Here is a 207,500-nt window from a genome sequence, read left to right on the forward strand (position 1 = left end):
CATTAAGAACCATAGGGGGCATGGTATGGAAAATAAATACTATGACATGCACTTCAGGCTAAGTCTAAAGCCGGCTGGTTACCACATCTGAAAACATATCATCGTTTGTGAAGAGCATTTGTAAATGATGACAGATTTTCATTTTGGGGAATTATCCCTAGTAAAAACATGGTCAATTTTGTCATGTAACATAAAATTCTTTTATCAGACTTACAAACGGAGCCGTCTGCGGCAACGTTTGGTATTATAGAATGTGCGAGGCTTATTCTTTGTGAAAGATTGTGGCTGTCTCAACTGAACTTACCAGCTGATGATTACTAGCTTGGTCTCAGTCTAGCCAGGACTAGGTGTTCTTAATGGCCATACATACCACGGCGTGGAGGTCTAAAAAGAAGAAATGTTCCTGATATGGTCCTGTCGCATAGGCTGACCCCCGTAGGCTGGAGGGTCAGCCCTGTTTGGTACACTGGGTTCTCCAATTCATGCATTGGAGTGCTGCGGCCTTAATGATTGGTATGATGACTGTAGTTACATGTGTTTGTACCACATATGTACACAAAACATTAGTGTCAAAATCTCGGATTGTACCATTGTATCAGCTCACAGAATCAACAGTAGAACACAGCTATGGAATTGATGACCCAAAATTAAAGCATTGCGGAACCCTGACCTCATCATATAGAATGATATGAGTATAGATATATATCATATATCCTATATATAAGTGATTTTATATATATCATATCTATAGTCCAAATAGCTGATAAAACAACCCTCATATACAATGTATCATTTTTTGGACAGCCATTCAGTCCATCAATTAATGCTGTGAAGCCCAAAGCCACATGTTTCCAAGAAACACAATCTATAAGAAGTATTTTTTGGTTTAAACCATAGCTTTCCTGGAAAAAATAATCCAGTAAACAGAACTTTCTCATGTGCCCAAAGTCTTACATCAACAATCCACCAACATATTTGTTTTAGAAATTTTTTGACTATTTTCACTTATGAAACAGTGAGTGATTTCTGTGAATATTTCTCTCCTGATTAGACAGACCTTTTTTTTTTTTTAATGGAGTAGCAAATATTATGGAAAGAGGACTTGCATTTTGACCAAAAGTGACAATTTAATGTTATCACGCTCTTAATGATTGATGTGTTCTTTATAAACACAGTTTTAGCCTCACAAGAACATTAATGATGGATGGACGGAGTCCGTTAGACGGACTTAGTGGATGATTGTGATGTTTTTACAGCTGTTTGGATCTCTTTCTGACGGCACCCATTCACTGCAGAGGCATTCATAGTGAGCAAGTGATAAAAATTATTACATTTCTCCGAATCTTTTCTGATGAAAGAAACAAACTTATCTACATCTTGAATAGGCTTGAGGGCGAGTACATTTTCAGTTTTTGGTGAAGTATTTCTTTAACACTAAAACACTTACGATCTTGCGGTTTTCTGAAAACATTTGATAGATACAGCAGCAGGGGCAGCGAAGCAGGTGTATGAACAAGATGATGAGGACAACACAACCCCGCAACTGATAAGCCAATGGCAATTCTAACTAATTTCTGCTGGCTGTGGAAGATAAAACACGCATGAAGCAAAGCAAAGCATTTTAGAAAAAGCATCTTCTTTTGAAGCTATCGTCTATTAATCTATAATCGAATCTATAAATCTTATTTATAATAAAAATGTTATTAATTAACATTGTATTTTATTATTTTTGTTTATTATTAATTTAATGAAACCACTCTGATTTAATTAAATCACACTGGTTTAGTTTGCTTTGTGCTTGGATTATAAACAATTAAAAACATTCAATATCAAATCAGGATTCAAACCAGGGGCCATAACTGCAAAAATTGGCACCTAAAAAATTGCAAATCATTTGTTTGTATATAATATTTTTTACAACATTTTTTAACTCCTTTGATCATGCACACCGTCTTGCCTGGAGTTACAAAACATTTAACACCCTCAAAAAATGTAGCAGTGCATCATACTCTTTCTATCTGACTGTCTTAAAGTGACGAAACAAAAAACAGCTTTTTAAAGTGGTCTGTTCTTAAGAAACAAAGGGGCTGTTAAACAGCATAACCATGCACCTCAGTGATAAGGTGTTTTTGAAAACTACATTTCAGTGAAAAAGGCATTTGAAACTTGGGATATTTTTCTTACAAAAAACAACATGGATTCAATACGGGGGGCCTTTATTCATCCCCACGGAGCCGTCTGCGGCACGTTTTATTATGAATGTGCACGATTCTTTGAAGGACTTGGGGATGTTCAAACGGCAACACCAGTGACGCAAGGATAGAGTTGAATAGCCAGGATAATTTTTAAAATAACTCTGACGGATTGTCTGAATGAACGAAAGTCATAGACATAGCATGCCTTGAGGGTGATAAACACACGAGGGTTATTTTCATTTTTGGGTGTGAAACTAACCCTTTAACACACTATTACACAACACAGTTAAATGTAAATCTGAATGTTCGTTAGAAGTATGAATATATATTATTATAAGATATTATATATATCTATATATATACTACCATTCTTTATATATATATACTTTACTATAGCTTCCTACACTCAATAATGGTTTATGATTTACACCCCCTTTTTTATAGTTCATCTCAATGGAACTTTAGTATGCAATTGTACTCCGTTCTATCATATCAGGTAATACTATTTTACATCTATTGAATTATTGTGAGGCATTTCTTATCTGAGTACTAATTATATGCATCGATACCAATGTGTTACAGGTTTTCCATACTATATGTCGTATATTTTCTGTGTAATTAAAAAGCAATAATCTGCCTATGATATGCTTAATAGACAATATTATTTACGCGAGGAAATGTAGACTATTATATTCAGATTTGCATCTAATATACTATAAGATTCATAAAAATCAACTGTCGACTTTATTAAATTTTCACCATTCACATGATGGATTCAAACGTTACAACAATAATTTTCAGATTTACCTTGGGGCGCAGACACTCTGTTATCTATAGGTTCCCAGATTTTCTGTCCCAAACAGGCATGTCACGAAGATGCTTTACTCGTTATTAAATGGTGTAGTAGCTCTTACAATCATCTCCAAAAAGACACGTAGATAATGCCGGGAATAAGGAATTAGGCCTCATAGGGAATAATATTTAGCGATTTTACAGTTGTTTTGATACCTTATCTCAAAAGTGATCAGAGTTTAATTAAAGTATATACACACTGAAAAATATGGATTCTGCCCTTACATTCCCCTGTTATTCTAAAAAACAATAAGGCCTAATATGAAAAACCAAGCCTTGTAAATTATAGGGGATAATATTCTGAATATTTTACAGTTGGTTTAATACCTTTAGGATCAAATGACGTGTTATTGTTTAATGGATTTATATTAATGCATACATTAAAAGTTGTAAAATTATTATAAAACACATAAAAGGTCATTCCAAAAACGGAGTTTGTGCCAATAACAGGGATTTTTTTCTGAACATTTTAATATTGGTTTTTAAATTATAATGTCACGTAGGTAAATTGTTTAATTCATTTAAAATATAAAAATTTTTTTTTTACTTTTTTTCCCCTAGAAATGATCCTAGCCTTGTGCAATGTATAAGGGCACATATTTATGACTTAGTTTGGGCTCAAAACATAAACGCCGCAAAGAGTATAACTGGCAACATAAAAAATGACTGTCTAAAAAAATGTCAAACGTCAAACTAACTTTACAAAACGGGGACACAAAAACTGTTTAAATGTGTTTTTTTTTTTTGTTTGTTTCTTGTTAAAAAACTTACTTACCAACTGTTACCGTGAAATGAAAACCTGCAGACAGGAGCAGAAGAACCACTGAGGTGGACACCATCGTGCTGCTCTTCCTCTTCTCTTGAAGCACACAGTGTTACCAGATCGGCTCGTGGTCGTCTAATGAACCAGTTGTAGCCTTTCCCCTCTCTTTTCTGCAATCAACGTCACGCAAACACTGGGAGAAAACGAAAGCGAAAGAAGAAGAAGAGAGAAAAAACAACAGCTGTTGAAATTTGTTAAATATGTAAATTTAAAAACACATTTTTAGCCATTACAGTCAGGGTTGTTCGTGATTTGCGCAAAAAAATATATAACAGATATTTTTAAAAACATGTTTTATATTATATACTTAGTTTTTATGAAATGGGATTGAAAGGTAGTCTGAATTTGGAGCGCTGTAAATTGATACAGTCTTAAAAATAAAGGTTACAAAAGTTTTTGTTTTTTTTTTTTTAGCAATGCCACGGAAGAACCATTTTGGGCTCCCCAAAGAACCTTTTAGTGAATATTTAGAGAACACCCTTCCTCCGCTATGAAAGAAGCTTTTATGTGATGTAAAGGTTCTATGTACAGGTGCATCTCAATAAATTAGAATGTTGTGGAAAAGTTAATTTTTTTCAGTAATTCAAACTCAAATTTGTAAAAACTTGTGTATTAAATAAATTCAGTGCACCCACAGACTGAAGTAGTTTAAGGCTTGGGTTCTTTTTAATTGTGATGATTTTGGCTCACATTTTAACAAAAACCCACCCAATTCACTATCTCAACATAATATGATGACATGCCAATCAGATAATCAACACTCAAAACACCTGCAAAGGTTTCCTGAGCCTTCAAAATGGTCTCTCAAGTTTGGTTCACTAGGCTACACAACTCATGAGGAAGACTGTTGATCTGAGTTTTGTCCAGGAAAACAATTTACAACTATTTATACAATAAAATAGTCTTTAAGATGGTGCAAGATTGTTTGCCCCCTCCACATGGAGAGCAGAGGTTGAATTAAGAAAGCCAGGATAACAGAAAAGGCACGGCTTGACCTGGTTCAATCAGCACATCCTGGCTAGTCTTTTGCACATTTTGCTAAGCCAGGATGAGAGCGTCGGCAGCTATGTCAAGCCAAGTGTAGATAGTTGGGATAAGTGCACGTTTCACGGCATTCTTAAACAGACCACGTGGATCGATCCACAGAATCATGATGCAAAAAATGCATAACACCCGTTTCTGTGGCATACTGAGCAACAGCTTCTAATGGAAACATATGAAGAGGTGAAACATATAATATGCAAAAAGGGAAATACAGCAATAAAACAATGACAAAGTTTTATTTCAGATTATAGATTAGATAAAATCCAAATAAAAATAGATCAAGAGATAGATGTGATAGATTAAATAGACAGATAAAATGAGCAAAATAGATAAAATACTGTAGATGTGCATAGTGTATAGTGTAAGTGTTTGCAATTATCATACATGTGCTTGCATGAGTAAAGCACATGTATGGGTTGGGTGGGTGTGAGTTGTGTGGTGTGTCGTTTGGGGTAGTGGGGTGTGGGTTTTAACTGGACTCTGGTGAATCCACATAATCAGGGTTGTACGGCGGTTGAGGTGAGGTGTGGTCTGTGAGAAGCGTTTTTTTTTGGTTGTAGAGCGTACATGATCTGATCTTCATCATATGCAGACCTGACGACTGAAGGGATAGCAGGGAAACTGACCTGCTGGGAAACAAAAACCAGTTGTTCAGTAACTTAAAAATAGGTTTTGATTTCCCCCTTTTATTTCTCATGTAATGCAAAGTTTCTTTTTTGTTGTGTGCATCAGTCACGCACCGTGAGCCATCCATCGCGAAATCTTTCACCTCGCCCATGGTAACCACACATCCTGTTCTCAAAAACAGGAACACATAGTTAATTGAGAAAAATTTATTCTTGGCGTGTGAACAAATAGTTTCTGTGACAATAAAAAGAAGTTTAGGCAGTTTTTGAGCTTCCAAAGACTTTGTCTCTGTACTTTGTCGACGAAGACGGAGCAGATTTAGCAATAGTTTCAACCAAAATGCTAATTCTGTCATCATTTACTCACCCCTCGTGTTCCAAACCTGTATGAGTGTCTTTCTTCTGTTGAACACAAAAGAGGGATATTCTGAAGAATGCTGCTAACAGTTCCACAGTAGCCATTGACTTCCATGGTTATGGAAAATAAAATAAAATGGAAAGATCAGTGCATGGCTACCGTCAACCGTCTGGTACAACATTCTTCAACATATCTAAGCTTTTGTGCTTGAGGGTGAATAAATGAATGATTTTTTTGGGGTCTCTTTATGTATAATAAGTACAGTATGGGCAATTTTGTTGTGACATGAACTTCTTGTCACAGACTTAAAACAATAAAAGTTCAGTAACATTTGGTCTTGTAGAAATATGCTAGGCTTTATTCTTTGTGAAAACAGGTAGATGTTTTGCAGATCTTACGCAGCCTCCAGATATGTGGATGGTGGTCCCGGGGCCATATTGTTGTCCCAGAGTTGGTCCAATCGGAATGGGTTGCAAATCCATAAAACGGGGGTGAAGGTTATTAGCGGGGGGTAAGGTGAGTACTGACCTGCCCTGTGAATGGTATTGTGCAGTCATGACTGTAATTCTTCGCACCATATGTACTACAAAAGATTAATCAAAAGACAGCATTTAGTTTGAACAAAACCCACATGTAGCTCTTTGTACACAAATACTGACACTTACGATGAAGTTTTCTCATGCTTTTACTCAGGCAGCAGGAGATGAACACAACAAAGGCAGAAAACCACTATGGTCACAATAATAATGTCTTCCATTCGATGGGCAGAATGTCTTGAATATTTTAAGGTTTTGCTTCTGGACAGATAAGGGAAAATAAAACCTTAGAAACATTAGAAATTGAGGTGTTTCAGCTTTCAAACAACCAGTTCAGTCTTTGACTAACAAGCATTGGACCAATTTGCACTCAGTTGGTTCATCAGAATAAAATTTATTATTATGATAATTAAAAAATGATCAGAATTACTACACACGAGTGAGGTTCGTCCTCAATTTTCCTTACAAAAGAAAATTTTTCTCTCCATCCTTCTGTCCATCGGTTCTAACAATAATCTACTCTTAATTAAAATTCATAATTCTGACATCAAGACAGCTCTCTGTTCAATAAACTGGATCATTATGAGTCGGCTCTTGAGTCGAAATGATCAACAAATCATTCAGAACATGCAAAACCCTCCACAATCCAGTGTTGTAACTGGCCCTTATGTGTGTGTGAGTGTGTGTGCAGGGCTGGCCCTAGCATTTTGGGGGCACTAAAGCAGATTTTCAAAAGGGGCCCCCATACTTACAGTTTCATCTAACCACCCGCATCCCATCCCAATGTACACATCCTACACTGACACCTAATTGTAAAGTTTTACCACTTTGTTTTACTCAATGTATTTATCTTTCAAGATATAGATAGGAAAATATATTTGGGTAGTTGACAAATATGCACTAAAAAAATGCTTGTCAAACACTATTCCTGGTCCTTCAACTAATTAAAGTTGTCCGTGGAGTTTAAAATCAAGATATGCTGTCACACCGGAGGACATAGTTTTTCAGTGACATATTGTATCAAGTTCATATGGGGGAAGTCGTGGCCTAATGGTTAGAGAGTCGGACTCCGAAGGGTTGTGAGTTCGAGTCTTGGGCGGCAGGAATTGTGGGTGGGGGAGTGCATGTACAGTTCTCTCTCCACCTTCAATACCATGACTTAGGTGCCCTTGAGCAAGGCATCGAACCCCCAACTGCTCCCCGGGCGCCGCAGTATAAAAAATGGCTGCCCCACTGCTGCGGGTGTGTGTTCACAGTGTGTGTGTGTTCACTGCTCTGTGTGTGTGGCACTTCGGATGGGTTAAATGCAGAGCACGAATTCTGAGTATGGGTCACCATACTTGGCTGAATGTCACGTCACTATATGCTTTTAGAAATATTGGATAAAAAAAAATAATATTGGCAATTACTAAAATAGATGCTTGTAAAATTTATACCTGGGGTATTTATTAACAATTGTATGCTTTGCTTTTTTAATTAAAAAAAGTTTTATTAATTTAGTAGTAATTTGGTAGTATTTTTATTATTTGTTAGTAATTTATTGAACATCCTTGAGATAGTCACACCATAGGACAATTCTGAGATTTAGCTCAAAAATGTAAAAAAAAAAAAAAAAAAAAAAAAATCATAAATCTTCTAATAACAAAGCAGTTTTATAAACAATAGGACCGTGTAAGACCAAAAGACATTTTAAATAATGACACAATATAATAATAATAATAATAATAATAATAATAATAGAATATTAATTAATTTTCTGGGCTGGCATGACAGTCCAGATTAAAATGTAAAAATAATCAAAGTGAAAACATGTTGAAACAGATTTAAGCAACATCAAAGTGAAGGCAAAAATCTGAGACGAATGGAGACACGAGATAGGGTTCACAAAGAATGAGACTAGATCAGATTTTTACACTATTTTAAGAAATCTTCAATGGTGAAAAACATGCCTGGAAAAATAGTCTACAGGTGCATTTGAAATGTTTTAACTAATCTTGCAATAAATGCCTTCTCAGTTCTGCTTTATGACTATGAATTATTATATGCAATAACAGACAATACCCAAGCACTGTAAAAAGATTTAGCCACAAACTCAACTGACTGACTTCTCTTTTGTATGTTTTCTTCAGACCTACAGAATTGTACTAGCAGGCTATGAGTTCTATTTGAACTTTTTTCCACAAATTGATCATAGAAATAAAAAACAAATAAACAAACAAACAAACAAAATGAACAGTTATTTCTTAGTCGTATTAAGTGCAACCATAATCAAAGTAGGCTACTCTCTCAATATTCAAATCAAAGCGCAAACCAAAACCAAAATTTTTTTTCAAACATGATAGAGAGATAAGAGATGGTAATTACAGCCTAGATATGGATGCAGCCTAATTTGCATGCGTCAGGGAGGCCTCAAACTGCTGGTATTGAAATTGCATTTGAATGCGTGCATACATCTTTTTTAGTTTCACTTTCGATTTCGCGATCGGGACCGGAGGTTCTGAGCACGCATTGCATTCTACAAGATTTGTCAGAGACTTACAGTGCGTGTCCACGAACGTTTTTTGATTAAGTCCTATGAAAGTTCTGCTTCAGAGGACGCGCCAGCTCAGCTCTGCTGTTGCCATCCCCTGCTGTCTGAACTCCTGACATGGGGCCCCCCTGGTGGCCACGGGGGCCCTATGCAGCCACTTATATCGCTTATTGGGTAGAGCCAGCACTTTGTGGGTGTGTGTGTGTGTGTGTGTGTGTGTGGTGTGTGTTTGTGTATGGGTGGTGGGGTGGGGTTTTAACTGGACTCTGGTGAATCCACGTAATCAGGGTTGTATGGCAGTAGAGGTGAGGTGTGGTCTGTGAGAAGCGCTGGTTGTAGAGCGTACATGATCTGATCTTCATCATATGCAGCCTGGCTGAAGGGAGCAGGAAATTGACCTGCTGGAAAACAAAAACCAGTTGTTCAGTAATTAAAAATAGGATTGATTTCCCCCTTTATTTCTCACGTAATGTAAAGTTTCTTTTTTTGTTGTGTGCGTCAATCACGGCATCTCACCCACTGTCACCACAATCCTGTTCTCAAAACCTCACATATTTACGCAAGAATTTATTCTTGGCATGTGAACAAATAGTTCTGTGACAATAAAAAAGAAATTTATGCAGTTTTGAGCTTCCACAGACTTTGGCTCTTTACTTCCACTCACATTTTAAAGGGGTCATAAAATGCAATTTCAGTTTTACTTTTCTCTTTGGAGTGTTACAAGCTCTTGGTGCCTGAAGAAGATCTGTAAAGTTGCAAAGACTAAAGTCTCAGATCCAAAGAGATATTCTTTATCAAAGGTAAGACTCTGCCACGGCCCCCTAAAACGGCTTGTTTAAACGCACCCCTGTTGTGTTTTCTTTATGATGATGTATATATGAAGGGTCTTGATGCACGCATAAGCAGCTTTAGCATGTAGCTTTTCTTTATTAAACAACTCTCAGCCATGCAACATGAGTGTTAACTCCTCAGCAGCGAAACTCACAACCAAAACCTCTGACTAATTTTGCACTACCTATACTGACAGATGATACAGCCAATAGGACATGCTTTTGACATATGATTGGTTGAGCAAAACATAAGAATACTACATCCCCCACATCTCTACGTCACTATGTGGAAATATTTGTGTAAATCTGCCCTAATGTTCACGCAAAGAAAGAAGGCATGGTTTCAGTATCCACAGTTAGTGTTGAAGCAGCATGTCAGCGAGATGCTGTGTGTATCTAGGCGAAAGCAAAAGCGCTTTATTTGGCCTTCCGAAAGTAGATGGCATTTAGGAATCTTTAAATTACTTACAACAGAAACAGCAACGCATTTTTATGGACGACCGTTTCATGAACTAGAGGAGGCAATTCTGACTTTGCTACTACAATCTGGCGCTTCTGAATTAGCTACTGTTAGTATGTTTTGGTATTATTGCAACTGACTGTTCAAATGCTGAGTTTTGTGCGCCATGTATGTGTGTGACCGTGTGTGTGTGTGTGTGTGTGAGAGAGAGAGAGAGAGAGAGAGAGAGAGAGACGGTCAAACAGTGGAGTCAGCTGTCTTAACCATCCGTGGCTTGTGTACTGGAAACACATACAAGCTTCATCACTGTCTGTCACACCACTCTGTTCCCCTTCTGGGCTTGAACTGATGGTAAAACTAGGGACATTATTGACTGTCTTTACATTTATTTTGAAAGATGAAGCTCACGATTATGGAAAGTGTTTGGTGTTTTCGGTGTTTGGCAATTCACTGTGTACTGGGTCAGTTGGCCAATCAGAGCGCTTGTCAGAAGGAGGGACTTTGTTGAAAATGATGTGTTTGAGAGAGGCGGGGCTTAGAGGACCTACAATAATGTACAGTATTTGAAAAATAATGTGTTATTTGAACATTAAAGCATGTCAACATATTCTGTTACACCAAATACACAAAATAATGATCTTTAAAAAGCATCATGTGACCCCTTTAAGTGGCTCCTTGTTGCTGTCTTGCTTGTCGAAGACGGAGCGCACACACTTAAAGATGGGTCGGCTAGATTTAGCAATAGTTCAACCAAAATATTTGTACCAATCTAGGATCCAAAATAACTAGATCTTTGGTTAAAATAAGGAGAAAGAAACAGCGTCTCTTTGAGGAGAATATTTGCTTTTGGACAGATAATGGAGAAGAAATGCAATAATAGGTTATAAATGGAGATAAAATCTGTTTTATCCATTGACTTGAGCCTAAGATTCATCTGTGATTGTATTGGACATGTTAACTACACAAAAACCTTTGTCGTCTTGGGACTGTAGAGAGAAATGATTGCAAGAAAGTATTTCCTCTAGGTTTCATGTTCTCTCAATTTTACAAAATAATGGCAGCTCTGTCCAAAACTCAGTTGAGTTTTTAATGCAACTGATTCATTAAAAAGATTTGACTGAAATGAACACTAACATGTTTACTTGTTTGAAGTATTACTGGTCCTGTTACTGTTTAAGCACCATAAACATTTTGATAATTTTTAACAAGTGTACTTGCACAAACAACTTTCTCCACGTGGAAAAAGACACGTGCTTTCGCTGGTTTTTACGCAGAAACAAAATTTGGAAACACAAAACAAATGAGGGGAATGTCGAGCAAAATATATGAGCAAATTACTACACATTTTCAAACAAATTATCCGTAGTTCAAAAACGTCGACTTCGAAAATCACGTTTAAAACATTCAGAAACGTTTACTTGGACTCTTACTGATTATAGTCGTGAATAATCCCGCGGACAGGAGAAGAATTTCTTGGATAAGAGGAACATGTTTTTTTGCTGTTCACTTCACGTGTGAAGAGACTGAAGACTCGTCCTTTCCAAACAAGACGCATCTCACAACAAACTCAAGATCACCAGAGTAATTCAAAACATTTATTTCAATGTCTAGACCTGACAGTCACGTGTGGACATCAGATAATACACAAATACATATGTACAAACAAACAGAACATGTTTGAGACAAAACCCACTGGCCTATTCCTTACCAACAAAAACAATCTTCCAGAAAATTCTGAAGAACAAGTAAACTTTAAACAAAAACATTTCTTATTTAACTCTTGCAGCAATGATTTGTTTGAAATGAACCAATACACATTCACAAACCAACCAAGTTTACAGTCTTAAAACATGACAGTGACCGTAACAATTTTGGATCCAAAACGGCGGTGAACTTCGAAAGCGTATCTCTAGAATCCCTTCCAGATTGGCGATTGGTTAAAGACAGATATACCCAGCACTGTTTGAGTGAATCTGGAGCACCGTAATCTTTGGTAGCACCTTGACTAGATATTTAGGATTTCTCAAATCTTTGTAACTAAAGAGTCTGAATCAGTCCAGTCCTGATACTCAGTCAAGATACTCAGTCATTTTCCCAAATTGGTGCTCCAGTGATTGTTTGTTTAATGATTAAGCTTGATACAGTACATGAAGTAATGATACCATATGGCAACATGAAAAATGGTTCAGTATCTCTAAACATCTGAGCATCACCAATTTGCTTTGGAGGTGGTGATGTACTTTTATATGGGTTTAATATGTGAAACAAAGCTAGAAAGCAATATTTTAATCAATATCTAACACTGTCAATGAGGTGTTTGGTATCTTTGTGCATCTTCAGAAATGTCTCTGGACAATGCTTCAGAAAGATTGTGTTGTCGATTTGCTGCAGGTCTTTTACAGCATTATTGGCGCTTGGCTTTGTATGGTCGTGAGCGTTTCCGCCGGTCGGTTTTGCGTTGTTTGTGGAGCCGGCCGATGCTTACGCCCTGTCTGCGACGCACAGAGATGTTCTGCTCCACCAGACTCGCTAACATACCTACAAACACACAAGGACATTAGATTTAAGCAGAGGTTCCCAACCATGTTCCTAAAGCCCACACCAACACTGCACAATGTCTCCTTTGTCTGACACCCGAGTTTCTACTAAGCTGATGACCTGAATCAAGTGTGTTTGATTAAAGGGATACTCCACCCCAAAATGAAAATTTAGTCATTAATCACTTACCCCCATGTCGTCCCAACCCATAAAAGCTTTGTTTGTCTGTCTTCGGAACACAATTTAAGATATTTTGGATGAAAACCGTGGGTGATCACCGTATGCTCTTCTGTATCATCCACGTCACAAATTTTGTTGTGCTATAGATGTATTTAGCTTTGTTTTGAAAGAAAACAGTGCATCCTTGTGACGTGGATGATACAGAAGAGTATACACAGCATACAGTGATATGGAGAGACACAGAGGAGACCGTTGACAAAGTAATTATTGAATAAAGTCATTATTTTTGATTGTTCTTCGCTTAAAAAAGTGTTCCCGTCACTTCAAATAACCCAGATTGCACATCTGATGGCAGATGGAGTATTATGATGACGACATTCATATCTTTAATGGACCTTGACACTGTTATTTATTTGGCAGTCTATGGGACAGTCACAGGCCTCCAGGGTTTACATCCAAAATATCTTAAATTGTGTTCCGAAGACGAACGGAGCATTTTACGGGTTTGGAATGACATGGGGGTAAGTGATTAACAACAAAAATTTCATTTTGGGGTGGAGTAAACCTTTAAGAAGATCATGTGTAGTGTTGGAAGGGTCCAGGAAAATGGTTGGGAACCACTGGACTAAAGGAAAAGCTTCCTTATTTACTTTCATGCTGTTGCAGTCCCATAAGACATTTAGCAGTCCTTTCACGCTGCCATTTTTGCGACATATGATAAAGATTCTCGAAAACATCTGATTTCGCACTCCAGGGAAGAAAGAATTTTTTTTTTTACCTTCTTGTGCTAGCATTGATATGAAGGTGCAGATGAATTCATCGTAGTTATGAGTCCTCCTTTGGTCATCGATCTGAAAAAGGAGAAAAATCATCAGAAAATCATTCTGGAAAGTCCTGTGAAATATTTTTCTTGCTCACAGGAAACCTTACCTTATACTTTTTCCTTTTCTCCACTTCTTCTTTCAAACACAATTCATAGGTGGCAATGTCTGCTTCCACGCACTTAAGCAAGGCCAGCAACTCCTGTGTGACAGAAACCCTCAAGTTCATGGAAAGTTGCATCACTAACTTGTAGCAAACATTGCTGATGAGATACACAGTGATGCACAAAGAAAACAAATAGCTGGTGTCTTACTTTTGGAGTATATTTTTCTCCAGGAGGTTTGGTGCTGGTTTCAGCGTTGGTGGACGGCAGGTTCTCCTTTTCGGGTTTGACGTCCACTGATTCTTTGACGTCCTCCTGTTTCATCTCCACTGACGGTCCTTCCTTCACCTCCTCTTCTCCTCCTTGACCAGTCGTCTCTTCTTTTTCTTTCTTTTCCACACCGCCCGCTTTCTTTAACCCTTCCAACATTTCTGTCAAATGAGATTGAGGTTACCCAAACCAGTGTGCAAAAAAGTCTTCTGCGAAAGACATTTCAGTTGATAAAATCTCATTGTTTTGTGAACATGTACCTGTAGGTGGCAAGGCGTACATGACGCCGTCCTCTTGCAGTCGCAGTTTTGTGGAGCTCACTAGCGCCCCCAAGTCCCGGACGGCTCGATTGTGTCGGGCGTCTAACCTGAGCAGCTCCTCTTCTCCAAACAAAACACGACTCAAGTGGGGCACCACAGGGCTGGAGGGACGTGTAGCTGCTTGCGATCGAGCGGGCGAGCGCAGTGGTGAGTTGAACGCGCTGCCGATTTCTGAGGCCGTATCCGTGCTTTCGTTACTGGGCGTGGGTGATGGCTGGCAGGCCGAGGTGATGCTAATCCCACCGGTGCGGCCCTCGGTGCGTACATTCAGAGGTGTGGAACCCGTTGTTGCCATGGAGTCCTTCCTTTGGACTTCCTTCTTGAGTTTCTCAGCTAAAACGCTGAGTGCTAGCTGACCCTCCATTGCCGCAACCGCACCCACTCCACTGCGACCCATGGTACGTGTGCGTAGATCAACCTTTCTTCGCACCCTGCCGACCACACAGACAACCAATGAGTGCTCTATGTAAGTACATGAATGCAAATATGTCATTGCCTCTATAGCGGGCTTTTGCGCAATTTTTCTTCTACTGTAATTTTCTACTACTTACTACTGTCATGGTAAAAATGTTGCCAAGCAAGTACGGTAAAGGTTTTTAAGTTGTTACTATGTTTATATTTAGCTGAATAATAACACTTTCAATTCATCAATACAGACATTTGAAGGAACTCTATAGCCCTCTTGAGTACTGGAGGTTTGTTACCACTGCAAGAACACATTAGATATGTTAGAATTTAATGTGGAAATTCAACACTTTCTTAGTTTTATACCTGCTTGTGGCACCTGAAGTGCTACACTCCTCCTCTTCGTCATCATAGTCATCCTCGTCATCAGAATAAGGGGGCTGAGGGGGGCCAGGTAGGCGTGAGCGACCCACACCCGCAGCAAGATCCTCCTCTTCCTGCCAATCAACAAGCTTACGGATAAATGAAAGCACATATCATACTAACTATTCCAGATATCCTGAAATGTAACCGATCTTACCTGCATGGGGGACTTGGCGTAGTTGTGGTTGTCCAGGAAGGCTGGCAGACGCTGGACGATGGGGTTGGGGCTGGGAACAGGTAGAGGGGCTGGTGGCGGAGCGCCTCCTGTTGGTAAGGTGGCAGGTTTAGCCATGGGTCTGACTTTTCCAGCGGGACTTGGTAAAGCAGCGGCTCCTTCCTGAGTTTCTAAAGTATCATGGGGACATGTTTGAGGTACTTTTTTGAATCCCAACATTATTGAATAACCCTTAAACCATATTTACACATGACTAAAAAGACCTATTCACACAGACTGTTGTGTGTTTTGAGGCAAAAATGTTCCTATTGATTTATTTCTCCACACGTCATTCTTGGCAATAACAGGCCTTAAAGGAACACTCCACTATTTTTGAAAAAAAATGTTCCTATCCACCTCCCCTAGAGTTTAAAACAGTTGAGTTTTGAGTTTTACCGGTTTTTCAAATCTATTACCGTTTTTACCGTTTTCGAATGCATTCAGCCGATCTCATTCAAATTAGGTTTATTTCAAATAGGGTACCTGTTATCGGTGTATCTTGCCCCTCCTCCTTTTTCACAGCAGGGGGCGTGTCTTCTGAAGAGGAGGAGTCTTGTTGCTTTCGATCCTGGCCTGAATCTTGTTGGGTCATCCGAATTACCTGTAGCATGCACATTGGCGTACAGAAATTGTTTTCATGTTTGATGTTTTTGATTTTGGATTTTTTGGATTTTATTCAAAAAAAACTAAACAAACTTTTCCTCACTTTTTTTTCCCTAACCTGCTGGAGTCCTTCCAGAACGATCTGCCTGTTCTGTTTCAGGATGTCTAGCTTGTACTCGTATTTCATCCTGCGATCTGGAACCACTGCCATGAGATTGAACCGGATGTCATGGTAGGGCTCTCTGAGGGGAGAGAAGGCAAATCAGGTATGCTAATTATGTATATTATGTGCATTATATAATACGGCAATATTATTGATGTTGTTTACATGTTTATCACAAATAAATTGCAATTTCATCTATATATCATTTTCCTCATATCCTCTTGGCCAGAGATAAGAATATTGATCAGTCTCGCTCTTACCCAGCAGTGGCCAGTCCTATTCGCTCCATTATGACCCGTCTGGCTTTATCCGTCCACTCTTCATCCTCACCCCATGGCCCTGAGGGAGACAGGCAGATTCTTGTGATCTAATCTTGTCAGTAAAACTGTCCTTTGTGAGTTTAAGTTCTCACCGTGGTCGATGGGATACGCCTTCAGCCCGTCCAGCTCAAAGAGCCGGTCTTTGATTGGCACGTAACTAACAAAGTGAAACGCCTCCATTGTCCGCACGGCGCTGATGCCGTTCTGTTTCTCCGGCAGGTGCCGCGGCTCCGGTCTACATGTAAATAAGACAAAAACAGTAACTATAAAACAGCAGATTTAGACCACAACGAAGACTGTTTGTTAGTGGGAAAGAGAGTAATATTAAAGCTTGACTCTACCTGGCATGGCTATTGTGAGCTTTTGCTAGCTCAGGAGCATTTCCAATGGCGTAACCTTTACTCTGACAAGTCAAAAAATACAGACGTGCTTCAAAACTGGCATTGAGAAGATATAAGTGTGCTATGCTACTTTATTGACATTCAGACATTCTTAAACATGACTTAAAGTGATAAAAGTAACCAAATGTTGGTAACCTAACAGTTGACGGCAGCCATTGATTTCCATAGTATTTATTTCATACTAAGGAATTCAATGGCTTGGTTACCCACATTCTTCAAAATATCTTCTTGTGTGTTCAACAGAGAGTAAGTTATACAACTTGAGGGTGAGTAATGATAAACAGAACTTTCATTTTTGGGTAAACTGTCTCTTTAAGTGTCCAAAAATGATCTTTTTGTCTTTATGTGTATAACTGACCTCAGGACTGAAGCCCTTGGTGAAAGTCTTCATACGGCTCAGAGTCATTCCCAGCTCCACGCCGCTGCAGTTCAGAAGCACACTCAGAAGAGCGTGAGTGGCACAGGAGTTCGGTATCAGCTGCACACAACAATCGACACACAGACTATAGACAAGGCGCATAATAACTGCAGATTTATGTTGCAATGCAAATATCATCAGTTTGTCTCCAAATAAATGAACTAAATCAATAGGGACTCACTTGGTGAGCAAAAAACATGTCATTAACGATCTCGTCATCGATAACAGAGGTTTCATCCACCAGCGTGGAGACTTTACGTCGAGATCTCCGCTCCTCGATCCACTTGAAGAGGAAGATGAAGCCATATACAGGACTGAGAAGAAGAAAAAGACAGGACAGCTTCAGAATAATCAAATAAACAATAAAATATTATAGACAGATAGATAGATAGATAGATAGATAGATAGATAGATAGATAGATAGAATTATAAAATCAAATAAAAAGTTAAATATGTTACCAAAAATTTTTTATAATTAATATTTAAATTATTTGGAAATTAATATTACTTAAAATATAGACTTAAAATTTACAATGATACATATATATATATAGAGAGAGAGAGAGAGAGAGAGAGAGAGAGAGAGATTTCAGTTGTTACACAATTTTACTTTATTAAATATTTTTAATAAATAAAAACACATACAGCTTAAAATGGCAAAATGTAAATGTAAATTGTAATAAAATATACATTTATATATAGGTAGACAGAATTATGAAAAGAAATGAAAAATGAAATAATATTTAAATTATTAATCTTATTATGATAAAAATAAATAATGCTTTATTAAATATTTTTAATAAATAAAAACACATACAGCTTAAAATGCCAAAATGTAAATTGTGTAATAAAATATACATTTATAGATTCATATATATATATATATATATATATATATATATATATATATATATATATATATATATATATATATACACATACACATATAGGTAGGTAGGTAGATAGACAGAATTATGAAAATAAATGAAAAAATAAATAATATTTAAATTATTAATCTTATTATGATAAAAATAAATAAATACGGGCTTAAAACAACAAAATTTAATTGTGATATAATTTATACAAATGTATACAAACACCAAAATAATACTGAAGAAAATTATAAATAATATTTATAAATTAAGCTCAAAGGCTAAAAAATGGCGAGAAGTACAAGTGTGTGATTAATCCACCTTTGACATTTGCTCTGAAGATCATAGATCTCCTCCACCTGAACGCCCTTCACACCTGAGTCCAAACAGAAGCAATATACATCATTCTTCATATATTCATTCATTTGGCAGATGCCTTTATTCAAAGTGTCAAAATCCACCTTATAAAAATAAAACTCTATATTGTTATCAGAATAATTCTTCATCACATTCAAACTCCATCTCTCGTATTTAGACCTTAAAAGCACGACTGTCCCAAACAGATCAACTCACCAAAGTCCTCCACCAAGAGTGTGAACAGCCCTGAAGACATCAGAGAACAGACAGTATAATAACTCACGTGTTTATATCAGATAAAGTGTCACATTATGAGATAAACATGAGGTTAAAATGAGTGCCTTGACTTCAAAACCCAGCACTACATGCAACTACTATATTGCGAGATGACATGTTAATTTACAGCATATTTTATGAATAATAAAGTAATTATTGATGAATATTTAAAGGTTTTTATATGCATAAATGTTTATTTGGAGACTCACCCGGGTCACTTTCTAACTCCAGCCAACCTTTGTTCATTTTTGCTGAAATCAGAGTCGCCAAAACTCTCCGCTAAATCATCGACCAGTCCATAATATTGTAAAGAACTGCATCAGTCATTTCCCAGTACATATTTGATCCATGTTTGGACGGTATGGGCGGCTGGTAAAAACAATAAAGAGCAGCGCCGTCGACTGTAATCGACGTCATTCCGCTGCGCCGTGCGTCATGACGTCTGACGGTGAAGAAGCGCTATGCGCTGCAGTGAAGTTAAAGGCAGATGATTGACATTATAAACGGGTTTCGTAACAGTTTATTTATTCGCTTATTGACATTTATTGCTTTTTGTTTTGTGTGTGTGTACCTGTATGTGGTTGTCCTATATCTCTATCTAAACCGTTTATGTGGGATATTATTTATGCCTAAACATCACTATACATAATGTTTTGTTCAAAAATATCTCAACAAGTGATTTGTAGTTATTGAATACTTATAGTGCATAAGAAAAATTCAATTTGAGACATTTACTATAATATGTAATATGTGATGACATCTATATAGTTTAGTATAATAATAAACAAGTTAATAATTATAAAGGCTAGATACAGGTACTGTTTTACAGGTCTAGGTACTACTTTTTTTCTTTCTTTCTTTGTTTTTTATTTTATTTTTTATTTTGTCATTTACGAATCAGTTACAAGTTTTACATTTTAAAAGTCTTAGTTGGATTATTCCTGGGTCTTACACGATAAGAAACCGTTTTAAAAGCACTGCTATTTTGTAACATGCCATAAAATGCTTCCTGATTATATAATAAGTTACATAACCTGAATAGCATGCACTTTAAATACAGTATTACCATAAAATGCTTCTTGATTTTATATTAAGTTTTATATTTTGATTATTTTTAATTTTTTATAATTTTTTATTTTAATTTTGATAATATATTTTTAAAATTTGATAATGTTATTTGATGCAAAATGTTAAAGTCAAAAGGCTTTGTAAACAAAGTATGATAATTAATGAAAGTACATATTATTACATAATACATTACAAAATAATATATTGCAATAATACAGTCTAAAAATGCAACAACAAAAAAGAAACAAAAAATAGTACAGGATTGTATAAAAAAACATGATACATTATTCAAAGCATATATCATTACCTTCTAGATTATATAATTATATACATTAATAATGATAATCAAGTAAAAAGTCCAAGTCATCTAGATGCAACTGGGGTATTTACACAACCTTTTCTTGAACTTTGCTGTTTTATAATATGCTATAAACTGCTTCTAATTATATAAATTATATAACATACAAGAAATCATGATCAATAATTTATTTTAATGCAACTAAATATTTTACATATAGCCTATTATATATCATAAACAATTATTTTAAATTATAATAAATTATATAATGATATTATTATCAATATAAATAATATTTTAAATTTATATATATATATATATAATATATAATTATATATTTATATATATATATAAATATATATATATATATATATATATTGACAAAATAGTATATTATCTATACCAATACAGGCTTAAGTAACATGTAAAATCTAGCTGAATATTTTTGCCATTAATACAACCTTTCCATAAACATTGCTGTTTTATAACATGTAGCCTATCATGAAATGTATGCTTATTATATAATAAGTTATATAATACTGTATGTGTATCCTATCATGCTTATAAAACATGTCACATTATATATACTATTTTATATTTATGCAGTGATTTAATATAGTACTTAACACACCAAAATGTATGGATACTATAAAGATACATTTCAAGAAAGACTAGAAAAAAAAGATGAAAGTAAGGAAGCAAGGCTGTTCAAGATTGTTCAAGGCAGTCTTGTCTCGAACTTCCTTTTGTAAGTCATCTGTCTGGATTATTCAAGGCATTTACACAACACGCCACCTCAGTGTATTTACTTTTATGCAACCCCGAGTTATTATGAAAGACTGTGAGATTCAGCGCCCCGGCCCGAGTGAAGAGCGGAACCTTCAGACTGAGTGCGTGCGCCTCGGGGGGCGTTTAGTCGGTGCTCCTGCACAATTGATAGATAAAATACAAGAATCAGTGAGGTCTAGCTTAAATATTTAATAGTAATAATTTTAACGAATCGCAACACAGCCGGGAGATCCTAACAAGGGTGTAAAAAGGTAAGACGCTGGTTTACCGCCACACACGCCTGTTTAAGCGGCGATAATGTGTTTTGTATTATGGAGTATATGAGCACAGTTAGCGCGGAAGCTAACGTCAACAAAAGAGAGCATCGCCGCCCATGCTAACGCTCTAACAGCTAGCGCGCCCGATAGGCTTCAAATAATGATGTGGTTTATACACCACGCATTTAAAATCGTACTAAACACCTGGATATGCGTATCTAAAGAGATCTGGCGGTCGTGTCGTGAAAGTTAGGTGAGTTTTCCGTCTGGTTTTTCATCTGTTAGCAGCGCCGCTGGTCACCAAGTACAGTTATGTAAAGGTGCCTCATTCAGTTCAGTCCACAGAAGCGCTTTACAACACTTTTATATGATGTGTGACGCCGAAATAGTACAATATACTTATACTTACAATATACGTATATGGTGTGGTGACGTGGGTTTGTGGTTTTGTAGGACGAGCGCAGGTGCGCGAATAATCTACCTGAGCTTCACACACATCTGTCTTATAATAGAAAAGATGCTCTTTAATGGCTGTTTTTGTTCTTGTTATCTATGTAAATCTCGATGTCAGCCAGTTTATAATGCTTTAATGTTTAATATGTGGTACTGTGTGTGTGTGTATGTGCTGTGTGTATATATATATATATATATATATATATATATATATATTATATATATATATATATATAACATCTAACATACCTTGACTGAAAGTCATTGATTTCTACTGTTTTTGTTGGAGTAGCTGCAAAAACCTTAAAGTAATGGCTCACCCAAAAATGACAGATCTGTCATCATTTACTGTCCCTTTATGTCATTTCCAAACCGTATTACTGTCTTCTGTCAAATATTTATATTTTTGTCATACATAATATTTTTTCTTGTACATATTTTGTATTTGTATGTGTATGCATGTGTGTGTGTGTGTATATATATATGTATGTATGTATGTATGTATATATATTTATTTATATATATATATATATATCTATATATATTATTACAGAATATATATACACACACACATATATATATATATATATATATATATATATATATATATATATATATATATATTATATATATATATATATATATAGAGAGAGAGAGGAGCGAGAGAGAGAGAGAGAGAGAGATAGATAGATATAAAATTATATGTAACTATATGTACAATTTTATATATATATATATATATATATATTAAAGTGTGTATATATATATATATATATATATTTTTATATATATTTTTAGTATATATATATATATATATATATATATAAAACTAAATTGTGTTGTTTATATATATATATATATATATATATATATATATATATATAAACATAATTAAGTTCAAACACAACAAATAAATTAAGTTTTATTATGAATATGTATATATTATAACACTATACAGAAAATACATCATAAAAATAGTCTGCTATGACTTAAGTGTGTATGTATAAAATGTGTAAAAATTGTAATTTTTACACACACACACACACACACACATATATATATAATTGCTTAATAGTGTTATATATGTCATGAATCAAACGTGTATATAGAAATCACATTATAACTATAGTCTGAATGACTTGGAGGTTGAGTCCCTTGTAGTGTGTGTGTGTATATATATATATATATATATATATATATATACACACACATACATACACACACCCACTTTTTTTTTTACGACTTATGTTTTTTTTTTGTTTTTTTTTTTTTTTTTTTTTTTTTTTGGTGCCTGACTACATCCGGCCTCATTCACTTTCATCGTACAGACAAAACCATCCGGGACAACGACATAATTCCGTTCTTTTGTGTTTCACGGAGACTGAAAAATGATCCGGTTTATTTAGACAGCCTGAGATCTTGCTTAAAGTTTCCGTCTGTCCAAAATCACTAAGCGTCCGCGGGCGCTGGATGAGGCAGGTGCGGGGTGGAGCGCACGAGTGTGTGTTTTGGAACAGGCTGTGCTGTACTGTGTGAATGTGTCAGTGTGTCACGGCAGCGTGGCCTACATTAACACCGCTCACTGCTTTCTCTTATATAACCCGCGCTTATGTAAGAAGCCTGAATCTCTCGTTCCCTCTCCTCCCTCTTCGGTTTTCTTCTTCTTCTAGTTCTTTCTGTTTCTTCTCTTTACACTTTTTTTGATTGGAGTTCTTTAGTGGCTCTTTGTTCTCCTTCTCTCTTCTTCTAAAACTGCGGTGTTTGTTGTATTGTTGCTCTGATGTTTGTTTACAGCTGAGAATCCTGACTTGATTTGAGTTGAGAATCGCTTGATTCTGTGTTAATTTTATGGTGTTTAATTTTGTATTTAATTTTTTGTGTTTTTTTTTTTGTTTATTATTTTGAATTTTTTTTTTTGTCTCTTTTTTTTTTTTAAATGACCAGTATGTTTTTTTGGCTAATATAGTTATAAATTCACAGGTTTAGGGCCGGTTCGGTGTTGCCACTGGAGTATTTGCATACATTGATTTTGTATATGTATATTATCAATATCTTTTGTGATCTATTATACATTATTGTTGCAATTAATTTTTTCGATTTGGTAATATATTTTGTAGCTTTCTAACACCAGGTTTTCAGATTGTCAAATTCAAATGTTCATAAATTAACTCAGTCTTGAAAGCAACATGTCGTCATTTTCTAGCAAAAGAATGTTTATGAATTTTTGGAATCACTTTATAGCTGTAAAGCTTGTTGCATGTTCTCTTTTTCTGTAAAGAGAATAGTAGGCCTAATAAATAATAATTGTTGTGAACAAAATAATGGTAAAGAAAACAGAGTAGTTAATGAAACATAAATATATAAAGCAAATATTAGACTTTGCAAAAAAAAAATTAATTTAACATTTTAACTTAATGCAACATTTTACTGTAGTACATTTAAATATACAATATTTTCTACAAATTAATTCAGAAAATAATTAAAATTGTAAGTTACTGTTTTTTATTAATTGGCATTTAATATTTTTTGAAAAATATACACAACAGAAAGGTAACAGTTCTGTTATCAGATGGTGACGATATCAAAATGTTTAAAAAATATTTTTTGAAAGAAGTCTCCTATGTTTGCAGAGGCTCTGTTTATTTAATCAAAAATACAGTAAACACATTAAATGAAATAGAAAAATTGTTTTTAATTTTAATGTATTTAAAAATATATTTATTGATGTGCTGCGAAGCTGAATTTTCAGCATCATTACTCCAGTCTTCAGTGTCACACAATCCTTCATAAATCATTCTAATATGATGATTTGCTGCTCAAGAAACGTTTCTTACTATTATCAATGTTGTTTTTTGCTTCATATTTCTGTGGAAATTGTGCTGTACTTTTTTTCAGCATTCTTAGATGTATAGAAAGTTCAAAATAGCTGCATTTATTTGAAATAGAAATCTGTTGTAATGTTATAAATGCCTTTACTGTCACCTTTGATCGACTTAATCCATCCTTGCTGAATAAAAATATAATTTTTTGTCCACATGAAGATGTGTAAGTAATGCTCTTGGAGACCCAGGGGACACCATGTCAGAAGAGGCGATCTCAGGGAGTGACCTGGAGCCCAGCCTTAACAGCGAGGAGGAAGAGGAGATGGAGGAGGAAGAGGATGGTGGGAGAGATGGGTGTGGTTGGTGAGGAATGGGATGTGGGGGTATTTTTTTTTTTTTTTTTGTTAGTTTTTTTTTTCCATTATTTTTCTCATCTAAACACCTGTCTGAGTTTGAAGTTGTATGTGGAAAACGTGGATGGAAGTGTGGAATCCAGTCATAAAAACGGAACTTACTGTAAAAAACGGAATGTCACGGAATTTGTCACGGAATGTACGTACTACTACTTTGATTAAAATTATTAAAACATAATTTTTTAAGGAATAATAACACTATTTTTGCCATGTTTTAATTTTATTAGTAAATCCCCTTTGTTTGCCAAAAAAAGAAAGTTTGTCGAATTTTCATTAAAACGCCAGTCCGTAACTTTTTTTGTTTATAAATGATCGAAAATCAATTTTTGAGCAAGCACATAACCAATCAGTGTTTAAAACTATCTGCTTACCTTCGCCCGGTTCACACCGGTAAGCTTGTAATAACGTGTTCTAATTTGAGAGGTACTGGTAGGTTTCCGCAGGAAATACAAGCTTGCCGTTCGTCTTTGCATCATTACGTCACGTCTGTATACATAAAAAAGGAGTCCTGGCTAGTATATATTACATGTGTGGATGCTGCAGGTGGCAGATCACTTATTATTGTATTCCAGAAAGGTCCAAAGGATTTATTTATATGAAATTCGAATGGTGTGACAATTAGAGATTAGACTGTACAGAAATTGAAATCTACAGATAAAGCTAATACATAAAGTCATGCAATGCTGGTGTTCTTAACATTAACAATTTGAGAACAAAATAAAACAAATAATTTGCACGGTTTGACATGATCATAACTAATATTGGTTGCGCGATTTATTGTAATGTTTTTTTTTTTTGTTATTCTCTCAGTTCGGAACAAAAGTGGCAGACATTTTACTTGTTCAGATGAAAAATTATTCCGGTGAAAATTATTATTTGGTTCATACTTCCAAGATGTAGTATCTGTAATTGAGAAGTACAGTGAAAATCCACACTGGTGCCACACCTTCATCTCAAAACATTCGATTCATCAGTGCTGAGGAGCCGCTCTGATGCACAACACAGAATTTCTGAGAAAAAAAAAACAATTCATAAGGCTATTGTTAGAATAAATAGTTTTTATGCATTCAAATAATTGGACATGCTATAAAACAGACTTTGGTAACAATAAAGCATAATGTGAGAAAAAAATAAAACATTTCATAGGGCCCTAAACATGTAATTTTGTTAAACTTTTAATAAATTGATGTTAAATTGTATAAGTTTCATGACTCATTAAAAAGGAGTCCAGAAAAATTAAAATGGAAAAAAACGGAATTTGGAAAAAAATAAAACTGATTTTATAGGGCCCTAATTAAGGCATGTTTATATGCTTCTGTCTGGCATCGCCACTAATGTGTGCACTCAGTTTTCAATCTGTGAATCAGTTGTTGAGTGCTTGGTATTTCCTCTCAACAGACCAGCTTGAGAGCCTGGAGGCCGAGGATCAAAGAGATCTGACCAGCCCGGCACCTACCTCACCGATGTCTAGAGACTCCAGCCCTGAGCCCTCCTCCCGACCCGCCTCCCAGCCCTCGTCCACCTCACGGACGTCATCACGGCCCGGCTCTCAACCCCCATCCAGCCCGGACAGCCGCAGCAACACGTCTGCCAACAGCAACTCCAAGAAGAAGAAGTCCAAAACCTCTAAACCTGCTCACTTGAGGAGGAACATCCGGTATTCAGCTTGATTTAATGATTATGCATTAGTTCCTGCCCACTTTTTTTTTTATCTTTTTTTGATGAGGAAATTTTTTTTTTTTTTTTTTTTTTTGTCTGAATTTTTCAAAAAGTTTTCGTTAAAGCATTAATGAGCCATGCTGCAAAGTGTGGCTTATAATCACAATCTTCCAGTCTTTGTTTTGAAGCATCAAAGCAATAAAAAATAAAAGTACAAGACAGTGTAAAGTGTACGGCTTTAATGAGGGAAAGAACTACAATCCCATGAAGCATCGTGAATCATGTAATTGAATTAAAAACTTGTGAAATATACAACTATATGTAGAAACAATATTTTTTAGTTCGGACACTACAAACAAAAGCATTGTTTTGTTTTCAGTTTTTGTGTTATTTGGCTTTTCATAACATGTTGTTTGCAGTTTATCTATTTGAGTCTGTTGATTTAAGTTACAATACATAATTTAAAGGCCGTTTTATCTAAAAAAATGTTTTTAATTTTCCTCCACTTCAGTAGCACTTACATACACCAAAACTTAAACCTTTATCCCCATCTATATTCTGAAGGAATTTACTGAGGGGTTTGCTCGTATATCATTCACTTGGGTTTTATACAACATTTTACTCCTAAAAACATGGTTAAAATGTGTATTTTCTAGCTGTTGACAGTGTTTTGTCATTTATGTGATAAATAGAGATATCCAAAATCCCTTCAGTAAAAACCTTTGACTCTAATATGTCAGTAAAATCTATTTTGAACCTAGCTTTGTCCAACGTTCTGGAAGAATTATGCAAATGAGTGCATATTTAATTAGATATAGCTTAATTTGTGTATTTAAACAACATTTCAGAAAAGCTGTAATACAAAAAACGCTTGCGATTCTCACAAGGTTGTCACAGTATAACATCACAAGTCTCTGGTGGAACTTTCTGTATTTCATAATGGGTAATGTAGTTTTTCACCACATATTCAGCTGTTAAACACAGCTGTTATTAGTCGAAATAATGCAAATAGATGGCTTTAAAAGCATTAATAACCTCATAGCTCACAACAGGTCTGTCTATAAAGGCTTATAAGTTATTGTTAAAAATGAAGTTCCCTATGGAGAAGTAAGAAGTTTTACTTCCGACTCTATTTAATCCTGTCTTTTTAATGCTAACCAGACACCATAAGCATCTCACAAATGGAAGTATTGTCTCTCGGTTTCTATTTTGGTCATAATCTGGGTAGATTCAATCACTGAAATCTCATTGGGCCAAAAAAACGCTCTGTGTGAATTATGGCTGTCAAAATGGCTGAAAAACTAAATTAGAATTTTCTGTTTAAATATGATCAAATTTCAAATTCTATTCGAATTCAAAATGCATAATTTCAGATAGGATAAAGAAAAGCTTTTGGCTTTTCTCCTGTGGCCACAAGAAGACGCATTGAGCATAAGATAACATGACTAGCCATGAAAAAAAGTGCATAATGTTTATAAACCAATTATAATTAATTAAGTTGCTTAAACAACTGTTTAAATCAAAACAGCATCATGTATGTATGTATGTATGTATAGTTTAATACAAAGGGCCGAAAAGCCAGATGAACAGAGTACAATCACAAAGATATCACAAAGATATTTTTCATTTAAAAACACGAGTTGCAGGATATGCTTTATCAAAATTGAACTTGCATTAATTTTACATGGCTTTCCAAACATGCGGTTCTCTTGTGCGAGACGTGAGTGCAACGGTGATAGATGTCCCTCTAGAAAATGCACGAAATATGCTTTCTGTGTGAACGGCTTGGTTTCAGTTTTGAAGTTTTGATCTTCTCCGGATTGATGTTCTCTTTTCCCGCAATATTTGTGATTAACAAAGCAGCGCCACATCTAGTGGCTTTAACTGGATAGGCTAGCAAAAACATTAACTGCAATGACACTTACATCGTCATCACATCTTGTGCGCCACTGATAAGGCAGCCTCCTTAACGCACACCTAAAATCATTTTTGCATTCAAATGTGGATTTTATTTTAAATTCGACGAATATTCGAAATTCGAATATTTCTTTTGACAGCCCTAGTGTGAATGTTGAGCATGTATGTTACATCATATGTTACAATCATTTGTCTTCTTGCTAATTGCATCTCTCCCTTCCGGCTCGCAGGAAGCTTCTTAAGGAGCACCAGCTGGAAGCGGGAACCAAAGCTGCCCAGCAGGAGGAGCTCGAGCGACGGCGGCGTCTCGAACAGCAGAGGAAAGACTTCCCCCTTCACGCAGGTGAGGCTGGCTTTTGCCGCCCGCTCTTCCTCTGCAGAATTGTTGGTATTGTAGTTAGTTAATTTGTTGCGTTGTGTCACCGTTGTCAGATCTATCTACTGCAGCGCCAGGTCCCAAACAGGAAGTGATCTGTCTGGACAGCAGCGGAGACGAGGGTGAGGCTAAAGAAGCTCCGCCCCCCTCAGCTCCCTGCCCGCAGAGATGGTAAAGTCAAGTATTATTAGTAGTACAGTATAATTTATAATTTACATTATTGCATTATTACATTTTTCTTATTTACATGTTTTAATTATTATTTTTATACTATTTAACTTGTATATCTTATAAACTCAAAACATGTTTTGAATCAAGTCTTAAAAACAAGTCTTATCTTTTTCATTTTTATTATCATTAAACAATTATTTACATGTTATTATTTTTAGTAAACATTTATTTACGTTTATAGTAATTATTATGTAAAATATACTATGATAAATGTTTAATAATACCAATAACATTAAACATGTAATTAATATGATATTTATATACAATTATTTACATATTTTTAGTAAACATTTATTGTTTGCGGATATGTTATGTAATTATTATTTAATATGTATTATAATAAATGTTTAATATAATAACAATAATATATATTTTATATATATATATATATATAATATGATGCATATTTATCTATACTATATATATATATATTTATATATATATACTATTTATATATAATGATTTTCTTTATATGTCTGTATGTGTGTAAAATATAATGTGTATGCATAATGTGATGCAGTTGGTTGTTTAAAAATATAATTATTTTGTTAGAAGAGTTTATAAACAACATTTTTTATACAAATTATTTAAAAATTAATTACATTTATTTTGTGTGTTAAATGATAATTAATTTATATATTTATATATATATATATATAAATATGTTTCAATATTAGCAATAATATATATGTAAATTATCATGAATGTATTGTTATAATAAATTTAATTTTTTATATATATATTACATATATCATTATTATTAAAATTTCATCATTTCTTTGAGATTACTGATGTGTGTGTGTGTGTGTGTGTGTGCGCATGTATAGCTATATAGATTTTGTTTATAAAATATATTAAAATGTGTCTATAAATGTTATATATATATATATATATATGTATGTAATGTAGGCAAAATATATTTTCTTAAGAAGCAAATTGTGGTTGAGGTATCTTGATGTTCATTTGTGCTCCTCCAGATGTGATCGAATTGAGTTCAGGTGATGAAGAGAGCCCTGCGGATAAGCAGCGAGGAAGACAACAAACGAGGATCGCTCTGTCACTCCCGGTTACGGAGGAGGAGAGCAGCGGGTCTCATGTGAACGACAGCATCAATCAACCGGACGCCCAGGGAAGGGTGCTGGTCAATATCAACCATCCTGGAGACGAGGAGGACCTGTTCCTCGCGCCGCAGCTCGCCCGCGCTGTTAAACCACACCAGGTACCCAGTGTTCTGCTAGGAAATGAACAGCATTTTCACATTTCACTTGGACATGGAACCTATCTGTCGATGTCTCGTCCTTTCTCTGTCAGATTGGTGGTATTCGTTTCCTGTATGATAACCTGGTGGAGTCTCTAGAGCGCTATAAGAGCAGCAGTGGCTTCGGCTGTATTCTGGCTCACAGCATGGGCCTGGGCAAAACCCTACAGGTCATCTCCTTTATCGATGTCCTGCTGCGGCACACTGGAGCCAAAACTGTCCTCGCCATTGTACCTGTGAGTGTCTGAGAACCAAAGACCGCCTGATTGTGTATCTCTCTCTGTCAGAGAGGTCTGTGTCTCATGTGTCCTCTCTCCTCCAGGTGAATACACTACAGAACTGGTTGGCTGAGTTTAATCTCTGGCTGCCTGCTGCTGAGTCCCTTCCCCCCGACACGGATCCAGTTCAGGCTTTACCTCGAACCTTTAAGGTTCACATCCTCAATGATGAGCACAAGTATGAACGCTGCACTTCCTCTTATTTGCACTCCAAAGAGGGGGAATCTCACAAAAACAGACAAGAACATGTCATTTGCAAAAGCACATTTCTGCCCTCAGTTTTCATTGCAGTAATTCCAGTGCCATTAATTAAAGAATATAATATGAAAGTAATAATATAATATTTTTAAATATATATTACTGTAATAGGATGATTATTATAATTATTTTATTTACATATATAATTATAATAGATCATTATTATTTATTATTAAATTAATCAGTGCTAGTTAATAAAAAACCAACATATATTTTAATAAACTATTGTATAATTGTAATAATAAGGGGTATATATAAAAGTATTTCAAGTAATAATATATAATTTACAATATTATGACAAATTCAATATTTTTATTATTAAATGTTTGTTATTTATATGTTATGTAATTAAATGATTATAATAAATCTCTTATTAATGATAATAACAAAAAAATGTAAATAAAATCATTTTTGCTTATAGTTGTTGTATGTATTGTATGAAACATTTAATATATTTATTATAATAAGACTTATTTGTTAATTACAAAAAAAATGGATATGAAACACATTACAGTAATAAATTTGGAGAGAAAATGTGCTTAATTTTCATGAATTACAATTAAAACTTGGTCTCAAATAAAACTGTAGCCTAGATATTATTTTATGGCAAATATAATCCTTGTTTTTAAATTTTGAAGTTACTTTTTTATTTAGTTTTTGTGAGATTTACCAACAAAAGATGACAATAGAATCTCTCACTAGTATGTTTGGGATCCTTGATTAGAGTGGTAGTGTTCAGTGGTGCGAGCGGATCGTCGCAAGGGTCACATATACTGATAAAATGCATACCTTAAATGCACTGCAGGTGGCTTTTTTTGCATCTGCTGAAACGTAAATGTATTTCTTGCATCTGGACCAGAACCACGGTGGCCCGGGCCAAGGTGGTGGAGGACTGGACTCGTGGAGGTGGGGTGCTGCTAATGGGATACGAGATGTACCGCCTACTGTCTCTCAAAAAGAGCTTTGTGACCGGCCGCAAGAGGAAGTCCAAGAAACCCGCAGGAACTGTAAATATTTGACCTGGATGAGGAGGACCGTCAAGCAGGAGCTCATGAAAGGTCGTGGGTGGGGATTTGCGAGTGAAATGATGTTATGGCAATTTACTCTGGTTATGATCTATAATGAGTTTTCGTGGTGTCCTGTGGTCTTCAGGGATGTGAAAGAGCGCTGTCGCGACCGGTCCGGATGTCGTCATATGTGATGAGGGCCACCGTCATCAAAAACTGCCACGCCAAGCACAGTCGCAGGCCCTGAAGAAGAACATCGGTCGCTCGGCGGAGGGTGTTCTGACCGGATACCTCTGGCAAAATAACCTGATCGAGTACTGGTGCATGGTGGATTTCGTCCGGCCCGATTTCCTCGGTACGCGGCAGGAGTTCAGTAACATGTTCGAGCGGCCCATTCTGAACGGCCAGTGTATAGACAGCACTCCGCGGGGGGGCAGGACGTCCAAGCTCAGAGACTTACAGGAGTCACTTCCTGCACAGTCTGTGGTGGGCTCGTGCAAAGGTGAGTAATTATTATGAAATATTATTTATTAATTATTTTATTTTTGTTTGGTTAATTGTATTTTTGAAAATGGGATGTTTTAATTTCATGCCTTGTACTTATTATTTTTGTCATTTTTATTATTGAGTATTAATATTACATTTCTTATTAAATATTTATTATATTAACTTGTTTGTGTATTGTTAATTAAAACTAGTTAATTGTCTATTAATATACATACTTCTTGTAATTGTTCAGAGTCATAGTAATTAAATTAAAATAAAAAACATTATTCAGATTTCATGAGTCCTAACAGTTATGAATAAATATGTTTATTATTGTTTAACATTATAATTGAACATTCTTTTTCATGATTATTATTAAATAGTTCTGTAATTTTATCATCATTAAGTAGTAGTATTAGTATTGACGTCATTATGAAATATTTCTTATTAATTACATTAATTTTAAATGTATTATTTACTATTTTTATGATTACTTGTAATAATAGTAATGAATACTTATTTAATTAAACATTATATTAGGTGTTTAACATAGTCATTATTAAAATTTGTTCATATTGATCTATTATTATTATTATTATTAATATTATTATTATTAAATATTTATTATTGCTTACAAATGATGTATTTTACTATTATTTTTTTGTTGCTGTTTATATATGTATATAATGTTTATTATTATAATTATTGAATGTGTATGATTGTTTACATTATTGTGGATGTATTTTAGTTGTTGTTGTTGTTATAATTTGTAATATGGAATATTGAATTTTAATGAATATTTGTTAGAATTTATATATTTATTATTGTTTACATACCTTTATACTATAGAATTGATTTTATTGATTAATATTACATTTATTATTGTTGTGATTAGAATTTATTTTTGTTTACAAATTATTGTTTATTCAATATTTAAGTTTAGGTTTTGCTTGTTTTTTATTATTATTGAATATTATGGTTTATATTTATTATTTAATTATTACATGCTTATTATTATTTTTTCTATAAGCAAAGTACATTTTCTGAGAGAAGTAAATGTCTTGAAAATGAGTCTTACTTAGTGCACAATTTTTGCTTTTTCAAGTAAATGTATCTTTTAAGGACTGGTTTTGGTGCAGAATGAAAATGGCGTCCTCGTTTTTGTGCGTTTGGGATTGGACCGTTCATTTTGACACCAAAAAAATGAAGCTGAACTGTTTTTGTATCTGCCCCAGACGAGGTCATGATGTTCTTCGCCAATCAGCTGCCTGCGAAAGAGGAGCACGTGATCCTGGTACGACTGTCTCGTCTGCAGAGGGCGCTCTATTACGGAGTTATGAACCGCTTCAGGGAGGCGGGAAACTCCGGATGGCTTGGGACTCAAACCCTCTTAAAGCTTTCTTTTTTTGCTGCAAGGTACTTGCACCTCACAGACAGATGTGTTGCTATATAGTAGCTATGTAGTGCTTATAACTCATTTTTTGTGCGTCCCCCGTAGATCTGGATCATCCGGAGTGTTTTGTACGAAGCTCTGCAGAAGGGAAAATCTGGCCAAATGAGCAGGATCTTGACCTGGATGACCTCAGCTCCACCAGCGGGACGCGCGCTCTGCACCAGGGAATAAAGGGCAAGGTCGTCCGACCCCGGCCAACAGCAAGAGGACTGCTATGGGAACCCCTGAACCCCTTACTCAGGAGGGGCCAACCAAGTCATCACATATGAATGGTTGTAAAAACGTTTGTGGGGAACACAGTAAATGAATAGTTGTGACTATCAAAACACAAAGGCTGTGATTTAATTTAAATGAATGTATGTTGGATGCATGTTTCAGGAGAGAAAAGTGGGCACTGTGTTGTTTTACATGTGTGTGACTGACTTCAGTGGCTCGCAATACATTTTCTTCCCAAATTTGGTATGAACTTTGAATATTTTTTTTTTGGATGTTTGTGGTTGTTGTGTTTTTTTTGTTGTGTTTTTTGTGCATTTTTTGAACATTTTTGTGTTTTTTTTGTATTTTTTTTTAGGCAAAACGGACATCATGACCAACTACCCAGACGGGTGTTTCTGGAGACTCTGCCAAGATGGTTCTGCTTTTCCACTTAATTGTATTAGAGTGTAAAAAACGAGGAGATTAAAATACTTGTTTTTCAGGTGGGAAGGGTTTCGCTTTTCCGTGTGACAGTCTACAGATGTTTGCCTTTTTCTGTAATCTCTCCTTAAGCATCCTGAACTGTCAGCCATGCTGTTGCATTTACATCAATGCTTACACTGGTTATTTATCTGTGTGTTGATTCTTGCAGTCAGAGTTTATCAACGTCACGGGTTATGGAAGATTTCCTGAGTCGGAGGCCCATGCCGATCCAAACAGAAACTGGGATGCACAACTGGGTCCGGAACGTCAATTACTACAGTGAGTTTTTAAACGTTTTCTGATTGCCGAGGACCAGGGTTGGTAATACTAAAACTAAAACCATAAAAAAGATAAATAAATGTAAATAAACGTTTACTGAAATAATATGAAATATTAAAACTGCAGCTTATGTTATTTCAGCTAGTTGCTAAGGCAAAACATTTCTCAGTTTCATTTAGTTTAATTTAAAGCACACAAAAAAGAAAAACTCAAACTATACAAAAAAAAAAAAAGATTAAAAAAAATTTATTTATTTATTAACAAAATTTTCAGCTATATATTTTAAGACTTATTTACACTGTCGCGAAAGAAACGGTAAGTTGTGTTATTCTATTGTGTAATGATATATTATAGTGTGTTGAAATGTAATGTTTTTAAAAAATTTAGAAATAAAATATAATAATAATAATTCAAAAATATATTTATAAATATATTTAAAAATGATTAAATAAAGGCAGCTTTATTTTAAAAGCTTGTTTAATACTGTGTTAAGGGGAAAAAAGTGTTATAAACTGTCCTTATAATTTCTATTAAGAATATGAATAATAATAATAATAGTAATAAATTTGTAATATCATGTAATTTTAAGTATAATTTAAGCATTTTTAAAATTTATTGTGTGGTTTAAATTTTTATTATATCTAAATATCTGAAAAATCTTAATATAATAGTGATTCAAATATTTTAGCAATTTTCACTTTTCTCTCACTAACTTTTTCTACAGACCATTATTAAACGCATTTTAATTAATTTTCATTTCTGCGTTCTATAGATCATCTCTGCCTGAGGTTTCTGGTGGTTTAGGGTATATTTTTTTTGTTAAATTCACTGCATTTTTGTCTCTTGTGCAGGGTTGGATGGGGAGCACAATCGGCTTCAGAGAGAGAAAGACTCAGCAACCAGTTTAATGACCCGGCAAACAACCAACCTGGGTCTTCCTGCCTGTCACACCAGGTGAACTTGATTGCAAATATATGCCACAAATAGTGAGGAAATGATGAGGTTGGGCTGACAGGTGCTGTATTTGCAGGGCTGGTTGTTTGGGGGTGAATCTGAGCGGTGCGAATCGCAGTGGTGGTTTTCGACCGTCGTGGAATCCATGTCACGACGCTCAACTGTCTGTCGCGGTCTATCGCTATGGCCAGCGCAAGCCTTGCCACATCTATAGGCTGGTGTGTGACTTCACACTGGAGAAGAAGATCTACGACCGGCAGGTGTCCAAGCAGGGCATGTCTGGTAAGAGAGGAAGGTCTGGGATTGTTTTATGTCTTCATGCAAAAACAGATCTGACATTATGATTGCCTTGTTGAATAGATCGAGTCGTGGATGATTTGAACCCTGTCCTCACCTTCACCACCGGACAGGAAGTGGAGTCACTGGTTGCACTTTGTAGAGGAGGAGCCCCTTTGGTCCCAGCCAATCAGAGCTGGTCCCTAGGCCATTTACATAGAAAATTGTGATTAAACAAGCCTGCCTGTTATATCCACACCTCTTAACCAAGGTAATTACTCTGTTTTAAAATGTTACTATTCCAAATACAATTCTGGAATAGTGAATTCTATGCCACAAAAATTCTGAATCATACGGTTTGAAAGCTTAGCTCATGCATATTAATCAGGCTGTGTTGCTGTTGATTCGTAAACTTTTGCAGCCATTTATCTAAATCACAAAATTCAGCCCTAATCTGAATCCTACTATGGTTTAGGCTTAGTTTATGAATGGTAATTAGTTTGTTTACAAAGCTGTGCAACTTCATGTACGCTAATTTCTATCTGTAATCAATACCAGCTTCTGTTGTACAGATTCAGCCATTCAGGCAACATTTTGAATGCTACAGTGGTGCAGGCTTTGTGTATGAGTATCAAGTCACTTTTGACATTGCTTTGTAAACTTCATGGAGCTCTCTGATTTGCAACCATTTTTACAAATTCAAAAAATTCTGAATCCTTCTACAGTGTAGACTTGGCTTATGAATATTAATTAGGTTGTACCAACATAGCTCTGTAGCCTTCCTGGAGCGTTAAAGTCATGTAAGCTCATTTTGATCTTTTATTCCACACAAGGTACTGTTGGCGTAATCAACTATTCTGGTAAAAATTCTGTATCCTAATATTGCATGAGCTTAGATCCATGAATCTGAATTAGTTTTTTTTTCTTTTTCATGGAAGCGTCCAGTCATGTACTAACACCTGTCTATTTCTGGCAAAATTATGGAATCAAACTAGTGTGTGAGCTCATCTAATATTAACTGGCTCTTGAGCTTACGTTTCTTCGTTTACCTACTGGAACATCCAATCATGTAACATAATATATCTATCTGTATTAACATCAGCTATTTAGTGTCCAAATTAAGGTATTCTGGCAAAATGTTGATCCCCTACTATGGTGTGAGCTTATGAAATATTTTAATAGGTAATGATCACATTTCTTCATAACCTTACTGGAGCATCCCGTCACATAAGTGAATTTTTATCAGAATTTCATAAGCAAACATTTATGTAAATGGAATGTTTCAGACACAATCTAAATCAACGGGTGAAGTAGAATATGAATTATAAGGTGTAACCTTATTAGAGTGCTAATATTACCTTCTAGGTCATCAGTCGCCTATGCTAATATCTGTCTGTTTTCCATACCAGCAACCAGTTCCAGTCACGATGTCTCTTCTGGATGGACCGCAAGGATTTGAAAATGACCAAAGCGGGAAAAGAGAGCAGCCAAGATAAAGATAGCTATGAAGATTGAGAAGCGGGCATTCTGTTGCCATATCAGCGGCCCTCTTACGCACATTTACTACCCAGCTGTAGTGACCAGAGACTCACCAATATTCCCGCCTTCAGCCCAGAGGGAACTGGTGGGTCCAACCACAGAAAACCTCAAAGTAGTGCCTTTCAGTTTTTAAGAGTGTTTTTAAATGTGTTCGCATCATCTAAACCTTCCTCGTCAGGCGGCCCACTCCACATTTAGCAAAGAGAAACCAGTTGCAAGTGTGAGGCCAGTTCAGTTCCACACCCATTCCCATGGAGGCCCCGACAGGGTACCCATGAGTGTCCCCAGTTCAAGCGCGGGATTCCCAGTCAACTACATGCAAAACAGGACGGAGTTTACGTGCAGCGCATCCGTCACCCCCACTGGTACAGACGCTTCACTGTAATCCCTGCTATTTCTCTGCTATGTTTAAGGTCTCCCAGTTTGGTTTCTTCATGGTTTTTATATCCCTGCATTGCAAATATTGTGCCCCAGGTTCCAACAGACAGCACGGATGTCCAAGCACGGAATCGGTGCAGGAGAGAGAGTATTCACGTTATCAGAGGATCAAAAAGGTACTCAGTTCCAGAAGACAAGTGCAAGGGGGTTCCTTTTCACTGGGAGTTGGTAAGGTTTATTCACTTATATATCTTCCTGGCATGGTGTTGGTGTTTGCAGGCACATACATACAAGACCAATGATTGGAGGGATCCACTTCGCCCATCCGTTCCTGTGAAAGCCAAGACGCACACGAAAGGAGGAGCCACAGCTTCAAGAGGTGTCTAATTTACTTATTGTTAATTAGCAGTTCTTCGCAGTCTGGCATAAATCTTCAGGCAAATTTTGACTCAATTTTACTAGATTGTTCATTTTTCAGACGTCATTTCCTTTTGGCTGACATAAAGGAAAATGGTTTGAAAAAAACCAATGTCAGTGTACCATTATCTTGCAGTTGAGGATATGCTATGCAATAATATTTCTATTTTCCAAGAATGAAGTCTGGAAATTCTTACTTGAACGCGGCAGTATAATTTTTTGCACAGTTCATCAGTGCACGTTTTTTCCCAAAGAAAAAAGCTCTTGCTTTGAAGACTGTCTTTTTGGGCATCTGTTTCACATGATTCTAGAGGTCTGTCGTGGGCCGGAGTGTTTTAGTCCTGTTCTCTATAACAAGGATCCTGCCACACTCTGTGGCATAGCCTTCAGTAGTCACCAGGGGGTGTCCTCGACCTCTACTTTGATCAGACTACAGTTTTGATTGTTGATGGATTAACCTTTACCTGGGGTGTTGACTGTACAATCGTTTTTCGGTGACCATACCAGAGCTTTACCAAGTAGTCTACACCGACATAAAAAAATAACAAAAACCTTTTTCTTTCTCACAGAGGAAGTTGGGCCCTCCACTTGCATTCTGTCAGTTAATGGTCGGCATCTCCTCAGGAGACCGAAACGTTTATCCCTCCCGAGGCTCCGCCTCGCCCTTCCTTCGCCCCAAGACAGCCCCAGCTGCTACGAGAATTCCAGAGCAACAAGGACCCCGTTTCCTGTGGCGAGCGAATTACCATCGTCAGCAAACACTTCCGAACACTGGAGCAGCTAGAATCCATCCAGAAACCCTGACCCAACACGAGCAGCTCAGCAACGGACTCTTGCATCGTCTGTGGATGTTCAAAGTTTGAAACGGAAATTTATGGAAGTAGTCCGGATCATCCCAAACAGCCTAGCGCCCAACCCGGACCTCCACCTCAACCGGTACAACCGGGAGTTACCCCGGGGTCTTCCTTAAGCCCCGGTTTTGGGTTCCCACCCCATGGGGCTGAACCCTGCCTTGTGTGGGTGCCCGGGGTCACATGACTCCTCCCCCCTCTCTTGGAAGCAGGTCGCAGCACCTCCTACACAGCAAGCTGGTCAGAATCTGGGTGACCTTCATGCCATGTTTCCCACTGACCCACTCCGACTTGGCGTGTCCACACAGCACTCTTCCTCCGACCTGCTCGACCCAAACCCACATCCTACAGCCATGTTGGAATGCTGGCCTCTTCTTCATCCTCTGTGTCCTCTTCATACATCGTCCTCAAACACTTTCCTCTTCACTCCCGCCCTTCTTCATGAACACCAGCATGGCATGCTTCTGCTCTCCGGCTTCCAGTACCATTTCCCAGCCGCTGTTGCCGGGATTCCCTACTAACCATAGAGGGTGTCCTCTATGCCAACCCCTGTCCTCCCACCACTGCCTACCAGTCCTCTTTTCCCTCTTCCTCCGTCTTTTTTTCGGGGCAAAGCGAGGTTCAACCGCCGCCTGACACTCACCTCTTCACTACACAGAATATGGCGGGAGCAGCTCGGATGTACGATGTCATAGAGTTGATGGGCCATGATATGCGGTCTGCCTTGGATTCCGTTTGTTCCAAATGGAAGAATGCCGACTTGAATTGAGCTGAATTATTTAAATCCCAAATGCGAATCTGAATGATGGTAAGAAAGGCGATATATATTTTCATTTACCCCCTTAAGGGACCAGCACCACCAGGGATAACTTGACGAGCCCTCGTCGTATCTCTCCTCACAGAGGGTCAGGACACAGACCTGACGAATTCCCCCTCGAGAGATAATACTCATCCGAACTTAAATGTTGATTGTCTTTACAGACTGTTTGCATTCATAAATAATGACTTTAGAGATTACTTTCGGGCCATTTGCGAGAACTTGTAGGCATCACCTGTGGAATGATAACCAAGGGAAAACGGACATGACCTTTTTTTATTATCAAACGTGTAGTACTACTGAAAAATTACTGTTGTAGGACCGGTTGTCCTACATGAATATTCATATTTGTTTCAAATCTGAGACTGTGCCACGGTGTGGGAGTCGTAGTAACAGTCGGATCGAAAAGTAACAGATCCGTCTGCCTAGCGTAAACCCCGACGAGGACCTTTTTTGCTTTCCCTTTGGAGAAAAAAAAAAACTGGTCATGGAAAACCAATTAACCTCGAATGGGGATTTCATGTTAGGCCTTTAAAATGTGGTGGAGGGACTGTACTTTAAGTGTTTGCGTCGTGGCATTTAGCGTTCGACATTAAGCCTTCACACGCAGCAAAATGGATCTGTGGTTTCACTCGTTCATTAGGTAGCAAACAAAATCAACCTGTTGTTCCTCCAGAGAGATTCATCCTTAAGATGCTTAAGACTGTTATGCGACCCTAAGATTAGCCGTTGTTTTTGTTGTTTTTTTGTTTGTTTAATAATTTCGGATCTCTTTCGGTCATCTTCGCACGTTGTCCCCTCTCTTTGGTTTCCTATCCGTGTTGGGGCCACAGTCAGAACAAAGTGGGTTCGTTTGGCCTTTCCGAAGAATCTCTGATGTGTTACACAACGTTTGTGTAATGTTAACCCTTTCGCGCCGCGCTGAGTTGACCTTTGACTGACAAAAGTCCCGTACGCCAATAACACTGGTCATTCGCTGTGCCTATTCGAGCTCTTTATTTTGGACTCCTCTCCTCCCGAAGTGACTAGCTTCCTGATTGGAAGCTACCCACTTCATGATCTTTGGCATCAGTCTTGCAGACGCATGTTAGATCAAATATAGGGTGTGGCTTTTGACATGGGATTATAATCTTTTTGTTTGTTGTTGTTGTGTGTTATCTTGAATCTTTGTTTTGTAACATCTTATTGCATACTATCAGTGTGTTTAGTTTTGTTTTTTTAATAACATCTTTTTAACTATGCTACAAATTTACCACGAAATTTTATTTATACTGCTGACGATTAATTCATTTTCGTCTCTTTTTTTTATTTTTTATATAATCGGTGTTCAAACCCAACCTTATTTAAAAGAAGGACAACAAATCCCTATATCAGAGACGCAGGGTTTCTTTGTCCCCCCGCATAGGTGAGTTCACACGCCATGATCTGTGAGCGATTCAGCAGTAGCGACCAGCGCAAAACACCTGTGATAACAGACCGGTGCCGGCCGGGAGTTGTCCACGGACCCCCACCAGGCAATCTCATGTTCCCAGCATGGGTAGGAGTAAAAATGACAAGGCTATTTATTAAATATTGGTTAAAACTACATACAACTGAATGACTCCTCATGTCTTCCGAATAATGGTTCATACCGTGTCATGGATATAACGTATATATTAAAGATGTTGCACAATTTTAATGGGCAGATAAAAAGGCTGACTACGTCCGTTGTAAATAGTGTTTAAGTGGTACAGACCGTGGGTAATTAAAACAAACAAACTACAGCATATATATAATAATTTAGTCCTATAAACTAGGGCAGTAAAAAACATTGATCTACAAGTTAATGAATTCAAAATATAATAGAAACAACTATTTATATACATTTTACCAAAAAAAACCCATTTAAGAAAAACGTGTTGCCTTATCAGCTTTAATATATTACTAGTATTTAATTTATAGTATAATATTAGTAATTAATATTCGAGAGTTTTCCAAGTATTGACTAATCATAGCTTGCATATATGCGGCTGTAATAGAAAAAATATAGTTGTGTCAAAAATTTTCGGCTGTTAACGAATAATTGGTCAGTTAAACTTTAATATATTCTAATTCTATCTCACTTGTATGTAAAAGTAATAAATAATTATACATGTAATTTTTTCCAGATAACAAACAACAAAAGTGTTTCAATACACAATCTCGATTTTTTTTTTTTTCAATTGAACAGATATTTTTTTTTTATTTTTTTTTTGTGATTTTGTGGACACATTAAGAACAACCATTTGGTGGCCCTAAGATAATTACTCATAATATCAAGCACCTTTTTTTTTTTCAATTAAAGTAACAATATAAGTCATAAATGTTGTCTTGCATGATTGCACTATGTGTAATTAAACAGAAAAGGGCATACTGGCACTGATAAGTTGCAAGAAAAAGAAAAAGACGCAAAAACTTCAAAACAATAACAATTTAATCAACAACACTGAACCCCTTGGCTTGCCAGAAAAGAGTTCGCCTTAGGGTCCATTTCCCAAAGATATTTGCACCAAGCCAAATACATGCTAATCAACACGCATTCATTAGAATATACACCTGTTATAAAAATACTTTTTTGTTTAATAACAATAAAATCCGTCCACTTAGAGATCACCCCCCCCAAAGTCTGTATCCATATTCAGGAGTACCCTGTTGCAAAACCCTGAATGTCTGTTTCAGTACGCATTGGTTTGCGGGGCCATGTAGCATTCGTTACCTGACTCATAATGACCAGAGCGCACAGAACGTGACAGAGGACAGCCAGGTACCTAGACGTTAACCAGCTAACGCTGGCTGCTGGCTAGAACCACTAGCGAACCACAGTCCCGAGAAACAAGCCAAACTGCCCAGCAGGTATGTGAGTCACGGAGGCGGCGTGGTAGCGATTCAGTTTAGCCATCGACCAGCCTTTGGCGAGTTTTGGGATAGAGGATCGGAGTCCTCCCGAGCGAACTGCAAGCCCGACTACAGCTGCGCGTTAAAACGCTATCAACACCTGCCATGTGGTGAAGTGAAGGCTTGTCGTTGGAGGTTTTGTTGTTGTGAAAGGAAAGTGGCGCTAGAGGACCTGCATCCCGCGCAGCAAACCATACAGCCCCTGCAGGATCCAGTGCAGGCGGCCTTCTTTAGAGTCTTGTGCTGCTGCCGCTTCTGTGATGGGAGATGAAGAAGGGTTGAAACAGCGAACGGCTTTCGGGGTCATGAAGGACGGAGAACTGTAGGATTTGCGGGGGGCGGGGCCCCCGAAACTCAACCTTAGGAAGATCTTGTGATTACAATTCTTTATGTGCACACGCTATGGTATGTGTGAAACTCAACGCGAGCAGTCACCGAAACCGGATGCCCATGAGCACCGACCCTGTAACAAACACAGCAGGCACACTGTCTCTGCGTATTATTTCGACACTATTATTCATATATTTGACTTCGCTTTTTATTCTATTCCTCATTTGACCTTTATTTTTTAAACCACTTTAGTAATATAATTTTTTACGTTCTTTACCACTTCCCCTCATTTTTATGATTAATGTCTATTACTCTATTTGTATTTCGTTGTTGATCTTATTTTCAATTGTGCCTGATTAATGTTTCCAATGTAACAACCTTTTAAGTGTCCTTCAAGTTTTTTTATTAAAATGTTTTGATTTTTATTTCTTTTTTGTTCCCTTTTTTTTTTTTTCCACTCCCCGCTTGGGTTCACAGTTATTACTGTACTGAAATTATGTGTACATAGTTTTAGTGTATATTTCCAAATACACTGCTATAGATGCCCGCACATCAGGAAATAAGGCATTTATTTCTACCTTCATTCATTTGGCATCCATACAACTTTTTTTGTATTGTTCCCTTCTTTTATTATTTATATTTTATAATGAATTATTATAAGAACACTAATTTGTTGTATTATCACCAAAATATATGACAACATCGGATATTATTAATATTGTAAAATTGCCTGTTATTCATTTGGTTATATTCCCGTGTCGTGTATTAACTAGAGATATATAGCTATGTTATATAAAAAATATATACTATTTAGACCTATTGATTATATTTCATAATATAGGTTGACATAGTTCAACACATTTTTTTATTTAAATAAATACATTATTATTTTTTTTGATTTATTATTGCACAAAAATAGGAAACAGAGGAGAGACAATCGATTGCATCACTATGTTCAATTACCTAATACAGTTATCTCTTTTTGTACATTATTATTCTACGCTAGGGTTTGATCCCTTTGAGATTTATATATATGATGTCCAGTAGTTCGTTTTGTGCATTTACAACGTTACATTTTTTACTGTCTTGTATAAATCCATTTATAGGATATTAATAAAAACATTTATCAACTTAATAATATTTTTGTATCATTATATAAGCAGCCAAGTCAGACCTACTTAATTAGGAATATGTACAAATCTTTTGGGCCAATCTACTAACATTATCAGATACACACCATCCCATTGAGGTAACCCTCTGAATACTGAATGTTTTTCCTCGCGTGACTCACTTGAACTGTCGATCGTTACCTACTCACTTGGAACAGGTCTGCTTAACAGCACAGTGATGATAGGACGACTGAACCAGCGCGAACAATACGTGATGAAGACTGGGAGTAGAAGCACACCAGCCTTCCTGCTTGTACGGCGGTACAGTGTAGGGCTTCCGACTCGTGATGGATGCTCCATGCTATATTTCTACTGACCTCTTTTCCCTAGATATAGCAATAAATAATCATTTAACACTCATACTAAAACTCCAAAGCGCTTTGAACCGCTCTGATTCTCGGACTAGGAACACTTGATTCTTTATGACGGTTTCCGGCTACAAACCCGATCCGCCTGTCAAGATAAAAGATCCGGCTTGCTCGAATTCGAGCAAGGGAGTTTATCTGATATGTCGCTCGTATTTTCACTTCCTCTAAATGTGCAAACATCAATACACTAAAAATTGAACTGAGTTAATGATTTAATCTTGTTTGCACCAATTCTGTTTTCTCTCTTCCTGATAGAAGTGATGGACTGTTTTTTTGGCGATGTTTGTAAACAAATTTCCCAGCATTGCCATCTGTTTTAGAATTCCTCTGCTCATCAGCTGACGTGGGATTTGATGGTTACACATGCGGCGAGTTTTCCATCGTTTGACCTGCCTGAATCCAGTCTTTTCTCTTTTTTTTCTTCAGATTCTGCTTATATTAAATCCTTTTCACATTCAGTTATTCTGGTGTCAGTTGCAGATTTTACCAGAATTGAGACCCATTTTTTTGGCCCTCATTATTAATAAATAAACATTATCTTTTATTTATTTAAGGGCCTATTGTTGATTGATTGTATATTGTAGATATATATATATATATATATATATTATATATATCTATATATTATTATATAATAAAACAGGAGTAAACAGAACAAAAAACAGATTTTTTATGTTTACTCTCCTGTAACGTTTTATTTTTTATTTTTTGTATTTAATTAAAGATTTAGATTTTATTTTTAGAGCTTTTTTTTTTCTTTTTTACAATCCTCTACGGTCAGTAATGTTATACCTTTAAAGTATGCTCTAATACTTTTAGACGAGAAAATGTGAAAAAAATGTTTACCCTTGATGGTTACACCACCCCAACAAAACCCAAAAACACAAGTTTCACCACGGTTTCTGTGACACAATTCACTTTTGAAGAAAAAATAATAATATAATATATAAATATATAACACTCTTGGCATTGACCCAGCATATACACTATCGATTAAATACACTTTTTAATCTTGCTTAAAGACTAATAACCTGCATACTGGCTATTGTCCTGCTGAATCAAAAGATTGCAATTTGGGCCCTTAATAGAGTTACCGCCATATATATCAGGGAAAACAGCAAGTTTTGTTCCAGTGAAAATGAACATCCAGTGACCGTAACAAAATCGGAGACATGCCCGACCAATTAGTGCTGTGGCGTGAAAGTCCTGTAATCCTGTGACCTGCTGGCCCTCGTCCAGATCCCCAGATGGAGGACAGAGAACCTCCATATCTCCGTCCCGTAGGTCTCAGCGCACCCTTCAAACCAACACCCTTCCTGAATAAGCGACGATCTGCTATGCGGGGAGAGGGTTACATCAGGCCTATGGACGGTCTGTCATCAACTATTGTACAGCAAGGTAAGTGCATAGATTGCTATGTATTGACGCCACATAACGTTTCACATGCTTGAAAATTGGAAGTGATCTAAATTGAATTCTTTCTCTGTTTCTGAAGGGTATTTCCAGCACATATGCAATATTCTGAAGAATTGTCAAAAAAAATGCGACAACATTTAGTCTGTTTCTTCAAATTTAACACAAAACTATCATGCATCTTAAAATGTCAATACCATAGCCTACAAGTTATATAGGAGCACTGAGCAAAGAGCTGCGTTAAGAAATCTTGTTCTTGTTCTTCAGCAGAGGAAAGAATGATGTGAGAGTGAATCATTTTGGGCTGCTCTGTCCCTTTAAGAACTGAGTTTCATTTTTAAACAAGATTATTGTAAAATAGACCCACACTGGCAGGGGGTTCGACCGGGGTCCACAAATGGCCTTCAGGAAATGAATGTCTGCTCTGGTTTAGCTCTGTCTAGGACCCGGATAAGCGTTAATCTCGAGAGTACGGCGCATGCGCACAAACGCGCCTTTCTGGATAAAGGCGCGTTCGGAAGAGAAACTGATCGCCTTGGAACAGGGAGCTGCGACCGCGAAGGCACGATGAAGCATCTGAGGTGAGCGTCGTGCTGCCGGTGGAGGATCGTTTTGTCTTTAGTTTCTTGAGCGGAATGTTTAACGTTTTTCACGGTTTGCGCAATCACTTGCGTTATCTTCGCTCAAGCACGCGACGTCGTGCGCGCAAATTACGCCAAGAGCGGATTTGGACGACGCGTTTACTGTAAACCTGACCGCTTCTGGCCATTACAAAGCTGGGGGCTGCGCTTTAGCCAAGGGGGGTAAACGATGACTTGATTCTCGGGGGCCCATGACCAAGAGGGAATTCCAGAGTATCCCCCAATAAAATTGTGGTGCTAAAAAAAAAATATTTGATAGTAAAATTTTAACTTTAAGTTATTCTATTTACTGTTTTCCTGGTGTCAAAAAAATGTATTTGTTTAGGAAACACAAACGTCCGTAGGCCCTCACCCCTCTCAATACCATAAAATGGTTCAGTCCACTTAAATTGTATCCAGTAACCAAGGCAACACAAACAGCCGGCTTCATATAGCGCCGAACAGATTCAACTTGACAGAAGGGATGTGAAAGAAATGCCTCAAAATCCTGGAAATCAAAAATGGAAAAAAGAAAAAATCGAGAGATGAAGTGAAAGAGGCAAGGGGTCAAACAGTATGTTACAAAATATTTCTAAGAAAGGTGGGTTTAATAAGTGAGCCTAAATTGTTAGTGGACCGCCGTGACAATGATCGTAGCCTACATGGCACTTTTGCTGTGCGTACGCACGCTTTGTACATGAGGCCCTAGGTCTCTACGGTAGCATTTTTCGATAAGTTAGCACGTTTCGATAGAGCAGGGTGCAGCGGGTGCACGGCTTTGCCTCACATGCAGCCGGTGTCGGCATCTTGTACGAGGCGGCGCCCACTTCAGCACCCTGCTGCGGGTCCACGCTATTTGCACCTGTCTTGCAAGCAGTCTAACTTCATGAACTCTGATAAAATCCTCTGCCAGCTACTGTACAAACTACTCTTTCAGCTGTTTGTGAGGGTTTCCAGTGCATCTCTGAGAAGATGATGTGGAGTTGTATTACTGCAATGTCCCCTATATTGTCAAAATGCAGCATGATTCATCTCTCCTGCCAACTATCTTCACATAATACTTTCACATTATCTGATCAGACCGTCAGCAGAAAACTCAATTTAAACAGTGCAAAATGACTGCCTGTGGACGTTATAGGTAGAAATGATTATATTTCTGTTTTATTCACACAATAAATATTTAAACTAGGTTTTAATGAAAATTCATGTAGTTTTAGGAAAAGTCAGGGAGCAGCAAGGCTTTGTGATTTATTTAGACAAAGTTATTGACTATGCAAATTTCAAAACGGTCAAAATGATGCCTTGTTCATTCTAGTGTTAAAGATAATTACCATAAGTTTAAATGTTGCGGTATAAATATAAATACATTTCATTGTATTAAAGAGTGCTCCAGTGTTTCGTTACATTTCAACTGTCATGTTAAAAATATTAGGTTAGATTAGATTAACTTTATTGTCATTGCCAGTGTACAGTACAAATATGTACAGTACATTCATACAAATATAAATATATGTGGAATACACCATATGACACATGTACAGCTATGTACAGTATATACATTATACAGTACTGAAGTAGTTCAGTATTACAGAGGACAAATTCACGGGTGTGGACATGGGATGGAGTTCAATTGTCTGATTGACTTAAATATATGAGAATGATAGTCAAAAATACCATAAAAGCATGATTTTATGTAAATTAATATGAAAAAAACTCTCAGCTGTGTTGGGGGCCCTGTCAAGATTCTTTTCATGGGGCCCAAAATCCTTAGCAGCGCCCCTGATTACAAGTGACTTGTTTTGATTTAAGGTATGTTCGCTTTCTTAAAGAGTTACTACAAGGGGTCCAAATACGAGTAATCTTACTCTAAGCGACAAATTACAGATGCACTTTCTGAAGTTTGTAATTTAGTTTTTTTTTTCAATGACGTCAAATTGCTAATCTAATCTGCAAGATATTATTTCATTATATTTGTTTATTCGTCTGTTTATTTCTGTTATTTTGTCTGCAATTAATGCTACACATTTTCAAATTCTTTTTTTAATCAGGTTTTTGTATTGTTATATTTTCTAGTATTTATTTGTTTATTTATTTATGCGTTTATTTATTGTCTTATCCTGTTTATTCATTTTCTATATTGTATTCTATTCTCTTGATTTATTTATGCATTTATTATTTATTTATTAACTTATCTATGCATTAAATGCATTTGAAGTCACATTTTAACATCTAATCTGTATTCTATTAATTCATTTTAATTTAATTAATTAAATAAAAATATTTATTAATTTATTTATAATTTTTTAAGCATGTATTTATAGATTAACATTTATGTAATTTACATAAATGTGCATAAATTACACATTTATTGAATTGCATTTATTTATTATGCATTATTTCCCAAAGTAATTTGCCAGTTGCACGTGCTTTCAAATCTAATCTTTATCTTCTATTCTATTCTATTCTATTCTATTCTATTCTATTCTATTCTATTCTATTTTATTCTGCACTTAACTATGTCTGTTTTTATGTGTTATTTATTTGCTATTCTTTTTGTGACCCGTTTTATGCCTCTTTCTGTTCTGGTTGGTTGTTCGGGATGTTCTCTGGGATTAGGACATCAGCCAAAGAGAGTGCCCTACAACAAAAATGGTCTAAAAAACACCCTTGGCCTTAATTTCCCTCCTCACGCATACTGATCAGCCTCAGATAGATGTTGTCAAGCGGTTCTGTAAAGGACAGATTTGTTATTTTGCACAACTTAGCTGGAATGTTAAATCCCCATATATTCCCGTTTGTAGACTTTCTGTCTGATGTTTTAAAGAAGCTCTTACCCTATACATACTAAACGTTCAATTCTGTTCAGCAAATATCAGGGTCCTCAACCTTGATAAATACATTTAACCATTTTAAGTATTGTTAATATCTAATATATATTATTTAATTTATATATATATATATATATATATATATACTGATAGTAAAACACATTAATGGAGTTCTTTGTAGATCAGAGATTATAGAACTATCCACATTTGCTGTAAGTACAACACCACAATCTAATCTAATCTAATCTCTGTTGTTTTCCTCAGACTGAGCCCCTTCAGATGAGCCAGATGGTGCTGAAAACTGAACTTAGAGGACATCTTTCTGAAAACTCATCAAAAAACATCATCTCTTTTGTGTTAAGACTGTACAGGATCGACACAGTGATCCATGTTTGTTCTTAGCCTGGATATGCACAACACATCAGAACTTGAAGTCTTTGGGCCTGGTTTGGGTAAACATGGTCGCTCTTTTGATTGGTCTGAATTGATAAATCATCTCCCATAACCTACTGAGCCATGCTTTACAGCCTCTCGCATTCCCAAGATGGCAAAAAGTAGATTTATTGAATTGCAGGACTTGACTCCAGGTGACCGCAGAGTCGAGTTAAGCGCCCCTCTGTCCCGTGCAGGACCCACTCTGGAAAGATGGAGCAAAGGGAAGGTGGTGCGGATGGTGGGGGAGCGGCGCGTGCGTCTGGAGGAGCCCGACTGGCTGACATGTAAACCAGGACAGGGACACGACTTCCAGCCCTGCAGCCAGACGCAGCTCAGCTGGTGTGACGACCTCTGCCCGGAGGGTTCATCTCTGGGGCCCTGTACCGCCAGAGCCTCCGCTGCACACGTGAGTCATTTATGTGTGCGGTGCGAGATAATCAAGACCATTCTCCGCAGGGGTATCCTGTCTTCTGCTGTGTGTAAATGCTACTGTCAAGACAATCTGACCCTCAGAGAGACCCGTAAGACAATAGAAAAAGGATGTTTAGACAGTTTTAACTGCCGTCTCTTTTGTTGGACAGAGATTGTGTGTTGGGTGTGTGTTGTAAATACAACGTCAGAAGACATTTAAGAGGAAGATTGAATAGCAAATCAATCGAGCGTCATTATTTAATGCATAAATACAAAATAATAAACTTAAAATAAGTTGTAGTAAATAAAATAAAATAATTTGATGTTAAAATGCATGCAGCTGATTTTAATTTTGGCAAATAATGCAAACAGAAACTAATACATGCATTAAAATTATAAATAAATGTAAATCTGTAAATAAATGAGTAATAAATTACAAAAAATATAATTAATTGATGGATTATGTGTTTAACCTGAATTTTTTTACAAAAGAAAAACCAAAAAAATAACAACTATGTACAACTATGTGTAAAAAAAATATGTGCCAACACTGTTAAACATACTCAAAAAATCCATCAAACAGCGACACCATTACAATATAGGAAAAGAACGGTGGAGTAGGCAAACAGGAAAATAAATAAATGCATAAATCAATGCTTAACTGTTATTAATAAATAAATACAATGCATTAGCAACCATCAAGAACGTTTTAGCAACAGCTTAGTAGCAATTCCCTGGCAACCTCCCGATATCTTGACGACCTGTAACAGTGAGATTTGCGAAATTACTACCAAACATAATCTTCAGAAAAAGCTAACAATATAGTTTTCTCTGTTTTTCTCTTTCATCTATTTGCCCGCAAACATATTTAATAGATCAAAAGTTCAATGTAAAAACGATCATAAACAGCATTGTTTTTAACACTTCTGTAAGGCCCTTGAGAAAAATGGGTCAGTCAAAACCAGACCCACAGCATGAATGACGTATTCATCAAATGACCCAAGACACACCATCAGCATGACCAGCAGTGGGCGCTGTGCATTCATTGAATGATGAGTGCACACATGCTCTTGGACCATCCAAGGCGATTCCTTGAGCTCTCTAAAAAAGACATATGCCAGACTCTGTTGTACTGGAGGAAACTGTTATTTTTAAGTAGGACACAGTCACCCAAGATAATTTTAATTCTGTCATCATCTACCTCAACCATCAAATTTCAAGCCGGTATGCGTTGTCTTTCTTCTGTTGAACACATAAAAAAGATATTTTGTAAGAATGTTGGCATCACAAAACAGGTTGACGGTAGCCATTGACTTCCACAGTATTTTTTTCGTCTCCAGTACACATAGAAGTCACATGGCTACACGGGCAACAGTTACACACATCTTCAAAATAGCTGGATTTATATGTTGTTTGTGTTTTAGTAACGTTTTGTCTCTTCAGACTGTAATTACACTTGTCAATTTCCGCTGTCAACGCCTTCATTCAACTGTGACTGCAGCTTGAACTGTGACTGCCGTCAGGCGAACAGCTCTGAGTGCTGCGAGAAACAACGATCGAGAGTGACTGGACACTAATGTGGTGAGAGCGAACTACTAGAGAGGATGGACGTTTGCTAGTAGATGGAATCAAGAGAAATGCGCATGTGTTACATTAAAACGTAATTAAATTATTCCACCCCTGGCATCTGTCGCTAGACGTCGAGCCAGTGTCTCAGGCGCACCCTCTGGCAATCAAGTTGCGGGTTTTATTTACCGTCCTGAAAAAACACAGTGACGTGTGCAATTTAACAACAGAAGCCCCGGAGGAGAGGTTGCTTAGCAACACACATAAAGCAGCTGCACCACTTTTAAACACTTTTTAAAAATGGAAATAATATACGGTCACTGGCCTGATTTACCTAGAGATCAATCAAATTTTGTTTTAGCGTTTTCTGAGAAATGTGTGAATTTATTAAACCAATTCTAGTATTGATCGAGTTGCATTGGACTATTTGGTTTTATTTCCATAATAATGAAATTTCTAATCACAGTGTGGATTCTGTGAAGGAGAGGATCTGCCAGGATTTTCAGTGTAAGTGATGTGTTTGTTGCCAGTAACTGATGTGAAAGGTGATATTGGGGAGGGTGGAGAGGATGACAGATGGGTGTGAGTGGAACTAATTCAGGCATACTGGTCAAACCCATGGAGAGCTTCTTACCGTAATTACAAATGTGCAAATCATTTTAAAGTTCTCATTTGGCCATGCAACATTTGCGTGATGGTCATTCTTATAGTTTTAATCCTTTTACAATACACACAAGACTTTTATCCAGCAAGAAATCTTATGCAGACGGCAACAGGATATCATGCAACATTATTTATACGTATATAATCATCCTCCCCGAAATCCAGGCAGTTCTTTTTGCCGCGCACTGTAGTGAAGTGTGTTATTTGCAGCCCATTTTTCAAATGGTAATATTGTATATATAATAATTATAATATTACTATTTGGATTTATTATTATTATTATGATACATTTTAACTATGCATAAGTTTAAAATACATTTATACTGTCGTATTTACAAGTATAAGTATATTAGTTTGTTGTATATATGTTGTTTTTATATATATACACATTAAATGTAATTGTTTTATGCGCAATATTATATAATTATATTATGTAGATAATATTTTTTAGTTTTTCAGCTGTAGTGATTCATAGGTGTTTGTTTGTTGCACAGATTTTCTGTTTGTTAATTGGAAATATGGTGGATGGATGATAATAATAATAATATTTAATATTTAAAATACATTTATACTATTATTTGCCTATTTATAAATTTTCATTTAAAATAAATGTTATATATTTGTATACCAAATATTACTAATAGCTATGTAATTATTTTTTATAATTAATGTATTTTTATATGTAGATTACTTATATTTTTATTTGCGTTCTGTAGTGAGGTACAATTGTTTGTTGCACTTTGTCATACTAAATGTTTGGATTGCGAACTGGTAATATTGTAGATAATAATTCTAATAATAATATTATTATTACTAATATACGTGTTAGTATATGCTTGATAGTGTATGTGTGTTTAAAACACATGGTAATACTACTATTTACTTTGTTATAAATGTACTATTTAAATAAAATGTTATAAAATATTTATATAATAAAATATCTTTTATATGTACGAACAATTGTTCTATATATTATTCAGATGAGCAAATACTAAAATGGGATATAATAATTATTATTATTATTTTTATTTAAATATATTATGTCTGATTATTGACTATTATCAACATAATATTATATGTTACATATTTAACATTACATTAATGGTTACATATTACTTTATGCCATTTTGTAAAAATTATATAATTATATGTAGATGTAATTATACTTTTTATTGGTTGAAAAATTAGAAAGGAAATATTATCTATTAAAATATGTTACAAACAGCAATCTGTATGCCATTGGTCTGTCTGCGGGTGCGCGTCAGGTCTGAATGGGGGGGGAGGAGCCTGTGTGCGAGGGGGCGGAGCACCAGCAAAGGGTGGGGGTCAGTGTTGCCAACTTAGCGACTTTGTCGCTAATTTAGCGACTTTTTCAGACCCCGTTAGCGACATTTGTCGAAAAAGCGACTAGCGGACAATCTAGCGATTTTCTTTGACAAACGTTAGTTAGTCTCTGAGACCGTCTGGTTACTGCCGCACGGAGCGCGAGCGGGGTCTCTCTTTCCCAGCGCGCCCTCTCTCTCTGCATCTGCTCTGTCTACAGCGAGGCGCCCGGAGGAGGACAGCAGCACTTTCAGTTAAAAAAAGACTATTCAGTTTCTTCTAACTCTTTTGTACATGCGAAGTAGGAGCCCGAAATCAACAAGCACAACCATTGTCTTAATCATATGTGGTATTTGATCTTCATTAACAATGAACGTCGATAGGATTTTAGTGCAGAATTAATATATTTCGAGAGCTGGTTATATTGTGAGTCTTAATGGAGGCCCGCGTATGTCAGTCAATTTTATAATTAGTAGATTCCGTGTTTGTAAACAGAACACTGATTAAAAGTATAATAAATAAAACCAGTTTGTTGATTTGTACGAATGTTTGGGCTGTTGATTCTATATCAAAATGTCTAGTTGGTAAGCCACCGGCGATGCCGATCGGACAAATACGACCGAAACGAATTTTACGTCCTTGATAGAGGCTATGCAACGGGGACGTCATCGTAGTGACATTTGCGCTTTTTCACTGGGTGTGGCTGCGGTCCATTGAAGCGATTGTTGCACACGGCTGTGGGTGGGCGCGTTTTCTTGTAACATGAAAGAGAGTGGCGGGTGACTATGTCTTCTTGGGCAAATATTAGCACTAACCGGTGGACACCTGAGTTTACACGAGGTCATCAGACCGAAAGAGCGCCTGCACATCAGTCCAAAAGATGTCCCTCAGAGGCTAAGCGGGGAACGTCTTGCACGGTCCCGGTCCGGCTGCTTTCGGTATGTGATAATGAGGGAGCTGCGAGGCGTTCGGTTAGATGACGTGGGCGAGCGCTTCGCGCAGTGAGTACGGATACTACGCAGCCAGCGCGACTGACGAGCTTAGCGGAGCTCGCGCAATCTTACACGCGTGTGTGTCGCGCACGTCAGTCATGAAAGACCAAAAAAACGTCACGGGAAAAAGTAAGACAGTGGACATGGTGGCATTAATGTCCACTATTTTGCGTTTTTTTTTTTAGGGGCGACGTGTAAAAGTCCCAGTTTAAACAGGATAATCGAAGAGAAACTGAGAGAGAAGCGGATATCTATGCGGGGCGCGGTGTTGACCACCATGCGCATGTGCTCTGTTGTGTTAATGATGAGTGCCTTATCAGTGTGAACTCACACTAGACTTTCATTAATGTATTATAATTGTTTAAAAGTATAGTCAGGTCAGTTTTTAATCAAAATGATTACACTATTTAAATATTTATAGTATTTTTGATAATTGTTTTAAGGGACTTTTTGGACATTTTTTCGACATTGCGTGTTGTTGTATGTTTGTTGGGGGTGGTCTTCTTCTAGATGATGTCATGTCTGAGTCGTTGTCTTAAACGCCACCCCCCACCCTTGATTAATCAAAGCATCACTGCACTCTGGTTACATGTCTTCTTATAGCACGTTAAATGCAGTTTAAAGACTTCGAATCGTAATAGAAAACCTTAATTGTTAGCTCTCCTGAAGCCAGTGTATTCAAAGATAAAAGTTGGACCAGGTTAGGTTTTTCTTCCTGTGACATCTAACTAGAAACACACGTGTATATTAAAGGGATACTCATTCCCAATAATGAAACAATTTTGTTGCATTAATCACACTTCCCACCATGTCGTTGCAACACTCGTAAAGAAGCGTATTGTCGTTACTTGGAACACAATTAAGATATTTTGGATGAAAAACAGGGGATGGCTTGAGATCAGTGTCCCATAGACTGTGCCATAAATAACAGTGTCAAGGTCCAGGAAAGGATGGAAAGACATTGGTCAGGAGTTTAGTCAATCCTGCCTCAGTTGATCACCATACCCTAACGTAAGCGCGACGATCAATACTTTTTTGTGTACGAGCAAGAAAACAATATCATAACTAACTTATTATTCAACAATTCACTGAGCCAGTCGCGCCATTTTGCCAATTCTTGAGCCGTACCAAATGGTGTACGCTCTTCTGTTGTCAGTTTAATTTATTAGTTAAGTCGGTAATCACAGTTTAATTAATAATAATCACTTGAACAAATAATAAAGTAGCGACAAAAAAACTGAACTAGGTTTACATGAATAGTAATGCAATAATATGCAAATCTTAGGGATCTCAAATAATAGGAAACATTTTTTTTCCCCAGAAATTTAGGAGTGTTCTTACTTGTGAAGTTAATGGACTATACTGAAAATCTCTGTGAATTATTCACGTTCAGCAACGCATTAGAGTCGATGGTGAATGTGTGGTGTGTGTGTGTGGTAGTGTGTGTGTTGTTGTGTGTTGTGTTGTGTGTGTGTTGTGTGTGTGTGTGGTGTGTATGTATATAATGTATATGAGTGGAGTGTGGAACAGTGTGGTGTGTGTGTGTGTGTTGTGTGGTGTGTGTGTGTGTGTGGTGTGTGTTCGTTCCCATTTCCTCCGTCTGCTATTGCATCTGGATGATGGCATGGTTGTTTTCTCTCTGTCCTGGATCTGAAAGACGGTTTCAAACCCCATTTTAGTGCCTCAAGCACTGCAATGGTTCTTCTGTACAAACACAACCAGCTATTTGTTGTCAATAGAGTTGCATAAAAGTCAGATATTTTTGTCAAAGTTCTTTCAAAATCTGATCCTATTGGTTTGTATCTCAGGAAAACTGAGTTAAGGACAAATGATGCAAGTTATCCCAAACACTCATCTGTTTGTGTACACTGTATATCTCGAGGAATACATCAGTGCCAATCTGAGTCGTCTCTTGACGGTGTTCTTTTTCTTTTGCCTCCCCTCCATTGTGGTAATGTGATGTATCACAACAGCGGTACCTGTCCTCTTGTCCTACAGGAGGAACTGAGTGTGGACTGGCGAAAACCGGAGCTGTCTGTCAGTGAAACACAACAGGAAAGTGAAAGAATACAACGCGTCAGGTCAACATGTTAACCTCTTCAGGTCTGGTAAGGAACCTGTCAGTGTTTAAATATGTAATCTAATCATACTGGTTTTTTTGCCGTTTGTTAAGGCCTGGCAAATGCTGAGTATGGGTACTACCATAGATTGGCCACAGTCACTTCACTGCACTTTAATTCAGAACACTTGTAGTTAGGTATTATCAAAATGGGATACTTTGTGAACACTAGGAGCACAAAGAGCAGTCTTAAAGGGGTTCCCCCCCCCCGCCCCCCCCCCCCCCCCCCCCTTTTCTAGGGGTGTCTCTTGTAGCTGTGTAGGCAAAAATAACAATCTGCATGGGTCCAATAATATCCGATTTTTTTTTTTCTTATAATGCCCAAAATCATTAAGGCTGTTAAGACTATTTTGTATTAATTTCAGTACTACATAATATAGTATCCAAACTTCAATTGGTTGAATTAGTAATACTGCATTGCAGTAAGAATACTTAATTTGGGACAACTTATGCACTAAGGATTCTGATTGTTTTAACCCCCTCTGATTCCAATGATTTTCAAATAATTGTATCCTCAGCCAAATATTGTTTGATGACATAATGACCGTTACATCATGGAACGATTATGTAATTCGGCTTTTCAGATGATGTATCAAGTCTCAATTTCTAAACATTTACACCTAAGGACTTGGTTTTTGTGTGCTGTGGTCACAGTATATATTCTAAAAAATAAAATTAGGAATGACATACTGGTTGTTTAAACTTATAAAGGTAATGGAGATGCGGAGTATATGTAAATCTAGAAATTGTGACTATATCATAATAGTAATATGATTATTATTATATTATTATATATATATATATAATTTATATATATCTATATATATCTAATATAATATATATTTTATTATCTAATCCATTAGTTTTAAATAATAAACATTTTGAAAAAATAGAATTACATTAAAAATGTGACGAATATCAATTATATCCTTATAGTCTATAGCATTTTCACTTTTTAATTCCAAAAAAAAACTTTTTTAATATATTAAATATACAGTTATTATGGTGATATACGAAATCTTTTTGGTATTATAACATATCTAATTTTATTTTAAAAATAGGAATACTAATATTTACAATAATAATATTGTTAATATATTCTAACAGAATATTTATTCGGTCGTGTTATAGTGGCATCTCAATAAAAACCAAATAATAATCATATTTATTGTACATTATAATTTGTGTGTTGTGTGTGTGGTATGGATGTGTGTGTTTTATTTGGATCGTATCTGTGTTTATATTATAATGACATGGTAATACCACATAAATAATAATAATACACAAGTTGCAATAATATTATATTATGTGTATAAGTTAATATTGTATGTATTTTTATTTGTGGTGTTTGTACTGTAAGTATCCAATTGCAGAGGGTAAACCCTAGAATGTTTCTGTGTCCTCTCATATCAGAAACCGTGATGGATCTTACACATGGTTTCATACAGGTGTCCGCAGTTCATCCGTGGCACACGGCCCTGTGTCTCAAGCCCCTCCACAAGATAATGTTCCTCCTCCTCAGGACGGAAGATGGATCTAGGTTGGTGGGCGAAAAAACAAAGCATTTGAATGCGTGCCACCCGCATTCTACCTGACCCGGGGGGAGACACGGTCAACACACGAGCAAGATTCGCTTCCATCCCCCCGGGCTCAAACAGATTGGAGCATACCAGTGCGCAGCTGATGAATCGAACGTCACATGTGGTGTGACTAATTGCGGCCAAGTTCTCACTCGTTTTGTGAACGCAAGCTGAGCGACAGAACCAAGGTGTTCTGACCGTTCCTATTTTTTGACATCTCTACCAAAATTCGATACTGTAGAAAGAAACAATCAAATACCATTGTAAACCAATAATAAATGGTGACCCGAAGCACAAACGAAGGTGTTAAGTCCTCTGGGGTGTATGTGTAGGCACTAGCCAAAATACTTGTATGGGTCAAATTATCAATTTTTCTTGTATGCCAAAAAATCCTTCGGATATTTAAGGAAAGATCATGTTCCATGAAGATATTTTGTCCAATTCCGACGGTAAAATATAGTCAAAAACTAATTTTTCGACTTAGTAATAATATTGCATTGCTAAGAAACGTAATGTTGGACAACTTTAAGGAGTGATTTTTGTCAAGTATTTTGATTTCGTTTGCAACCCTCAGCTTCGTCAGATTTTAAATAACTTTTAATTGGATTCGGCCAAATATTGTCCCATATCCACGACACAAACAATACAATCAACGGAAAAGCTTTATTTATTGCTCATGACGTATAACTCTCAATTTAGAAAATTTTACCCTAATGACTGGTTTGTGCGCTCGCAGGTCACTTACATAGTCAGGTGTGGTTCTCTTTTCAGACGCAGTGTACTTACAAGGCAAGTTAGCAGATGATGCGCGTCCGCTGTTGGCCTGCTTCTGTGTGCTGGATCCCAACTTGAAGGTCCTACGTTTTATCTTTAAAGAGGAATGGAAACATGGGACGTCAAATGGCGTGAGTATACAATCTCTTCTGACAAGGAACTCACCAGACTTTACTGTGAGTCATCAGAAACAATAACAATCATAAATGGATTCATGAGGTTTATGAAACAGTATGTTTGTTTATTCTGGCAGTGGGATGCTGTTCAGCTTTTCTGAGCTGTCCAGTAACTTCCTGCGCACCCTGCAGCGTCGAGGCGAGGAGGATCACGTGCGGCAGTATCGTTGCGGAGCTTTCGATTCTGGCCAGAGACAAGAGGAAAGCGGCTTCGGGAGAACTTCATCAGCACGACGGGGCTGAAACAATCTGCTTCTTCAGTACCTCAGAAGCAACAAAAAGGAAACAAGACGGGAAAAAATCTTGAGAACGCTAGTACCCAGCTTATTACTGATTTTCATCCTGAGAGTGTGTGGAAGAACCCTTTGTCCTGCAGGTGGACATGAGAAGGGTGTTGTAAGCGCCGTGACGAGAAGAGGATTTAGCGAGTGTTTACGGGTTGACTGGTTACGCCTTGTCCTGATGAGGAGTGTGACGTACACTGGAAGAACTGCTAGTACAGTCCGTAGCTGTAGAATCCAGTGGTTGGCAGTGTGAGCCGTTGTACAGCTGTGAGCCGCATGATGACTGGTCTGTGGTGAAAGCCTAGTTCAGATATTAAACAGTCATTTTTCACGCACCCATTTACCCTGTAAGTGGAAACAAAGGTATAGTTTAATGTCTGTATTAAAATCTGTTCACTATTTAGTTGATGCAATACGTGGCAAATATTGAATCCGCCAGTGATATATCTTGAATATTTGTTATCAATTAATGATGAAATTAAATAAAATATGTTCCTTTAAAGAGGGACTGTTTTGTTGTGTGCTAAGAAGCCCTGGAATTATTAGTAATTTAATACTAATTACCAAACTTTAATCTTGGAAAGTAGGCACTTTTTGTTACATACTTAAATCATTTAGTTTTTCACTTCCTTTTTCTTTCTTTGAAAAAAAAAATATCCGCCTGTGTTGATCCTTTCACAGTGTCGACCTGTTGTAGAATAAGAAAGCAATCATTCTGCTTCGCGACGATGAAAGATATATATATATATATTTGTGTGTTAAATTGTTTGATAACTGAGAGGTGCCCAAGCCATCATACAGAAAAATAGATTGCCTCAAATCTTTAATTTTGATTAACATAATTTCCTTTAAAAAAAAAATAAAGATCAAGCGACACCAAAATTAAAAACATGACAATAACAAATAAAATTTGACCCGAAAAAAAAATACTTTTATTATATCATATCCCGAACTTTTATTCTATCCATTGTCCTCGCACGAAGCGCTACCATGTAATTTCCGGTTTCAGCACGAGCGGCTGAGCGTGTCTTGATTCTCTCTGATCTGCAGCGGTTCGCTTGTGAGTGACTTTACACACTCGATAAATCAGTTCAAACCGGCGTTAATTCGCATTATTTCCGCTGCTCTGCTTCATTTAACATCAGGAGACTTCATTCAAGTAAGTGTCATCATTATAAACACGAATAACTGTATGTTACAGACACAAACGTTGTAGGACGTTATGATGATGTTAGCCGCATTAGCATGAAAGCTACATCAATGGAGTGTTAATTTATTTGTAACAGTACTTTTATAAATTTTTTATTGATGTAATATAAGAAAATTCAGTTTTTGGTAAATTATTGGCTGTCAAACACAATCTGTCATGTTTTAAGATGCTACATGTGCTATATATGTTAATGCTGAGGTGAAAATTTTATATTATTTAGGGTGTAATTAATAAAGCCTAAATCAACTTATAAATGGATTTCCCTTTAATAATATGTTTTGAGTGGGAAAGCAGAGATCCCAGGTTTCCCATGTCATAAAGAGCTGCCATATTTCATCATTATCAGATCAAATGTGTCAATATTTAACACTATGAGTTCAGTAACAGATTATTGTTTCTTCTTCCAGAGCTGTACGCTGTCTGAGTGTGACCCGAGCGGGAGGAGAATGCTCTGCAGCCCATGATGGGTGGCAGCGGGTCTAAAGGTAAAGGCTACTGGCCGTTCTCAGGTTCAGGTGGCGGAGATGAACCTGCTAAAGACGGCCAAGAGCAGAGCCTGGCCCGGGTGCGGAGCATCCGAAACGCAACGCCTTTCGTGTTTTTACCAGGAGGAGGTAAATATAACCACAGCTCCTGGCATGTGACTTCATTTCAGACAGCATAACTGGACCACTGTGCCTTTTACACTGGCAACAAGAAACAGATGATCTGAACAACAGACTTACTTGAGATTTTGAAAGTAACATTTTCAAACTGTGTTGAGAGTCATTGAGGAAACTGACCTTTGGTATAAAGTAACAAATAAAGTACAGTACATTATTGCAAAATAAACATTGACAGGGTGATCTGTTTTACATAACTACTCTTATTTGTAAATTTTTTAAAACGTAAATAAGAAAATAAAGATTTTTCATTAGAGGTCACCAATTTATGTTTTTAACCCTTTAACTATCATCATAATGACAAATATTATTGTGTGCTTCACTGAAACCATTACATCCATCTAACTAATGAAAATGGTTAACCTATCAATGGTAATGAGGATGCATGTGTCAAAAATTAGCAGATTTTTTCAAAAAAAAGTATTTATAGAAGTTTAAATGTACTGTAAATAAAATTTGCTATATTATTTAATTTTATTTTATTTATTATAAATATTTTACATAACAGGTTTTACTCTAAAATTGGTATTAAAATTAAAGCCTTGTGTCTAAATAAGTTATGTTCCAAATTTGAAGTTGATATGAAAAAAATTGACATTCCTGTGAGATTTTATTTAGGGTGTCATACCACAAACAGCCACCATCAAAACTACTTTGAATTTTGTTTAATGAATTTTTCTCTAGATTTCTCTGTCAATTTTACTTCTATCTCTTAATTAACCACCAAATATGGAATCCTGAGACTCAGACCTTTCCAATGATATGTTTGTTGCCAAGATTATAAAAAGTTTTGATTCTAAAAGACCGTAATGCATTTTGTAATATGACACTTGACACTGCCCACTAAGGGGGAGGAGACTGCCATAAGATTTTAAAGTGCCATTTCCATGGTAACGCAATGTCACAGGATGAATCTTGGCTTCTAAGCTTTCAAGGATGATTCTTATTGCTTACATAAAGAATTCATATGAATATGAATAATTTATGATTACTAAAAGATTTTATTGAGAAAAAGGACAACGACAAAAAAAAGAGCGCCAAGCGTCCCACAATGTGGGACGGTGACAGTTAAGGGGGTTAAGTGTCTGACAACTGATATGCACAACCAATTTGAAATATTTAATCTGCTTTTTGAAGAAAGGAAAAAAAGTAATGTCAAACATTTATGCAAAACAATAAAAAAAATATAAGTAATTTTTTCAGAATCTTTAATTATTACATATTTTCTGTAAAAATAAAAACGAAGCGGCCTAGTAATGAAACATGCATTTATATGCAAAATATTAACTATGCTAGAAATTATGTGCATTTCTTTATATAAAAAAATTATATGTAAACATCTTTAGCATGTTTATATAGAAAAATTATAGAAAAAATCTGCACAGTGGAATGCACAAAATGACTAAGAACAATAACGAAAATTACAAATCTATTGTTCTACTTCTATACAACACCATAATTATAACAATAATGGCACAGAGGAACGACATTCGAGGAATCACTGTCAGAACAAGTTTTTTTTCAGCTAATGAACAATTAAAAATATTGACAGCCAATCAGAGTTGATCCTGCTATTAAGAAGGCAACCATTTAAAGCGGCAGATGACAAAACCGCAGCATGCGATTATAATAAAGTCAATTGTGAGAACGTGTTGTTGTGGATGCTAATGTAGTTATGGTTGTTAGTGTGAACAGGCCTTAAGACTCAAGAAAAGGTATTAAACGTTGCTTATTTATGTTTTCTAACTTGTATCCATGTTTTGAAGCTCTTTGTACTTCGACGAGGATGGCGACCTTGCCCACGAGTTTTACGAAGAAACCGTAGTAACAAAAAATGGCCGCAAGAAAGCCAAACTAAAACGAATCCACAAGAATCTCATACCTCAGGTTCGTCAGCATCGTAGTGTTTTGTGAACATTTGCTGCAGGATTTAATAGTTTAATTATTATGCTAAACATTTTATTTCAAATTTTTTCCGTAGGGAATCATCAAGTTGGATCACCCTTGTATCCACGTCGATTTTCCGGTAGTCATCTGTGAAGTTTGATGCCGTCGGTGACCTCATGCGAAGAATCCGTCCCCCTTCATTTAACTCCCACCCGCTGGATCCCGTACACGCTTGCTGTGTAGTGCCCCCTTGTGTTTGGGAGGGCTTGATGCGTGTACGTGGAACCCCGGCAAACGAGCTGCAAGATGCTCCGGCTGTGTGACTGAGAAGAGGCTGCGGTCTGACAATGATGTCCTGACTCTTTATGTTTCCTCGTAATCATCCACATGAAGACTATTATGGGCTGTACGGCCAAGACACTAAATGTGGTTTGTGTACGAGTGTGTATGTTTGTTTGTATGTGACCATAGAAATAGAGAATATTTAGCGATGTTTGACTTTTATCGGGAGCACGTTAAGAAGGAGTCTTGAGAACCTTCTAGAACGTTCTGTTTAGAATTTTGAAGAAGCCCTTGGAAAGAACGTGTTGCATTTGAATGCTTTAATTGACAGGCTTTGCGTAAAAAGCAGAGCTTCGCAGATCATCAGGATGAGATGTTCGTAGAGGTAATGCAATTAGGGTTAGTACAAAAGTGAGTAAAACTACAGCCTGAATTTTGCATGTAGTTCCTATAGAACTGATTCTGCTTTCTTGTCAGCCAGTAAGAGAGAATGAATGGCTGTTTACTATGCTGTGACTGGAATTGCTGCCGCTCCTTGATTGAACGGTTAAGGCACTGACTGACACAGTGCTGCCAGTCACTGTGAGAAGCCCCGCCCCCTCTCACTGTCGTGGCCGTCTTTATTTATTACAGTTGAAATGACCAGATGGCATTAAAGGAAATACCATGAATAAATGCACATCAAACTGTTTGTCTATTCATTCGGTATTAAAAAAGAACATTAAGTGAGAATTAATGTAGGTGAGCCTAATTCTACCCAAGTGGATTTAATTGAGGTGATATTACTATATTCATTGTCTAAAAATGTTTATGAACTATTCCTACTATTAAATATTCCATAAAATGTGATGCATAGGAAGTGACATCATTTGGACCCGTCTGCAGACTTAAATTGAGATTAACTTAATTCCATTTTTCTTATTTCTTCTCAAACAAATCGCATCTTTGACTGTACTCATGTGGATTACTTTGTGTATTATTGTGATGTTTTTATCAGCTTTTTGGACTTATTATAATGGCACCTATTTACTGCAGAGGAACTATTGGCAAACAGTGATGTAGTCCTAAATTTCTCCATTTTTTTTTTCTTTTCAGATGATGAAACAAGCTAAATCGGTATTTTTTGATGGGCTAAGAATGAGTACATTTCAAATAGTTTTTCATTTTTGGGTGAACTGTTACTTTAAGTTGTAACTCTAGAAAGTAAATGAGGCCTAAGGTGAGTAATGTTGTTTAAAGGTCCTGAAACCAATATTTATAGTGTTTTTTATTGATGATTTTTTTTGTTTTGTTTAATTATTATGCTGCAGTAGTTTTTTATACTTTTAGATATTTTTTATCTCTACAAGTGTCACGTCTTTTCCTTCTGCAGTCTGTTTTTCCTCACTGTCCTCTTGTCGAACTGTTTTTTTTTTTTTTTCCCACAGGACTGAACTCATCCTTTGCTTCCTTTCCTTCATGTTCCATCCACAAACAAAAGAGCATGTTATCTTCTGCTTGTGGGAACTTTTATCATTACAAAGACCGTTTTCCAGCAATGCAAATCACTGAACAAAGGCACTGGCAGAAACTCAGGAAAATCATTTGGACCTAAGAATAGACTAATTTACAGTATTGCTAAATCAAGCCTCACTATTATTGCTTAAAGAGATTTTAACAAACCACTAACACTAAAGACCCGTTCAAACCAAGGAGATAACAACTTAAGTTTTAATAATCATCCTTTTTGAATGAGAATGAGGACAATTACTGCTTTAACGATAACAACAGAGGAACTTTTTTTTTTTCACCACCATTTGTGCTACAAACATTAATGATTTATCAAATCATTTGGCTTGTTCTAATTAAGAGACTTTCAGAGGATAAAATGAGCAAATAATTCCCATCATAGAGACTTGGGTGGGATTTACTGACTCTGGCCAGAACAGCCACCTAGCAACCCTTTAGAACAGGCTAGTTACCACATAGCGTTGCACTAATAACAGCTAAGAATGCTTTAGCAAGCAAATAACATGTTTAACACTTTCTTCAACAAAAGTTTTCACTGCTGTATTGGATCTACATTCCATATCCATGATTCCATCTTTAAGGAACCTCGGTCTCACACCCACCCACCCATATTCCCAGTTGGGACACTTATTCCTGCTGGATTTCCTGAAGATTAGCTGTTATTTCCATGGAGAGGCGAAAAATGAGCAGTGATGGCTTTTAGTTTGCTGTGCTGTTTGACTCGTAATCTCTCTCATATGAGTTACTCAAACTGCTTCAGTGCATATGAAACAATTTTATATCCTAAATCTGCAATCAAAACTCCCACGTTATATTTAACTCAGAATTACATGGAAGCTTCCATCCATCTCGGCTGTGCAGCTGCATTTAGCATTAGCAGAAAGTATCTAGCAGTGGCTTCCAGGTTAGATTTGCATTAAATTCCAGAGCAATGTTATAGTGCACAGTAAGCATGAAGCTGCACTGCATTAACCTTCAATGGAGCATGAGTGAGTCATGCAGAAACATACAAATGAGCTCGTAAACGTAGCATAAAACAGTTACGAATTGTCATGAGACTGTGTTGAGATGTGCAGTATCTCTTGCTGAATTACACTTGCAAAGTGTTGTTGCATAGGCTACTACCATTTGAAGCTTTTATCAATGCATACTATATATTATTTAAAAAAACAGTAGGCAGTATGTATTATATAGTATGCAAATATTATATGTATATAAAGTGTTTACCATTGCATATTGCGCACCAGTGTTACTTTAGGATCACTGAAATGCTATTATAGTTTTATTAATAGTTTCAACTAGTTTTTATTTTCATATTGTACATTTTAATTTCTTTTTTGAAGTTTTAGTAATTCTGTTTTTGTCATTTTTTAAAAACATTTTTTTATTTTAGTACATCAAGTACGACCTGTTAACTAGCTGAAATAAAATATATATTTCCAAATATTTTGTTTAATTAACGTTTATTTAATTTAAATGAACATAAATGTTTTTTTAATGGTATTTGTTAACTATAATAACCCTGCTGTAAACTGATTCAGATATTATACTTATGTATTTCATTCTGAACATAGCCGTTGAGAGTGTTTGTAGGGCTGATCCATCGATGTGAGCTGGTCCTCCTTAATTACTTTCATATGATTCTCAGTAATTAAAACCTCAGGCTCATTAGGCAACAGCGTTCATATATTTCAAATATTTAGCCATGCGAACAGGAATGTTCCAAACTCTCGGTTGTGCTGTAAATGTTCCTTAAGCCTATAAATTTTGCTTTATGGTAAGTTTGTAACATAGAAAATAAACATCCCCCAAATGCCTTTTTTTCCGTAATTGGATTGTTTAGAAACATTCACGCAGCCCTTTTCAATGACGTGTCCTTGGGCACCGTGAACATTCTCCCGGAATTGACGCACAGCAGCCTGATTCTTGCAGTGCCAGGCGTCCATGTCCTGCTGGTGGCAGTGACCTTCCTTCCCTTCTGAACACTGACTGTACTGACCAACAGAGTCATGAGCCCTGGGAGAGGAACAGGCTGATCAAGGGGAAAGATTCGTACTCATTCCATTCACTGACACAGGAAACAGGTCAGTGAAAGTGTGTGTGACTTTAAAGGAAACAGATTTGGAGAAATGTAGCATTGCATCACTTGCTCACCAATGAATCCTCTGCAGTGGATGGGTGCCGTCAGAATGAGAGTCCAAACATGAATCCTCTGCAGTGAATGGGTGCCGCCATCAGTTAAGAGTCCTTGTAATGAGAGTTAATGAATAAAGAGAAAAGCTTCTTGTTTGTAAGAAACAAATCTATCTTCAATCTGTTGCTCCCGGCTAAAATACGAGTCCTCTATCCATAATATTGCTCACTCAAAATTCATATTTTAGGCCAGAAATATCTGGTCAGTGCTTTACAGGCATGTGTAACTAGAAGTGTTTGTATTCACATACTTGCCTTGGGTTTATTTTAGGCCGAACTCAGCCTCAAGTTGACTGAAACACATCCTTTTCTTTCATGAAGCAGAAAAGGAGTTACTTAGAAGAGTGTTCAGGCTACTCTTCTCCATACTAAAATGGGACAATAAATATTTGGAATGAATAAATATAAATTCTAAAATACAAAAATAACATTAAAATAATATTATAACATATACTTATTAATAATAATAATTTAGTTAAAAATCATAAATTGTGCACTATTCCTTTAAGGAACTTAAAATGCCTGATGCATTTTATTATGTGTCAGTTTCGGTCAGTACAGCATGTGTGTGTATAATCAGATTTCAGTGTTTTCCTATCCATTTTTCAATAAAGTGCCATGTTATTGCTGAGGTCAAGAGTTTTAAGGATTCAGTCTCTCTCTTGTTTTTACTTACAGGTCTCTGTTCTTTGCTTTCTCTGCAAAACCCCCGAAAGCCGCTCCTGAGTCAGCAAAGAAGAGGAAACAAGAGAAAGGCATCGAGGGCAGTTCAGCTGTGTTTACTGGCTTCGTCAAACTTGATGATCGCTTCGCTCAGACACAGGAGGTCAGTTATCGATCTTCTGATTAGTGAAGGACAGAGCTGATTGATTTTTACTCTATTCATCACTCTAAAACAAGCCTTTCAGACTCCACTGATGTCATTGTTTAAACCATGAGCCAAAATTTTTTTTGGGGGGGCCATTTTTTTGTGCCATGGACAAGAATTATAATTCAAAAGTGTTTTTTTTTTTCTTTGTATGGCTTTCAATTTTCTCAACAGCAAATAATAAAATGAGTTGGTTTTTTTTTAGACAGCAACCATGGCAACATGAGTGCTAGCGAGAATTTACATAGTCTCAAATGTAGCTTGTACAGATGTAACAATCTGTATTTTATGGTATTAGGCAAAATAAAATAAAATGATTGTCAAAGTGTAGCAATGTTTGCACAAATCAAGTCAAATTTCTGCTGGCCAAACCAGGGACCAACTTGAACCTGTTGCGAAATCTGCGTGGGAAAATCTTTTGCCCTCATGTCTGGATTGCGTAGATTAATAAAATATGGATTTAATGTGAAAAATTCTTTGAAATGGTATGACTTTTATTCTTTTTTTTTTTTTTTGTTTTTTTATTGATTAGTTATTGGATTGATAATATACTAACACCTGCTGGTGTGGATGTGAAGTTTTGCTTTAATATTCATATGATTGTAAGAATTATAACATCATATGATCTCTATTTTGACCCATTTTTTTACATTTTCAGTTTTCATTATTTTAGTATCATTACTATACTAAGTTTTCCTATTTTGAATGTTTTTATTGTTTTCCAGTTTACTTTTAGATAAAAAATTTTTTTAAAATGTCTATGTCTTTAGTCATTTTTATTTCATTTTTAGTAACTATTAAAAGATTCAAAATAAGATTAAATAAGTTGTAAATCCTATTTATTTATTTATTTATTATTATTTAATTTTAACTCACATAATTACACAATATCAGTGAAAAATCCTTCACAGTTGTATCTATCCTTTCTTTATAAGAGGCTGTAGTGGTTTTGGACTCATAACATACTGACACCTACTGGTGTGGATGCATGGAGTTTTTGCTTTATTAATTCAGTCATATGATCTCCACGAGGTACTCTCCACAAAAAAAATAAATCAGCTTTTTTTTTTTTTTAAAAACATTTATCAGATGCTTTTATCCACCTAAATTGATTGAAGGCACATATTTTATCAGTATTTATATCCCCAGGGAATGAAATTCATGACCTTAAGTGTTAATAGTGCCATATTCTACTATATATTTTTTTTAAGTACTATTAATTTCTTTTGCTATAAAACTTTTTAATTAGCATTCTTGCCTCTATCTCAGCCACCATCTACAGTTTCATCACTTTCACAGTGATTTATTAGTTTATTATACCTTAAGTTCTGCTCAGAGGTGGGAGTCTTCTATATCACCTTGGCAACCAGAACTGGGAGCCACATGGGGTCTCCCGCAGGGGCTGATCTGAGATCAAACTAAACCACTCAAATCCAATTCTCAATCACGGTAAGATCATAAGTCTGGCCAGGCTCCCGGGGCTGGTGGCGGGTGGGTGAGACGGGCAGGAATGTGTAGGAGGTACAGGGGTGTGGTCTCTCCCAGATCAAAACTGTGAGTCTCTCTTAAAGAAGCTGTGCATTCAGTGACAGGCGAGCTGAAGCAGGTGTACATCTACACACAGAAACTACTGACGACGTCTGTCTGCTGGGAGAGAGACAACCTTTCAGCACAGTGAGTAGGAGCTTTTATTTGACATGGCATAAAAATGATGTGTTCATTTGAAAAGTTTTCTGAAGAAAAATATCTTAATGTACGTTGTGTGTTAAGCTACATTTAAAAATCTAACAAATGTAGTGTATCATAGTAATATAGATAATATAGAAAAAACATGGTATGTGTACAAATATATTACAAATTTAAATTCTGTCATCAGACATAAGATTGTCTTTTTTCATAGAAGACATTCAGTAGATTTTCTAGGCTGCTCTTTTCCTTACTATGAAAGTGAAGTCTTTTGATGTCATATCATAGTTTTGCATGAGAGAGAAAAAGACTCAATCTAAGTCAGTTTCATCTACAATATTTCCCTTTTCCATATGTGAAATCCCAAATGCACTTGGGTATTTTTCTAACATTTTGCACAAAGTTTAACATCAGTGACATTAAAGCTATCACTTTTAATTCAGTTTTAGTCATTTTAGTACTTAAACGAAACAAAATGTGAACAAACATAAATAAAATACGTTTATTTTATATTCTGTTTATTTGTTTTAACATTTCATTTATTTAAATTCACAGAATTTTTTTTGCATTTTTTTTTTTTTAGTTTTATTTAACAATAAAAACAGTGGCCATTACATTTCCGAAGAGAATTAAGGAACATACACCTGTCAAAGTCAGATGGAGAGTATTCTCATGTTTTCACCTCACATAATTAGACATTAGTGGTGAAAAACACTCACAGCTGTACGGTCTGTCCTCTGTTTATAAGAGGCTGTAAGGGTCTGTGTTGGCTCTCACAGTCCTTTATTAGTACAAGATGTGTTTTAGGATTGAGGTATTCTGCCCGGAGCGGGGACTCGTCCGGAATGTCTGCCTCCTGCTGCGGACAGAAGCAAACATACACGACGTATTCCTCATTTGAGGGACCAATGCATATTTTCAGTTCTAGATGAAGCATCGAAACTGGATTGATTTCAGTTGTGACGTTTTCGTGACATCTGCCGTTCAAAGACGACATCAAAGGTGACCCCTTTGGCCTGCAGCTGTGGGTGGTTTTCCTTCTGTCCGCCCCCCTTCCACTTCTCCACTAATGTAGACCTCAGAACTCCTATAGCACTGACCGCAACTTGTCATTACACCCATCTTCACTGTAACACATGGAAACAAGGTCTTTCCGGGAGGCCTTTATGTTCTGTAGGCGTCCTATAGGGATTCGTAGTTTGAGGCTGAATGAGCTTTTGTTCTTGGAATGTTAGTGAACATTAGCAAACATTTGCATCTGTAAAGAGCAAGCGGGTCAATAGGTTTCTCATGGTGAAATGTGCTTGCGGGCAGAGGATGTTGAGAAATTATGAGGTGCTAAGATTGTTTCGTGGGTTCATTCACAAATACTTCATCAGTTTCAGGTGAGTCAGCACACAGGATGGTCCCCAAAGCCACAGGAAAGCGCACTTCCCTGCAGTCAGCTGACTTCCTGTCTCTCAAAGGTTAATGCCAATTCCGCCAACACTACCGGCTATGTTGCGTAACACCATTGTTGGCTTATTTTACCGTTTTAATGTACTGTTTTAAAAATTAATGTTTTAAATCTAAGCTCTAAAAAGAATAGAGTTATTTTCAGTGCTGACTCATTTAGCTTTTCCAGAGTAGTCTAATACAATAAATCAAGAGTTTATGGTAGCCTAATGTAATTTACAAAAGTATATTGTATTACTGTGATTTGTGTTCAGAAACATGGTATTAACATGATACATGTCTAAAAACAACAACAACAAAACATAGTAGATTATTATAATGATACCGCGTTCAAAACCAACAGTAGCCTAGTACTTTTTAATAGTCAGAGTCCGGAAAATAATAAATATAGCAAAGGAAGGAAAAGAGTAAATTTCATTCTCAGAATGATTTCGGAGTGAAATGTGATATGTGGTTAACACATCAATCAGTGATAAATGTATAGATCCTAAAACAGAGAGGTTTTTTTTTGGTCATATAAAAAGTATGCATCCTTTGGTTGCATGAATTATTACTTAAATAACAAACACAACAAATACTGTTTTGTATCACTTCATAAAAAATTATATTTTTTTTTCAGCCCAGAATGCTTTATTATATAGTAGATATTCCAGAGGTGCATGAATTCTGAATGTTTTAAATGTCATAAATAATGAAAAATAAAAAAATGTCATAAACATTTAAATGTCATCAATATATATATATATATATATATATATATATATATATATATATATATATATATATATATATATATATATAACCAACATATAAAGAAGAAATAACCATTAATTTGGTACAATGCACTTGTTGTGTACGTTTTTACATTGTTCTTATATTTAAAAATATCTGCATGTCATTACATTTATAATTAGAGCTATTCCTTACACCTTAACCCACACTTAAACTTACCCATACCACCAAACCTGTCCATAACCTTACTTGTATCCCACATCCATAGTAGCAAAAGTGTTTTGCAGTACAATATATAATAATAATTAAAAAAAAACTTGTCACTTTTAGACTTGCGCACTATTCATTTACTATGTATCATTGCTCTTTGTTGATTTTGATTGCTTCCATTGTCCTCATTTGTAAGTCGCTTTGGATAAAAGCGTCTGCTAAATGACTAAATATAATGTAATGTAAATGTTTATAAGGCTCTAAACTCCTGCAGGTCTCTCGGCTCGGTTCAGTGGAATTGCTTCTTCATCCCCAGCGGAGAAATCCGGACTCAACCAACTCGCTATGTAGGGGGGACAGTAGGCACATTTAAGAGAACTCCTCTGCGTTTGCACCGAAAGTAACGACTTTGGCACTTTATATAGACTTAATCTGTAATTTTTCATCGTATTACATCGAGTGGTCTCAAATTTTGACGTCACAGAATATCAAACTGCGTCATTTATACGAACCCGCACCCCTCTATCCACAACCACATTCATCAATCTTAGGGCCGAGATCCTCACACATTCAATCGCTGATCCAGATGAGACAGCTGAGCACGAGCGCTACTCGCAAACCGCGAACGGGGCGTTTCAAAGACGTCGAAACAATGAAAATAGACAGTTTCGTTTTAAAATAGCGATTGGGATTTTGTAGGTATGCGGTGTTGGCGTCCGCTGGATGGATGGGTGGACGCTACGTGGTAGTTTATGAGTGATCGGACCGGTGTGCTGAGCGGGTTCAGTCCGATCTAAACAGGTCAGCGTTTCCTCAAACAGTTTACAGTTAGTTTGTATAACTGTTACTAGAATATAATGCGGAAGCGGTTTTGTAACACTCCACTGAACATGATCCGACTCGCATGTTTGAAACAAAGTTTAAACGTTCTGTGGAATGCACAAAATATGAGTGCTTATCGTTTGTTTCCTTTTGTTCCATTTCGAATGTCAGAACGGCGTTCTAATAATACCAAGGTCATGGGTTCCATTCCCAGCGATCACTTGTACTGTAAAAATATATTTTAGAAGCATTTGACAAAAGTTTAGTAGGTGGCAGAATGTAAATGTTTAATTTATTTGTGTAAGTATATTGATAATGTAACAGTGAAGTAATCATGTTAATTTTAATGCTTGCAGAGAATGTGATTATGCAATTGGTTGTTTGTATTAATAGCAAGTTATATTTTGTTCCTTCCTTCCTTTCGCTTATGAAAGTTCCTTCCACACTTTTTTACTTTTAAAGCTCAGCTGGTAGAGCATTGTTCTAACAAAGCCAAACTCATGGGTTCGATTCCCATGCATTATCTGTTTTTTTCTTATGATTTTTTGATAAAGTTGTGCAAAATTCATAATTGTAAGTGCTCTCATTTATGTATAATGTAACAGTGAACCAAACTGCACGTGAAAATGTTTTAACATGCTTTAGAACATTCAAAGTGAGTTTGAAATTGTATTAATTGTAGTGGTTTTCTGTATTCTTAGGTCTGAAATGAGAAACATCACACATCTATTCGGGGAGACCCGACCTCAATGGGTCTCCTGGCTGCGGCTCTTGTTTTCGATGCTCTTTTGGACCTGTTTAAAAGCACAGCAGTTAAAAAACACTAGATGGCCGCTGTATTCCGGCAAGCCTTTGCTTTTGGCCTGGAACGCCCCTACAGAGGACTGTAGACCTCGACATGAAGTCACCTTCCAGTTAGATCAATTCCAAATAGTGGCGTCACCGAACGAGGGCTTCACCAAGCAAAATCTCACCATTTTTTATCATGACCGTTTAGGTTTGTACCCATATTTTGAGTCGGACAGCACTGCAGTCAACGGCGGCCTACCGCAAATCGCCAGTCTTACACAACACCTAGAACGGATGCCTGAAGGGCTCAAGAAGTACATCAAGGACTCGACAGTGAAAGGCCTCGCTGTGATCGACTGGGAGGAATGGCGGCCCCTCTGGATACGTAATTGGGGCCCTAAAGACATTTACCGTAATCGTTCGCGACAGTTAGTCGCTGAGAAAAACCCAACTTGGCCTCAAGATCAGGTGGCCAAAGTGGCCCAGCAAGAGTTTGAGCTTTCTGCACGTAAGTTCATGTTGGAGACACTTCGATCGGCCAAGAACTTACGGCCCCAGCAACTTTGGGGTTTCTACCTCTTTCCTGATTGTTACAATCACAATTACCAAACTAAGAACTACACAGGACGCTGTCCAGATGTGGAGGTGACCAGGAACGACCAACTAAAGTGGCTGTGGATGGAGAGTTCAGCTCTGTATCCTTCCATATACATGGCAAAAGTGCTGAAGGACCAACCGGCCGGACGCCAGTTCGTACGCAACCGGGTCAAGGAGGGCATGAGGTTGGCTTCTGTTGGGAATGGGTCAGCCAGGCCTGTGTTTGTCTACACACGGCCCACTTACCAAAACAATCCTCCAGCTTCTAACAGCAACCCTCTTGATCTCCTGCTGCTGACAGAGGTGAGATTTTCGTAAGGTGATGCTTGTGTTGCTCTTGGTGTGGCAGTGTTTGATTTTCCTCAGAAAGAGTGTTAATACTGGACCAGTGTGGGTGCTTGTTTGTTGAAGTTGACCTGGACCATAAGTAGTCGTGCACAACATATTGGTATCATATTAATAATCGGTCAATACTAGGGATTTTTTTTATTAGTTTCGGGTGATATTGGATATTTAATTGTTGCTTATGGTTATTTGCTCTATTTTTACATTTAGATTACCTTTTCCTTCATCTAACACTCACTGAAAGATAATCTTAAACAAACAAAAAAAATTATTACACTGGTGAATGTAATATTTGGCAGATCTCAAAATGAATATCCATTTTTAACAATTATACTGTATATTATAATTTTGAGGCTTAAACTTGGGACATTTAAATAATGGAATTTGATTTTCAGTTCTTTTATTTTATTTTAGATAAAATATACATTTTTCTTTTTTGTAATTATTGCCTATTTATCGGTTATCGGCCATTACTTGAAAATAATTATCGGCTTATTAGTATCTGCCAGAAATCTTTTATTTGTTATATATATGCAGGTCATGATATGTGCATATCACATATTAAATCTGTCATACATTTTTTATTGTTTTTAAAATTTAGGATTAGTTGTAAATAAATGAAATAAAAACATTTAAAATGAGCACTTTTCCTCTTTTTAGTAATTTTTTTCTATTCTTAAATTATATTATTAAACAATAAGCATAAAACACAAAACTAATTTCAATAATTTTACATTCTACAAGTAAGTTAAACATTAAAACATTATAATGTTTGGTATGAAAAAATTATATTCATTTTGAGATTTGCATTTACATTTTATAGTGTAAAATTATAAAATTAGAATATACATTATAAGATTACATTGTACAGTGTTAAATTATACATTTTTTAAAATATAAAGTGTTTTAAAATGAGCATTAACAATTAAATACCTAATTAAAACGTTTCTAATATTGGCCAATAACCGATATGGTTAACTGATATACCGATATGTTGTGCAGTCTAAGTCTAGTCAATAGTAATTTTGTTGACGTTTTAATCTAAAGGGACACTTATTGTAGGTTCCTGAGGTAAGTAACCTGAGATCAGTTTTTGCAGAATTTAAATGTTCCACCTTTTGGACACCAGCCCAGATTTTTATCCACAAAAATTTTTAGAGGCAGGTCCTGCAGAGGCAAAACCCAAAACCTGAGCTACATTTGTCCAGCTGAACCGATCTTTGTGTTGGTTTGTTGGCTTTTGTGGCTGTTTGAGGGAAGTTCAGCTGTTTCTGAGGTGTTCGTATTTCAGGAGTGCAGTGTCATAGTGTGTTTATCCTGCTTGTCCTAAATATAGCAAGCACACATGCAGAATCTTCTCAGCTTTCTGGAGACAGACTCATCTGTGTTCCTCATCGAGTCTCGTCTTCTCTGTAGTACAAATACCACAATGCCATCAGCAGCTCGGATGACACGTGAAGCCCTGAGGTTTACTGGAGCAGGCATCTGATGATGTTTACCAACACACATTTAAAACGAACCTAGCAGTTAAAGTTCGGTATTCAGGTCAACTCGCCTGACACGACTAAATGACCAATATGATTCTTAATCAATGTTTTCTTTAAAAATCGATCCAGAAGTAATTATGAAAAGCAATTATACAGTGCATTACAAAATGTTTTACAAAATAATTAATTCAATTAAATTCAGTTCACATTTATTTGAATAGTGCTTTTCACGATACAAATCGATACAAATCGTTGCAAAGCAGCTTCACAGAATATTTAGGCTTTATCAGTGGTGACTGTCAAGGTGATGTGTATATGGCAGAAATGAACAGGAAACAAATCCAATTAGTTGATGACAATTATCTGACAAATATTTCCTAATTGAGTAAAAAAAAAATGTGTAGAAAACAGATTTTTAGTCCACTTAAAAGAAAAAAACTACTTTGTTTGGTCCAAATTGGTTCCTCTGATTGAAAAAACACCCATTTAATATGTTTAATGGTGTATTGAATAGGGTCAAATGACTGCAAAAAAAATGTGCGACTTTTCAAATATTTTATTTATTGTTTGATTTAATATTAATGTGTATTATTAATATAAAAGTTGTATAAAACATACATTTTAAATGTAACGTTATACATTTTTTATTTTAATATTTGTAAATGTAATATTAATATAAATTGTAATTTAATATTTATATTTTTAATTTTAGATATATTTGTAATGTATTTTAAATATTTGTGTGATTTCTGTTTTCAAATATTTTTAAATAATAATATATATTAATATAATATTTATATACATTATATAAATAATAAAAACAAATTATTACTATAAATATTAATATGATTTGTAATTTTATATATATATAATGATATTACTATAATTTATAATACATAATGTATAATGATATATATATATATATATTTTAAAAATAAATTATAGCTATCAATTTGTAAAAAATTACAACAAAATAAATAAAAATCGTTGTAATAATTTTGTGTCTTAATGTAAACTCCCAATAACATCTAATCATACTATGTCTAGTTAGCAGACCTTAAGTAACCGTCCATACTGAGGTCACCGCTGGTCACATGACCCGTCTGTAAAACTGTAGTCTGTAGAGTAATTCTGGTCTGTTCTGAGGCTGAAGATCACATAACAGCTACTGGCTGGATCTGTGTTTCGGTGTGGATGTAATTTGTGTTTGGTCTCCAGATTGCCAGTGTGTGTGAGTGAGTGCTTGTGTTTGTAAGGGAATGATGAGGTTTAGTGTTTGGGGTTCGTCAGACGTGTGTGGAGAGCCTGAGTGCTGCCAGGTATAAAAATACAAGCCAAGCCACTTTCCAGCATGTCTCTGAGAAAAACACTACACTTGAGCTAGAACAAACTCCTTGTGGGAAACGTTTCTTGATTTGTCACATGACCTGGTCAGTTAACAGCCTTAGGAAGGGATTTTTCGTCTGAATAAACTCTGCTGTACAATCTTCACATTAATTACACTTTTCATACGTTTTACGGCACAGTTCATCAACTCGCCACAACACTGTGATATATTTAGTTTAATTACATGAAAATGAGAACTCTAAACACAAATCAGCAAACCGAAAAATTTTCATTATATAATTTGAAAAAAAAGTTTTTTTTTATTCTCTTTCAGTTTATATTTTTGTATATTATGATTATTATCATAGTTGTTTTATTTTATATCTTATAATTATAAATTAGCATAATAATAATAATAATCATTAATATTTTTTATAATTTGATATTAATGCTATTAATATAATACTTTATTATAATTAAGTGTTATTTTTATAATAAAAATTATTATTATTAGTAGTAGTAATATTGTTATTATTGTGGTTGTTATTAAATATTAATACTTTTCATGTGTATTATCATCATGTATTTATTTTATAATAAATTTTATATACATTTATTATATAATAAATCAAATTTTAATTATTCTATTCTATTATTAAACAGTCATACTAATAATTTTAGTTATTGCTGTTATAATTTGATATTTTATAATAAATTAATAATTCATAAGTAGCATTTATTAATGCTCATATTATAGTTGTTATTAAATACTAATACAATTAATGCAAACTAAAACTACTTTTCGTGATTTGATACACATCATGTCTGTCGTAGAGAAGTCAGTGATTCATTCATCAAGCAGAAAAGTTTGGGTTGACGTCAGTGTCTGCGGAGCGAGAGGTGAAGCGTTTCAACAAAAGCCAAAGAATGAGCGAGTGATTGTCACTACTGTAATGAAAAGGCTGAAGATGAAGTGTGTGGTCAAGAAAGAGAAAAATAAAGCCTTTGTTGTGCATTACCGATGTCACTTGTCACAGTTCTACAAATGACAGAACGATTAACAAACACGCGCACAGATGGACTGTTCATAAACACAAGCTCAGTTTGGTGATGCAATTATTTGTAAGACTGAGAAGCCTTTTTTCATTTGTGAAGCGTTATCTAAACACCTGTTCTGCTTGCTGATCAGATCCTAACATTTGTGTTGAGATGAACTGATGATTCTGTCTGTCTGCGCAGATGGACCTGGTGTCGACCATCGGCGAGAGCGTGGCGTTGGGTGTAGCGGGCGTCATCCTCTGGGGCGACTCCAACTACGCTAGCAGTCATGTAAGTTTGTGGCCTAATCAGAGCGCTTACTGGCCTCCTTCACATTAATGGACATCAGCGGTTGAGTCATGTTGGGTTTTTAATAGCAGATGTAGAACACTTCGGAAGCTCTGAACCACAACGTGAAAAAATACAGAAATAGTGTCTTACTGAGCCTAAATCAGAAGACTTTTTCTCTCTTCAAAACCTTTTTCTTAATTCAGTTTTTGGTTTCTTTTTTCAAAACATTTTTCTCTCTAAAAAGCAACACAAGTGAGTGAAAAAAGAGATGGGTAGCTAATATTAGCATGCTGTACCAACATCGGCCGCCAGGTGTCACAATCAGTATGCATGAAATTAATGCACTTTAAACCTGGTGGCCGATGTTGGTACTGCATGCTAATGTTAGCTAGCCATTCTCTCTCTCTCTCTCTAATGCTGTTTGAAGATGTTGGTAGTTGTTGGTACTTCGACCTGTCTTCTCTCTCTCTCGTGTTGTTCTTGGAGAGAAAACAAGTTTTGAAAAGAGAAAAAAATAGATTTAAAGAGAGAAAAAGTCTTCGAGCGTAGGTTCAGGAAGGAACGAAGACACTATTTTTTTTCCCCCACATTGATTTTTTTTTTTTTTACATTGCAGTTCAGGGCTTCTGTAGAATGCAGAGTGATATATAAACATTAATGATCTTGTACAATGAGTCTGTTATTATCAGAAAATAAACACTGACCTCGACATGAAGTGGTGGTGTCTTTTAAAACCATAATGAGGTCTATTTAGTGACTGACAATATATTGATACCATACATTGATTATTTATTTATTTTTTTGTTAATGTATTGCATACTAGTTTCCCCCGTTTTTACTTTCAGATTAATTTTATCATCATCTAACATTCACTTAAATTGAATCTTTAAAAACAAAAATTATTTAAAAAAAATTAGTAATTTAATTAGTAAATTAATTGTATTTTTTATTGTTTATTTTTAGTTTATTCAACAGTATTTATTACAACATTTCTTTCATTATTTGTCAGGCATTTATTGCTCTTATTGTTTATACATAATGTAAATGAAAGTAAACAAAACAGCTGAATTAAATATTTTACACAATATTTAGATATACAGTTATATGCACACACACAATTTTATTTGTTTATAATTATATAAAAAGTATAGTTTAGTGTGTTTGTATATTATTAAATGACAGTTTTTATTAATCATTATAATCATTATTAATAATTATATAAAAATGAAAATGTGTTAAAATAAAATTATATTAAAATGAATTACATATGTATGTTTTGTGTGTGTGTTGGTATATATATATATATATATATAGTTTGTATAGTAAGTCAAAAATAAAAAAACTTACAACACAAAATATATATTTGTACAGAAATTGTTTATATTTATACATATATGTATAATCATATAAAAAATATTAAATTACAATTTATTATTAATCTTATGCGAAATTAAAGTTAAAATAATTATTTATATATATATATATAATATATATATATATATAATATATATATATATATATATATATAATTTATTTATTTATATATATTTGGGTTTGTATACATATATTTTAAATCAAAAATTGTAAAAAAAAAAAAAAAATCAAACATTATTCTATTGATTTTAAAGACACAAGGAGAAAGTATTTCTTTTATTATGCCAATGCAGAAATTAGCCAAAGCAGATAATCATGAAATGATCAAATATTGGCCAATGAATCTTCTTAGCAGTTAATGATTGCAAAAGATATTGGTCTAATTTGCAACCTAGAGTACGAAAAAAGTCATATTTGATGAATTCTTTCCTCTGGTTTCTTCCAGGCGGCTTGCTCCAAGCTTAATGATTACCTGCGAGGGCCGTTGGGTCATTACCTGCTCAACGTGACGTCAGCCGCCGAGCAGTGCAGCCGAAACCTCTGCGGATTTCGTGGCCGCTGCCTTCGCAAACGTCCCGACACGGACACGTACCTGCACCTCAGCCCGAGCACCCACAGCATAGAGCGTCAGGGAAACACGCTGAAGGTCTCGGGACAGATGGGTGAAGAAGAGCTGAGCCGCGTACGTGACGAGTTCCAGTGTCAGTGCTATAACGGGTACGTCGGCGACGACTGCAGCCAGAGGGATGCTGGGAATAGAGCTGTGCTCGTCTGGACCACGTTTTTGCAAGTTCTGCTGTTGCCGCTGCTCTTGATGGGGTTCCTGCACTGATGAGTTCAGTAGAAGTGGTCAAGAAATGCATGACGTCAGCAGGAGGAAGGCCTTTTGTTTGCTAGAGTTTGGACAGAAATGGAGAATTTGAATGCGCACGCTAACTCTGTGGACTGTATGTACAGCACAGTGGTGGCTCAGTGTGGTTTTTTGTTCGAGTGCATCGCCCCCTGCTGCATGGGAGGCTGAACTGCGACAGGCTGAACTGTGGTTTTGGGCTATGTTTGATGTTAGTGTGAAAGAAATGTTATCTTGTCTGTGTGCATTTTTTATATATATGTATAGAAAAAAATTTGATGTGGTGGTTTCCGCTGTCATCAGAGGCCTTTTTAATTTTTTTGTCTTTATACCTGCGTAAAACCAGTAGTGACCTTACTTCTGCTGTGTGTCACATGACCAGCTCCTTAAAAGGGACAGGTTTTGTTACTTGCAACGCTGCTGCCTCATTAAAACCTCACTTAGATTCAAACCTGTTTTCTGTATCACATTTCACTCCAAAATTAAAAGAGATTAGAGAAATTACATTTTGCGTGAGGAAAATGAACCTGTTTTAGGAACATTTTCTTTATTTTTTCCATTGGTTTTCCTTTGATTTCATGACATTTGTGCATTTTCACCCCAGAAATTCTCATAAGACTTTTTTTTGTTGTTGCTGTCGTCATCATTATTGCAATGTTATTATTAAAATTATTACATTTTCAGTGTGATTCTCTTTATAGTAAAGCATTTGTTGTAAAAAAAAGTTTAAAATTAAATCTTAATGAATTAAAGACAATATAAGAAATTCTACCATGAGATATAAAATGGCAATTTAAATTGTTATAAATTTTTATACTTAAAATTGTTAAAATAATAATATTAACATGAAATTTAAATTCATGAAATGTATATTTCTCTCCAAAATTAAAAGCCTGTTTTAGCATCATTTAATTTTTTTTTTGTTTTCATTTTTTCCAGTTGATTTTCCTCCTAGAAATTATAATGTATTCAAACGATTACATTTTTATTCTCAGGATCCTCGATGTGATTCTCATTATAGTCATTTTAAAATAATACGAATAAGATGAAAAATCAGTTTGTGAATGTGCTTAATTATGATAAAAATGTCACAACGGATCTTAATGGTCCTATAATTAGGTTTCTTTATGCAAAAAGTTTTGCCATTGTTTTATTTTTTTCTGGTTGTTTTATTTTAATTTGGGGGTGTTATTTGAATTCTTTTATGTTCTTGACAGGTTTTCTCAGACCACTGCCGGATAGTGAGGAATTTTTGAAAATCTTGTGACTTCTGCCAAAAACATGAATGTAAATGCCAAATCAGCGAACTGCGGTTCACACAAGCAAAGATGCCTTCTTCTTTTTCTGCCTGGGTTCACAAATCTGTTTTGAGGCAGGGTTTCCCTCTTTTATTGCTGAACTTTGCATTTCTGCTCTTTATTCGTGTGGGATAAACTGGAAAGGCTTTGTGTATTTTCAGAGTTTGTGTCATCGCAGGAAAACAACTACACCATCATAGATCTACATTTTGTTTTTTTTCCCTTTAGGTTTTTTTTTTTTGTAATAGTGACTTTAAAAGGAATTGTTCACCCAAAAATGAAAATTCTGTCATTTACAAACTGCTTTCTTGTCTGTCAGCAAACTAGGTAATGATAGAAATTGCATATTTGGGTGACCATGTGTTGAAGAACCTCACAAGTGCAAAATGAAACCTAAAAAGCTTCATTTTTATTTTCATACAATAGAACTTTGATACCAAATTCTGCTGGTTCTGTCCGGATTGACTCGTATAAAGTGAGTTATACAGGATCAATCTCTTCCAGGCTGAATTGTATCCGGTGTTTGGTGACTCAGTCAAGTGAATTGTTCTGAAAGTCTTCGTTTTATATTTTTACAATAAATCTCATACATAAAAGCAACGTCTTGCTTGTCATTTTTTTTTATTTTTTTTTAGTAAGTAAAGTAGAGTATGGTATGATGCTGAAATCTGGGGTTTGTTTCATTTAAAAACTGGACATTTTTTGTTCAACATTGAACACTGAAGACATATTTTTCCCCTCATCCTCACTAGCTAGCACACTCAGTTTTTCCCGCCCTTGGTTTCTTGTTTTCTAGGCCCTGCTCTGCTTCTGAGGGGGTAGTCGGACCGTGCCAAAGGGAACATTAGGGGCTGGCAGCACAGAGAACGTCTTGTGTTATTATAACTCAAACCAGACATCCAGTCTGCTTTTATTCTCTCCCCTCTGCTTTGCTCTGGGATCTTCCGTGTGTTTATAAAACTGGAATCTGTGGCTCAGTCTGCTGGGAATCGCAAAAGCCAATACGTCATCCTGTACAGTATTACATGGGGCTCTGATGAACAATGCACATAGTTTTCTCTTTATTCAATTAGAATAGAAATTAAAACTATTTACTCATTTATTCCTTAGGAAAATTAACCATTATTTTATCATAGTAAAAGTTTAGCATTTGTATAACCAGAGTTTTACTGAAAGAACCATCCACATATCATTTTTTTCTCCTGCCTCATATTATTTCCATCACAAAAAGGTTTGCAATTGTATTTCAATATAATTGTTCCCCCCTTCACCTTTTATTCTCTCATCACAATGTCTCTTTAGAGGCGCAGTAGGTTTCCAAATGTGTAGTAACATGCCCTTTTTTTTATGAGATATTATTTCGCAACATCTCTAAGGAAAGGTTAACTTACAGCCACAGGAATGAGTCAATGAGCGCGACTAAAAAGATCCGGAACCATCGCACGCGTTTCCTGCTTCCACACGGAACTATTATTGTGGGTGACGCATTAACGCTGCGCTATTGTCACTGCATGCGAATAATGATCAATCGCAAACTTTCCGACAGTCATCGATTATTGGATATTTACAGGGTTTCGTATATTTTTTAGGTAAGTGCTAAATGTACAACACAGCTGTCATGTTATTGCATTTATCGTCGTGTTGGTTGCATCGCTTTATTTCCGCGATGTTATTTAGATTTGTTTTTTAAAATGGTAATTACGCATACTCTGTTTTAAAAAGTGTTTTATAAACTCGATCATGGATTTCAGATGTTTTCGTGTTTTTTTTTTTCCGTGTCACCCAGTTAAAATGGAGTCTGGAGGTTTAATCTGCTGCGATTAATGGTTGCTCCTCGTGTCAGCTCGTGTGATTGTTTCATCTGCTGTAATTAAATGGGTTTACATGCAGATGATGAACTTCCTCCGCAACCGTCTGGTGGTGTTGGGGCTGGTGTTGCTGGCCACAGTGCTGCTGTATCTGCTGCTGCCCTCCATGCGGCAGGGGAGCATGGAGCCGTCTCTGGAGGTGCAGCAGCGGAGGGGTCTGATCGCCGCCTCTCCTCCTCCGCCGCCGCCGCCAAACAGCATCAACATCACGGTCAGGACCGGACAGCTGCCCGGGGACCCGCCGCTCTTCTTCAGAGAGGCTCTGCCTGTGGACAGCGCTGGGCGACAGATTGTGCCCAGGTCAGTTTACCTTATAATTTCAGTTTTATTCCATAGTTATATCATGGCTGTATTGCGCTGATAGACATCAGTTTTGGCGCATCATTCGAACGTTCCAAATTTACGTCATAATTGGAAAGCTCTCTATAGAATAGAATAGTAAATCTGATTCGTTCTTCAGTTGATAACCATTAAGAATCTAATATACGTCTATGGGACAAAGCATTGTACCAGCATTATACCATGGTTAAACTATGTGCTTACCATGGTTTAAAGGGATACTCCACCCCAAAATGAAAATTTTGTCATTAATCACTTACCCCCATGTTGTTCCAAACCCGTAAAAGCTTCATTCGTCTTCGGAACACAATTTAAGATATTTTGGATGAAAACCAGGAGGCTTGTGACTGTCCCATTAACTGCCAAATAAATAACAGTGTCAAGGTCCAGGAAAGTATGAAAAGCATCGTCAGAATACTCCATCTGCCATCAGTGATTCAACCGTAACGTTATGAAGCGTCGACAATACTTTTTGTAAGCAAAAACAAAAATAACGACTTTATTCAACAATTTGTCTCCTCTGTGTCTCTCCGCATCAGCGTAGCGCCATTTTGGAGAACAACCGCTGAATGCAAGTAGTTTACGCAGCGCGGCTGACACAGAAGGGCGTAAGCTGACACTACTGATCACTGACAAGCTACCCAATATCGCGTTCATTTTCGCAGATGAATCGCCTTCGATAATGAACGTGATATTGCATAGCTTGTCAGTGAACTACGGCTCTGTCTATTAAATGCCGCTCCATTTGAAAGCAGGTGATGGCGATTTAGCGCTAATCAGGCAACCGGCTTTACTGACAAGATGCGCGTGACAATCACATGCGATACATTGCCCAGCCCTATGACCTATTCTTATGTAACTGTAAAGATTCAGCATCTGTATCTCCTCTCCATCAGGCTGCAGATGGTGCTTCTTCATGGTCAGGCCTTCACCTCTAAGACTTGGGAGGAGTTGGGCACCCTCAGCCTGCTGGCGTCCAATGGGTACCAGGCCCTCGCTCTCGACCTGCCCGGTATGAGCTCTGTAAACTTATATTTCACTTTATTAATGTTCTTGATATGCTGATTTATTAAAAATTTATAAAGCAGATCACTAAACTGTCTTGTTTCTTGTCAGGTTTTGGGAATTCTCCGGACTCAGAGTCTGTAAAGTCAGATCAGAGCCGCGTGGACCTGCTAAAGCGTTTTCTGGAATCTCTGGGCGTGCGAGCACCGGTGTTACTGAGCCCGTCTATGAGTGGCCATTACGCCCTGCCGTTCCTCCAGAAACACAGCGCCCAGCTGCATGGCTTTGTGCCCATTGCCCCCGTGGGCACCCGCGGCATCACCCCACAGCAGTACCGCGACATCCAGGTGCCGTATTTCTTTCAAATCATCTCACACTTGATTTTAATGTTGGGTTTTAATTCTCACTTCTCATCTGTATGACAGACTCCTACACTGATCATATATGGAGAGTTAGACACCAACCTGGGCGCCCAATCTCATAAGAACCTGATTCAGCTGCCCAATCACACCGTGGTGAAGCTGGCAGGAGCGCGACACGCCTGTTACATGGACAAACCCCGCGAGTTCCACCGCACTCTGCTCGACTTCCTCAGCAAACTCGAATGAGGGACGGAGAGAGTGAGAACGGTTCAACAAAACATGTGAAAATGACTTTGGAAGAGACTGGGTGAAGAAAAAGACCGACGCGAGACAAGAAAATGATGAACAGGACTGCGGTGTAGCTGTAAAACCAGTCCTGAAACGTAACACAACACCTGAACGTTCTATCAGCCATCCACATCAGCTCACTCCTTATGATTTCCCTGCGTGCACCATCAAGAGATTAGATATTATAATATATCAAACAAACAAAACTTCTGCAGAATTACTATAGTAAAGCTCCTTTTGTAGATTGTAAGCATTTCCTTTTATCAGTTTTGACATTGTTGCCTGTAATGGCCTGACTGGAGGTTGTTACATTTTCCAGCCTGAGGGTTGTTCTGTAATGCTGTTCTCATGGTTTCCATGGTTTCCAGTCTGCTGAATGTTCCTGTAACAACACAATAGCCATGGTTTTCAGTCTGAGAACTATTCTGTAATGTTGTTGCCATGGTTTCTGTTCTGACAGATGTTTCTGTAACATAGTTGCCATGGTTTCCTTTCTGAGAGATGTTCTTTAATGCTGTTGCCAAGGATGTTCCTGTAACACAGTTGCCATGGTTTCCAGTCTTGAGAGTTATTCCGTAACGCTGTTTCCATAGTTTCTGGTCTGACGGATTTTCCTGTAGCATAGTTGCCATGGTTTTCTTTCTGAGGGTTGTTCTGTATCACTGTTGCCATGGTTTCCAGGGTGCAAAATGTTCCTGTAACTCAGTTGCCATGGTTTCCAGTCTGAAGAATATGGCTGTAACTTAGTTGCCGTGGTTTCCTTTCTGAGGGTTATTCTGCATCGCTGTTTCCATAGTTTCTTGTCTGAGGAATGTTCCTGTAACGCAGTTGTCGTGGTTTCTTATCTTAGGGTTGTTCCCATAAAAATGGCTGCCATGGTTTCCAGTCTGAGAAATGTTCCTGTAACTAAGTTGCCATGGTTTTCTAAGGGAAGTTCCTGTAACACAATTGCAGTGGTTTCCAGTCTGAGAGTGATTCTGTAATGCTGTTGCCATGGTTTCTGCTCTGACAAATGTTCCTGTCACATAGTTGCCATGGTTTCCTTTCTGAGAGTTGTTCTATAACGCTGCTGCCATGGTTTCCAGTCTGAACCATGTTCCTGTAACTCAGTTGCCATGGCCTTCTTTCTGAGGGATGTACCTGTAACACAACTGGCATGGTTTTCAGGCTAAGACATGTTCCTGTGAATCAGTTGCCACGGTTTCCAGACTGACAGTTGTTCCTATAACACAGTTGTCATAGTTTCTAGTCTGACAGTTGCTTCCAATAACATGGTTTCCATTCTGAGGATAGTTCCGGTAACTCATGTGCCATGTTTTCTGGTCTTTGGCTGTTCCTATAATAGAAATTCCATGGTTTCATGTATGAGGGTTGTTTTTTTTTAATACGATTGTCATGGTTTTCTCTAACAACGTGAATCACGTAATACCAAAAATCAGTGTCATGACTGCCATAACCCTCCATCTCAAATATGCTTGACAGAAGTCATCAATCCTACAAGAACATCTCAGAGAAGAAAACAGTGTTTCTCATTTTTGGTTTGAATGGGTTTGTCTTATCATCTCGTGAAATCATCCAGAGTGTTCACACCAGCAGCTGGCACATACATACTACTGAATGAAGCGTGTAAGTGTGTGAATGACTCACCATATGGTTTTAGAAGTGCAAAAATAGAGACAAAAGTTGCAGTATTGGAAGCCTGTAAATTGAGTTTTTCATTATCAGTAGTTGTCAGACTTGTACTGGCAGTAGATTATTCCTTGCATTAAATAGAACATTTCCTGAGACTGCAGAGGAGAAAAAGTGTTCACTTAATGGTGCTGGTATTTCATTACCACACCTAAAAATGTAGGTGTTCATTACATATTTATTATTTATTGCTTAAAGCTTCTACATGACAGAAAACGTAACGTGTGTGGTATTTCTGTGCTGTGGTCTGTTGTTTTGTTTGTTTATAGCCTGTAAATCTGAATATATTTTAGAGGACAGTGAGGCACCTCTGACATCCCAAATCTTCAACCTGAAGGGATGCATGGTACTGCAGAGCCATGAAACATACTTTTGTTCAATGCAAAATAAAGTTCATTAACATTAATGTTTCGGCGTTTGTGATTGAATGGACATACACCACGAGAGACATCAGGTACAACCAAACAATTGTAAGGGAGGGGTCTATAAGTGCACTAAATGAAGTTAAAGTTCAAACTCTTCAGCCCTCACGCACATCATGTCTGTCAAAAACGTGGTTGTTGGTTGGAATATTAGAACTAAGAACATTAACATAACGCTAAAAGGCACTTCACTTCAGTGAATACTTGCCGGGTAATGAATAAATAAATATTACCTTACAACTCATCTCCTTTCAAATCCACATCATATGAATATCGTGCACAATAAATAACAAAAATCATGCACAAAAAATAACGTGCACAATACACTGTGGTATTTACGAGAAGCACTGGGGTCCAGGGAGTACATGGAAATCCTACACTAATGGATGTTTTGACTAAAGGAGAACATGGTGGGCTTCAATATGATGTCTGTCAGAGATCGTAACGTACCTATAATACGTGTGAGTATAAATTTGTTCTTGACTAGCTGAAATCGACAGGTAGCCTACTTTTCATATAAAGTAGTTTGATCTTCTCAGTTGTTTAAAAGATTAAGGCAATTATGAAATTTTGATAAAATGTAAAATTTTCCAATAAAAGATTATACATTTTGAGACATACATATAACAGTAGTATAATTATTAGAATACTATTATAATTTTATTTTTATAGTGTTATTATAGTGACTATTTTAGAGGTATATTATTATCACAGAGTGAAACGTGAAAGTATCTTGAGCTTGTGTGAACCACTCTGGGACGATGGAACCGGAAGTGCTAAAATACTAACTCGCGTCCGGGTTTTTACGGTTTTTACCTACAAAGTGACATCATACTCTATTTCCGTGAACTTCTAAGAAAATAAAAAAGATCTATAAATGGTGCTTTGCATGTAATGTCACCTTTTTGCACATAATGTTGATATTATATGTATTTGTATCTTTGGTACCTCGGCATTAAAAAAAAAAAAAATAATATAAAAAAGAGAAATTAAAAAAATAAGCTAAAAACATCTACAGAAAAAGTGAGGTTAACGAGGAAAATAGCCTATATAAAAAAATGTTTAATATAATAAAATATATTTTTAAAATACCGGAATAAGCAAAAAAGCATTTTAATTATTCGTTACTCGTGTTTTGACCACGTGTCCGCAGTGTGTGTGGGCGTGGCCAGGCGGAATCGAATGATGCCGACGTCATGACGCACACACCATGAGTCTCTCTTCGTGAAGATGGCTGCTGTATACATCATGCGAAACTGAATGGACCGAAAACAGCCCAAAACTGCTAAAATTCCCCCCTCTTTCCTCCTCTGTCTCCCACTCCACGTCCTTACACATGCGTCTGCGCTCAAACGAAGCCGATTTTAACCTAGCGTGACGAACTAGGATGATAATATGACCCAGAAAAAGAAGAAGCGAGTGAATCGCAGTTTGTTACTGGCGAAGAAAATCATCATCAAGGATGGAGGGACGGTGAGTGTCTTCTGTATTCAACCGCGACAAACACATCCGAGACGGAGGTTTAACTCTTAAATCGCCATATACATAAGTATTATCTTAATATCTGAAAGAGCAAATGCTTTGAGCACGCGTTGGAGGAGTAACTGACATCCAAGGCTGTAAACATTAGCGTTCACTTCCTGTAAAGAGCAATAAATCACATCAGCGCACATAAAAATGAAGATCAAACGTGGATTTATTAATGCACAGGTGCTTTGATGACACACTAGATGCCTTTAAAAATATTACAGACTTAACTATTACGACGACGTTCAAAGAAAACAGAAGATTGTGTAACTTTGTTGTCCACCTGAGTGAAAAATTGTCTTTGGCTCACCAGCACAACCAAATTAATAATAACAAACATAGTCAAATAAGGCACTAGTCACCTTACACACGTTATGTAAAAGAGAATAAAAAGATACAGTTCTTGCCTTACACGCTACTAGATTAAACACTTGCTGCATTAATGATTTTAATTGCATTGTATTTTTCTAGAGGAACTAGTGTTTTATTAGAACTTAGTATTGCTAAACCTAGTTTTAGCCCTTTTTAAAAAAAAACATGGATATGATAGTCAATCAGTACCATGATAAATATCACAGTACAATGTTGTTATCATCTGATGTTATTATGGTTCTGCCACAGTGTTGATTTGTACGGGAAGATATACAAAACTTCTGTCGGACGACTCATAATCATGTTTACGTTTACAAGGTTTGGATATCTACATGTAGTGTGCCACTGAATGCCCTTAAAACAGTGTTTTTTTATATACTTTATATTTATACAGTATTAACATGTTGAATTAGCTTTTTAATTTAAAATTCAGTTCTTAATTGTAATTGAAATAGCCATTTATTTTAATTGTAGTAAGTTTTAGTCATTTTATTATGAGCTTTTATAATTTTTATTTTTTGTGTAAATATTTCTATTTGATTTTTAGTTCAGCTGTATTAATGTTAATACTTAAACTTAATATATTTTATTATTATCTTATTATTATATATTTCTAATTTTTTAGTTTTAGTAACAGTAATAATAGTAAATATAGTTGTGAGCTTTTGCCATTTTTATATTTCTATTTAGCTGTATTTATTTCACTTTAAGTTTTAGTAATTTTTGTACTTCAACTTACTTTCCAAGTAAATATTTCTCATTTTTGTTAGTAAAGTTTTAGTAATTTTGATATGTGCTTTTGTCATTTTTATTGTTTTTTTCTATCTATCTATCTATCTATCTATCTCTCTCTCTCTCTCTCTCTCTCTCTCTCTCTATATATATATATATTATATATTTATAATTTTCATCAGTTTTACAAATTTTTGTACTTCAACTTATTTTTATTTAAGTTAAATTTCCATTTGATTTTCCATCTAATATTCATATTTGATTTATTTTTATCTCTTTTCCAATTACTGAAAGCAATCTTTAGCACTGGGCAACAATTAATCGCATCCAAAATAAAAGTTTTTGTTTACATACTGTATGTATGTTTACTATGTTTATTTATTATGTATAAATGCACACACATACAGTATATATTTTGAAAATATTTACATATACATATGTTTATATTGTTATGTTATATGTAATTATATTTAATATATAAACATAGCATATTTTAAATTCTTAAATATATACATGCATGTGTTTGTATTTATTATATTTATATATATATATATATATATATATATATATATATATATACATTATAAAAATACACACAGTACACGCTCATATATTATCTAAACGAAAACTTTTATTTTGGATGCGATTAATTGTTTGAGCAATTTTTAAATAGTTTTAGTTAACAATAACGACGCTTCCTGAAAACAGCCATTTCTTTACAAATAGGCCAGTGATAATAAATATCATAATAGTCAATGATTTAAAATGCTTTAAACTCAAGCGAGCCCCTCACATGTGTGAATGTGGTCAGTCCCAGTTGAGTTGCAGATCATTTGCTTTAAATTTTCATAAACTCACCCACATGTTGCCAGAAACGATTGGCTTCTTCCCTTACAGAAGCAGACGTTTTATCAAATGTCCTGCTCGCTTGTTTTATTAAAATTGTAGGTTGTGTAAGGTCTAAATTTAAACCTAGTTTCCAGAGTTCCTGTGTTTTGTAATTTTGTATCCTCTTTGAATATGTTTTATCTTGGCTACAGCACAAAATAAGCCAGAATCTTCACTGGTTGGTGCTCGATTCCTCTCACGAAAACGTCTGATACTCTAGTTTGATAGATCAGGCCTCAAACAGTCCTAATCATGTCATCAACCCATCCGAAGCTCTAAAGGATGTGTCATAATACTGGTTTGTTTCCTCACCATGGTTGACATCTCTGGTTCTTCTCTCTCCAGCCTCAAGGCTATGGTTCTCCCAGCGTTTATCATGCTGTCATCGTCATATTTCTGGAGTTCTTCGCTTGGGGTTTGCTGACAGCACCTACTTTGGGAGTAAGTTGAGGTTGTTTTGAACCAGAATAAGCTTGTTTTTGTGTTAAATCGAGATGTTATTTTCATATCAGGTGACGTTTATTTCATGTTACAGGTGTTAGAAATGTGTTATCGGGTAATATGATCGTGTAGGAAAGCTTCAAACTTGCATTGGCGTCATAACTGATGTTGTTTTGTGTCTCGTGTGTCTGCAGGCTCTTCATGAAACCTTCCCGAAACACACGTTTCTCATGAATGGCTTGATTCAGGGGGTCAAGGTATCGTCTTTAACATCCTTCAGTTTACATCCTGATAATCTGTCTAGTTCATGTTTCAGAAGCGGCGTGCTTTTGTCCGCAGGGTCTGCTGTCGTTCTTAAGCGCTCCTCTGATTGGTGCTCTGTCAGACGTGTGGGGAAGGAAGTCGTTTCTGTTACTCACCGTGTTCTTCACGTGTGCTCCAATTCCTTTATTGAAGATCAGCCCATGGTACGTTGTGTTTCTTGTGCTTGGACACAAAAAAATTTGTATATTCATTTTAATGAAATGTAGAAAAAGAAATTTTGATGTAGTTAATTTTTTTTTTTTTTTATTCTCAAATTAAATTTTTTATTTAATATTTAAGTTTACTAGATTTGGATATCTGAATATATTCATCATGATGTATCTTTTTAACAGTGTTAATTTAGTATTATTTATATACCGATATAATATTTATTAATGTTTTGAATTCGTTTAATTATTTATTTTTTTTTTAACTTTCAAAATTTTTGTAGATTAGTTATGTGCTTTTGTCATTTTTTTATTAGTTTATATTTAAATAAAAAATTTTTTGGGGGTTATTTTATTTAATTGTTACATTATATATTTGTCTTTTTTTTAAATATAATGTTTAGTCTTTTTAGTATTTTATTTTTAAGGTTATTTTTTCTATTATATGCTAATTTAAAAAGAGGAGATAATAAACAAATTTCAAGTTACAGCTTCAAAATTTTAATAGTTTAGTTGCATGCTTTTGTCATTTAAAAAAATCCCTTTATCTTTAATTTATTTTTTATTTCATTGTTTAGTATATTTTGTTCTATTTTCAGTCATTTTAGTATTTAATTAAATATTAATTTAATCATAATTTATTTTAATTATCTTAATTATTTTATCTTAATTGAAAAAGCAAATATGATGTACACAAATATTTTCTGTGTCCAATGTCAAAATTCAAGAAAAAGTTTTTTGTTTTTTTAATTAAACAACAACAACAACAACAATACATTATTTTTATTGTAATATTAGTTAACAGCCAATACAGATCATCTTAAAAAGCCCAAATATCAATCTCACCGATATATCGGTTTGTTTCTGTTTCGTAATACACATGCACATCTTAAATCACATGCTTGCACAGATTTAAAAGTGTTCCTGTTGTTTTTCAGGTGGTACTTTGCCATTATCTCTGTATCTGGAGTGTTTGCCGTTACCTTCTCGGTTATATTTGCCTATGTGGCCGACATCACCCAAGAACATGAGCGCAGTATGGCTTACGGCATGGTACGGATAACCCCTCAACACAACACCATCTCTCTTTTTGCCCCTTTGTTTTGTATTAACCTCTCTGTTCCTTCTCTGAAAGGTCTCGGCCACGTTTGCGGCGAGTCTGGTGATAAGCCCAGCCATCGGCGCGTATCTGAGTCAGGTCTATGGAGACAGTCTGGTAGTGGTTCTGGCTTCTGCCATTGCTATGCTGGACATCTGCTTTATCCTGGTGGCCGTGCCCGAATCGCTTCCGGAAAAGATGAGACCGGCCTCCTGGGGCGCCCCAATCTCATGGGAACAAGCAGACCCCTTTGCTGTGAGTAGATTTGACCTTTTCGAGCTTGTTTAAAATGATCGGTACAGTAATATCACAATCACAGTCCAATCAATTCCCAATAGATAAAAGCATTTCCCTACCGAATAACCAGTTTTATTTGGAAATATATCATTATGGACATTAACTGCATTGCAGATATAGTAACTGGTAAAGTGATTGTTGGCTGGAAATAACACTTTGCTCATATCCTGTGTGGTTTTCTGTAGGGAAACGTTTGTTACGCCCATTTCCCCTCAACAGCATGATGTGTCACCATAATGGAGTTTTGTGTATATATAGACATATAAGGCTGTTTTGACACGTGGGTTCTAAAGAGTTCCTCTGAGGTCTGCTGTAGTTTCCCACAACAGTATTCTTGGTTTTGATTGGTTAGTACCATCATGCCAAACTTAAAGACACATTTAAAGGTTGACTTTTACACATGTGGGCTCAAAGCACATAAACGAATGCGAAGCGTCTCAAACTGCATTAATATAGCATGTGTTTGTGCCATAACTTTTAGGTTTTTTATAAAGATTTTTGGGTTGCACTTTATTTAACAGTACGTGTACTTACATGTGCTTATAGTGTACTTACAGTGTATTTATCGAAGAAAGTTCTGGTAATACAAGGTAACTACATGGGGTAGGGTTAGGTTTAGGGGTAGGTTCAGGGTTAGTACCTAGTTATTACATAGTTATTGTAATTACTATAATAAGTACATAGTATGTACATGAGGAACAGGACTGTAAAATAAAGTGCTACCGATTTTTGTTTTCCAATAAACCAGTAAGTTCTATGTATGTATGTGTGTATATATATATATATATATATATATATATATATATATATATATGAGCAATATCACACTCATAGCCATGCGATATGTCTGTATATCGGCACGGCTGTGATTCAGCCGCAGATAATTACATTGTGCCGATATAAAGCCATATTGTACAGCTCTTTTGTGCAGAACTACTTCCTTCCGCCACAGATTCAAATCTCAGTTTGACAGTTTAACTGCCGAGATCAAGCCTCCGTTACTAATTAGAAAACATCACTTTAGAACTAATATTACTTACAAAGGAATGCTGAGTTGCTTCACTAAAAGCAATTATTGTATTATATATTATTATAAATTATTATTGTTAATTATTGTATCACTATATTAAAAGCTTACTGTATTATGTAAAGTATTATAAATATCGCACTCCTGGAAAAAGCTCTCAGCCAATCAGATTTGAGGACCAGAAAGAACTGTTTTTTATATATATATATATATATATATATATATTAGGGCTGCACGATTATGACAAAAATCGTAATTGTGGATTATTCCCTTGAAATTGTAATTGCGATTATTAATAACAATTATCACAATTTACGTTGAATGATGTTTAAACCATTGTTGGGTGCCGTATTTTTATATGAAAATAAACAAGCTGAAAACACTGAAAGTGCTTTTCTATAGTATTAAGCCTCAAATGTCAACTATACATCGGATTGGTTTCTTCTTTAAATTATAAAAAAGTAAAAATATGAATGGTATTATAATTTTATTCTAAAACTAAAATTAAAATAATGGGAAAAACCCTTAAGATAACATGTAGAAAGAAAAAAACGCATCTTAAACACGCAGAATAGCATTAGTGGACTTGGAATGATTAACTGCCGCTTTGAACGATTACGTAATTGTTGCATTTATAATTGTAATCGCGATTAGAAATTCAATTAATTGTGCAGCCGTAATATATATATATGTGTGTGTGTGTGTGTGCGCATTTTTTTCCATTGTCTAATTTAGTTTTTAATTTTAATGTTCAAGTTTGCAAAGTTTGGATATCTGAATGTATTTGTCATGATATGTATCTTTTGAATACTCTGAAAACAGTTCTATTTGAATATTATTTATATATTGTTGTAGTATTTATTAATATTTAGAATTAGCTTTTATATTCCCATTTTTCAATTTAATTTTAATCTTAGTACTTTTTTAATGTTAGTAATTTTTTATAAGTTTTTGTGTAAATATTTTTGTAGTTTTAGCTGTTTAATTTTATATTGTTTTATTTACTTACAATATTTATTTATAGTTTAGTTTAGTTGTTTAATTGTTTTTATATTAACTTTATTACGTAATAATGAATCGATTTTTTTAATCTCAAACTGCATTAGTACAACACGTGTCGTGTGCAATATTTTTACAAATAGAGATGTGTCTGTAGTGAAATAGCCAATGTAATTTTTTTGCTATTTTTTATATTTTATTGACAAATAAACTAACAAATGACTGGTATTAAAATTCTAGCAATTTTTAAATACATTTAAAACACCAAAAACTAAAACCAGTCATTTTAAATACAATGTATTTTAATAGATTAGCTTTACCGTGATTTTAAATTCTTAAAAATGTTAAAGATTAATTAAAAATCTTAAATGTGTTGGATCTAAAAATATGATCTAATAATATAATTAAATGTCCAATATCCACATTACCTTAAAAAAATTGATAAAATTTAAATATAGAACAATAGAACTATTCTTAAATCTAGAAGAGTGTTTAATAAAAAAAGACGTTCCCACACAGTTTGGTTATGAGCATCAATCTCTTTTTCTGTACAGTCTTTGAGGAAGGTGGGCCAGGACTCGACGGTTCTGCTCATCTGTATAACAGTGTTCCTGTCATATCTGCCTGAAGCTGGGCAATACTCCAGCTTCTTCCTCTATCTGCAACAGGTACGGCAAGGGAGGGATTTCGTCTATCTCTGTGGTTAATATCTAACTTTCTGTTTAATTAACTGTGTTTACTGAGGCAAGTCTGTTTTATCAAAATTCCGTTTTATTGTTTTATCCTCTCATCCAGATAATGGGATTTTCACCTGAAAGTGTTGCAGCTTTCATTGCTGTTCTAGGATTGATGTCTATTGTTGCACAGGTCAGTATGTTTCTGTTAGGTACATACTAGTAAATCATTATTTTATCTTGTGGATGATGTTAAATGTGACTTTTTTTCTGTCTACAGACTGTTGTATTAAGTTTACTAATGCGTTCCATCGGGAACAAGAACACAATTTTGCTGGGATTGGGATTTCAGATTCTGCAGCTCGCCTGGTACGGGTTCGGATCGGAGCCGTGGTAAGTCCAAGAGCCTATAAAACTGATAAAGAAAAAAATAAATAATGAAAAACAGGAATATAAAAAAATACATAAATTACGTCTTTGTTCATTTTTGGTTGAACTGTTGCTTTAAGAATGATGTAACAATTAATTACAGTCTACTAATGAAATGTCCAATGCATTGCTCCCAACCTCCAGGATGATGTGGGCAGCTGGAGCCGTTGCCGCTATGTCTAGTATCACTTTTCCTGCTGTTAGCGCCCTGATTTCCCGCACAGCTGATCCGGATCAACAAGGTAGGTTTTCTTGAGTTTTATGAAGTTATAGATGCAGGGTTATTCTTTAAGGTCGACTGCTAACGCTCTTGTGTCTGCAGGCGTGGGTCAGGGTATGGTTACGGGAATCCGTGGGCTGTGTAACGGTTTGGGTCCGGCCCTCTATGGCTTCATCTTCTACATCTTTCATGTCGAGTTGGACCAAGTTCCAGAGAAAGAACCGGATATACAGCATCACCGTGATTACCACCAACAGGTAAGTCACCGCACACCATTAAATATAACTGAACTACATTGATTGCCGTTTACTGTCAATTCAGGTTTGTTTTAATGGTTAAATTAGTTTTTTATAATAAGACACTAATGTTTTGTTAAAATTCTAGTCTAATGCTATTAAACAACACTGAAGTATAAAATATACTTTTCGTGCCATTGCATCGTTTTCATAATTCTCTGAAAGAAGTTTGGATACCTGAATGAAATGCAATGAAAACAAAAAAACTCCTAGCCTCAACAAGTCGAGCAGAAATTGTGTAAATTGTTCATAAAATTGCTAAATTTTTGTTGTGAAGTTTACAGTTTGAATAGCTAAAGGAATTGTTTGGTACCAATTTGTAAATTGCTTGTAAAACACTTCTCAAGACGTCAAAGCAATATTAATTTAAATAGTTAAAACTATTTGCAAGATTTTGATCAGAAGTTGTTCATAGGACTATTCTTAAGTAAAGAGAAAATTAAATTTTTAAATTTAGTCATAAAACTATTTGCAAGAACTCTGCATGAATGTTTGTTAATTGTTGTTTGTTGTTAATTGTTTGTAGAACCATTCGTAAAAATTTGAGCTGAACGAGTTTGTGTAAATTGTAAAATTGCAGAACTTTTGTTATTCTCGGAAAAATGTTTGAATACCTGAAAGAGTTGTTTGGTAACAATCTGTAAATTGCTCGTAAAATAATTCAAGGCAGAATAAATGTAAATATATATTTTTTAATATTTGCAAAAATTCTAACAGATCTAATTTGTGTAAATTTTTGGCGAAATTCCAGAATCACTGGTATCCAACAATCCAAAACTCATAATCCAAGCAATTCATCCATATGTAAAAATGAGTGAATTATCACAATAGTGTTTTATCAGTAGGGTGAAGGAGTTTATAGAGATGCATCACGCATAGTTTTGTTGCGAACATTTGTCTAAATAGGCCTTCACCGCAGACAGTTTTGAGAAAAGTTCTTGACTTTGCGTTAACTGTGTTCCCGCATCATGTGTTCCTCTAACAGAGTGCAATAATCCCGGGACCGCCGTTCCTCTTCGGCGCGTGTTCTGTGCTGCTGGCGCTCCTGGTGGCGCTTTTCATTCCCGAACACCCCCATATGGGCACTCGTGCGGGCAGCTGGAAGAAGCACACATCCCCCCACGGACACCCGCACAGTCCCCACCCACCCGGAGAGGCCAAAGAGCCCCTTCTACAGGACACTAACGTGTGATTGGGAGTTTCGATGTGGCCATTTTGGCCACGCCCCCTATTACGCATTGGGGAAGAAACTGCGCATGGAGGCTATTGTCATTTATTGAAATGTAAAGCTATATCGGAGGCACGGTCAGTCTTCACCCTGGAGCTCTACCTTCCTGCAGAATTTTGTTTAAATACACCTAAACTTGTTCGTTAAGGTTTATGGGAATTACAGACAGGAAGGAAAGTCTCTAAGGTTAAGACTGAGCGTCCCTGCTGAATCACCAATAGAGCACCACTTTTTAAAAGAAATGTATATAGAAGAGCATATATTTAACAATGGTTCTGTCCAAAGGCACTATTGCAATGGCTTGTATTTATTCTTTTTATTACTTGTTTTTGGCCTTTTTGTCTTTCTTTTTACATTGCTCCATTTGGCTGTCTAGTTCTTCATTACCATAGTTCACTCAGGGACATTAACCTGGTCAGGAATGTTTCCGAACACAGTGTGTTCCTCTTATCAGAAGGTCTAGTGACAATGTACAAATAACAGGCTTCTTTCATGAAACGCAAGCAGAACAAATTATGTGAATCGCAACTATTCGCAAGAATTTGCATTGAACAAACTTATGCAACTCATTCGTAAAAATATTTGAGTTGAAAAATGGTAGAAATTGTTCCCTAAAACTACTTGCAGGAATTCACGAAGAATAAATTCATCATTCGAATTTAAAAAAGTCATTCGTAAAGCCGTTCGTAAGATTTCAGTTAAACGCATTTGTGTGAATTGTTCGTAAAATTACTTGCAAGGTTTTGAGTTGAACGAATTTGAGTAACTCATTCGTAAAACCATAAGAATTTTAGATGGAAAAAATTGTGTAATTTGTTTCCTACAACTATTTGCATAAATTCGTTCAACACAAATTGTTGCAAATCATTCATAAAACCATTCTTAAACATTTTGGACGAATTGCATTTGTGTGAATTGTTCGGAAAATTACTTCGGAAAACCATAGGTAAGAATTTGCGCTAAAAGTTTTGCGAATTGTTTGTAAAACCATTGAGTTTAACAAATTTATATAAGTTGTTGTTCATATAATTATAAGAATTAAGCAGAGCGATTTTCTTAAGTCGTTTATAAAACGTTTGGTGAGAATCCATAAAATGTGTTGTTTTTGAGGCCCAGAGACCTTACTGAATGGTTTTGCTATAAATGTGCTGCGTTCATGAGATCACGAGTTTGTTAGTTAGGGAACATGACGGATAATTTTTACGGATTTCTAATGCTTTGACGTGAATGGCCTTAACTGACAGTTCGGTTTCAGACTTCGACAAACGATAGTCGCAGTGGAATGATTGTGGTACAGCTTCAAAGTTCCTTCTCGTTTTCTGCTCCTGTTTAAGCTGAAGCCTGTTTTCTTTTTATCACTTAGAATCGATGGTGCCTTTTCCCAGCTTAAATTGTGTTGTTGACGGAAACTGGTGAATTTAAGTGAGACTCTTGAGACTTGAGATCTACACAACTGAACAGTCTTGCGTAAAATAACAGTAGAGCTGACTCTAGATCAGTAGTGAAAGTGAAACATGTGACGAGTCTTCCGTCTGGATTCGCTTTCAGCCTTGTGTAGAAACATTCTTTTATGAAAAATATGTAAGTTTACGCAAAGCACTTCGCAAATGCCATCTGACATTTGTGAAACAGGTGAAATTTGCCAGTGGCCTTTCTATGTATTTTTTTTGTTTTCATAAAGACAGATGAACGGCTAATTTTAAGGTTCGACATTTGACCAAATGTATGGATATATTATTGACACAAGACAGGCGAGTTAATCTGAAATATTAGTTGTGTGCTTTGGATATTTATGAGATGATTTCCTGTAAAATATTTCCTTCATCTCAGAATACAGTGTGTGGTTTTTTTTTTACGTTCTGTGGTTCTGTTGTGCTGACTTCATTATAAATTTTAAACATGGTGTAGTTTTTGACCGAACAATGTAAATAAGTCTAAACATATTAAAGGATCTAAACATGCATTTCAATAAAAGTTGAATATTTTGATGTATGTGTGATAGTGTCGGTTGTTTTTATACTTTAAGCCACACAGTAAAAAGCTGAACAATTTTTTCAAACTACATTATTTTATTTACGTTTGTCCTAAAATTGAGCTACTGATGAACAAGTAGCCAAACTGCAATCCATGATAAACAGATTACAAAATTCACTGTATTAAACCATAAATAGAAAAATATAAATGTGCACACAATGAATTATAGACAGCTTTACACAGCAAAACCAGTCTCACATTTTGTCTTCCATAGCAAGAACTTAAATCCTTATATTAACCTTAAAATTGCCAATCATAAGAATAGCACTATTTGAGGATATACAGTGGCAGCTCTCTGAGTGTTTGGCAAAGGTTCATGTTCAGAGACAGTTCATGCATGGCACAATCAAGTTTAAGACACTGAAAATACATTTTATAGGCACCACAGACCTAAAGGACCAAACTTTAGCACCATTATCATTGATACATTAGTCCCACACTAATGCTAAAGTCTCAAGCAATCAAGGAATCTCTTTGTAAACTATGGAAACCACAGAGTAAAGGTAAAAAAAAAAAAAAGATTCAAAATTTTGAGTTTATATTTCACAATTCTGTTTTGCTTCCACCACAGAATGAAAAATAAAAAGTAATTGACTTTTTTTCCTCACAAATGTAAGCTATATCTCACAGTTTCTCAGAATTGCAAGTCAAAAGTCTGAATTGTCAGATGAAATAAGAATTGCGGGGAAAAAAGCCTGTTCCTGCCAAAAAAAAAATAAATAAATAAATAAAAAAATTCAAATTATTTATTCAAATAAAACCATTTTTTTTTCATTCTGTGGTGAAAATGGGCTTCCATAGTAAGCACATTGAGAAATGGATTTAAAATAAAAAATTTTATAAATTATTGAATACATTTAAAACAAGAATATCATCTGCACAGACACTTTGCAATGAATTCCCATCTTAGTAGTGGCATTCACACATTTAACTTAGTGATGAATAGAAGTGTATCTAAACTGCTGTTCGTCATCCCGGGAAATACGCAGAAGCTGCGGACGCTGTTGGTTTTGCTCCAGCTGTGTTCAAAGGCTTGGGAACTTCTGTAGATAAAAATATTTAATATTTAATAAGATGGTCTAAAAACCTTCTAGAAATTAAGAATAAATAGGGAAAAGTAGTTTTTGTGGTTTGCCTCTATTTAGATGCATGCTGGGTAGAAGGCCGCGGAGGGGGATGCTGTCATCTCGTCTCTCAAAGTACTTGGAGTCCAGACCAACAGGCCCTCCGCTGTTATGAGCAGAGATACCGGTCACACCAGAGGCTTTATTTCAGAGAACAGGAAGTAAACGATTGAAAGATGAACTCACTTCTCTTTATTAGAGGGCTGGGAGAGTGCAGTGGGACTCATGTCTGCTGCTGAATGTTTAGCACTCATAGGGTTAAACTGGACCTAAAAAGAATTCAACAGTGTTCTGTCAGACATTCATAAGCAGTGATTGTCACTAAACAAACACAAAAGCATTGCTTATGCTGACAGCTACAGTCTGATTTTAGGCACATCAGTCAAATGAGTTCAGTTTTCATTTTTCCAACAAATTATGGACAATTTTTTTAATTATTTTTTTTTAAATATTTTACAATTATAGTAAAAAAATTCATAAAAAATATAAAAATATATTTTTTTGGAAAATTAGAAAAAAAAAAGTTATAAGTTAAAACAAGATAATATTTGCACAAAATAAAGTGAAAATGTTATAAAAACTATTTTTGGAAAATGTGTGTGTGTGTGGGTTGATATTTTCACAAAATAATAAAAAAAGAGAACATTTTGGGACAATTTTGTTGATATTTTGATTTTATTATTTTAAACTTATGTGTTTTTGATGAAATTTATGGGAATTGGTGATAAATTTGATTAAAAAAAATTGTATTTTTTTGAAACTTGACAAAAAATGTTTATTATTTTCACAAAATTCATGGGGACTTATGCTTTGAAAATTGAAAATATAAAATTTATATAAAAATTGTGAACAAATGTCCATAAATATTTTTTGAAAATGTTTGACAAAAACTCATTTTGAATATCATTTAGAAAAATATTTTCATGGTAAAGTTATAAAAATGTAAAAAAAAACAATGTTTAGAAAGGGGAAAACTATAAAGTTATATTTTTTTATTTCTAGTTTTACCATTTCTCTTTGGAATAGAGCCGAAATATTTTCCATTAGATTTTTGGAGGCACTACATATATTAAAAGGGTCATAGATGGCGACAAGCTGACGTGTGCATAGATAAGATCCCTGAAGTTGCAAAGACTAAAGTCTCAAATCCAAAGAGATATTCTTTATCAAAGTTAAGAGACTGGCCACGCCCCCATGAAAAACGTCTCGTTTAAACACGCCCCCACATCTCTACGTCACTATGTGGAAATATTTGTGTAATGCTGCCCAAATGTTCACGCAAAGAAAGAAGGCGTGGTTTCAGTAACTGCAGTTAGTGTTGAAGCAGCATGTCAGGGAGATGCTGTGTGTATCTAGACGAAAGCAAAAAACACTTTTTTTGGTCTTCCATATTTCAAAAGTAGATGAATTTTTGGGATTTTTTAGATTAGTTAAGAAAGGAAATTTTGTGTTTTGTGGTTTTTTGTTTAGTGGAGATGAAATAATGTACAGTATTTGAAAAATAATTTGTTTTTTGAACGTTAAAGCATGTAAACATATTCTTTGGTTGATTCATACACCAAATACACAAAATAATGATCTTTAAAAAAGCATCATATGACCCCTTTAAATATTATTCTTTAATAAAATAGAGCGCGACTGAAACAAGCAGCCAAAACACCAGTTTTCCATTTGCTCCAGCCACAATCTGTCTATAATACAAATATTAATTGCCAAAAATTTTGTTATAGCAACTGCAGAAGAAACACTACAGATCTGATCGAAGCATTAGCAAATAAAAAAAATAAAAAAAGTGGACACTTGGTGATTAAGTTTTGAAAAAGAAATCAGAATTGTGTTTAGTGTGAGCAGAGACTACAATAGAGACATGCAAACTATAAAAATAAACTAATAAATGCAGAAAATAAAAGATGACATGAAAGAGAAAAGGAGGAGATGAGGCCTGCCTTGGGTCCAGACGTCTGATTGTGCGCTGACAGGACAGAGCGAGGTCCTGAGCTCACACAGGAAAGAGGAAGAGGATATTTGGAGTTTATCGTAGAGGTGATGGGGAAACCCTGTCCCAAAGACGAGGGGAAACCTTTGCTATCCAGCTAGAGAAGACAAGAACAGCTACATCACTTCAAAAGACAAGTCCAATCTGACATGCAAACAATCAAACTGATCCTTACGCCTTGATTTCCTGCTACATCTACAGAAAAAACCTGTTTCAGTCATAGTGATTAATTACCATATTGTGAGGAACACTTCCTGTTCTCAGACCTGCGGCAGGAGTCTCAAACATTCCGAAAGTTTCCTGCTTCCGAGAGAACTGGTTCTCATTCAGCTGCTTGTTTAGCCAAGTTATTACTGAAGAATATGAATGCAGAAAAATGCCTTGAAAATGTTTCAATTAAAGAATACAGAAATTTAAATAAACAGAAATAACCTAATAAAGAGCTAAAAAAAAAAAAATTATGTAAATTATGTGAAAAGTATATAAATTAAAACAAATAAATAAAATCAATACAATAAACATCATATAAATAAAAAAGAGAAAAAACACCATCAAAAATCTTGATAAAGAAAAAAAATGATAATAAAAATAAATATATATATAAAAACCTAAATAAATTAGGGATGCAGCGATATGAAAATTTTGGCCGATACCGATAATTCTTTATATATGAAAGCTGATAACCGATATGTTGGCCGATAAATCTAAATCCAAATTTTTATATAATTTTTGAGAGCCTGTATACAAAAAAGTCTCACCACTGAAACCCATTAAACAAATCAAACAAAGCAGCCTTACAAATAAATAAAATAATGCAAAAAAGTCTTTAGACAACATTACTTGCATGTAAAAAAAAAAAATCTAAAATCATGATCTATAGATAAATTAAACAAAATAGACTCCGCACCAACAATAATGAAATAATTTTAATTAAACCATATTGTTGATGAAAAGAATAAGATAAAAATACAAGTGGTTGTTATTATTAATAATATATCAATGATGTTGAAAAAGGAGTATCTTAAATAACACCATTGTTTCAAACAGCAGCATTTCTGTTAAAGCTGCGTGCGCTATTGAAGAGCAGAATGAACACTGGTAAACTGAAGCGCTTTGTTAAGTATGCTATATGAGAATCATATATTTATACAACATAAACATAATATTATAACTTATACATGCATAAAAAGACGCAAATGCACAAGTGATCTTGAACTAAGTTACAATTGGAGTGCATTCATAGGGCTCTATTATTTCTGGAAAGGCAGACAGAATCGTGGAATCCAGTCATAAAAACGGAATTCACAGTTTAACGCGGAATGTCACGGAATTTGTCAAATTTTAAATTAATTAATAAAAAGTAGGTCATTACACTTAAATCAAATCACAATATAGACTAGTATCTGTTAATATTAAGCAGCAAAAGTCAATTTAAATATGAATCCTGCATGTTCTGCGTGTCTCTGTTAATGAATGGCGCAGACGCGCAGTATTTCTGTGATGCAAAGCTGAATTTTTAGGATCATTATCACATGATCCTTTAGAAATCATTCTTATATGATGATTCATTATCAAAGTTGGAAACAGTTCTGCTGCTTAATATTTTTTCAGAACATGTGATACTTTTTCAGGATACTTTGATTAATAAAAATTAAAAAAAAAAAAAAAAGAAGCTATGTTTTTAAAATATAAATATTTTGTAATAACAATATACACTACTGGTCAGTAATTTGGGGTCAGTAATTTTTTTCTTTCTTTTTTTTTTAAATAAATCAATACTTTTATTCAGCAAGGATGTGTTAAATTGATAAAAAGTGATAGTAAAGAAAATATATTATTAGAATATATATTATTAGAATTTTTTTTTTATTTTGAATAAATGCAGTTTCTTTTTAACCTTTTATTCATCAAATATATTAGACAGCAGAACTGTTTCCAACACTCATAATAAATCAGAATATTAGAATGATTTCTAAATGATCATGTGATAGACTGGATGTTACATGTGACACTGAAGGCTGGAGTAATGATGCTGAAAATTCAGCTTTGCATCACAGGAATAAATTATTTTTTTAAAGTATATTCAAATAGAAAACTATTTATTTTAAGTTGTAATAATATTTCACAATATTACTGTTTTTTCTGTATTTTTGATCAAATAAATGCAGGCTTGATGAGCAGAAGAGACTTCTTTCAAAAACATTAAAAATAGTAATGTTTTCAAACTTTTGACCTGTACTGTATATAACCTACTACTACTACTACTACTACTACTAAAATGAAACAAACATTATTTTTTAATGATTAATCACAAATCCCCTTTGTTTTCCAAAAAATAAAGATTGCTTAATGTTCAATAATTAAAAGATAAATTAATGTTTTATGCCTTCAACTGATAACCAGACAAATTTAAATACACAACACAGAATTTCTGAGAGGAAAAAAATACTTTATGATAAAAATGAATAAATTAAGTTGTTTTATGCATTCAAATAATTAGACATGCTAACACAGAAATGTATAACAATAAAAAAATATGGTAAGAAAAAATAAAACATTTCATAGGGCACTAAACGTAATTTTTGTTAAACTTTTTTAATAAATTGATGTGAAAATGTAGAAGTTTCATGATTTTAATTAATTACACATGCTTTTTGATTAACACAATTTAATTTAACTATTAAAAAGGAGCTGAGAAAAAATGTAAATGGAAAAGAACAGAATCCAGAAAAATTTAAATGGAAAAAACAGAATTTGGAAAAAAATTTAACGGATTTCATAGGGCCCTACATTCACAATGGAGCTTAAACACGGGCGCACAAATATTCCATAACATTATTTAACAGTAATGTTCTCATTATATTATGACAGACTTCCCTGCACATTGCACTTCACTGTATTTAACTTTTCGAAGTGATTCCAATAATATTTTAAGCAATTAAAAAGTGTTTCCAATGTTCAGTGCGCATCTGAAGTGTCTCTGCAGGAAATAATGCATTATTTATCGGCTTTAATATATCGGCAAAATGTTCTTATCAATTTGATAACGATAATATTAAAATGAACATTTATAAGCCAATACCGATATATCGTGCATCCCTAAAATAAATGTATATAAATAACAAAGGAAAAAAAGACAACTAAAAAAAAAAAAAAAAAAAAAAAAAAAAATCGAGCGAATAAATAAAAGCACTCACCGTTCTCATTGGTTTTTAACACTTCCCTGCTCTCGTCCAGTTTCTGAACTGTAGCTTCTAATTGTTCCTTTAATTTCATTACCTAAAGGTGTGGGGTCATACATATAAAACTAATATAAATTCAAAATAAATGTTACAAAAAAGTTATTAGGATAGTCAAAAGGGTTGATTATTACGAATCAACAAACAAATTGTTTATTAATTTACATACTTTAAAATTTGTTGATTTATATACATCACAGATAATGTACAAAGTTTTCAATAATTTACTTCCAAATTGTATTCAGAGGCTGTTCAAAATAAGAGAAAGTCAGTATAATCTAAGAGGATTGTATGTTTAAAAAAGTAAGGGCAAGAACTAATGCAAAAAGTAGGTGTTTATCTCCCAAAGGGGTAAATCTATGGAATAAATGTGATAAGGAATTTAAATTATGTAATTCACTTGGCAAATTTAAGAAAATGTATCAAAATAACGCAATAAATTATTGATTGATTGATTGTTGGCAGCAGGCGGTACCTCTTCCTCTTTCTGTCGGAGCTGTTGTTGGGTGTCCTGCAGCTCTCGCTGCTCCCGCTGCAGTTTCTCTGTAGTTTCCTGCAGGATCTTTTCTTGAGACACCGTCACTGTGTTCTTCACCTTGATCTTCCCTATCAGTGTCTTCAGATCCCCCTGGAGCTTCTTGATGATGCCGTTCGCCTGCATTGAGAAATGATGTCTGTGAGACGTGTTCAACTGGACTGTAGAAATCATTGACTTTTAACATGGAGGCAAACCTTGATGAGCTCCTCCGACAGGGATCTCACTGTGGCCTCCAACTTGCTGATCTGAAGTTGCTTACTTTCAACATTTCCTTCGACAGAATTCTAGCAAAGATACAAATTTAAAAAATAAATACATAAAGTGACATCCATGTCATATTTCATCCCAATATTATATATTTTTTTATATATATAAATGACTTTAAAAATAATTATATTTAACATAAGAAAGAACAATACGATTTTTCCAATTGTGACATTTAATTTTTCCTGCAAATTCTCATTACTGTAATGCAAAACAAATTGATAAACCATCTTGAGTTTTATATATATATATATATATATATATATTGTGACATTTATATATATATTACATATATATATATATATATACATATTATATATATATATATATATATATATACACACACATATATTTTTCTTCATAATATATGGGTGTATACACACACACACATATATATACACACTCACTAATGAGAATATTTTTGACATTAGTATTAAGTAGTATCAAATATATTAATTAATTTAAAATGTTAAATCAAATACATTTAATCAAATTTTTAAAGTATATAAACACACAAATACATACATTTTATATATAAAATTATTCATTAATTAGTTTTTACTTAAAATCCTTACATTTACATATCCTTACATAAGTAAATACTTTTTAAAATAATCACAAACTGAAAAAAAAATCATTTAAACAGTTATATGTTAAGAATTTTATACTAATATAACTTCTAAACTTACAAACCAATAGCAAATAATAAAGAGGAGCATAGAAACATATTACAAACAACAAACAAAGAGTGCTTTCAGTATTTAAGATTATCTTAATGTTTTCTATTCAAGAACTGTAAGTGATTTTTCTTCATCTTTACTGTTGTTTTTTACTATGACATCATAGACAGCAGGAGATCTATTAAGCTGCATTCACGAATGGATCTCTTTTGGAATATAAGAAGTAATGTGGTTTGTCCTGTCCGTTTAATCCATTAAGACATAACTGGCTGTGTTTACATTAATCTTGCATCATAAAACTATTTTGAGACACAAGTGCATTAAACCACTTACATGGAGTCGCGCACAGCCGCATATGCGAGCAGTCTTCACAAACAAAGTGCGCGTCAGTATTTGAAATTAAAAGCAGCCTTCTGTTAGTGAGGTTCATATTTTAAATATATAAGTCCACTGCATTCCAAACCACATAAATGATGACTTTTGTAAGGAAAATACAGACGGGCGAGACTGCACACTTCAAGTGTATCATCAAACGAAGCGCACATCTCTCATAGCACATCTGGTGCAATGAAGCCCGCGGATGTCCTTGTAATTCACTTCAACCTTTCTGAACTTTATGAAAGATTTTTACACGGAAGGTTCGAGTTGTGTATGTGTGTGAGGAATTAGAAGCAAGCAGGGTACGGGTGTTTCTAAAGCAAACTCAGCGTCATCGCGCAGCTGGTTAAAAACTAAGCTCAGAATCGATTCTGAAATTCTCAAAATCGATCCAGAATCATTGGAGAGAGAATCACGATGCATCAATTTTTCCCAGCACTTACCATGATACATATTATTATCGTGATATACACTTACATATATATATATATATTTTTTTGCATAATGCTATTGAGAATTGGGGGAAATGCGCTCACCTTCTGCTGCTGTGTGGCCTCCAGCACCTCTTTGGTCCGCAGCACGAGCTGCTCTTTATCTTTGATCTCCTGCTCAAAGACGGCCACTCGCGTCTGCAGCTGGTTGACTAGACGTTCTTTCTCGTGGCATTCGGTGTCGAGGGTGCTGTTCTCTCTCCTCAACGACAGAACCTGCTGCTTCGACCTCTGACACTCCTGGACAAAGACACAAAGTTAAAACATTAGACATTTCTTTTGATTTCCAGACCACATCCTTCTGAATAAATCTCACACCTCTTCCAGGCTGGCCAGTTTGGCTTTAAGGTCTCGAATGGTGGAGTCGCTCTTGTATTTCTTGTCGATGAGCTCCCTGTTGGCCGTTTCCAGCTCAGAGACTTTGCTTTGGAGCTGCTGGGTGCTTCTGTGATGAGATGACTCAAGTTCCTGTCGCAGCTGTTCATTCTGCTGCTGGAGACGGGCTTGTATCTATTAAATACAGTAAATGAAATAAGCTTTTAGAACTTTAGCATTCTGGGCCTGATATTTTTTATTTGGTTCACAAATTTTTTTAATTCATTTAATAACTATATATATATATATATATATATATATGTGGGTGTATATGTATATCATGTGGTGTAATACCAATAAAAAAAACTAAAAAAAAAAGAAAACAAATACAAGGAAATAAAGTAAATAAAAAAAATAAAATACATAAAAATAAATAATGAAAAATTAGATAAAATAAAATTAGTAAAATAAACAGAACTATGAAAAAATAAATGTAAATAACGAAAAAAAACCTAAAAAATATAAACAAATAAAAAAGAAAATAAAAAAACTACATAAAGATATAAATATAAGTAAAAAAGAAAAAGAAAGAGAAAGATTTCTAATGAATTCAACACTGAAATGCCTGTGTCAGCCTATGGATGTTTGGTTACCTCCAGAGCTTTCTCACGCTCAGCTGTGAGATCTTGCATGTGTCTGCTGGACAGAGAGGTTGTTTGGGACGTCCATTCAGATCGGAGCTTGTCCAATTCTCGACTTTTCTCAGACAGTGTCTAGAGGATGAAGCGATTATTTTCATACAATATTGTGCACAAGGCAAATTAGTATTGTCACCAAAAATAAAGGTTAAGTCAGTTATTTCTGTCTTTTGCTGTAGTGTGCCAGTAGGAAATATCAGTTTACATTTCCAAACATTCCTTTTGCCATTAATTGTAATAATCCAGAGAGATTTTTGTTTGTTATTCACAGAGATCTGATCTCATCATCATCCATTCCGTCTGGATTGATGAAGAAACAGAACAAACTGAGACAGATTAAATCCAGAAGAACTGTGGCAAGATCTCCAAGACGCTTCAAGAAACCTTCTACCTGAAAAACTATGTGCAAGTGTACAGAGGACAAAGGCTTTTGTAAATGCACACATACTGGTAACACGCATACTGGTAAAATAATGTGTAGCCCGAATGCATTGTGCATAAAAGCGTCTACTAAATGCATAAATGTAAATGCAAATGTTGGTTTGATTTAGTTAACATAAGTTAATTGATAAAGAAAATCTATTTATGACATTATTTTTAAAAGCATCCTCAATTTACATTTACAGCATGTTCACACAAGTGCCTAACACTTTTCACAGTACTGTAGCTTTGCAGGTTGGTTTCTTGAAGCCTCAGTTTTCTCAATCTGTACACGGAGTTCATTTTCGTGCAGCGCTCCAGTTCACAGAGACGGCAGAAAGCGTATACTGTTTGTTTTCTTGACTTTACAAAAGCACAAAATCTAGTTGATATTGTGAGTGCACACAAATAAAAGCAGACAGTTTGTCAGGTTTGAATGCTGTATTACTCTTCTCTGTATGAGCACATTTAATGTCAGAGTGAGTTGCCACAACTTACATGCATTCATTTTCAAATGATAAGCCATATTTGAGGTCGATGAATAATTTACCTTCTTCTACAATATTTCTAAGACTAAGGGTGCACTCACACTTGCACTAAACTTTCCGGGCCGTAGCATGCTTACGTCATTTGTGCGATAACGGAGAAAACCACTTTCGCTAATATTCTGCCAAATAATTATTAATTTATCATTTACGCCGTGCATTGATTTTCACTTTTATGCATCAAAAAATTATTACGGAGACAGCTGAGGTTAATGAAATAAGGTAAGAACCAGAGCCATTATAAACCTAAGTATACTTGATTGAATTAAATTTATTGAAAATTAGTTTGTTTGTTTTGAATCTTGAATGTGACTTACTTGCTGTGCATAATTTAGCTGTCTTGTCAGATCTTCCTCAGTCTTTCTCAGCTTCTGTTCCAACTGCTGCTTTTCCTCCTGTAAAAATACAAAGATGTTTTAAAGATTCATTCATTAAAAACAAGCAGAATTGAAACATATTATATGTATCCCTTTGTAGTCCCAAGTCTGTGATGATGAGCTTCACCTTTACAGTAGACAGACAGGTGGCCAGGTACTTCTTAATATCCGTATCAGATCCCGGCAGCAGTTTCAGAGAGAGATGCGTGAGGTGTTTAAAAGCGTTCGTCTCCACAATGTTAAGGTTTGAAGGACTGTGATCGAACGCTGATGAGAGCTGCAACAGAAACCTGAACACAAACAGACAGAAACTGTTCTCAAGACCAATACCCATTAACAGGAGATATAAAAGCCAGACAATCTCTCACCGTGGGTTTTCTTTGTCCTGCTCAGAAATGCACTGCTCAAGCAAGTCTATAAATTTCTGTGGGAATGATGTGAAGTCTATTAAAAGCCCTTGTTGTACTTTTAAACTGTGAAGGAAAGCGAAAAATGATTATTACACTGAAAAGTGCACATTTAAGTAAAGTATAAATAAATATTATACGAAAAAAAAGGCATGATCAGATCACAATACCTTTGAAAATCTTCCTCTGATATGACAAGGTTGTATAAAAAGTAAAAATCAGAATCATCTGTCAGCCGTACAACCAAATCCTGCGGATAAAAACAAAAAGAGAGTCAAATCAACAAAAAACATTCGCTAAATACATAACTAATGATGTATAAATGATAATTTCTCACCTTTCTATGGACAGGATTTGATGATGGCTGTAGTTCAATACTGATACGAATGACTGAACGTCTGTAATTAAAGAAAAACATAATAAATAATCACATTTAGACCATTAATAGCCTCTTAAAACAAAACACTGTGACATATAAAACAATTAATAAACCCAAAACACACATTTAGGTCATATTTATGTTTAAAATACATCGGTTTTACCTCTCATCGGTATCTTTATTCTTCACAAGCACCTGTAACCTCTTGTTAAAAAGCAATTCCGTCATCTCGAGTTCATATAATAACCACTAAAGCGATATTAATCATAAAAATCGCGCTTTATTCGTGTTTTTGACGCTGCTGAATGAATCATTTGCTGGTTTGTTTTCTCGCGCGTCGCTCCCGCGTTTGTCCGTTTCTCACCGGATGTACCGAGCGCCTCAACCTAATCACGCGTATGATCTTATTTCAGCATGTTTATGTTTTTAACAATATTAAAAAACTGACGCAAAGCTTTAAAATCGTGTTTAAACTCAATCCGTGGGTGTTTAACGGATGATAAAATTAAATATTTTCTGTCAGGGCTCACCGGCGCGTGTTGTGATTGGTCGAGAGGCAGGCGTCAAACGTCAACGCAGAGTGGGCGGGGCGTACAGGAGTTTTGAACATGGCGGTGAGTAGCGCGAACGTTTCCTCGCCGTTCATTTTATAAACGCTTCTGTGGACGCATGGCGTTTACAAACACATGAACACACAAATGTCTTATGTGCTCTTAAATCTCTAATTTTACACACTAGAGCCTGCTGGTTATTGTTAATGTGATGTATTGTGTTGTGTATTATTATGCTAAGCTACATTGCCGCATTTATATATTAGACAGGCCTGTAATATATTGTATAATATTTTTACACAATATTTTCTGCTTGTTGTATGATATGTTTAAGAAGGAGAGTATTTTTGATTTGTCGAAATACATCGACAAACATATAAGAGTAAAGTTCCAAGGAGGTCGTGAAGGTGAGACAGTTGCTTTATAAGATAAATTGGGTGTTTAAATAATGTAATAACATTGTATTGTGCTTAATTAAATTACATTGGATTTAGCATTCATTGTTTCCTATTTTCAGCAAGTGGAGTTTTAAAAGGCTTCGACCCGCTGTTGAATCTTGTGTTGGATGGCACCACTGAATACATGCGAGGTAAAATCTGATTGTGAATTTAATAATAATAATAATAATAATAATTCATTTCATAATGTATTTTAATGCATTTTTAGTTATTTTAAAATGTTTGTTTTATTCTAATCAAACAGTTAATATGATTAAAGTTTATATATTTGTATTTATTTTAATACTTTTTTTTTTTGCATTTTTATTTAGAATCGTTGTGCATGATTCCTCATCACATCCTTTTTCCGCAGATCCTGACGATCAGTATAAGCTGACCGAAGACACCAGGCAGCTCGGTCTGGTTGTGTGTCGAGGGACGTCAGTCGTGCTGATCTGTCCACAGGACGGGATGGAAGCCATTCCCAACCCTTTCATTCAACAGCAGGATGGATAATATTCAGCTGTGTTTTTTTCTTGCATTGTGTAGATGCCTGGTGAAGAAAACACATGATTTTTGTTAGGTCTGAAATCATGAAAGATACATTTTGTATTTAGACTCAGGATAAATGTTTTTGGTTGGTTTCGTTTCTGTTGTTTATAAAACTCGCATATTTTTGTGTGTTGATTATGGTTTGAATTATAAGGCATGTTTTCTGTTCATGAAAATGAGTGCGTAATGGTTCTTTCAGTGTCGTTTTTTTATAAATTTGGACGTTAATAAACATCTGGGATGTAACCATTTCTAAATTAAGCAAAAACAAAGATGCCTGTACCTTAAAGGGTCCTTTTCAGAAGGCTTTTGTACACACACAAACAGTCGGACATTCAGCAAGCTTTCAGAGAACGTCTTTGTATAATCTAAATGGAAACTGTATTTTGAAGGTCTTCAGTTCTGAGAAGCCTCGAGAAAACATTTTGTTTACTTTTGTGGTGTTGTCTCCAATGTTTTACACTCACAAAACTAATTACTAAGATTAAAGACCGTTATGGACCCTTTCCTGTTTGTTTTTCTGCTATTGTTGAGAACATGCATACATTTTTTTAAAAGGTATTTTAAACCCAAAAATGAACATTTACACACCCTCAGGCCATCCAAGATGTAGATAAGATTGTTTCTTTACAAGAACAGATTTTGCAGAAATGTAGCATTGCATCACTTGGTCACCAGTGGATCCTCTGGAGTGAATGGGTGCCGTCAGAATGAGAGTCCAAACAGCTGATAAAAAACACAATAAGTCCATTGATTAACATTTTGTGTAGTGAAAAAACAGTTTTTTAAGAAACAAATCGTTTTAACATATTAACTTTGAACCATCACTTCTTCCTCCAGTCAAAAAGTCCTTCTCCTGTTTTCCTCTCACATCAATTTCCACCAACATAATTGTTTAGAAACATTTCGGATTGTTTTTCGCTTGTAAACGGTGCTTTTGCATATTTCTCTCCTGATTCAGATGAGATTTTCTGAAGAAAATTTATATAATACCTGGAAGCAACGGATTGAAGTTAAAAACATCTTGATGGATTCGTTTCTTACAAACTCATTTTTTTCTATTCACAAGACATTAACGGATGGACTGGAGTGGTGTGGATTACATGTGGAATATTGTAATATTTTTATCAGCTGTTTGGACTCTCATTCTGACAGCACCCATTCACTGCAGAGGATCCATTGATGAGCAAGTGATGTAATGCTACATTTCTACAAATCTGTTTTGATGAAAAAAAACAAACTCATCTACATCTTGGATGTCCTGAGAGAGAGTAAATGTGCTTTTATGGGTGAACAGTTTCAAGTATAACAGCAGAAATACCCTCACGTACACACAATCATGTTTTACTCTAACCTTCACTAAAAGCTTGGAAACAAGGGTTTTTCCACAGTAAAAACCTTTCTCTTAGCACAGCTACAAAACCCTGCTTGTAACCTTTCAGGATTGACTTCAGTTGGGAAATAACATGTACATCAATATACTAGTGAGATCCAGTATAGTTTCCACTCTGATATTTAATGCAATACGTGTGCGGTAATTGAGATTTGTTGGTTCCTCCATTTGTGATGGCAGTTTTTTCTGGCAGTTATGAATGAAAGACACAGTGTGTTTTGCCTTGCTGGTGCTCTTTTGAACAGCAGGACTTTCCAGATTTTATCAGTGTGCACTGGCACCCAAGTTTGTGCTTTATTGGGAAACACAGTTACAGTGGTTCAGGTCTGTTAACTGATGGCTAACTTTAGAGGGGTCTGTAAGAGGAGCTCGGTCTGAAGCCACGCCAATTCTTAATACTATTCCAGGTCAGGAGAAGTCTGAGGAGCGGTGGACTAGAATGGCAAGTCGCAATTCATTTTGCACAGCAGATTAAACTTATGAGTTAAAAATTTAAAAATAAAATAGAGAACTATATATAAGAAATTATAAAAATATAATAAACTGTAAAAAAAAATCTAAATAAAGACGAACAGAAATAAAATAAAAAAAATAAAATAAAATTGTATATATATATATATATATATATATATATATAGATATATATATATATATATATATATATATATATATAATGGATTATAAATAGACAGGTGTGCAAGAAGATAATAAAGAAAATATATATACAAAATATCAAAAATATAAGAAACTATAAAAATTATACTATAAAATAAATCTTAATAAAAAATAACAGATAAAATCAAAAAAAAAAAATTGGAGAAACAGATTTATCAGCTAAAATACTTTCTCCAATCTAAAAAATATATAGGAAAATATGAATATATAATAAAATAGAATATAAGTAATATAAAAAGAAAAAGAAATAGCCTAAACAGGTACACAAGATGTAAATGAAAAAATACATTTTAAAAAAGCATTTTAGCCGCATAGATAGAGACAGATAGATAGACAGATAGATAGATAGATAGACAGATAATAGATAGATAATAGACAGATAGATAGATAGATGAGAGATAGATAGATAGACAGATAATAGATAGATAGATAGATGATAGATAGATATATAGATAGAGAGATAGATAGATAGACAGATAGATAGACAGACAGATGATTGATTGATAGATAGATAGATAGATAGATAGATAGAGAGATAGAGAGATAGATAGAAAGATAGATGATAGATAGATAGATAGATAGATAGATAGCATAGATAGATAGAGAGATAGATTGTGTTTGATAGATAGATAGATAGAGATAGATAGATAGATAGATAGATAGATAGATAGATAGATAGATGATAGATAGATAGATAGATAGATAGATAGATAGATAGATAGATAGATTGTGTTATGATAGATAGATAGATAGATAGATAGATAGATAGATAGATAGATAGATAGATAGATAGATAGATAGATAGATAGATAGATAGATAGATAGATAGATAGATAGATAGATAGATAGATAGATAGATAGATAGATAGATAACAATATTTGCAGTATAAACTTTTTTTTTGTTTTTATTTTATTATTATTATTATTATTATTTTTTTGACCATTTAACCCCTCCCAAGTACAACAGTCTATTGTTTCTTTAAATCCCTTAAAAGTCTCACAAATTCCAAATAACCTTGTGAGAAATAATTGAGGATTTTATTTATAAAAACAACAATCTGATGTGGACGACGCGGTACCGGCCAATCAAACACGAGATCCCGCCCTTACCTGTGTGAAGCCCCGCCCATTGGTAAGCCTACCGCACAACAGTGCTGCATTCTATATAGTCTCCAAACGTATCGTGTGGTTTATTCGGACGGCAACGTAAAGATCAGATGCCTCAGTGACCAGATGCTGTCTGAAACGGTGAGTAACGATCTATTCAACACTAGTTAACTAGTTATTAGTCACAGAATTGTGCAAGAAGTTATTAAACACCCAGTCTGTTTGTATCGAGTTCCTCAGAATAGTATTTGAACTGTATAGTCACATAAAATATGTATTTTTATTATGTTAAAAAACGAAAATAATATTTTATTGCATAATGTAATTGTTTTGTTTGTTGCATTTTATTTTGTTGTAACTATTTTATATTTGGTACCATTGCATTAGTATTATTATTAATATTATTATTTAGTCTTTAATTTCTTCTTTAATTTCAAATATTTTATTTCCATTGTATTTTATTATATTTTACATTTAATTGGAATATATTTTCTTCCCAAGTTGTATGCCAAAAACTGCCATTTTTTTTTCTGACACTGTTGCTTTGTGGTTGGCAAGCATGAAAATAATAGTTTTAATTGGCATTTGTTGTCCATACACCCTTTTTTTGAGGGGGGGGGGGGGTGCATGTGTATATGTACTGCGAGAGTTGGTGTGGCATTTACAAACCTGAAGTAAAAAGTAATTATATCATTATATTCGGGAACAGCAGGCTTCATATTTCTGTGCTATAACATTTCCAACCTAACAGAGGTTTGTTTTGGCTTCTCGGAACCACTCCTAGTATTGTCTCATTCTATGGCCGGTGAAATTATACTTTTGCATCCCACGAGATGATTTTCAATGTTGTCACCCAAGGGGAAAAGTTAATGGTTTTGATCTGTTAAAAACACAATCCTGTTTTTACCTGGTGATCTGTCTGTATTTCTTACCTCCATGTGTTCTTGTGTTTTACAGTTTGGATGTCCAGGTTGTGTTGCAGGTCTTTGTATAGACTGAAATGGAGAAGAAAGACTTGAATAAGTGGCCCGAGGGTGATTCACAGCCAGGTTACTTCTCCACTTGCAAATGTATGACTTTAGCTGCCATATTGATTCTTTTCATCATCGGGGCTGCTGTGGGTTTTATGACAGGTAAACTCAATATATTCTTTTTATAGTCATTTGTTTCAAAGAATCATAATATTATGATACTGACGGAAACTTAAACCAGCCTTGTTTTCCCTGTTTAGCTTACTTAATACAAGAGGAACATTATTTCATGGAGACAGTGGAATTGCAAGGGCTCAGTTATGATCCAGATCTGAGTGATAAAACATCAGGATTCTATGTAGTTCTGACTGCGACTCTGAAAGAAAAGGTACGACCAGAAGACATGAATATAAGTGTGTACAATTTATTAGTTATTTCAACTTCATATTTCAAACTGAGGTCTGCAACTGTCTTCACTATTTTACAGATCAGGAATATCTTTAGCGCCTCTGCAGTAGCAAGTCACTTTATTGACTGCCAGATAGTTGCATATGGGTAGGTACATTACTTACATGCTATGTTTTATCATAAAATTTGCTGAAACTGTACTCACTGTCAGACCATCCAACATGTAGATGAGTTTGTTTCTTCATCAGAACAGATTTGGAGAAATTTAGCATTACATTATTACACCAGTCGATCCTCTGCAGTGAATGGGTGCCGTCAGATAAAAACATCATAATAATCTGCAATCACAATTTAACTAAAGGAAGTGTAATTATGGATTATGGGCTCTTATTTTGTCCACAGGGATGATTCAAAATTAAAATGCTTTAATGATGGATTTGTTTCCCACAAATGCACAGCTTTTCAGGTCACAAGATGTTAACTGATGGACTGGAGTGGTGTGGATTACTTGTGGATTATTGTAATGTTTTTATCAGCTGTTTGGATTCATTTTGACGGCACCCATTCACTGCAGAGGATGCACTGGTCATTACATTTCTCCAAATCTGTTTTGAGTCAATTATCAGAAAATGTTCATTTTTGGGTGAAATATTCCTTTCATTGAATTATGGTATTTGATTAAGAGTCTGTGAAATCCTTTCAGGAATGCCAACATAAATGTTTTGACAACTCTACGTTTGGTCTTCCGGATCTCTCAAGTCCAGGGGTATACAGAGAGTTTTGTTCAAGACCTCCTCCGCACTGGACTGAAGGCCATGTTGAACGGGAAACCCATCGTTGTCCCAGATTACGGAGAGATCAGTAGCATCATCCTTCTTGGTATGCCAGTTTCCTATTTAAAAAAAAAAAAAAGAAAGAAAGGCAATAATAGTGTAATTTTGACAATTTTTTTATTCCAGGGGCAAATGGAAAATCATTCTGTGAGATTGGGAATGACACAAGTAAGATATAATTATATTGTTGATCAAATTTGATCATATTTATTGAAAACTCAGAGTGCTCAGATGCCTTTGTTCTTTACGGCAGGTAAATGTCCTGAAGAAACATTCACTTGTGGTAACGGCGACTGCATCACAAAGCTAAATCCAGAATGTGACTTTATAACAGACTGTGTTGATGGTTCAGATGAAGCCTTTTGCTGTAAGTCTCACCATCTTGCTGTTATGAGCTATTAAGCTGTTAGTTTTCTTTTTCTAAGTTTAAGAACTAATTTTTGCCTTAAGTAAAGAACATTTGACATTTTAGTATCAAAATCATTTGATTTTGAATCAAGGAGTGGTACGTGTATTTATAGTGGTGCTTGTTAAGGCAAACATCACAATTACCAGAGTTTAGTTATTTGAACAAACCACATATCCTAAACTTACATAATATTGCTACAGATGTGAATGTTACCTCAAATTGTGAAGCATAATGAGACAATGTGTGCTAACAGCCATCTATGGATTTCAGCCTGATGGACAGCAATATTGGCAACAACAACAAAAAAAAAAATCGATAGACTTAAAGATGCACACAAGCTATATCTAAGAACAAGAATATCTCAGAGATCAGAAAACATCTATAAACCTACCAAAACAACCTAGAAATCATGTAGAATATCCTTGGAAATGCATAGAAACATGCTAATAGCACTAAAAACATATTAACAGCCAAAGAACACTAGAACTGCGAGTTGCATACTTGCATTGTCTTCAGAAAAATATAGCTTATTTTATGTTCTTTGATTGTTAACCATTTACAGCCTGTGGAACACGTCCAGCCATGGCTAACCGTGTTGTGGGTGGTGAAAACTCCCGTCATGGGGAGCTACCCTGGCAAGTCAGTCTCAGACTACGTGGCTATCATACCTGTGGTGCATCCATCGTCAACAATCACTGGCTTGTCAGCGCTGCCCATTGTTTTGAAACGTGAGGAAATCGTTCTTGTAAAATCTTCATCAGGTCCTCACTAGGCACAAATGTATATGTAAATATGTCTTCCTTGTATACCAAAGAGAAAACAATCCAAAAGATTGGACAGCTCTTGTGGGAGCCAATCTAGTCAGTGGAGAGGAGCAAGAAGCCACCATAGTAAACATCAAGTCCCTGGTTATCTCTCCAAGCTACGATCCCATGACCACTGACAGCGATGTGACCGTGTTGAAGTTGGAAACGCCGTTGACGTTCAGCTCTTATGTTCAGCCAGTCTGTATCCCATCATCCTCTCATATTTTCAGTGCTGGGCAGAACTGCATCGTCTCTGGCTGGGGAACTCTTAATCAGTACAACAGTGAGTATGGTTGATGTTGCGGAAAACATCTGAATATTCTTTGGCTTGAGTTTTTTTAGTTTAACTCCGGTAACCCCACCCCTAAACTGCACCAAACTCAAAACAAACTGTACTTGGTCACTTTATATGTCAATCAGGTGCTCTTTTCTTGCCTGAGCCCTTGGTCATAATAAGATTCCGTGAAGACCAGCCATTTTGCCACAAGTCAAATGTCTGGCTACTCAAGACTACACGTTTTAAGACTACACTTCTTTGTGCCCGAGCAGGTGAGGTGCCTTCTACATTACAGAAGGCAATTGTGAAGATCATTGATTCGAACGTTTGCAACAGGTCTTCTGTATACAGTGGTACACTTACCCAAAATATGATGTGTGCTGGTTTTCTTCAAGGGAAGGTGGACTCTTGTCAGGTAAAGGTGCTAGCAAAAAAGCTTGATTAAAAAGTATTTCAAAATTAATTATTCAACTGCTTTAAATGTGGTTTTGTCCTTCAGGGAGATTCCGGAGGCCCTCTGGTATGTGAGGTGTCCCCTGGACGCTTTTTCTTGGCTGGCGTGGTGAGCTGGGGAGCGGGATGTGCACAGATCAACAAGCCTGGGGTCTACTCCCGGATCACCAAGCTCCGCAACTGGATTCTGAGCTACACCAATACTGCACCAACAATCCAAGTCACCCCCACTGTCCCTAGCGTTAAAACCACTGCAGTTCACAACACTAAATCTATGAACCCATCCTCTGAGCATGTCAGTAATGATTATAACCCTGCTCCTGGGAACTGCAGTGGTAATTATAACTGTGGCAGAGACATGTGCATCAGCAAGACAAACCCAGAGTGTGATGGAGTCAGTGACTGCCCCAATGATGCAGATGAGAAAAACTGTGGTAAGTAATCTGTACAACAGGGGTGCCCAATCCTGTTCCTGGGGATATACCTTCCTGCAAAGTTTTGCACCAACCCTAATGTGATCCAGATCTTTAAAAACACTTAATAATTACAAACTGTTGTGTTGGAACAGGGTTGGAACTGAACTTTGCAGCAAGCCACCAGGATTGATCCTAGGAGTGGGCACCTCTGCTCTACAATAATCCCTTTGGTTTGCACCCACATTAATAAAGTATGGGTAACTAGCTAGAGTAGACCTTTGTCAGGGTAAGAGCCATATTTAACAGTGCATGAAAGAAATAAGGGTGTAGATACAGTCCGTTCAAAAGGTTGTACTGCCACCAGTTTTCACAACCCAGAGTTCTTTGGCACACTGCAAGAATTGCATATTTTCAATGTTGTGTCGGCTGACTGACACCAAGTTGTACAACTGTACAACCCACTGAACAAATCGTATGTTTCCTAACAGCCTCGTTTTCATTGGTGTAAAGGTAAATATGGCATCTACCCCGACTAAGGTTCATTGAACTAGCTTGAAGAACAAGAATAAAAGGGTCACTTGATTACTTTGTAGACTGTGGGAATCGTCCAGTCATTGGCCAGGAGAGGATTATTGATGGCGTCACCGCCTACAGAGGTGAATGGCCGTGGGTGGGCAGTCTGCAGTACCAAGGCACTCACCGCTGTGGAGCTACACTTGTCGACTGCAAATGGCTCCTGACTGCAGCTTATTGCTTCAGAGGGTATTGTACCTTTGATTGATGACTACCCAACATGCTCCACTTTCAGATCTGGAAAGAGTTGAACAGGGAAGGTTTACTATTTATTTTGTGTTTTCATTAATAGTGACCTGAACCCCGCCAGCTGGACGGTAAGTCTCGGCTCGGTCATTTGGTCTGGAGTGGGTGCTCTGGTGATTCCAGTGCAAAGGATCATCCCTCATCCTGCTTTCAATAGCAGCAACATGGACTTCGATGTGGCCCTGGTTGAAATGTCCATCCTCGTCCCAAAGTCTTACACCATCCAGACTGTGTGTTTGCCTTCTCCCTGGCATATCTTCAACAAAAATATGGAATGCTACATCACTGGATGGGGTGCTGTGAGGGAGGATGGTAAGTTTGGGGTTGGTCAAGTTACACTTAAAACTAGTCATTTTTACACTAGACATTTTGGTGTGGACCCAGGTTTGAATTACCTTAAAGTGTGGTCAATGCAAAAGCTATCTTCCGAATTAAAGAGTGTGCACCAAGGAACCTTACTCATGTTTTCCATCTGTTTGAAAAGGGGTCTGGAATTTGACTTAAATTAATCTTCATACATTTCATAATGAATGTAAACTCAATCCAAACATGAAATGCCCTAATGCTATAAGTAGACCATTTCCATCATAGCTATGAGTCAAAGTACCAAGTATGAAAACAACACAAAAAAAGCTCTATACAGTGGGTGTAGAAAATAATCACCCCTCTTTGAAATAATTCTGATTTTTTTATTATTATTTTTTTCTGACATGTTGGTGTTATATCTTTTACTTTGATGTTATAAGTTGCACTGAGTAAACACAGCTGGATAAAACAAAAACTGTGAGGCTGCAAAGCAATAAAATGTGATTATTTTAAAGGGGTAATTCTTTTCTATACCCAACCCACTGCAGGTCCTCTACTTGAAGTATTATTCCAAAAAGATTTGAACATAATTATGACAAGATATGGACATGATTTGTTTGACATGGTCTGTTGTGACACATAGTCTGTTTATCTCACATAGGCATGATAACTAATTTGCTGCAAAAAGCACAGGTTAGTATCATTGATCAGCTGGACTGCCTGGAAGCTAACGGGGCTGAACTTACCAACAACATGATGTGTGTTGGCTCTACGGAAGGAGACAGGGACACATGTTTGGTGAGTTTCTGGTCAACAACTTCTATCCAGTATTGAAGATTTCTGAATCCCACTATCTGAAAAAGTCAGCAGTTGCACATTCTTCTTCTTGTAGGAGAAATCTGAATCACTTTTTCTGAAGCACTGCTGCACTTACCCAGCGATATTTAATGCTCTAAGTCTTTTTTTATATTTAATGATCTAAGTTTTTTCTTTTGATGATTACATAACCCAGCCCAATGTAATACATATCGTTTTGTTTTTTTGAAGAATTCTGTTGTTGTTATACCTTATATTTTTGTTTTATTGAACGCAGTGGTCTTGTCTTTGTCTACAGGGAGACTCAGGGGGCCCTCTGGTGTGCCATGAACCCCAGGGCCGGTGGTTTCTGGCTGGGGTGACCAGCTGTGGTGGACTTGGCTTCCCGGGAGTTTACATGCAAGTCACTGCTGTCAGAGAATGGATATCTACATACCTCCTTTTTTAAGAATACAATCTAGAAATATCCTCCACCATCATTCTCACAAGTGACGTGCAGTCGTGTCTCTCAGCTGAAAAGAATGCATGAAACTCAAAAGGACAATTTTACCAACAGGTTCCTACTGTACTGTCAAAATATTTATTTTTGGTATTTATTAACAATGCATTCTGGTGTATGAAGCAGTAGCCCTACTAAAGCTGTTGAGGTGATTAAACCATGCGGCCCCCACTGAATCTGAAGACATTTTTAACAAAGATTTTGAAGGAAGAACCAGTGGAGATGTTACTCTTTGGAACCCTGCAGATTTCTTGTGGCCCTTAGCTTAAAAATCTGTACAAATAATGATCATTTTGAAGTGGTTTTCACTTCAAATGTAAGTTAATAAATCATGGCGACATTTGCTTGCCTGAAGTTTGATCAATTCTGATTTAAAGAGATATCACCAGCAGGATTTTTATTACTACAAATCAAAAATGACTTTACTACAAAATGAAGGCAGTTTACATTGACTTGTTTGATGCATTAAAGCCAGAAACATACACTAGTACACAAGCAACAAATCAAAAGCTAAACCTCAATACAAAAGTCTGTGCCATTAAACAAGATGCTTTTCAAAGTGTTGCTCTGCCATGACAGAACTTGATCAGGCTTTAGAAGAAAATGCATGCTATAGCGCCCCAGGTGGCAACACTGAGAATGCAACATGTACAATCATGTACTTGTTTAGTGTTTCAGTCCTAATTTGTACAAATGGTGCTACATCTGTTAACCAGTGAAATAATAAACATCAATAAAAATGGACTCTGTGGTATTTATTTGCATTACATAAAAACAGCTTGGTGACAATGTCCTGGTGGAGTTTGCATCTCAATATTTAATAAAGCAAAGGAAATGGGGTATTTTGACGTGTGTACACAAAGGGATCTGCTTTTACAGGGTTTACGGTTCTAAACAACCCTACTACTGAACTTAACAGACAATGAGACAAATGACACTCCAGGGTTGACAACTGCGGTTTGATCTTCAGGGGCAAGCAAGAAGGACTGTTCAGCTGCTCCTGGTGAAGAAGTGACAATTTTTGCAACAAAGACGCCTCTGAATTCTCCCCCTCTGGGAATAGAACTAGTTTTTTGGAACGGAGTTGGTAAAGTGAGCCCTTCACTCAGGAAATGGAGCAACATCCACCCAATGACAAAAGGCAGACCGTACACTGAATTTTGATTCTGCTTAATGTATAGATAACAAAATAAGGGGAGGAGTCCAAATGTAGCATTGTTTTTAAACCTGCGAACAGGTGCTGGATCCAGAAACACTGGATCTAAAGATCCAGACCAATTCTTTTGTTATCCCAATCCTGGCCATCTTTTTAAGCAAATTAAGATTGAAATCTTTTCAACACACAAAATTTAATGAAAAATGTCCTTGTAGAGTCTAAATCCAACCACCTTGTTCCTTCTGAAGCCATCAGCTGATGTTGTGTGGTAAGAGAGCCAAGTCTACAAACCCCGTGTGCATTTAGAGACTAGACATCTCTACCTGAGGACTGAGGTAGTACCGGCCACCATCTGCACATCAAATACGTGCCCTTTCCCTCTGTAATCTTGAATTATATGCACGGGACACCGTGTTCCATGCGTCCATGTAGCGGTCCATACACATGGCAATGCATTTCTGGGAAAAACAAAAGGGGTACAAATTTACAGGGTTAAGATGTTGTGGTTTTTTCTTAAATAAATACAGTTAACGGCATAGGAAGTATTTTTCCCACCTGTTCAGAGTTGTCTAGTGTGCTTCCTGGTTTGCCAATGCACTTCTTGAAGCATTTATCAGTCATTCTCTGCAATGCAGGACAAATTACGCCATTACGAATGCACTGAATAATTGTTTTTATAAGTGATACCTTGAAGAACCTTGCCAAGATAAAATAAAAAAAAAAGTACTACGGCAGTATCATACAGTGAAAATATTTGGTGTAGGATTTACTTCGAAACAATTCAGTCAGAAATTGCTAATACATTTTACAAATACTTGAAGCATTTTTAAGCAAAAACACTGAAATGATATTTTCTTGTAAAATGCACTTATTATTGACAACAAAATCAGTATTTATAGTATAGTATAGTATAGTATAGTGGTGGTATCCCATTGTGATTTTATAGTACTTTAAACTAATTCTTTAAATAGATATGGCATTTCAAATGTTTTGCAAGAATATCATACTATGGTACTACTATGGTACTTTCTGTACCTATTTCGGACGTTTTGTATGTATATTAGACATACTTTGGAATACCATAGTACCTAAATCAATGTATTCCACCACTGTACTTATTGAAAGAGTACCATATTCATATACCATATCATTTCACAATATTTAAAAGATTACTGTGGTAATAGTACATGTTCAAAAACACAGTTTTACCATAGTATACAGATAAAGGTTAAAGTCATTTACCTGCAGCAGCTCTTGCGCGTTTGCAACAGCAATCTGAACTTTAACCTGCTCCATTATAGTGCCAGGGTCTATTTTACCAGACGAGGAGCCCGAAGACAAATCTGAACCGAAACTGTCCATTTTACACACTTATGGATCTAATAACAGTGACAGCGATTAAAGTCAGTGTGTGTAGCTTCGGTACATGTGATAATTTTGCCCTTGAGATGAACCGGAAGCGCTCTGGAAAACATCCTGACTGTTGACTTATGGGAAATGAAGTTTTTCAGTTTTACAGTAAAACTAAAATTAACAACAATTATAAAAAGAATAACTATAATAAAATAATAAATCATAACGTGATACATTTTAAACAACAACAATATTCTGATTTTAAAACGATTGATCATTTATGATTTTTTTTTTTGATTTAACAAATTTTGCAATTTTAAAAAGCAAAAAAAAAAGATATTAATGTAGCATATAAATATTTATTAGTCTGCAATCTTTGCATTTTTATACAAATATCTGTTTATAATAAATTGTGTTTTCTAATGGTTTCGCATGTTGCAATATGAGTGCGTCCAGAAGGTGGCGCTACATTCCAACAGGTTGGATATTGCTATGGAGAAATTATTTTATTTTATTTTAATTGTATTTTGTTGGGTGTTTGTATGTTGTTTATTATTTTATTTTGTTTTAATAGTATTTTAATTTGGTTTTGTAAGTTATTTATAATAAACAAATGTATAAATAATACAGTAAAATGATTCCATGCCAGAAGGATTTCGTCAGGAAAGTCAGATAGAGTTAGGAAAGACAGATATAATTGGTGTTGAAGACTACCTAAACAGAGCATTGAGACAGTAACGGCTGTGTTTAAGCTCTGATGACTCTATTAGTCATTAACACTGAGTGTTGGCAGGGGGTCTGACAGTTATTTACAACCATAATACAGTACAGTGAGTGTTCACTCATTCACAGTACAAGTACACTGGAGTTGTTTGTACAACAACCTCTCTGAGGGTAAAGGAAAGATGCTAAGAATAACACATGCCCTTCTTGTTGGCATAATTGTGATGGAAAGCAAACAGTGGGTTGACACTAAATACCATAATGAAAGAGACTCGATGTACTGTGGTGGTAGTATAATGGCATAAAATGGTACTTGTTTGATTTTTAAAATTATTATTATTATTATACTGTATTTAAATCTATTTTTGGTCTTACGTTCGACAAATTTTTTTAAAAATGTCCATGCATCCACCATGCATTGTCTTTCAGTATCAGTCGCACTGACGTGTGCACGAGCGCTCATTCTCCGAAACACTTCTGAATGCTTTTAAAACGCGTCCTAAGATCACCTCCTCCGCCAGCAAGAGGAGGAGCGACTGGGATCTACGCTACAAGCTCACTCACAGCTCTGATCACAATAGTGATGTTCCCCGGCAGCGTGTAACAGTGAGAGCGCGCAGACTACAGACTGGGCTCATCTCGAGAAATGTTACTACTGAAACCTTTCAGCGAGGCGTCTTAAAGTAACACGCGTCCTTAAAAGTCGAATGCGTTCTGTACAAGTCCGTGCGTGAAAAGGGAATAAGGTAAAGTCATGCTACTTTTGGTTTTACAACACAATGTTACAATATACGAACATGTATAGATTTACTGTAACGTTACTGCTCAGAAAACCTAAAAACTCGCCTCAACCTTCGCTTTAACGTTGAATCTTTGACTGCTTTGCGAAATGATCTCATAACATATAATATTCAATTTTTTCTGTATTTTTTAAGTAAAGAAATATACAGAAAATGTAGACTCTGTTGTATAAAAGTTACTTAAACGCGAAAAAAAATCACGTGTTGTCATGGTAACCAAAGTTACTGTAAAATTCATTCTGAATTCGAATGCGTTATTTTTCTCTAGGCAGTAATTGTAGAAACAACAAATATAGAAACTAGGCATTTTATTGATACCATGGTAAATTCAGGGGTCATTGTATCTTGGTTGATCCAACTTTAAGATGTTTTGGTGGCTGTTTAAAGGCTTTCTATAGAAAATTAACCTTAGTTTTATTATAGTAAAAGTGTAGTAACCATGTTTTTTTTTTTTTTTTTTTTTTTTTTTTGGCATATTGATTACAATTTTTATAACCACAGTTTTAAAACTATGGGTAGTGTAAGCAACACCATACACCAAAAGTTAATTTTCGAAAGGGTAGGTTGTTGTTTTCAGTGAGAATGTATTCATTGTTATGTACAATATTTTAAATGTGGTACAAAAAACATATAAATGTTCTAATTATTCCATCTTTCATTTTCATTTTTTTTTTATGTTTCACTATTGTACTGCCAGTAGACAATCAAGTTTCATATTGCTGTGCAGTGTTGGATTGTTGAATGCATAACTGAAATGATGAAATGATGAAATGATAGCTAAGAGCAGTAACTTTATCAGAGATCAAAGAGAATTATGAATCCTTAACCCTTGTACTGAAAGGGAGAACAATCTCAAGGTAAACGAAAAGCTGTAATGTTTTATTGCTGTTTAACAAATGATTATGGGTTTACTGCCGTCCAAGGAGATGGTTGGTTCCAAGTGTAATTGCCCTAATTATTATGTATCCACTGTCTAATTATATGTTAAGGATTCTTAAACACTGCTGAACAATAGGCCTTCTGAGTAATATCAAATGAACGTTCATGGATTATATAAGATGTTAATACTTTATCAAAAGGGGTCTGAAAGGAAATCGTTTCTCTTTTTGTCTTTTATCCAGTTTAAAGATGTCTGTCAGTAATCACGAGAACCGAAAGTCGAGGTCAAGCTCTGGGTCCATGAACATCCAGCTGTTCCACAAGACATCACATGCAGACAGCCTGCTTATCCAACTCAACCTCCTCCGCAAGCGTCATGTCTTCACGGATGTAGTCCTGCGTGCTGGACATCGAGCATTTCCATGCCACCGGGCGGTTCTGGCTTCGTGTAGCCGGTATTTTGAGGCCATGTTCGGCGGTGGTCTGAAGGAGAGTCGAGATGCTGAGGTCAACTTCCATGACTCTTTGCATCCGGAGGTTTTGGAGCTCCTTCTAGACTACGCCTACTCTGCCCGGGTGATCATTAACGAGGAAAATGCGGAGTCTTTGCTGGAGGCTGGCGACATGCTCCAGTTCCACGACATCCGTGATGCCGCTGCAGAATTTCTGGAGAAGAATCTGCATCAGTCTAACTGCCTTGGAATGATGCTTCTGTCCGATGCTCATCAGTGCCAGAGGCTGTATGAACTTTCTTGGCGAATGTGTCTGGCTAATTTTGCTAATCTTTACCACACTGAAGATTTCCTAAGCTTGCCCAAAGATAAAGTTCAAGAGCTTGTTTTTAGTGAGGAGCTGGAGGTTGAGGATGAAAGTATTGTGTACGAGGCTGTTATTGACTGGGTTAGAGCAGACGTCGGAAGGAGACACCTTGATCTTCCCGACCTTCTACGGTGTGTTCGACTCGCCCTGCTCCCGGAAACCTACCTGCTAAAGAACGTTGCATCTGAGGAGCTTGTCATGGGACACAAGGTGGGCCGTGAGATTGTGGAAGATGCTGTCCGTTGCAAAATGAAGATCCTGCAGAATGACGGCGTTGTCACAGGATTCTGCGCCCGACCCCGGAAAGTCAGCCAAGCTCTTCTGCTTCTAGGAGGCCAAACGTTCATGTGCGACAAAATATACATGATTGATCACAAGACAAAGGAGATTACTCCCAAAACGGACATTCCTAGCCCTCGCAAAGAGTGTAGTGCTTGTGCCATTGGCTGTAAAGTATATGTCACAGGTGGTCGAGGGTCTGAAAATGGGGCTTCAAAAGACGTTTGGGTCTACGACACCTTGCATGACGAATGGTCCAAAGCTGCACCGATGCTCGTCGCTAGATTCGGACATGGTTCAGCAGAACTTGATCACAGCCTGTATGTAGTAGGTGGACACACATCCCTTGCAGGGTCGTTCCCTGTGTCCCCGTCTGTGTCTCTCAAACAAGTGGAGCAGTACAACCCCCAATCCAACAAGTGGACACTAGTTGCCCCTCTTCGAGAGGGTGTGAGCAATGCTGCTGTTGTAGGGGCCAAAAACAAACTCTTTGCTTTCGGAGGGACTAGTGTCAACAGGGACAGGTATCCTAAGGTTCAGTGCTTCGACCCCTGTGAGAACAGGTGGACTGTCCCGGCCACTTGTCCTCAGCTCTGGCGTTACACAGCGGCAGCAGTTGTTGGGAACCATGTTGTGGTCATTGGTGGAGATACAGAGTTCTCTGCAAGCTCCGCGTACCGCTTCAATAGTGAGACGTTCCAGTGGACCAAGTTTGGTGACGTGACTTCCAAGAGAATCAGCTGTCATGCAGTGGCGTCAGGGAATCGCCTCTATGTGGTCGGGGGCTACTTTGGGGCACAGAGATGTAAAACCTTGGACTGCTATGACCCGTCAACGGACTCATGGGATAGTATAACAAGCGTACCATATTCGCTTATCCCAACAGCATTTGTCAGCACCTGGAAGTACCTCCCATCTTGAAGAAAATATGTATTTTATTTGGTGAGTACTGTCTGGTGATACTGTCCAATTGACAACATTTGCCTTGACTACAAGCCCCCTCAGATGTATAAAGCAGTAATTTTGTTTGTTGTTGAAAAATATCTAATTGTAATTAGTGCTGTTGGGTGTCGAATAAAGACAAAGTCTTCATTAATAGTTCAAAAAGGAATGTGGCAGCACAAATTACAGAGTAAAATGCATCTCTCTGGGACATACAGGCTTTTCCAAATGCTTCCAGCAAGAATAGTATTAGGTTCATGCTTGTAGTTCTGCCTATGGCAAGGCCTGTACCATTTTTTGCACATTGCTCCACTGAAACAGCATATGGGTTTGCTTCCCTGGGTTGTTTACAAATCCTCCGTCTTTTCTTTTAAATAAATGTCAGGGCTTATTGTTCTCTCTAGCACACACAGTAGCCAGACAGATAACAAACTCAAATAATGGCTGATGATGTTTAGAGAAGGTGTGTTTTATTTGAGATAGAGGCCTAATGTTTGGCAGGAAGATTCAAGAATGGAGACTGGAACCTTTCAACTTGTCAGGTGGCATCTTAACCTCTTTATTTGTTTTAAAAGGCTTTTGCTTGAAGAATTCTTGAGTAACCCTCGCTAGTTCAACTTCTAAAACAGCTCGTCAAGTTTAGCACACTCGCAGCTTGTAACCGAGAGCTCAGCGCTCACTTAATGGAAGGATGCCTAGGGGAACTGCTGTTTGCCCTTCCTCAATAATAAACAGATGGTTTGGGTGGAGACAGGCAGAAGAGAGGCCCAGATCTGCAAAGCTGCGGCTGACGAGTATGTTTTATCCTTCTTTGAGAGTGCAAACGGTGCAGTTCCAGCTCGTTTGAATGTCACTTATTTGCTGTTGATTTTTGCACAGAATAGCTTTGTGAGAAACGGCGAGCAAGGCATGTGGAATAGGGTGCAGCTATATTTTGCCACATTTGGCAGCCAGCAGCTTAAAACTAAAAATACACATTGCTTCAGAAGCTGTCATCTCATAACGGGGCGAGGAATACAAACAGAGAAAATCTCCTTCTCTTTGATGTTCACTTTTGCCACGAACCAACTTCCAGTACGCTTTACGAACATGCGTCACAACAAAGATGCAGATATCTCAGAAAATTTCTTACCAGTCAGTCATGCCCATTTAAATACAGATACATTTCCTTCCTATTGTCACTGCATCTCAGTGCTGTGAGTCACTGTTTGACTTTGACTTGGTGTAGATATATTCGGTGGAACGCAGTTCTCTCAACATACATAGTATACTTCTTCCATCCCAACCTGGGATAGCAAGACATGGGTTGTCTGTATTTACTCAAACAATGATTTGACAAATACAGATTGGTTTCCTCACAGCTAACATAGCATCAGTACCTCAAGGCTAACAGGAATCACAGCCACAAAACTCTTCTTAGACAACTTGGGTTATGTTTGAAACTTTTTGAAACATACTTTTCTTGCAGTATTTGGTATGTGTACATCACTTGTCAACACGTGAATTATAAAACTGTGTATCCCACAATGCACTGTGCTTGATTTGATCTTCCATGGTTACAGTTGAATTATATTTCCTGTCTTCAGGCAACTTTAATGTTTTCTAGCTGGCAAAACTAGTAATCCAAACTGTAACATGAGCTCCAGGGAGGAAGTTTTCAAGATCTTCTCATTCTTTGGTTATGCAGAGCAGGCTGTCATAACTGGCACTCATCCAATATACACCATATGAGTCTCTGTTTGTTGTATGACACACCTGATCTAGGTCAAGGGTCGGTTCCTGGTTCTCAGGATAGCTTTATTATCCACCGAGCGGACCAGAGTGACCCTCATAGTCAATACTAATGTTTACTAATTTACACCTTTTAAAAAGCCATCTGAAACGCTAACAAAAAGGGGCCAGGGATGCATAGATCGAAAAGACCTGACATTTTTGTTAATTTTGTTAAAAAAAATTATGCAAAAGAAAATGCCAGTGTGGTTTAAACTGTCATCCTTTGATTTATATGTTAACCCGCACACACTTGCTCATTAGTAAACATTGCCAGAATATTGAGAGGCGGAGCATAATGCAAAGCAAAGGGTGTCTCCTAATAAATAAGGTGCTGATTGGGATTGATCTGTTAGTAGAGGAGCAGATCACAGATCAGTCTGTGCAGAAGTTTACACAGCTGTCATTAATTCATCCCACGACCCTCATTACATCTGCTGGAACCATCAGGAAAGAGCTAGAGCCAAACCACTGCTTAACAATTTAGCTGTGCTGCAGAAATATTTAATAGTATTATTTAAGTTTTATTAAGGGTTATAAAGAAGCAGACAATTAAATCTGAATGATACATATTTATTATTTACATTGATTTATTTACTTCAGATTTTATTAAAAAGCAACTGTGATACAAAACAATGGGTGGAAATAATGTATTTGGATAATTTTTATAAAATGTATAAAAAATTTAATAAATGTTTTTCTTAATTTTTCTTAGATGTTTACTATTAATCATGAAAATTGTTTTCACCATTTTTAAAATAAATACATTTATATGAGTGATAAATTATTTAGCACTCAAACAAATAAATAATTTTTAAAATAAATACATATGTAAAAAATAAAAAATTCCAGACAAGTAACAAATAAATAAATAACATTTTATTTATTATTTATTTTGTAAAAAATTAGTTAGGTAAACCACCACTTAACCATTTTTTGAATTCTATTTTACTTTTGTTTTTTTATTAATTATTTTTTTTTGTTTATGTCTTTATTTTACTAATGTTTTTTTATTACTTAAATTTGATAGTATCTATCTATACTATTTATTTTCAAGTAGTACAAAACTAGTAAAAATTTATTTTCAATATAGTACATTCCTGCTTTTCACCATTTATTGATTAATAAATTTATACATTACCCAAATAACATTACATTAAATAACATTTTATTTATTATTTATTCTGTAAAAATAACTTGGAAACCAATAAGTGCTTAAAAACAACTAAAATGTGAGATTAGCACAATAAAAAAAAATATTTAAAAAATAATTTGAATACAAAGCCCTTAAGTCCTTTGAAAAAGTATGTTTTTTATATTTTAAAGTACACATTTGACTGCCTAATAAAACATGGTAGTAAATGCCAGAGTTTGGAAGAATGAAGTAGATGTAATAAAGACAAATAAGAAGGTTTTCAGTTTATGGCTGTGCTAGGTGATGAAAACAACCATAAAATTTATTAAACACAAGCTGACTGAATCCCAGGCATGTGTTTCGGGTCTTCAGACTCACTTTAATGGAATTTCCAAGGGCTGCAAACTGGGTCAAAGGTCACCTCTCCTGCTGCTTTGGGATGGGTGAGACCACTGATGCTGATGGATGAGCACTTATGCAACACTGAGAAGTTCACTTCTCCGAAGCATTTGTGTGGTTTGTGTAGCATCACTTCTCACATCTTAAATTAAAGTGTCTCTGCCACGTCCCAGAAATAACACAAAGGTATGAAATACGGTATGCTTATGTTTAAATATAACCGGCTCTGAAGCTGCTGTACTTGTGAAACGCTGATCTCTCTCAGGTAGTATTTTTAATGCTGCTGGAGTGTTGATCATCTCAACAACGGAAAAACAGACACAGTGTCCGGAAAGGATGCAGTATTGGGAGAAATGAATAGCATTTGAATTTAGAGATCTGAACTTTGACCCTCATGCATCATGTTTAAAACAGTATTGTATAGAGAAAGATCATTATATCCATCAGTAAAGAGGGGTTCAAGCCTTTAATAACAGCAGCAGACACATGGAAGCGTGTTGTGGTGTAAAGAGACACTGCTGGGTGCGAACGGATCAGCTGGCTGGTTTTAGCAGTTAGGTCACAGTATTATCTGGACTTTACAGCGTTGTTAACCCTGTTAAACTCTAAATCAGCTTAAATGGTGTCAGTCCTCAGCGTTATTCCTTGGGTGAGCTCTAACTGGAGAGTACACACAAATGCATTTACAACACTTATGGCGTTATTTACAATAAAATATTAATAATATTTAATAATAAAAAATATATTTTTAAATTGTAATTAAATTTTAGATAAATAATAATAAAATGAAATAATAATAAAAGTTTAATATATAAAACAGAATAATATTTAAACGAGCACTTTTAAAACGTTAATAATACAAAATAATAATAATGTTTTTTTAATGTTTTTATGTATATATATAATATATATATATATATATATATATATATATATATATATATACTATCTATATATATATATCAATTCAATTTAATACAGTAAAAATAAAATATTTAATTTGAACTTAATAAATTGTATGATATTAATGAATAATAATAGTGTTAGTAATGTTATTAAATTTAATTATTGTATGATGTATCTGCATTTTATATGCAATGTTGCTAAATATTTTAAAAAGTTAATAAAAAAACAATAATAAATAAAATTGTATTTTAAATTGAATTATTCTTATTAAATAATAATAATTTATATAATATTAATTCATAATAATGGTGTTATTCATTTTATTACATTAAATGATTATATTATATATCTGGATTTTATTTGCCTTGTTTATGTTTAGTTTTTGGTTATTGTTTAGTCCTTTTGGTTTAATGGTTTACTCATTGCTAATGCAACCGCACCAATAAAATACACTCTTAATAGGTAAAATGTTCAAAAACTCATCTAAAGGAAGAGCCTGTTTTATAGGTTTTGGAAAAACATGTTGGGAAAGTGGAAATTAGGCACAAGTGAACATGTTTTAGGGGTGAATCATTTAACAGGGCAAGAACAATTTTATAGTATGTGTTTCAAAGCTCTTCTGAAATTAAAAATGTTACCAATAGTTTTGCGATGCACTCAAGTTTCTCAACTAATGTGAAGTAGTGTAGGTGAACATGTGTAACTCATTCCCTGTTTTTCCGTCCTCAGATCTTCCGACGTTCTCTGGAATGTGGCTGAGTTCCCCCCCATGAGGTCTGGGAATGCCGGGGGAGGGGAGACGCTTTTCCTCCTTCACATTCACATGGACCTCGTGCTGGAAACCAAGCCTTAGGTCAGTCGGGTGGGTAACTATGGCAACCGGAGCCCATCCCAGCACACCGCAGTCCTGACGGAGAGATGCAGAAAGCATTGTGAACGCATGTGTACATAAACTTACTAGACATAACTCTTTAAAACAGGTTATTTTTAGCCTGAGGTTCCACGCTTCAGTGTCTGGCTCACTCACATGGATCCAGCGCAGTCATAAATTAAGCAATAATTAACCCTTGCCTCTGGTAACTCACTTAAGCAAATGAAACTGGGCTCACTGTGTTTTTAGTAGACTTGGGTGACCTTTGAAAGAGGAAATGAACCCAAAATTGTAGAATAACTAGTTAGGTTTTTATATAGAATGTTGTTTTTATTGTTTTTTTAAATTAAATATATTTTATTTCACAAGAATATTCAGAACACTTATCTGATTAGCACTGTATTCTTGTTTTAAAAGTACTAGACAAATAGCCAGGCTGGGCTAATAGACAAGTTTGGGTGGTATTTCACCCCCAAATGATAAGAAATTAAGTCTGTTTTTAAATGGGTTGCATTGTGGTATTATTTTCAAGCCAGTTAAAGCAGATTCTCATTACCGTAATGCAAAAATATCATTACCTTCTTGGACAAAGAGCAAGAATGTAATTTTTAAAATTAAGTTTTAAGTATTTAAGCATATGCAGATTTTAACTGAAACTACCTAAAATAAATACTTAAAAATCCTAGACAAATTACGGTAATGAGGAAAACACCCTTAATTGTTATGAAAATAATGTCAAAATGTGAAAAAAGAAGAAACAAATAAGAAGTTATATTTTGCATAAAGAAAATGAAACCTAGTTTTAAATAGTTTGCATCGTGACATTATTTTCAGGGCCATTAAAGCACATTTCCTCCCTAAATTCTCATTACCGTAATGCCAAAAATCATTACATAATGCCAAAGAACAGGAATGTATTTCTTATTATGTAAAGTCATACACATATGCAGATTTTAATAGAAAAAAAAAAATACTTAATCCTGGACAAATTATGGCAATGAGGAAAATATCCTTAATTATCAGCAAAATAATGTCACAATGTGGAGGAAAAAAAAGAAATAAAGAAACTACATTTTGCATCATGAAGCCTGGTTTTAGATTGTTTGCATTGTGGATTTATTTTCAGGGCAATTAAAGCATATTTTGCCCCCAAATTATTATTACTGTAATACAAAAAAGTCATTACCATAATGAAAAATTATTAAAGAATAAACATGGTAATGAAGTAAAATGTTCTTAGTTGTAAAGAAAAATTCACAATGCAAAAAAAGAAAAACAAATAAGAAATTATATTTTGCATGAAGACAATGAAGAATATTTTTAGATTGTTTAGGTTTTTTTCAAGGTAATTAAAGCAGATTGTCCTCCAAAATTCTCATTACTGTAGTGCAAAAAAGTGGTTAAAAACAAGAATATATATTATAACTGTATTTATCCTAAAATAGGCTTCATTTTCTTTCTACAATATAAATAATAAAATATTACTTGTCACTCAACTGTAGTGTAGTTTACAATGTGAATGACATTCGCTTAGTTTTTAAGGTGGTTAAACTACTAAAGCTGTGGATTCCTTCTTAATGGTTTTGTGCCAAACCTTCAAAAAACTCTTTTCAAAGTGTACGAAAACCTTACAAACTTCTTAAATGATGTTGCCGTACATGTAGCCTTGATTATGCTCTATTATTGTATGTACATTTGTGAAGTATATTGTATTTTTTTTAAGTAGATTTTGCACATTGTGTCCTCCTCACTGTTGAACGGTCATCTACACTCATAAGGGTGTTTTTCTTAAACGTCATTAGAATGTGTTGCCTGAAGCCAAAGAAAGCAGCACAGATAGAAACATGTTACCAGCTAAACATTGCTTTATTGTGAAAGGCTCGCTTCTTTGTGTTGTGAAATGTCTTAATTTGTATCTAGATTTTTGATATCACTGATTCTTGTTCTGTTTTTTGGAAATTTAACGCCAAATATTATTGTTTCTAGTTTCTGTCAGTCATACAGTAGGGTGTATTAAAGACTTTTTAAATAAACTGTCTGTGAAAATCCTGAGCATGTGTTCTTTTGTCTTGTAGAGCAAGGATTGGATAAGTGGATCCACTAAGTGACAAGGAATGTCTCACACCTTTCTTAACTTGCTAGATATGCTAGAATTTTGTAATTGTTGGTCACACCCAGTCGATTTTAACCACAGCGATTTCCAGCCGCTCCAGAAACTGGAGTGTAAAGTTTAATTCCTCTGCTCAAACTTTATGACTTCATGTTGCTATTTTAGCTCAGAGATGGTCTTCTTCAGACACGACTCTAGAAAGGGTGTGTGTACATGTCATGGCACCTGCCTCATTCCACTCATTCCCGAGCAGGTGTTATTAGTGGAAATGCCAACGAATGGCACTGAAACCACACTGCGATCCTTTGCCCAGATTATAGGGAAGAGATCTGTCTGTTGAAACAAAGATACATAAATTAAGTCAAACTACAAAAATACTAAATTTGTTTCAATTTAACTTTGGAGAAACTGACCAGATGTTGGTAAGTTTCTTTCACAGGCAAAACCCACTTCTGAGGGTTGTAGGACCATCCAAGGTATACATGAGTTTGTTTCTTGATCAGAACAGATTTGGAGATATTTAGCATTACATCACTTGCTCACCAATGGATCCTTTGCAGTGAATGGGTGCCATCAAAATGAGACTCCAAACAGCTGATAAAAACAATATAGTAATCCACACAACATATTTTTTTAAAACTGTTTTGGGTTTTAAATGGTGCTTGATCTGTGCTTCTCTTCTGATTCAGACGAGACAACTTTTTGGATTACTTGTAGATTATTATGATTTTTTTATCAGCTGTTTGGACTCTCATTCTGATGGCACCCATTCACTGCAGAGTGATGAAATTCTAAACATCTCCAAATCTTTTTTGTTGATTAAACAAACTCATCTACATCTCGGATGGCCTGAGGGTTTAGTATATTTTAAACAAATTTTCATATTTGGGTGAACTAAGCCTGTAAGATATCAACGTTGAGTGATGAAATTAAATATTACATCTCAACCAATTCAGTCATTTCCAAACCAAATCCATGGCCGAGCTCCAAGAGAATGGTTGAAAAAGACATTGATAGAGAAAGTAAGAGCTGGGCTGATGCCTGCCAGACACTTTTGAATAAGTTATGCATGTGGAGGTCAAAAGCCACGGGTCTGTGCACTAATAGAACCGATCAGAGATGCCAGATGGGAGAAATCCCTAAAAGCAGCTGGGCACAATCCCATTGGGAAGAAAACTGGGTTTTCCAGAGAGATGTTTTTGTAACAATGATTTTGCAACTACTGAAACATTTGCAATAAATAGCATGACGGTTTAAACTAGAACAGAAAAGTTTGAATTTCGAAGTTGGCTTGAAAATCCTTTTGAAGTTTAAAGGTTATTGAGGTAACTAATAATTTTAAATCTACTAAATATGAGCAAAAAGACTGAAAAATGTTTTAACTGACAAAAATAGGTTGTACAAAGTATATATATTTATATATTGCATTGCTGGCTTTTGTGTACTGGAACACTGAAAAAAGGCGGCAAAAAACAAACTTCATTCATCACAAGCACTGTATTCCAGCTGAGCACGTCGACCCACTCAGTGCTTCAGCTGTGAGCGCAGATGGGAAGCAGCATCTGAATGAATGCGACGAAACACAAAAAAGGCACGGGGATATGAGACATCTTCCTTTCAGAGGGATCCTGGCAGGATGTGTGCGGGCGCTAGAGTGTTTTTGTGAGACTCCTCAAAAGCTCCATTGTCATGCAAAATGAAAAACCGCCGAATTCAAAAAGATTCCGCCGGCGACGCAATTAATGCGCCACGCATAAATAGATGTTTGAAACTTTGCAGAAGACAAAAGGACTAGCCAGCACGGTCTGGAAAGGAAGGACCGCCACAGCATGGACAGGAGGAGGAGGCGGTTGGTGTATTCGGCCTTAGTGTGTGTAGTTGGTCAACGCTTGTCGTAACCCTGAGAAGAAAGGGCACATTTGGGTGGAACAGACACTAAGGGGACCGAAGCCCCCCTTCACCTAAATACTGGCGTGTGTCTGCCAGGCGGATGTGTGCAGCTGGGGGGTCTCCAGGAACACAGAGATCCTGCATAGTTAACAATCAGCTTCCAATGGTTGCCTCCCATGGCCAGAAGCGTCCTTTCCAACCATCCACCTCCTTAGAATCTGTAATCACAACTAAATCAATGCATAAACACAAATATTATTACACTCTCCAGGAACATCTGGCATAGCACATCTTGTTTCTTATGCTCAGAAAAAAATAGGCCCCCCAGGGTCTATTCAAGAGGTTTATTGCCCAACCAACACAGCAACTCCCATTCCTTAAGAAATGCAAGAAATTTGTTGTTGTCGACTGTGGCAGACAAGTCAAATGCCGCTTTTCCACTGCATGGTATGGCACGGTACGGATTGGCTGGAGAGAATCGTCACTATCTGCGCTAGATTTAAATCAGCACAGCCTAAGAAGGATCGAACACAACTGTTTTGAACGAGCACACATTTTTTTTAACAACCAAAAAGTTTTGTTGTATGTTTTTGGTGTTCTTTTTTTCTTGTTGTAGATGTTAGTGTCGTTCATCCAGCGAGAGTTTGATGGGGCGACGCGGAATGGAAAAGTTTTTTTTTAGGAGTCGTCGGGCAGTAGAGGAGGCACAACTATAACGACATGTAAATAATCCTGCCCACTCTAAAGTGATACTAAACTGCAGTGGAAATGCAAGCTGAGCCGTGCCATACTGTACTGAGTCATGCCGAGCTGAGGCATACCACAAAGTGGAAAAGCGCCAAAAGCAACATGTAGGTGAAAAGTTGCCACAAACAGACCCAATTCAGGCCATCTTTGACCACAGGCAAGTACTTTCCTTCAGTCGAGTCGAGATGTGATCTGTCAGGAACGTTAATAGATTTAATGATTCCTCAAGTCCTGTGGTGTAACTGGAGGGAGTCACCACACTATGGTATGAACAGCATTTAGACAGACCTCAAGGTGTGTCAAGCAACACTAATGATTTAAATGATCACCTTCATTAAAATGTGTTTGCATAACTTTAGAAGCGATGTGGTAACCTATACTCAGAATGTGTGCTCTGCATTTATGGAGCAGTAGCCAGCCATTTTTTGCTGCAGCGCCCAGGGAGCAACTGGGGGTTCAGTGCCTTGCTCAAGGGTCCCTCAGTGGGTATTGTAGTTGCTCACTCCCTCACCTACAATCCCTGCCGGTACGAGACTTGAACTCGCAACCTTTGGATTATAAGTCCAACTCTCTAACCATTAGGCCACAATTACTACCAACTGTATTGTTCTTCAATACAAACCTTGATAGTGGCTTTGCAAAGCCTTGCCTGAAAGGCAAAAAGCCTTTAAGTTAGACAGACAGACTGTATCTCTATAGCCATAAACACTGACCCAAGTAACCCAGAATGTTCAAAAATGCTTAAATGTGTTCTAGCCAATGTTGATGGATGATGAGAACTCAGGACAGGAAGCATAACTGACACGCTTTAACACACGTCGCAGGTTCTCCTGGAGCGCACACATAAATCTTCCCTCAGTAAAATGCACATCACACTGCATTAAACACAAAGAGATGGGAGTCTCCATCCACCTTGCCAAATCTCTTTGTCTAGACATCGTAAAAGAAGCCGGTTATATGTGAAAACAATAGTGCACAGAAATCTGAGTCTGTAAAATTGAGGCAAGAGACTTTTGAGAGTGTTCTGCCAGAAACGGCCAGAGGAGAGGAACAGCGTTTTGGGGAAGGGGGGAACAGTAATCACTGTTTACACAATGGAGTAATTATGCCCAACAGCAGGGGGGTGGCTGGGAGGGGCGGCGTGGACAGAAGCTTCGCTGACAGATCTAGCGGTGCTCTGATTAACAGTGAATGTTGTTATGCGATGACAAGCTTTGATGCTCAGCCTTGCGCTGTCGATGGCCTCAGGTTGAGGCGTAGCATTGAATTAAAAAAATTTCTCAACTCATAGTAGTCGACAGACAGAAAGGTTCCGAAAGGTTGCCAAATTCAAAATTGAAAACGTTTCTCGACTCGTAGTAGGTGAACAATGGAAAAAAAAAAAAAGGTGATGAGAATTGTTCAACAGAAGAATGTTGATATTTGCCATAGTTTGCGAAGATTTCCCAATGTGGGAAGTGGATTTTTCACCCCTCAACTCAAATGGTGACAAAGATAGCAGCTTGACATGCCACAGATCTTATTCACAAGCATTCCAAGGACACTTCACATGTTTGGATGCTTGAAATGGTTTCTCATCACCATAATGCCCCTTGTTTGATTGGGATGAGTGGGATTCAGTGCTATTTCCTGGAGGAAAGAAAAAACAAGAAGGAATGAGAGTGAATCGTATCTCTAGGACAGGACAGAGGGAATGAGAGTGAATCGTATCTTTCAGGCAGGGTGGGGCAGATGCTCTCTTCTGGAGTATGCCCATCCAGATATGGGCCTGGTTGATAATTACGGACCGCTCAACTGAAAAGGCACTCGAAAAGTGACATTGGGATGAATAATACAACAAAAGGAAGTGAGGCGTCTGTCTGCGGCCGTCTCTAGGGTGTTGGGGTGTCAGCCTCTTCAACTCGCAAGGTTAATGAAGCAGCTGCAGGCAAGGACGCTCCTTGGCTTTTTGTGTGTAGCACCATATGATGTACATCTTCTTTCTGTTAGAAGCTCAATCATATCCTGTACCATATCAATTGTTTTTTTTTTTTTTGATGAGCCAAAGATTTTATAACAAACTTAAACCCAATTTGTGAAATAGAATTCACTGAAATTTAAACTATTTAAAAGAAAAAATGAGAAAAAATTGTCAGAATTAAAAAGTTTTTTTTTTTACAGAAAACAGAAAATATGGTTGGAGCTGTGGCCTAGGAAATGTCCTTTTAAAGGGACACGGTTCTTTCGCAAACTTTTCGCATTCCCCAAAGAAACCTTGTGTGCACTTACAAAATGTGTGTGATGGAAATAATATTAGCGAGGAATGAGAGTGAATCGTATCTCTAGGACAGGACAGAGCCGGACAGTTTTAGGGGAACGCGATAGTTTTCTGAAAGAATGCAAATGTTTTTAATGTTGGAGAAACGCAATACTTTTGAGTGAGAATGCTAAAAAAAAAATTCAGGGGAACACAACAATTTTATGAATGAATGCAAATGTTTTGCAAGTGAATGCAAAGTTTCTCAGGGCAACGTTGTGTGTGAAAACGCAAATGTTTTGTGGGCGAACGCAGCGTTTCTTCAGGGAACGCAACAGTTTTGCAAAAAAATGCAAAAGCATTGAAATATTTTTTCCCTCACATCTAATATGTTAATGATTTTTTTTTGTAAGCACAAGCTGTTTTCAGTTTTGATTTAAAAAAAACTAATGAAAATGAATTATGATATTGTTATCATTCATTCAGGTCTGTGCTCCTATTGTAATATTTTATGCACATATTAGACACATTTCTGTGCAAACTGTGAAAACCTTCTTATGTAAGTTGTTGGTAATGATTGGTTTTTATGAACAATTTATAAAGAAATTAATTGCTTGTCTATGTCATGATCCTATTTCCCAAATTTTTCCTAATGCTGACAATTTATGTAAAAGTGTTTTTATGAAATTGCAAATTATATACAATAGTGCTAATTTACTCAACAATTGTTTTACCAACAGTTTACCAACACAAATGTTATACTTAATGAACAAAGCCCAATAAATAGAGCACATCTACACTTTTAATTGTCTTTAATTTCCAAAGGAGAATATTAGACAAACTGTGGAATAACATACTTTTAAATAAAATGCTGGAAATAACATTATGCACCTTTACACAACTAATCAAAACTAATAACTGACCAGATTTACCAATTATCAAACTAAGCAGCAGTAAAAATTCTCCCATGAAAACAAACAGGTCGGACGACAAAAAAACAGCCAACAGCATTCATTCACACAGGCCACTGACATTTATAGATCATTCAGCTTTACAAGAATCTTAGACTCGTTTTTTTCAACAGCTATTTGGCACAAGAACTACAGCATATGAGCGTTTTTTTTTTTCTTTTTTTTTCACAGATTGCCATCAACACACAAATATTTTACTATGACAGCAGATTCTTCCCAGGCCACTTTATTGGATTACACCTCTACAAACTTATGAATAAGCACAGTGTGTGTTGTGGCGTACAATCAGCCAGCAGTAACCTTATCTTCCCAGCCATATTTCGTTTTTCATGATGATAAACAAAGAACAATAACTCCATTCATCACCATTCTACACTCATATTAGTCACCTTACAACAGGTGTTCTTTAAGCACTACAAAGTATTACCGAAAAGCTATAAAAATAAAGTCATTAAAGTTGTTTCCATGGACACAGAAAAAAAAAGCAATATGCATTTATTTTTATGGGGTCAGGACAGGAAGTTATATGGCCAGCACAGAACATGATTGCTGGTGCAGACTTTGCAGAGCTGTTATGTAACTGAGAGAGAGGGATATTTTAGACACTATCATGCTTGTAAAAGTGTTAGCCTAGAACTGTCCACCAAATTAGAACATCAACACTGAGAATAATGCAGGCAGATTGCAGGAAGTTCTTACATTATTAAAGGGAAAATAGATTTGAGTGTTGTTCTTGAATTGTTAAAGGGATTATAGATGCAACTTTTTTTATTGTATAAAGCAGGGCTCCATATTGGCTGTGATTTGAACTTTAGTACGGAAGCCTGTTTCAGCCATGGAATAAAAATAAATAAAAAGTTATTTGAAATTTTTTAATCTCACAATTTAGATCCCCCCCACAGAATTACAAGATATAAACTCAGAATTAAAGCAAAAAAGCAAAAAAAAAAACAAAAAAAAAAGTTAAAATTGTTAATGCTAAATCGCAATTTTGAGATATTTATACAGTGGGGAAAATATTTTTATATATAAGTTTGCCCACTTACAAAGATATAAAGGGTCTTTAATTTTTATGGTAGGTTTATTTTAACGGATAGAGAAAGAATATCAACCAAAAAATCCAGAAAAAACACATTATATAAAAGTTAGAAATTGATTTGTTCTCTGTTATAGATCAGTTGGCGTTACAACAAATAAACTAGACCAGCGGTTCTCAGTTCCAGTCCTCGTGAACTACAAAGTAGTTTCGCTTTCTCAAGGAAACACACAGCATCTCCACAACATGGCAAGAATAAAAGTTACGCCTTCTTTCTTTGCGAACATTTGGGCGGCGTTATGCAAATCTTCCCACATCGTGACGTAGAGATGTGGGGGCGTGTTAGTTTTAGGGGGGTTTGGTTGACTTTTAACTTTGATAAAGAATATCTCTTTGGGTTTGAGACTTCAGTCTTTGCAACATTAGCGAGCTGGCAACCCTGCGTAATTTAGTGTGACTAATTCTTCAAATTGCCAGTGAAATTCTGGCTACTTTTACAGCTAAGGCGTCTAGCCAGCAGCATGAGGTTTGATTTCGTCTGCGGACAGTATAACTACAATTAACAACGTGACATGACAACAGACACTTGTGAACCAGACAGAGGTCGTCTCGTAGCACAGCATCTAAAATTAGCCAAGCACAAGACACAGACGGAAGACAGAAAACCGTTACCAAAGACAAAAGCAAGAGACATCATCTGGTAAAGAATTACTGGACACACGACTGTCAGATCTGGATTGGATAAAAGGAAAACCACAACACCTGAAAATAGCTGTGTTCCGCTGCAGCACTACAATTAGCATGGCCTGAGAGACGGACACCAGGTCCTGTTAAGTTGGGCTCCGTCTCTTTTTTCTGTGAGAAACAGGCCAGAATCAACAGACGCGTGGCCATGCGATCACACAAGCGGAGAAAGACAGAAATAAAATCATATTGTGCGAATAGACTGTCCCGGAGAGGACTTGGAATAACATAAGCACTTATCACTACAGTGTTTTACATGCTTGTGGTCAACTTCAATTGTAAGGTACAGGCTGTGTTCGGAATGGAATAGTTGCGTACTACGCAGTATATACTACTGTTATCACTACAGTGTTTTACATGCTTGTGGTCAACTTCAATTGTAAGGAAATAAAATCACATGCTTGAATGACTGGAGGCCCTGTTGCTCTCACAACCATCTTCAGTAAGTGTTTGAGAGAGACTCGTCAGAGACTACATCTGCTCTGTGCTGCCTGCCTCACTGGATCCGCTACAGTTTGCATATCGTAGCAACCGTTCTACAGACGATGCTATTGCTTTCACTCTACACACTGCTCTCTCCCACCTGGAAAATAAGAACACCTATGTGAGAATGCTGGTTTGTGGACTACAGCTCAGCATTTAACACCATAGTGCCTGCCACACTTGTTGCGAAGCTCCAGACTCTGGGACTAAACAGATATCTGTGCAGCTGGATACTGGACTTCCTAACAGGCAGAAGCCAGGTGGTCAGAATGGGCAACAACACTTCATCCCCGCTGACCCTCAACACTGGTGCTCCTCAGGGCTGTGTCCTCAGCCCGCTCCTGTACTCCCTGTACACACATGACTGTACAGCCACACACAGCTCCAACGTCATCATCAAATTCGCTGATGACACAATTGGTGATAGGCCTGATCACCGACAACGATGAGACGGCCTACAGAGAGGAGGTGAGCACCCTGACTAAATGGTGTCAGGGAGAACCACCTCTCACTCAACATCGACAAGACCAAGTAGCTGGTGGTGGATTTCAGGAGACAGAGCAGAGAACCACACACCCATCACCATCGACAAGACACCTGTGGAGCGGCTGGGGTAAGCAGCTTCAAGTTCCTCGGTGTTTAACATCAGTGAGGATCTCACCTGGTCTACACACACTGATGGAGTGCTGAAGAAGTCACATCAACGCCTCTTCTTCCTGAGACGGCTGAGGATGTTTGGAATGAGCCCCAGCATCCTCAGATCATTCTACACCTGCACTATAGAGAGCATCCTGACGGGCTGCATCACTGCCTGGTTTGGAAACAGCACCGCAGGCAAAACCGCAAAGCTCTGAAAAGGGTCGTGCGAACTGCCAGCCACATTGTTGGAGGTGAGCTTCCCTCCCTCCAGGACATCTACACCAGGCGGTGTATAAGGAAATCCCGGAGGATCATCAGTGACTCCAGCATCCTTCCCACAGACTGCTCTCTCTGCTGCCCTCAGGAAGACGTCTCCGCAGCATCCGATCCTGCACTAGCCGACTGAGGGATAGCTTTTTCCCTCAGGCTATCAGACTTATGAACAGTCTGAACTAATACACCCTACAGCATACTCCACAATATGGTATGCCACACACTGCACTTTAACTTTAACAGTTCAACACCGAACTATTTTAATACAATAATCTACCTGCTACCACTGGATTCCATCCAGTGCACATCAATAACATTTCTGTATCCAGCCCACGTACACTCTGTTGCACCTTAGCATATTTTCATGTGTACATATGTCTACATAATGTAGAATGTGTACATTCTGTGTATAGTGTATAATGTGTAGTGCTAACTGTATGTATGTACATATTGCGTAAAATGGGTAGTGCTAACTGTAAGTATGTCCAATAGTACACTGTGTTGTACTGACTATATGTATGTGCATATTGCATATTTTCACCTGTTGAAGTCTGTATGGTTATACTGTTAACTGTTTCTGCAATTTCTGGTGCACGCTCCCAAGAATTTCACTCACCAAGGCACATGTGCTGTGCTGATGTGACAATAAAGTGACTTGACTTGACTTATATACTACTGTATCCACCTTATTTTTAACGTAAGAGCGGGCGCAACCATTTATACCTTGTATGTGTGAGACTTCCGGTGTCATTCGCTTCCAGCCATTAATAATGGTACAAAATTGCTCCTTAGACTGCTTGATATTGCAAAATTGTATATTAATAAATTGTCTTAATTATAAACACACTGGTTTGTTGTGCAAATAGTTTCAGTTTACCACATTGTATTATATTTGTAATGGATTTTAATTCAAATTACTTCAGTTTATTTTATTAAAATTATCTTATAACTACATTGTATTATATTGTGTAATATTTAAAAAAAAGATATACTCATAACAAATCCTTTAAATCTGACTGTATTCAAAGAGATAGGAAAAAAAAAGTAAATTATTGTAAAAGTCATTATTAATATATATATATATATATATATATATATATATATATATATATATATATATTGCAACCGTCAATCATAAATGAATTTAAAGCGAAACTGAAACTACAAATAAACTTGGGCCAAATGCATGTTTCGTGTATGTTAATTGTATTATATTAGTTGCAGCTCATTTCAGATGATAAAAAAAATTAATTGTATTCTGGAAAATATGGTAAGACTGTACATTTTGCATTCGTAAACATATCCAACAGCAGTATTACACATATTTTCACATGACCTTTACATGTCCTCCAAACTATTTCGTACATTTTTAAATTAAATTTTGCTTAAAAATATTGTAAGTTTTTGCAAATGATGAGTCAAAAGACGTTAGACATTGCACTTGATTACTTGCTGTTCATTCGTCGCACAGCTAATGGAAGGTCAGGTTGGGCGCATTGCATCATGGGAAACAGTATTCTATGAAGTGTGCTCTTCAAAAGGTTTTTTTTAAATACACAGACAGATTTTTTCACCACATGGTAGAAACTCAGAATTGAAAGAAAAACAAAACAAAAATGTCTGATTTTAGATGCTAAATCACAATTGCGCGATAAATTCTGAGAAGATCACAATTTAGAAATTTATGATTTTAGGTGATAAATAACAATTGTGTGTTATATTCTGAGAATATATTATATGATATATATCTATATATCTATATATTATATATATATACATACACACACACACACACACACACACACACACACATATATATACACACATACATAAAAATTCGCAATTACCTTTTTTTTATTCAATAGCGGAAACAGACTCAGAATCAGATTTTTTTTCACTCATTTTATTACTAAAATGTCTCTAAAGGCAGCAGTTTTAAGTGTTCACAAGTATTTCTATTTTTCTTCGGTAGAGTGAGTACAATGCTGTGGTAGAAGAAAAAAAAAAAAATCACACTGGCCTTGCGTGCTAAAAATTAAAGACAGAACATCAGAAATATTAACACTTTTTACAATTATTAACAAGTTTGCTGGTATTGAAAAGTGGCTAGTGTAACTTGAAACAGAAAAATCTTTTTTTTTTTTTAGATATAATTTGACAACAATATCTGACAAGACATCCTCTACTCAAAGGAATAACAAAATGTGTCATACAATCACGGACACCAAGAAGCTACAGTCACAATGAATGCCGGCCGGATCAAGTGACAATTTAAAGCGACATGATGTCACAGTTGAACAAATACAAGAAAACAATTATTTCTGAGGTAAAGTGCGCTGCAGCTAAAGGAGTGAGACAAACAGCATTTAGTCACTAACTTCATTATTACATCATCAACATCACATGACATTTATTTACGTGTCATTGACAGTCAAAACCGATCTGCTACAATGTGAAAATATCCCTTCACTGGGAAAGCATTGGACCTAGAAACTCAAAATATAGGATGAATATCAAATCACGTTGTTTTTATAAATGCAATGTCAAAAATACTTCTTCTGTCAAGTGGAACAGGTAAAAAGTTATCCAAAAGCAATGCATTTTTTTGTTAATTAAAATAAAAACACTCAATGACAGATTTGTTTTTTCAAGAACAAAAAAGTGCCTACAAAACTAAACGAAGAAAACTACATCTGTAATTTCAGTGGTCACATGACATCCTGACATAATATCTACATCTCGTCTATGTTAGAAGGAAACTATGTACAACATATACATACAAGTCACATGATCGCAGGAAACGAACGACAGAGATCATTCAGTGGCTTCATACTCAAAGAACATGGATTCAATATAAAAACGGAATGGTTTAAATCAAAGTCTGGTGACATTACTCTGACATCCAAAGTATTACATCACACATGCTGTTTGTGTGGTCAGCTTGAGAACAGAGGAAATGCTTGACAACTTTAGAGACTTCAATTAGATGTGGAATGAAATGAATGTGGGTCATAAGAAAGGAGGAAACACAAAAATTTAAATCTGTTTAAAGGAAACAAGATTAAAACAAAGCTTTCCTTCTTAAAAGTAGAAATAACTAGGATCGGTAATGAAACTAAGTTAAGAAAAATTTATACATATCTCACAATATTTAACTATATTTGGCACTAATTTTAAATGGAACTGTCTCCATTAATGTCATTTTACCCCAAATTAAAGATTTTTTCTTAAAAACAAAGAAACAAAAAAACTATTTTAGTATGATTTAATTCAATTAAACATTTTCCCTAAAATTCCTCAAAACCGTAATGCAAAAAAATTCTTATTACTGTAACTACAAGTTACTGTAACTGTACTGTACAGTAACCGTAATGCAAAAAAATTCACACTTTTTTTTTGTTATTAAAAATTATTACTGTAACTACAAGTTACTGTAACTGTACTGTACAGTTAACTTATAATTTAATTTTAAATTAATTTAAATAATTTCAAAACAACTGAAACAATTTTTCTTTGCATTATTGTAATGACATTGGTTCTGCATTACAGTATTGATAATTTTAGGAAAAAAAAAAAAATTTAACTGACATCACAATGGAAAAATTTTAACTGTACTCATTTCCAATTTTTTTTCTTTTGATCTTTTAGGGTAATTAATGACCTGGCCTTTGAGAGTTTCAAGTGTTTGTATTTCAGCCAAATCAAGTCTTAAATGGACTTTTTGATCATTTGGAAAGGTGAAAACATTTACCGTCTAAAACATTTGTATCCTTCATCTGATTTTTATTTGAGTAATCTCAAAATACAGAGACAACTGCTCTCTCCATTAGAAAGATCTATTAACATATAAATTAAAAACAGAATATTGGTTAATAAAATCTTGAATTCTCTTCAAATCTGCTGCTTTCTTTTTTTGAACACATGGAGGAAATCTCTAAAAAGATGCACCACATGAATAAAATGTCCACTTAAATGGAGTTGGCTTTTCTGAAATCAAAAAGAAATCAAAAGAAAGTTGAAATCCAGCCAAGTTTATACAGTGTGCAGTCAAAAATGACTGAATAAACCAGTGTGAACAAACTGACTAAAATTTCAAAACGTCAACATATGTCATGTCAAATGAAACTGAAGAACTCTAACAGAAAACCCAAATACTGTGTTTGAAATGAAATGGGATGTTGACGCAGTGCAAAATTGCTCACCACAACAATAAGCAACCTAAAAACAACCATTTGCCCTTCATATCGTCCGCTCGGAGCGCATGCTACAGAACTGTCCTTCACGTGAAGCTGTCCGTCAAAGTCTTTGGGTTTTCTGGACAAACAGTGAGCCTTTTTTTATTTTTTTCATACAAACTAAAACACATTTTTCTTTGTTGTAATTTACAGGCTTCAATAAGACGTGTTAGTTAAGACTAGGAGGATTGAAACGTGTTCCTTAAGGAAAATATCGTTTGAAATGTCAACGCGTTTTCTCATCCCATCAGATGCCTTAGAAATAGATAACATCCTCCTTGGCAGCTTCGTCGCTAGTATTGTACAGGAGGGTGGGCTGGGAGGTCTGGTTGTGTGTTTTGAGAACGGCGGGCGTGAGGCTAGACTGGGCGTCCGTATGAGCATCTGGATGGCTGAGGGAATCTGCAGGGCGAGCAAACCAAACAAAACAACAGGTCTGTCAGCTGGGCCTAATGACTGTTTACACAGCGGGATACGGCTCGTTCAGGCTCGGCCGGGAATGTGGAGTGCGGTTGTTCGTCTTACCTGAGTGCGAATGTTGAGGTTGGTGGGGGCTGATGGGCCGGCGTGCTTTGTGACCTCCATCCGAATCCCTTGGTGACAGCTTGATGGGCAGCAGCTGCTTCGTGTCACCAGAAGCTAGGAAAAAGCAAAGATGGATTTAAGAATCAGCAAATTCGCTCCCAAAGAACATCATTTGGTGGTCGCAAACGGAGCAGTGCTAACCAGAACTGTCGGTGCGGTGCGAACTCTTGCCCTTCCCGCTCTTCTCCTTGCCCTTGCTGAGGGCGGCGAGTTTAGTCGGTATCTGCTGCTGGACACTGCCCTGCTTGTGAAGCTGGTTGGTGGTGCTGATGAGATGGATGGGAACCTCAGTCTTGGCCAGCAGGATGTTGCAGGAGCTCTCGCGGCGCGGATGGACTTCGGGACGCTCCAGGTAGTCTGCAGGGGACACGGAGAGAGAGGCCCGCAGGTGTGACTTTTGAGGAAGCGTCTGATCCCCTGCTCCACCGAGCAGCAGCTCACCGTTGAAACTGGAGGAACTGGAAAGCTAAAAAACAAAGCGAAATGCTAATGTTAGCACCACACATGGATAAGCAATTTCACGCACAGAGGTTGATTAACATCTTAATTCATCGAGAGGATGAAAGAAGGCATCACCACAGCAGATCACGACATTCAGGAAACATCATGAGGTCTCCATCCAATCATTAATGAAACACTTCCAGGACTAACTTGTGTAAATTGTTAAGCAACACAACAGTGGATTTATGAACAATTGAGTTGACCGCAACAATATACACAATTTATGCAAAAATGGATTTACGAAAAAACGAATGCAATAATTTACAAGAACATATTTACGAAGAATTGAATTGAACTGATTTGCGAATGACTGAGTTGAATGTGACAATATACACAATAGCAGATTGACGAAAAACTTAAATAAATGCAACAATTCACGCAATGCTTTTACATACAAAGGAATTGAATTAGAACGCAAGAATTTACAAAATAACGATCTACGACATCTAATCTAAGAAAAACTAAATTTAACACAATTTAAGGAAAAATGTATTTGCAAACACTTGAATTGAATGCAACAATATACACAACGGATTTACAAAACACTGAATTGCTACAATATAAGCAAAAATGGATTTAACAAAAACGAAATGTAGTAATTTACACAAGAATGGATTTATGAACAGATGATACAATATAAGCAAAAATGGATTTAACAAAAACGAAATGTAGTAATTTACACAAGAATGGATTTATGACCTTTTTCGTTTTTACATTTTTTTGCAAAAAAAGGAAAAACAAGGAATTCGGCTTATTTTGTAGTTTTTTCTTTAAGGGGTAGAAAAATGAATAAACAGCTTGATATTCGATCTCTACACGTGGGTGGGAATTAAACGCCCCTTTCTGCTGATTGGTCAGACAAAAAAAAAAAAAAAAAAGATCAACTGTCATCAGTTCTTCTGCAGTTCCTCGCAGCAGAATACTAGTCCTCTGCTGCTGCTGGGGGGGATTTCATAGCCTACCATATTTTCCAAACTGTAAAGTCACTTTTTATCATGATATATACTGTGATTTAGGTCTAAAATGACTTATATAATGCATTTAACGTCAAATAACCTTAATGTAGACTTTAAAAAATAGGCGCATCAAGCAGCTTACTAGCTGTGTATTGGTTCATGTTTTGCGCTAAAGCTGTGCATTCTGTTGTTTTCTTTATTTTTCAACGGGACGACATTTTGTAGTCATTTTGAATGTACACAAATAAAAATATGCATTTTACCATATGACTATAAATGACAACTTATTAAATTATTTCCCCTCTTGAGGAACAAATCCAGGTGAACATCAACTAATTCTCAATATTAATTAAATAAACTGCTTAGATTGCTGCATATTTCCTGTGCACTTCAATACTGGTCTGTGCTTGACAGAAGTCGCGTTTTTCTGTTTTATTTAACTAGGGTAACTAGTCAGATGGTGTTTCTAAAGGCTTATTAGGTCTACCTTCTTTTTTCCGAAACAGACACACAAAAATGTCCCTGCTCGCACTTACCCATTTAATGGCAGAGAACGGTGACTTTCACTTTTCATTCTTTAAGCGGATGCAAATCTGTCATAAAATAATATGCATCTCGTGGCGTATGCTATATTCCAAGCGTTCTGAAGGTATACAGTAAGGTTTGGTGAGAAACAAACCAAATGGCAATTAATTAAATTTATGTAAATCTTGTGTGACATTCCTGTGTGCGAGTGCACAAGTGTCAGACTAAATCAGACTACAGTTACTTTTTTTATAGATTACATATTATTCACACAATAGGAATAAATGATTCATCGTTTATTGATTCTCTCTAATTCCTCTTTTTTTTTTTTTAAATGTTCCTTTCTAAAATAGTCTACCGCTTATATTACACTCAGAAAGTTTTCCAGTTTGTGGACATTCACACAGTTATCAGTCATTAATCCGGTGGCTATACAGCATTTAACCAATGGGTTTTACAATTACAATTTGTAAGTAATCTACCCAGCTCTGAATATACCCAAGTCAAAGCATTAGCCTGCTGCGCGGAACTGCAGAAGGACTGATGACAGCATGGTTTGATCTTTTTTTTTGTCTGACCAATCAGCAGAAAGGGGAGTTTAATTCCCGCCCACGTGTAGAAATCGAATATTCAAGCTGTTTATTCATTTTTCTAACCCTGAACGAAAAAAACTAAAAATTAAGCCGAATTCTTGTTTTTCGTTTTTTTCAAAAAATTAAAAAACACAAAAAAAAGGAGCTGTTTTTCATTATTTTTCTACTTACAAAATTAAACAAAAAAAATCGAATGACCAAAAGATACACGGAACGAAATGTAGTAATTTACACAAGAATGGATTTATGAACAGATGAGCTGAATGTATAAACATACACAACGGATTTACGAAAAACTGAATTGAATGCAACAACAATTTGAATGTTAATGTTTTTGTAAGAATGGATTTGCAAACAACTGAATCAAATACGAAAAATTAAGTAGTATAAGAATGGATTTATGAACCATTTATATTGAAATTTGAATTTACACAAAAACATTTGTTGCACTGACTTCATTGTGACTGGGCCATCTGACCAATCAGAACAGAGTAGGAAAGGAGGGGTTTGGAGACTGAATTAAATGCATATTTTAAGAAAACGAAAGCATTGTTTGACCTTTCATGCATGTAAACCTATTGTAAGAGACTCCCAAAACAATATTAGAAATCTTAAAAATTGCATAATAGGGGCACTTTAATAACTACAGATAGTACCAACTGCAGAACCTCAAACAACAAACAATATTGTTGCGATAAATCACTCGTCTTCAACTTATTCATTACTTGTAAATTACTTTGGATGAATGCATCTACTAAATAAAGCATAAATGACATTCTGGGCCAAAAAGTTGTATCGTCTGCATTTAAATTAAATGTGTTTCAACTTAAACCAGCTTTGATCATATTTGAGCATGACACGCAGGAAATACTAAGCTAATGCGCTGTGTAGGAAATACAGTGTGTTGAAGAGTTTGGGATTTACAGGACGAAGCTAAATTTAAAACACATGGTGCTTTGCATGCAGAACAAAGCCGTTTGATGTGCTCTTGAGCACACTTTGTCAACACAGGCATAAAAATGTAACACACTGAAGACAGCACCACATGTAAGGACTACATTAAGCATATGAGATTATTAATGCACATCAGCAGCTAACAGTTCGTGAGCAGCCTCCCTCCCAATACTTTTTCTCTAAAGGACATAGTGTACACTCTTTGGCGAGACAGTCCACCTGGTGCAAAGCAAAGTCTTGCTCAAGGGCCCAACGGTGATTATGCAATTTTTGGGATGCACCTAGAAGCAAACCTAGAAAATGTACCATAATTAACCGTGAACTTACCAACACCCTTAGTTCAAGGAAAAGATTGAATAATCATAACTATCCATCACATCTACAGTACTTAAGTGTGAAAATGCCCCATCTTTTTCACGCCTCAAAGATGTAAATGAAACTAGAGCCACCCTCCTGAGTCTGTACATTATGCTTCTGCACGTCACAATTACACCCTCATATTTCCATAATGTCACAAAAAATGTTAAGGAGAACATCCAAACATTGGGATCCTCAATCATCTAGAGCAGTGGTTCTCAACCACATTTCTGAAACCCACCCAACGCTGCATTTTGCATGTCAACTTGCATGTCAACACATTTTCAACTTTAGTTAGTGTGTAATGTTGCTGTTTGAGCATAAAAAAAAAAAAAATCTGCAAAGTTACAAAGCTCAAAGCCCACTCGGAAAGGAGATATTCTCTTTAATAGAAAACACTTTTTAAGAATTGCAACAAACAGACCGATCGGATTACAGCACGCTTCTACCAGGAAAATTTGAAGTCACAATGTCACTCATTTAAATAATCCCCGCCAACAGAATAAGCAAAAAAGGAGGCGAGGCATGGTTCAGGTGCACTAGAGAAGACAAAGAAGAGCTGCGTTTAGAAGCGTGCTGTTGCCATGAAAAAAAAAAGAGATGCCGTTTCTTCCACCCAGATCCAAATCCCCTTTATTTGTGCTTGCAAAGGTTCTGCACGATCCTCGTGTTTGTAAACAATTTTAAAGCAGATGAAACTTGCAGTTGTGGTAAGGGGTGTCTCATTTCCACAACAAACGCTAGGAGGTTCGCCAATCACAACACACCAGGCCAGCTAACCAATCAGAGCACATTACATATTTCGGAAGAAGGGGTTTAATCGAAACAGGAAGTAAACCGGTTGTTCAAGACAGACTGCTGCAATAATGTAAAATATGTGAAAAAGAATGGGTTTTGGAAACGATCAAGCATGAAAATCTATTAAAAAAACAATTAAAGACTTTGTAAAAGGGAATAATATAATAGAAAATGGGCTTCAGGAACATGGCTGGAAAACACTGATAAAGAGCTTACATATACACTGATATAAAGCAGTGTTTCCCAACCCTGATCCTGGAGGCATCTCGACACTACACATTTTCAAACTCTTCCAAACCTCAAAGCATGTTTAATGGAAACTAGTGCCACACTTCTGAATCTGTTCATTATGCTTCTTCAAGTCTTAATTGCACCACCTTGTTTCAAACTCTTTCTAAATCAACTCATCAGCTCATTAGTAGAGACTCAAAGACTTGAGAATGGATGTGTAGTGCTGGTGTGTCTCTCCAGGAACAGGGTTGGGAAACACTGATATAGAGGTTGGAAAAGGCTAAACTTCTCCAACTGGCCCGGGGCAACATCATCTAGAACCATCACACAGCATGGCCTTGGTGGAGCATGAGTAGTTTTCCCAAACGCTGGGATCCCAGCACAGATGCTCCATTGTTTCCAGTCCTAAAGGTGCCTTTAGTAAACATAAGCTTTCCAGAGCGTTAAAAATGCAAGGGGTGTGCAAGGTTTTCAGCACAAAGACTTGACTGACATCACATAAACAATCAAGATTGGCCGAATTCCAGCGCTGGTATTAATGAAAGGGTGCTGGTAGGTAATTATACGTTGAGGTTTTCCCAACTCAAGACTTCCCTGGATACTTCAAGAAAATATTTATTTGGAGAACCTCTGCTGTGCATGGGCTAGTTGGAAGGGTTCACTGCTGGAAACGTGGCTCTTAAATCATGGTGCTAAATACCTATTTCTGAAAGGATGTTTTGGGTCTTTTACCTCACAACGAAGCATCACAAATACACACTCCCTGGAAACAGGAATGTGGAATATATAAATCTGTCAAAACCAAAGTATACTCTGCCATAAAAAGTTCTTTGTAACCAGAGGTCAAAGTTGAGCGTATTTGAATGAGAGAGAGAGAGAGAGAGAGGGGGGGGGGGGGGGGGGGGGAAACACATGAAAGACCAAAATTCGACGTTATCTTAAGAGCTGAGCCATGGGCTGTGTTCCAGTTCACTTTTAGACATGCACTCGCGAACTTCCCTAAGCACTTACCCTCGGGGGAATCCCTGCCACCATTATGAAGTGCGTTCGACTTCGTCAAGTGGACGAGGAAAGTTTACATGGAGATACCCTCAACTCTGACCGAGGGAGCGAGTCTGCTTCATATGCACACTTCAGGCCACAATGCAACACAACTATGATGTTATCGCAGATCGCGTTTAATTTATCCCCACCTCAAACAACTCTACAACATTTAAATGTATTTTTTTTTTTTTTTTTTTTTTTTTATTAACCGCATATCTATATACATATAGAATGCTACAGCAAACAAATTCGTAAGGGGAAACATGTAAACAATAAACCAACTCCATAGCGGATTCTAAGTGATCAAGGGCTCAGGACGTTCCAATTCAGCCCATTCCAAGGTTTCCTGCCAGAAGTGGGCACTCATGCAACGTAATCAATGACGTACATCCGAGTAAACAAGACAGAGGGAAGTTGAAGTGAAGGGCATAAAAAAAAAAGTGAACTGGAACGCAGCCATGGTTTAACAAAAGGAAGTGACTAAAGAACAGGTCTCGCCCGGGTCAAACAACCCCCAATATATCTGTCATTAAACCTGACAGTGAGACAGATAATAAAACAATACAGTGCATAAAAAACTAGTCAAGTGAATGGTGGAAATGCAAAACAAAAAGACAATTGAGCAAATTAGGAAACCGTAAAATTGTAGTAAATTGTAAAAAACTAAATTGGCACATCACGTACGTCCATGATGTTAGGCTCATCCTTTCAACTAACATTTAGTAAAAATTATGTTTTCAGGTCATAACAAATTTGCTCATTTGAAGCCAGGACTTTCTAAATAAACTGAAAAGTATATGCTCTCGGTTTCTGAAGCATCAATTCTGGAAACCATAGTCTTTGCTGATGTAATAAATCTCCACTATATGGCGTATATTTGATCAAGGTCTGTAGCCTGGCACCATGGGCAGACGGTTACTATGTACTGACAACCATTCTAACCTGAGATAAGCCAAGATCACATGAATTCAGACAAGGGCGGGCATGACCGGACATGCCTCCATGACCTCAAATACATACAAGCTGTGGCAACTTACTGTCAGGGTGCTGTCTGTGTCGTTAGTACTTTTCAGAATGCTATGTACAAACGTTAAAAATCACACTTTACAGGGGAGGATCAGGACGGTTGACTAGTTGGTTGTTAGGCTGAACTTAAATAGTGAGCTTAACTAGATTTATATTTTTTAGTGGTGGTGACAAAGGGAATAAATTAGAGACGTTACTTCTCTTAGAGGATGTTTAACATGCTAAAAAAAATTTACATTTAGATTTTTCAGTAACAGTAACTATGAGTCAATTTTTTTTTACATTTTTATTTTTTTTTAAAGTGGTATTTTAAACAGCAATCATTTGCAATCATCAAAAAAACATTTTAATAGAAAAATCAATTATATTTTAAATGTTAGATATATATTTGTATTTTAATTTTACGGTTGTACTATAAAAAAATTATTACTTTTTACCTTCTTTGCTTTAAAGTGAAATATTACAGTATAATTCTTTTTATATTTTTACTTACAGGTTTTTCAAAAATATTAAAATTTAACATTTAATTCAATGCATTACTTGTCAATTCTTTGTAAATATTTCTGAAATTTACAAGCAATTTTCAGAAAAAATTCAAGAAAATTTCAGAGTGAAATTTTTTTTAAAAGCAAGTCCTACGACCAATTTTTTTTCAGTGCATGACCTTAAATAAACACAGTAACATGCATGGGGTTTCCTTAAGACTGTCCGATTTTTGGCTACTCAATGATTTTTTTTTTTGTTTGTTCGTTTGTATATATATATATATATATATATAAATATATATATATATATATATATAATATATATAATATATATATATATATATATATATATATATAGATATATATATATACAAACACACACACATACATATATATATATATATATATATATGGTAGAAAAAAAAAAATCAAAAGCTTTGCCACTAAAGAGCTGATTCATGTTCATATGAAACCCAGCAGTGCAAACGTCCTTTTCTGAGTAATCTGTCAAAATAAAGGGTTTAGTCATCAAGTTTGTGCATGCGAACAAACAGACAGACAGGCAATGGCACTCAAATCAGTGTAACGTGATTGAAGCAAAGCACGAAAACATCTGAGTTTGATGAAAAACAGATGATGGAATCTGTGTGCAAACGAACAAAAAATGCTAAATACAAAAAGTACATATTTATATTTTCTAAAGAAAACGTTGTTGTTCGCCATGATTTCAGTGTGTTGTGATCTCTGGGATGGTTTCAGTACTGCTGAGAGCTAGAAATCACACGATATGTGGCGTCTGTTAAATGCTGTTGACACAGAGACTTGCTTTTTTTGTGAGCCAGTCAAGACTGCTCAAACAACGCTTGTCTGTGTTTTTTTTTTCCCAGAGAGCTATCTGGGTAATCTAGCAGGCTCATCGGCAAACAGGTAGGGCAGGGTGGAAGGTAGATTAGCAAAGCCACTGCTATGTAACCTCACAGTGCCACATTGTTCCCTTCGATTGTACTGGCACAGCTGAGCTGAAAAGAGAGCGTGGGAAAGACAGATGCTCTCAGCTGGCACACCTACACCTAGAAATTTTAATAACATATGCACACTAAAAAGGAGCACAGTGGTGACATCATGCTAATTTCCTTGAATAGCTGGGCGATGTATGAAATATTCATGACAGAGTTGAGTTCGACTCCTAACTTCATTGTTGCAAAGTTCAATTCATTTCTTAGATTCAGTTCAAACTGTCCATTTCAATGAACTGATTCAGAAGATATTATTAAAAACAATGAAAATAAATATTAATGCTTATTACCACATACTCTAATATCGATACATTTTTTATATTTCTATATATTTTAGAATTTATATTATATTACACATTCATTACATATAATTTCTGACGGGTTAAAAAAAAAACATTAAGACATTACAGAGTAAAAGCATAAATCAAGATATATATTGATTATTGTTAAAAGGTTGTCCTTCAGCAAGGACTCATTAAATTGATCAAAAGGGAAAGTAAAGACAATTATAATGTCAAATAAATCCTGTTTTTTAAACTTTCTATTAATCAAAGAGCCGTGAAAATAAATATTATGGTTTCCACACAAATATTAAGCATATTAAGTAATGTTTTTAACACTGGTAGCAACATTTCTTGAGCAGTAAATCATCATATTAGAATGATTGGATTTTTTATTCTGAAGACTGGAGTAATGATGCTGAAAATACAACTTTGCATCACAGGAATAAAATTATATTTAAAATATATTTCCCAAAAAACTCTGGATTTCATTTCATAATATTACTGTATATATATATATTCAGCCTGTAAATTATAAACCCCAGACTAAGATTTCAAAACAAATCAAAAAGGTCCAATTTTTTTACTATGATGATAAAAAAAAAGAAAAAAAAAAAAGCTTAATGATTTAAGTGACCTTTTTTGGAGAGCAATGAAAATTGGTGCAAACAATTTTAGCCTGAATTTATTGTCTAATATTTTATATTTTAGTGTCAACCGGTCAGATTGCTATTATTATTTGGACCTATTATTAACCTGCCTGAATGAACTTTAGATAGTTTAGTAGTTTCAGCATGTGCGGCCATCCAAGAGAACCAAGATTCATGTGGAGACAGATAGGAAGTGTTACATTTTATTGACGAGATTAAAAAAGGAAACCAGTGTAGAATCATGTGGCATCTCACCTGTCCAACTTCCTGTGCTGCCGGATTTGGCACCGTGCTGTGCTTCTTCAGCTTCTTCTGTTGCTCTAATCGCTCTTTCTCTTTCTCAATGGCACGTGTGGACTCTCTCAGCCGCTCCAGGTCTTGCTGGTACATCTGCCTTTGCCTCTCGAGTTCCTGCCTCTCCTCGGCCAAACGCAGCTCCAGTCGCCGACACTCCTCCTCCCGCTCCTTCAGCCGCTGCTCAGCCGCCTCCGCCTGCCGCCGGTGCTTCTCCCGATCCCTTTCCCAGCGCGCATGCTCCTGCCGATGCTGGTTCTGCAGCCTCTGGAAGTTGGCGAGCTCCTCACGGTGCTTCTCCAAGTTGCGCTGCTTCTCCTGCTCCAGGAGCACGTCTGTGCCACGGTTCCGGTTACCGGGACGGTCCCGCTCGGCGGTGAGGAGTGAGGCCCGCTGGAGCTCGATGTGGCTGTCCTGCTGAGAGATTATGGCCTGAGGGGGAAAGAGACAGAAATGACTTGATGTTTGGATAGTTGTTAAGAGCTTCCTGGTAACTAAGGCTTAGTTTAGCAAGATGCTTTGGTAAAGTGTCTGGTAAGAATGTAAATTTCAAGAAATGTAAACAAAATGAAAGAACAAAGCAGCAAGCCAGAGTGCAAATTAAAGGACAACAGAAAAAATGAACAAAGGCAGCAAAAAAAAAAAAAAAAAGAAGAAAAAAAAAAAAAAAAAAAAAAAGACAGACAGACAGACAACAGCTCTAAATAACAAACAAAAGCATACAGAAAAAAACCCTAAATACAGAAAGAAATGAAACCAAAAGAGGAAAGCAAATTAAAGGACAACTGAAAGGACAAAAGATAGGAAAAAAAACAAACAAACAATGAACAAAAGATGAAAAGAAAGAATGGACTGTCATAAAAACAAACAAACAAACAAACAAACAAACGGAAATAACTGATGAAAAAAAAACATGAACAAACAAACTAAATAAAGCCAGAAAAGCAAACAAACAAAACAGCAACTTAAAAACAGAACAAATGGAAGAAAATAAAACAATGAAAGAAAAATTTGAAAGGAAGAACAATCGAAAGGACAGAACAACAAACAAAAGAATGAAAGAACGGATTGTCATAAAAAGAAACAAAAGACAGGATCGACAAAACAAAAAAATTACAAAAATGAAAAAAAAAATACAGAATGCAAACAAAATGGCAAATAAATAAAAAGAACAAATGAATGAAAACAAACAGACAAAACAAACAGAAAAATAAAAACAAGAATGACAAAGAAGAATAAACAGTAGAATGAAAGAAAAAATAACAAAAGACAAGGAATAAATAACAAAACGGCCAAAAGAAAACAGTATAAATGAAAGAGAATTAAACAAATAAAAAACAAAGAAAAAAAAATACAAGACTGAAAAGACAAAATAATAAACGGACAAAGAATAAGACAGTAAGAACTAACAAAACAAATGAAAGAAAACAGCATAAATGAAAGAGAATGGAATGAAACAGAAAGAGAAAGAAAGAGAAAAATATAGAAAGAGTGTGAAAGAGAAAATATTATGTGACAAAGAGAAGAAACAAAAACTAAAGAAAACAGCATAAACAAAAGAGAATGAATAACAGAACAAGCAAGAATGAAAAGAACAAATAAAAGAGCAAATAGACACAAAAGAAAGCAAAACTGACAAAGAACAACCAAAAAATAAATAAATAAACGAAAGAACAAAATAAAGAAATGAAAAACAAGAACAAATGAACGACAGAAGGAGCAACAGATCAAATTAAAAGAATGAACAAAAGAACAAATGAAAACTGAAAGAATGGACTAATGAACACAAGACATGTAGTAGTTGTTTACACACAATATGACAGATGCTGTGAACATCTGAACAAGCAAATGAGCACAGCACGAGAAAACCCTGATTCCTCTAAAGCAGATCATTACAGATGATTACAGGATGCAGCATGTGGCTGAGGTTATGAGTGAGACGTGAGTGCGGTCATTCTGTTGTACCTGTAAACTGTACAGCCTCTGGGACAGCAGCAGCACTCGCTCATAGAACTGGAAAAACAGGAAGACAAGGGAAACATTACTGGCAGGATGATTCGATATTCAGAGACATTATTCTCACGAGACACAATGCCACGTTCCTGCCAAGTGAAGTATCGCTGCATTAACTGACGATTAGGTGCGGTGAACGCAAAGGTTACCATCTCAAATATGTATTGAGAGGGGTGTGAGAAATAATATGTGCCTTTTATCTCACGGGAAACAAAGTGAGCAGTAATTGCCAATCCAATCCAATGTGCGCGCTTACCTCTGATTCTGGAAATTTACAGGTGGACCACATTTTGTGCAAGCTGGATGAGGAGGCCTTATCCTGAGAGAGACGACAGATTAAAATAAATTAAAAACATTTCAATCGGATAACATCATGTATATCAATGTTTGTGAAGACCATCCAAAGACATTATCATGTTAGTTGAGTAATGCATTGCTTTATTGTAGCAAGTAAATTTTACTAAAAAGCATTATAGAAAAAAAAAAGTGTAACAGTTCATTTTCATTTATTACTCAACTTTAATTTCCTTGATTAATAACTCTTTACTCTATTTAAATTATATCTTTAAAATTAATCCCACTTGTAGGTATTATATACATTGCTATATGTGACCTTGGACAACAAAACCAGTCTAAAGTGTAAATTTTTCAAAATTGAGATGTATACATCTTCCGAAAGCTGAATAAATAAGCGTTCCATTGATGTATGGTTTATTAGGAGGACAATTTTTGCCTGAGATACAACTATTTGAAAATCTGTAATCTGAGGGTGCAAAACAATCAAAATACTGAGAAAATCAACTTTAAAGTTGTCTAAATGAAGTTCTTAGCAATGCATATTACTAATCAAAAATTAAGATTTAATATATTTAGAGTAGGAAATGTACAAAATATCTTCATGGAACACGATTCTTTCTTAATATCCTAATGTTTTTTGGCATAAAATAAAAATTAATAGATTTGATCCATACAGTGTTTTTTTTGGCTATTGCTACAAATATACCCCAGCTCCAGGGTCACATTTTCTTTATAAATTAGATTATGTATTAAATTATAATTTTTATAAACATACCATACATAGTACACATTTTTATTCATTTAAAATGTACATATTACTATCGTTTTAATATGCAAATTATACAGTATTAAATTCTATATTTTACATAACATAATACACACTACTATAAATGAAACCATTATATACGTTTATTATTATATATTTACTATAATAATAATATAATAAATAATAATGTAATTGTATAATATAATCCTCATATTATTATCATATCTATATCTTGACAGTGATTGGTATGACCATTTCAAACTGACAAAAGTGAATTTCCTGCCCAGATCATCTGATGCCACTCCTCTCATTTAGTAAACACAGGCATGTTCCTATCATCTGTGGGACAAATGCCTGCATGAGTGTGTTCTCTCACCAGCACATCCCGGTCCTGACATGTGTACACCTCTTTGATCTGCGGATCAGAGCTGGCCCGTTGACTCCTGTCCCTGGACCTGCCGGCTGCTCCGGGAACCTTCTTCTTAATACTGCCGTCTGATTTAACACACAAACACACCTGGTTTACAAACTTACACTGGAGAGGTACATAGTAGACCTGCACAAACCAACCATATTCTATAACACAGGGGGTTGTGTGTAATTAAGCTAAACAAAAAAAATACATGTATGCATGCATACTTTAAAAACCATTTGGGAACATCTGACGCATTATTTTTGGCATGTGATGAGAAACATACTATCTTGCCTTCTGCATAGTACAAATAGTATGTGAATTGGGATGAACAGCTTTGCTTTTAAAGTCTAAAATTAAAAATTGAATTTTTGATGAGTGGTGTGTTGTTGTTTTTTTTGATAAATGATTTTTTTTGTGTTTTATTGTAGGGTGCTTTGGTAAGAAAGTGTCTGGTAAGAATGTAAATTTAATGCAATGTAAACAGAAAGCAAGCCAGAAAGAACAAAAGACAGAGAACAAAGAAATAAAAGAAAGCATCAATGTTAGAAACAAAATACAGAAAAAAGAAAGAAAAATCAAACAAACAAAAGAATGACAGGAAAAAAATAAATGTTAGAAACAAAATACAGAAAAAAGAAAGAAAAATCAAACAAACAAAAGAATGATAGGATTAAAAAGAGAAAAGAAAGAATGGAATGTATTAAATTAAAAGGGCAAAAGAAGAAATGAATGTATTAGAAAGAATAAAAAAAGAAAGAAGCAAAAAAAAAAAAAAAAAAAAATGACAAAAAGAGCAACAAAGAAAAAAATTATACAATAAAAGAACGAAAAACATTTTCAACATACTATGATTTGAGACAAACTAATCCTAATCTTGCCTACTGCATAGTACAGATAGTACACAAATTGGTAAGCACAGCCTATAGAGCATGCAATGAATATGGATTAAAAGATCTGAAATTAAGTAACGATAATGAGTCTTAAGTTACAATCCTGCCAACTAATCCCCATTAGTGCAACATGTATAATCAGTGTCTAATCACATGTATTGACTTACTCTTAGGCAGTATGCTAGGAACACTATCGTAGCCGCCAAAGGTGTCTGCTCTGCGTGGCAGCAAACTCAAGGATGGACTCTGGTTCCCCTCAGTCTGCGGAGATGATTCCCGAGCTCCAGGTGCAAGGAGGTTCTGCAGGTTCTCCGCTACAGAAACCGAGATTGGCTTCAATAACAACATTTAGTTCTCCAATGATCTAGTTTACTAGCAGGTGCAAGATTATATCATGACACCAGTGCTTCGTACAGAAACTAACTCATTCATCAGGCCCTCAACCTGATGGGTTACCTTCAGTAATGGCTCCTTTGAGCAGCTGCTCTCCCTGCTGGAGGTCCGAGGTGTCGCCCCGCAGCAGCAGACGGGAGTGAGAGCTGGCGTCCTCTAGACCGGCCACAGATTCAGCCAGCTCTGCAAACAACTGCAGCTTCTCCGTGAGACTCTGGACGATCTGAGCATCCTTCAACGTCAGGCGATCTACAGAAAATGAGTCGCAGACGGAGGAAAATGTGTTAAAGAGACAAAATCATTGCTTTAAACAGAAGAACACTATAAATGTCATAGAACAACATAATGCAAGAAAACTTTTTTTTTTTTTCAGGATTCACTGATTAAAAGTTCAAAATAACAGTATTTACTAAAAATTAATTTTTTTGTATATTTGAACAAATTATGTCACTTTTAATCAATTCAATGCGTCCCTGTGGAATAAAACTATTTCTTTCTTTAATAAAAATCTTGCTGACACCAAACTTTTAGATGTATCGAACTAAATTTTCGAATGTACATTTTATAATTATAATTAACAAACATAACTATACATTTATGCAGACTCACACATATATATATTTACACACATTTTAGTTAATATTTATTTTTTATTTTTTTTTTTTTTTTTTATTTTTTATTATTTTTTAATATTTTTTAATTTTTAGTTTTTATAGTTTTGTATTTATAATTTATAAATTATTTGTATTTATAATTTTAATTTACATTTTATAATTATAATTAACAAACATAACTATACATTTATTCACAAACACATATATACACACATTTTAGTTAATATTACTATATATTATTTTAATACAGTTATATTATTATTAATATATAATAATATTAAATTTATAGTTTTGTATTCTACAATATTTTTTTAATAAATATATTTATTATTATTAATTTATTATATTTTTATAATTATTATTATATATTCAAGTTTATTTTTTATGTTTTTTTTTGTTCTATATTTATTATTTTTTTATGAGATATAAAATACTTTTTTTTGATTAAAGTTTTACCCACAAAAAAAAACCCATCACACATCAAACAAAACATGATTGTCCTTTCGAAAAAAACAAGTTTATTTTGGTGTTTTAGGTTGAGGGTGTCTCTGGCTTCCTCTTCTTCACTAAACAATCTCTCTTCTATATGTGGACAGCTGATGGACAGGAACCGAGGAGGAACATTTAAAAAAAATGCAGACAGAAGTAAATACAGACATGTATGTGATTATAGACAGACACAGACCTCTCCCCGGCCTGACGAATGTGGGTGATCCACGTGTTGCGGTCTTCTTTTGAGCTCGTGTGGATTTCGTACATCTCAGGTTCGTTAGATGAGGCGCAGATGAGGAACATGGCCCGCTCCTCGTGTGCCACCTCACGCACAATCAACTTATGCAGTGAAATAACGGAAGGCTTGTTGTCCTAGTGGAAAACAAACACGGATGAGTGCATTCAGATGCACAATTTCTCATCTTGTATAAACTGAAAACAAAGTGCTTGTACTCACCACAGTCGAGAACACGTATCTCTGGTCCTTTTCTTGCAACAAGACGAGAACATCAGTAAGAAGTAGAGCTAGAATATCTGCAACGGAAGAATCCCAAATTTCAACTCTGAGCCAAACAGATTTGTCAGACTTATATATATTTATTGTGAGAAGAAGAGATTTTTAGTAAGAAGTTATGAGATGGCAAGAAAAAAATATAGATTTGTCAGACTTATATATATGCAAGAAATACAAAACATTTGCGCTCTTTTGCAGAAGTATTGCTTTCTCTTAAAACTGTTGTGCTCTCACACATAACATTTGGGTTCTTTTGCAAAGCTATTACATTCTCTCCCAAGAAATGTTGTGTTTGCTTGCAAAACATTTGCGCTCCCAAGAAATGTTGCATTCACTCACAAAAGCACTGAAGTATCATTTTTCCTCTCACTTCATATTATTTACATCACAAAAGTTCTGCAAGCGAATGCTTAAAGTATGTGGGGGAACACAAACTGTTGTTCTCATAATACCTTTGAGTCGACCAGATGCGGCTTTCCAGTTGACCATGCCCTCGTACAAGAGCTTGCGGCGGCCCTGAGAAAGGTCCTCCTTCCGGAAAACACGTCCGTCTTTGATCTTCCCCAGCGACTTGGGCTCCATCTTGGAGACGATCTCCCTGAGCCGCACTTCCTTCTCATAGAGACTGACCTGGGCGTCCACCTGAACGATGGTGTCTTTGATTAGACTGAGAGCCTGTGCTAATCCTTCATGTTCCTCTGTCCCGGCTGGAAGGAGAAGAAAGTGTTTAGAACCTTGAAAATCCAGAATATCTGGAGAGTTTCACTGGATTGCAACGACCAACCTTCTGTGTTCAGCAGGATGCGTTCCAGAAGAACGGGATACTTGGTGATTCGCTGTGTCACCAGCAAGATACACTCTGGAATGCCTAACCGCCGCACTATTGACAGATTACTGATTTTCTGAAACACAACAAGGGGAGAAAATGATTCAGAGCAATGCTGAGGAAATGTTAGCAGCTTTGAGACGGTTAAGATCTCAACATACTCTCATGAGGTTCTGGAACTTCTTGTTGCTCTGCAGCTGCTCTTTGTAGTAGTTGACTGCTTCAGTGTGCCGACTGCAGAAATCCCCATAACTTTCCTTCATTCGCTCTCCAAGCTCTCCGGAAAACTAAAACAAAACAAGCGAAATAACTTCCTGATTCATACATGCTGTCGTCACACTTCCTGCTTCTTACTTCCTTCTCAATATTTTATTCTTCACACCTCCCGTTGTCACATTTCCTGGCCCACACTTCCAGCCTTCACACTTGTAACAAAAGCATGTGCGAAACAGTAAGTGTAGGCCAGGAAATGTGACAACAGCATGTTTGAAGACAGGAAATGTGAAGCAGGAAGTGTAGAACAAGAAATGTGACAAGAGCATGTTTGAAGCAGGAAGTGTAGAAAAAGAAATGTGACAACAGCATGTTCGAAGCATGAAGTAAAAGACAGGAAATGTGAAGCAGGAAGTGTAGGACAAGAAATGTGCAACAGCATGTTTGAAGCAGGATGTGAAGGAGGGGGTGTGTGAAGAGGGATGTGTAGATGTGTTTGAGCATGAAGTAACAACAGGATGTGTGAAGCAGGAAGTGTAGGACAAGAAATGTGACAAGAGCATGCTTGAAACAGGAAGGGAAAAGCAGGAAATGTGAAGCAGGAAGTGTGAAAACAGCATGTGCAAAGGAGGAAGCAATATAGGAAATGCAGGGCAGGAGGAATGAACCAGGAAGTATGACAACTGCAGGAAGGGGGTAGCGAAAGTGCAATAACAGGATGTGTGAAGCATAAAGCGTAGGGCAGGGAATGACCCTAAATTTAGGGCACGCACCTGGGATATAAGGATATCTGAGAGTTTATGGATGGCATAGTTGCATTCACTGCCAGGCTGCAGGGACTCTGCGCGACGCTCCCGGAGGCGAGACAGGAAGTGGCTATGCAGCTCCAGCAGGCTGTCCAGCCGGGGAAACAGACAGTCCAGCCTCCTGTCGTCCAGCTGTAGGGCCTCCCGCAGGTCTCGAGCGTAAACGCAGAGCATGATCTTGAGCGTCCGCACATGGTGTATCTCTGTCTGGATGAGCTCTGGAGGAGACAGGAACAGCTTTAGAGAAAATCTGGAAACACTTTCATGAAGTTCCCAGTGCAGTGTGTAGGTAAACAACACTGACCATATATAACATCCTGTCTCTTGATCATTTCCTTCGAATGTTTCTTTAAGAAGTGCTGATCCACAGCCAGACTCCAAGACTGCACATCGAAATCTTGCGTGATGGCTTCCAGTTCCCCTCGTACTGTGGTGTAATACGTATCTGTGCACAATAACGATAAAGCTCAACATTCACACAGATCCTCAGCACAAAGTGTTGCTCAATGCTTTACAAAAGCCTCCTCATAAATGAACCATGACACTTTATCACACATTCTGGGTGTTCTCAATGTTTCAGCTTTGAAAATCAAGCCCTCACCTTCAACGATGAGAGACTCGGGTATCGTGGAGGCGAGAGACACAGTGTCGTCAGCGGGACGCTTCATTCTGAATGCGTCAACTTCATCCATCTCTCCTGCGATAGAGCTGCCAGAGAACATGAGCATGCAAACGCTGCAGCAATTATCAGGGAGAATTAAGAGAACATTCTCCATTTGCGTTTATTCATAAGTTCTACACAACTTCTACACAACCTAACTGCAACATCAACATGATGATAACGTGTGTTATAGATGTTACATTCTATTTATGATATATGTAATTAGTGTAGTTAAGAGTTTTGAGAATTAAAGTCAATAAATATAAATAATTAAAACAACAAATTAATGTCTATAAGTACATTTATTAATAAATAAATACATTATATAAATTTATAAAATATTATGTATCATAATTGTTAATTAAATCTAAAACCTTATTTTTTTTTTTTTACAAATGTTTTAAAAAAATTAGCTTAATATTCAAAAATATTACAAAACTTACTTACTTTATTTCATCTAGTTGCCAAGACAACATTTCTCATTTTTGTTTAGTTTATATTGAAATATAAAATAACTAAAACTTAAAAACTATAAATGCGTAAAAAAAGATGGCAAAAACAAACAACAAAAGTATTAAAACATCAACTAAAATTAAACTGAAAACAGAAAACATAAAAATATAATTAATAAAAAAACTATAATAGTATATTAATGAAACTAAAACAGAAATGTAATTATATAATTTAATAAAAAATTATATAACAAATACATAAATTGTGTATTTATATTATAATAAATATATTATACTATAAATATAAATATTATTAAATTAATATGCTAACAAATAAATATTAAAGTGCCATGTTAAAGTCATGGATGAACAATATATTGACAAGTATATTCGTAATGGTTGTACTGGTCATTAGGGTTGGGAATCGTTAGAAATTTTCTGGTTCTGGTTCCATTTAAATGAACTATTATGTTTTTTTACTATTTTACCTTCAATGAATGTAGTGTTGCTGGAAGGTAGTAAGTAATGTTGAGTAATGCTAGTCCATCAATCAGCATACGCTTCAAAGTTGATGTTTTTTACACTCGCAATAACATTTAACTCTTCAAGCAGGAATAAGCTGGTTGGCCAATTAGTCCCTTGAGGGCTAAGACACTTGTTCAAAACAGGAAAAAAAAAAAAAACAGAAAAGGTTGTAATTGGTTATAAGTTTTCAGTTCCCAACCCTACTGCTCATATGGTATATTCGTAATGAATGTTTTTTTTTTTTTTTTTTTTTTTACATTGTTAGGAAAAAATTAGGTTATTGGGTTTTATTTTTTAAATTTTTTTATTAGATTTTTTATGTTGTTGGTAGTATTATAAAATATTTTTTTTGTTGTTAGTCAAATCACATCTATTTTATATTTGGATGACGTTTTATGTCGGAAAACTTTAAAAATCTAAGTTATAAAACTAGGTGAAATGTATATATTTATAGTATTAATACTTTTTGGTCTTGGTCATAATAAAAAAAAGTTTTTCACACTGCTTCATCCCAAATTTTTGTCATATTTATCGTACAGCTTGTGTAAAGCACAGCATGTGTGACTGAAGGCACACAGGACTCACCTGCTGTTGTTGTTGTGGCTGACTGTAGGGTTGCTGGAGGCGGCTGGTTGGGTGTTGTGTCCTCTGGGTGGAATGGTCATACCTGAAGCACAGCGAGACGTCCGGGACGAGCCATCGACGGGAGTCAGGGCAGAGCAGGGGTCCCTCAGAGCTGCAGAGAAACGAGACGGGTCAGTGCGGTAGCAGTGCCTCAAAAACGAGCGAGGCATCGAGTCGAGGAAGCGGCAGGTGAGTAAGTCACGATGGAGCAGGACTCGAACCCCGAGCCTGCGGGACAGACCCCAGGAGACAGGGACAGGAGCGCTCTTCCTCTGAGAACCACGGACTCTGGGTAAAGCCAGAGCCATGATGCCTGACTCTACACTGAAAACACTGATGGAGAGGAAGACTGTGGTCTTTATAAAGTGGAGAGTGGCTTCTAGAAATCACACATGCGCCTTCCCTTCTCACCTCCCTCCCTCCCGTCACTGTCCTGTTGAGCCAGAGGATGTTTTGATGAACAGGTGAGGGTCTGTGTCTCACTGTCAGATTAGTGTGAGCATGTAAACCATTATCATCTCCAGAGAGAACCTGACAGCTAATGAGTAATAATAATAATAATATGTTCTTACTAATTATATATATATATATATATATATATATATATATATATATATATATATAAAATTATATTAAGAAATATTAATAAATTCAGCGTTATTAGGATAACCAGCAAATTAAACAATCTTTTACAATTTTAAATGCTGCATTTGTATTTAATAAAATTATAAACAAATGTAGTAGTAATAACAATAGTAAAAAGGCAATAATATAATAATAGCATATTCTTAAATAATGTTTTTATTTTTAGAAATATCTATAAATATTATATTTTTATATTATTAAAAATCTGAATGAATTGAACTATGAGCAAATGCAGCAAATTAATCAAACACACAAACAAACGAAGCAAATTCTGCATCCATATGAATTAAAATTACAATAAACAATAATAATAACAATAATAATAATAATATATATTTTGATCTGACGTTTAATTTTTACAAAAATATATTTATACATTTTTATATTAATAAAACTTAATAAATAACTTTTTTAGCCTATAAAACCATATAATAAACAACATTAATAAGTATTTCAAAATGTAAAAAATATATAATAAAAATAAAAATTTAATTTTTAAATACTTTTAATATACATTAAAATTTTTATTAACTCGCCTAGTTTCAAATTTATTAAATTATATATAAATAATAAAATTTTTAAATGAAAAATTAATTAAATTTAATCAATCAATCAATTAATTAATGTATATTTTAATGAACATGACATAAAAACTACAGGTTTCAAAATTCAAGCTATCCTATCTCTGCAGCAATAAAAACAATGCAGACATAAATGCGGTAAAATGACCAATATTCAACTGTAGCCCCTTTATGCAATTACAAGAAGATGTGCTTCCAGATGGCTCTGGGTGAAGCAGGACATTTCCAGATGTTTTCCGCTGGGAAGTGAAGCATTACAGGCTTCATCCGCGCTTCTTAAAGCAATTAGCACCTCGGCCGCGGTCACAGCGGGAGCTCAGGAGTAACTCACCGCACCACACTACACTAGCAAACGACACATCGTCTGTATACAGAGGGTCATCCGCTTTATTTCATGACACAACCTTACGAAACGGCAAGATCAGAATGGCTGGGAAGGACAAGCTACCATCAACTTACTTGAAATTCTACTCTTCTACTACTACTAAGTACAATGGTGAATTGTGTCCATTGTGTCCAAGCCACAGCACGAGCAGTAAATCTTGATCAGATTTGTGGGGTAATTAATTGGAGAAGTGTGATTAACCTCCTAAGTGCTTCTCTGAGTGAAGGTGAAAACGAGAACAACAGCCAGATGACCTTAATTTGCTCTCAAGGGACTCCCATCAGCATCTGCTGCCCAGCGTCCATTACACAAAACAAGCTCCTCATGCAGCTGCGAGACCGGACTAAACTAAAGATTAGCAGAGGACAAACTGAGGGAAAATTGTTTTTGAGATCATTTACTGGTGCTTATTAACCAGTCACATCCCGCTTGTACATTATGTTTTGTAAAACTGTATTGCATGCCAGTGTTGTTATCGTTAATTAGAACTATGACTATTAAAAATGATTTTTTTAGTTGAAGTAAGGCAGAAATAAAACAAAATCTAAATGTTAGATGAAAAACTTAACTGAAAATTAATAATGTAATGCTATGGCAACTAACTGCACTAAAATTACTAAAAATAAAAACTAAACAGAAATATAAAAACAACATAAGAAAATGACAAGCACAATTACAAAAACTAAAATGAAAAAGTAAAATATGAAAATGAAAATATTTTTAAAAAGCTCATTCAAAACTTTCATAAATATTAGAATAGTATATAAATAAAACTAAAATTGGGGAAATCCAAGTCAATTTAATGAATTGATTCGTTCGAGTTAATAATTTAAATGACCCGATTCAAAAATTATTTACTCGCTTGAAAATGATTCAAAAAGGATCTACAGATAATAAAATGATTTATCAATTCAAAAAATGATTTATCAATTCAACAATGATTCACATATTCATTTGACTCCCCAATCCTGACGCCTGTGTGACAATTTACAGTTAAATTATGATTTTATAGCCATAAATAAAAATAATAATAATAATAATTTTACAAAATATCTGTAATATTTGATCAAATGCTATCATTCATTACTAGGTTTTCTGTATTTATTGACAATATTTAGAGTAAATTACTAGGTTCATATACTGTTTAGTACTGTTACAGTACTTTAACAAAGATTCTCGTCATTTTTGGTGAAAAAAGAAATAATTTGATTGAAAAGAAAAAAAACACATAACATGATTTAAAAACACAATATTAACCCCACAACCTTCTATTGTTTTTCAAAAGGGTCTTGACTCTAGTTTAACTACTTTCAGTATCATAACTTTTACAAACATTTACTACTAAAAGTCTTTAGCATCAACATGCCATCGTTTCAACAATATATGATATGATCCAAACCCTGAGTAGATCATCTAATCATTGATCATCAAATATAATACAAAGCTAAAAACTGCTTACCTTGACTGTGCGGCTGAGCTGCTGCGTTTGACGTCCTGCGCCGAGTGAAAAAACAAACACAGTGAGCGGCTCAGTTTATCATTTACAGCAAAGCACACCCTGCCACTCCTCAGACCAAAGATAAACTCTTCTATTGTCTGCAGGAACTTTATTCATTTGATTCAAACACACTCAGTGTGAAGTTTGTTTGGCTAAAAGTCTAAATGTGAAGGAGTCTCACCTTGTTTTTGCTGCTGCACTCGGGCAGCAGGTTCTTGCAGCTCTTGTGGACGTTGACGGCGCAGTCTGAGGTCCAAACACAGGTCACAGCGGTGGAGAGAGGGACAGGTTAGTGCTTTCTTATCAAAACCCAGTTTTTCTTATCTGTAGTATTTTTTTACATGTGAAGGGGAGGACTTGAAGAACAGGAGCGAATGTCGTAATGCTGCGGGACAGATGTGTTTCACAATACTTCTTTTTAAAAGTAATATTCTAAACGCGTTAATAAATCTGGTAGGTGTTTGTATTTAAAAGCATAGTCAGCTATACAACAAAGTGTTTTTTTTTCTCCATAATGTTGATTTCTGCTATGAGACCACCTGATAACAACAGCAAACAAACTATCTGTGCAAGTTTATTGGGGGTAGAGAGCTTTCAGAAGTGCTCATTATCCATTCAAAAGACTTCTGCCTCATCCCTGCAGGCCATTTTCCACTTTTCACCCCACAAAAGGACTGATTCCATCCATTTAGCCACAAACATAAATAGAAACACAGCAAACTGAGGGTCTGATCAATGAGATCCTCCAGAGCAGAAAACACTGACATCTGACGAACTTCATGTTATACAACGGGACTTCAAGACACTTCATTCCACAGAAACATGAAAACTTACAAATATGTAACATAAAATCTAAATTAGTAGCTTTTAGTCCATGTCTACTGGTTTTGAGGACATTTATATAAACGCTAGTGTGAATGTTGAATTTCCAGCAGACATTTGAATTTTTTCTCTATTAGTTCGCAAAGCCATCTACTTTGTCCAACAAGATGCTCTCAAAAATGAAAATGTCTCTCTATTTAATTCTAACTGCTAGCATATAGCCATAATACGTTGCTTGGATAATTACTCAACCATTCATACTAAGAAATGTGTTAAGAAATGTGTAGCTTAACAATTAAGCAGCTTAAAATCTGTTCACTGTATTATTTAGATAACGAAACCACACTGTATAAACAATGGCATGAATAATAATATTATTACTACTACTAAATTAAAGTTATATTCAAATATTCATAATTAATGAAATACTTCATAAGACATTCTTAATAATTATTTGCACAGTTGCTATTTGTTTTATATAACTATTTTCAGAAGAAAATTTAATAAATAACTGTTAACAAAAAAATGAAAATAATAAATAATTAACTTCTGTTATCCATATCAGTTTTTGGACATAAACATGGCATTAATAAAAATATATATTAATAACGGTTCATTTTTATATTATATTATTTATATATTACATTAATATTTCACACAAATTAATACACATAAAATAGATGTAAAAAAACTTGACACCTGTTTTCCATATCACATATTAAACAAACATTTAGTTTAAATTAATATTTTCATATTATAATTATTATATTAGAATATTCATGCATTATATTATATATTATGTATGAATAATAATGCATATTATTCAAAATAAAACAGAAGTACAAAATAAATTTAATCTGTCTTCAGACAAATATTATCTATTAATAATCATAAAAATTAACCTCAGTTCATCTTTAGTCTTTAATAATGATTGTTATCAAATGATTAAAAAAATATATTTGAATTTATTTTTTAAATGTAGAATAATTAACACTTTTTTTAATTGTTGAGAAACATAAACAATATATTCTATAATATAGCTAGATTACATTTAAATAAGTTCAAATAAACCAGTATCCAGTCAAGTCCAGACCAGCATTTTAGCAATTCAACAAATCACGTTGATTCTTAATAATAAATGGCAATAAAACACTTGTGTCTGTGACAAATGTTAAGGAAGTCCAGAGAAAGGCTTTATTCAAAGATCAAGATCAAGTGAACGTCTAATGACTCTCTGAAAACGGAACAGGAACTCCAACTCGATTAGCTCCCTGAGGATCATTCATAATCCTGTTATCACATCACATGATCCGCTCGCTGGAATGTGAACGTGGGTGTTTTAAGCAGCATGACATGTGCTTATTTATCTCACGCTCTGACAAACACCTAAAAACCAGCTTGGGTCAGCAAACGTGGGACATGAAAGCGCAGCTTCAGAGGAGCCGACGGGACGGGTGCACCTGACAGCGCTCAGGCACGAGGAGGGGGACAATCTGGACACAGACTCACTGAAGTGAGCCACTGCTGCCAAACGCAATTATCAGCATGTGACCGTCCAGCTTAAGAACAGCTCTATCTCTATCTCAAACAGCATTATTCCTCCAAAAACAGACTAAAAGTGCTTACAACAAAACCACAAGAATTACACTGAAACAAACTCTCTGAGCATTAAGTGACTCACACTACATGAATCTTTTACTTCTGAATCACAAAATAACAAATTTCAAAACAACACAAGGCCGAATAAACTATTAATAAGATATCTATTAATATAATATAATCATAATTTAGTAAGTGTCAATAAGAAATAAATTACAACAATCTGTAACTGCACAAAAAAAATCTGCATTGTAAATAGAAACTTAAATAATAATGCAAATAATAATAATAATAATAAATGTGATGATAAATAATAAGTACTAATAAATATAATGTAATATTATATATTAATAAAATATAAATTATTGTTTTACATTTAAAAATATACATAAAAGTATATTTACATTTATTTTTGTGCAATAAATAGAACTTTAGAACTGATTATTTAATCATTTTTGCCTTTTGACAATAAATAAATGATTATGCTGCACAACAACAGACAGATGTATTATTGTGAATTTTTTTAAGCTATTAATATGCATTGTTAAAAGAAACTTAGCAATATAAATGTTATATGTGTTATATGAATTATGTACACATTACTACTATTAACAAATAATTTTTTTAATTAAAAATATATGCATTTATTAATGTTTATTTCTGTTTTTGGACAATAACAATGCTGACTGTACTGTAACAACTGATAGATGTATTGTGGTTATTTTAATTTTTTATTATGCATGGTAAACAGAAACTTAATAATAATAATAATAATAATAATAATAAACATTTCTAATGGACTGTAATGTATTATGATTTATTTTAGTACAGTATATATATATATAATATATATATATATATATATTTCTAATGTATACTATAATGTATATATATATTATATTTATATATATATATATATATATATATAAATAAATAAAATTAATTACAACTTTTGCCTGGTGGACAATAACTAGCAAACAACAACAAGAGTCTTTGCGGTAGACAACACACGCCCCTAGCAACCACATAACAACCAGCCAGAACACCCTAGTAACTCATTTTGGTGGCAACGTGATGCCATTATTATTATTATTCGCTTATGTTGCACTGTTATTTTTTTTTCTAGCTGCACACAATGATCTCAATGTAATGCAATTAGCCCAACAAATGACTACGATGAATAAATTAACGACAAAAATAAATAAAGCCTTCAAACTAAAATGTCTGCGAGTGTTTGTCTGAAGTCCAGCATAAACACTGACCTGCTTGACTAGCCAATGAAACTAAACACAATGGCCAGCTGACCTCTTAACCAGCAACGGAGCACACTTTCAGCTATTTTAACGCAACTGTCATTTAGAAAGTTAAAAAGAGCCACCTGTAGCTGAACATTTACCTGTATGAAGCTAAAAAGCAGCCGTTTGTACAGAGCTTGAACGTGTTTTAGCGCCTCTGTGTTTATTAGCTCTGTTAGCAAACACCTGTTACTCTGAACAAACTCACCGTTAATGACGCGGTGGACGCGCGTTACGAGCTCGTCACCTCAAACATCACTCAGGTTACTATGACAGCCGCACAAAAACACACAACGCTTCACCTGGCAACCTAAAAAAAAAAAGCAGCGCCAATCGCGACTGCTGTATGTAGATTGTCTGTCCCAGCACTGCGCCGCGCGGCATTATGGGACAAGAGGCGCATTCCACACAGACGGAGTCCCAAATTTAAAGAGACAGGCGCGATTTTGGAACGTTTGGAGTGGTTTGAATTTTCAGTGTGGTTAGGTCAATAAATAATACAAGAAATGCGCATTTATATATGACGGAGTCCCAAATTTAAAGAGATATATATATATATATAGATATATATATATTATAAAATATATATATAAGAATACATTTTAAAAATATATTTTATAATTTGAATCTTCCCTTTATTTTTATAATTTTATTTTAATGAATCATAAATGGATGAGAAAATCTGTCCATCCATCCATCATTTTATCCATTCACTAAAATATAACTGGAAAAAAAGGGAATAAAATTTAAACTAAAGGAATTGTTTATTTGTATAACAAACAAACAAATAAACCAATAAATAAATGTGATCCTTATAGGGTTTTTGGGATTTACTTTCTAGAATATATACACTCTAAATACATCAGGAAGCATCTCTCTCTCTCTCTCAGGGGTTGCCACAGCAGAGTGATCCGCACAACCGATTCGGCACGTTTTACACCAGATGCCCTTCCTGCCACAACCCAGCCCTGAGAGTGCAACTCACGCAACCCCAGTGCTGGGACACATTTTCACATATTTCCATGCATGGTTGTATGGTTTTAGTTTAGTTTCTAAAAATATATATATTTTTTTAAAAATACACATCTATTCAGCCAACCATCCATCCATCTATCATTTTATCAATTCACCAGTACAGAATTTTTATTAAAAAGGGAAAGATTTGGGGAAAAAAATATTTAAAAACACACATAGAAATTGTTTATTTGTCAGCCTAGTTTTGGATACTATCTATGTATAGCTTGATCAACATACTGTAGAACTGTATTTACTGTATGTAGTGTTGCACTAGTGTTTATTTTTCTTTTTGGGAAAAAAAACTTCAGTGTATTTGTTCACTACATTTTTTAAATATCTTTTTATAACATTTTAAAATTTATAAATAAGACATTTAAAAAAATGTTTATTGGTGTGCAGAAGATATATGTGATCATTCTATGGTTTTTGGGATTTGCTTTTTTTGTGTGTGTTGTAATTTAAATATAAAATACAATACACACATATAAAATATAAAAATAATATTATATCCATCCATCAATTTAGATCACTGAAAATATACAAAAAAATGAAAATAAATACATTTATTTTGGGGGGGATTTATGTAAAAATATTTTTTTTTTCTGTCATAGTGCAAATATTAAATGCAAAATATAGCCTTAGTTGCTATATATGTTATAACAATGGAAATGTTACTAGCCCTGATCTACCCTTTAACCAAAACAAAGTCACCCATAATCTGCAAATCCATCAGAAGTTTGCTGATGGCATATGATGGCACATTACAGATCTAGTTTAATATTTTAATGTCAAACTAGTGTTAGGGTTGTGCTGATAGATGATAGTATCTATCGCCTGTGGCTGATACCTTTAATTTGACGATATCGCGACAACGATTATTATTAGTATCATTATTATTATTATTATTATTATTATTATTATTATTATTATTATCATCATCATCAGGCTGGTAATACAATCTTAATTCATATTAGGGCATATTTGTTCCATCATATTTATTTTTCCACGTTTTTACAGTGTTGTGCATTATAAACACCGGAGTTTTGTTTTCAGCGCGCGATCGCTGACTGAATTCTGATCTCTCTGGAACTCTCTCATCATAAACAAAGTGCAGATGTGAGTACGATGTAAGTATTGGAGATTTATTCATGATACTGAAGTCAGTCTGGATGTTCTTTGATAATGTAAATATTCTTTGCTCGTATTCTGTAGCTGCTGTTTGAATAACTTAGGAAATGTAAGTTTTATAATAAGTAACTTGCAATGTTTCTATTAAACTGTTGCCATATTAAATATCATATTTTATGTATAAAAGTAATATTTTTTATATTTTATCAAATATTTTATGACATGACATCCGTATGCTACTTGCCTAAAAATATATAATGTGTAGTCGATAGATTACATTACCCTTAGGCTGCTTTTAGTAAATAATTAAAGTAAATAATTAAATAAATTAGCATGATAATATCGTGTATTGGAGATCTCAATGGCTGGTGATAGCAGGATGACTACGGAGCATATCCCAAACACAAGTTGTGGATTACTTTATATTCCTATAATAAACCTGAACGTGAATGATCATGACTGGTTAAAGAGAGAATCCCTCCTCTGAAGCCTCGGGTCTAAGGAAATACATCAGCATGACTTGTTTAATAAGCAGTGCCACGCAAAGAGTCATACATAATATTTCCCAGTCACCACCAAATGGCTTTAAATTTACAGCTTGGACCTGATGACTGTGCTTTTCACTCTGAATAAACACATGAGTCACTCTTAAGACAAGCACACTGTCCAGGAGACACCACAAATACCAACAAATATATATATATTCATGAAAATAAATTTTATATATATATATATATATATATATATATATATATATATATATATATATATATATATATATTATATAATAATTATTTGATAGAGCCGAATATGAGGGGATTTCCCAAAGCATTAAAGGACTAAAGTTAAAGCAACACTTTTGTTTCTCCTTTTCTGTAAAGTCTGGCATTGCCAAACATTGGATACAAAAAAAGCTTCCTAAAATAGGGAAATAAACAGTCAACAAATTAACTCATAGTTTCTAAATGAGCATCTTCAGGAACTTACTGAAACAACATGTGACTTACATGAAGTGACACTAATGGTAAACACCAGTGTAGTGCTGAATTAATGACCCTGGTACCTTATAACGCAGTGATTCTTAAAGGGACAGATCACCTAAAAATGAAAAATAAAATTACATGAAAAAAAAAAAAAAAAGGGCTAGACACCTTTTATATTGCTTCTTTTTGTTAAACAAACAAACATAAATAAATGTAAAATGCAAAACATATAATAATAAAGGCCATTTCAATTCTGGGTGAACTGTCCCTTTAAGTTCTCTTGTAAACTCCCTCAGTGAGTAGAAACTGATAAAATCAAACTAGCTCATCATTACGCAGACCCGCAGTTCTCCGCAGCACAAAGAGGGTTGCAAAACAGCGGAAGCTCAAGCAACGTTGCGTCACGTGACGGAGCGAGTCAGTGGGTCAAGCGGCTGATTGTTTATCACAGCTCATAATCTAAGGAAACCCCGTGAAAGATGCAATAGCCCCGTTGAAACTGTGAGAAAGTCTGGGGTTGACTGTGACATGCACTAAGGCGTGGAGCAGCTCCGCGTATGCACAGGTGTGTGTTTGTGGTCGTGGGTTACTCACTCAAGCACTGCAGGCCATGCTTCCTCTGCAGGGTCTTGCTGCACAGTGAACATGTGGCCCAGGTGGAGAATGAGCCAGGCACGAGCTGGTGGCCGCTCACGCTGCGGCGCCGCACTTTCACACGCTCACGCAACTCTTTCTCTTTATCCTTGTCTCTCTCTCTGCTTTTCTCTTTCTGCTGCTCTTTTTCTCGAGTCTTACCCTAAAAACAGAGGAAACGTTAACGTTAACTTATGACAGTTACCAAAAGACATAAAAAAAACAGCTATTATTTCACAAAATAATGTCCAGGTTGTATTTCACCCAAAAGCAAAATAAATAAATAATTAGAATACAATTATATATGATTTTATCGATATTTATAATTCAATATGTTATTTTATTTTATATACAAAAAAACACAAATAAAATATATTTTTATTAAATATAAATGGCAAAGTACATACATCATGTAAGTATTTGTTTCTGTCAGTGTGATGTAATTCATGCTAAATTTTATTCAATAATTCTTAATTTAATTTTAATTTTAGGAAAGACTTTAGGCATATACTGTATTTAGGGGTTGACTTTATTATTATTTCATGACAATTAAGTCCATTTTCCAACAAATTATCAATACTATGATGCAAAATAAATTTATCTAAAAATATATAGAATATAAAGCATAAAGTACATTTGTCAGTATACATCATGGTGGTATTTGTTTCAGTGAATATAATTTTTGCTGAATTTAAATGTAATTTAAATTGTATAATTGTAATTTATTTTAAAATCTAATTTAATTGTATATATTTATTTATTTATTTTTTTTCCAATTTAATTTAATTGAGGAAAGACCATAGAGAAAAACTTTAGATGTTTTTTTTTTTTTTTTTTTTTTTTTTTTTTGCATTTCCTAATTATTTTACTCTTTACCCTAATTTTGCTGAAAATCATAGAAATATAACCTGGACAATTCTTAGTGAGAGACCTCATTTTTATGTCCTAAATATATAAACATTTTACAATCCATTAGCTATTTAACCAAAATAGTTAGATATATCTATATCAGCTGATCAAGGTTTTAAAAATGATTTGATTGATGAATTTACTGTGTTTTTTTTTTTAAAGACAGTAAACAACTGGCACAGTGTCTAGTTGAAAGAGCAGGTCTAAACTTCCGCAGTACAGGAGTCTGCATGGGCGAGTTTAGTGTCTTTTTACATTCAAGAAAAGGAGGAAGTTGTAGAGACACAGAAGTAGCTGCAAAGTTCAGCAGAAATGGACATTATTTCCAGCCCGAGTGTGAGTGATGTCAGCATGTGTGTGTCGCATGTGTGTGTGTGTGTGTGTGATTACTTTGTCTTTGTTGAAGGATCCGGTCACACGGTTCCTCAGTGAGCTCAGAGTCCGCTTGACTTTGGTACCTTTTTCCAGACGCTCAGGTCTTTCCTCCTCTTCTCCGTCATTTCTAAAAAAAAAACCAACATCAAACCAATTAAAAATTCAAATGATTTATTGAGAACGAGAGTATATCCAAGTGATTATTATATAAAGAACAGCATAAAAAGGTCAATGACTTACTCAGTGGTAAGAAACTCATACCACGTGAAATTCCCCGTCCCCTCTTTTCTTTCTGTGCTTGAAGTTCTGTGTTTAGCTCTGAGGAAAATCCAAGATAATAACGATCAGGATTGAATGAATTCCTATGCATGCTTACTACAAAATGACTCTGGATATGTTCGGCATGGCAAACTACCATACTAGACTATTTGATTGGACTAGTAAAAGTGTTTTTTGGGGGGTTAGGGGGATTTAAAATAATAATACAAAAACTTTCAGCAACAAATATGAACATGCAACATGTCGAGTGACAATGTGCACACTACGGGTTTAACAGAATTATTCTATAGTAGTGCACAGTATGCAGGAAGCATCATGCTATATTCCATTCTTATTTTTGGAATAGAATATTACCGTAATAATTGGACTATTTCAGCAAAATATGAAAATTTTCTGCAACCCATGTATGTTTGAGGAATATTTGTATATTTCATTCTTATGTTTGGATTTCAGCAAAATATGAAAATTTTCTGCAACTTTTTATGGAGATTGTTTGATCAACTGCAATTTTGAGTTTTTTTTTTTGTGTATTTTTTAAGAGGTATGCTGTTTTTACATTATGGTAAGATGCTTTTTATAGTTGGATGTTTGGATAGTCAGTTGCTGTGCAAACGTTTCATGACCTTGTTAAAAGCACGCTATGGTTTCTCATGCAGGTTTTGAGATAAAACAAGGACGCTCTAACCAGGAAAAGCCTCGCCAGGTTGAAAATACAACAAGAGTGGTAAACAAAAAAAGATAAATTGTGCCATAATTATGCAAACATACACAACATGTTCAAGACAGCCAAGTGAGAAACAATGCTTTCTATTTCGGGCCTGCAAACCAAACGTGGGCCACTCTGTTAGTCTGTAGGAGGGCACGACAGGTTCTTTCACATTGTTTACTTACCCATGATACTGCTTAAGCTCCTGCAGAACGTTCTGTACCATCAGCCTGAGACAAACAAGACACTGAGGCTGAGTATGTGTGGCAGCGACAGGGCACACGGCGGGCCGCTGTCCAAATAAAACCATCAGAACAAAATCTACTGCATAGCTCAAGTACAGGAGCAGACTACATCCACGGTGGGCTACTGTCACCCATGACTTCCTTCAGGTTAATGGAAAAAACACTTGTTTAGATTTTAGTTCCTGTCTATTAGCTTTTAGGCTAAACTATATTTTAGCATGCTCTAAAAGTTGATCAATTAAAATTTAAGTCTTTCATAAAAACAGACCCAAAATATTGCCATCATCCTGCATTACATTCTTGTCCAACTAGCCAAAGGCTATTGGCTTTTATTGAACAAGTCCTTCAATATGTCCCACCCTGCAACAGGAAATACATCAGGAATGAAAACTATGCTTGTCGATGTTTGTTATTAGCATATTTGCCTAAAGGGATGTTTCTGAGGACTACTGGTTTTATGCAAATAGAAAAGGACCCCAAACCAGCTAATTACACAGGACTTTAAAGTCCTCACGAAAACAAAATTTAATTATTTTTGGCTTTTAGTATGAATATGTTAGCCTTATAGTTGTCTATAAGCTAGTGTGTTCCAAAGCGATGACAACATTCGTATTTAGAAGATATAAGCATTCGAAACTTACAGTCTCTCACTTCAGGCAATATTAATAAACGGTTTCTCAACAAACTTTGTTCAATCAAAAGCACTCTAGAATCTGAAATGTCCTGCCCACTACACTATAGACACTGAAACCGTGGCTGAAAATAGGTCACTGGTCCACAGAACTAGTATGATGTATGATGAACAGCACGTAGTGCACTATATGGGGAATAAGGAACGATTCAGACAGTGTAAATATGCTTAGCATAGGTTCAAAAGAAGTCTGGTTTTGCGTTGTGTCACACACACAGTCTGCTCGGGTCCAGAGACACGATATCATGGAGCAGATCATATGCGTGAGTCGCGCAGACCACAAAATGTATCGTACCCATTTGAATTCTACACAGAATGCTATATTTTATAGCGGTTTGGATCAGATAAGGAGGAGAAACGGTTAGACAAACGGCACTAACAAGTAAAAGAGAAAACACCGGGGCCCTGCACCAACATAAGTTACACAATTTTCAAACTACACATCCTCAGCATCATTACAATCACTGTTTTGCTTCAGTAAAAGTTTCAAATAGAATCTAAAGGGCTAATCTAATTAGACTGTGGCTGTTTTAAGCTTTACCAAGCTGTGATATAAACAAAACGCTATTGACTATTTAAAAAGACTTCCTGTTTCAGTTTAAATTACTTCACCACATAGCATAAAGCTGCATGCTTCAAGGCAGACTGGTCTCACTAATCCAACTGTATGCTAAATGCATTCCAGGAAGCCATCATGGAAGCTATTTGATCATCTTGACAGATTCCAAGGTCCTTCAGTAATCCTTCAGAATTATGTCTTCACTGGCTCAAAACAACCTTGCCATAGCTAATATTGTGCTCCCAAAAAAAAACAAAGTTGTTAAAACTTACACATGAGTCCGTCCTTCCACTGACTGCAGCCCCTCTTCCGACTCCTGCTCTTCTGGAATTCCAAAGCAACACAGGTCAGGATTACAAGTATTCAGTTGTTCTTTTCAGTGCTTTAGGTTCAGTTGTCTAAGCAAAAAAAGATTTATGGCTGTGTAGGGTTCTTTAGTGTCTGTATCATAGGTCTTCATCTCTGCTCCTGGGGACCCACTGTCCTGCAGAGTTTCTTTCCAGCCAGTACCAGCACACCTGGCCTGTGACTTTTCAAGTGATCCTGGAGACCTCGATTAGTTGTTTTCAGGTGTGTTTGATTAGGGAACTCTGCAGGAAAGTGGGTCTCCACGAGCAGGGTTGAAGACCTATGGTCTATACGGTTCCCTGGAGTTTCAAAAAGTTACAGGTTATTCAGATCAGTGGTTTCTGGGTTTTTGAAAGTACCAGAACATAGTTTATCTCTAGAACTACAGAATGAAAAAAGGTCATTGTGGAAGACTTTAAATGGTAAAATGTGTGTTTTGCTTCTTTTAATCCAAGAATTCCTCCTGACATAATTAGCACTGGATTTATCTGATTGCTTCAAAGGTACCGCCCATTAAACCCTGACTGGAGTTTTCTGCTTAATTGGAGAATCCTTTCACTAACCTCCAGCTTCTCTGGCAGCCTGCTTAGAAGTCTCCAGTATGCGGGAGACTCTGTCAGCTTGGGATTTTTCATCAGTGGCGAGAATCTCAGATCTGGAGTATACGGTCTTCGCTGGTGTAGGTGGCTGCTGTTGTTAAAACCAAATCACGGGAAAACATCATCAATAAGAGTTACGGCGGCATAGGAATCCAACCCTGCTCCTGGAGGGCTACCTTCTGGCTAGAATTCAGTTCCATCCCTCTCCAGCACACCTGTCTTTTATTTTTAAGTAATCCTGAACAACTTGATTAGCTGGTTCAGGTATGTTTGGTAAATGTTGGAGTTAAACTCAACAGGATGGTAGTCCTCCAGGAGCAGGAGTATGGTTTATAGAGCTATGTGAAAGTCTTGCTCTGTTCATACTAAGACACAGATTTCAGTAAAGACATTTACTGGTGTTTTGGGGCTTTCACTTTCAACAGCTCCCGTCGTTTCTTCCACTGAGCTTTCGGAGAAGGAGGAAGAAGGTAGATCGGGACATTTGGCCAAACAGTGGACCTCTCTTTCCCCATCACTGTCAATGCCATTAGTGTCTAGACTGAACCTACACAACATAACCATGCAATGTTAACATACACACATACAAGAGTGTGACACGAGATGACAAGCACTTGATTTTCTAACATCACAGTTAGATATGGCAATGACATTTAGACATTTCTGAATGTGTCTAAACTATTTGGGACCACTGAAAAAGTGAGTCTTACCTTCTTCCCAGATCAATCGGCGACACTGGCACTTCCCAGCTGTGTCTACGCGATGTGGACATGGATCTAACCAATGTAGGAAAGTTATCTGTGTCCGAGTCCTCATCTTGCTCGGATTCCGGATAATCCTGGAACTCTGAGTTTCTGATAGCAACCAAGCGATCCATGGCTTCCCCTCCAGTGGAAATCACGGTGTTGTCTGTCTGGAAATGTTGACGGGTGTCGAACTCTGTGGAACTCTGCCTAGATCTACTTTCTGGTGTGGATGCAGGAGGTACAAAAGGGGCTGTACCTTTGTCAGAGACAGGGGAAGTTAAGACCAGAAGTTGTTTGTCTGGTGGTTCAGTGGATCCAAGTTGCAGGTCTCTGAAATATTCTGAATCTCTCAGAGAAGAGCAGAGGTCTAAAAGGTCCTCCTCACTGCTGCACTCGTTGCTCTCATTCAAGAAATTTATCTGAAAGCAAGAAACCCATGGACTGCTGATTTATCACAACAAAAACATCACATGACACATGACTAATAATCTGAAGTCTAAGTAAGCCTCACGCTAGTGTCATTCATGGACTGAAAGAGGATGTAATAAGCTGAACTTCTTCTGTGATGCAAGAGCCACTGGCTATTAGGAAGCACAGTCATCGAGCAGACACATCTATCCAATCGAGTACACTGACGAGAACAATCCCAATGGAGGAACCAGTGGTAAAGTCCCTTGATCAATGTCTTCAGATATTACACCACTCTTTTAAAATCGATTCCAGTTTGTTCCTCACACAAAGCTATGATACAACTTCAAAATGACATAATGAACAAGTCACATGGACTCATTTTTCACATGTTCCTGGGTCAACATTAGGGGCTTGAGCATCATTCTTCTCAATCATTAGCCTTAGTTTAAGAGTTAGGTTATGGTTAGGGTCTTACCTTGTCCTCAGGTGAACTGCTAAAGAAGACGTCTTCTGGAATAGAGGTCGGGGACAAGGACGAGGAGGAGCTGGGTGCTGAGACTGGGGCACGAAATTGAGAGCATGGTTTGCCATCTGAGGCTGAAACACAAAACGTTCCACCATGACTTTAGCTAGGATTATTATCCATCATTGTGATCTCTTGATCTCAGACTTGCAGTGTTGCTTTTGCTCAGGTGCTTTATCAAACATGTTGTCGCTGTGCACCAGACAAAACAATTAATTCTGTATATATAATTGCATCATATCTATTGTGTTTATTCCTGAGGATTGTGACATAGCAATAATAAAGATATGGTTCTGGAGCACCAGTATGATGGCATACCCTAAATAAAATACTCTAAATAGCTACTGCCAGAAAGGTATCAGTGGCTTCCATTAACTCCAGCATATTACATCAACACACAGCTGGAGTCAGTTGAAGCTGGAAGCGTTTCCCTGTAAACAAAAGATCTTAATCTGATGAAAAATGGAAGCATTGGTTTACAGAGGCAAAACTTTGGGTTGCGCTTGATAGCGGGTATATAATGGCCTCCAGCCTCGTGCTACAGGACAGGGGTGTCAAACTCAATTCCTGGAGGGTGGGAGCCCTGCAGAGTTTAGATCCCTAATTAAACACACCTGATCTATCTAATCAGGTCTTATTTGAAAACTACATTGTATGTGTGTTGGAGCAGGGTTGGAACAAAACTCTGCAGGGCTCCGGCTCTCCAGGAATTGAGTTTGACACCCCTGCTATAGGAGAACCCAAGGTTCTTCAGAAAGCCATCTAAGTATTTATGCTTCAAAAGAACAAAGAAATACTTGACTTTTCCTCTACCTGGAATCAATTCGCTGGCCTTAAGAACATTTGAACCTGAAAATGAACTTGTTTTTTCTCCAAAAGAACCATATTACCAACTGCAGAACCCCAAAAGAACCATTGCAGAACCTGTATTTTTATGAATGCAGACTCAATGTTCTGCATCTTTTGAGAGTTGCAAAATGTTCCTTCCACTCTCAAGAACCATCCTTTGGAGTTAAATTAAGGCCCACCAATACTTAAGTGAGATTTCCACACCTCAGAGTACCTGATTGACAAGGTGATTATGACAATAATGATATAAACTATGACAAAATCCAGACACCAAAGTCCAATCCAGAAGCGTTCTCCTTCACCGACTCCCTGTCCTTAAACGATGGATGAATGAACTGTACAGTACTTTCTGGTGTAAATCATCTCGGCCCTAGACGAATGACAGAGTCTGAGAGCACTGAGGTTGTTTGTATCTGAATCAGACAAGTGATATGTAAACTATTAGAGCACCATGATGCTTGTCATGTTCAGATATCCTTTTATGGCTGCCCCTTCTTACCATATGCTCCAACATAAATACTTTAAAAAAAAGAAAAAAGGGGGCCTCTCTGCTTTTACAAGAGTTACTGTAGGTCTTCAGTTTTTTCACACACTTCAAGGTCAGTGCATACACTATTAAGATACAAAGTTTAATGTTGGTCTAAATAAAATCGCAATTTGCAGATTTATGTTATGTGAACCTTGAGCTTTTCCAAGAGGATTACAGGGGAACCCCAAAGCAGTAAAGCAATGCAGAGCTCCATAAAGTTATATAATATTGTCTTTGCAATATTGTCACTGTCACAGATGCTTTTACAACAACTCAAGTACGCTAACTGAACTGGTGTGATAGTGATCTATCTATCTGTCTGTCTATCCATCTACGGTATCTGTCATTAATAGTAGACATACAACAAAATGAATGGGAGAAAGATGAGGATTAGGATCAGGAAATGTCAGAAGCTCAATGTTTTAGATCAAATATGCTAATGGCTAAACACTAAAACCACATATGTTATTTTTAATCTTGTTTTTGCCGTTTTCTTTTTAAAGAATAGTAGAGCAAAGAGAGGAAATTACATGAGATCAGGAAATTGCACTTACATCACTTGTTTAAGCACCAAGCCTCTAAATACAACCCGTTAACCACCTGTGTTCAGTATTTAGATACACATCCAACATTCCCATTTTGGAGTCTGGTGGATTCCAATTATACCATCTTTTATCACAAAATGCAGTAATGACGTTATCCCACAGAAGTGTCGCAAGTGTGAAAGTGTGGTTTTGTATGTGCTAACACATACAGTCAGGTCATGAGAGCTGCATGCAAAAGCTCATTCTGTTTGCAATGTGACCGGTCTTCTTGAGCACCAGTGGTCTGACAGACCACAAATGCATGCACCATAACATCAGTATCATACTCAACACTGCAGCAGTCTAGAAACACACGACTGATTTAGAAAAAGCCAAAATAAAGCAACACTCAGTATACTTTCATAACGGAAATATTCCAATGAAGTAGGCAGATACATACACACACACACATATTTATATATTCTGGACATTCCCTTACAAAAATACCATTGTAACCATAGTTTTCACCTAATAACTTAGTTACTACAGTTTATGTTACCTATATTTATATTTTCTACAAAAACCATTGGTAGTATGGAATTTAGTAATAATTCAGAGATCCAGAAAGAGACAGTCATCCTCTCTACCTCTTTTGAAGGACCATCGTTTCATCCATGAGAACGAGGGCCACGAGTTGTGAAGAGGAGGGTCTGCCATGTGGACGTTACGAGTCTCTCCAAGAGGAGCTGGTGAGTGAGATATGAGAAAAACTAGAGTCCGAGATCAGTGGAGGGAACCGCCGGGGATTAACTAACATATGATTCAAAGCGGTGGGGGCTCATAGCGGTGGAAGAGAGAGAGAGAGAGAGAGAGAGAGAGAGAGAGGGAGGGAGGGATAAAAGAGAGAAAGAAGTACTGCTGGATCTGAATGGGACAGAATTGTGTTTAACACAACCCCTACAAAAAAATGTCACAGTGATGGTATCAGGTGGTAAATATCACAATATTGTCTTTTAAAAATGATTTGGACACTTCAGTCACACTTACTTCACATTATTTGGAAACTTTCATCAAATGATAACAACTTGCTACACCCCTCAAATGACTTTCCTGTTCTGCTGACATCATCAAGGCCAGTTATTTTTAGACTCCTCCCCTTCAAATAACCTGCCACTTTTCACCATTCCATCAATTCCTGACATTGTTTTGGTTACGTGTAGATGTTAGTCTAATTATACCAATAAGATCTGAGGAATATTAATGAACTACAGTACATGTATTTACAATAGGGCTAAGTTTAGGGAAGTTGCTTGGAATCGTACAATTTACTGTTATTGCTATAGCAAGTACATGTAACTATGACACATTAATTATAAAATGTAATGTTACATTAAAAAAAATGATGTAATTATTTTTTTTTTTTTTTTTTTTTTGGATTGAATGAATAATTTTTTTTGGGGATGTTGTGTTTTATAAATGGTGTTGTTTTGTTGCTGTATTAATACAGCTACCATAATATTTCTGTCAAAAATATATGACACACACACAAAAATATATATATATAAGGTATGACCATGGTATTCTTTGGAATACCATTTAAAAAAAACACTGCACATGGTATATTTCAAAGTTACATAGTATTTTCACAGCAAAACAATGGTATTTTTGCAAGTTGGACTAATAAGAAATTTATAACGGTGTGCACAGTCTGGTGCACAATAGTGAAAGTGGAAAAAAAAACATCTGTGAAGAGCACAAACAAGCGTCGTAACGGTTGCTCTTGAAAAATAACAAGTTTGTTTTTAAGAAGACAGACACAATTAACACCTAGTATGATTTTCTACACTCAGCTGCACCACAGTGAACTGCATTTCTGCTTAGGCAGTTCCTTAAATGAAACGGGTGAAGCAATAATGGCTGAAAGCCCCAGTGAAATCCATCAAGTCGAGCTCAAGTTGGGTTCTTATAGGCCAGAACTTCCAAACTTCATTCCAAACTCGAGATTAAACACATTAAAGGTTGCATGATAGCTTATCTGGAGCTGCAGAAGATAATGCCTTACTAGAACAATGCCACAGATTCAGTTCAAATCGTACAAAGTCAGTATTTTTGTTGTGTATTAACTAAAACAAACATTTTTATGTACTCACCTCACTCCAAAAATACAAACAACTATCCGCGACTAGCAAAACGTCCTCCTCTGAGTCTAACACACGACCTTCTGGCAGCTGAAGCGTCTGAAAAGAGCAGAGTGCTGTGTTAACCACAGCCTAAACGCACAACACTGGTACAACTTCCTCTTCAGACTGACACTCAGCACAGACACATGGCCTTTACGTGAACACACAAATACAAGGCCCTTCTTTCGGACGTGGTGCGAACCGAACATGGCGATGGTGGACGTTTTAATTCAAACCGTAGAAAGCAAAAATAGTCTTTTTGTGCATGTGATGTGATGATTGCATTGCTCCAACACGGAGTGCATTTGTGCAGGGGTTTGGAAGAGATAAGCAGAACTCAAATATGCTGGTGGTTAACGTGGTGAACGAACCCCTTCAAAGAGTTTGTTTTGCATAAACTAGTTGCTGTTCACACTTCACTGACTAGTGATGAAACACTGCTATTTCCTGCTAACTACAATTGCTCTTTTGACAACACAATGTTGAGAAATTTTCTCAATAACAGAACCGAGTGTCTTTTTATGGTTTTACTAAAATGAGGATTACGTAAATACCATGGAATATAAATATGATCAGTACAACAGTGTGGGGGACATTTTTTTTTTTTTGGTACTGTGGGAGACAAACTCCCTGCAACAATGGTGTTGTTGTAAACTAAAACTAGTTGATTTGTCTAATTGAAATAAAGCTGGAATAAATAAGATGATAGAAATATTTGATGAGATTGTAAATTAATGAGAAATGTTAACGTTGGCAACTACTTCAATACGTTGAAGTACTGAAACTACTAAATCTAAAACTGAAAAAATTAAGCTGTACAGAAAGCAAAACTAATAAAAATGACAAAACCCTCTTCAACTTTAGACACTATGTGGGACAAACTCTGAAGCACTGTTAACTAAAGCCATTTAAAAATAGTTTTCAGTAATTTGTATAATAAGAGGAGGTTATTAATAATATAATAAATATTTTATGTGATATTTTATTTTTAAAAATTTTGTGGTGATGATGAGTAATTTCTTGGCAACCGTTTTTAAAATAAGTTGAAGTGCACTAAAAAATACTAAAACTAAAACTGAAATAAAAAGTCATTTAAGCTATATAGAAATGAGATTTTTTTTTATATTTGATATAAAATATGAATAAAAATGATAAACACGAATATGTAAAATACACACTTTTTACACTAATTTGAACTGACAATGAAAAATACTTCTATTAGCATTTGTTAAGCATTTCCTAATACAATACTGAAAAATGAATGCACAGAAAGTTGTATTTTTATTAACAAACATCAACAAAGACTAATAAATACAGTATTTCTCATTGTTAGGTGACGTGGTTAATTGTTAATGTTACCTAATGGGATGTTATTGTAAAGTGTCACCGTTTAATTGGTCTTGAGACAATGAGAATCGTCTTTTTTCTGAAAATCATCATTTCCACTAGTGTCATCTCAAATCAGACCTTCTGTTGTGGAAATTATGATGGAAATTACATTATCATTATACAAAACAAAACCTAATTCATCTTTGTAATGCTCATTTTAAAGCTAGCATTTTATGTATCCCAAATACACACAATTAAATTATATTTTCAAACTTTTCTGCATAATTCAACAAAATATTGTCCACAAATTATATGTACCTTGCCTCTTCTTCATATTTCAGTGACTTCACTGATGCTGCTGTCTTCAGTGGAAACAGAGGACATTGGGGGGGAGGACCTTAATGTTGTAAAATGAAGTCACAAATTAGTAATTTGTGTCATATTTTTACAACAGATTTTCATAGTTTAAGTATGAAATAATGATATCTATTCATAAAAGACATGTTTAAACTCTCCAAAAGGTTTTTGTTTTTTTTAGAATTTCCAGAAAGTTTTTGTAAGATGTTGTTGTAGAATTTTATTTTGGTTTGTTTTTGTTACTTTTATTTCTATTCATAAAATTTTAAATTCAATCATTATGTGTATAAGATGATATAATGTTTATGTTTTAAAAACATTTCGATAGCAGCTCATCCAAAACTTACTAAAAGAATTTAAAGGGATACTCCACCCCAAAATGAAAATTTTGTCGTTAATCACTTACCCCCATGTCGTTCCAAACCCGTAAAAGCTTCGTTTATTTTCGGAACATAATTTAAGATATTTTGGATGAAAACCGGGAGGCTGCGTTGTTTTCTTTCAAATCAAAGCTAAATGCACGTAGAAACAGCGCATTCTTGTGCCGCGGATGATACAGAAGAACATACAGTACACAGCATATAGTGATATGAAGAGACACAGAAGAGACTGTTGATAAAAGAATTGTTGAATAAAGTCTTTTATGTTCTCTTTGCTTACAAAAAGTGTTCCCATTGCTTCATATAACCCAGATTGCACATCTGATGGCAGATGGAGTATTCTGATGATGACTTTCATACCTTTTCTGGACCTTGACACTGTTATTTACTTGGCAGTTAATGGGACAGTCACAAGCCTCCCGGTTTTCATCCAAAATATCTTAAATTGTGTTCCGAAGACGAACAAAGCTTTTATGGGTTTGGAACGACATGGGGGTAAGTGATTAATGACAAAATTTTCATTTTGGGGTGGAGTATCCCTTTAAATTTAAACAATTTACTCACCCTCATATCATTCCATGAATTTGTCTTCAGTGGAACCAAAAATGTAGAAATTTTGATTTTGGCTGTTCTTTTGCCTTTATCTCTCTTTATATGTAAAAAAAGTATACATTATCTTGGCAACAGACACAACTGCAAGCTATTGTTTCCCAATAATTTTTAATTCATAAATTTCATATTAACAGTTAATTGTTGAATAATTTACACACAGCAAGATTCATTTTCATTTCATTCCAATATTTACTGTACATGTCACTGCTTGGCTTTCCTTGAAAAACTAAAACTGTCGATCCGTACTAGTTTCTCATGGCACAGTTTGATCCTGTTTAGATGGATTTGTTGGTTTGTTTAAATAAGTGACATGGTTTCCACACGCAACGTAAATGGCACAAATTCAACTAGCGAGGGGGAAGTTTTGATGCAAAAGTGTGTGCTGATGATTAAATAACATTTTCTACAATACAGGTGCATGATGGGGCAGAAAAACAGCCGGGTGATAGTCTATGTGCACAGAGGAAAAACAAAACACAGAAAACAAGCAAAAACGAAACGGCAGGGATAAACGAAACAAACAAAATGATCAAATGTTCAACTAAATAGAAAATTGTACAAGACAACAGTTGGGGGAAAAAAAAATACACAAGAGTGCTGATTATTTAACGTTTAAACAGGCCGGACCACCTGAAACATGTCTATCATTTGTAAGCCCCAAAAAGATGATAGATTTACACAAGAAATAAACATTCAATATTAACAAAACTTGATTTGCTGCTGTGACTGGGGCTGACATGATGATTTTTAACCAGATTTGTTCTCTGTAACCTATGGAAGCCCGTTTCCGCCATAAGAAAAAAAAAAATACAAGTAATTGCAACTTTTTATCTCATAATCCAATCTTTTTTGTGCAACTCTACGAAAAAAGGTCACAATCACGAGATGCAAACTCAGAGTTTAAATTCTGTAATTTTGTTTATATCTCACAATTTTGACTTCTCTGAATTCTGAGTTTACATCTCACAATTCACCTTTTTTCTTCCATACAAAACAAAAACTAATTATTTCATCTCACAATAGTGACTTTTTTTGTCTCTTGCAATGGCAAGTTTATATATTGTAATTCTCTCTTTTTTTTTTTTTTTTTTTTTACAAAGTAAAAGTTTCTCACAGTTCCAAATCTTCTTCTCAGAAAGCCGCACATCTGATTTTTTAAATCTCACAAATCTTTTTTTTTTTTTTTTTTTTGCAATTGCACGTTTATATCTCACAATTCTCTTTTTTCTTGTATTTTCTCAAAAAAAAAAAAAAAAAAAAAAATATCGGATTAGTGAGTTTGTCTCAATTCTGGAATTTTTTCTTGCAATTGTGATTTTAGATTTATTAATTCTGAATTTGTTTCAGAGTTGTGAGAAGTTTTATTTTTTTGTCTTATAGCAGAAACAAGCTCCATAATAACCTATTTGTATAAGTTATCGTTTCAGATGTCAACTATACCTTTATTTTTTTGCGTGATTGTAGCTTATAATAAAGTCTGCAGTGGTCTTTTCCAGTTTTTCACATTGAAAAACAATTGTTTATTCAAAAGGTCACCTTTATGAATTGCCATGTAGAGGAATTTTCTGTATCGTACAAAGAAAGGGGTAACAATTTACAAATACAAAATGCTGACAAAGGATATGCCATCATTTTTTGGATGGCAAACAAGTAGTTGTACATGAAAAAAAAAAAAAAAAAAAAAAAATCAAACAACAATGCAATGTCGTACAAAGAATATCATTGTAGGCCAAACCCCTGAACAGTTCGTCATCCGATCAGTTTGGAGAGTAAAATTGATGTCTTTCATATCTCTGAATCACAGTGTAATGCCATGAACAAAAGACATCACACTTTTATTGAAAAGAAAGCTATATACATTGATAATGTTAATTCCGTAATGTACATGAATAGTAAAAGTTTACAGTCAAAAAAGTAATTGAATTTGCCCTCCCTATTTTGACTAAAAAAATAGAAATTAATATCTCTAAGTGTAATACTTTTTCCTTTTAAAAACAATAAAATACATACAATGCCTTGCGCTCGACCTGTTCTGCTTTTTTAGCTTGCTGTAGAAAACTGCATTTGGGTTTTTGTTCCTACGTTAATTTAAGGTCATTTATCAAAATTATATTCTCTCAATTTAGACTTTTACACTGGGAGCTGCCAAAGTTGTTGTTTGGGTAACAGTGAATCAATCGTACGATGTTGGGCGGTTCGTCAAGCGCACAAAGCAAGCCGTAGCATATCCAAGAAGAGACAAGTTCAGCTTAATTCAAAATTAAAAGAAAAGAATATCATTCACATATACCAATACAGTAAAACCGAGCCAAGCATTGAGCCAAAGATGTGCTAACCTGTCAAGAAATCTGTACAATAGGCTCCAGTATTTTGAGGTTGTTGGGAGAAAAACAATCCGGTCCAGGGAGTTTGTTGGCCAGGTTTGGCTTGGAGGATACTTAGGTTTGTGCAAGGCACTGTGGATCCACCAGGGGGCGCTCAATTTATTCCCCGAAACACATTGGAGAGGCAACGAAAAATGCGAAATGCTTTAGAGATGGACGACTGGCATCCAAAGGCATCGTTTTTGCAGTTGTCCATCCATTTTCTCGTACGATTAAGCTAGCAGTGAATAAAATTGATGCTCCTCCGATAAACGAAACCCAAGGCTCACATCTCCCTGAGGAAAAGAAAACATTTCTATGGCACATAGGATTGTCCGTGAGAGTATTTATGAATGCATGTGTAAGGAGAGGCAGGTGAAGTCCGTGTTTACTATAAACTATGGCATTGATAGAATTTTTTTTCACAGTAGAAAACACATGGAAGAAAAAAAGACATTGACAATCACATCTGGTGCAAACAAACCATAAAAAAAATAATAATAAAATAAACAGTGACCAAAGTTTTTGTATGTGAAACTACTGAACTCGGGTCATTAGAAAGCTTGTTCAGTGAGATACTGCAGAAGAGCCGTTTCATCAAGTGTATCACAAATGGTTGTACACACACTGTAAATAGCCAATAAATAAAAATATCGCATAATGTTTCGTGGGCATTTTTGCGCAACAAACTGTGATTCAGTAGTCTCTCAGGAAGTGACATGAAAGGTTAAATTGAGTTTAAATCACAGAAAACATACAATGTTTGTGAATTATCGACAAGTGGCTTTACGAAATTTTTTGTATTATTCAAATAAGTGCTTCATGTAATAGACAAAGAGATAAAATGCTGTAATACCTCATTCAGATTAGCAGAGGATGTGTTGCTTTATTAAGTTTTTTGTCCAGTTTCTCCCACACACTTCACGCTATAGGCATCTTTTAACGTTGTACTTTAGTAATACTTCAGGATAAACTTTAATTTTATCAAATTTTTCGCAACCAAACTGGCTCTGCGTATTTCAAATGATTCAAAAGACAGATGTCACCCGTTAAAGTGAATCTTTGGGTTCTAAGCTTTCTCCAAAATCAAAATCGAATAAAGGGTAACAATAATCGTTGCGAAAGAGAACCTCTAGTGGCTGAGTTTGGGATTGCGGACATGGTTTTTGCTGTTAAAGAAATTCAAACAACTATAGAGAGATGCACTTGGCTCTAAAAAAATTCTAAAAATATACTGAGGTAGACTGTGTCCAAACAACCAACAGAAAGACATTAGCGCTAAACCAACTGTGTTCGCGACCTCGCCAGCTGTATCTCTCTTTAAACAAAAAATAAACAAATAAAAGACTAGTTTTACCCGCCTTAGAGTATTGTAATAAAAGCTAGCAGGGATTTCCATAATTATGAGGATCATAAAATAAATAAAATATCAATATTTGCCTTTTCAAAGATATGGTAATCTTGTTATTTAGAAAAAAAAAAGACTTTCTTTGTAATAGTGTTCGAAGAGATACAAGCAAGTTTGATTTCTTCGATTCTGCTATGTACATCTAAGATAAAGCCAATGGGACCAAGAAAGGGAATTTTTTTTTTATCAGCCTACGGTACAAAAATGCGAGAAAGATGAGGGAAAAAAACATGAAATGGCAAGAACACTTTAAAAAAAAAAGATTGCATGAATTTTATCCTCGTTCTGTCGTTTGCCTCCCAAACTACCCACAAATAAATATACATATACAAATATACACGCACATACATGAAATGTGCACATTTTTTTTGATGAAGACAAGCAAGATCTAGTAAAAACGCCATCTCTCTTGCCTCTCGCGATCAGAGAAGGCACAAAGTTGAGGAATTACGCATCCGCCTATGAAAGCTGTCTGCTGTTTTTCTTTAAAGGATTATTTGGGAAAAAGCGTTGTTATTCTGACAGAGGAGGAAGTTTACTTTCCCTGTGGTCTTCTAAGACTTCCCTTTCTCAGAACTAGAGCGTAAACGCCGTTATTATGCAAAGCCGTGCGAGATCTACACTCACTTTTGATACTTTAACAGGTACCGGAGCCTGATCAGGGATAAATTACAGGAATGTTTTTTGATCTGATTCAAATATAGCCAGGTGGAATATTTCTGCTGTCAAAAAACAAAGAACCTAGAATCCTTAGGTAGAGCTTATCTCTCACATTAAGATTCTAAACCCACCTGAAAAATCAGGTAAATTGTAAATTGAATTGAAAAAAAAATTTCATTTCGTATGAGAATGAAATGTTAATGTTCATTATCCACAACAGCTATCGGAATACATTATTTTAAACAGATATGGAAAATCAGGTGAATTGTAAAATTTAAATCCGATTTATGACAGGAAATTTTTTCCTTTGAATTGAGCAATCAAATATTTCTATGTTTAATTATTATTATTATTCCGAAATGAAATTGTCATTTTGATCATTTAAATTTAGACCAAACCAAAAATGCTCCCCACTGTACGCTGGAATATCACTGTGAGTCAACTTGCATGTTAATTAATGCGATTTCTTTTTGGTTAGACATTAAAAAAAAAACAGCTCATGAAAAGACATTGTTGCAAAACATATTGCATAAGCAAAGCCAATGAAGACATTAGAAAAAGACATTAGAATTATGTACAAAAGTTCAGATGTTGTGAATATTATATTTAAAATACTGATACCAATCAATATTTAAATATATATATATATATTTGAATACCCACTATATATCAGAGCAGCAGCTATTGGTCAGTCTGATTAACTCTTTTGTCCAATTCATAACTGTTAAATATCCTTCAGCCGGTAAAAAGGACAGGAGAAAAAAGCTCAGAGAAAAACAAAACAAAAGCAAATAAATTAAACCTCATTCACCAGAACACCGTATGAACATCATCTATGTGAATTTAGGAATTCTCCAGGACAAAATAAAAATCATTCCTCTACAAAACAAAGGTTTGTTCTAAAAGAATATAAGCCATCCCATAGTTCGACACTTTAAAGTCATTGTTCTAAAGAAATCAACACAAGCATTGATAGACACTTCTCTTTTTATAGGCCACTTAAAAAAAGGCCACTATCTTAAAAGATTTCCACTTTTTAAAAAAAAAATAAAAAAGAGAGAGAGACACGAAATAAGCATCCAAAGGAGAAGGAAGTGGACTTTGAGGTGACCTAGCCGAAGCAGCTTTTCTGGTAGATTTAGTCATGTTCACAGTTTGCTCTTCTCCACTGCCCAACTTGGCAAAAGTGTAAAAGTGTCAGAAAGCGAATGGTGCGTCAGATGATGGGCGATATAACGTCCGTTTTCGTCGTAACCATACTAGTGTAGCTGTGAGATGGAAACAATAACAACAACGACGACGACAAACAAAAAAGACCTGAGATCTGTATCTTTAAGGGCCTCTGCAAAAATAACGCATTTAAAAACTTTTCTTTAAAAAACCGAGAGAGAAAAAGCCGAGGCGAACGTTAGGACGGACTTGATCTGGGTAAAGACAGAATTCTGCCATTTTTCTTTCCACCGTTCATATGCGTATAGGGCACGTGCTCCTCGTAATTGCCCCGTAGGCCCACCGAGGGGCCGTTGTCTCTGCTGAGGCTCTCCTCACGTTGAGAATAGGATGAGGGGTCCAGTGGTATGCTCTCCATGTTCTCGAAGTCCATGTCGAACTCCTCGCTCTCGGGCGGTTTGTTCTCCTCGCTGTAGAAGAAGGAGACCTCTTGGAAAGTGGGATGCAGGTCCTCCTTGATCATCTCGATGATCTCCAGGAAAGCGGGCCGCATCTTCGGGTTGTACTGCCAACACATCTGCATGAGGTTGTGCCTGGGAGAAGAGTTAGAGCGAGAGAAGACAATCTTAAACCACATAAACCTCATTCTCCAAGCCGAGGCTTGGTATATGGATAAATAAATATGGATGAAGATTTTTTCTTTTGTCAAAATGCTACATTTAATAAATAAATTCAATAGGAATAAAAAGAAACTGATTCCACAAATCAAACACAGAAGTTGCATTTAAATTAGATGTATTTACAGACGGTTTAATGCAGCTTAGTGATGTCTTGAAAGCATATAATCATAGAAGAAGATACATATCGTACACCACTACTTGGATGTTTGAATTGAAGAAAATTATCAATATGGCTTGTTTACTGCTGAAAAGATCAGAATACATTGCATTTTGGATAGGGACGTACCAATTTTTGGAAAGTGAGAATGTCAAAAAAAAAATAAATAAATGTTTCAACCAAAATATTTTTTTTTGCCATTATTTATTGAAATAATGCCATAAAACTTTAAAATGTCTGCTTTATTACTAAATCCTGAACAGCATATCATATACACAATAACCCAAAAAACTTCAGTTTGTTTTGCAGCAAAAAAGACAACAACAACAAAAAAATGCTGGTTTTGGATACTTGATGGCAACAGGAAATGTTAACAGGTTTCATAAGCTAAAGCAGCAAAACTTACTGTACTTTGTCAGCCAGGAAAAGACTGACATGACTCGTTTCTTGCTGAAAAGATCAGGACACATTGCATTTGCATTAGTGATCCACTTAATTTTGGAAAATAGAAATGTTTGGTCTCAACAGCAAAACAACAACAACAAAAAAAAACTCTATTTTGACCGAAATAGTTTGGAGACCAAAATCATTGACTGCCGACGAACTTTACAATGTCACAGTTTATCACCTGTGAACACAAAATCCTGAATATGAACTTTATTTTTCAGAATTTTGGCTAAATGAAAACTTCTGTTTTAGACACCGGATGCCAAAAAGGGATGTCAACAGGTTTCTTAAGCTAAACCATCCAAACTTATTAGGTCCACCAGCTACCACAATGGTCTAATATTGTCTTTCAACAAGATGTATTTCTATGTCGGTACTTACATTCTCTCTGGACAGTTATCAGGTCTGTCCAGGTATCCTCCATCCATGACAAACTTGAGCACTTGCTCGTTGGACAGTCCCTGGTAAGGCTGCTCGGCAAGTGTGCTGATCTCCCATAATACCACTCCGAAAGACCTAAAAGTCAGCAGATTTTTATTACAGCACTGCCAGCTCAATAGGCTGGGACCGTCCACATACGCGTTCATTTTGGTGGAACCAAAAATGTCCACTCCTGCACCTGGAGGGTCAATGTCCAGCAGACTCCAACCAGCTTCAACACACTTGCCTGGAAGTTTCTAGTAATCCAGAAGACCTTAATTAACTGGTTCAGAGTTCTGCAGGACAGTGTAGTTTTTCATTTAGGTTTGGTTTCAAAAATGGGATTGGAGAACTTATAGAATAGTTTGTTGTTAGGTATATTTTTTTTTTAGTGGTTTAAGTGTTATTCTAAAAAATTCCAAAGAGAAGAAATACCCACCAGCAATCTGAGTGAGCGGTGAAAACACCATCTTTTAGGGACTCTGGTGCCATCCATCTGACGGGCAATAAGCCCTTCCCGCCCTTGCGATAGTAATCAGTCTCATAGATGTCTCGCGTCATACCAAAATCTGCAACAAAAAAAAAAAAAAAATCAAGATTTTTCGTCCTTCGAATCCAGAGTTTCACACTAAATATGCTCCAGTCTGGTCTTCTTACCTCCAATTTTCACAGTGAGATCTTCAGCCACCATGCAGTTTCTGGCAGCAAGGTCTCTGTGGACGAACTTCTTAGCGCTGAGGTACGCCATGCCATCTGCTATCTCTGCTGCCATTTGGATCATCTCCTTCAGGGTTGGCGGTGGACGACCTGGGTTATTCTGTTAAAAACCCATTGAAATCAGTGATCACAGCTACAGGCTACTGTTAACTATTGATTGTGATGTTTCATAGACTGATATAGCCCTTGAAGGTGAAGGAAAACTGGATAATTTAACATAAAATGACAGCATTTGGTCCATTTTACTGTGGGCCAAAGGTGCAATGAAATTGGGGGCTCGTCCGGGATACAACGATTGGGGGATGGGGTCATTCTACATTAGAAACATGAAGACTTACCTCAGAATCAGGTCTCAAGCTACGCAGGTAGCTTTTCAGATCTCCATGTGTCATCAGTTCCATGACAACCAATGTCGGTTGCCCCTTAGATACCACACCGAGCAAGCGGACCTAGACGAACAAGTTGAACATTTAAGACAAAGTTGATTCTGCCTTGATTGTTTCTCCAGGATCTCCACACTCACCACGTGATGGCAGCTAAAAGCTTTCATGACCGAAGCCTCATTGAGGAACTCGATTCTCTCACGCAGGCTCGCCGACTCGTTGACGGTTTTAACAGCCACTCGCGTCTCCGGTTCGCCCTTCACAATGTCTTTAGCAATGCCTTCATACACCATTCCGAATGATCCCTGACCGAGCTCTCTCATTACGCTGATCTTCTCCCGAGGCACCTCCCATTCATCTGGGATGTACACTATAAACACACAAATTATATTTTTCAAATTTTAATAATAATATTTTCTTTTTTTTTTGCTTTCCAACAAAAAAATATGTAAATTGAAAGCTATAAAACAACAAAAAGAGTAAATATGCTATAATTTTTATTCCATTGCTGCAACTTTTCTGACAACCAGTTAGTCAGTTCATTATTTTATTTTTGCTGTGCTTGAAATATAAAATTGAAGGCTATAAATTAAAAAATTATATATATGTACAATAATATATATATGTGACCCTGGACCACAAAACCAGTCTTAAGTGTCAATTTTTCAAAATTGAGATCTATACATAATCTGAAAGCTGAATGAATAAGCTTTCCATTGATGTATGGTTTGTTATGATTTGACAACTATACAACTACACTAAATCTGGAATCTGAGGGTGCAAAAACAATCAAAATACTGAGAAAATCGCCTTTAAAGTTCTCCAAATGAAGTTCTAAGCAACGCATATTACTAATCAAAAATTAAGTTTTGATATATTTACAGTAGGAAATTTACAAAATATCTTCATGGAACATGATCTTTACTCAATATCCTAATGTTTTTTGGCATAAAAAACAAATCTATAATTTTGACCCCATACAATGTTTTTTGGCTATTGCTACAAATATACCCCAGTGACTAAAGACTAGTTTTGTGCTCCAGGGTCACATATGTATATATACACACACACACACACACACACACACACACACACATTTCATTCCAGCGCTTTGATAAGTTTTTTTTTAATTCTTTGATAAATTAGATAAAGATGCTAAATTTTATTTACAGGATTTATTTATTCTTATTTTATTTAGACAGACTTATTAATAATGACATTAATGCACAATCTCTAAAATCATCTAAAAAGATATCTTACCATCATTTGCACTTAAATATTCTGGGTTTGAGGAAGCAATCAGTGGGCCAGTCGGTCCTTCAGTTTGTCTGAGAGAAAAGATATTTATACATGATAGCATTGTCTAGATGATAAACAAGGACTAAATTTAAGAGTGTCTTACACGTACTTCTTCCTAAGGACAATGAAGACTGTACTGGCCAGAAACAGCAGTACAATGATGCAGATGAGCGGGCCGATGATGATTTTCATGTTCATATCCCCTGTAAAACAAGTACATTAGAGACCATAGTGGCCAAAATGGCAGCAAAAATTTTATAAATATAGTGAAGCTTACTGTCTTGAACAAAGAAGTATGCAGGCTCCGTCCAGGAACCGTTGCTGGCCAGCGAAGTGGCACGTATTCTCACACTGTAATTCCCGGGATGCCCTACTCGTAATCGATAGCCATTCATTTTTTCATAAGCGATTCTGGACACACAGATTTGATCCTCCTGAGGGACAAAAAATATATACATAAAAAAAAAAAAAAAAAAATATATATATATATATATATATATATATATATATATATATATATATATATATATATATATATATATACACACACACCTC

At 35.7% G+C, this 207,500-nt stretch overlaps 10 protein-coding genes and 3 pseudogenes across 13 annotated transcripts; 8 read left to right on the forward strand and 5 right to left on the reverse strand.

Moving 5' to 3' along the window:
- Positions 1 to 11,821: 11,821 nt before the first annotated feature.
- LOC109062613 (ubiquitin carboxyl-terminal hydrolase BAP1) lies at positions 11,822 to 19,381 on the reverse strand. Its single transcript, XM_042712415.1, has 17 exons — positions 19,149 to 19,381; positions 18,880 to 18,909; positions 18,628 to 18,682; positions 17,616 to 17,748; positions 17,375 to 17,494; positions 16,957 to 17,018; positions 16,708 to 16,850; positions 16,556 to 16,634; positions 16,236 to 16,374; positions 16,013 to 16,130; positions 15,473 to 15,660; positions 15,259 to 15,389; positions 14,428 to 14,918; positions 14,108 to 14,328; positions 13,903 to 13,995; positions 13,751 to 13,823; positions 11,822 to 12,792 (listed from the first exon to the last, which is right to left on the reverse strand). Exons 1-17 carry the CDS (start codon positions 19,183 to 19,185, stop codon positions 12,659 to 12,661), a joined length of 2,247 nt encoding a protein of 748 aa, XP_042568349.1. The 5' UTR covers positions 19,186 to 19,381; the 3' UTR covers positions 11,822 to 12,658.
- Positions 19,382 to 21,136: 1,755 nt separating this feature from the next.
- LOC109046887 lies at positions 21,137 to 39,970 on the forward strand (annotated as a pseudogene).
- A 21,125-nt stretch (positions 39,971 to 61,095) lies between these two features.
- Positions 61,096 to 64,883, forward strand: LOC109046510 (annotated as a pseudogene).
- Positions 64,884 to 73,278: 8,395 nt separating this feature from the next.
- LOC109046886 (hyaluronidase-2-like) lies at positions 73,279 to 82,452 on the forward strand. 2 transcript variants are annotated; one of them, XM_042712394.1, is made up of 4 exons: positions 73,279 to 73,610; positions 74,333 to 75,320; positions 79,415 to 79,504; positions 81,324 to 82,452. In XM_042712394.1, exons 2-4 carry the CDS (start codon positions 74,340 to 74,342, stop codon positions 81,708 to 81,710), a joined length of 1,458 nt encoding a protein of 485 aa, XP_042568328.1. In that variant the 5' UTR covers positions 73,279 to 73,610; positions 74,333 to 74,339; the 3' UTR covers positions 81,711 to 82,452. The 2 variants fall into 2 exon arrangements, with proteins under 2 accessions (XP_042568328.1, XP_042568327.1); XM_042712393.1 differs by lacking the exon at positions 73,279 to 73,610 and adding an exon at positions 73,687 to 73,931.
- Positions 82,453 to 84,453: 2,001 nt separating this feature from the next.
- Positions 84,454 to 88,983, forward strand: abhd14a (abhydrolase domain containing 14A). Of its 2 annotated transcripts, XM_019064249.2 has the most exons (5): positions 84,454 to 84,615; positions 84,917 to 85,194; positions 86,130 to 86,245; positions 86,350 to 86,585; positions 86,664 to 88,983. In XM_019064249.2, the coding sequence occupies exons 2-5, from the start codon at positions 84,917 to 84,919 to the stop codon at positions 86,844 to 86,846; spliced, it is 813 nt and encodes a 270-aa protein (XP_018919794.1). In that variant the 5' UTR covers positions 84,454 to 84,615; the 3' UTR covers positions 86,847 to 88,983. The 2 variants fall into 2 exon arrangements, with proteins under 2 accessions (XP_018919794.1, XP_042568335.1); XM_042712401.1 differs by lacking the exon at positions 84,454 to 84,615 and having other exon boundaries at positions 84,894 to 85,194.
- A 1,195-nt stretch (positions 88,984 to 90,178) lies between these two features.
- mfsd14a1 (major facilitator superfamily domain containing 14A 1) lies at positions 90,179 to 101,686 on the forward strand. The gene is made up of 12 exons (XM_019064244.2): positions 90,179 to 90,472; positions 92,864 to 92,959; positions 93,154 to 93,216; positions 93,299 to 93,426; positions 94,368 to 94,482; positions 94,565 to 94,783; positions 97,406 to 97,519; positions 97,647 to 97,718; positions 97,806 to 97,918; positions 98,099 to 98,196; positions 98,277 to 98,431; positions 99,456 to 101,686. Exons 1-12 carry the CDS (start codon positions 90,395 to 90,397, stop codon positions 99,660 to 99,662), a joined length of 1,458 nt encoding a protein of 485 aa, XP_018919789.1. The 5' UTR covers positions 90,179 to 90,394; the 3' UTR covers positions 99,663 to 101,686.
- A 61-nt stretch (positions 101,687 to 101,747) lies between these two features.
- On the reverse strand, positions 101,748 to 114,090 carry LOC109046885 (spindle assembly abnormal protein 6 homolog). Of its 2 annotated transcripts, XM_042712382.1 has the most exons (17): positions 113,747 to 114,089; positions 113,542 to 113,602; positions 113,375 to 113,454; positions 113,166 to 113,270; positions 112,925 to 113,087; positions 112,738 to 112,815; positions 111,411 to 111,530; positions 110,761 to 110,952; positions 110,488 to 110,682; positions 108,824 to 108,913; positions 108,567 to 108,746; positions 108,050 to 108,131; positions 105,087 to 105,205; positions 104,803 to 104,949; positions 103,043 to 103,125; positions 102,868 to 102,962; positions 101,748 to 102,775 (listed from the first exon to the last, which is right to left on the reverse strand). In XM_042712382.1, the coding sequence occupies exons 1-17, from the start codon at positions 113,809 to 113,811 to the stop codon at positions 102,702 to 102,704; spliced, it is 1,929 nt and encodes a 642-aa protein (XP_042568316.1). In that variant the 5' UTR covers positions 113,812 to 114,089; the 3' UTR covers positions 101,748 to 102,701. The 2 variants fall into 2 exon arrangements, with proteins under 2 accessions (XP_042568316.1, XP_042568317.1); XM_042712383.1 differs by lacking the exon at positions 104,803 to 104,949 and having other exon boundaries at positions 113,747 to 114,090.
- A 369-nt stretch (positions 114,091 to 114,459) lies between these two features.
- Positions 114,460 to 115,629, forward strand: LOC109046511 (U6 snRNA-associated Sm-like protein LSm7). Its single transcript, XM_019064256.2, has 3 exons — positions 114,460 to 114,541; positions 114,652 to 114,723; positions 114,945 to 115,629. The coding sequence occupies exons 1-3, from the start codon at positions 114,460 to 114,462 to the stop codon at positions 115,085 to 115,087; spliced, it is 297 nt and encodes a 98-aa protein (XP_018919801.2). The 3' UTR covers positions 115,088 to 115,629.
- A 2,674-nt stretch (positions 115,630 to 118,303) lies between these two features.
- Positions 118,304 to 125,546, forward strand: LOC109056669 (transmembrane protease serine 9-like). The gene is made up of 15 exons (XM_042712381.1): positions 118,304 to 118,439; positions 119,256 to 119,431; positions 119,530 to 119,657; positions 119,757 to 119,824; positions 120,381 to 120,556; positions 120,637 to 120,678; positions 120,764 to 120,877; positions 121,482 to 121,647; positions 121,734 to 122,008; positions 122,275 to 122,417; positions 122,502 to 122,889; positions 123,465 to 123,633; positions 123,737 to 124,002; positions 124,658 to 124,794; positions 125,111 to 125,546. The coding sequence occupies exons 2-15, from the start codon at positions 119,299 to 119,301 to the stop codon at positions 125,258 to 125,260; spliced, it is 2,355 nt and encodes a 784-aa protein (XP_042568315.1). The 5' UTR covers positions 118,304 to 118,439; positions 119,256 to 119,298; the 3' UTR covers positions 125,261 to 125,546.
- Positions 125,547 to 126,051: 505 nt separating this feature from the next.
- Positions 126,052 to 127,931, reverse strand: LOC109056651 (mitochondrial import inner membrane translocase subunit Tim13-like). Its single transcript, XM_019073845.2, has 3 exons — positions 127,710 to 127,931; positions 127,023 to 127,091; positions 126,052 to 126,925 (listed from the first exon to the last, which is right to left on the reverse strand). The coding sequence occupies exons 1-3, from the start codon at positions 127,827 to 127,829 to the stop codon at positions 126,827 to 126,829; spliced, it is 288 nt and encodes a 95-aa protein (XP_018929390.1). The 5' UTR covers positions 127,830 to 127,931; the 3' UTR covers positions 126,052 to 126,826.
- A 1,129-nt stretch (positions 127,932 to 129,060) lies between these two features.
- Positions 129,061 to 139,388, forward strand: LOC109061227 (ectoderm-neural cortex protein 1-like). Its single transcript, XM_042712384.1, has 3 exons — positions 129,061 to 129,289; positions 130,465 to 132,262; positions 137,202 to 139,388. Exon 2 carries the CDS (start codon positions 130,472 to 130,474, stop codon positions 132,239 to 132,241), a length of 1,770 nt encoding a protein of 589 aa, XP_042568318.1. The 5' UTR covers positions 129,061 to 129,289; positions 130,465 to 130,471; the 3' UTR covers positions 132,242 to 132,262; positions 137,202 to 139,388.
- A 12,850-nt stretch (positions 139,389 to 152,238) lies between these two features.
- Positions 152,239 to 193,115, reverse strand: LOC109061228 (rho guanine nucleotide exchange factor 18-like). The gene is made up of 31 exons (XM_042712413.1): positions 193,031 to 193,115; positions 190,434 to 190,555; positions 189,512 to 189,966; positions 189,198 to 189,348; positions 188,766 to 188,892; positions 188,127 to 188,178; positions 186,545 to 186,589; positions 185,615 to 185,692; positions 185,390 to 185,501; positions 184,052 to 184,253; positions 176,795 to 176,859; positions 176,575 to 176,611; positions 173,466 to 173,616; positions 171,844 to 171,950; positions 171,547 to 171,687; positions 171,210 to 171,460; positions 170,385 to 170,510; positions 170,182 to 170,299; positions 169,850 to 170,104; positions 169,341 to 169,417; positions 169,077 to 169,255; positions 168,916 to 168,987; positions 167,841 to 168,028; positions 167,552 to 167,698; positions 166,456 to 166,574; positions 165,273 to 165,335; positions 164,969 to 165,016; positions 162,965 to 163,435; positions 153,434 to 153,758; positions 153,233 to 153,346; positions 152,239 to 153,109 (listed from the first exon to the last, which is right to left on the reverse strand). The coding sequence occupies exons 1-31, from the start codon at positions 193,098 to 193,100 to the stop codon at positions 152,964 to 152,966; spliced, it is 4,614 nt and encodes a 1,537-aa protein (XP_042568347.1). The 5' UTR covers positions 193,101 to 193,115; the 3' UTR covers positions 152,239 to 152,963.
- Positions 193,116 to 201,962: 8,847 nt separating this feature from the next.
- Positions 201,963 to 207,500, reverse strand: part of LOC109046906 — a 65,320-nt pseudogene continuing 59,782 nt past the window's right edge.

Source organism: Cyprinus carpio, chromosome A22 (assembly GCF_018340385.1).
Source record: "Cyprinus carpio isolate SPL01 chromosome A22, ASM1834038v1, whole genome shotgun sequence".
NCBI lineage: Eukaryota > Metazoa > Chordata > Actinopteri > Cypriniformes > Cyprinidae > Cyprinus > Cyprinus carpio.

Bases quoted from the DNA above. Each gene is read 5' to 3' on its own strand.
- LOC109062613 (XM_042712415.1), bottom strand. From the start codon at position 19,185: ATGAACAAAGGTTGGCTGGAGTTAGAAAGTGACCCGG. The intron at 13,996-14,107 runs GTAAGACACCAG...TCTGTCACACAG, and splicing joins GAGAAAAATATACTCCAAAA to GAGTTGCTGGCCTTGCTTAA. The intron at 13,824-13,902 runs GTAAGGTTTCCT...CTCCTTTTTCAG, and splicing joins AGAAAAGGAAAAAGTATAAG to ATCGATGACCAAAGGAGGAC.
- LOC109056669 (XM_042712381.1), top strand. From the start codon at position 119,299: ATGGAGAAGAAAGACTTGAATAAGTGGCCCGAGGGTGATTCACAGCCA. The intron at 119,432-119,529 runs GTAAACTCAATA...TTCCCTGTTTAG, and splicing joins TGCTGTGGGTTTTATGACAG to CTTACTTAATACAAGAGGAA. The intron at 120,557-120,636 runs GTATGCCAGTTT...TTTTTATTCCAG, and splicing joins CAGTAGCATCATCCTTCTTG to GGGCAAATGGAAAATCATTC.
- LOC109056651 (XM_019073845.2), bottom strand. From the start codon at position 127,829: ATGGACAGTTTCGGTTCAGATTTGTCTTCGGGCTCCTCGTCTGGTAAA. The intron at 127,092-127,709 runs GTAAATGACTTT...CCTGCATTGCAG, and splicing joins ACGCGCAAGAGCTGCTGCAG to AGAATGACTGATAAATGCTT. The intron at 126,926-127,022 runs GTGGGAAAAATA...TGTTTTTCCCAG, and splicing joins CACTAGACAACTCTGAACAG to AAATGCATTGCCATGTGTAT.
- LOC109046511 (XM_019064256.2), top strand. From the start codon at position 114,460: ATGTTTAAGAAGGAGAGTATTTTTGATTTGTCGAAATACATCGACAAA. The intron at 114,542-114,651 runs GTGAGACAGTTG...TCCTATTTTCAG, and splicing joins GTTCCAAGGAGGTCGTGAAG to CAAGTGGAGTTTTAAAAGGC. The intron at 114,724-114,944 runs GTAAAATCTGAT...CTTTTTCCGCAG, and splicing joins CACCACTGAATACATGCGAG to ATCCTGACGATCAGTATAAG.
- mfsd14a1 (XM_019064244.2), top strand. From the start codon at position 90,395: ATGACCCAGAAAAAGAAGAAGCGAGTGAATCGCAGTTTGTTACTGGCG. The intron at 93,427-94,367 runs GTACGTTGTGTT...GTTGTTTTTCAG, and splicing joins TTATTGAAGATCAGCCCATG to GTGGTACTTTGCCATTATCT. The intron at 94,784-97,405 runs GTGAGTAGATTT...TTTTCTGTACAG, and splicing joins AACAAGCAGACCCCTTTGCT to TCTTTGAGGAAGGTGGGCCA.
- abhd14a (XM_042712401.1), top strand. From the start codon at position 84,911: ATGCAGATGATGAACTTCCTCCGCAACCGTCTGGTGGTGTTGGGGCTG. The intron at 86,246-86,349 runs GTATGAGCTCTG...GTTTCTTGTCAG, and splicing joins CCTCGCTCTCGACCTGCCCG to GTTTTGGGAATTCTCCGGAC. The intron at 86,586-86,663 runs GTGCCGTATTTC...TCTGTATGACAG, and splicing joins AGCAGTACCGCGACATCCAG to ACTCCTACACTGATCATATA.
- LOC109061228 (XM_042712413.1), bottom strand. From the start codon at position 193,100: ATGGCAGACCCTCCTCTTCACAACTCGTGGCCCTCGTTCTCATGGATG. The intron at 189,349-189,511 runs GTAAGACTCACT...TATGTTGTGTAG, and splicing joins CCGATTGATCTGGGAAGAAG to GTTCAGTCTAGACACTAATG. The intron at 166,575-167,551 runs GTAAGTCAATAC...GTGTTAAATCAG, and splicing joins TCCTAGCATACTGCCTAAGA to ACGGCAGTATTAAGAAGAAG.
- LOC109061227 (XM_042712384.1), top strand. From the start codon at position 130,472: ATGTCTGTCAGTAATCACGAGAACCGAAAGTCGAGGTCAAGCTCTGGG.
- LOC109046885 (XM_042712382.1), bottom strand. From the start codon at position 113,811: ATGACGGAATTGCTTTTTAACAAGAGGTTACAGGTGCTTGTGAAGAAT. The intron at 110,953-111,410 runs GTAACCAAACAT...TGTATTTAATAG, and splicing joins AGCGTGAGAAAGCTCTGGAG to ATACAAGCCCGTCTCCAGCA. The intron at 104,950-105,086 runs GTAATTAATCAC...TGTCTTCTCTAG, and splicing joins GAAGTGTTCCTCACAATATG to CTGGATAGCAAAGGTTTCCC.
- LOC109046886 (XM_042712393.1), top strand. The intron at 75,321-79,414 runs GTGAGATTTTCG...CTGTCTGCGCAG, and splicing joins ATCTCCTGCTGCTGACAGAG to ATGGACCTGGTGTCGACCAT. The intron at 79,505-81,323 runs GTAAGTTTGTGG...GGTTTCTTCCAG, and splicing joins CCAACTACGCTAGCAGTCAT to GCGGCTTGCTCCAAGCTTAA.